This window comes from Fringilla coelebs (assembly GCF_963513975.1).
Source record: "Fringilla coelebs genome assembly, chromosome: 6".
Lineage (NCBI taxonomy): Eukaryota > Metazoa > Chordata > Aves > Passeriformes > Fringillidae > Fringilla > Fringilla coelebs.
The window spans coordinates 21,975,019-22,257,990 of NC_140034.1; the positions used below are offsets into that span (position 1 = coordinate 21,975,019).

General features: G+C 45.1%; 11 protein-coding genes across 17 annotated transcripts in view; 7 read left to right on the forward strand and 4 right to left on the reverse strand.

Annotated features, from left to right (window-relative positions):
- Positions 1-1,832: 1,832 nt before the first annotated feature.
- Positions 1,833-72,101, forward strand: SPTLC2 (serine palmitoyltransferase long chain base subunit 2). The gene is made up of 12 exons (XM_084208047.1): positions 1,833-1,967; positions 13,025-13,219; positions 20,372-20,526; positions 21,557-21,705; positions 22,035-22,159; positions 26,702-26,795; positions 29,466-29,571; positions 30,403-30,622; positions 32,468-32,594; positions 63,890-64,025; positions 66,034-66,163; positions 71,184-72,101. The coding sequence occupies exons 1-12, from the start codon at positions 1,878-1,880 to the stop codon at positions 71,301-71,303; spliced, it is 1,647 nt and encodes a 548-aa protein (XP_084064173.1). The 5' UTR covers positions 1,833-1,877; the 3' UTR covers positions 71,304-72,101.
- A 7,321-nt stretch (positions 72,102-79,422) lies between these two features.
- On the forward strand, positions 79,423-96,867 carry ISM2 (isthmin 2; the record flags this gene model as incomplete). Its single annotated transcript, XM_084208087.1, has 6 exons — positions 79,423-79,563; positions 93,260-93,520; positions 94,017-94,383; positions 95,173-95,313; positions 95,814-95,891; positions 96,350-96,867. The coding sequence occupies 6 exons, from the start codon at positions 79,423-79,425 to the stop codon at positions 96,865-96,867; spliced, it is 1,506 nt and encodes a 501-aa protein (XP_084064213.1).
- Positions 96,868-103,534: 6,667 nt separating this feature from the next.
- Positions 103,535-109,777, reverse strand: AHSA1 (activator of HSP90 ATPase activity 1). Its single transcript, XM_084207873.1, has 9 exons — positions 109,591-109,777; positions 109,052-109,242; positions 108,787-108,869; positions 108,005-108,122; positions 106,290-106,378; positions 105,760-105,894; positions 104,915-105,016; positions 104,345-104,396; positions 103,535-103,933 (listed from the first exon to the last, which is right to left on the reverse strand). Exons 1-9 carry the CDS (start codon positions 109,668-109,670, stop codon positions 103,761-103,763), a joined length of 1,023 nt encoding a protein of 340 aa, XP_084063999.1. The 5' UTR covers positions 109,671-109,777; the 3' UTR covers positions 103,535-103,760.
- Positions 109,778-110,141: 364 nt separating this feature from the next.
- VIPAS39 (VPS33B interacting protein, apical-basolateral polarity regulator, spe-39 homolog) lies at positions 110,142-126,145 on the forward strand. Of its 2 annotated transcripts, XM_084207719.1 has the most exons (20): positions 110,142-110,158; positions 110,275-110,367; positions 110,835-110,934; positions 112,233-112,376; positions 113,363-113,401; positions 113,757-113,821; positions 115,866-115,922; positions 116,817-116,909; positions 117,581-117,614; positions 118,065-118,167; positions 118,256-118,283; positions 118,446-118,519; positions 119,079-119,154; positions 119,447-119,581; positions 120,049-120,090; positions 120,472-120,561; positions 120,961-121,047; positions 123,626-123,715; positions 124,030-124,134; positions 124,401-126,145. In XM_084207719.1, the coding sequence occupies exons 2-20, from the start codon at positions 110,275-110,277 to the stop codon at positions 124,419-124,421; spliced, it is 1,476 nt and encodes a 491-aa protein (XP_084063845.1). In that variant the 5' UTR covers positions 110,142-110,158; the 3' UTR covers positions 124,422-126,145. The 2 variants fall into 2 exon arrangements, with proteins under 2 accessions (XP_084063845.1, XP_084063846.1); XM_084207720.1 differs by lacking the exons at positions 110,142-110,158; positions 120,049-120,090 and having other exon boundaries at positions 110,260-110,367.
- A 6,646-nt stretch (positions 126,146-132,791) lies between these two features.
- TMED8 (transmembrane p24 trafficking protein family member 8) lies at positions 132,792-140,543 on the forward strand (the record flags this gene model as incomplete). Its single annotated transcript, XM_084208386.1, is given in 7 exon segments — positions 132,792-132,855; positions 132,858-133,013; positions 134,053-134,131; positions 136,414-136,543; positions 137,450-137,588; positions 137,827-138,126; positions 139,243-140,543. Coding segments are annotated over 7 exon segments (1,086 nt in total). The 3' UTR covers positions 139,461-140,543.
- Positions 140,544-159,206: 18,663 nt separating this feature from the next.
- Positions 159,207-168,301, reverse strand: GSTZ1 (glutathione S-transferase zeta 1). 2 transcript variants are annotated; one of them, XM_084208507.1, is made up of 9 exons: positions 168,204-168,301; positions 165,211-165,262; positions 164,564-164,631; positions 163,659-163,739; positions 163,067-163,192; positions 162,460-162,535; positions 161,600-161,652; positions 160,281-160,330; positions 159,207-159,564 (listed from the first exon to the last, which is right to left on the reverse strand). In XM_084208507.1, the coding sequence occupies exons 1-9, from the start codon at positions 168,222-168,224 to the stop codon at positions 159,438-159,440; spliced, it is 654 nt and encodes a 217-aa protein (XP_084064633.1). In that variant the 5' UTR covers positions 168,225-168,301; the 3' UTR covers positions 159,207-159,437. The 2 variants fall into 2 exon arrangements, with proteins under 2 accessions (XP_084064633.1, XP_084064634.1); XM_084208508.1 differs by lacking the exon at positions 168,204-168,301 and adding an exon at positions 167,686-167,953.
- On the forward strand, positions 168,264-196,171 carry POMT2 (protein O-mannosyltransferase 2). 4 transcript variants are annotated; one of them, XR_014616278.1, is made up of 22 exons: positions 168,264-168,526; positions 169,152-169,236; positions 170,012-170,116; positions 171,258-171,366; positions 172,223-172,331; positions 173,742-173,901; positions 176,433-176,539; positions 177,452-177,534; positions 178,595-178,704; positions 180,664-180,730; positions 181,533-181,605; positions 183,101-183,179; positions 183,936-184,087; positions 185,741-185,832; positions 186,925-187,001; positions 188,139-188,210; positions 188,417-188,476; positions 188,655-188,760; positions 189,732-189,872; positions 190,557-190,671; positions 191,191-195,158; positions 195,378-196,171. XR_014616278.1 is itself a non-coding variant. In XM_084208502.1 (21 exons), the coding sequence occupies exons 1-21, from the start codon at positions 168,327-168,329 to the stop codon at positions 191,294-191,296; spliced, it is 2,208 nt and encodes a 735-aa protein (XP_084064628.1). In that variant the 5' UTR covers positions 168,264-168,326; the 3' UTR covers positions 191,297-196,171. The 4 variants fall into 4 exon arrangements, 2 of the variants coding, with proteins under 2 accessions (XP_084064628.1, XP_084064629.1); XR_014616279.1 differs by having other exon boundaries at positions 191,191-191,408; positions 193,100-196,171; XM_084208502.1 differs by having other exon boundaries at positions 191,191-196,171.
- Positions 196,172-203,694: 7,523 nt separating this feature from the next.
- On the forward strand, positions 203,695-208,174 carry NGB (neuroglobin; the record flags this gene model as incomplete). Its single annotated transcript, XM_084208646.1, has 4 exons — positions 203,695-203,801; positions 205,148-205,259; positions 206,779-206,898; positions 208,028-208,174. The coding sequence occupies 4 exons, from the start codon at positions 203,695-203,697 to the stop codon at positions 208,172-208,174; spliced, it is 486 nt and encodes a 161-aa protein (XP_084064772.1).
- A 6,039-nt stretch (positions 208,175-214,213) lies between these two features.
- On the reverse strand, positions 214,214-225,532 carry TMEM63C (transmembrane protein 63C; the record flags this gene model as incomplete). Its single annotated transcript, XM_084207871.1, has 22 exons — positions 214,214-214,426; positions 214,508-214,579; positions 214,727-214,842; positions 215,114-215,281; positions 215,482-215,587; positions 215,811-215,973; positions 216,098-216,163; positions 216,696-216,782; positions 217,573-217,679; positions 218,221-218,374; positions 218,887-219,009; positions 219,228-219,361; positions 219,477-219,597; positions 219,734-219,814; positions 219,912-219,985; positions 220,426-220,534; positions 220,974-221,025; positions 221,331-221,473; positions 221,894-221,931; positions 223,696-223,783; positions 224,902-224,981; positions 225,335-225,532. 22 exons carry the CDS (start codon positions 225,530-225,532, stop codon positions 214,214-214,216), a joined length of 2,493 nt encoding a protein of 830 aa, XP_084063997.1.
- Positions 225,533-260,634: 35,102 nt separating this feature from the next.
- Positions 260,635-265,547, forward strand: ZDHHC22 (zDHHC palmitoyltransferase 22; the record flags this gene model as incomplete). Its single annotated transcript, XM_084207114.1, has 2 exons — positions 260,635-261,193; positions 265,282-265,547. The coding sequence occupies 2 exons, from the start codon at positions 260,635-260,637 to the stop codon at positions 265,545-265,547; spliced, it is 825 nt and encodes a 274-aa protein (XP_084063240.1).
- A 12,090-nt stretch (positions 265,548-277,637) lies between these two features.
- Positions 277,638-282,972, reverse strand: part of CIPC (CLOCK interacting pacemaker) — a 9,150-nt gene continuing 3,815 nt past the window's right edge. For both annotated transcript variants that reach the window (XM_084207951.1, XM_084207950.1), the window contains exon 4: positions 277,638-280,155. In XM_084207951.1, the coding sequence (XP_084064077.1) occupies positions 279,277-280,155 (879 nt within the window). In that variant the 3' untranslated portion in view covers positions 277,638-279,276. The remainder of the gene's footprint in view (positions 280,156-282,972) is intronic.

Here is a 282,972-nt window from a genome sequence, read left to right on the forward strand (position 1 = left end):
AGATATGGGAGTGGCCAGAGACAGAAGAAAAGGAACAAGGTCAAACTCCCACTCTGCACTTGTTACCGCTGAGGCTGTGTTTGCACCCTCATTACAAAGAGCCCTATTGTCCAAAGAGGACATGGAGACATGAAGCAGACTGGACAGGCACTGCTGCCTACAAATAGGCTGCTGAAAACAGGCTGTGAAGCTTTCCTGTCTTCCTGAGGGAGAAAAATTACTGTCTTTCACAGAAGCTAATTCACTTGTTAGGCACTGCATGTTCATACCAAATTTGCAATAAAATCCATGACAAAGGCTCCAAGATGTGACTATAATACATAAAAATAACTATCAATAGCAGCAAATCAGAGAGAAAAGGATGAGACCATTCTCTCAAATTCATATGCTTGAACCTGATAACTCTTCATTTTGTTTTTCCCCTGTTGCTACATGCAAAGAAAAACCACAGCCCTTCCCTCTAAATTACACTGGAGAAATCAAAGGTCACACTCTTCCATCTTTTCAGTGTGATTCAACGTGTCAGGCTGTTTACTTTCTGCCAATTAACACTCCTGCAGCTCGGGAACCGCTCCCTACTCCCTCACCAGGTTTTTAATAGTGCACAAATACAGACACTCTGTGGTTTCCTTGTGGCCTGGTCTGCCTGATGCTTGGTCACTCAAACTGCACTGACATTGGTAACACGCACTCCCGAACTAAATACATTTATTTAGTTTAGCATTTCGTTTACCTGGTCTTTGGACGAAGTACATCTTTTCAAACCCTGTCAGAAAACACGTTTGTACACAAACAAGTACGGTCTTTAAACAGAGCTGTGGGCAGAGCGAACAGCCGGGCAGCTCCAGCTGCCGGGGGCGATGCAGCTCAGCAGGGCAGCCAGGCTCACGCCAGCCTTCAGCCCAAGCGTAAATCTATCGGGATCAAGCTCTGCCCGAGGCTGGTCTGCAGGGTGCCCTGCAAGGGCCTTCGGTGTCCCGCTGGACTCGGGCCAAGACACATCTCTCCCGAGCCGTGGCGAAGGCGTTACAGTAACTAGGTCTGATCCCCTAAACGCTCTCTGGAGCTCTCACCCGGGCTCTCCGTCGGACGGCTCCATTAGGACACAGCCCAAGGCGTCCTGGGACAGCCCTCCAGGTCTCGGAGGAACTGCTTCGTTCATCACCTCCCTCAACACGAACCAGCGAGGGGCCGCCCGCCGCCTTACCCACCCCGGCCCTCTCCGCGCTCCAGCCACCAGCGCGCCCGAGCCTGAGCTGCCGGTTTCCCGGCGGAGATGGTGACCCAGCAGCAGCACCGACCGCGGCAGCATTGGCCCCGGCCCCCTCCCCACGGCGGGCGGTAAGGCGCTCATAGGCGCTCTGGAGCGGACAGAGGAGGGCGGGGCAGCTCCCCTCAGCCCCGGCGGCCCCGCTACCAGCAGCGCCATGCCCCTCTTCCCTACGCGCGCCCGCCCATTGGCTGCCGCCTGAGCCCCGCCCTGCTCCCCCATCGCCATTGGAAGGACGCTGTTTCTCTCTCGCGCCTCTCCCCCGGCCTCGCACTGTGATTGGCTAGCTATTCCTCTCCCCTTCGCGCCCCCTCCTATCCCTGCCCAGATTGGGCAATGCTCACCTTCTGTCTCCGCCTCCCCACAGGCGGTCCCTTCGCGATTGGGGGAGCGCCACCCTTCTCCTTACTCCCCTCCCACCCGGGCGCCGCGCAGGCTCTCATTGGGCCCCGGCCGCCCGCCTCGCACGCGCGTCGGCGCGTCCAGGCGGGGCCCGTCCCCTCGCGTGACGCCCGCGCCGGCGATTGGGGCAGCGCGGGCCGCGCTTCCGGTGCGGCGCGGCCCGGCCGGGCGGGGGCGGCGGAGCGGGCGCGGCGGGGCCGGCGCGATGGAGCGGCCCGAGCGGCCCCGCGCCAATGGCTGCGGCGCCCACGGCGCGCTCCGCAACGGCTTCGTGCGCGGCCCGCCCGGCACCCAGGTGAGCGCGGCGGACGGGGGGCGCTGGGGCGGGCGGGGGACGCGGCGGCGGGGCCCCGGAAGGCACCGCGGTGTGGCTGTGAGGGGTGTCGGCGGGACGCGGTGGTTTGTGTCGTCGGCCCTCGCCTGGGGAGAGAGGGCAGTGCCCGGGGGGTGCTCGCTCCCCGCACTGGCGGCGGCGTGGGAAATGACTGTCCTTCGGGTCACGGCTGTAACTTTACTGCAAGGCTTTTACGGGTGCGAGAGCTTTGAACTTAAAGCTCGCTGTACCACAGTAGGTCTGTGGTTTAGAAGAAAAGGTTTTAGCAGTCCTTCATCCAGTTCGTTGTTACAGGTGCGACGGCGGGGCTGTGGGTACAAGTAGCCTTGAGCAGGGACTTCCCTCTAGAGCAGAGTTGGAGGTTGATGCATCGCTTCCCATCTGGCTGTACTAACAGCCTTGATGCAAGTGTGTATTTGTGCCTGCAGGCTTCAGTTGTTTCTGTCCAAAACTTCAAGTTTTGTATTACAGTGTAAAGAACGTAAAAGGTTGTCATGAATTCAGCCTCAGCAGAAGGTTGTGTTTCCTTGAACACCTCAAAATGCTTGAGAAAAGCCTTCCTCTGTCATCTCTCCTGCTGCTTCTGTTTTTCAGTCCTCTGCTGTCACTTCTATTTTTTCAGTGTGGGCTTGTGCTCTCACTGTGTGAACTGGATTGAGAACTGATGCAGGGTAAAACTAAACTTTTTTTTTCCCTGAATTATCTTTAACCAAGGATACTTAGTGTATTCCTTTGACTGGATGGATGCTCATAGTCTTGCCCTGGCCCTTGGGAGAAGCAGCACAATACTGGAAGTGAACAAATGCAGGGAGGTACAGTACCATTTGGCAGCAGTGTCAGCTTGTACTGGTTTGGGGAGCTGTGGCTTTGGTAGTCTTGCCTTGCAAACACCAAACCCTGCTGGCTATAAAACCTTACATGTAAATCTTTGTAATAAGACAAGTGTGGTGCTGGAGAGTATTCTTCTGTGAGAGTTTTTCCCCACCCTCTGCTTTCTAAAGAACGTCTGAATAGTTATACTCATCTCCTTCAGAAGAACAGAAAGTGAGGTAGGGAAGCATTTTCTTCAGGGGCTTTGTTTACCTGTGTATCTGGAAAACGTAGGTGATGCAGTGTGTGAATGGGAAAAAAACCCATAGATTTCAAACTGAGGAAGCTTTAAAAACCTTGCTGGTTTATGAGATGTTCTATTCACTTAGTAGCTTGCACATGATACTATGCTCAGCTATGTTTTGGAGACCTGAGGCATTTGAGATAACTATTTCTAAAGTGGGTCAGGGTTCACTGGAGAAGTGGTCATTAGAAATCTTACCAAAAATCCAAAGTGTATAGCAGGAGTGTGAGATATAAGAGTGTAGGAAAGTTTGATATATTTCTGCCAGCTGCTTGCTGGTCAAACATATTTATAATTAGGGGTATTAAATTTTGTCTCCATAATTTTATGTTTATGCTAACTTTCAAAGTGAGGGTCTGAATGTTAGAACTGGACTGGAAGAAACAATTGTTTAGGGTAGCTAATTATGTCCAGCTTTCTCAGATAGAATCCATGGTGGTAAGTTGCCAAAAGAGGTGTTTACTGATATATCACAGATTTCGCTAGTTGATGGGTCTTTTACCTTTTCGGTTTTGTTTTTCGGGCCTTTCTACAGAAGAAGGGAAACATGTGAATGCTCACTTTGTGTTGAATATATTTGCTGTGTATGTATATACTACATACTTACCACATACAGCACTTGAGAATCTGCAACTGTAAGCAAGTACCAAAAAGGAGGCAGCTTGCACAAAAGAATGTGATTGTTACATAGTAGGAAAAAAAACCACACAGAAAAGTAAGGATGAGGAAAAGAACTTTCTCAAGAAGGCCTTTCACAGGTTTTGTGTGAGAAATAAGAGGTAAAATGAGATCTAGCTGAAATGATGGGAAGAGGAGGGGAAAGGAAAACCATCAGTTTAAAGAAATGTTGCAGTCATTGCCAATTTATCTGGAATACCATGGAGATTCTGAGGAGAGAGTTTAGAAACACAGTGGTGCATTACCATGTCCCCCAGTAAGGCTTGATAGTGCAGGAAAGCTTTACCCACTTTGAACTGTGTGGGGAAAAAAAGGAGTCCTCTTCTACCTAGGACATTTCTGCTCAGGTTATCTATGTAAGTTTGAGGGGTTTTTAATTCTTGGTTTGTTTGTTTATGTTGTTCAGGGGGTTTTTATCATAAAAAAAATAAAGCTGAAATTCAAATGTTTCCTTATGATACTTCCTCCACTAAGGGTGGTATTTGATATTGAGTAGGTTCTTTACTGTTACTCCAGCATGCAGAGAAGAGGGTGAAATTGTTCACTTAATTTTCAAAGAGGTTGTATTTGTCTCCTTCTGAACTGCTAAACCTCTTTGGTTAAGAGGAGAGGGGAAACTTGCTCCCTACTAAAACTGTGCAGTAACAGACTCTAGCTACCTTGGAGGTTAGTGAAATATCACTGACTTGGAAAGTGACCATTTGAAGTTAGGGTTTGAGCATAGTAAAAACATTCTGCTGAAGTACTAAGATAAATAACAGCTCTTGGCTTTCCTGGGATCTCTTGTGTTCAAATTACTTGGCTCCTGCTTGAAGGTAATCTGTTTAGAGACTGTTGCATTCACTGAATTTTAATCTCATTATGAACGCCTTAATTAAAAGAGGTTGAAGAACCGTATAGAAATTAAAAATTGTGGAATGTTGGAGAAAAGTGACTTTTTTCTGACTGAATACAGTTAAGGGAGTTTATGGTTAGAAAGAATAGTAATTTATGGATGGACTTAAAATTGATTTAGAACTCTGGTGTAATACTGCAGTGTGTAAGATAAAAGCCTGGCATCTCAAAGGCTATTGTCGTGATGTGAGGAGTTGAACATAGATAGGAGAAAAAGAGCAAATCTTAGTAAAAGAGATGTGAAGTTACCCCTTCAAGTTGTGCACGATTCTGCTTTTTATGCCTTTCTGTTGTTTCGGGGACAGTGTTGAGTTCAATATAGAAATGGTGCTTATGAGCTACCAAGACACTTGTGGGAATAATAAATATGGGGAAATTGCTTTTTCTTTCTGTAATGCAATTTTAAACTGGAATGTATTTCTCCATTGTAATGTTTTGCAAATGACTAGTGGTTTTCCAACGCTGCATCTGAGAAGATTTTTCTTGCTTGGAATAGGGAGATTGGGACATCTTTAATGGGAAAAGATGCCTTTATTTTCCAAAATAATTTATTTGAATCCACCTATTATTGTGACCAAATTCTTAGTAATATGATTTTTTCCCTCCTTAATTGAGCTTCTCACATTAGAATGGTTCTGTTGTGCTTCTAGAAGTTAAAGAAGATGTAGTCTCAACCTAAAAAAATAAAATTGGAATATAGGTTTTAGATATCAAGGTCTTAATTTCTGTTGTGTGCAGTATCTCCAAGTCAGTTAGATAGGAGCTGGAATTATATAAACAAATTTTAATTTCCCTGGTGTTTCTAGAAGGTTTTCAAACACCATCCTATAGCAACTTTCAGATAACATACATGCCTTTGTAAACAATGTCTTGTACTGCTTCCTCAGGAAGACAAGGAATAGTTTAGTTGAGAAAAGTGGGAGGGCTGTGGGATTTGCATTCCTTTAAGACTGTTACAAGTCCTGAATTCTAACAGCTATTAAAATGCCAGCATAGATACTTCTTTCCTAGAAGTTTTGGTGTGGATATACAGAAAACAGTTTGTGTAGTCTTGTGATTTGTTCTTGATCTTCTTAAATAGCACAAACTGCTTAAAGGTTCATCTTGTGGGATTGCTTCAGGATGCAGGGGAACAATGGCTTCATCCTGATTTCTAAGATGCTTTTGCTGGAATTCAGGTTAGTGTAGTTTCTTTTGGAGAGCACACTTAAGATGACTGCAGCAGATACTGCAAGTTTTTCTTGCTACAAGTGGTTTAGTGGTAGCAGTGACGTGAATCACATTTCAGATGAAAGTTAGGATAAGATAAATGTGTTAAATAACTACCCTATCCACTGGTGTAGAAAGGAATTGGAGTCCAGACTTGTGAAGTTTTTTTTTCACATCTGTGTGGAAATTTAAATTTAAGTACTTCTGATGGAAAAAAAAGACTCTGAGAATCTCAGTCTCGTTAACTTCTTCTTGAAGAAGTGGTTGTTCCCCTTTACTCAGCATTTGGGAGATGGCATCTTGCAAATGGTGTACAGTTTTGAGCTTCTCAGGAAGATGCTGACATAACCACATCAATCTGTGAATTCAGTGGAGGGTCCCCAAGAGGCTGTGAGAGCTGTGTCTGCTCAACATCAGGAAGAGAGAAGGCTTAACTAGCTGGCTGCAGGATATAGAGAAAATGGGGCCAGACTCTTGGAAGCGTGTGGTAATAGTAGGAGAGGCAACACAAGTAATTTGGAGGAATAGGAAATTTTGATTGCCCATAAGGAAAATAATTTTTCTCAGAAGGGTGGTAAAATACTGGAAGAAATTGCCCAAAGAGGTTGTGGAATCTCCATCCATTAAGGGGTTCAAGAAGATGGTTGGACTTGACCCTTGGCAACCTGTTGTAATTAGCCCTGCTTTGAGATGGGGCTTGGACACAATGGAGGTCCCTTAGTTATTCCATGGTTACGGAGGTGAGCTCATGGGCTGCCGGGGAGTTTGTCCAGGTTTGGACATTAGCACGTAGTCCCCGAACCCCTGTAGAGATGTGGGCCTTAGGGCTTATAGCAGGTACTCGGGACTTTCATCAGACCTGAGGAAAGGAATTGCTACTTTCTAAGGCTTGCTTGGTTTGATGATTGACTGTATTTATTGTGTCAATAACGTAAAACTGAAGTGAGAAAAAAGTTGTGTGATCTAGAAAAGACTGCAACCTTGTATCTAGAAAAGACTGCAACCTTGTTCAGATATTTTAATTGACAAAACTCCTCTATTTTTGAAAAAGTGGACCTGCGCACAACAATCTTCTGCTACTACCAAATTCAGTTATAAAAGACTTTTGGAAGGAACAGCTACTCAGCATTTTCCCTGGCTAAATGAATATTTGAGGTCATCATATTAAATTAGTAGGTGTAGTGCCAGTGTTGTGCTTGTTGAGAATTTGTGTGTCTGTGCTGGTGTGAAAACAAATGCCCATGGTAGCTGCTGATATTATGGGCTTCTCTTAGATTTGAATATATGCTACTGAGAAATTAGTTTGGTTGAAGTGTTTAAGTTTATTGATTGTATTTGGATTGCCAGTACATATTTAGCTGGTGATAAGCCTTAAATGCTCTTAAGAAATTGTTATAGATGTTTAAAAGTTAATTTGTTTTTACTATATTTACTTGAGTGATATTTTTCTGTCTTAATTGTACAACAAAACCAATGTTTTTCCTAAATTTCATGTGTTCAATTTGTTGGGGGGACAAAAGCTTTATCTAGGTTATCTATTGACTTCACTTTTGCTAGGTGGAACATAAAGCATTGGTCGATCTTCACTGAGGTTTCCAGTTTTTTGTTTTGCCATCATTAAGAAATGAATCCTAGAAAACCCTGTTTTTAATTCAAAAGTATAGTTTTGAAGAATACTTATAGTTGAGAAAGGGTTGAAAAGTTTAGGAAGTAATGGGGTTTAATGTCTATAAAAATGGGAGCAGATTCTAAAATATGTCAGGAAATGCTTTCAGAGGTATCTGAGGGCCTGGAGATTGACTTGTTAGGGAAGCGCTGCATACTGGTTCTGTCTTTGGAAATTTTTACTGTAAATCATGTTTAGTATTCTGTGTGCCTAAAATCTACTGAACATAATAGATAAAGTTACATGTAAGGTTTAAGGTAATTAAAGGTAAAGAGTTTAAAAATTATTTTAAATTAAATTTTTTTAAAAATTAAATATTTTTTTAAATAAAAAAATTTAAGAAAAATAGTATATTCTCAGTAGAATTCAAATTGTCACTTATATGTAATAAGCAAAAAACACCAAGTTAAATTGCATCCTTTACTTGCTAATGGGGGGCCGGGGAAAACCCAAGCCCAAACAACTTTTAAGCATTATGAAGATTTACACTGTTGTTGTAGATGTGGTAAGTGCATCTTAAACAAGGACTGTCAAATTTGTTGTGACTAACTAATTGTAAATAAAAATGTTTGATAATACTTGTCAAGAAGAACAGATCTCTTATTAGAAATATATTCTTCAAGTCTGTTTTATAAAACAAGTTTATATCCTGTGGGGTTTTTTTTAAAGCTTAAAATGTGATTCAAACCAGTTAGTTCTAACTTTGGCAGTAAACACTTTGGTTTTTTACCCATGCAACAGTCTGAATTGGACGTGTAAGCAAAGCAGTGCAAGGAAAAGGGCTAGAGGTGACAGTAAAATTACCACAATGTATCTAACATTTTAGAGCAGCTCCTTTCATGGAATTCTCACTGCTGTGATTTCTGTAGTGCTGATTTCCTCAATCCTTTGTGATGAATGTGGCCACTTTTGCATACGGAGGCACACTCATGGATGTGGTCTTTCATAGTGTGTTTCTAAAAACAGAAGCAGCAAACCTGTTAATAAAATTTCTGCAGCATGTGTGGTATTTGGCAATGAGAAGCTACTAAATTTTAATAGGAATTTAGCAAAGTTGTGTTCCAGCATAAATAATCTTTTTAATGTGTTTACATTAAGTCTGCCAGGTTCATCTGAATTTGTTCTTCCTGTCAGCATGAAATGAAATGGCCTCTTTAATACAGAGCGCTGGTCCTTTCCCGGGGGAGCAGCAGTAAGCAGTTACCGTGTACTGCTCGTACTTGTGCAGTGTGTATTGCACTTGTAGCATCTTCTCTCCCTGAAGTACATGCCTGCCATGCAAGGTGTGTACCCAGAGTCCTGTGGTAAAGCCCATGTGTTGTCCTCAGTAGCATCTGCAGATGTTCCTGTGCTTGCACACGACTTTTGTCTTCCCACTCACAAAGGATATAGAGAGCATCCAAAGGAGAGCTACAGAGGTGGTGAAAGGATCTAGAGGAAAGCTTTGTGAAGAGTCACTGTGGTCACTTGGTCTGTTCAGCCTGGGAAAGAGGAGGCTGAGGGCACACCTCATTGCAGTTACAGCATCGTCACCAGGCGAAGAGAAGGGGCAGGCACTGATCTCTTCATTCATCAGTGACAGGACCCAGAGGAATGGCATGCAGGTGTTCTGGGGCAGGTTAAGGTGGGATATTAGGAAAATATTCTTTATCTAGGCACTGGAACAGTGACCCAGGGCAGTGGTCACAGCACCAAGCCTGACAGAGTTCAAGAAGCTCTTGGACAGCTCCCTCAAATGTGATGTGACTCTTGGAGTTGTGCTGTGCAGGGCCAGGAGTTGGACTTGGTGGTCCTTGTCCATCTCAGGGTCCAACTCAGTACAGTCTGTGATTATCATCAGACTCTCATGTGTTCTGCTTAGACCAGTGTAGCCCTTTCTAGCAGTAGCTGTTTGATGCTGCTGCAGCTCAGTAACTGCTACAATGCTGTTTCATGTGGTTTGTTTTGCCAAGAGCTTGGCCCAACACAGGCATTACCTGTGGCTGGTTCTTTGCTGTCTTCTGTAACCAGATGAGTTGTGCTCTCTGATTGTCCTGCAGCTGAGTTCCTTAATGTGATGGTGCTCTTCTGCATACATGTATTCTGCACAGTACAGGAAAGAGAGTTGTAGGTGAGCATGCACGTTACTTTTTTGATCCATGTGTTTAAGTGAACTCTGACTGTTCTTCATACTTGGGTATGCTGTGTATTCTACTTCAAAGGTCATGGCTCACTTTATGATCATAAAGCTTGTTGAAATCATAAAAGTCTTAGTCTTAATCTTCCACACCTTTTTTCCTCCCAATAAAAGGAAGTTAGGCACTGAAGTGTAGCCACCTTATTTCTTGGTCTCTGGAACTAAAATTGCTGTTCTTTTGCAGCAGCTTTGGAGCTTGCAGCCTGTAAGCCTTCATTTGAAGGCTTATGTGTGGATTTATAAGGCATTCTTGGAAAAACAAATAGGCTTGTATTTAATGTGACTACAAATGTCTCTTCTGTAGTCAAATTCTAGAGATTTTTTTATGGTCATATGCTTCATGAAGAGTTTGTGGAATTGCTTTCAGTCTTTAATTTTTTTGATTCAGCTAGGATAACACAAGCTTCTCAGCTGATATCGTAGCTGACACGCAAATTTAAGATGTATTAGCACACTGGTAGAAGAAAACTGAGAGGTGAAATTGATTGGAGTATGGATTGGATCAATACAGGTATTCCTAAAAAGTCTTTCTTAGCGACATGTTACGATTGACCATATTAAATAATTTTTTTTAGTTTTAGCATTTGTTACAAGCAGAGGCACCTCCAAAGACCTGGAAAAAAATTGGTATGTTTTATTGTGATTAAGTTTACATATAGATTTGGGTCTCTCAGTTGGTTGTTTTTTTTTTTTTAGTAACTACTTTTTGGTGCTTGGTAACCTCAGATCCTTTATCTTAGGATGTAGTCTTTCATCTCTTCCAGATGAACTTCCAGTTACCTGGGAAAGACATTAGAAGCTTTGATGTGATCTCTAGTTATTCAATACTAGGTAATTTGTGAAGTAGTCACTACCAGTTTTCTGTCTGATTATCCAGAGATCAGCTGCTGGTAGGCAGGCACAGGTGGCAGGTATGTAATGTGCTTGCTCCTGAACAGCTGCTCTTCGCAGTCTGATCTGACAATGTGAGGATGCAAACTTCAACTTGTAATTCCCCAAGCTGTGAAACTGTGGTGGTTGGAGCTGCAGTGTGTGATCTTTCTTCTACCTGGATGCAAAAAAATTCTATAGTTTTGTGTACAGGAGCCATAGTGATACAGTTAAGCAATTCTGAGAGTAATAGAGAAGAGGTAGGTGGCTCTCACAGTTTTTCCTTGGCAGTGTTGGCTCCCTGATTCTGTGATTGTCGTGGTGCTGCTGCCCCTCCTCTCTCTCCAAAAGTGCTGCCTCTTGTTTGCTGAGCTGTATCAAATGACTTTGTGGAGCAGTGCTGTAAAGACTATTAAGGTCTAATGAATAACCTTCTGCAGACAATTATATTTCCAGCATGGATCAGTTCAGTGTTGAAGGGATGCTATGCTGATAATCAGATTTAGTTGCTTTAGTTGTTCTAGTTGGAGGCTGGTGCAGATGGCTCAAAGTGGGAGTGAGTGGGGCAGGGGCAGTTTCTTTGGCTGGTGTGTTCATCAAGAGAATAGTGTGTGAATCTTTAGCCTGCATTAAAGCCTTAAATTGCCAGCACTTGAGCTGCAATGTGGTAAGCAAGTGCTCCTACACTTGTGCCAAAGCCATGGTAATTTTCTACCTTAAGCCACCACTTTATGTGATGTGTTTTTAAAACAATACTTCAGTATTAAACCTGGCCTCAAAGCACTGCCAGCTAGTTACCTGCATCTGCCTTTAAGCACTGCTGCTAAAAGAGAAGTTCCTGCTCTGTCTCTGCTAGGTCCATACGTTGACCTATTCTTAAGTCCCCACAACTGTTGTGTCCAAATCAAGGATTTGCTGTGCTTAAAGCTGTGTCAGAGGAAGGGAAGAGGTAGAAATGACTATCAGGAGGGAAGGTGCTGTTGTTGTTTATACTTGGCGACTGCATAGCTATAGCATAATTGTATTGCTAAGAACAGGCCCTTGCTTCTGAAAATTTGCTTTCATGATATTAATGACAGGCTTAAAATACAGACTAGCTCCAGCACCTGAGATGAGCAGATATCACTTTCCAAATAATTCGGTGTCTGGTGATGCCAGCAAGTATGTGTGCCTTATTGATTCATCAACAGTTGTAGAGGTTACTATGATTCTACCTTACTTTCCCATATGATAATATGAGTGACATAGGTGAATAACTGGTTTTATTCAGTCTGCTGGCTCACACCCCTCAGGAATTATTTGCCATTATCTTTTTTTGATGAATTTAGGTTCATCTCTTTCCTAGGTGTTGAGGTTTCTTTGATTAGTACATCTTAAGAAATACATTTCTTATTTTTATATATATTTGATGCTGCACAAAGGGGATTTATGTCTTGTAGAGTGTTCTTTCATATGTAGCTATTCTATTATTGTGCAGCCATTCTGTAAATTAGCCATGCAGATATCAATTTGCATCTAATGGCTAGATTTCTATGTTTTTGTTCATTGACTTATGAGATCTGATATTTAACTTAACAATTTCAAAAAGTGGTCTAGTTAAAACCATGATCTTTTCCCCCAGTGTTAATATTGGGTGAGAATTTGCCCTGTAGCTGTTAAGTTTTTCTGTAATAGTTGTAAATATTACATATTCTAGTAATTGTACTTGAGATAGACCTGGTTTATGCGCTAGGCAGCTAGTAAATCTCCTACCTTCAGATGACGTGTAAATAACAAGATTACTTTTACTCTGGATTTTATGCAGAAAGCCATTCTTTGTTCTGTATGCTGACATATATGCCGTGTTGAGACTCTATATACAATGACTTTTTTGTCTGTGGTGTCATGTCCGCCTCATGGATGAGTACAGTGTTTATGTCAGCATCTTTAGGCTAACAGCTACAGAGACACGTGGATTATAACTGTTTTGTTACACTAATATAGGCTTCCAAGTCTGAGAATATATTGTTTAGATCAATAAAACTATTCTGTTCTATTTTATTTTTCTCTGTAGTAACCCTGGAACACATTGCTGTTCTGTTACTTGTGAAGACAATTTTTTCATTTTGGTATGCCTAGATGTGAGCAATGCTCTGTATGTAGCTTTGCAAACTAAATAGTTTTAATGAGATGTTAGATTAAACTACCCTAGATTGGTAACTGTGACTTGGGTTATATCAGCAATTTGGCAGCTTCATAAATGGAGGCTGGCCATGTTTATCAGTAATAGCTGAACTTAGCTGGATGCAGTTTTTGCTGAGTGGTGGGGGATGCAGAGTCTATAGCTGACCACAGGGCTGGGGACTCCTCTTAAATGTCTGCCTTTTTTTCAATTAATACCTCAACTGCCTCTCTTTAAATTTTTACTATAGATAAATCATATTGTGCACAATGGAGGATTATACAAAAGGCCTTTCAATGAAGCTTTTGAAGAAACACCAATGCTTGTTGCTGTGCTGACCTATGTAGGCTATGGTGTTCTCACTCTCTTTGGATATCTGCGAGATTTCATGCGGCAGTGGAAGATTGAGAAGTGTCAAAATGCAACAGAAAGAGAAGAGCAGAAGGTAACCACTGGGAAATAATGTTCATGGGAAATGATGTGGTTGAAACTTGAGTGTTTCTTTGGGGAAAAGTGGTGTTCAAAGTTTTCTGGTTTTTTCCTTGTATTCTGGATGCCCCAATTACTATACAAGTAGTGCTGTGTCATAAAAAAATAATCTTTCTTTTGAGTTATTTTTCCTCAGAGTAGTTTCCTCATCTGTCTCAGTGCAAAGCTGCATCAACAGTTACGTCAACATACTGAAAGATCCCCCAGCAGCAGAAAGAAGAGTTTGGGAATGAGAGACTGCATATTCCAGCATCAGTACTTAAAGAAAAGCTCTGGTTTTAGTTTCACACCAATGGGAGGCTTTCTGCTGCTGATCTGGTGGCTGAGTTTTGATTTAGAAATGTCATTAATTCTCTTTATCTGAAGCAGTTGCAAAGAGAAGCTTGTGGGTCAGATCAAGAGCACAATCTATATTACTTTAAATTCTTTTGGAGTCCAGAACACAAGCAGGTTAGGTGATGAGTAATTTGAGGTACTGACTTGTGGCTCACTGATAGTGATTAGAAAGAATTAATTCATGTTATGACCTATTCACAAAAGCTTCTGTTACCAGGTGAAAAGTCTTGCCTGCTTCAGCAGTTAGCCTGGAATGGATAATTCTGATTTTCAGTACTTGTAAATTATTTTTAGAGATCTTTATTCCCCACAGGAGTTACTTGTTTTTAGGAAGCTACTGTGGAAACATGAAGTTCACAAGCTATTTTCTTGCTAACTCTTTATGTGGCCCCTCTTACAAGAGTGTGACTGCTGGTGAGCTGTCTCCAAAGGTCTTACTCTTGCTGATTTGGGTTCTCTCAAACTGTTTTTCTCAACTGCTTTGGAGAGCCAATGTGGCTTACAAAATGTTAAGGGAGTTCCTTTTCCAGGTGCTGATTTCTGGTTCTCTGTGCAGCCACACAAGCAGTTGGCTAGCAGAAAATGCCAGGGTGCAGAAAGGACATCTCAGTAAGGCAAACAAATAATCAAGGGTGGCAGGGAGGAACTAAAAAAGGGAAGGCTTCTTTGGAGCCTTTTTTTGGAGACAGCACTGGAGTAAAGTGCATGTCTTTTTACAGTAGATTAGCCAAGGACCAGTGCCTAAAATTACCTCACAGTAGCTTCTTTCTGTGATCATTGTGAGGTAGAATTAAGCAGATTCATAGTAGGGCACTAAATTCCAAAACAGAATTCTTGCAGGAGTTTAATGAGTAGAACGCTTTTCATATTGGTTAAAAGTACAGGAGTTTAAATTTACACTATTGCCAAAACTGACTTCTGGAATATGAAAGTAAAAATCTTGGATCCCTTTTGACAGTTAAAATATCTGATTAAAAAATGCTGGCTAAATCTCAACTTGAAACTTGATGTGTTCATTGATGCCTTTTGAGCTACTTTGGTTTATGACACTTGAGAACATGACACCTTTGTATTTTTCTGTACACAAAGCAGAAGTTGATACAGCAGAGAACAGTCAAAACATTTGCAGAAAACTACCAAGACATTAGAATAAGTTTAAATATTGGTATGTGTTCATGGTGTTGAGGATTATAAAGGAGTAGCTGAAGTGTTGGTGCAGTTACTCTATACTGTAATTGTTACATTTCTGTTGCACGGTTGTTATGAAAGGCTTGTCCTGTTATCACTGCTTACAACAGCCCTTTTCTGTGGGAGCAGTCTTTGCTCTTACATGAGTGAGTGAAAATTTTTTTATAAATTAAGTTAACATTGCATCTTGCCCTGAAAGAATTGAAACTCTTTCAGTTTCTGTGTTGGTTACAGCTTCCATGAGGAGATGCACATATTCTGGTTTTGTTTTGTACATAGGATGTCTCTGGATGGAGCTAATAAGAAGTGCCAGTGAATATTGCGTAAGAATGAAAAATAGGAAATCCTGTTTAATGAAGTTTTGGTGTTGGGGAAATCTCAGCCTAGTGTACTTCCCCAAATCATGTCTCTAGCACTTAGCTTGGAGTAGCTGCTTCTGATATCAGACAAATAGAAAAGCAGTCACGTGAGGTCTAGAACATACAGTACTTATCCTCACCCTTTGCTGTTTTAAGCTTTGTTTGCTTGCAAATGAATTGATGAGAGCACATTGCAGCACGTCTGGTGTGGGAGCCAGGGGTTATTTTGGTGCAGGAGGTGGAGGTGTATGCTCAATTACTTGTTTTGAAATTATTTTCTCCAATATTTGAGTCTCTCTGCTGGATGACAGCCCAATCACCTTTGGTAAGGGAATGCAGGTACTAGTGTGTAGAAAAGGCTCAAAACTCACCTTTTTATTGTTACTAATAAGTGCAAATCAGAGAAACCCTGTGATTACACTGGGGTGTTTTTGGCTGATTTGTGGGAATATTTCCTCTGTGTGAAAAGTAACATTTTTTATTACTGAAATTCTCAAGAGCCAGATAGGTTATTTATGATTTTCTTAAGTATCAAGCAAAAGGATTAGCCTTACCTTTTTGAAATAATTTGTAGTTGCATAGGTAAAAAAATGACAAAATTATGTAGTGTGAGGAAGTATTTTGTAAAGGGCTGAATGAACCTATTCTGAAAATCACAAAATTGAAGTATGTGGATTTTCCGTGCTCTGTTTCTGAAGGTGCTTACATTTAAAAGCATAACATAAACTTAGGTCCAAAATAGTATTATACACAAGGAAAAGACTCAGTTTTTCCTTGTCATGGAGGGCAGTTTATTTCAGTAGAGCAAATTCTTCCTTAAATTGTCACTTAATAGTATAATCTTACTCTGCATCATAACTAGAAAACTGCAAGGGACCAAACAAATTTAAAGAGCAGAGGAGAATTTTGAACAGGTTTGAATTGCAACTGTTTCTGATGGCAGGTAAATTCCTTGGAATTTATTAGAGCCATGCATTGATATGAATGATTCCAAGAAAACCTAAGATTCACTCAGTGTTGAAACACAAAAGGGTGAAAAGGTGACTTTGCTAGTACTGATTTCCAGGAAATAGTTGCATGGGTTTTGGCTTTGTTTAAAATATATCCAGCTGAGCTTTTCCTGGAAACCAGTGTTGTGTAGCACATCCTCTCTGAAGCATTACTGGTGTGTTTTAGGCGTGGGTAAATGGCAAGATTAACAATTCTCAGTTACCCTGGAATCAGTTTATGCATACCCAATTTAATGTGCTGTCTGGTCATAAAATATAGTAAATCTGCAAAATGCTTCCAGGATTTTACAGGCAGGATGAAAATCACTTTAACCTTTCCTCCACCCAGATTTGCCTGTTGATTACCTTCCATGTTTTGTGTTTGGGAGTGACTCTAAATGGGGCTGGTAACTCTCTAATATACTGCTTCATGCTCTGTAGCTTGCCCAGCTAGAACATGTTGCTAGGATTTGGGGTTTTCAAACACATGTTCGCAGGAGTCCAGCTGTAGGAATATTTCAGGGGCAGTAAACTGGAGTTGTTTGTTCAATGTTGTCTTAGCACACCTGTGTAGCTCATCAGGGGCCTCTTGATGATACAAAGGCTACCCACAGGTATTGCTCCACTTTCTTGACTCACATAACAGCGAGATGAAACTAGTCTTTCTGCTTCCTTTTAGAGGCCTGGAATTTTTTGCAATTGTCTGCTGGATTTCTGTTCAGAGTCAGTTATGTGTTATCAGAGAGCACGTTAGGTGAATTGCAGATAAGCCCTGCTGGTACTCATGGCACCATTTGTTAACTTAGGTGCAATGCTGTGAAAACTTGGCTCTGAAAGTAGCATAATCACTGCATTTGCATGTCCCTGTGCCCTGAGCTAAGGCTAAGGCTACAGAGCTCTCATTATGACCTTCACTTGTTGCAATATTCATTTAGAGTATGATGAAATAATGGATTCCCAAATCACCTATGCGAAGGTGTTGCACCCCAAGGGAGAATTTTATTCTTCCCTTGACTGGCTGTGCTTTTCATTGAAATTGCTATGCTTTTCAGGCTTCTGGGAGACCACTAGTACTTCAGTTTCTTCATCAGTATCTTCCTCAATAGGGGATGTGTTGTAGGCTGAAGTTGACAGGAATAGAGCTGTTTATGATTTTCTAGCTCCATAAATCTGCTTTTGCTCCCTCTTTTGGGTCCAGTGTTGCAGTCGTTTGATTCTATTTACTCAGAGGATTGCTCAAAGAAGCAATTCCTAGAATATTTTTCCTCTGAATGAAACTGTTTAATCTCAGACTGATGTTCTTAGGGATCCTTACAGCTAGGAAGAGTGTTGGATCTGAAATAAGATGAGAACTTGATAGAAAAATAGCAAGATCTGAATATAACAATAACAAGATTTAAAGGTGGTACTGGTTGCTTCCAGCTCTAGGACACTGTTGCAGTAGAGCCCTGTGGTTGCATGGGTCAAAAATCTGAACTCATGGAATACGCTAACTTGGACGGCACCCACGATGGCACTGAAGTCCACCTCTAGGCCTGCACAGGACATCCCAAAGAGTCACACCATATGCCTGAGAGGGTTTCCAAACTTCTCAATTTCTGTCAGGCTTGGTGTTGTGACCACTTCCCCTTGGAAGCCTCTTCCAGTGCCCCTTGGGGGAAAAGTATGGATTGATAGAGTTCATCCCTACCTTCTCCCCAGGTGGTGTTGTTTTTTTTTTTTTTTTTTTTGGTTCAAAGATTGAAAACATAAAATTAGCATGAAGAATTCAAGTGGTCTTTTTGTTGTACTGTCTACTCTTCATCTGGAATACCACACTGTAGAAGGATGGAGGAGGTAAACAAACAAACAAACCAACCCCCAAACCAGCCAGCAGGCCATCTGCTCCTGTATGCCAGCTCCAGAAGAGGGCTCTGAAACTCCAAAAGTCAGTATCAGTTTATAAAGGCACAATATCCTTACCCTTTGTTTTTTACATTCTCAGATGTGTGGGTCATGAGAACCCCTCAGTGGGGTTAGGATCACTGAGGAAATAAGACAATCCGTTTTTGCATTATGCCAAAATAACATTTCCTGCTTGCTCTATTCCAAGGAACTTTCTCATGAGACCTATCTGAGGATGGTTTGTTGGAGGGAGCAGTATATGTATAGATAACAACAGAGTTGACAGTGTGCTGATACGTACACTTAAAGCCCTTTACTACAATCCTACAACTTGATCTCCAAAAAACTAAAGCTAGTGTCCCATATTAAACCTTAATTCCCTTACCCATAATTTATTCCTTGAATTCTTGTTGACTTTTAAAACATATTTTTTTCTTTATCATAATCCAGTAGGTTCAGAGAACTTCTCTACCTACAGTAACTTTAAACTTAGTTCTAATGCTGGCTTTTAAGATCATGTTTGTGTTACATATACTGGTGGTGCCAGCCTGTTGTGGATGATTTTCCTTATGTCACCAGTTGAGCTTGTTACTGTTCTGGCTTTGTCAGCTTGGGTTTCAAAAGAAAACTCATCTGATGAGTAATCTGAAGTGGGATTGGGCTGTATGGACCCAGGCATACCTGCCTGAGTTGGTATGATGACTCATTTCTAGCCTCCCCCTTCCAGCTAAGAACCTTGGCTAAAATACCAGTTGTTTCTCAGCTCACATAGTTGGTGTGCTTGGATAACTGCTGCAAAGCTGAACTCTTGTGTGTAGATGGTTAAGAGGAGTTGAAAATACTTAGAAGCATCTCAGTAGTTTATAATTAGATTTAACCAATCTCTCAAGTATTGACCTTCTTATGTGCCAGGGTTTCTTTTTGGTCTCACTTCTCTCACCCCTCTACAAGTAACAGAGTAGCAGAGGGTTTGAAGCAATTGCAGGTAATTATTTTGATTTTTGTTATGAATTGGGACAAGAACGTGGAAGAAACAATTGCCCTTCTGTGCATCTTAGGACCTAGAAGTTTTATTCCCACTGTCTGTCTTTGAGAAAGGACATACTTGTGATTCTCTGAAAGAGTGATTGCTAGCTAAATTTGGATTGTTTTTCCAGAGTTGAAATGATGGAAATTAATATCTTTGTGCCTTTTTGACACAGGCAGATCAGAAATGGGTTTAGGTGCAGCTGTATCTGCATAGAAGTTGGCATTTTTGGGCTTGGTCTTTTCTGTGCAGCTGCTGGTAGGAGGATGCAAAGTGTGGACCTAAATGGTCCATTACTCCTAACCGCAAGGACAAGGTGGTTAAATCATTAAAATAGGAAGGTAGTGAAAAAAGTACTCCTCCTGCAGGCAAGCATTGTAAGTAAGAGCTTTTAAGCGTCTGTGTTTTTATTAAAAATCTGCCATAAATGCTCTCAGTTTTGCTTCGGTGGTACAAATGTCTGACACTACAGTACTTGGTGAGATACTCTGTCTTTCTCATACTGTCACCAAAAATAAAATTCCCATCACAATGTTTGCAGTTTTCTTGTGAAAAACAGGAAGAAGTGCTTGGCTGGCTCATACCTTTGTGATAACTTCTACTTTTTCCTTCTGTAGATGATTAAAAAGGTGGTGATTTTTTTTTTCCCCTAACAGAAGCAAATGAATTATGCATTCTTATCTCTACTAAATGTCAGATTTTCTTTAATTAAATAGTAAAAAGGAAATCTTGTGACTATGGGGCAAGACAAAAATGTTCTTGAGTGCTCAGATGTCATTTCTGCCACAGTTAGTTTGACATTCTTGTGTTATCCATTCAAGGCAGTAACTTACTTTTCCTGGAAAACATTGGAAGGGAAGCTAAAATTCAGGAAAGGCTCATTCATAAAAATCATGTGGGACTTCAGTGTTGATAAGCTGTGCAGAAGAGAGGTACCATAATGCAGCTTATTAGCTTCTATTGAAAACAAAAAATTGTGGAAGATTCTAATAGTAATGTGTAAAATAATGCTAGTGATGCTATATTAGATGCGTTCCTTATGCACAGAATAAAATATGGTAGAGCACCTTAGTTTTCTAAGTCTTTGTGTATTCAGTACAGCAGTGTTTGGTGCCAAAAAGCCATTGCATGTTCCCTTGCTCTGCTTAACTCACAGCCTGCAAAGATGATATGCCCACGAATTAATGAAGGGGGTTATTTTACGTTTTGTGTTTTCCTGAGATTTTTCATTGCACCAGAATGACAGATAAGAATTATTCCTCTTACTCTTATTTTACTGTAATATATATTTTCCTTTTACTTTGAGTGCTTTTGATGTGTTTCAGGACTTTGTCCCATTGTACCAGGACTTTGAAAATTTCTACAACAGAAACCTCTACATGCGCATTCGGGACAGCTGGAACCGTCCAATCTGCAGTGTGCCAGGGGCCAAAGTGGACATGATGGAGAGAGTTTCCCATGACTATAACTGGACATTCACGTGAGTCAAAATTGAAGAAAACACTTGCAAGAGCTGTCTTAAAATACAGGGTCTCTAAGAGCAAGTTGCAGGCTGTGTGGTTAAAGAAGCAAAGGGTTTTGAGCTTTATTATGAAAGTTTAAGCTTTCTAGCAGCTTGAATCAATGAATTTTGCTATTTTGAAATAGATTTAGCCACAAGGTGATGATTTATATATAGTCCTTTGGTTACTTTACTGTATTACGGTTTCCTGGGCATACAGCTGTAATAAAATTAATATCTTTGTGCATGATGACAAGAGCCTGGTGTGGATACATTAGATTGCATGCTGCTTGTGACTTTGTGTTGATTGAGAAGTTCTGTCACTTTAAGTAAATGCTGCTGTCTGAACTGAATTTAACATGATTGTTTTGAGTCAGAAATGAAGTAGTCTGTAGAAACAAAGAGAGAAATGCAATAAAGGATTTCTACTAATTGGAAATGACATATCACAAGTTTGATGTGAAGAGGTTTGCAGCACAGTACTTGGTCTCTTCTTGGCTTTCAAGGGCAAAAGAATTAAAATGGATTTTTTTTTCTGCTGAACTTCTTCTTTATTCTCCTTGTCACGTATTGTTAGCACAGAAGTGCCAGATGTGTTTCCTTTCTGTGGTTAGAGGATATCCCGCTTGAGAGGCTGCCAAGTTAATTGATCTAGAGATGTTATTTTGGAATTGAAAGAAAGGTTGTATGGTTTCTGGGATGGAGGGAGAAACATGTCAGAGCAACAGATAGTTTGAGAAGCCTCAAGCAATTTCATGTGTGATAGCAAATTCACCTGTAAATGTAAACTCTTCTGGGAATTAATTTGAGATTGTAAGATAGGGAGAGATTCTTTTTAACCGATTGTTGCAGTTTGATGATGAGAGACAGTACTGAAATAATTTAATGGTTGGTTCTGTTGAGTTTTAACATTTCAGTGTATAGTCTAGGAAAGTGAAATAATAATCTTCTGGTGTGGATAATTTTTAAATTTTTGGGTGCCCTAACTTGTGCTGTTTTTAAAACACAGATATACAGGGAGAGTGATAAAAGACATCATAAATATGGGTTCCTACAACTACCTTGGGTTTGCACAGAAGACTGGGGCTTGCCAAGAAGCAGCTGCTAAAGTTCTGTCCCAGTATGGAGCTGGGGTGTGCAGCACTAGGCAGGAGATGGGTAAGTTGGAGGATGATAGTATGTTCCCTGAATGTTTATTTCAAAGTCTGTATCTGATTGCAGGTCTTTAAAACATTAATTGTTTCAGCACTGAACTTTAGTCTAACTGATAAAGCAGCTTTTACTTCAGCAAAGACAAATTGACTTCCTGGATTTAGTTTATGTTGCTCAGCAGTAGTCTTACTTATGTTTTCATATATGGGTTTTTTCAGTGCTCCCTTATGGGCCTTTAAATAAAGCACAGCTTGGTTGGTGAAATTCTCTTTGTAGAATTTAGCAATAGTGAAAACTTCTCCTTACTCTGAGCTTCCCATTTGTTTTATGTGCAGGAAACTTGGACAAGCATGAGGAGCTGGAAAAGCTAGTTGCCAGGTTCCTAGGTGTGGAATCTGCAATGGCATATGGAATGGGATTTGCAACCAACTCTATGAACATTCCTGCTTTAGTTGGCAAGGTATGGCATAAGTCATGGACAAGAGCTCACCTAACAGAGATTCTAGTGGTTAATTTTTCTAAAAGTTACTTGTTTGCTTTTGTTTTTCCTCAGTGGCAGCCCCACAGATATTCTCTATGGAAACTGTAGGTCACAGAATACATCTCTAACCATTGCAAAAATCTCTTTGGGAAACAGCATCCATGGGACCAGTAGCAGCCTAGAACTTTCTCTCTGGGAGAAAGCCTAGCATGTTAAGGCTTGCTTCCTCAGGCTGCTCCTTGGTGTGTGAAATGGTGGCTGATTAACAGACTGATTGGCTGAAGGTATTTTGGTGCTTTTGAAACACTAAGAACCAACTCTGTCAGCTACACAGATAAGCTGAATTGCATACTGGTACATGGAGAATTTATTATCTTTGAGTGACAGCTAAAAAATCCTTCCTTGGAAGAAGTAGAAAGGTTGTTTGAGGGAAATAAAGACTCATGATGTTTATGTGTGCCCCATAAAACAGTAGACAATTAGTCTGAGTGTCCAGTATTGCAACAGTGCTATTTTAGTTATTGGAAAATGAAATAAAAGTGAAATTTTCCTTTGTCTCTTCTGATGCAAAATACATGTTCTCTTAGCTCCTCCTTAGAGTAAAATAGTGCAAGTACTGGAATAGGTCTTTTTATTTTGGCAAATGATTCACTGTTAGTCTAATACTGCTAGTCTATTGGAATTCTTTGCCCCTGTGTAGTTAATTGTTTTCCTTTTATTTAATTTATTTATTTTTTCACTTCCTGAGATTACTTTCTGAATCTTCCATGTATGATATCTACAGATCATAAATTTGCTGCCTTGTTCTTCCTGCCAACTTTTCTTCCTGGTGATTGATTCTCTTTCACATTAGCTGCAGTGTCTTCCTGCATTTTTTTTTTCTTTTTTTAACAAGGAAGTAGCACTGTCTACATCATGTGCCTTTTCTTTTGGTCTGTTTTAAATATCAAATGCTTTGCATATTAAAAAAAAACTTCTTGAGTCTGATGCTAGAGAGAAATTCAGTGCTTCAAATCTAATTTTTCTGGAGTGAAATACTTCTGCAATCCTATGAATCTGAGCAACATATGTTACTTCTGAAATGTCTTTTACCTGCATTTTTTGGCTCTTTGTCTTTCCACATCTCTCCAGTTTTATGTTCAACAGAAAAAATTATTCATAATTTCTGTGAGACCTTCCAGATTCAGTACACACTGTCAGGTACATTTAAGTAGAATGCTCATTGTTGTCACTACAAACTACTCATTCCTGCAGACTTACTCAGTCTTATTTTCTATGTGGAGCCCACTGTTTATATTCTATACCTTACAAAAATACCCTTGTGACGCCTGACTCAGATGCTGAGTTTTCACCTTTGGACTTCAGCAGGTTTTATAACCATTGAGAGAATCTGAACAGTAAATTTCAAGGCATGTAACATACCTTTTTATGCAGCTCACTTTAGTAAGCCAACTCTTGTCATAAATGGTACAGCAATCCCTGCTGGGTTAGTCATGAGGACACTTGGTTTCTTGTACACTTGAAATAAAGTAGTAAGAAGCTTTTGCCTCATAACAATACAGGTGCCCTTATACTCAAGTGAATACTCCAAACAGAAATTGCACTCTGGTAAAGAAGAGAGTTCTTGTCAAACGAACCATTTTGCAGTTCAGAATGTTCGCTAAATGTTTTTTTTGGCTGCCTGAAGTTGCTTCTCACTGCACATTTGATTTCTTCATTGTCTGCAAATAAAGACACATAAATCCTGAATTTTGGCACCACCCAGTATACAATTAATTACGTGTGCACTACCTGTTTGGCAATGCTTTGATAGTCCTCAGTAAAGCTCAAAGATTCTCATGCTTGATTAAACTCTTGGGCTTTTTTTTTTTTAATGACTGTTTGTGTCTTTTTGCTTGTCCTAGTTACATTTTCGAGTGTGAAGCTGCTTGGAACACAAGATATCTTCCAAGTAAATGGTATCTGGGCTCCTGTGTTACTACTTAATTAGCTAAAAACAAGCTACTGAGTATAGTTGCTCACATATACTGGACCACCTGTTCCTTTTCTGCTCTGTGGAATCATGAAGCACTTAGTTTATGTTCCTACTGAATCCTCTTTTAATAACAACATATACAGTCTGACTAGAGATCCATCTATGCCATAATTTGATTAGTAGTAGTCAGCAAAAGGAATTCAAGAGCTTCATCATTATTTAGTTGAAATTTATTCACTATGCCTTGTTAACAGCAGCCTCTACTAAGCAGATGCTGAAAGCTGTATTTCAGCACTGTTAAAGCATCACTAAAATCAGGTGTTTCTGCACCTGGTGGTTTTTAGCAGCAGAGACCCTCTGTTCACAGCAGGTTGTCACGTGCCTGATACACTCACTGCCAAGTGTGCTGACCACAGATAATGGGACTTTGAGGGTTACTTAGTCAGAAGTTGTTAGACCATTTGAGGCTAAGCTAGACTCTCAAACTTGCCTGTTTTGGATTAAGTATCATTAATATAGTCAGTATAACTAGGTAATAACACTATTCTGTACAGCCTTTACCCCAGAGCTTTTCATCATAGCTCTGGATAGAGAGAGGGACTCTACAACTGAGTTAGAACAGTGATGCTTGAAGGATATTTTTTTGGTTGTAAGAAAGCACATTAATTTCCACATATAGGTGAATTGTAAAATTAAGTGCTCAGGACTGAATTACACAATTCATGTTCGTAGCACTCTGTAGTAGAATGTGGCCTTCACTTCAGTGGGCCTTGCAGGATGTGGTGGTAAGCCAGATCTTTGCTGACATATTTTTCTAGAGCCCAAATAGTGTTATCTCCTGTTAGCCTTGTCCTGGATGCTTTCTCAAATGTAAATTTGCTGATAAATGCAAGTCTTATCATTGTAGTAGCATCACTCAGTTGTACATATAATCATCAGTGATTGCTGTTCTGTGCCAGTGCCTTATGTGATCCATTGCCCTCTTTCTAGTGGCAGACAGTACTAGACTAGTTACTACTTCTTCAATTTCAAATTAATTTGTTTCTAATAAATGTCCTTTTAGCACAGGGGGAAAAGAGGCTGCTGCTCATCAATTTGTTAAATCTTCTTTCTCCACCAAAAGCTTGTCCTTGTTTTTATGGAAAAACTTTTTCTAGTTTTTTCTAGGCAATGAATCTCTTCTTCTCTTTTTTTTTTTTTTTTTAACTATCATTTTTCCTACTTTCTACCATTCAAGAAGGATACTAGTACTGGATTATTATATTCACTTTTTTGATACAGTCTTGTTTAACAGCAATGTCCTCTGATGTATACATACTCTCTTTGATATAGTAGTTCTAAAGAACAAACAGTAGTTGGAAATTTCCATGCTTCATATACCAAAGTCTGTGAAACATGTAATGGGAATATTTGTAGCAGCAGTATGCACACATGGCATTTGTGGCAGTTTCTGGAGAAAACGTGTCTCTAGCTTTCTCAGAATGCAGAGTGTTTCTAGGTGCATCGCAGTTCTGGCGCAGAGTCTCCTTTGTTCTGGACAAAGTACTCCTGTTGTCTGTGCCACTCCTGGTATAACTGTAGGCAATGCTTTTCACAGTCCATTCTCATAATTCCCATTGCAGAGAAATCCTCTTGATTCCTTCCTCCATCAGCTGTTATTAGTGAAGCATGGAATGTTTCAGTGTTAGATCTTCAGCATCTTGACGCCCTTTCTAGATTTTTAACTGAGCAAAGTCACTTCTAAAGTTGCAGCATGTCTGCATAGTAATTGGAGTGGGCCAAGGTTATTTAGAAGTATTGTTGGCTCCTTATGTATTAATCCCCCAATATGCATACATTCCTGTACCCCACAGATAATACTGTGACTGAATGTTCAGCATATCAGTTATTGACCATCACTGCTCTCAAAACATACATATCGTGTTTTAATGTTTGTCCAAGGATTTATCTTCTGGGCTTTTCTTAGAAAAGCAAATTAATTCAGTGTCATGTTTAATGGCTTCAGAAAACTTCTCCAGTTCACCATGCAATTCTGTTTTCCACTTTCTGTCTCTTGTATATTACCTCCGTCTACCTGTGGGTTTAGGTAGTGGTTGCCTCCTAATGGAAGTAATAGTGCAACGTTGAGAAGGCCTTTAACCTAGGTCTTTGGTGTCCTGTTTCTTAACAGCACTGTCGACTTGCTGAGTGAACTGTGGCAAGCTGCTCTGCTCCCTGTTTTACCTGACTGCATAGGAGGATGAGTACTCATCAACAGCATGAGATATTCAGGCAGATTCAGCTGCAGGACTTCCAGGAAAAGTGAAACTTCAGTGTTTCTTTCAGTTAAGAGCAGTTGTGTATTTTTATTTCCCATACTAAGGCTGCAAATTGGATCTTAGCAAGTCTTGCCTGGACTAGCTGGAATTTGCAAGTAGTTGGAGTTGCCTGCATTTACGTTGGAATTTTTTTTTCTTAAATGAAGCACTTCAGAGCTGAAAGGTGTTACATGCTTGCCTGTGAAACATAACCGTTTCAATATATTCCTCTTTCCCCCTCTAATTCAGGGCTGTCTGATTCTGAGTGATGAACTGAATCATGCATCACTAGTGCTCGGAGCAAGACTGTCAGGAGCAACTATTCGAATCTTTAAGCACAACAGTAAGTATCAGATGGTGGACTCTGCTTTCTGCAGATGCTATAGATCACATGCAATATTTTCTATCTTCTAATAGCTGAAAATCCAATTTCATGCAAGGAAATCAATTGCTAGTTATGTAAAAGGTCAGAAGACTACTGCTACTGGAAGTTGAGTCATCCTGAATGAGATTTTTATGTGTTTGGTCCCAACTAATGACACTTTTATCCTGAACCTGTTCTGGCCTGTATCTTCTGCATATGGAGGAGAACATGCTACCCTTTGGCAAGTCTAGGGACACTGGTGTTTTAACATGGTTTCTTGTTCTACCATGCTTGGGTAGCTCAGCGTGGTTAGACTGTTCTAACAGTGTGTCACATAATGGTGCAATCTTGTAGTGGTCTAGGTTACAGTTTGGGGGATGAGAAAGTTTAATTTTAGAACCAGATGCTAACATGCTCCTACTGTAACAAAAGCTTATGATTGCAGATGTCCTAGCTAAACTAGACAGTCATGAATTGGCACAATGTAGTACTAAAACAATTTTTGGGACATGAAGCATAGATTAAGTTCAATGAATTACTTGCTTTAAGTATTTAAGTATTTGTTTCCAAAATACCCAGATTTTTAAATTTCCTAGTATCATCTTCCTCCAGAGGAGGTATTTATAATAACTTCCAGGTTAAAACTGCCTAGGATTTCCTTCTCTTACTCTTGATGAAAGAGGCATGTGATTGTTCTTGATTAGTAAGAACTACCTTCATTCTTCAGGTACTCCTAATACTCTTTGTAGTGTCAGCTTCTGAGATTGTGATAACTCTTGCTCTCTTTGAAGTGTGTAGTGGTAACAGCAAAACTTGGGTGACTGCAATTATTTTTTTCTTTGTCCTACTTGATAGTGTGGATTCTCTCTGCTGTGCTCACTGTTTCTTTTGTGTTTGCTCTTTCTTGTTTTCTATCATTTGTATAATTTGTTTTACAAAAAAGTAGAGCATTTGGTAACATTCATTTTTTCTTTTTAATTCTTCATAAATTTTGGTAGCTGGGCAAGAAAACAAAAGGTTTACATTCAATTTCTCACATTTGTGTGGACATACTTCTGAACATTGCATCAGGTGCAGAATTTCAAAGAACATTGGTGACAAACAGTTCTGGCTATGGGGAGAAGGACTTAGAAGCTGCTGTGATGAAAAATAGATGATTTGTGGGAATGGCTACAATAGATGATTTGTGGGACTGTGCTTTCCCCTGGTGAGATTGTGGGATATTCTAGAAACATTTTAGATAGTGAGTTTTTGTGGAAGAGAATGTAGTGGCATATTAGAATCAAGGCAAAATGCAAACAATGGTCTTGGCCTGTCAAGATGATGTTCAGTTCATATTTCTGTATGTGTTCTCAGCCCTACTCTTGTTATACTCTATGCTGTCTTTTTAATGTGATATTCTTAAGATGTTAATGGCTTCATTCATAATCATATTTTTAGAAATTGAGAGGGGGAATGAAAGCTTCCCCTGAAATTCCTTGTTCAATGTTTTTATTTTTTTCCTGCCTTATTCTGTAGTTTGTCCTTTTCATTAAATTCAGACTCATCTTCCCCTCCTTCTTGAAAAATTAGAGTAGAAGTCTATTTTCCATTTTCTCTCTAATCACACTAACCTTGTCTTTCCTTCATTGAGAGACTTGTTGGAGACAAGGACTACACTGTAGATTTCTTTATCATTGACTTTCTGAATGTTAGCTGTCTTTTAACAGTACATTAACTGACTGACTGTGCTGTTTAGTTTTTAATCTAGATCTAGTTCACAAGCTCCTCTTGCTGCTACTACTGCGTTAGTCTACCAGTTCTCTTTCCATTATTAATTTGTGCTCTTTTTCATGCCCTAGTGTTTATATCTATCTCTTGCTCAGCACTTGGCTTTTATGCTTTGATTGATCCCATCTTCACTCCTTTCCTTGAAGTGTTTTTTCAGGACTGATTCCACGTGTATGTATTTGTTCGCATTAGTTAGGTCTCTTAAGGATCACATAAAGTGTTTGTAATCAAAGCTTGTAAGATTTCAGAATATGTTTCTACTAACAGTTTAATCTGTCTAGTTTCTGATATGCTGAACATTGTCCTTTTTCCTGCACTGGTGGTTCTCCTTTTTTTCCTTTTCTGCTTTGGTTTAGAGGCTTCCTGTTCCCACTTCCAATCCCTTCAATTTTAAACAAAGAAATAAAAAAGTACACTTGCCCTGCTTATTTCCCTGCACTTTGGTCTATCTTCTTCTTATCTTTAATTCATTATCCTTGAACTTGTGTTCTAGCTCTATTCTGTTGTTCTGTTCTGAATTATTTCTATCCACAAGGACATTTGTACTACTAAATTGCCTTCTCTTTTCGTCAGAATGAGATACCTTCCTTTTTTTATTTCCCCCCCCCCCCCACTTTTCTTTGTTTATGCCTAATGCTCTAACTTGTGCTTTTAGTTTAGAATGATGAAATTCTTCCTTGGAGTTCATACAGTCACCTATTCCCTTCAGTCTCATCCATGGTCCTGTAGGGAGATGAAGCCTGAGCTTATTGACTTGTATATGGTCTGTCTTCCATGCTGGAGCAATTTGTGCCTTTTTAGAATGTTGCTGTCTTTAGTCATGTCAAAGTTCAAGCTAGTAGCTGTTTTGGTACCATTTAACAGTAATTTCTGGTGCAGATATGCAAAGCCTGGAGAAGCTGCTCAAAGATGCTATTGTGCATGGGCAACCTCGTACACGGAGGCCCTGGAAAAAAATTCTTATCTTGGTGGAAGGAATATACAGGTACAAACTATTCTTTGTATTCCTAAGACCCTCCACATGAGATCTAAATGCTTAGTGTTTGGGTTTCTTTGCCAAATCAAACGATGAGTATTATCACTTCATAGTTATTTTGTTAGTCTCATCTGTTAATTTCATTCCACTGTGTATGTCTCACATCCTGGGCTTTCTGTTGCTAGAACTGTAGCTGCACCTGGTGTTATCACAGTGTTTCCCACATCCTGATTATATTGTAGAAAATAATAAATCAAAACTGATTACTTATATCAGAGCTGAGGTCTTAAGTTGCTTGTCCATTCCATTCTTTCTGTGCTTACTAGTTTATGGTAGTGTGAACGGAACTGCACAAATTTGATGTTTTTGCTAAGAGTGAGTAGGAGCAGTAGGCATAGCTGTGTTAGGCATCTAAATCCTAGTGACTTTGAGTACAAAGTGTGGTGTTTTGGAGTGTTACTAATGAAAGCCTAGTCAGTTCTTAGAAACATCAGGTAAGTAGATGTCAAATCAGAGTACTGACATTAGAGTGGAAGGAAAACTGGGATAATTTTATAAATGAATTTTCACTGAACACATTCCTGCGCCCTAACTTCCTGTTGCTGCTACTGTTCAGTTTGTGTGTCAGCATTCCAGGGATGCTGAACAGATAGAAGGGAGAGATCTGGGCCCCAGGTGCAAGGAGGAGAGGTGCATCTCTGCAGACTGTGATGGGTCTAGCAAATTTTAAGTGTTTGTAATTACTGAAAGAGTGAAGAAATGAAAGCTTAGTGATTTTAGTCTCTATGAGGTGGTCCCAACGATTAAATCAACTTATACTGAATTTTTGTTTCTCAACAGTATGGAGGGATCCATAGTCCGTTTGCCTGAAGTGATTGCCCTTAAGAAGAAGTACAAATCCTATCTGTACCTTGATGAAGCTCATAGTATAGGTGCCCTGGGTCCCAGTGGCCGGGGTGTAGTGGATTATTTTGGACTCAATCCTGAAGATGTGGATGTTATGATGGGAACATTCACGAAAAGCTTTGGAGCTGCAGGAGGATACATTGGGGGCAAAAAGGTAAAAAGCTGGGAATCTCATGGCTGGTGGTAAAGTCTGTTTCAGGCAGGTGGTGGAGATCTTCATTAAGCATTTCACATTTAATCTATTCCTCAAGTACCCTATTGTCCATTTGTTTCATAATTTTACATGCTGTCTAATACTGTGGAAGTCCACAGTGCAGAGGAGTCTAGTCTAGTAAAATACCTCATAATTGTGTAATTCTCACATGGTCAGTGATGATCTGAGTTTGCAGAATGTACAGTAGTGATGCAATACCTTTCTAAGAAGGGCTAGGAGCCAGGAAGCAGGGTTTCTTGATGTTACTTTTAATGAGACTTGAAGGAAAAATGCAAAAAGCTTAAGTTTTTTCAGCCCGTTTGGAGGAAGATCCTCTTAGGTTAGTCTGGTAGAATTGATTTCCCCTGGGCACAAGCAATTTGCTTTCTGAAATCATACTTCTTCCCTTTTTCTTTTTTGCCTGGTTGATTGTTTTGGGTTTTGTTTGTTTGTTTTGGCATTTTATTTGTTTGAGGTTTTGGGGTTTTTGGGGCTATTTTTTTTGGCTACCGTCTCTTTCTATTGGGAAATACAGCTAGAAAGTGTTGCACTTGCCAAACCTATAATTCTCAGAGAGGTGGTGTAGACAATTCTCTGTGTCACCTTTCTCATATCATAAAATGTCTGATCTCACAGATCAGGCTTCTAAGCTTTATTGGAGGGTAAAATTCTACCATTTTCTTACCAGGACAATAATTTTAATGTATTAATTGTGATAATTACTTCCACCCATAAATGGACATGGAGATATTCCTTGTAGGGTGTTTACTACAGTTAGATTACAATTACTTCAACAACTTCCCCAGAAAAAAAAAATCAAAGAAATCTTTTTCCAAAGGTAGTGAGCTAGTGGGATTGACTCCATGGCATAAGGTAAAGCAGCTAAGAGGCCTTTGCAACTGTTTTAGCTACTGATTGAGGGATTGCCTCATAGGTAAGAGGCTTTAAATCTTCTTACCTAGTTTATTTCAAAGTCCCTTTACAACTTCCTTTCCTGCAACTCTGACCCTAGGCAGATGGCAACAGAACACTTCCGGAGGTTTTTATGATATATTTGCAGCTTGTGATAGCTATAGAGCTGTCATTATTCATTTTATGTTAGCAAAAGACAGAATCTCTCCTGGCATTCATACTGATGTTTATATTTTAGCATGGTTTTGTTACAGTTAACAAGCAGAGTAGGTGTAAGGTGTGTTGGTCCTTTGCTCCTGTATGAGCTGCTTTTGCCCTCTAAGAGAAATAGGATGTGTTTAATTGGAAAATACAGAAGGATCAGGCTGAGGTTTGTGCATTCTCAAATGACACCTACTGTTTTATTTATATTGTACTGATGAACGAGACAGATTTTGTAACGTGTTCCCTTGTTTGGTGTTTTTTGTGGGGGAAAAAAGTATATTGAGCATGATCCATAAACACCTATGGATCCTGCTCCCCACTATTTCATTTTCTTTATATTCGCACTGTAATAATAAATACATTTGAAACTCACCCTGGGCACAGTTCAAGTAATGCAAGCATAATGCAAACCTTTGTTGCAATCCACTGTTGATGGTGTTAGCTAAACAAGTCTGTCATAGACATTTGTGTCTGATCAACACATGTTCTTGCACTGTTGTGACATTTTTATGAGTTGTCATGTCCCTGCTGTTTCTTGTACTGTAAAATTAATCCTTGAGATACTTGTTCTCTTACGGGGCATTCTGAAAGAGGTTTTTTGTGGTGCCCTGTTTTATTGTGATTGAAGATACAGAAGCATTTCTCTGAGTGCTGGGAAGGCTATGTCTGATTCCTCTTGTGTTTTGCTAGGAACTGATTGATTACCTCAGGACATACTCTCACAGTGCTGCATATGCAACATCAATGTCGCCTCCTGTTGTGGAGCAAATCATCACCTCTGTGAAGTGCATTATGGGTGAAGATGGTACAAGTATTGGTGAGTCTTTCTAGCAGTAAGCATGTAGAAAGGGGAAGCCAAATGGAGCCTCTATCACTTTAACAGATAGCACATTCAGTGGACACTTTCATAATTATCCATTAGTAATAATGCAGTTGAAATTTCTGCGTCAATAAACCAGTTTACAATTCTGCTTGGCAGATCAGCCTAATACCAGCATAAAGAGTTTTCAGCTAGAGGTAAGTTGTCTTAGTCTTGCCTAAGACACACTATTTTCTTGTACTGATTTTTGTTTTCTGTCAAGCTATGCTAGCTAACTTCTTTTTCTTTCCATTGTCTGTCCTTAGTTATTTGCTCCACTTTAAACATTGCTTTCAGAGTATTTTGCTGTTGTATCTTTTATATTGTGTGCTGGTTTATTGCAGGGACAGTGCTTTCAATTTTCATTTCAATTAAAGTGAATGTGGAAATGTTTCTGAACTCCCTTTTTACTTGGGGAGCTGGAGGCATTTTTCAAAATCAGTGAACTTAATGGACTAGGAGAGGAAATTCAGCATATTTGTCTTTATTGTCTTAGTTTTCCTGTTTCATTGTAGAAGCAACAAGGGGAAAATTTGTACTACTCTCTGGGCATTCAAAGTCATAATGACAGATTCTTGTGTCCTGTTTGCCTGTGGGTAGCAGCCTCCTTCAGTTACAGCATGAAGTAAGTGTAGCCCTTTAAGCTGCCTTGAAGCTGAAATGGTACAATTTGCATGGAGGTTACTTTCCTCTCTTCACAGGTAATTAAAAAGTTGTGAGGAGCTCACACTGGATGCTGATGTAGTTTATTGAGGATCTGTTGTGGCATTTAGTTTGGAGGCTCTTAGAATTCTAACTGCAGTATATATTGAATTCTTGGAGCTTGAGGCATCTGGCCACGAGGTGGTGGTGGTGTATGCTGAAGAAATGAATTGGCTTTCGAATATGTGTCATCTGACCGACCAATCTGTTCGATATCTTACAGTGGAAAAGCTCACTGGAGATATGACTTGAGAATTTTCCTGTTATAACAGTTTTCATTTGGTTTGCTTATATTATCTGAGAACAGACTTAAGTACAGCTGGGCAGCAGCCTGTGTCTGTGCTAGCTTTGAGTGCTTCTGTGTGGTCCATGAGAGAGACCTGTACCAAGATACAGGAGTTGACTCCCTGATCTCTAGTACAGGTATTAAGCAAGCTTCACACTACACAAAAAGTTGTCTCTCTGTAATCTTAAAATAATTGTTTGAGGTTTTTATAGCTGATGATTTGCCAACAATCTGTGATCTGCTTAGACGTTGCTTATTTTGGGTTTCTTCCAGTATCTGTTTTACTTAATGAAGCAGGAAGCAAGGAATGTGTAACTGATTTCTGTTTGCAGTATTTAAACTCAGGCATTTTTGTCTCTTTCTGAGGCTACTGTGTGGTATTTGTTCAAGCCAGGAGAATGGAAATAACTTCCATTCCACACTGTTCTCCTGCCATTATGCCAGCAAGATCCATCCGAGCTGAAAGGCAAACCAGATTAGGAACCAATATGGCCAAAAAATAAACTCAAAAGATCGTTTCTGTTCTCATGTTGTTTAAAATGCATGTTGAGCTCCATCCTGCTAATTTGTTGCCTAGAACTACCAGAATTCCTAGGCATTCTAACAAGAAAATTAGTGGTTTTGGTGTTTGATAGGGGTCTCATTTCCAAGAAGTTTCTGTATGTCCACCTTCTATATAAGCTTTAGCACTTTTCATAATTGATGGGTATAACAGCTGGATAGCCAGAACTCTGTCAAATCTCAAAAGATTTCTCAGCTTTAGGTCTTGTGAAAGTGTTACTGGCTTTTTAAGCATCTAAGTCTACTTTGAGTTAAGATAAGCACCTCACAGGATGATTTCTGCATAAAAGTGCTTTTCTGTTTATTTTCTGCTGTGTGCTGTTTCCCAGTCATGCATTTTTAAAATTGCCTTAAGGCTTTAGAGATAATATTACTTTGTAGACATTTTCTGTGGATGAAGTAGGCAAATGTTCAGTTTGGTGAACTAGGCAGCTGATTAGTGATAGCATGACAAAATTTTTTTCTTTGTTTAAGGGCTTTCGCTGAAAAACTTGTTTGGATTGTGTGGAATTACAAGTGGGGCTCTGGAGGACCACTGCCTGCAGCTGGTTTGACTATGAATAAATAAGGAGTAGATGGGTGCTGGTAATAGTTGTTAACTGTGAAAGACAAGTGGAGAAATAGTGTTAAATGGGGTCACTGGCAAGCACCTCTGAATTGACTGTGTACTACAAAAATTTCATTGCTTTCAAGTTAGTCAAGCTGAATGAATTGGTAAAGGAAACTGAGATAGGGCAATGGTTTTACAGCAGCGCAGGAGTTGGAGCTGGAATCCGAACAGTAGATGGCTAGCTCCCAACTTTGCTTTGGACCACAGCTAAATCTTTTAATAGCTTCAAGAGTGCTTTCTTGAAAAGAGCCTTTGTGGCTTCTTTGTCTGCCTGCTTCTGTTTACCACATGCTATTTGTAAAACCTGCTTTCCTCCATGTCATCAAATCTTTGTGGAAATTGTCATGTCAGATTGAGATAGTCTGTAGCTGAGGAATAAGTAATAGGAACCAAGTAGTTTTTGAAGATGAAAGGGTTTTTGCAAATAATTTTGCAAGAATATGTTACTTGTGTAGGTTTTTTCTAAATCTAAAGAAGCATCTGAAGACTCCAAACTTACAATATAAGTAATTACTAAAACTTTACATAACTAAAAAAGGTGTATGTCTCCTTTCAGATTTTTCAGCAAGTTGCCAGTGACTAAATAGGATATTGGTAAGAGGCAGCACAGACAAAACACAGATGCTAGGAAAAGCTTCTCTACAGAGAATGTAAGATGTGTGCTTTTGTGCAGATATGCTGCCTTAGCTGGCACAGTAGTTTTCTTGTGTCTTGATTTCTACTCAAATTAATCTGTTAATTCTTTGTACGTGTATGCATGTGACTAGCAGACTTCAATCACCCTGAAGACAGAGCAGTATAATTATATATTAATATATTACTTGCTCTCTCATCCAGATTGCAAAAACTATGCTAACAGCTAAAGCAATAATGTGGCAGAGCCACCTTATGGGTTCTTGGTAGTGGTGGGTTCTTCTATGGGTTCTTCCAGTACTGCAACTCGTTTACATTACCAGATCAATACTCTGTCACATTTTACTTTGCATTCCTTGTCTTGTACTGTAATTGACTAGAAAACCATCATGGAGTCTTAAACAAGACATACATGATCTGTGATTCCTTTGAGAATTTCTTCAAAGAAACAGTCATCCTCAAGAGTGTTGAGCCCCTTGAGCATATAGACTATCTTCGGAGAACTCAGGTGAAAATGTACATGAATATCTTGTATATCATCACATTTGGCTTTAATATATATGGTAGAGCAAGGTGAGCAGGAGAGATGGAGATGTCTTCTTTCTACAAAAACAAACTTTTGGAACTGTTTTCCAATTCAAAGTCTCCATGGTTGAAAACTTTTAATGAGAAAGTGTTGCAGATGCTTGTCAGCAGTTTGGTGAATGTTGCTCTTGCTGTGTTCAGCCACAAAATGAATGAATGTCAGACAGTTTTATAAATAAAGGAACTTTTTAAACAATGATAATAGAAAGACACAATAAGCAGACTTTTCAGGGTCATAGTATACATACACAAAGATGACAAATTGATTCTTGGAATGGAGTTCTGGAAAGCTGTAGCATAGAGCCACTGGATTCTTGCTGTTATTTAAATTGACTGTAGGGAAAATGAGACAGCTTGGTTCTTGTCATGGTAAATGAGACATTGTTATGATTTATGACATTAAGTACTTGACCTGTCTCGGTGAATTTTTCAGCATCAATGATTCGGTTTGAGTTGAAAGCTAGATTTTTTGTCACTACAATTTCACTAGGCCTGAGAATCCAGCTGGCTCCTTTCTGTTATTTGCATAAGAGCCAGTGATGCATCCTGTACAACTGGAGTTCTGTTAGCCTTGTAGCTGTTCAGGACTCAGCCTGTTTGTTGCCCTGATAACATTGCTGGGGGCAAGTGGAAGAAAATCATAAGTAACCCAAGTGAGATACAGGCAAATCAAAACATGCAAAGTGAAACCAGTCTAGGGACTGGTTAACCACCTTCAGAGGTGGTTTGCTCTCCTATGTATTGGAAACTGAAGATGAGCCTTAAATCCAGGTGTGTTTTAAGTTTCAACTAAAGCTGGCAGTACTAACTGCATGTAAAAGAGATGAGCTATTTGTTTCCAGTCAACTCAGTAATAGTAATTGTAACTCTTTACATTTGTAACAAGTTTGACTGACTTCCCTGTGAATTTTACGAGGCAAATATCCCACCCCTAACCATAGAGCCATACATAGCATATATAGAATAAATTGTGGATCAACCTTGCCTAAAGATGGCTCTTAAATTTGAATGAATGTTGTCTTGAGCACTGTATAGAAATGAAGGATTATTATCCAGCATAGTTCCGTGGAGGTAGCAGTTGCATTGGCTATCCCAGCTGCAAAACTACTGGAATCAAATAACTGCTCTTTGAAGGCTGGTCAGTCAGTCAGCAGCACAGAGTCAGATTGGTATTTGTCTCAGCACCTCAGTTGTGAAGAGCCAGTAATTGATTCCATCTCATCCGTGAAAACATGGTAAAAAAATTTTAGAAAATTTCTACTCTTGCCATTGCTATGTGCAACAATATTGAGTGAGTTAAATCAGAGATGGCAGTTAAACCAATTATAACCAGAAAAATAAGAATGTACAGCTGTCTTGGCAGAGAATTGAGCATAACTGAGCTGTTCAGAATTCGGGATCATTGTAATACTGTTAATATGCTCAGGGAGAAGCATGCTGGGGGAAAAAAAAAACCAAACCAAACTAAGCTTAGATGGTCTGCTTAAATTCTGGAGGAGAAAAGACTGCAATTAGTATTTTAACTTCCATGTGGTTAATTAGGCCCTCAAGTGAAGATAGAACCTCAGTAGTTCAATCATCTGCCTAATCAGTAGGTTTCTTGAAGTTGGACATTTTGTAACATTACTTTTTCCTTTCCAAAGACAAACCAGAATTATATGCAAGTACAAACATAAGCAGTAATGAAGGAATAGTCCATGTTTTAGCACCTGGAATTGAATTTTAAGTAGCTTATGGTATATTTATAAATCAAGTCAATACTTTGCTATTCATTGCCAGCAGTCAGTCCACAAATGGAAGCAGTGACTGCTGTTGTACTACAAGGGGGAAATACTCCTTCTGCAGGCTGAGGCTGAAAACATTCAATTATCATTAAAATCCGTTCATTTGAATTTCCTCCAATAATGCACTTGTTAATGAGGTGTTAAATTATCACCTTGGGAACCTGGGGACCAGTCAAAATTAATTTGAGCAAAGTGAATTTTTTTTTTTTGTTGCTGCCCTTGAGAATCTCAAGCTGAGCTGGGAAACTGTTGGAAAAACAAATACTCTGGGGGTCATAAAGAGAGTTTCCTGCTTCTCTCCAGGGGTCTAACAGTTTTAAACATCATTCTCTGTATTTGTACTTCCAGCTGAGTATCTTTTAAATCCAGCTTGTTGCTGCACCTCTCTCTCCCTCCCACAGAGCGTGGCAAGCTTCCAGAAAAACTGCTTTAACCTGGACTGCGCAGGAGAAATCTTTGAGCCTTTGATGCTTTGAAGAGTGTTTACAGACATTAGCAGAGTTACCCTTTGTGTTGTACATTGAAATATGAGAATTCTTCAGTGCCTCTTCTTTTGGGCTTTATTCAGCATTGTAGTGTTTGTATAGAGCTTATAAACCTTTATAAGTGTACACCTGCTTTGTTCTTGTAACATTCTGGTTCTTTCTATTTCTGCTATGGTAGGAGCTATCATCCTGTGTTGTCATAGACTAAACACAGTTCTGTCATAGCAGAAATACAACTAGAAATGTTGTTTTGTTGAAGTAATTTAATTTTTCTTTATTTCTTATGCTATATTTGATTTAAAATGTGTGTCTCACTTTTTACTCCCATTATCATATGAGGTGTCAGGTTTCTACAGAACACTGGTGTGCTGCTCATACAGGAAAAGAAGAAAATACTGGCAGCAGGTTACTAGCATATATACTATATATAATATATATGATTAGCAACAGCGCAACCCAAGTGCTTCTAAATCAGTAGCATTAAGGTTAAGCACTTCAACAGCAGTAGTCACACATGAGGTGATGTGCACTCTTTCTCTGGATTTGTGTGAAATAGAGTTCATGGTTCCTGATATGGTACATGATTTACTAGAGCAGAGTTTTTAGAAAATACCTGAATGACGCACAGAAACATCACCTCCTATCATCAGTCCTGACAGCTTCTCCAATTTTCTACATAGAAAAAATAATACTAGTACTGCAGTAGTGTCTGTAGTACAGAGACTTGTAGGAAGACTATATAGTATAATTGTTTCTATCTTCTTTGGAAACAGGCAGTAGTCAGTAATGAAGCCTTTCTGTGGGCTGTGTTAGGCTATGTGGGACTTGCCGGCCAGCTGGCCTGCTGTCCATGCCTACTTTAGTGGGTTCTGATGGAAAATATGTTTGGCACAAGGTCAGCTCCTGCTATTTCACATCAATGCAGTTGACCTACCACAAATTCCCAAACACAGACAATCTTGACAATCTACAGTGTGTACTTTTGTCCTGCTAGAGTGCAGATGTTTGTTAATGTTTCAGAATTAATAAACTTTCTTAGATAGTACAGATTTAATTTTTAAAGGAAGGAGCTGTCTGAAAAATCTGCATGCCAATTAATGTGTTTTAAGAGCATATGGCCAGAGGAGAGATTTGAGATTACTTTAAATAAGATTGAGCAGATTCTTGATTTCGATATTGGGGTTTAGTTCAAGACAAATTGACTTGTCAAGGACAGGATAAACCAACCTGTAGGGCTTCTTTCTGCCACAAAAAGCTAAGCTTCTGTTAATGCTCAGGTTATTGCCTAATTGTTGCATAGTGGAAAAGTTGTGGTTACAATACTGCCTACATGGGGGAAAATGTGTTACAGAGTATGCATGCGTCTCAAATTCGTGTTGGCTAGCAGCTCCTAGGATTTCTTAACTGTTTGTCTATGGACACTGGGATTGCAAAAAAAAAAGAAGAGAAAAGGCGCCAGTACAATACTTCTGAAGCTTTTTAAGACTTTCAAGCATGCCTTCCAGCTGGTCAGTTTAATGTTGTATCATATAAGTGTGTTGGCAAACTCAGGCTCTAAATGGGCGGTGCAGAACTCATTTGTCCTGCAACTAGCATCTCTAGAACTAAGTACTCTGTACAAACAGATGTGTCACTCCTATAGGATAACTATACAGGGAGCTGGAAGCAAAATGTTCAGTACCTCCAATCTGAAATACAGCTTGTCTTTTCTAGGATTCTAGCTATATTCCTGACAACTATCTTTTTGTTCAGGACATGGCAGCATAGAGGATTTTTTAGCAATTGTAGGTTTTATATGCGCAGCTTTGATCTTTCTAGGATCCTTGGAAAACAGAGCTTTTCAGGAAAAACAAGTCTGTAAATGTCAAAGGAGAAACAAGGTCCCCAGGGTTTGGGCCTTTTCAGGCACAAAGCCTGCTCTTCCACCTCACTGCAGTTCCAGGTGGCAGGATACCAGAAGTTTCTTGCCAAATACAACTTACTGACATGGGAAAGCTCAATACCCTTGCTGTTGAAATTATTGCAGGGTTTTAGGGTAAATCTGAGAGCACACTTTAGGACAAGTATGGCTATATAACAGATATACAGACTGATGTGGGCAACTCTGACTTGGTGTGAAATTTGCAGGCTATAGTTTTTATCATAAGTTGAGCTTGGCTGGAAGCATCTTTGATGTCAAAGGAGAAACTTAAAATGTTGTAAAGGACCTCTTATGGAATGGATCAAAGTCTTCACAGAAAGATATATGGTGATGTGTTTCTGTGAAAGATTCAGGTGCTGCCTTCTCAATGATTTCATACAAAAGCTTCCTTTTGAAAAAAAAAGCAAATTAACCAAACCAACTCATTTGGTGAAAGTTCTCAATTTTAGGACACATTAGTAAGGAGAACGTTCACACTTGCAGCATCCTGTCTCTCCCATTGCTGCCTTGTGTTAGGTGAAATCTGTAGGAATATTATATTGGGAGGTCCTGTTGAAGGACAGAAAGCACTTCAGAGCTTAATGTGCTCTATTCCATAAGGTCCCATTTAATACCACTGATGAAAGCAGGTATTGAGGACTATTCAGTTCACTTTCTTTAGCCCTTAAAGGATTCTTCTATGCAAAGACATAGTAGAAGATAGTCTGTCTGGCAGGCTGCTTTTCTGGATTTTCAGACTAACACAGAGATAGATACTTCTCATAGTACCTTACTGTATCAGTTACTGGTCAAAGCATGCTTCTGTGTAGGATCTCATTATTATCTGGAGCTCATGGAGCCTGTTTCATTGGCGTCATTTCTTTATAGAGCTGGCTTGTGTTCAGTTTGGCCAGAAGATGGTACTTCAGTGTTTATGGCTGCCACCTCCCAAAGGAGTTTGCCAAAGAGTACAGTAGTCAAACACATCCCATCCCTCAGGTGGTACCCCCTCAGGGATACCTCACTATCCAGGTGAGAGAATGGATGCCCTAGCTCTATTTGTTGCTTTCTAGATGAAGCTGATTATTTCTAACCAAAGCTGGCTATGTCTAACCAAAGGTGGACATTTTATAGGTGGCTGGTGTGTCTTTTCCAGTAGATGACAAGCCTTGCTGTGCTAAAACCTGAACACTAGTCCAGCTGCTTTAGCAACAATGCTGTTAGAAGCTTTTAAGGTGTTGACATGGAGTGTGACCAATCAGCTGACTTTTGCTGAATACTGTTTCTTGCAATTTGAGCATTCCTATCTGATTTTAAATTTAAGAGCAACACTTCAGTATGTGGCTAATGCCTGCACAGCTGCAGGGAATGAGGGAGAAGACTGTTGCTAGTCATCTGCAGTTAATTTGCAGTGTTTCTTAGTGTACCTTATTGCCTGTGATTCATGTGACATACAAATCCCTCTATTTTGCTGAACTGGCTTTGAGTTTTAGAAGAATAGCTTAAGACCTATGGATATTATAAAACCTTGTGCTTTTATACTGGTTTAATGTAAAATTCAAAAAAACAATGCAGGCAAAAAAATTTCTAATTTTTATGACCAGCTAGCAAGAGTTCTATAGGGAAGCTAGTGTATTAAAGCTCAGTCAGAAGAGCTACTGAATTACTTTTCTAAAGCTGAGTACTTGGTTATCTTAACCAGTCTATGGATTCAATTGTGAACTCCTTAGAGATGTGCCTAATGGCAGGAAAAATATACTGACAAACTAAATGTTAGTACTATTAATAAATAATAACTTCACCATAAAACTGCACAGACTACACTTTGCTGCATTTCCCTGAACACTATTCTTGTATTTGAGAGTTTTAAGGGAAAATTGTTTTGCTTCTTTTTCTGAATACAACAGAGCTAATTTTTCTTGTCCAAGTTTGGTTTTGGGAGGAGTTTCCTGTAAACACAGGTCATTCAGTGACATTGGGCATGGTTGTCAGACTCTTCATCTTTTCTAACCCTATAGCTTTGGCTATAACCTGTGTTTTATGCAGTCATTTTTAAAGGGTTTTAATACTTTTCATTTTTATAGTACTTCATACTTGTACCTTCTTTCTTCATTATATTTTGAGAGAAGTGAGAACAGTTTGGGGTAGAAGAAGGCTATGTAGCCACTTTGGGGTTTCAGGTTGGTGTCTTTTTTTTGTGTTTTTGGGGGCTTTTTGGCATTTTGTTTTGGGGTTTTTTTTTTTGTTTGGTTTTGTGGTTTTTGTGGAGTTTTTGGTTGCTTTTTTGTTGGTTTTTTTTTTTTTTTTTGGTTGGTTGTTTTGTTGTTTTGGGTTTTTTTTTTTTTTGTTGGTTTTGGGGTGTATTTTTTGTCTTGGTGTGGGTTTTTTTTTTTGGTTGGTTGGGTTTTCTTGGCTGGTTGTTTTTAGTTTGGGGTTTTTTTGGTGGGATTTCCTCCATTAGGAAGAAGGCATTATTAGCTTGTAGCCTGTTGATTCTGGATATGGCACCCTAATGTCCTGGTTGAGTCCGTAGATTTTGGTACTTAATTGACTTGGAAATTTTAGTACCAAGGGAAACCTTTGGAAAGTGTTATGTAGATGAAAAAAAATCCACTAGAAGTGTTTGCCTTGTGTAGGGATTAGTCCATTTGACAATTCATCATGAAATGCAGGATCTGCATAAGAGTGTCTTCATGCAAGCTCTGTGGGTACCTGGTAACCAAGGGGAATTACACTGGGTTCCAGGAAGAAGATATATAGGGGGTTTTGATAGTTCTGTTGTAATGGCATTTATTGGAGTGGTGGGAGGAACTGCTGCTGCTGCTCAGGCATGGTCTTGGATCCATGTGGTGGTCTTCATAAAATGCCTTCATTTTTGGGTTTTATATATTCAGTGGGATTGAAGGGTCGCGTGAGGGACTTTAAGAATATTTTTCACAGCAGGATTTTTTCTAATGCAGGGTATAAATGTTCAATGACTTCCATTTAGATTTCAGTGTAGTCTAACATGTGGCCATAAGGGCTGTATATTCCATACACCATACATTTGCTTTTTTAACATAATTGTAATAATGTAACCATGGAGTGTTTCAAGAGGCTTTTCTTTTAAAGTGTTGTCTGTATAGATCACACCAATTAAACTTAAGCATTGTGCTTTTTCTTGGAAAAGCTGGTGTGCACTGCACCTTTTTTGTGTTCTGGAAAAATAAGTACAGTTTTCTGCACTATTTCCTGTGATCTGTGCATGGAGAGAACAGCTATGCCATATAATATAGGGTGAACTCCAGCCTAACAGTGACAGAATGGCAGAACTTGTGCTAATAATATATGAGTACAATAGATGCTTTTTGTTATCTGTTTTATCTGTTTTAACATGGATAGATTCAGAAGAAATTTTGTGCTATCACTGTAAATGAGCTTTAGAGATGGAAGGAGTACTTCCAATGCTGGTATATTCGTTTTCCTCTGGAAGAAGTACTTACAGTGTTGTCCTTTTTGTTCTCCTTGTGCTTAACCTAAAGCTGATTTCATATTTTATACTGACCATATCTTTCCATTTTTTATTATAATTCTCTTAAAATGTGGAAAGGGCTGCTTTGTTGTTCTTATAGCCCATGTTCAGCTGGAGGTGATAATCTGTTTGGTTCTGTAAGGTTTTTTAATATCTGTATGATATTTTGCAATTAATAAATACAGTAATATTAGCTGAAACTAGATGACTGCTACGTTATGTGTAACACTCCCAGCTTGAAACAAGAGATCTTCATCACATATTTTTGTATATATATTTAATAGCCATTCATATCCTGTATCTTCTCTTGTACTGCATAGGGAAAGATTTGTTTACCCCTTTGTGATGCTGTTTAAAATCCCAAGGAACAGTTAGCTTTGATACTGACTTTCATTGTGAAAAAACAGTCTGCACAAAACAGATGGAAATTATAGTTCACGCTCTTTGTTGCTATGTTGTAAAGCTACTGAACTGTCTCCATGGAAGTAGATTATAAACATCCTTAATATAATATGCTTTGTCAAAGCTTGCACATTCCTTAGCCTCTAAAGAAATGTGATGTTTGTATGTGTTCCTGATGTTTTTGCTCTCTGTGGCTTCAATCTGTCTTAAAGGCCTGCCAACCTATTTGTACTATACAAAGGTTCGAGTCCTTTTTTTTTTGGTCTGTCCCTTTTTCACTTTCTCTTGAGATTTTTAAGAGCAAAGATGTGATTTTTGAATTTCAGTGCCCATGGTATCATAATAAAAAGAAAACATTGTTTTTAAATGCTTGCTTTTTTCAACAATTCAATTAACTTGGCAAGGTAAGTTTCATTGAAACTATATAATTTTTTTCATGGTTCTGACTTTATAGTGAAGGTGCTATTACTAGTTCAAAAGAACAGCTTGACAAGATCACATTTCTTTTCAGCAAACACAAGAATAGCTGTCAAACAGGATATGTACAGCTGTCTTTTTAATGCTTATGAATGCTATTATGATGACTGCAGTTGTGATATTACAAAATCTGTATGAGCTAATGTATAAGTAGTGTTAATACAATCCCACAAATCCTCCCAGTGATTAATATGTACAGTTAGATAATACATTTACCTAGGCAACACAAACTTAATGTCTTTGTTCTGGAGGGATAGCCCTAATCACATTCTTTAAAATTACCTGTTGATCTGAACCAGTGCTTTATAAGTTCAATGACTGTAAATCATAATTGTTATGCTGCAGGACATTTTAGTCATGTGACAACAGTGCAACCAGATACAGTGAGCAAGGTATAAACAAACAGGAACAGCTATTGTGAGTTACATTTCAGAAATTGCTTTCTGGATTGCCCAGGGGGGCCAGGGGGGGAATTCTTGCAGGCAGTGTTGTTATTCTTCAGCAGATCCTTCAGCTAGTGTCAGAGTGAAGTTGGCTGGTAATTGGTTTTATTCTCACTTTGTATCACAGTAGATTTTGTTTGTATGGCGAACCTCTTTAGCTGTGATAACTCTAGAGAGAACTTAAACTGCTTTCAGTGGAAATTCAGCCTCCAGAAAAGTTCTATGTGAAAAAATACAGTGGTACATGTAAAGTTGGAGTTAGGGAACCCTTCTGCATCTCATGAGCCTAGTCTCTCACTGCAACAGGACTTGAAACGTATCAGAGGAGATGAATGCAATGTGACCATAAATATAACTGTTGTTCTTATGCAGTTCTTTGCATATGAAATAATTTTGTGTTCAGCCAGTCTTACTAATTTTTAGACACACAGGCACATGCAATTGCTTTCTTGTTCTTTTTTTTTTAGTGGTAAAATAGAGGTCATGGATAATTTTATCAACTTAATCAACCCGGCATTATCTTGAATTCTCCTTTAAGTGGAAAGGGCTTGTGTGTTTCTGACAACCTTCTGACAGGAGGTAGTGTTTTGGTTTGGTTTTGTTTGTTGTTGTTGCCTTTGACAAGATCCACTCTTCATCAAAGATGTCAAATCCTACTTCTATCTAGGTGGATTTCCTATGAAGAGTCACACTACACACAAAAGGAGAGTGTGGGATCTTTTGTTCTGTGTGGTGTGAACTTTAAAGTAGAGACAGTTGCTGTTTATGTAGTGTCTCATATACCATTGGGTTAGTACTGAGGGAAAAAATTGAAAAGCAAATCACCAGATACATGTGATTTTAGTAGTCGTGAAGGAATCCAATGGTTCCAGCAACCAGCAGTCTTTTTAGACTTTCCTAAGTGTTAAAAAAAGCAGGTTTCTGTAATTCAAAGTGCATTTTGGCTGAAGAGAAGTGTCAAGAGATGGTATTATGACTTCCCGTCTCTTGAAACTGAGTTATTGCAATTAATTGCAAGTTGGCATTATGTTTGAGGATGTGGTTGTCTCTTACATGGATAACTCCAGTAGATAATTTATACAGTGTGTATCTACTATTTTATAATTTCTGTATCTTTAAAATCAAGGGACTGCTGAAGCTGAACAATGAGAGCAATTCCATTTTACTTCATGCATGCTGTCTTGCATAAGATAAAAACCTGCATAAATGTAAATTGGCATTGTGGTTGTATTTGGGGCCTGTTTTTGGAGGGGACTGATTCTTTGTGGTTGGTTTGTTTTGTTTATTCCTGATGCTAACTTATTAATAATTCAGACCTAAAGAAATCAATGCTTGCTGCATGACAGTTTTTGCATGTTAGGCTTAAATGAAACACTGATATACAGAGTCTGTTTCACAGCAGTCTTTGAACATGCTCTATAACCACAAGTTTTCTGGCAGCCCAGGTTTTTTTTTCAGGTTTAGAGAGAACCACTAGAGAGTCCAGCAGAGCTTTTGGAGAGGCAGGCCTAGGGGGATCTATGTCCTGCTCAATAGTCCTTCCCTCTTCTTTAGGTAATGTTAGTGCAGACTTCAAAGACTGCTTGAGGTCAGCAGATCATTTCCTCTGATTATCACACAGGGAGTCTGAGATGGTAATGACTCCATGTCCCTGTTGGGTGTCATTTTCTTATCTGTACAGAGGGAAAGGGCAGTTTTTAAAATTAGAGTAAAAAGCCCTGCAGCTCAAGTGTTAAACCTTGTGAAGGTTGCTGCTACAAGCTCAGTGGTTTGTAAGATCTCTTTTAAAGGTTGACAAATGTAAACACATGCATTTTGTTGAATTAGAGCCAGATGAGGCTGTTGGTATCCCTTTAGCTGTGAATTCCTGAGGGCTGGATGTGCCTTATAGAACAAATAAATGGTCAGATGAAAAAGCTCCAGGTTCAGAGAGCTGATTTCAGCAACCTGAGTGTGTGGGAGAAGGTACTGTTATGGCCAAGGCATCAACTGATGAACCTCACATAACAGCACAGAACCTCACACACTTCAGTGACAAATATGTAGCATGTCTCAAATGCCAGACTTGCGTAGGAATTATGCTGGCATTAAGACAGCTGAAATGTTTCCATATTAAATTACAAATAATCCTGCCTTTTGGATGTACCAAAGAGTTGTGTGTTGTTCCTGCTGTGGAGCAATATTTTAAACAAAGGGATTTGAAAGTTCATCCGTTGAAATAGTCCATGCATTCTACTGGCTGTATTTTTATCAGAATGCTAAAAATATCTGGTATTTTAAAAAATGCTAGTCAGTATGCAAGCCATGATGTTGCATACCAGTGGAGCCTTTAAAAATCTGTATTCCCCAGAACTGTAGTGAAATTCGCTTTATTACAGCTCACACAAAGTTCAGCAGAATTGATCATTGGTGCCCTGTGTTCTTTGTTAGTTGTGGGGTTTTCTAAGATGTGTCCCCCTGTTTAATTTACTTACATATCAGTGCAGATGCGAGTTCATCAGTTCATTCTGGATGTCAAGATGTACTAAGGTGTTTCAGTTAATAAAATAGGTTAATTGAGTTCCTGGCTCTAGAAAATCTGGATTAATTAGGAAATCTAAATTGCAAACTAGAAGGAAGAGTCATAATAAAACCTACATGAAAACTGTTCAGACATGTTTGTTCTTAGAGTTATTTTACCCTATTTTAAAATGGTATTAATTAGAAGGTGATATCACTTCTTCAGTCACTTACTGGAGCAGGAGATTGATAAAGAGGAAGATTCTGAACATGCTGCAGTCTGATTCTACCTTGGTGTAAGTGCTGACATAATTAGCAGCTGATCACCTGTGCTCTGGTGTAGCTTTTGTTCTTTGGCTTGATTTTTCCAGGTACTGTGCATGAGTTGATATTGGTGGTTCTGAATGTATTTTCTTCATGTAAAGACGAATGCCTTCAGTTCCTTTAGCTTGATTTGGGATCGACTGCTTTCTGTTTGCTCTACTTTTTCATTAACATTGCTTTAATAGTAGTGGCAACATTAATGCATTATAGCTGATGCGGAATCTCAGAAAAGATGATTTTGTAGTATACTCTTTGTGTAATATGGCAGGTTTGGAGACAACAGTATTGTACAAAACAACTGTAGAAATGTTTTGTTATCAAGGTCAGACTAATTGTTGTGTGTTGGAAAACAAACAAAAGCCTCCAGCTTGGAAAGAACATTGAGCTTTTTCTTGTGTGCGTCTCTGCACACTGACTATGAGTTGCTGCACACCTGTGTCTGGGCTTTGGAGAAGCCTGCAAAATCTCCTTTAAGGCTACTGCATAGGTGCAAGAAATGCCTAGTAAAAATAGATCTGTATCTGCGTGTCTGTGCAAGTTTATCAATTGCTGTCTTCACTGTGTTATGCTCCCACTGTATGTGCTTATTTAGAGTGAATAACAAAGAGATTTTCCAGTGATACTTAAAAGTTCTGTTGGAACTGGACCCTGGTATCCTAAGGTAAGAGCCACCCTTGCTCATTCAGAGAACTTATTCTTTCTCTGCGAAGCTTTTCGTTAATGCATATAACTGTGCTTCTTGGGAGAGCCAAAGCTGCATGCTTTATCTTCTACCCTTTTTTAATGAGTTGTGGTCTTCTGGATGGTAAGTCATCAGCTACTTACTGCAGCTTCTGGATGTGATGAGCAGAAATTTGTCAGCTGAAATTTTTGTAAGGTCTTAAATGCTGTTTAATTTTTGTGGTAGTTTGGGGTTTTTTTTGTTTCCTATAATGTTTTGCTTCAATGTGTTTTGCTTCTAAAGCTGTAAATCACATGTAGGGCTACATGAAGGGCTACATGAAGAGAAGAATATACTGATTTGATTTTAGCTAGAGAGAGGGTCAATCAAAAGTAAACTGAGCTAAGACGTCTTCTAATACATTTGTTACCACTGTGGAACTTAAACTGCAGGAATATTTCTGTTCTATTCTGTTAGATGTAATTCCTGGAAATGGTCACACTTGGGCTTCCAGCTCATGTTTAATTTCCCAAGCTAGACAGTTATTCTACTTTTTCGAGGTGAACAAAATGTTCTGGTGTTATGAAAAAAGGATGTGTTTCTTAACCACTTCATTAAATATGTACTGTTGAAAGAAGGACAAGTTCAAAGTCAGTTTTTGGCGTGGAAGTAGGCTCAGAAAATGCTTTGAGTGTTCAAATAATTACTGCTTTTTATTTGGCAAGGATTGAAACTCAAGGGGAGGATTTAGTGTGCAGTGAAATTCATCCAGTTTCTGCATTGCTCAAAGTGAAGCTGCTGTTTGGTTGCGTTGTAACTCGTTTAATTATCCTGCAGCGTCCAGTCCTCTGAATTACGCCAGTATGATTGCCACGTGTTTCCAGATGTCAGAGGAGTGTCAACCTAGTAGTGTTTTGGTGTGTGAGACACAGCCATTCTTTAGCATTGCTTGCTAGTTAATTTTAATTCTGTGTTTTACAACCTTTCCTCCCAGAATAAATGTTGCTACTCCAACTTTTGACATGCAAAAATGCAAAGCAGAAGAGGTGTGTAGCAAAGCAATGAATATCTTCCATAGTTCACCTAAAAGGCCTGGGACAGAGGTGGCATTTTAATGCAATACAGCTACTTTTGCTGTAAAATTTGTGATGAAAAGAGTCTATGCAAAAAGCTTTTAAAGAAAATTCAAAATGTCTTTACTGTTTGGGGGATTTTTAAATTGTGTGTCATCAATGTCCTCTGAGACACTTGTGCTGTGTTTTTAACAAATGGTCTCCTTCATTCTGTGAGTCTAATGAATCCTGGAGCTGCACAGTGGGAGTCTTGACAGACTGGAAGTTGCATTAAACAGCTTTGGGTTTTTATTGAAAACATTGTCCTTGGTTCAAAGGAAAGGTAATTATTCTGCCCTGGAATGATAGCAGCCCCTCCTTTATTGACAGCACACCATCTGGTTGTGATAAATTACATGGCCCTGGCAAGGCTGCAGCTTTTTGGTACCAATGGGTGATGTAAAAGCTTTATGTCCAGATGGTTGAAAATAAGAAATAAAGATTGTTTGTACAAATGACACATTTCCCTGTGTTTGGTGTCATGGTTTAACCTTCAGTGAGTCACTACGTTTTTGGGGGTTTTTAATGTATTTTAGATACATATCTTAAGGGAAGATTTCAGAAAGCAAGGTGGTATTTAGGAACTAATTCTTGCTGCAAGGTAAATTCCACTGATCTCTTGAGGGAGAACTTGAAAAAATGATGATGGAAATCTTGAGTATTTCACATGCAATCGGCATAATTTATTTTACTTTACCACCCAAGGACTGTTAGAGTAGTTCTCACCTAGCAGTAAGAACAGTGCAAATTATTAAAGGGATTTTCTCAAGAACTGTTTGTACTTAAACTTGTTTGTTGCTGTAGCTTCAGGGAGGTAGGTTCTTTATTGAAAGCTTGCCAAGTAGTCAGTTCACATCTATAAGTAAAAGTTCAGACTGCTATTAGGTAGTTTGGTAGCGAATTTGTTCTTCTGGCAGCTACTTCTTTTTCTTGCTGTCCTAGCCAAAGTATTATTTCTTCTTCTAACTTGTTTAATTTTATGATACCATTTAATGATATGATATATTCAGGCTCAGTTCTTGTGCCCTGTCAAAACTAAACATTTGAGCTAATGGTTATTATTAAACAGAGAAATGACTGCAAGAGTCTTGGAGGATAGAGGCAGTTTTCGTTCTCATAATGCCTGAATTAGAGCTGTCAGACAGGTTTAAATGTTCATGAGTAAAACCTACTGCAGGTGACTTCCTACAGTGTCTGATTTGTTGAGAATTTGGCTGGTACCTACTTCCAGACTTTATTTCAGAACACAATTTTAAATTCTCCTGCCACGCATTACTGTTTAGGGTTTAGAAATGTCTTCCATTTGTTGTTTTTATTTGTTTTAAAGACATAATCACAGCACACTATGATGAAGCTTATTCTTGACAAGTTCTTCTGGTATCTTTTGTGAGGCTAGTTGCTGCAAGAAAAGTGTCATCAACTAACTCTGCAAAGCATTTCAGTCTCTTTTATTTGGGCTGAGGTAGCGGTAATACCACTCATTGCAAGTTCTTCCTTTCCTACTACTGCTGGTTTTGGAGTTGGATCCTTGCAGTTATATTTGCACAATGTGGCATGAATAACATTTCTCTTAGAGTTAGATGTAAAGAGGAAACACTTTGAACCTGACATTGCTATGCTTGTTATTTCTGTGGCTAGGCACTTTGGACATGCATGTAGGGATTGGCCACAGGTTAAAATAACTCTAAAGCCACGTTGAGTTGTTACTAAAATTCAGTCAAGAATTCTGTGTATAATGAGCAAAGTGCCCTGGCAAGTTTGACTCCCTGTTTGGCTGCCAGGGTACATAAGAAGCGGATGTGTATTATTCTGGGGTTTGGCAGCTCAGACCTTCACCTTTTGTGGGCAAAATGCCTCAGCAGCTTCAAGCTATTTAGGCTAATGCCTCATATCTAATATGCACAGTCTGCAGATGAGCAAAAGTTACAAAGAGCTCATTATATTATTGTCTCTCAAACCAATAGACTTGAAATTTTATCCTCTGTTGTGGAAGACAGCTTAAAGTACAAGGTAGAACTAAATGTATGTAATTGTAGTTTGTATGAATTAATGTAATGTGTAGTGTTTTCTGCACCTGGTAAATTGTGACTCTTTGATAATTTTAAGATTTACCAAAGAGAGAAAGAGTTCCTGAAAATGCAAACTTTGAGGGCGCTCCAGCATTAGAACACACTGTTCATGGAGATTGTAGAGTCTCCATCTATTAAGACAGTCAAAACCCCAACTAGACACAGTTCTGGGCAACCTACTCTCTCAACCTGCCTCCTGCAACCTGTACACCTACATCCTACTCTAGGTGATGGTTCTTGAGCAGACAGATTGGATTGACCTATTTCAAGACATTTGTTCCAACCTAAAGACTTTGTGCAAAGAGAAAGTGGTACCTTCCATGTCAGAAAGTGGTACCTTTCATGTCCTTTTTTCACCACTTGGGACATTTTATATTTTTACACAGAGAATAATAAATCTGCAGAGCTTCCTTTACATTCCACCAAAGTCTTTTTCAGGGCCGTAGGTAAGGTGCAGAGCAGATGTTTCCAGAGTCATTGTCTGTGCAAGATGCATCCTAAAATGACTTCATTGTATTGACACTTGTAATGATATCAGTTCCTGATGCTTCATAGGTGATTTATGTTTGTTTGCTTATGGCCTGTTCCAGCCTGTGGTCAGAGAAGCTGACTTGTCCTCTGATGAGATTCCTTCTGATGGTCTTTGACAAGCCAATACAACATGTCAGTTAGCCCATCCTACTAGAATTGGCCAGGTGAGGATAATTCTAGTATCTCATTTCTTGGACAGACCCTAGATATATTACATACTTTCAGATCTGATTGAGTTGAATCACGTCAGGAGATCATCAAAGCATTTGGAACCTCTGTCTGGAGTTGAACGATTTCCATGTGTAGAACACTGTCACACTTAGAAAGGATGTGCTAATTGGTAAGCAGGGAAGAGCCTGCATTCTTACCATGCCAAGTAGGCTGTTTTGTGCCATGTATGAGCTGTTACATGTCCCTCCAGTTCTGGAGTAGCTGTTTGATTGCTGTCTTTCAAATTTACCCATTGTTTAGATAGGTTTCTTGCATCTGCCTTGGCTGCTTACATCTTTGAGATGCCATTTCCTCTATTTAGTCACCCTGTAGTCCTGAAGTACCAAAGCAATCCAATAAAGGTGTTTCCTTCAGGAAAAACTTCTCTAAGGCAAATGCCAATTTTCATTCCTACTATACTTACACACCTTATGAGGGTCAGTCAGTTTCTCTTTGTTCTCTGAGGATTACTATTTTGGTGATCTTGCTGCGAAGGAATGACAGTTTTTAGGTTTTTTTTTTTTAGTTTTTCTTCCTAATAATTGACTTTCATCCAAATCTTCTTGCATTTTCCATTTATTTAAGCTTTGTACTTCAGGACTGAAACTTCCAATTATAGAGAGCAATCAAGTCTTGTTAAAGGCATCTGTTTATCAGTGCCTGCAGTCACCTCACAAGCTATTAGGATTGGTTACAGAAGTCTTCTCTAGTAGTGGAAGCATGCTCTGCTAAAATATTCTAACATAGCCCAAAATAACTTAAAAATGTCTTTCAGACACTTGCAGGCCCATCAATCTTGCATTTCAGTCATGGCTTCATCAGAATCCCTGCTGCTGGTACAGCAGGTGATAGTGATGCTACATTTGATAAAGTAGCCCTCTATTCATATATGTTTTAAAGACTTGGATCCATTTTTGGCTTGTTGTAATGATAGGGACTGATTGGGGTCTTCTATCCTGATTTTTAGATTTACCTTTCTTAACACTTGGTATGTTATTTTCACGTATAATAACCTTCCTCTGAGTTCTTAGTAGGTTACTGAATTCTGTAGCTGAGAGACTGTAAAGGACATGTGTAAGACTGAACATTAGCCTTGTCTCAATCACAGGAGGGAAGATGCAGTTTGCTATACAATTGTGCCAACTACAAAAGCAAAATGCATAGAAGTTGATTACTAATGATGTATGTGCACCTGGGAAATTAAACCTACATGCATACCAGATAATTAAAGAATTAGGTTTTCAAGAAGTAATTTTCTTTCTACTCTAATGACGATGGATTAATAATTTCTATGGTTCAGCTATCAATATTTCCAATGGAATTTACTCATTTTATGTATTTGCAGCTATTACTAAATGTTTGGTGTGTGTTTGTTTTAGGAACCAAGGTTGACCAGATTTGAGGCAGGATGAACTGTTTACCCGTTTGTGGGTTTTTTTCTGTAGGATCAGTAGAATTCTACTGGTTTAATCTCTCTCTTTAAAGCTTGAATTTTCAGGATCTTATAAAAAGTATTTTTGTTGTAGAAAAGCTGACTCCTGCAGTTTGATAAACATTGGCTCAGTTTAAATCAATTGGTTTTAATACTGCCTTTACTAACTCCTTAATGTTTATTCATGCTGGTCTCCTTAGCGCATTATCCTTTTTCAGTCTTTCTGCTCATTTGATGAAGCCTTCTGTTTGAGGCAAATTAGGACTAATCAAATAATTATAATACTGTCATGGCTGTGCACAGAGCATTGACCATTTTAGCTGATTTTATTACAATGTCATTTTGTAACATCTTTGTGCCCCCATACTGCAGAAACCCTTTGATATGAGCTAAGACTGTTGTGCTCGCTGCTGGACACACATTGTCGCTGCTCTAGAGAAGTTTAAATGATACAGAGAGCAGGGTAGTGTGAAGAAATCAGGCTTGCAGATACTCCTTCATTGGCTACAGCAAGGTTGGGCAATGCTACTACTGTGAGATTGGAAGTGCATATGCAGCCAGATCCTTCAAGTTCCTTCATGGTCACCAACACAGATATTCTATTAATAGACTAATAAACTCTGAAATGTGCTATTTTGAACAATTAGTAGGATCCTCTGGCAAAGTGCCTCTATTGTGGTCTTTCTGTAGTTAAAGGGAGCTTATGCAAAAGATGGAGACAAACATTTTAGTAGGACCCTGTTGCAGTAGGGCAAGAGCTGTTTTCAAATGAAAAGAAGGTAATTTCAGACTAGAAATAAGAAATAATTTTTTTAGTAAGGGTGGTGGAACACAGGCTCAAGTTCCCCAGAGAAGTGGTGGATGCCCCATCCATGGAATCATTCCAGGCCAGGCTGGATGGGGCTCTGAGCAACCTGGTCTAGTATTAGGTGTCCCTGCTTATGGCAGTGGTGTTGGAACTTGATCTTTAGGATCCCTTCCAGCCCAAACTGTTCTGTGATTCTAACAGATTTATCTTTCCAGTCACATCAAGCAACGTGATCCCTTCTTGTTGAGAGCTGCATCTTTTTATGATGAAGTTCATGGGGGAGAGCAGGCTGTCTTGGAGTTCTTTAAATGCAGCTGGTAGTTGCAAACAAAATCAGAAAGTGCAAATACAAAAATACTCCTCTGGGCTCTGGAATATGCCAAAGGCTTCAATCTCACCAGTATATATAAACTCAGTGAATACACAGTACATGCACCCAGCTGTTTTTTGGCATTCCTTTAGACTCCACTGGAACTATTTAGTTTGATAGCAAATGCAATGACGGATACTTAATATTAGCATAAATTTTGTTTCTCTGAGGCATTTTAATGCCAAAAATATCAGCCATCATTTTTCTTTCCTCCTTTTTCCGTTTCTGATTCTCTTTGGCTTTACTGTTGCCAATTTTTAAAATCAGATTTAGCTGTTTTCCTCTCTCCTTTAAAGCGCTGAGCATTTTTACCATCACCTCTACAGTGGCTCCATACTGAGTACCCACATAATCCAGGCAAATCCCCTGCATACAGTGTTGTTAAAAGCCAGAGTTAGAATGGTCACGAGCCTAACCTTTCACTGCTTCTCCTGAAATATATTTTTGCTTACGCTGCTTCCATATGGCCAATGAACACGAGCTTGCAGCCGTCTTTTGATTTCCTTGTCCACGCTTTCAAGTGCGCTGACTCTTTAACCAGTCTTCTCCCCCCATGTTATTTGTAGCTTCTCTCCTGAGTGGTGAACTCAGGAAGCATGCAAGTATGTCAGAGGAATAAATAACTTGACTCAGCTGTCCTGTTAGCATCTCCTGGGTGAATATAGCCCGGCCTTCCTGTGCTGCAGTGCAGCCCTTCTGCCGGGAGCACAGGCTTCGAGCAGGTACCACGGCTGGGACTCCTGGGTGCAGCGCTGGCCTCTAGTGGAAGGTGCCCGCTCCTTCTGGTGACCTCGGCCCTGAGACATACAGCCCAAAGACTCTTCCCATTCCCAAATTTGCTTTAAACCTGCATTCCCCATCAGCCCTATGAAAAAACCCACTGAGTTGATTCTGTCTTCAGCCTGGTTTGCTGAAAACTACAGTTTGAGCTATTAAACAGTAATATAACAGCACTGAGTTAAGGAATTATTCTAATTCCTTTCTTTAGGTTTCCCATTGTGCTTGGAGGTTCTCTTGGCATATGCTGATGTGAGCTGGTTCTTTCTAATATAAAACGGGGAATACAGTATTCTGGCCCATACATTTTAATATGCCTCTGTGCAATCTCAGGTTACATTGTATAATTATATATAATACTTTTCTGAAGATCTGTAATGAAAAGCTGCAGACAGCATCTGAAGGGGAGGATGTAAAATTCTTACTGCAGATATTGGCAGTGATGCAATGTTCACATAAGCAAACTTGGAGGAAGCAGACTAACATGTGGAGTTACCTTGTTGCTGTAACGTAAACAATGAGATAGGAAAAGTATTCTGAAAGATAAGAAATCTGTAGGTAATGTATAATAAAATTTAATTTACTATCTTTTATAGGGTAATCTCTCAGAAGAAACCAGCAAAACTTTGCTTTATATCTCCATCTTGTTTATGAGCTGTTATAAATGACTTTTTTCAGGTTGGCAGAATAGGCTGCTGTAGGAGGTCAGCGCTCCCTTACTGTGTGGGGTGAGTGATGCCTTTGGGTAGTTTGTGCAGGTGCATCACTGTTGATCCCTCTTTTTGCCTTGGGGTGTGAGTTTGTATCATGAGTCTGCTTTCTGACAGATGATGTTACAAGTGTCTTAAAATCAGCTCAAAATCAGCACATGCTTGGTCCTTAAACATCCATTACAGCATATTTAACAACATTGTGTTCTTCCTGTCTCTTAGTGCAACTTTTCCTTAAAAGGTAAAAGTTTTGGCATTTAATCACTGCTGAAGTGGAATTTTGTTTTGTTTCTTTCTTGGTTTAAAATCTCACTCTACTTTGTCTGGTTTTAAGTTATTTACTGTAGCCTCTAATAGGTGCCACTTTGTTTCTAATCTGACCCTTGCTTCCAGTCAGATATTCATAAATTGTGCTTGTCCTTTCTGCTAGTTGGCAAATCCAAAAACATTTGTTTTTTTTTTTCATCATGCATATATTATTAGAAGTCATGCTTGACTAGTGCTTTTCAGGAGAAGCCTTCAAGAGGAGAGTTTTTTATATCTTCTATGAAAAACATGTTCATGGCAGTAAAAGGGTAGTATGCTATTAGGTCTTCTCAAAAAAAAAAAAAAAAAAGAAAAGACATTGGCTGTTGTGTTGGGTTTTTTTAATGCTGAGGTATTTACAAGTATAATGTCCAGAAAACAGCTTATTATGTTAACATTACAAAAGATCTTCATAAGCCCTTGGGAGGCAACTTAGCTTCTGAAAGCTTAGTGGAGAATCTGTTAGATCAGCAGAAGAATATTGAATTCCTGGTTGAGATTTGAAAAATGCTTGTTTCCAAAACAGAATATGCTGAATTATGTCTTTCACTGAAACAGCCAACCAAAAGATGGAAATGTAGGAATAATAAACAGAATGAAAGTATAAGCCTTTGCAAAAACAAGGGGGTTTTAATGTGGAAAAATTTACAAGCTTGGTTGTATAATAGCATCGCTCTGACTTGAAGAAACAAAACTTTTAGAGAATAATATATGTAACTGAGTTTTCCTTGCCAGTTTACTTTGATTTAAGCACTTCCCAATGTCTGAAAACGCAGAGTTTTTGAAGAAGAAATTTTATCTTCTTTTGTTTGGCCCATCGATAGCAAGGTATATGGAGAAAAAGCACTATCCATGTTAATGAAATTGTGCTTTATCTTCTCTGTCATTGATGCTGGTGCTCTCAGAAAAGCAACCACAGAGTATTGCAGCCTGGTCCATATCCTTGCTGTGTAGGTTGTATGTAGCCGTTGTCTGTTTGGGGAAACAGGACACAATGGCTTCACATTGTTCTCTGTGCCATTGAATTGCATTATGATTTCCTTCTCTTTCCTTTGTTTGTTTGTTTTCACTGATGGAAGACTTTTAATGTCTGCTAAAAATCATAGTAAGCTTACATGGTCCAGGATTTCTGTAAAACGGGTTATAGGTAAGTCGTTTAGTTTGGGAACCATGGTGGATGCTACAGAACCTACCCTTTACACAAGCTCTTTTTATTCCACACAACAGTCAGTAAACATTAATGCTTAGCTTATAAAATGCCTTTCAGCATTACTTCCTGAAAAAGTAGGTTGAGATCTGCTGCTTTGATCTCCTTTCACACCATATGCATGCTGCTTTACATCAGGGCTGACCTGCTGGGCAGCAGCTCTGTGGAGGAGGACCTGGAGGTCCTGGTGGATAACAAGCTGTCCATGAGCCAGCAGTGTGCCCTTGTGGCCAGGAAGGCCAGTGGTGTCCTGGGTGCATCAAGAAGAGTATTGCCAGCAGGTCAGGGGAGGTGACCCTGCCCCTCTACTCAGCCCTGGTGAGGCCACAGCTGGAGTGCTGTGTCCAGCTCTGGGCTCCTCAGGACAAGAGAGACTTGGAGCTCCTGACACAGGTCCAGTGGAGAGCAACAAAGATGATTAAGGGACTGGAGCATCTCTCTCATGAGGAAAGGCTCAAGGAGCTGGGCCTGTTCAGCCTTGAGAAGAGACAACTGAGAGGGGACCTTGTCAATGTACACAGGTGTCTGAAGGGAGAATGCCAAGAGGAAGGATCCAGGCTTTTCTTGGTGGTGCCGAGGAACAAGCAAAGGGGCAATGGGCAGAAACTGATGCACAGGAAGTTCCACCTGAATATGAGGATAAATTATTTATTGTGCAGATGACTGAGCACTGTAACAGATTGCCCAGAGAGGTTGTGGTGTCTCCCACACTGGAGATAATACAGAAATGTCTGAATACAATCCTGTGCTAAGTGCTCTAGGCTGACCCTGTTTGAGCAGGGAGGTTTGACGGAATGACCCACCTTGGTCCCTTCCTTACCCATTCTGTGTATACATGCACTCAGAGCTGCCATAATCCTCATAAGCATTTAGATGGCCAAGTACCTTCTTTTAGTGAGCTTGATTTTTATTTTTAGTTCTAACAAACACCAAAACTTGTTTAGTTCTGGGAAAGCATTTGTACAAAGACGGGAAAAGTTTTATTATATTCCCTGGATTGTGGCTATCAGGAGAGGAGAAGACAAGAACCCTGCCAAGATAAGCAGTCCTATAAAATTCATAGCCCTCCTAGCAAAGGGTATCTGCAGAGGTCATGCTAAGATCAGTTAAGCTGTAGTATTTGGCAAGGTAAATGGATTACTGGATACATCCCTTCCTTGACTTAAATAATCTCTATTAAGGTAAATGATTCTGCCACAAATTAAGGATGGCACATCTATCAGTAGTTAATATAATGCTTCTCACCTCCAACACCTGGCAAGAATTCATAAGATGGAACCAGCTTGAAAAACAGTGTGAAGTGAATTACAATAGAGACTGAAAGCAACTTTTCCACAAAGAATGAACAGAGTATTTTCATCTTAAAGGTGCCTTATGGATCTGATATTAACTTGCTATCATTTTCTTTGAGTGATTTAAAACATCTTTAATGTGCTCCTGACAATCTTGTTAACAAAACCTATTTCTTTTTAGACACATACTGAGTCTTACCAGAGGCTGTGTGCTACTTTCAGACTACATCTTGACAGTTCTTAAAGAATTCTTACAAATCTCTGCTAATAAATGTTTTAATTTCCTTGATCACATAATGGAAACTGAACCTGAAGGTGTTTGATTGCATTACAGCATGAGCTGTTATTGAGGGACTGAGTAATTGGGCCAGTAAATATGTATCACAAGTGGAATGATTTTGCATGTACAGAATTCCAATCTATTTGTATCAAGGGTTTTTTTTTTCCTACATTTTTCATTTCATCATTAAAAACAAATATGTTAGTTTTGAATCAGTACGTAAGGCAAAGGCACGAAATTGCTTAGTTTAGCCTCTCTTTCCATGTTGACAACAAAGTAAATAGGTTAAATTAAGGCTGCAATAATAAAACTCTAATATTAGTGTTGAGCATCTACAAGTTTGGTTAATGAAAGAATATAGAGTACCTTCATCATAGCTGCCTAATGTGAGCTGGTATTTGTTGACCAACAAGAGCTTCTGCATACAACTTATATTATCACTGATGAGGAATCATTTTTCAAGATGTGTCCTACAATTTTGCCTTGAAGTCTTTGTAAGAACTAATTAAAAATGTAAAGCTTTCTTTATATTGCAGTAAGTATCTTTGTTTTAGATCCAGGAGGCAGTGATCTCTAGTGTGACAAGCAGATAAAATCCTGCCTGTGTGTGGTTTTGCCTGTCTGAAGTTGGTTTGCCCCTCTGAGTTCAGTGTCAGAGGGCAGTCTCTCTGTGTATAATACAACATGCTTTTTATTTCTCAAGAAGCCATGCTGATGAAGTGTTGCACTGTTTAGAACAGATTTGTGATTGCTCTCCAACTACTGCATAGAGATCAAGGCGGGGAGAGGGAAACAAGTACATCCTGGTTGAACTGAATTTTCTTTTGTGTTCAGTACCATCTATGATAGCTTATTTATCAACCTTAATAGATGACAGAAATGTTATAAATACTAGATTTTTATGGGAGATTAACTTCCACAAATCTTGATATGACTGTAGTGAATTTGCAAAAGGGTATAGAAGTACAGTAAAAGTTATTAGTTATCCTCTAATTTCAATGTTGTGTCAGAAGCTAGTTTAAGCCATTTACAGGACCCATGAGGGACTTGAGATGAGTTGATCTGATAAACAGTTCTAGTTTTTGTAACCTTTTGAAGAACTCAGTTCCAGTAATCTTCTCTTTTTTTCCCCCTTTCCTTCCTTTGCTGAAGGTCATTGCATTCTAGTTTCCTAGATGAAAGGACATTACCAGAATCATTGCACAACTTCTATGCAAGAGCAGTTGGCAGGGTGGTGTCTGATCTGGCCTTTTTTGAGTGGTCTTAAAAATGCAGCTGCATACTGCCAAAAAAGCTGATTACTGGAGAGTTTATGCAGTCCTGACAATTTTTCTAGGCCTACAGTTGAGCAGTTGTGGACAAAGCTCTAACCTTCAGGAGATGCTTGGGCTGGGAAGGGATTTAGAGGTCTTGTTTGAGTGTTCAAGCACTGTTTGGGTTGCGAGTGGGATTAGCAATGATACCTCCTCACTGCTGTTTCCAGCACTGCTTGGTTTGTCTTTGTGGTCCCAGAAAACATGGTGGAACCGTACTAGCAGTTAACAGCCTGCTACACCTGTGGGTACCAATGGGGCTGAACCAGCAAATGCTGGTAGAGCCAAACAGTGGATATATGCTTGTTACATAATGGTGCAAACACTATTCAATTAGCATGTGGAATCACTCTTCCAAGTGTAGGATTTTATAGTAGAGTAGGAGATTAGGCAAGTTGAAGTATAGAGAAGACTACTTGTGCAGAATGTAGGGAGAAAGGTAAGCTGTGCTCAATTTTTGTTTGATTCCTGGTTCTTTGCTTCACCACAACTACAGTTCTCTTCAGATGGTAATGACATATGATGGGCATTGAGCCATTGGGTAGAGATGCCACTGAATATATTTTCAAGTTCTTGGTAATATTATTGTAGACACAAGTTTTTAAATGAGTAATAATTTCATTAAGTTACTTAGTGGCTCTAGGGTGAAGTAAAAGCTGATAGACTTCTGAGATCCACGAACCCAAAGAAGGCAACATCTTCCAAATCTGTCAGTTGCTTTTAATAGGTGATTACATCTCTGTAGAGAACTGAAAGACTTGTTCTTGAGACTTGTTTACATTGCAAAGCAGTCTTCAATCTATAAGGACAAATCTAGAATCATAACCTGGTTTTATTGGTAGGAGTTTAGGGAAGACTGTGAAGCAGTTGCCAACTACAAATTAAGATTGCTCTTTAATCTTTAGTGTGGAAAGCTCCCAACAACATGGAAAAGGGTGTGAATGTGTAGAGGGGAAAACCATACGGGTGGTGAAATTCCTTCTGCTTCAACACTGTAAACTCCATGCTTTATGGGAACACAGAGAAGATGCATGTATGGCATTCCTTGTCCTGGGAGAGGGGCTGATCACAGCAGCTGTGTATATTACCTTACTACTCGTGAAATCTGATTTGTAATTTGATGCAATTGTACATCACTGACCTGACATATCAGAAACTATTGCATTTCTGTGTAGGAGATGTGCAGATGCAGCTTTCTCAGAAGATGCCAAAATAGCTTTTTTTCTGCATGTAGCTTGCTGTGGACACTTGTGTATTTATTGATTGCCTCAATATTAGAAATGCAAGTAGTGGCTTTTGGCCCACTATTTTTAGTATCTTGCAGTAAGCTTGGTTATTTTTATTTTATTGAGTTTGTTTCTTCTTCTCAGCTTCATTTTGCAGTCTGGGTTATTTAAAATGACCAAATAATTGGTCTGAAAGCGTAAGAGAAAGCTGCGTCTGCAGCAGAGGATCTGATGTGAATTAATTAAAAATGTAGTTTCATAAGTTCAAGAAGCCTTTGTGTTTTACTGAAATCTTACTGGTTTTTGGGGAAGATGAACTAAGCTTCTGGAGAAACTGTGGGGGAGAAAAGATTAAGAAATAATACTGTTAATGAAGAAGAAGAGATGTCTTAAGTGGCAGTCAGTGCTATTAAAAATAGCAGCTTCTACCTACTAATGATAGGCCAAGTTTTGCAAACTTAATAGGTTTCACCTTTTTTTCTTATGCTATGCCTTTGATGGGGTTTTGCTTTTGATTGCTTGGTTGTGGGTGGAATGTCTGATCCTCTTGGCAACAAACACTATATAGGTCTTAAAATTACATTTGTTCTGGCCTGGAGCAGAGCTGTGTGGGTGTTGGATGTTTCTTTGAGACCTGGAATTCCTGTTAGTTAATCACCTTATGTTATCTACAACTTTAAAGGAAGACGATGAATGTCTAGCAGCCACCTTCACTATGTGGCAGAGATCTGCATGCTGTACATTTAATGGTTCAGTTTATGAATCACCTGCCTGGGGAAGGCAGTGTTTGGGTAATCAGTTATCCAGAAATATACTTTGTGGACCAGAGACAAGTAAGTTAAGTGTTACTTATTATAGTCTCATCAAAGGCATAGTGCTTAATCTCATAATCACATTAGAGTATTAGTTGATCAGAAATGTATTATGATCTGCTTAAGTGAGATGATGTGAACCTTTTTCTGGGCAACACAGGATCATAGTGCAGTGTGCTAGGCTGGAATTTAATTAACTGATAAATAGGTTCTTCTATACATGTATCTGAACATTCCAAATATTTAAATTGTACTAGCTGTCTAATGTCCTGTGTACTAATTCTGACAAATATCAAAGAATCCCTACAGAAATGGCTGAATACATGATAAATTGGCTGCTGCCACTTAACTGAAGTGAGCTGGATTATCAGAAGTAATTGGTTTAATTTAAACCCAGCTCATTTTAACTAAAAAAGGTTAGGGAGCAGCCACGTGATAGTTCAGCAAAGAGATCTAAAGAGGAAAGTAGTAATTTACAATGGAGCAGGCAAGCAGGATAAAACATGTGAACAACACCAGCTTATTCAACAGGTTTTCCATTAATTATTCAAAGTCTAAGCAAACTCTTCTTCAAGATGCAGTTACTAATGAATTCTGAGAAAACTTTGACTCTTGTTTAAAAGCAGGTAACTGCCTTTTTTTTTTTGCCAACTACCACTTGATTGAAGGAAAACCTCATATGGAAAAAACTAGGCAGTGTTTAGACTTGATAGTTGTGCCTTTCCTGGTCCATTCAGACTTGTCAGAAAATGCATGATTAATCTTGGTTATGTGAAGGAGAAGAAAGTACAAATCTCAATTTGCATTTATTTTTAACGCTTCCATAAGCACAAGCAGGATATTAATGTCTTGTACTTTAGTTTGAGGTCTTGTATTGCAGTTATGGATGTGACTTATGGCAACTGAGTTCAGTCTCACCTTCACTTCTTTTCTAGGGAGAGCACGTGTGCAGCAGCTAGCAGAGAACACAAGATACTTCAGGAGACGACTGAAAGAAATGGGCTTTATCATCTATGGAAATGAAGATTCCCCTGTTGTGCCTCTGATGCTGTACATGCCAGCAAAAATTGGGTATGTTTGACAGCAAAACTTCTTACCCATCTTCTTTAAAGCTAGGTTGGTATAAGAATATTAAGTGTTTTCTAAATACAAGAAAATATTTGTTTGCTTTTTGCTTTTATGATCATTACTGATCCTATAAAATATGAAACTTGTATAAATGATCTTGAAAAAATTGAGGCTTGTAGCTTGGGGGCATCAAGAAAGCACTTTGGGGAAGCAATTTTGCCTCTATGTGTCACATTTTAAAGGCTGGACTGTGTGTTTCCATTATGTATAGTGTATAAATGTGCTAAAGAGGAGCTGAAATTGAATGGAAATTAACATTAAAAGTCACTGGAAGAAGTCTTTCAACTATCTCCTGGATCAGAAGGAGCCAACATTTTGATTGATGAACTTTGAAAATTAGAAAAGGAAAAGCAGTGGGGATGGAACATGATGGGACACAACAACATGTATTTAATGAATTCCAAGTTTTAAGAGGTTTAGATATAATCACTCAGGCATTGGTACGGTAAATACTAAAACACCTGTAGCACATAGGTTTATAAATTCTTGCAGATTTGTGGGGTGCTGTGTGGATAATTAAGACTAAAACTCTGCAAGAAGGATACATAAAATATATATTGAAAATTTTTTCAACATAAACAAAAACCTGATTTCAAGGACGGCTTAGCTTTCATCGCTACTTTTCAGGATTTGTATAATGCAGTGCTCAATCAACACTTTCAAATTTGGAAAACATAATTTCATTTTACGCTGTACTCAACATATCTAGTGCTTGACTAGCTTGGGCTTCAGTCTGGCACTTTTTAGGAAGCTAGATACCCTTGTTCTCCATCCTTCTCAGGGTAACAGAGTTTTAAAAGGCATGTTACCTTTATGGGTGCTTCAGACTACGTGTCCAGCACACAGAGGAGGCTGTTTCCACTGCCCAGCTCTACCAGTCAATACAGTCTTTTCCTTGGAAATGTTCATGGAAATATTTATTAGCTGAGTAGTTGGGCCAGTATCTTACTTAAAATGAGCAAGAAGAGAGAGCTGTGATGAGAATTAGCCCTTAGGATCTGCATTGCATTTACTTGATCTTTTCTTTGTCCCTTGTAGCCTGTTTTTAAAACAGTTTGAGAGTAGTAAATGGATACAAAAGGAAGTGTATCAGGATGCACCTATTTATAAGGAAAATAGTTGTGGCAGAAAATTTAAAGACCTAGTAAAAGAATGTTATTTTATATGTTCTTATAAACCTCTTAAGTTCATTGCTACTTCTCACAACAAGGTCTGTTCAAAAAGAATTAACCAGTTCCTGTGGCCTCTAGAAACACCCCCAACTGCACTGCCATTACAGATCCAATCAAGATCTTTGTGCCTCTCATTGTATAAGTCACAGCCACTACTTTCTTTAGTCTCCTTAAGAATTTGTTTTGTTGAAGATAGTGTGTGACAGTTGCACGATATTTTTGCACCTTCCCTAAAAATATTAGTTATCATACTAGTTTATCTCAATTTACTGTGGTGATTAGGTGGTTCCCATGATACTTATAAAGTGGTACATTCTGTGTTGCAATAATGTACTTTAATAAAATTAAATTCGTGAAAACAAAACATCTTGAAATTGCAGAAACATCCGCTTTGGGGCATTGCAGCATGAGGGGTTCCTTGTGTAGTCAAACTTCTGAGCCAAAATCACTCTTTCCTTTTGGAAAGATTTCCGAGCTTAGGTTACAAATCCATTTAGAAACAGCCTGCTAAAAGACCAGTCTCTGCCACATATAATCTTTCATCTTTGTTAGAACTTAATACACTGAAACCTTTTGAGAAGGACCACCTTGGGATTGAATTTAAAAAAAGCCTTTTGTGAGCTGGCATTTCTGCCTCTAAAAAGAAAGCACCGGAAGCTCCAAACCATGGTGTGACAGCCTTGCTGCAGCAGAGGCCTGTGTGGGTTACCATACCGAGTCCTTATGCTCCTGCTTTGCCAGCAGTGCAGTAACTGTGACTGTCTCCTTCTCTCTGGCAGCGCGTTTGGGCGTGAGATGCTGAAGCGGAACATCGGTGTTGTGGTTGTGGGCTTCCCTGCCACCCCCATCATCGAGTCCAGGGCCAGATTCTGTTTGTCTGCAGCTCATACCAAAGAGATGCTTGATACAGTAAGTGTCTCATCTTGTCTTCCTTATGCTCATGCCTCCTAATAAACAGATAAAACAATTGTCTGGGTTTTGTACACTGGTTCAATGTTTGGTACACAGCATGGTTGCACCTAATCTTCAAAGCCCTTTGCAATAGAGCTGGCAATGACTCCATATCTTTCCTTGCTTTAACAGTGTGGAACGGACTTTTCTTGTCCTATTTTAAAAGGAGACAAGTCTCATTCCTGTGAGACAATGCTTTTTACCATCTTTAAAGGCTATACTTTGCATTAAACTGGTTAGAAGGAAACATTTTGCATCTTCTGACCCTAGATGTTAATGGTAAGAGAAAAAAAATTAAAAGGCCTGAGAATCTCCAAAATATTTATATTCCTCTCAAAAGGGAGCACATGATTACTAGTGAGAATTTTTATTCCAGAGATTACTATTCCTATTCTTGTTTAAAGCTTCAGGGCACTGTATCTTAAATGACCGTGTCCTGGTGAGTCTGTACCACATGCAATGCCTTGCTTACCCTTAGCAGCACTTGCAGGGGGAATGGAGGTCCCCTCAAAGGAGCCTGCATCACAGTTGGGAGATGCTGCTTTCAAAGAGTAAGGGTGGTGGTTACTCTCTGACTAACAGAGTTGAAAGAGTTGAAAGATACGAATAAGTCTCACTATTCTTAGTATGTCTTGGTGTGGTAGCTACATTCAGTTTTGAGTTTTCTGAATAATCTTTTCTCATGGACATGAAAAAGGCTGTCTTAGGCACTGCCAAAGTTCTGCATTGCACTTTTTTCCCCACTTTTAGGGTCTGTGACTCAGACTATAAACTAGGTTGAGTCATGAATTTGGACTTCATTAGAGTAGACTCTATCCTATTCAGAGACCTGCTTGAAAGAATCCCATAGGATACAGTCTCAAAGAGCAGAGGTGTCCAGGACAGCTAATTGATTTTTCCTCCCCACTCCTTCCCTGAAGAATGATCTATCCTGATTTAAAGGAGGGGAAATGTGGTAGGAAGCCTGCATGGATGAACAAACCAACAAAAATATATCATGAAAGTGTATAAGAGGTGCAGGCACAGACAGGTGACCAGGGATGGGGTCAGGAAAACCAAAGCCCGCCTGGAACTCAGTCTGTCAAAGGATATCAAATGCAGCAGGCAGAGCTTTTATGGGGCATTAGTGGCAAGAGAAAGAGTAGAGAAAATGTGGAGGACTGCTGCTGAATGGCACAGGGAAATCAGGTGAGAAATGCAAGAGGCAAAGGGTACTCAGTGCCTTTGTTGTCTCAGTCTCCTGGTGAGACTTAGGAATCCTGAGACCATGAGATTAGTGGAAAAGTATGGAGCAGTAAATAGTTACCTTTGGTGTGAAGGAGGCCAAATAAGGGAACATTTAAACAAAATCAACATGTACAAGTCCATGGGACCTGATGAGCTGCATCCACAAGTATTGAGGGAGTTGGCTGTCACTGCAAGGCTACCCTTGATTATCATCTTTGGAGGAAGAGTTCATGGTGGCTGGGGGAGGCTCCTGAGGACTGGAAGACAGCCAATGTCACCTTCTTCTTGAAGAAGAGCAAAAAAGTGTAAGGAATTGCAGGTTGAAAAGCCGTACCTCTATCTTGAGAAGATTGTGGAGGAAAAAATCTTGAAACTATTTTTGAACATTTTGTGGACAAGGTGATTGGGAGTAGTCACAGAGTTAGGAAGGGGAAATCATGCCCCATGTCCAAATATGATCAGGTGGTAACACTTCAGTATGTGAACAGCAAAGAGGATATCTAACAGATAGTTACTAATGTCTTATAAAAAAGAATAGATTCAACCTTTTCACACTTGACTGCTACAGAACTTACATAAAAATCCACAGCTTAAAATTACAAGCTTTTAAAAATTAATTTCTTTTTAAAAAATAGTGAGGTAGTGTGTGATTTGAGCAGTTTCATAATGTATGTGTAGTGTCATTGAGTAGTATCACCCTGCCATGTATCTGCAGTGCTGTACTTGCTGCTCCTGAGTTGTTTCTGCCTGTGACAGAAACAACACTCCCTAACAGTCCAACAACAGACTGCTTGAGGAATTCCTTCCCAGCTACCTGTCCTGCTACTCTTCCCTTAAATATCTCAATTTAGTTGTTTCTATTCCAAATAAAGGTTTGGAACCAGTACTTTGAGAGAAGACCCTCACCTTTGCTTCCTTTTGCCCTGTATAAAAATAGTATCAGACTTGGCTCAGAGTGTGGTAATAGACCTGAGTTCATTGACACAAATGAGGGAGCAGTAATTTCTGGGACAGGTGGCATGAAGTGGGGATGAATGGATAAGAGATGGGAGGAAGGAAAATAAAGAAAACTGAAGTCTCTGAAATTATATTGCTGCAAATTGACATACTCTTTCTAAAGCTGAAACTGTACAAACTTGATGTGCAGGCACTACCTGAACAATTGTGCAGTTTTACAGTTGGTTAGGTTCTTGGCCTTCTCTTTTAGTGACTAGTTGGGGCCTTTGCCATAATAAGCCGCTTTTGTAGGGTCTGTATAAATACCACATTTGCGTTCTTCCAAAATCTATCTGTAACTTTTATTACTCTGCTTTAAAAACTTCTTTTCCTGTCAATTCTTTCTGCATTTTCCAAAAAATGTTTCAAATTTTATGCACGTAACGTAAGATTCATTGCTAGAGTACCTCTGTAAGTGTCAAATGTACTAAATTGAGGAAATGCATGTTCAATATATTAGAGCTTGTCTGCTAAGAAAATTAATCCAGAGCAAAATGAGGTGTGAATTTTGAAGTGAATGAAGAAATCCTGATTTAGCTCAGTATGTGGAGGCTTTTTTCCAAGTTAGAGTAACCCCCTTTATGGTTCAAAATAGCTGCATGCTCAGAACCCAGAACATTGGCAAGAGGAGTTAATAAGGAGCAAGTCTTTGTGTCAGTGACTTTGTGCAGTGTTTTCTTGTGATGCAGTGAAAAGGGACTGATTTCAGGCAGCTAATCATTAAGGCAGACCTCAGGTCTAATCCCTTTTGCTAACTGTGGCAGCAATATCCAGGAGGAGGAAGAACTGAAGTGAATTGACTTAGGGAGAAATGGCAGACAGCTTCTTCAAGGCACTGACAGAGGAGACAACTTGGTATCCCATCTTTGTATTCATGGATGCTAACTAGGGTTCTTGTGGTATTTTTTTAAACAAAACTTAACCAGGTTTGAAGCATAGGGAAGAGAGGCTTCTCTTGCAAATAATGATATTTGTAATGCTTGCTTGTTCTTATTAAATACACCCACATGATGAGGAACAGTACTTAGTTAAAATTTTAACTGTTCTATGTAAATAAAACTTCCTTGCCTAAAAATATTTGGCTTAGGATCAGAGTGAAGTCCCCCATAACCTGCATCGCTGTGGGCTGTGCTTTCTTTTCAGTGATGAAAAATATATTACACTCTCCTAAAGTCAGAGTACACCAATGCCATTTCCTTTGTAGTCTTTGCTGGTCACATGGTCCTTTTTGTTTTAAATTAATAAAATCCTAAATCTGCATTCAAGAATAACAGTTAACATACTCTTTCAACAGAAATTCAGCTTTAAATTACTTCCATATGGGATCTTTACTTAAGGCTCTGGCAGACTGTGCCCACACTTTTGTTTTGTTTTGTTTTTACTGAGGTCCAACTTCTGGGTTTGTCGTTCCCCCAGATTTTAGAGTGCAGAGGTTTCTGCTGCCAGATATAACAAGCATGAAGGGCCATTGTTTAAAGAAACAAAAACTTGAACTATCCATCTAGGAAGAAAAAATATGTAAAGCTATTAACCCCCATCTTCCAACTGTCCTCAAGAGACAAGCATTTGACACAGATTGGAGCATCAGTGTTGAATTAGTGACATTCTGAAGCAATGCTGAATGTACCTATCTCAATAAATTTACAGTTCAAGGACAAAGAATGCCAACCTTTGAATTAAAAAAAAATCATATTGAACTTGAAAGTGATCTTCTGAATTAATTTTTGCCACTTGCCTATATAAAATAGCTAGCATCATGTGCTATTGCAGATTTGTCTGTAGCAACTGATGTATTTTGTAGTTTGCTCTAGGAGTGTTCTGTAGAGAAATTAAGTTTAGGATTTGACTTTTAACAGACCCTATTGTGTGTGGACCAATGTTTTATCAGAGATTGCAACACAATGGAAGTATGATTAACTGAGCTGGGACTTCCCTCATTTCTTATGCAAGCAGATGTTTGATCTCTGGTAAACTTCATAATATTTGAGTTCAGGTCAAAATGGTGAAAGGCTGTGCTAATTCAGTAGAATATTCTGGGCCATCAGTTGCTTGAGTGCGGCCTTTGTGGCAACCTCAGTGGGACTTGCTTTCCAAGGGGAAAAGGCTTAGGGTCCTACCCAGAATAACTTTTTGTTTTTCTTTCCTTGGATTGTCTAGCAAAAATCTCCTGTGCCATGTTGTTTATGACATACAGATTTCATCTGTAGCTGTATATGGACAATGCAAATTAACCAAATGTAGATATAACGAATGCATCTATAGAACTTGTTGGCTCACTATTATAGTTTGTCTTTGCTATTTTGCAATTTAAAAAATACAGTAGATCAGGTTTGGTAGCACAGGTTGTTTTCAAAATGAATGATACATAAGGAGGAGTCAAACCTCAAACAAAATGTACTCTTTTTTTTTTCTATTTTAGCTTCATTACCTCCAGGAAGGGAAGAACATTATTCTGTTTTTCTATCTATGAATATTCACGGGGTTTGCTGGATATTATAATCCTGTTCTGGAACTGGGGTAGTCAGGTGGATGCATAGGCACTGTCAGTTGTCACCAGTGCTGTTTATGTGGTCTCAACAGTTCTAAACACTAAAATGAAAAAAAAATCCTATGCATTTCTGAAGGTATTGGCTTCTAGCACAGTAAAATCTGAAGTAAAATGGCTGTCAGAGCAGTCTGCAGGCATGCATAAAGGAAGATGTGTGGATAACTTGCATCTGTCTCCTCTGCTGATCTACTGTGGTCTCTTTGTCAGGCTTTAAAAGAAATCAATGAAGTTGGGGACCTTTTGCAACTGAAATATTCCCGTCGCCGTTTGGTACCTCTCTTGGACCGGCCGTTTGACGAGACCACATATGAAGAAACAGAAGACTGAGCTCCCTCCATGTGCCTCAGTGGGAGGGACACGCCCCATGGGACACTCCGTGGCACACAGGCCACAGCATCCGTGAACAACACACTTATGACTGCTTAGTATAAGAGACATTTCCTCACAATACTGAAGTGGCCACATCAGCTCTAAATGGCATTTTGTAAATAGGGAGAGGAGAAAAAAATTCTTTGATTTCTGTGTCTTCAGGGTCTGGCCCTAGAGGTGCTTGGCTTTATTTTTTTCTTGTTGCTTTTTTTTTTATTTATTTGTCTCAATGAGTTCACAGCAACCTAAGTTGGCTGTGGCTGGTTAGTTCAGACTTTGTATGCACCATTAGCCTTCCAAATGCTGGCTGAGATGTTGTGAGCATGTGTGACGCTGGCATGGCAGCATTTTCAGTGTCACTGCTAGGTGTCTGATCTTCCCAATTAGGAATGAGCTGACCTGTCTGTTTCTGGAGACTTCCTAGAGAAACTGTTGATTGCTAACTTTGACATATTTAACAAGATGGATAATCAACCAAAGTTGGTTTTTTTTTTTCATTTGCAGTTACTTATGTTTAAAACTTGAATTTAGCCTTTTTAAAATAAATGTGTTGTTGACATGTCGCTGACAGAACCATTGTTCCCAAACATTATTTAGTTTTGTAAGCCACAGGCAGAAGGACTTCTGGAACTGTAGCCTCTTTTCTTTCCCAGCATGGATACCAGATTGTCTCCTGGTTTTGACACTAATTGTCCTTTTGATAGAGGGTAAGTGATGGAGAGGGGTTTGTTTTGTTTTGTTTTTAATACTTCTATTTGAAAAAAAGAAAAAATATGGGTTGTATATGTGTTGCTTTCTCATCTTCAGGTTAGTTTCTCTTGCTTTAGAAGTATCATAAAGTCATGAACAAGTCACTAAGTCCTAGAAGGGAGCCTTTGGGTTTAAACAAACTAGAGCAAGTCTCGTGCTTAGTCTTAAGACGAAGCCCCCTCAATAAGCAGGCCTATACAAGGAGTGACGATTAGGAGAACCATCTATTTCATGCAGATCTGTGAAAGACTGCTGCCCTTTTCTGTGCTAGCTCACTGTTTCTTGTCATCTGTGAGGTGCTCTTCACTGGCCCTGTTATGCATATGGATAGCTTGTAGTCAAACATTACATTTTGGCTGGCCAGCAAAGTCCCCATTGGCAGCTGCATATTTGTAGGTCTTCCCTGAAGAGAGACAATGTCCTCATAATTGCATTTAGTTTAATATCTTTATTCTTTTATACTTCTGTTACTTACTGATCAACACTGCTCAAATGAGTGTTCCCTGAGCCAATTGCTGTTTGAAGTCTTTATTTGCAAGTTTCATACTGTCCCTCTGTTTCAAATAGATGCCTTTGCTCTAACACACCTTAGAACTGGTCTGCTACTTAGTATTTACATCTTGAATTCTTTCAGTGAACAGAATGGATCAACAAGAAGGTATCAAAAGCTTAAATATGGGTCAATTGCAGTATAGTTTTTTTCTCTATTTTATATTTAGACATACACGATTTCTGCAAAGATAGTAAAACGTTAACATTGTGTCAATTGGGTTGGGCCAGCTCTTCAGTTTGGGTTAGCAAAATACTTTTTGCAGGTTACTGGGGTTTTAGAAACAGACTGATCATCATAATGTTAAAGCAGAGAGCAACTCAAAGCTCTTTCTGTGGTGCTGAAAAAAAAATAATTCTTTTAAAATTCTTTAATGTTCACTCTGCAACTAACAGGGAGGGAGTGTTTTGGCCACTAGAACCAAGCAGTTCTGCTAATACAAAGTGGTGAGTTAAAGCAGAATTGGTTTCTCTTTTATAGACTATCTAACTTCATGCCTTTATAGATCTTGTTACATTTTAATGTAATGGAACTTCAAAACACTGGTTCATTTTTTTACCATTGAATTTCAGAAATTTAATTATATGAGAAGAAATGAAACTGACTGCTTGAAAATAAGTCCAGTTAACTGTTTCTGTCTTAATCCGTTAATGTTGGTTAGCTATTCTTCTGGAGCTGAGTGAGTGCAGAGTCTGTATGTGCAGCTTGGATAGCTATGAAATAGTCTCATGTGTTCAGGCAGAGTTAATAAACAGCAGTTAGCTGAGCTTACTTTCTCACCCATGTTCTGCCCAGGACTAGCTCTAACATTCCAGCAGATTACCTGCTTTCTGACTTCAAGAAGCTTTACTGATTTTTTTTTTCCTCTGGATTGTACTAGGGAACAAGAGGAGGTTAGTACAGGAAGCCCTGACATCAGCCCTGATGCTATTAACTTGATCATGAAATAGCTTAAGAGCAGACAAAACGGATCAATTTAAAGGCTTGGATCAGTAGGTAGCTGTTTTTAAGCAGTCACAAATGCACAGTGTGTTTGTCTGCTGCGTAGCTGACTCAGCTTGGAAGCTGTGATGTATTAAATTAGAAGTGGGTTATCACAGATTCTACAAGTGTTGAATCTTAACCTTGTTTCTGGGAATCAGTTTCAGAGCAGTTTGTCTTTGGAAGCGAGAAAAGCATCTGGAAAAATCTTCATAATATAGATAAATCCTGTGTAATACTTCTGAAATAGTGTTCAAAAATTACTAGTGTCCATTTGGTTTCTAGTTGTACTTGTTGAGGAAATTGTGTTCAAGCTTCTGCCTTTTAGTATCTGTCTGCTGTGTCACACTGTCTGCATATAACTTTGAATTTTGAGTTGCAAAGGCACTTCAGAAATAATTCTGGCAGTTAGCATTTGCAAAGTACTTGGTTACATTTCAGCCTTGCCATATCCTTTTTGGAAAGCAAATCCCCCCACTCCTCTCTGAGGTCTTTTGTTCAAGAGAGGCTGTTTTGCCAAAGTTTGGTAAAAATTATGAAACCTGTTGAAACTGCTTCTGAAAAAGTAAGAGTTACAAGCCCAAGATTTCACTTTTAATTCAGTAATTCACTGAGCTTGAAAGCCAAGGAAACCTTTTTGCATCTGCTGAAAAAACTCCAATAAAGGTTTGTGCTAGGCAAACCTACAGCATGTATGCTGTCACAGTATGTGTAGGATGGATTGCTGCTTTGATATTTATGTACTGACCAGAAATCTGTCTCCTTTTTCTCCTGGCAGTAGAAATGAATGAAAGAACCAATCTTGAGAGATCACAAAGGAAGAAAAGCTGCTTAAGAAATAAAACTTCAGTCCCTGCCAACTTTTCAGAGACATTCTAATTGAAAATGACTCCTGGTATTTCTTAAGAGATGCAAAATTGAAAAGAAAATGAAGGCTGCTTTTGAACAAAGGATTTTTGCTCAGTACTGTATATTGGCTAAACTTACTCATAAATATACAATAGTTACCTTCCCACTACCTCTCTGAAGAACTAAGCAAGCAAGTTTTTGCCTCTCTTGAGCAGAGTGAAGAATTTAGAACCATTACTGTTTTTAAGGCTAATGGCCATATTCTTTCACTCATAAGAAAATTGAGAAGCTCCTATTACCGAGCATCAGCAAAAAGTGGGAGATCTGCTTCTTGTTTGAAACTGGCTTTCCCAAGTAGATCTTTGTCTTAAGGAACCAGATTCATAGTTTTCCTTTAGTTCTTTGGCAGAGAAGAAACCAATTTTTTTGTGTCAGAATATTCAGGGCCTTCATTTTTGTTTTTTACATGACACAAACTTTTTTATAGTATGTATATGGTTTATTTAACTCTCTAGTTGCTCTATCTTTTCCCTTCTAAGTACCATCCTTAATGAACAGTTCTGGTTCTTGAGTTACAGGTGTAGTATGCTTCTGCTTTAGGCAACGACTCAGGAGCGAGCTGACCAAACACCTGAAGGGATTGCATTATCCATCCTCCTCTTGCTGTTTCCTCTAAGAGTGCAGATGTGATACTCACTATCAGAGCTGCACCTTCACAAAGAACAGGCAAAGGAAGTGTGCCCATAAAATCAGCAATTCTGTGCTGTGTGGATGAAGGATTGATACTGCAGAGATGGAGAAAAGGGGTAGTCAGTCATTGCTTATTTTCAGCTGTACAGGGATCTTTCATGTGTACTTGAATAAGTATCCCTAAATCAGGAGTGCAGTTTTCAGTGCCTGAATGGACACTTCTCTAAGACTTTTTCACACCAAGTACTTCTCCTCCTCCTGTGCAAATTTTGATTTGTGTTCTGAAAAGCATTTGGCCTACAGCTGTTTGCTTGTTCAGAACCCATGTTATCCATTCAGGGAGATCATAGGAAAGGTTGGAAGAAAGCTTGAGCATGACTCTTCATTTCATCTAAGAGAACACCATGCAGCACTGGATCTGGAGCACTATGCATGAGCCCCCTTGCTGCATCACAGAGAAGGGAACTTGTGGAAATGTATCCCAATATACAATGCTCAGTCAGAATGTATGCAGTATATATATATTATTTTTACAGTTTATATTCAGCCTATGAAAGTGTCAAGCATGCTGGGATCTGTGTGGATGGCACCCTCTGCATGGAGATTTGAGGCACCTGCAGTCTGTTCTATTTTAGCACTAGTGAAGTGCTGAGCTGCTGAGCTTAGTATGACCCCTTGGCAGGTGCATTGGTGGCTTTGGTGCTGGACCTGACACCCAGGTGACATTGGACCACTATTTGGGAGAAGCACGAGTCATTTGACCTGCATAACCTGAACATGGTCTTAAAAAAAAAAATCTCCAATGCCATTCTGATGGCTTTGTATTCCTGTAAACATTCCCGGCCTTGCAGTTGTTCACCTGTTCAAGGATTCAGACGTAACACCTGAGCACAAACATAAAGTGTTTGTATAAAGTATTGTGCTTTACCTTTCACTGAAAAGAGATGCATTTGTTGCAGACATTGGAGGTGTTGTGCTTATATCCCCAGATGGGGCAGGGTGAAGCAGATGACTGTGGTGTGTCTTGAAGGCCTTAAACTGTGATTCTTGGTATGAAGAATTAAAATTAAGACTGACCTTGAAGAATGCAGTGGATTTTAACCCACGGAAGAATACTCGGTGCTCTTAGCTAAGCAGTATGTACTGCTGTTTTCTTGGGAGGGAGAGGTTCAAAACTCAGTTTGTGTGTGATCCTGGCTAGCAGCTGTTTAAGGAGATGTCTGTATGTGGGAGCCAAAAGTAGTGCAGTTCTCTGCCCCAATGACCCTGTGCAGCTTACATAGTTCTGTGTATTCCCATAGGTAACTTGTTCCTGGACTGCTGAAAGTGGGAGACTTACTGAGGCAGTCAGGGACTTCAGAACCAGTGGCAGCTAGCAAATTCATTTCCTCAACGCTAGGTGAACAGGTCTCACATGAATATGCCAAGGCTTGGTGCCGTTCCAAAAATACCCACAGTAAGGTGAAACATGCACCAAGCCATCTGACCTTTGTAAACATTCTTTTTTTTTTTTTTTTTGCCAAAGCTCATCCTATTCAGACGGTATTTCTGCTACCCCCTAATGGTTTATTAAGCTTAATGCATCTCTAGCCTCCCACTATTAACCTCAGACCCACTTGAGAGAGAACTGAGGAATGCTGGAGCCTGAGGCTTTAGGCAAGCAGCCCCAAAGCCAATGGTGGCCCACATTTCCGCAAGCCCTGGGCAGAATTACCAAGTCGCAGCACTTCATCTTAAATTGCACTGTATTCTTATGCCTCTGTGTTGCTATAATGTACATATATATTGGATTTTTTTGTAGATAAGACATTTTAGATAAAATTTTTAAATGGGCCCCCCCCCAGATATTTTATGCCAGATGTCTAATTTTTTTTACACTTGTGATTAACATGAATGTGGATGCTTTGTGGGCAGGGAAAAAGATAAATGGATGGTACATTGGCTTTAAAAAGGTAACAATGCATGTTTAAAAAAAAACACTGGAGAAAAAAAATGCTTGGGGAAAAAAATTCATTCAAATATATTCTATGTTCTGCATAATAAAGACTTTAAAAAACCACTATATCATGATTTTGGCACTTTTTTTTCTTAGTGAGGCTTTTCCCTATTAAGGAGACTGAATTCTCTCTTCTTTCCCAGTCCTTTTCCCACCCACCCCCAAAATAAAGACCTCAGAAAAATTCAACACATGAGTTTTATACTGGAATGACTGGGTAACACCATAGCCTGTTTGAGAGCTTAGACAGATCATTGTTCCCCTCTAGCCTTGTACTCTAGAGCCAGGAAACCTTGCATGAGAGATGGATGCTTAGCTGGTTTTTGGCACTCTCTGGTGCATCGTACAGCAAGAGCTTTGATGTGCAGTCTAGAAAAGCCGCTTCTGTTGTGGAAAGACGCCTGCAGTCGTAGCTGCTGTTCCTGATGTGCAGCACTCCCACGATGAGTGCCTGCTCTAGCTCAGTCCTGGCCCCAAAAAGCTGCTCTGCTTGAAAGCTAGGCTGCTACCCTTGGGTGCTGTTAAGAGTGTCAGGCTGCTCTCAGCTGCTGTGCTGCTAATGAGATGTTTGAAAGGGCTTCTTGATCCATCTCGCTTGGGATTCTTGACCTCACATCTGTCTTGCAGTTTGTGTCTTGTTTTAAACATTTCCTTCCATTCATCTCAGCCCTAAGTCTGCATAAACCAGATGTTGGTATTTGAAAAGGAGGTGCAGGTCCTGATTTTAGCTGTGGGTACACAAATGGGCCCAGGTGATTTGCAGCTTTGTGCTAAGGTTGCTGTAGAAATGTTGGGTTTTCCCTTCTAGGTCTCCCTTTCTGGGACCGTGCCAGCACTGGCACAGTCTCAGTAGGCTGCAAAACTTCCTTTCAGTGTCCTTCCCTAATAATTTTTTCATAGTCCTTTCCCTAATTTCATAGGCTCATGAACGCCTGTGGAAATGCTGGAAAAGATACTCTCAACACCCCAAATAAACAGCCACTCCCTGTTTCCAACAGGCTTTGAGCGCTGGATAAGATGCTGCCGGTGCAGGAGACAGCAGATCATGAAATAAAGACTTCTTTTGAGCGGTAGAAACTTTCTCCCGCAATTCGGGAACAGCCGGGGCTTTCACCGGGGAGTACAGAGCCCCGTTTCTGCCCATCTCGGGCCGGCTCCGGAGCGGGGGGGCCCGTCCCCCCTTCCCGCGGAGCGGCCCCAGCCCTGGCGCTCGGAGAAGGGGGAAAAGGGGCGGCTTTTGCGAGCTCTTTTCGCCGGGGGCGCGGCGGGAGGCTCTGAGCCCGCTGCCCGGCCGCGTCCCCGCTCCCGCCCCTCCGTCCAGGGCGCCTCCATCCTCCCCGCCTCGTGCGGCCGGGCCGGAGCCGCCGGGGCCCGCGGCCGCCCCGCCCCGCCGGGAGGGCGCTGCGGCGGCGGGGCTGCCCCGGCGGGAAGCGCCCGGTGCCGCGGGGCTTGTGCGAGGCCGGCGCCGCCGAGACGCGGAACAAAGAGCCCCGGGCCGGGCCGGCCCCGCCGCAGGGGCAGCGCGCCGCGGGCACCGCCGGGCGGAGGGGCGGCGGCCGCCCCGGCCATGCAGCTGCCGGGAGGGGAGGAGCGGAGCGGGCGGTGGCGCCCCGGAGGGGGCAGCGCCCGGAGGGAGAGGGGGGAGGTCTGGCAGTGCCGGCAGCCTCCGAGCGGGGCAGGGGCGCGGCGGGGCCGTGCCCGGGGCAGGCAGCCGCGGCGGTCGCCCGGGAGGGGCTGGACCGCGCTTCATGCGAGCAGGAGCCTCTCCCCGCCGAGCGGCCTCCCGTCCGCCCTCCGGTGCCCGGCGTTGCCTGCAGAGCTGCGGCAGCACCGGGGAATGACTCGGAGAGGGGAGGAGAAGAGGAGGAAAAGAAATCGAATTGCCGAAAGGATTAGGAAGCGGGGTGGGGAGCCGAAGCTCTCTCCCTCCCTCCCTCCCCGCGCACATTTGTGAAGCTTTTCAGAGTATCCTTCAGCATCAGTACCGGCAGGCGACCCGGGGGAGCCGCGACAGCGGAAGGTGCTCGGCAAACTGCAAGAGCGATCAGAGGGAGCGGAGTGGCCCGGGCCGGCGGACCCTACCCCGGCCCCTGCCCGCGGGATACCGCACCTCCCGGCTCCGGTGGTTTATATATATAAGATACATATTTTTTTACGTTTTTACTGCTCCTCTCGGAGGACAGGATTTGGAGCATTAACGGCGGGCGTGCTGCCAGACCGCCTGCCCTGGACGTGCGAGGTGGGGAGAGAGGAAGGGAGAGATGCCTCTGATTAGAGGGAAAGTCGTGCTCATCCTGGGATTCGTCTTCCTGACAACTTTCCTGGCTGCGGTGCGAGGGCTACCCGTGAGGGGGAAGCAGCGCAGCAATACCCCGAAGGAGAGGAGCTCCAAGCTGGCGGAGGTAAGGCGATCTTTGGGGAAATACGGAAAGCCGGGAGGGTGCTAGGGCGAGCTCTTCCTCAGCCTCTGCAACCCCTCCCGTGCCCGGGAAAGCTGAGGGGGGCAGCCGTGCACCTGGGCGGTCACTGGGGCTCCCTCCCTCGGAGGCAGTTGTGCATCTCGGACGGGAGCAGCATCCAACACGTGTCCCGCGGCTCGGCCGCCCAGAGCCCCGGGGAGAGAAGCAGCAGCGGGGAGAAGCAGCCCTCCCCATCCCCCTTATCGGCTCTTTCCTCACTCGCTGAGGGGCAGAGCCCATCCCTGGCCTGCGGGATACTCGGGAAACCTCAGGTCTTCGCACTGCACAGAGGCTGAAGGAAAGGGGATGCTTTACGCTTCCTGAGTTCGGGGCCGAGTGCTGTGACCCAGTGCCCGGGAAGATGCGTGGCCTCCGGCAGCAAGCATCCCAGGTTGGGGAGAGGGGTCCGGCTGCAGTCAAATTAGCAGCTGGTGCCCGGCTAGGAATGCCAAATCTCCTCTACCAAAAAACATAAGACACGATAGATTTCAGCCACCACTTCTCCTCTCCGAAACGTTCCTGGGGCAGGTTCCGGAGCTGCCGTGCTCCCTTCTCATCCCGGCAACCTGGCCCTGGCACTGTCCCTCGGGACAGGCGGCTTTGGGAGCCCCTCGGCCGGGAGGAGGGGATGTCCCGGGGCTGCGCCTGTCGCTCCTCTGAATGCCGTGGCCCGCGCTCAGTGCCCAGAGCGGATTGTGGAAGGGGAAGCTTCAGCAGGCAATGAGGGACTGGTCAGACTGGGAACCAACTGGTGGGACCTGATGGGGATGACAGGAATGGAATGGAAAAGAAACCACCGGGAGAGCGCGTAGTAAGGAAGACTATTGGATGGTTTAAAGAAGCTGTTTTCCATCTTGAAATTGTTCTCTGGAGGAAAAGTAGAGCTGTGTTTAAAAAGTACTCTTTGAAAGAATGCTGCTGCTAAAAGTAGGTGAAATGAATGAGTGAGAAAAGTGATGGTAGGGGGATTTTGAGCAGGACAGTGCGAGCAGCTCAGTCCTCGTTGGCTGTACACAGCAGTACAGAAAACAGCAGATTTGATCTCCAGTGTCAGTCAGACTGGGAGAGGAGGTGCAAAGTGATGGGAATATCCCATGTTGCAGGTTAATGCCAAAACGGGGTCTGATCTGTGGAGGAGTCATGGTGGCAGCCCCTGTTGGATGCACTAAACTCCATTCCAGCATGAAGTCCAGGGCACAAGTGTGAGGAGGGAGTCTGCCGCTTGAATGCTTGGCCAAGGGGCAAGAGAGGGCACAGGCTGCATCCAGCCAAGTACCGCTAGTGAAGCCTGGTGATGGTTTTGAGTGGAGTGTGGACTGAGCAGAGGCAAAGAGAGCTGCTGGGGATGATGTGCTGTACTGCTGGTAATATCATGTTGGTGCTGTACTTTGCTACTGAAACTTCAACTATAGACGTAGATGCTGCTTCAATTGCCAGACAAATGTCAGGCAGAGTGACCTCAGACTCCAGCTGCAGAAGGAGTAGGGATTTACCCTTGAAATCCAGGAAGGTATTGCAGCCCTGTGGCAGGGACCAAGGGTAGGGACGAGCTGTTAGGAAGTTGTGCATGCCCTCACCACGGGACCCTGCAGCGAAGTCTCAGGCTCCTTTTTATCTGACATCTGAAATCCATGGGAGAGCGTGTGAGCTGCTGTGAGTCGTGGTTTGTGAATGGCTGTGAATGGGGAGCGTTGTGTGGCCAGCCAAAGATCACACACGGCACTTACACAGCGCGGCCTCTGTCCCCGGGACCTTTGCTTCTTGCAGAAATACAAACACGCAAGAAGGGTATGGGCAAAGGTTTGAGGGTGGAGGTTAGGAGCAAGGAGGAAGTTGAAGAATGGATTTCTCTGGCAGTCTGTTGGTGCACCCTGCATCCCTCAGAGTACTGGGGGCACAGTTCTTATGGCAGGGAGGAAGCAGAAGGTATTGGCATGTGTCTCCTGACTGCATTTTGGGATGAAATCCTCTGTTTCTGGTGCATGCAGGGGACAATTGAGAGTAGTCATGCCCAGCTGTTTGAACTAAAGCAGAGAGCACAAGCACAGCAGCATGGTGGTTAAAAAAAATCCAGAGTGATTTTGGGTCATACATACAGATGGTTCCTGTTGCAGCACTGATCCGTCCTGTCTCTATGGCAGCAGGGCAGCCACAGCTGGAGTATTGGTTACAGTATGGGTAATGCCCTACAGATGTGGGTAGAATGAAGGGGGCTGTGAGGAGAAAAATAGAAATGACAGAGCAGAGCAGATAGACAATCAAAACCATTAAACAATTACATAACTTGGACTTTTAAAAATTTAATAACTTTGTTTAAATCAAACATTTTTCCTTGATTTAGAACTGAATGGGATTTTTTGTAATCTGTGCTGAGCCTCAGAGTTCCACTTCCATACTAAAATAGTTTAGAAAATAAGTTTTTCAGTAAATTTTTTGAGATAGAAAGTATTCTTATTATTGTAGGAAGGATGTAGGGAACACATACTTTATTTTTGGGTCTTAGCCTTAAGGGTATGTCCAAAGTCCTGTACCTCAGTCAGGATCCAGTATTTCCAGCCATTACCAAAGGAACAAGTACTTTTGTTTACCTTGTCTTAGCTATGACACAGGTCAGCAAAGCTTTGCCCAAATTATACTGTGCTCAGCATAAACAACAGATGTAGTGAGAATATTTTGCTATTTCTTCAATCTATTTGACTAGAAGTTGAAAAGGCAGGATGGAAAAGTTGAAAGGCAGTTTTCTTTCCAAGCTTTGACTAGAATCTAACAAGAGAAGATAGCTGCTCCTTTGGAGGTTTGTTGGTGATGTTTGGGAAGGCAGGTGGGTTCAGAAACAGCAGACGGGTGTACAGCAGGGGTTTCAGAAGCACTTTTGCAGGCGGATGTGTCGTACTTTGATGTGGGCAGAAATGTGGCAGGATGGAGCACTGACTTTTAAGTGGCTATTCAGATTTGGGTAACAATATTGGGAAAAGCTTGTGTCCCTTGTGGAGACAAGGTACAGCTCATTACATCACTTAATGGTTTATTTATTTATGAAGTCAAGAGGTATAAATGAAAAATATGTTTTGATAAACTCACTGGATTTCAAAATATTGGCCCTGAACATTGTTAGTAGATGTTTGGATTCTTTCCAGCTGATACCAATCAGTTATGGTGCTGTTCTGGTAAACAGAAAACAGCCACAGTACTAACATGCTACAAATGTAAATGTTCAGAGTGATTAAACCTGTGTGAACTGACACAAGAGTTTCAATAGTTGTGCATAGGAATAACCATGCTGGCGGGAATGGTGTGTTGGAGCATCTCAGTGCTGACGGGGTGAGGCAGAACAAGCCAACAGGGTTTTATGGAGGGTCCAGGCCACCCAGTCCAGCTCTGGTGGGCTTGATGAGTGCTCTTTTGCAGGAGGGAACCACTCTTGGGAGAGGAGCCCAAGAGCAACATCACCAAACTCCCCAAATGTTACTGCAGGGCTGGGACAGGGGGTAGATCCAGGCTGGAACTTGCTGTTGGATTTCCCCTGGTCTGAGGCTGTAAGCAAAGCAAATCTGGCATCTGCGATAAGAGATAAAGTAAGGCAACAAAAGAAATATCAAGCATAGCATAAAGGCTGAGTTGGCTGCAAATCAGTGGGTTTGTGCAGCACCTGATATGACTGGCTCCTGGCCCCTCAGAAATAAGGAAACAAGTAACAACACTACGCATTATTTACTGGTTAAACCAGGCAGTGAGAAAAGCGATGGGAAGCTGCTTGTAAAACTAAAGGTCTACACTTGATTAAAAATCCTTTAAGGATTAATTATATAGCAGTGATGTGATGTCTGGCCAGAGATACCAGCAGACAGGGTGAAGGAGCTCCAAGGTGATGTGGTGCGGCTGTACTAGATTAAAAAAGTGTTAAAGGGAAAGAAATCTCAGCTGGGCTTGCGTGGAGTTTGTCAGCAGGCTGTAAGTGGGGGTGGCCCTGTCATTTGGGAGCCCTAATGTAGCCTAGATACATTGGTTTGGGGAGGCCCCTGGGGTGGTGGGCTGCGCAGGCACAGAGGTCTGCGGGGGCCTGCCCTGTGCCTCCTGCCCAGCTCTTGCTCCGCCCGGACTCCTCCAGGGCTCTGGCCAAGAAGAGCATCTCAGTTTCCCCGAGCCTTCTCGCCGTGCTGTGGATCTCCAGCCTGTGTCCCCCGCGTGTGCCCTGCCCTGCCCTGCGGGGAGCTCCTGCCGGGCTCTCGGGAGAGCCCAGCTGCGCTGCCAGCGAGCGGGCAGCTGCCTCGGTGCTGGCTGCCTGCACAGCCAGATCCCCGCCGCCACTGCGGGCTGTGTCAGTAGCAGAGTCATTTCGCCTGAGGATGTGCTTTTTACCTTTTCATTTCTTCAGCAATTAAGCGTTCTTGTCCCTGGCTTTGTCCTTGGCGGAGGTCGGATTTGTGGGTACAAAACGTTCACTGAAGCATCCTTCCGCTCTGAAAGGGGCTCTTTGTGCGCAGGGAGGTACTTCGCCCTTTGTAGCAAATTCCCTTTTGAGAAGTGCCAAATTATCTTAGTCAACACAGTTGAAAACCCTCCCGCCCTGGGGCTGAGACAGCAGCAGAAACAAAGGAGAGCCGGGTGTAGGGAAGCTGCCCGACAAGGGGGCTTCTTCCATTTTCACTGCACAAATAGGTCTGCTGCGTTCCCATTGTTACAATCAAAGGGGTTCCTGTAAAAGGCACATGTAAGGGGAAGAGATTAGGCATAAATCGCCCCACAGGGTACTGCCCTACACTCTCTCTGGGTTCCCAAAATTGTCCAACTCGTGCAGAACCTTTCCTCAAAGACAGTCAAACCGAGGGACTCATCCTGCCTCCAGCCATGATCCTGCCCAGTGGGGTGATAGAGGGAGCGTGCTAGAGAGTAATTGCTCTGTCAGTGTTTTAGGGGTAGGGGGTGAAACCTGGTCCAACAATAGCAGTAAGTACTCTTCCTCTCAGAATAGTCCTCAAAACAAAAGAAGCCTGATACTTCCCTTAGGGGAGCCTGAGGACAGTCTGAGGTGCAGACAGGCCAGCAAGGTGTACCTGTGCTGTCCAGCTCCTTCAAAGCAAATGTTATCAGCCAGAGGCTCGGGTTTTGTATGATATACTGAAGCAAGGAAGAGATTGCAGCACATTTCAGTGTTAGATCGGATTTGTTTCAGACAGAAGCTTGCAAAAGTGCAGTGTAAGACTATTTTTTGTTTGTTTGTTTGTTTTGGTAGAATGTTTTTTCAAGGAACCTTCATTGGGCAGCCTAATGCTTTGATGTGGCCAGCTATAAAAGTCAGCTTGCATGGTGTTGCTTCTAAGCAATTCAGTTTCTCCATGTTCCTTCTGTGTAGGGACTCTGGGGGCTTGTCTGAGAAGCTGAGATGTACTTTCATAAGTACTGAGATGTACTTTCATCTCAGTACTTATGAGATGAAGACACCAAAACTATGGTGACCTGCCTGGCTCTGAGTCCTAGGTGGCCCTTGGCACGAAGGGCACCAATGCCTCTTGGGGTTCAGGTTGGTTTAGTCTCTAGGGCAGCTTCAAAGGGAACAAAATGGAGTCAATTGCTGCCTTCTGCTGTCCCCTGGTGCCACAAGACAGGCACAGGGTAGAGACCTGGCTGCAGATGGCCAGGAAACATCCATGCATGCAGGGAAGAGGTGGTGGTGCGTGGGTTTGTCTTGGATCAGGAGCTGGTGGGTGGCCTGGTCTTTCAGGGAGTTATCTAGCACTCAGGACTTGGGCTGCAAGGCATGTGTGGGAGCGTGTCCCAAACCAAGAGAGCCACTGCCACTTGTTAGGGCTGAACAGGAGGTTGGCACATGGCATGGGTAGGAGGCCTTCAGGTGAGCCCCTTCCCCCCCAGCCTTGGCAGCCCTGGCCTAGGGTGGGCAAGGCAGCCCCGGCTCTTTCCCAGCAGCCGAGCCCCAGGTACCTGCTGGCTGAACAGGCAGTGTTTGCTGGATGGCCTGGAGGTGCTGTGGCAGTGCCCCATGTGGAAAATCAACATCTCTTTGCCTCCCTGGGATGTCCTCTGTTCCTTAGCACTTTGGCACTTCCACCTGCTGTCCTCCCTGCCGTCCCCTTTGCCTGCAGCCATTCCCACAGCAGCCAAAATCACTGGGAATTCCAGCTGCACTGTGCCATACCCTGAGCACCTCCACTGAAACAAGGTGTTGTACAGATATCTTCATGTATGCAGTTCCCAACGCCTCCCCTTGGAGACAGTGTGCTTTTATTGCCTGCTAAGGCTGAGGGCTCCTTAAAATCAGGGCTGGGGAGGGTGGCTGAGCTTGTCCCCAGGCTGGGGAGCTGCAGCCAAGCACTTGGGGCAGGGACTGCTGGCTCAGAGTCACCCCAGCTTTGCCCCTTCAGGAGGATGAGATGCAGCACCCCTGCCTGGATCCCTTCCCTTCCCTACTGCAAGTCTGGCTCAGGTACCCAGTTTGTCTGTTGTTGAAGGGATCCCTGATGGATTTGCATTTGTTTGGTTGGCTGCATTCCTTGCCCCACTGCTTGCATGGAGGGGCAGCCTGTGCACCCTTCATGGGACAAGGGGAGCAGGTGCCCCCTGCACTCCCTCCTGCCTGTGATTCCCTCCCCGCCTCCCAGCCGGCAGGGGGAGGCTGGTGTTGATCGGGTCCGGTCAGTTTCTCCACCTGCTTTGGGCTATTTGGAGTTTTCTTCCTTTTGCAGTTCTGCCTGGGCCGTGGCAGGCGAGGAAACAGCAGCAGGAGCAGTGGGAGAGTTACGGTGTGCAGACTAGCAAATGCAGATCTTTAGCTGGAACAAGTTAATGGTTACTGAAGCACGTGGGGTTTAGAGCTGGAACAAGTTAGCAGCGACTCCCTCTGATGCATTGGGAGCTTATGGATATCACTGCTGAATATGTCAGCAGAAACCACGTGCCCTAGCAGGAGCATTTGCCAGAGAGCACCAGAGGATGTGGATGTGAGTCTGTTCATCTCTCTGGGGACCTCTCCATGCAGTCTCTGTGGGGGCCTTGCTCCCATACCCGTGACTGAAGTCTCGGGATGTTCAGGTTCTGGGTGCCTTGCAGCAGGCAGCACCCTGGGACCTGCTTGGGCAGGGTCTCTGGTGTGAGGACAGCCCATCTGCTCTGCTGGGACCTATCGGCGGTGCCAAGGAGATGCTCCAGCTCCTCCAAGGCCTATGTGGCTCAGCTGTGTAGAAAGCAGACCAGTTCCCCCTTGGGGCAGGTGGGGAGAAGGAGCTGAGCTGTGGTGAGCCTTCTTGAGAGCCTTCTCTGAGTACAACCCGGGAGACCCGCAGGAATGCCTGGCCCTGCCGCAGGCTACCTGAGGAGTGTGTAATTTTCTTTGTCTGTAAAATGGGAGCCTTGCAGACAAAGAAATTTGTCTCAGTGTTGAACAGGGAGAAGATGTTTATGGCAGAGAAACATCTGCCAGTGAAACAACCATGAGGAAGTCAGCAGCTTGGCATGGTGAGGTGAAAGGCCGCAAGGCTGCTGCTTTTCCTCCTTGTGTCACAAGTGATCGGGAGAGTGAGGGTGCTGTGGGCAGGTTTCTCATGAGCACACCCACAGGAGAGCTGATGCTGAGAGGAGCTGGGCTGTGCCAGTGGGCTGCATGGTGAGGAGCATTCTCAGTAGTCTGGATGACCTCCTCCTCCTCATCTTTGGTCTTGCACAAAGTCAGCTATGCTGTGTCCTTGCTCCTCATGGCGCTGCGTGCTGCTGCTCCTCCGTGCTGTGGTGTCTTCTGCTCCAGGGCTGGCTCTGCCTCAGGGGCAACTGAGTCACCGACCTTGGAAAGAGTTCTGAGATTACAGTTGTTGCAACTGTGAGACATGAAAATAAATGTGAAACATGAGGAAGCCTTTGATGCTGCCTCCTGCAGCTCCCTACCCAAGACAGTTGGAATGAAGCTAGTTAGAAAAGAAAGTGATACCATATGATCTGAAGTATTTTGATAACTGAATGAAAATTATAATCATGAGGGCGTAATAATTATCTGCACAGCCCACAGTTTGCTGCTGGCTCCTGCTGGTCTGTCATAAACAGGATCTGCCCACGTAAGCATGATAACCAAGTGCCTTGTCTGTTCCATGAGCACTTGTAGAACTCTCCTAAAACCAAAAGGGAGTCTTTATTAAAAGAAAAGAGCAAACCAACAAAACCAAACACCAATATCCTCCCTCACAGCACCCATGTAAGTTGATACTGAGGTGGAGGGCATGGTACAGCGTTTGGGAAGTCTCAGTTCTGCTCTTCACCTCTGCCACAGCCCCTTTGCGGGCAGGAGTGTAACCCAGAGCACAAGAAGAGGGAGGCAACTGGAGATGTTAACTTCTTTAAATTGCCTCTGGCAGATCTTCCAGAACTCACATGTCAAAATCCTGAGTGACAGCTCCTGCTAAGCCACCTGCCTGTAAGTCTAAATGTGTTGGATCTGATGGCTGGGACTGTGGCTCAGAAGGTCTAACAGACAGTAACAGGAACTGAGTGGCATGTTTGCCTTCCCTGTTATCTGGTAGGTACCCACCCAGTTCTTGACACCTCCAGAAGATGCTGTGCTCTGTCAGGGCTCTGGGAAATCCCTTAAGTGAGTGATGAGCTGATGGGTGGCAGAGGTCACTTGCCTAACGTGTGTCCCATGGATTTTCCATCTGGCTGAAAGCTTGCCAGTAGACAGGTTATGTGCTGGTGGACGGCTTATGAGCCAGGGGGATCAAGCTACAGCCCTCAAGAGACCATGGTGGTTTCAGCTGGCTGGGCTAAAAAAGCCCTTTATTTGGGCAGTGCCTCATAGAGGAGAAAGCATGTTCTATGGGAGGGAGGCATCATGGCACACTGCATTTGTTCCTGGTGATCACCCTGCTGTTCAATCTTACTTTATTTTAAAGAGACAGCAGTGTTACCTGCTAGCATTAGAAAAACCTCCTTTTCTCCCCATCCCACCAGCAAAAACTGTCATGAGCTTTTCTGCAGACTGCAGCCTCAGAGCTAACCCCAAACAGGCTGGGCTTCCTCCTAATGCAACCAACCAGCCTTCTCTACTTCCATAGCTTTATAGTATGGCTTTATAGTAACATTCTACTCTGGAGTTTTTCCTACCCAGTTTCAGTCCAAAGATATTTCTTTTAATACTTTCTCCAGATCCTTGCAGCTCATTTAGGTAAATATAAAAAGAAAAGTTTTATGATTAAAAAAAAAAATTGTACTTACTTGACTAATTCATAAGTGGGCAAGTTTGCAACAGACAGATTTTAAAATAATGTTGGAAAGCTTTGGGGAAAGAGAAGGAAGGTCTATTCAGGAAAAGATCAATAGTTCTTCTGGTGGTTTCTTGTTTCAATACACCATGGTAAAACTGTTCAAAGGAAACCTAACACAAGCAGTAATGATTAAGCAACAAAAGCCCCCATTCCTTATAATTATAGCTCAGTGTGATACCGGCCTTTAGCAAATACGTCATTTTCTTCACTGCAGTGTTAACAAGCCCAGAGCACAGCCTGAATGTTGCCTCTGATCTGGCTGCCGTGGGCACAGGTTTCCTTGGTTCAAGTTGAATGAGTTTATGTGCTCGATAATTGGCTGGGGATAGGTGTGGGTAGAAGCTGCATCCTCTGAGCTTGTCCTGTGCTGGTGACTTGCTTGCTCCGCTGGCTGCTGATGCTCTAGCTTCACTCAAATGTGCTTGGATTGGTTTAACCCCATGTTGAGGGGAAGCTCTGTAGTTACAAAGAGCACTGCTGTTGGGTGCTCTGGCAGCTTGCAACTCGTGCAGAAATGCTAAGGAGCATGCTGGAGGTACAAGTACCCATGGCTGTGTAAGTGGCAGTGTCCCTGGCTGCCAAAGTGCAGTACAGCACAGGAACTAGTCTGACGATGTTTTCAGGTTTTAAACTGAAATGTCATGTCTCTAATAGTAAGAGCTGCAGCACATGAACATTGGTCATTTGCTTCCTTAATCCAGATTTAGTTCAAAGCTTTATGGACATTTCTAGCAAAATCACAAATTTTAAGAGCAGAAGAAATTACTAGAGCCTTGAATTTCTTCCCTAGTGCAGTTGCAGTACTCATGTGTTGAGCCCAGTGATGTGGGTTTGGCAGTCTCCACAAGAAAAATTGTCACTTTTCTTTTTAATTGTTCCTGTGGTTAATTATCTATGGCATTAAAAGCATGATCCTTATTCCTCAGTTAAATTTATTTGGCTTTGACTTGGCCACATTGCTTCCTATTATGTGTTTCTGATCTGGATTATAGTCTCTGCTGCACACGTCTTTCACTGGAAAAGACTTGTACAAGACTTGTACAAGACTTTCCATCCTTTGAAATGTTTTCGTGGCTGCTCTCTTCATCATCTCCAGATTTTTGAGCAATTCTTATAGAGGTGTATCGACTAGACATGGAAAAATGTCAGCTTTTGGTCTCTAGAGCAGTGATGTGTGGCCTTTTCCCACATCTTTTCCACACAACTTGCTGCCCATGTTATGTACAAAGTAGGCATGACACTGGGGTGAATGAGTTATTTCCCCTTCCAAACTTCTCTTCTAAGCTTGTGCCTCAAGGTGTTTCAGTGGTCAGTCCTACATGTGGGACAGCCTGGGCCATGTGGGAAGGGCTCCTGGCTCTAGGTAGCCTTCAGTAAAAACATGATCTTCACAATTGGAAATTCCATACTCTTTTCCTGAGTGCTGCCCCAGAGTTTCTCTCAGGTTCCTGCCCTGGGAACCTTTATTTCCAGCCAGGTAGGATATGCCAAGTGTAAACAGGAGCAGCTGTGGCAGTTCCATGTTCAGCTTTTTCCTTTGCTTGGTGCTGGCTGTTTGTGGGAGAAGGTTGGAACTCGGCTGGAAGACACGGATGGCTTCCCAGCACTGCACTCTGCTTCCATGGGGCTGGAAGGAGAAGGGAGCTGCTGCTGATGAGCTCTCCAATGGTTTGCAGGCTTTCTGTTGTGCTCCATAGAGAGCAGGGGAATAGTGTGTTCCCTCTGGACAAGCAAAGTCTTCTCTTCCCTTAACCCGCTGCAGTGGCTGAGCTCCACCCTTGGTGGCTTTATCCAGCTGCTCCTTGGCAGTGCAGAGGAGAGGGTGGGTGTCATGCAGCAGGGGTGCAAACCTCAGGTGTGTGGCTGTCAGGGGACCCTTGATGACTTGGAGAAGACACATCTGATGCCATGGATGCTCTGACCTGGAGGGAGCACTGGGCCTTCTAAGAGCTTGTTAAATGAATTGATTGACTGTCTGGGGCAGGGCCCTGAGCCTTAGACAGGAGGGACATCTGATGCAGGGACAGATTTTAACCCAGAAGCCTTTAGAGTGGTGCAGATGCCAACAGGAGGGAAGGGTTGGGTGGTACATTCTAGTGACCATTGCTGAAGGGCTCTTGGCCCTCCAGGGTGGCCACCCCTGTCATGCTTATGCCTCCAGAGTATCTGGGAGCTGAGGGAGTTCTGTTTGCCCTGCAACACTTTTGCAGCCAGTTCTCCTGGAGCAGTTTTACATTTTCCCTGTGGGAACAGTACTCTGAATTTCTTGAGCTTGTTTGGGCGTAAAATCTGAATTAGGCACTGAGTGTAAATTTGGAGACTTTGAGTCTGTTCCTGGCTTGCTTGCTCTGGTGTCCTTGGGTGAGCTCAGATCTTGTTGCTAGAGGAGACCTCACTTTCCATGTGTATTAAATTTGGGCTGTGTGTGACACGAGCTTACCCAGCCCAATGAGCTCTTTGCAAATTAGGCAGGAACGCCAGCCTTTCAGGGCTGTTGCCAGTCTCTTGTGCAGGGGTTGTGCTGGGCATGTGCAGCTGGCAGCAAACCCAGCACAGCAGGCAGTGTCATGCAGCCAGCACTGGGACATGGCTCTGTTTGCCTGCTCAGCCCCCTTTGCTGTTTTTGTTCCACCTGGGCTCCTTGCTTCTTGCCAAGGACTCCTGGGACGTGACAGGAGACCCAGCAAGGGGCTAAGGCACTGGGAACTAGGCTGAGACAGAGCCAGGCATCATTCCCATGCATTCTTCCCGAAACCATTGTGGTTTGGCTGGGGACAGAGGGAGCTGGGAGGGAAGGTATATGCAGGGGGGTCTTTCTGCTCAGGTTTGCTACCAGCAGTGCCACAGGAGTCCTCCAGGCCAGGGAGAGGGGCAAGCCCCAAGTCCTCTCTCTCTGGGCAGCGCAGGTTCTGTCCTCCCTGCAGCCCTCTCTCCTCAGGGCCCATCTGGTGAAGTCTGTCACCGGCCCTTCCCTGCGTTCAGCCTGCCCTGGGCAGCAGCCAAGGGACCAGCAGCGTCCCTGCTGCTCTTTTCCCTCCCCCGGGGATGGAGGGATCGTGGGCTTTGATGTACAGGGACAGGGCTGGGGACGGGCTGTGTGCGCTCATGAGAGTCTGGCTAGGCTCCAGCTGCCTTTGAAGTGCTCCAGTGATCAGGATGAAAGGGAGGGGAGTCCTTCCCCAAACCATCTGGCTCTAATTGCAGGTAGAAATGCCTCTCTGCGTCCCCCCCGCCCGGCGCTGTGGGGAGGGGGCACTCCGTGCTCTTCGTTAATCCCACGGCTCTCCACCGGCCTGATGCGAAGGGTGAGAGCTTGGGAACAAAAGGGGGCTTCAGCCGGGCAGCCAGAAAAAGGCAGACACTGGCGGAGATGCCGGGAGTTCGGGCACCTCTGCTCTCAACCTTGAGCTGCGGGGCCCTGCAGACCTTCCCAAGGACGCCCGTGCCTCGGGGGGGGCTTTGCCAGTTGTTCCCATCTCGGGTTTCTTGGCACACTGGAGCCTGCTGGCCCCTGGAGTCCCGGTGCTCTTTGGTGCCAGCGCGGGACGAGGGGAGCCCGGGGAAGCGCAGTCCTTGGCAGCATCGCCCCCGGCTGGCTGTGCTGCCCCTCGGGCAGGGCTCCCTGTGTGCTGGCCCTGCTCCTCCCGTGACTGCAGGGCTAGCCGTGCGCCCCTGGAGGGGCGGCAGCACTGAGAGCCACTGGCAGCACTCACAAGTGAGTTTTGTTCACTTGTTTGGCTGGGGATCTTCCCTTTCCGAAAGAGCTAAAGGTGGCTGGGTTATATCTGCCTGCAGTTTCTTTCCGTCTTTGTGATAGCCTTTGGGCACCATCAGAAATTTCAATTAAACCTGTGCTGCTTGAAGTCATCTGCCCTAATACCAATACTACAGAACAATGTATTTGGGTGAGGTTTTCCCCTTTGTCATAAAGCCCTGGTTTTAAACTTTTTATATAAATATATAAAAATATTAAACATGACCTGTGGTAACTCTGTGACCAGAAGCAACCCTTGCTGTTAACCCATTTCCAGGGACTGAGAAATAGCCAAAAAGGGAGAGTGAGAAGTGGAAAGCCAGACAAGATGGGCAATGGGACAGCAGAGGGGTGCAGCGAGGGTGGTCATGGGGTTGGGAAATACCAGTCTGAATAGACTGTAGGTTCAGGTGCAGCAGAACTGAGCCCTGGCACAGCACAGGCAACTTGGTATTAACTTGATTGATTAAAAAGTTAATTGCTATCCTGATGCTGCAGTAGGATGGGGTGGAGGAACTGTTTGGGGGCAGGAGACCAGACCCTTCTTTGCCGGGTAGTGGTTTGCTCCCTGCCCTGCACCAGCACCGTCAAGAGCTGTTCTCTGTGACTCTTCCCTCTGCAGGTATCAGCCTCATCCAGCCCCCGTTCGGCAGGGGACGAGGAGCTGCCCCCGTCGGGCCGGGCGCGGGGGCTCAGGCGCAGCGGGCAGGCTGGCCCGCGGCGGCACAGGCGCAGAGGGCTGGCTCAGCAGGCTGCCAGGAGCCCGGCGCTGCCCCAGCCCAGTGGTGCTGGCCAGGAGGAGAGCCTGCCCTTCATGTTGGACCTGCAGAACTTGCCGGGGCTGGCCAACGTGGACCTGAGTGCCCAAAACCCCAACATCCAGGTGGGGAGTGGGCCTGGGAGGGCCACGGAGGGATGTGGGTGAGCACTGTGGTGAAGGTGGTGGTCTCCAGCCTCATTTGGTTCCTTAAGAGAAAAGATCTCATGAGCAGAGCCTGTGTGGCCACTGTCATCGGTTTTCTTGGTGACTACCAGCTGCAGATAGCTGGCATGGAGAAGCTCCTCGACTGAGGAATTTGCTCAGAGTCTTTCCCCTGGCCTTCCCACCCCGTCGTCACAGAGCAGGAGTAAACTCCATGGGGGACCTCTCAATTTCTGAGGGTGGCGTTGGCCCCTGTGGGTGACCACCAGCTACCCCGTGCTTCCCACTCTGTCCCTGCTCAGTCCCTCTGGATGAGGAGACGCCGTTTGCTCTCCTCATTCAGTCCTGCAGCCCTGAGTGTCTGTGGCCACTTGGGATGGGAGCCAGGGCATGGTCTGGCAGATCTGTCCAAGGGCTGTGCCCCAGCTCACTGCCTTGCCTCACATCTGCCTACCAGGTGACCATTGAAGTGGTGGATGATCCTCAGGCTGAGATGGAGATGGACTTGTTGAAGGAGACAAGCAACGACTGGTCTCTGACGTCCTCTGAGTGGCTGTCTCACAAGGACCTATTCTGGCCCCTCTTCTGGGAATACACTGACCCTGCTGAGGGGGAGGAGGAGGAGGAAGATGAAGAGGAGGAGGAAGAGGATGACAACCTGGATGTAGGGGACAGGGAGGAAGAAGAAGAGGATGATGATGAAGAGGAAGATTACACAACAGATTATGAGGAGGAGGAGTCCATGCTTAGTGGAGTAGGTGGTAACTGGGACCAACGATGGCCTGGGCAGAAAAACTGGATCTTTAAGGAAAAATACAATTACGGTGAGTTCTTGGCACGTGCAGCTGCCCTGCAGACCAGCAATGCAGGTCTGCACTGTCCTGCCTGGCCTGCAGCTCTGCACCAGGGATCACACCACACTGGTGCTCAGCTCCTACTTACAAAATAAGCAAGCATGCCAAGGAGCAAGGCCAGCACACTCAGCCAGGGCTGCCAGCAGTCAGACATGCCAGTGTCCCAGCGGGAATTGTCCTTGCATGTAATCGCACTGGAGCAGCTCTAGTGAAGGCAGGCTCAGATGAGACATGCAATATAAATGTTTCCTGACAAGTGCTGCTGCCATTGACTCGGGTCCCTCTAGTGACATCAGTGCCAGAAGCCTTTTCCACAGACCTGGGTTCCCCCTAGGAGAGGAGCTGCAGAGAGCTAGATGGCAGATTCTTGTGGGCAGATGGGCCAGGGGAGCACAGCAGCTCCCGCCTGCAGCTTCCTGGCCATGACCCCAGAACCAGCCAGCCTTTGCTAATACCTGGTGTTCAGCATCATGGCCAGTGTGCTAGGCCGTGTGGGGGTGGGCAGCAATACCTGTTTGGGTCGGTATGACCCCTGGGAGCAAAGCTGTGAGAATGAGAGCCTTTGCCAGGGCTGCTTCCCTGGGGTTGGCAGTGAGGATAGGATTGGCCCTTGGCATGCATGGCTGGACACTCCGTGTGCCCCTGTCCCTGTTCAGGGATGGAGGCAGAGCTGAGGAGGTCCCAGGTGGCTGCTGTCTCCCCTGCTGCTAAAGCTTTGCTGAGATCTGTCACTCTCTGCCTCTTGCCTGCTGTGCACAGACTATGAAGATGAGGAGGAGTGGAGCCCATGGTCCCCTTGCAGCATCACTTGTGGCAGTGGCAACCAGAAGAGGACCCGCTCCTGTGGCTATGCCTGCACAGCGACAGAGTCGAGGACCTGCGATCTGACACACTGCCCTGGTGAGCCCCTGGCCAGAACAGTCCTTGGCTGCTGTCTGACTTCGGTGGGGGCTGGTTCCCCACTGCTGCAGGCTGGGCATTGCTCATGCTTCAGGAATTAGTTATGTTTAATGTGATCAGAGCTAATGACCGTGGGGCTTTGTTTCCCCAAAGAAGCTGTGATTGTGCTTCATGGCTCCCCGGGCAGTTGTGTGGGGCCCAGGGGTGGTAGAGCTGGCATTAAGTTTGGTGTGTGACTTCTTGCACCTCTCTCATACTGGGAGCTTGAAATCCTCTCCAGAGGCATATTGAGAGCCAGGGATTTACATTACCAGCAGCTTCTGTTGGGCCAGTCTTGCTGCTGGCCCTTCCTTCCAATCACAGGGCCATGTTACCGAAGAAGTGGCAGGAGAGGAGCTGGGAGATGGGTGGTGTCTGGTGCACATACAGAGGGAAAAACCACCTTTCTTCCCGTGTTCAGCCAGGTCCTTTGTTTTGGCTTTTTTTTTTTCTGTCTCAAGGAGCAGAAGGAGAGATGGTCTTCCCCACAGAGGAGACACCTTTCAAAAGCGACAACACCACAGAGCTGTTCAACTCAGGTCAGCCTCCGCCTCTGCTTTGCACTGGGGGCTTCAGTGGCAGACCTTGGGAGGGTCGTAGCTGGCTGGTGGGGAGGGTTCAGGGTTCAGCCAAGGGATCCTGTGTCTGGTGTCCAGACCTAAGTCACCCAGACCACTGCCATGTGCAGGCTTCAGTGGTCATGCTGGGAAATCCAGTTGCTCCCACAGCCCTGGTACAACACAGCTTTTGGGTTCAGTGGCTGAAGCCAGCCTGCCACGTGCCCTCTCCCATAAGGGAATGTTGCCAGCACAAAACCCCTTCCCTCTGTCACTGCCTGGGGGTTGGAGCCTGACTCCAGCTCATCCCAAGAGCCCGGCTGCTCCTGCCTGGTGGTTGCAGGCTCCGCTGGTGGCGCTGGCATGGCTTCAGGCAAATGTCTGCTGGGTAAAGTGGGGTGCAGAGCGTGCATGCCCTCACCCTTTGGTACCCTCCCCAGAGGTGGACAGCTGTGAGAAGTGGCTGAACTGCAAGAGCGACTTCCTCACCAAGTACCTGAGCAAGGTGCTGACAGACCTGCCCAGCTGCCCCTGCTCCTACCCGCTGGAGGCCGTCTACAGCGCCGTCAACCTGCGCGACGAGCAGCAGGGCAAGAGCTTCCGATGGCGGGATGCCAGCGGGCCCAAGGAGCGCCTGGACATCTACAAGCCCACGGCACGCTTCTGCCTGCGCTCCATGCTCTCCCTGGACAGCACCACCCTGGCTGCCCAGCACTGCTGCTACGACGAGCACACCCGCCTCATCACCCGTGGCAAGGGGGCCGGCGTCCCCAACCTCATCAGCACCGAGTTCTCTCCGGAGCTGCACTACAAGGTGGACATGCTGCCCTGGATCCTTTGCAAGGGTGACTGGAGCCGGTATCACGCCGTCCGGCCCCCCAACAATGGCCAGCGGTGTGCCGACAACCCCGCCGAGGAGGAGTACCTGTCCCAGCTGCAGGAGGCCAAGGAGTACTAGCCTCAGCCACTCTCACAGGTGCCACCACCACCACTGGTCCCTGCGCAGCCTGGCCGGCCCTGACCCTGCTCATGGGCTCCTCAGGGGTGCCAGGCAAAGCGGGGAGGATGCGCCGTCTGTCTCATCCCCTCAGAGGAGTGTCTCTCCGATTTCTGAGGGTGCTGGAGGTTATTGTGGTGCAGTCCCTGCCGTGCCACCCAGGGCAGTCCTGCAGTCCAGGGCTCCTGGCCTGGCATGTGGAAAGCAGCAGGGCTTGGGAGGTCTAAAGGGAACAAGGGGCTGCTCCTGTCTGCTTTTATTCTCTATGACCTTTCAATGCAGCCTGAAGGCTGAGCACAGGGTGAAGTGGGCTCAGCTCCTGCTGGCTTCACACCACATCTGAGGAGCTGCCACAGGCATGGCTGCCTGCTCTGGTCTGTACACCTGCCCTGGCACATGCTGGTTTATGTCTGAAACTGGGGGTAGGTCTTCCTAGAGCGTGCAGGGCTGTTCCAGCCACACATACAGAGCAGGGCCCCCCATCCTTGGGTTTGTAGATGCGTGGTTGGGAAGGAGCAGGGAAAGGCTTATGGGTCTGGGGAGTGGGCTGTGGGGCGGGAGGAAGACTGGCTGCCTGGGCTTGCTTGGCAAGATTGCCTAGCCACCAGGGTTTTGGCTGCCAAAGCTACACATAGGAGGACCTCAGAGGAGGTCAGCATGGGGACACCGCCTTGTGTGCATTTCAGCCCCTCTGCCGTGGTGCTTGGAGGAACAGAGTGGTAGCATCTGTGCAAGTCAGCACTAGCCCTCTACCAGACCTTGGCCCCTTGGCAGTCCCCAGAGGGTCTCAGGAGCACCACCTGTGACACAGCCCAAAAGAAAGTCCTGTGTTTCCCACTCACAGCCCTGCCAGGGGCAGGAGGCACCTTGGCCACTGCTCATGCCATTGCTGCTGAGGAGCAAAAGGCATTGAGCCAAGCTAGCCCTGCTCCATGCTGAGTCTGCCCATGTCCCCAGCTGCTCCATTCTGTGTCTGCCCAGGTCCCCACCTGGAGGCAGCCCAGACAAACCGAGCCATGGACCCCTTGGGCTCACTTCCAGGCCAGGCTCACAAGGGTGGCTCCAGAGGAGGAAGACACACGGGCTGGTAATGTCAATACCTGGTGTCCACAGATCAGGGATCGTGATGCTCTCTGTTGGCACTTTGATCTTGGCCTGGTTTTTATTTGGCTTTTCACAGGTCCATGACAGTGTCTCCCAGCATATTTTGGAAGCTTTTCTGCAGAGAAACTAGGCTGAGCACCTTTGTCCCTGGACATTCAGTTGCTGAACTGGCAGAAAATTATTAGCTTTTATTTAAGAAATTTTATGCATCAGGGGAAATAAAAGTCAAGCACACATAAAGAAGAATGGAGTCATTTCTACTCTAGAGGTTTCATGCAAGGCTGCTAGCTACTCCATGTACTTCTGCAGGGCACTGTTGAACCAAAAAACTGGTTGCACAGGTCCTTAGTTGACCATCCTGTACTGTCTGTCCTTTTTACAGGAGCTTTCTGCAGCCTCAGTGAATATTCTTGGTCTGAAAGCTCTTTGGGGAGTCTTTCTGGGAGTGTCTTTGTATCTGTTGTGTGTACGTTGATCTATTTGCCTTGGTTACTGATAGAATATTGCATCCTTGGTCATCCATATCTAAGACTTCATAGCTGGTAAAACAGAAGTATTAATGACGTTATCCCTGAATGATTCTTACTCAACTATTATTACACCCTTGTACTCCTAGACTCTGGATATGGGTTCTATCAAAATACAGGCAGACATCATCCATTTCCCAACAGACATGCAGTCTGAGATGACCAGTGTTCTGTAAATGGTGAGAAGGAAGAGAACCAAATAAGCATGGATGGAGACCTAGACCTTGACACATTTTCATGATCACTGCATGTTCTCTGGCCCAGATGGTCATTCACTCGCTGGTTTCTGGCATAGAGGTAGGTCATACAGAGGTGGTCAAGGGGGGTGACAGTGATCTGGTGGCTTGGTTCTGGAAGCCAGGGACCCTCAGCAAGAGACATGGATGCAAATGAAGCCATGAGCGTCTAAAGCCATGGAAGGATGAGCTTGTGAGCTGCAGTCATTCAGCAGACCGTATTTCCATCCACATGCCATATGCCATCATTAACTTCATCAAACTCTCAGTGGAGTTTATTTACCATCAGTGCAGACTTCTTTAAAACAACCTCCTGTTGAACGTGCCTAGTGTTCAGTGTTGGACACAAGCATGGAAGCAGGACTTTTTCAAACAGTCTTTATTGAAGAAGACTTGCAAAAGCTCAGCCAATTTGTTTGTTAGACTGGCTGCTCTCTTAAGGAAGTGCTCTTACAGCGAGAGTGTTACCCAGGATTTTATCCTCCTCTTTACTCTGGCTATGTCAACCAGTCTAACCCCCATAAAAAAAACTTGTAATTTCTGTAAGAACTGGAGTTCCTGTCCAAGGGCAAGTAAAATAATTTCTTGCATTGATACTCCCCCCTTCCCTGACGTCCACACAAAAGCTAGTTGAGAGCCAAGTAGCTGTTCTGCTTTGCTGCCTCTGTGGTTTGGACAATACAGGCACAAACTGGAGCATGAGAAACAAGCACTGTTGTTCCTCATCCAAGCACCTTACACACCATGAGGCTTTGCAGAACACCGTGAGAAAAGTAGATATTGAGCAAGTGTTTATTTTTATATCCCATCAAAGATTCTGTCCAGCCCATTGCTATTTAAGTGATGAATCTCTAAGCTTTCACTCCTTAAGTTTATTGGTTTTTTATATATATAATATATATATAAAATGTCTTTTATTCCTACAAAATTTCACAGAGAAGAATTCTTTAATCTGATGCTGCAATAAAGCACTTTATCTATGTATATATCATGCTGATGTCATTCAGTTGTGACTGAAGCATGTGTTGCTATTTATTTTGGTTGAGAGGGATGATGCTGTGTTTAACACAGGATGTCTTGGGTTCCCAGCCCCAGCTGGGGCCCTGGTGGCTTTGTTCCTTCCCTTAACTTTTGTATTTGAAGCTGTCTGGCTGCAAAAGTCACAGGTAAGGAAGACTATCTGGAGCCCATGGGATATGTGAAATTCTGCTTACAGGGAAGGAAGCCTCCTACAAGAAGACCCTCAGGGTCAGTGCTGAGAAGCAAATGCATTGCCTGTGCCCCAGCCCTGACCTTGAGTTTTATTCCATGGTCAGCCTGGCCAGAGCTGGCTACTGGCTGGTGGTCCAGCACACCACAGCAGGGGAAAAAAACCCAAGCATCATCCCAGCTGGGATGGTAAACCACCTCCAGAGCCAACAGCTAATTATAGCAGGGGGGTTTGCAAAGCTTTCCAGGGATCACAACTTTTTGTTGCTGTTAATTTAGTGTGTAAATGATAAATGCTTCCAAGCTCTTGCTGTTTCCAGCTGTTTCCCCTCCTCTCCTGCTCCTTTTGCTTTGTGCTGGCTGCACATCTGTCAAGGGTTAATATGCTACTCTAGCATGGGACTCTGCTTCACAGCTGCCTGGCACCATTGCTGCCCCCTGCCTGGGGGAGCAGGTGACTCCTCTCAGTGAAGGATGCTAGGGGCTTCCTACTGGCCTTCTGCAACATCAAAAGCATTGTTGCATGGAGCCCAAGCCAGGGGTAGCAGGCTGAGCTCCACTCTGCTCAGAGAAAATCACGCTTTCCCTGGAGGAGCAGTGAGTAGTTACTGCTATGTATATAACATGCCTAATGTGCTTCTGTCCTCTGCAACAAGATTCTTGCTGTGTTGGATGATGGACCCTGCTGTGAAACTCCTGGGATATGGAAATCCCACAGCCAGAGGATGGAAGCAGGAGAGTTCCTGCCCTAATTCTGCAGGTGCTGAAGACCTGGAGCAGAAGACCAGGAAAACCCAAACCCCAGCACACTGCAGGTTTTTAGCTGTAGTCCTGCTGACCTCACTTTTCCACTTAGGTCAAGATAATTTTTGATTCTAGACTTGTCTCCTAAACTTGTCTTTTACAGCACCAGTGGTAATGTCATTTTTTAAAAACTTTTAAGTTACCAAGTATATTATCTTCTATACCAAAATTTACTGGATTCTTTACAGGTTTATTAGGCCCTCTCTTATGTACTAATGAAACTATTATATAGAGCATTGCCTACTGTCTTAAAAAAGTTCAAAGACCCCTTTTGGTTTATTGTTTGATGGTTCCTTCTTACTCATCTCCATGTGCCTCATAACAGCACAGTCAGTGAGGATCCACCTCTGACTTCCATCACTGTGAAAAATTCGCTTGTTTTCTGGTTTTTTAACCTTTGTTTTCTTTAATTTACAGGACTTTTTCCTGTCAGATTCTTAAAGAGCCTTTGGGCCAGAGTATACGGAACCTTGCTTTTTCCTCCAATCTTATACATCCCTCCCTTCCCCAAATAGCTGAAGGACCACTAAACTGTGACTGTTTTCCAATACTTCCAAGTAAAGCAGAGGTCTAGGGTTTCTCATTAGACTTGTGCAGCTGCACTGGAGGTCAGCTGTAGCTGCAGGAGTGTGTGTCTGCTGGCAGTAGGCAGATGGAGTGCAGTGACCTTCTCTAGCATGACTTAAGGCTCAGATCTCCTTCACCAAGTCTGAAATGGTGTAAGGCCTTTATTACCATTGTTAGAGCTGGCACAGCCTGGCACACTCAGCCTGAGTGCACAACCTGGCACAGCCTTAACGCAAGCTTTCCTTCACTGCCGGGTCAGTCCAAGAGATTCACGTGTGAACAGCAGCCAAGGCATGGCTACATTACACAGCCTGTTCTGCTGCTGTGGGGATGGTGATTTCCAGCCTGCAGGGCAGGGAGCCAGCTGGGGAAGCACCAGCATAACCCAGGGTAGTCAGTTTTGCTGGAAGAGCCCTCAAATGGCCTCTGAGCAAAGCCCTGAGGCCATGAGCCCCATGCATGTGGGTTGCTGGCCGTGCCCTATTAGAGTAGCAGCAGGATGCCAGAAGTAAACCCTGCTTGTGATGAAAGGAAGGCAATTAAAATTCCACTTCAGTTGCCTTCCTGTCCCACTTCCTAACCTTCCAGCAGCAGGTGATTAGCAGGGCCTGCCTTCTGCTGCCCCGGCCCAGCTGTGGCAGCAGAGCCTGCAGCAGGCAAGCACTGCTACCACAGCATGGCTGCCGAAGCACAGCAGAGACACCGCAACTCAGCTGTCACCTTTGCCTCAAGCTGACTTAGAACAAGCTCATTTTTTTCAATTTTTAAATAATTTTGCTCTTCTTTTACCAAATTTTTGGCTGTAAACTCACTTGCTAGCCCTGCTGTTTAAGGTTTCCCACGTTGCTGTCCAGGATTTCCCAAACATAAAACCAAGCATACAGGCTGTGCAGTGAGATCAGCGTGCTCCATCCTGTTACCTGCCCCCCGCAGCCTACCGGGTGCATACAGTGGTTCATCTGTGCACAAAAATCCCGGCAAAACACCTGCATCCGTCTTGCCAGCCACCAGTGCTTTAGGGAAAACACTGCATGGCACAGGGAAGCTCTACTGTATCTACAGCTGCCTCTTTGTACAGTTTCCTTTGTTCTCACAGGTCAGCTCAGGGATGAGTACGCTACAGAATTTTGTTCATGCTGCATTCTTGATGTCTGTTTGTACACACTGTATCATGATTTTTTCATACTTCAGCACTTTGCAATAGTGAGAACAAGCAGAATGCTCTTTATAGTTTAAAAGGAGACTCCAACAACTATATTCAGGTTTTTTTTTTTAAACACTGAAATTTTTTTCTTGTCTCCTCTCTTGAAGGGAACAGTTACCACATAAAATTCAGATTTTAAAAAATAAAAAAAAAACCTAAAGAAAAATCCCCAAACCAGCAATTTCACCTAGTAGCATTACTCTCTTCCAGCTTACTAGAAGAGGTCTGCAGAAAACTCTAGGAAAAAACGAAGTATACAAGAGAAGCTCATGCCTCAAAAAGAAAACCAAGCACTTCTCTCGCCCTTAACGTTAAGCAGGTTGACACTTCTGATCAGACTTTCACCCCTCCTACAAACAAGTTTATTGCTTTTGAAGACAGCTCCAGGAACTAACATATTAACAGGTGAAAACAAGCAAATTTTTTTTCCTCACCAGTTAAAGCAATAGCTGAAATATGATGAGCAAAAAGTACTGCACCCTGTAGACTCCAAATGGAGGTGGGATTTATTTCTGAAAAAACCAGTTTGCTTTGGCCTGAAGCTCGTGGAAGTAGCTGGCCCTGGGCCCCATAACCTTCCAGAACCATTCTGTGGGTGGGAGTTTCCCTAGCACTGGTTTGCATGATTGTCGTTCTTGTAGAGCAGACTAGTGGAAGTGTAAGAAATGACTGCGTTGAAGGGCATATGCAAAGGAGAGGAACAGCTTGAACAGGATCACAAATCCCTTCAAAAATGGGAAGGGTTTGAAACATTTACTACCGGCAGATCAAAAGCAGAGGGAAAATGAGCAGCTGCTCAGACTAAAAACTGCATCAAGCTCATGCTCTCTACTCCCCCAGAAGTGAGGAGTAAATCACATTGGCATCAGCAATCCTCATTGATCGGTGTTTTTCTAGACAGATCCCTCCCTCAGCCTATCGCCCAACCCTTTGAACTCAAGCCAATCCGAGGACACGAATTCCACAGTGTTTTTTTAAGTTAGGTTTATTTAGCAATAGAAGTATGTACATGTAAGAGAATCCCCTGCAGCACAAGACATGCACAAAGCAGTGAGGGACTGAAAGTGGTGCTGCTCCATGGCCTTCCTCATCACCTGTCATCCCACTTTACTCAGCGGCAGGGCCAAGATTAGAAAGGAACAGGCGAGAATTTTATCAGTCCATGTGGCAGAGTCTTCAGGCAGAGCCTCTCAGCAACCGGTATTAAAACAAGCGAGCACCATAACCAAATGTCTGTTTAATGCCCTCAAAGTAGTAGCGCTGCCAGCCTTGCTTTGTTCTTTCTTCCTCACTGGCAGGAATGCCCTTGCCTTCCAAGCACACCTCTGTCTCGCCACCTTTGTCATTGAAGTTCAAGGTAATGGTTGCAAAGTGCCCTAGGGGAACCAAAGCAGGTCTGTCAGCAGTGTGTAGTACAGTACATACAGCCCTTGGAGGCTGCTCTGCCCCTCCTTTCACAGGGCACCACTTAAAACTCTTCGAGATCCTTCCCAGAGGGTCTACTTATGGCAGCTGTAGGCATTCCCTAGAAACACAGGTAGAAGAGGGCTCCCCCTCCCTGCGGTTTGAAGCAATTGCAGCTACAGCTGCACAAGCATCGACTTCATCCTTCCTACCCGGTCACTGCTCTACACAGTGGCTGAAGATGCAGACATGATAATGTGGGATAGGAAGCTGGGATAACACTGGAGCAGCTCCCAGAACATCCTGTGCTCCCTGATCAAGAGCCACAATAAATGGGGCTGGTATCCTTCAAAGACAGGCAAGTCCATTTCTGGACTACTTACCAGCTGGCCAAGATTTAAATCTCCATTTCATAACAAGTTGCTTCTCAGGAACCTTGAAAAGGAAGACAAAGATTAAGCAGTAATTTTTGGAAATCTTACAGTCTAATAGAAAACATCTAGAATTGTGTTGGTAAGAATGAAGCCTTAAGAGATCCCTTGTGAAACACAGACACACAGAGGGAAAGAGATTTAAGTGTCCTTTTCTTTTCAATCCCCTTCTAGAAAGGTATGCAGCCCCAAACACTCAGAGTCCCTGAGTGTCCAGAAGACTTTAGTGGCAATTGAGTCAAAGAGAAGAAGGGTCAGTTACTATCTTTAACACTCCTCTATCCCCTGATAAGTAAAATCACAGAGAGACAGGGAAGATCTATGACTGGAAGTTACATTTTCTCCCCAGACTCAGGTGCCATGCATTAATACATACTACTAGGAATGCTTCAATAGCCACAGAAATTATAGGTAACTATTGGGCACCAGGTAGAACCCCACAGTTAGCTAACAAAAGCATTGTAACAGCCTGATAACAGTGCTGCCTCTGAGCAAGATACACCTGAACTGGTTAGTACTTACTAGGTCAACAAACTCTCCTGTGACACTGCCATCCAGCAACTGAAACTTGCCTCCTTTATCGGCCTCCAAGGTGGCTTGTGCATGGGTGAAAGCCTGGACCATCTGAAAAGAATTTAGGAGCAGATCTGTATTACTTGACATTTTCTTCCTGCAAACTTGTTGCCTAATGCCTCTCACCCAGCTACAAAAGCTCTGGAAGAGGAGGCAGGTCAATAGTGTAAGGTCTTCAGCAAAAGACAAAACCCCTGGCCAGAAAAGCAAGTTTTTAGCTACTACAGCAGCATTTCACCTGCCCAAGGAAAAGAACCTCCAGCTTTCATAGTGCTCTGAGTCACACAGTGATTTACTTTGTTGATTTCTTAATGAAACTGAATTCTTAGAAAAAATATTCTTTGCTTTTCCATTGTTCTTATCAAAATAAGAAGAACAAAAGACTGTGTTTAAATAATGATACAATGCTGCTCTCTCATCCTAAACTATGTAATACTGTGCAGAAAAGTGGAAGCTATTCCCAAAGCATGCTTTTGATACCACCTAACCTTAAAAGGAAAAAACAAACCAGAAGCACACCATTGTAAATCCCAAGTGATCTGGCCACATGCAGTAAGGGATACACCTACAGACAGATGCTGACAGCAGTCTGGAACTTGCTTCTGGTTGGCACTACTCCCCTCTTGTCAGCTGTGTGAAAAGATGCACACACAAGCTTTCAGCAACTACTCTTCAGAACAGCTTTCTTATTCCATTCTCATGGATTGTGAGTCTCCTACAGAACTTCTTAAAAACCTTATTAGAAAGAGCCTCCTATGTGCAAAGAACAGCTCTCAGAGGAAGCCAGGCATTACCTCCTGAGTAATGAATACCCGGTAGAGCTCATCAGGAGATGTTAAGAAGGTGTCCTTCAAACTGATCTTACAGGTAGGGATCTTGACTCCTATGGATTTGGACTGTGGTATGGCAGTACTGCTCCTGGCAGCCATCTAACAAAACAACAAGGAAAACAAACACATACACACTTTTTTTCACCAAAAAAAAGAAAAGTGAACAAATGGTTCACATATCCAAGGGGGAAAACCAAGGCTCTTAGTAAAGATGCAATAAGATAGAACCATACTTATATGTAAAAAGCAGATTTATCACTTTGCTTGGAAGAAACATCATGTGCTGCCAATGGAAAAGTAAAAAGCAGATTTATCACTTTGCTTGGAAGAAACATCATGTGCTGCCAATGGAAACAGTCACACCTATTCCAGAGATTGCTAGTTCCTGAATGTATATATCCTGTACACAACACAGGTTGCTGCTATAAGTCCCAGAATCTAATACAGCATACCTTTCTTCACTGATCCCAAAGCATGTTTGCAGTTTTGTTTACCTTGCGGTCTTCTGCTTTAGGAGCCACCTGAGGTGCTGTTTCCATATGTTCACCATTCACTGTGGGCAAAATCATGCCCTGGGTGAATTCTGGAAAGACAGGAATGTGCCCATGAAACCAAAAAAAGATCAAGTAAACTTTCTGACTGTACTTTGAAATACACAACCAAAAAGGGCTTCCTGGTTTCCCCCTTGCTCTTGGCTAGCATCCATGACTTGAAATAGTGTCTAGAAAAAGTAAACAGACCTCTTTTCACAAGTAATTAATTCTTTCCCTCACTAGTCTCCACCAAAGGCCCTTTCAGAACCTGCCTACAGTAACAATTAGGAACTTACCTCCTCTTCGCAGCCTAGACATAGCATCCTCCACACACTGCTCTCCCATTAAGGTTGGTTAGCCTTAGACTTAGGTAGCTTTTTTCCTCTCTCATTCTCTAATATAAATTGCCATCACACCTCAAAAACTTTTGCCTTGCTTGCCTAGACACACCAAACCAAGCTTTTCCACTTCTTGTATCGCTGCAGTAAACAATAGTAACTTCCAACTCCCTCTTTATCTTTTTCCACACCAGATGCCAGGACTACACATAGAAAGCCAGGCAAGCCTTGCCAGCACCCTGTCCACCAGCACTAACTTTTGTAACTCCATCAGAACCTTCAGCCTCGTTCAGAATTACATTTGCTTTTTCTCCAGCTCAGTCACTTCTGCTTTTACCAATTATACAACATTTTGCTCCTTTTTCTTCCTCTTCATCTGTTCAGAATACCAAAATTCCATTAGAAAGCAGAATTCTATCATATATGCATAAACCTGTATCCTGCGATACTTGGTTCCCACTTATTCTCATTTATTGCAGCCCACAAGATCATACAGATTTTTCTGATTAGCCTTCTTATCTTTCACTGGGTGACTGTATCACCCAGCCTGAACACTATAGTGGCTGAAAAAAACCCAAGAGTACAGAAATTTAATCCTGGAAAAACAGCAATCAGTGGCGCTTTGTACCCAGCATATCTAGGACACGTAATGTAATATAGCTAAACGGATATAAAAAGCAACTGTAGCATTCCCAGCCTGTATTTGAGAGGAAAGCCAAACTCAACCAAAGTGCATTGATTTAACTCCAACTGCTGGACTCAGATTTAACTAAAAAAAAAAAAAAAATTGATCCAGATGCTGAGACAGCTCATTAAAAGACACCAACAAAACCTGCGGGGCAATTTTCAGACATCAGTTATTCTAAAATCCAAGTAACACTGGATGTCTTTACCAGTGCGGCCAGAAAAAAAAAAAAAAAAACCAAACCAAAAGCAAACCCAAAAGCAAACTACAAACTGGAGAAGATATCACTTTCCAAGGGAGTAAGCCAACTGAAGGCCAAATTGTGCCACAGGCAGTGACTATATCACTGGGGTGACCAACACATTTTACTGGCTTTCATTTTCTCCATAGCTTCAGGATATGAAGGGCATTCTCAGGTTTAAAAAAACATAAATTCAAAAATATGCAGTTTATTACTGTGTTGCCACCAAAATTAATCGTTCTCAGCTGTGCTATGCTGTCTACAGCCAGAAATGCTTCTTCCCAAAGTTACTGTTTTTGCTCTGACACCTTTCTGTTGAGATGGAGAGAGCAACTCCTCTCTTTACTCCCATCTCTTCTTTAGAATTAGTCCATATGGGTTCCCATAACACTTCTCCCTCTCAGTTACATACCCGTTTTCAGAGTGCTGATGTAAGTTTTCATTGCATCTCTAATTTTCTTTGCACCCTCTTGCTTCATCAGGGTCTTCAAGTTAGTGTCAGGCTCATCTTTAGCAAGGCTGACGAGGATCTGAACAATAAATACTAGCATTGATTAACAAGAACATATATTCACAGTTCTTTTATTACTCAATTCAACATCACAGACTTTAGCTCAACTTTCATAAACAGCCCTGCAGTTTTATTAATCTTTCATTTCACCTCTATCAGCCTACAGTCCTGTACATGTTATGCCTAAATACCTTCTTGTGCTACAGAGCCCTTTGCATCTAGAAGACAGGAATTAATTTGATAAAGATACAACATGATGGGGGAGCGACTCTTTATCAGGGAGTGCAGTGACAGAATGAAAGATAACGGTTTTAAGTTGAAAGAGGTAGATTTAGATTAAAAATTAGAAGGAAATTCTTTACTCTAAGGGTGGTGAGGCAGTGGAACAGGTTGCCCGTAGAATCTGTGGATGCTGCATCCCTGGAGGTGCTAAAAGCAAGATTGGATGGAGCTCTGAGTAACCTGGTCTAGTGACAGATATCCCTGCTCATGGCTGAGGGGCTGGTAATAGATGACCTTTAAAGATCTCATTCAACCCAAACCATTTTTTTGATTCTGTTAACTTAAGCAGTCTCTAACAGTAAAAAATTTTACACAAATGTTCTAAGAAAGGTAACAGGAAAGGAAATATTAATGCTGTGAGTAGTCCTGTTAGAATACTCCATGCATCCAGCTTTGCTTACCTCAACTTCATCGATGTCATTTTCATCTGAGAGATTAGGAATCTCCACATAACCTTTGTACTTCACTCCTGTCTTTGAGGTGCCTGCAATTATAATTATATTGCTCAGATCAACCTTTCTGACTCTGGTTGTTGTCAAAGCAGACTTGTATTGTATCAAAATACGACACGTCCCTTTATTAGTATTTCCCAAATTAGATGTGTATCCTTACCCTTGATATTATACATGAATCTAACCTTGAAAAAGAGGGGTGCATATCACTCACCAGTCCACGCCAGCTTGATAGCCCACTCATAGAAGAAGATAAGTTTCCCTTTGCGGTTGTTAATAGAGGCCTCTCCGTCCAGTTTGCTCACTTCTGTCACCTCACATGTCCCTTCCTCACCCTCCACCCTGACAGGCAGGAGGAGAGCTTTCAGCCGCTCAGTGGACCAGTTGGAGGCATCCCTCTCTGTCCTGCAGGAAAATCGGGCAGGGTGACAATCTGGGGCAAACCATGCTGACAGAACATATTGGGACTATCCAGTGCTCCCCATTCTCGTCTCCCTGCCCGGTTTCAACACAAACACACAGAGATTTCTTCCCCAGGCCACCTCCAGCCATTCCCCCGACACGCATGGGCTCGGGCACCCCCCACACGCGCATGGAGCCGGGGCCGCCCCGGAGGCTCAGCCCGGCCACCCCCGCCCCAGCACCAGTTCGCGAGGAGGGACGGAGGCGGCCCCTCTGCCCGCGGCTCCGGCCGTGCAGTCCCCTCCGCGCCGGGGCCTCCCGGGCGGCTCTGGGAGCAGCCGCCCCGCTCACCAGTGCCAGTTGTTGACGTTGGTGGCGTCAGCCCGCTGCTCCACGATCCAGCGCGGGTCTCCCTCCCCCCACTTGGCCATCGGGACCGGGATTGCCGCCTCCGCTCCGAGCGCCCGTGGAAGCTGCTAGAACCGCCGCGCCGCCTCCCGCCTTCCGCCCGGCGCGGGCCCTTTCCGGCACGCCCCCGCGGCGCGACCCCGGCTTATTGGTTCCGCCCGGCTAGTTGGTTCCGCCGCGCTGCAGGCAGCTTGGGGCTGGGGCTCGGGCTCGTGCTCCCGTCCCGTCCCCGCCGGCCCACAGCTCCCGGAGTCAGCCCAGAGTTCCCAGAGCCCCGATCCCAATTGCCGGCCCAGACACCGCTCCGCCGCTCTCGCAGCCCTCTGGGGCTGGTAGTCTGAAGGCAAGTCAATGCGGCCCACGGGGCACGCTGGGACTCGTAGTGCGTGAGCTACGAGCGGCTGCGTCGCGCCCAGCGGGAGAACTACATATCCCGGCGTGCTCCGCACGCGGCTTCCCCACCCCGCCCTGCCCTGCTGTGAGGCGCTGCTGGCGCGGGAGGGGCGGCGAGGTGAGAGAGGGGCCGGGGGCGGCGGGGCCGGGACTTGGACCAGGGGCGGGGGTGATGATACCCCTGAGGCAGCCCCTCCCTCTCTCTGCTGAGGCGGCCGCGCTGTGCCATTGCAGATGAGCAGGGTGCGGGCGGACGAGGAGGAGTACTGGCACAGCTCCAAGTTCCGGGCCTTCACCTTCGATGATGAGGATGACGAGCTCTCGCAGGTAGGGAGGGTCCGACCCTGGAACTGCCGGTTTGACACCCTCGCCGGGTGGGCCCCCGTAGCCGTCCCAGCCCAGGTCTCGGGCCTGCACCTCCCGGAGGGTTGATGTTCTGTAGGTGGGTTGTCACCTCCTGCCCACTGCGGAGGGTACCAAGGGCTCCCGTCTCTCTCCACAGTAGCCACTCCGAAATCTCATTAAGACGCGGTTCCTCGCCCACGCAGCAAACCGCATCTCCCGCTGATTGAGCTGTTAGTGTCCATGTAGGTGTCCTTGGGGTTCCCAGTGGTGAGGAAGGGCTCCCATGTCTGCTGCACAGCTACAGAACTAAAATGCCATCCCGAGAAGAAGCAATGGAAGTTGAAGAAGCTGTATTCAAAGTTCTTTGGGAGATGTTTGATGATAGTAGGAAACGAAGTGCATTCTACAATTCTGATGGTCCTTATGCAAAGTCACTCTTTTGTGTGTAGCTAAAGGAATCCAAACGGGCAGTGAACAGCCTTCGGGATATTGTCGATGATGATGATGATGACCTCGAGAGGGTCAGCTGGAGTGGAGAACCAGTGGGAAGTAAGTGCAGAAATACTGCAAATTATCTTTGAGACAGAGGGGGTTTAAAATTGCTGCTTAAGTCACTTAAGTCAGGAGTATTATTTGCTTTCTAATCCTGCATATCTAATCTGATTCAAGTCTCCCAGGTCACATTGTGAGCTACTTATTATTATTACCTGAGCAGATCCACTGAAAAGAGGGTGAGCAGAAGCCTGAATTGTGTTAAAAAAGAGGAGTGCAGACGAGTGGAGGGAATTCAATGTGTTTTTTCTAATATGTAGCCAAGCTCAGAGCAGGTATTTTGTGGGTTATGGACTGATACTCATCTTGCTCAGGTGGCCTGTGAGATTCTAGGTGATCATTTCCTTCACATCACTGTCTGAAATGACACTATTTAAAGTTTCTGTGTTTTGATCCCACAGCACTTTAAGCAGATATCCAAGGTTTAATGTGTGTTTATAGAATGACTCTGACACTTGAAATTTGAAAGGAAACTGTAAACATTAAGCAGATGTGTTTCTAGAGATGATGGGAGCAAGTTCATGGCCTACACACAATCCTGTGTGCTGTGCTTTTGAGTTCATGATCCACAGAATTGTGTGACACTTGCTAGCCAGTATCAAACCATGAAAATTTACATATGGGTCACCCAAAGGATCTCCAAAAGGCTGATCATCTTATCCTTTGCTGTAGCTCTTCCCTCTGCTTTCTTTTCCCACCCAGGGTCTCTTTACCTATTGTGGTTTTTTGTCTATCATCTTGCTCCTAAAATATGTGTGTTGTGCAGCTGTGTGAAAAAAAGGGGAAACTGTATTGAACAGGCAGGAGGGAGACACGTGCATTGTTGCCAGCAGCATATGCACACTGAGAGCTGTTTTGTCTGTCTGGGAAGGAAAACTGTCTTAGTCTTCAGTGTTGAGGAAAGCATGCTCTTAGGTTTCTGCAATTTGAGGTAGGCCAGGGACTCTGTTTTACTTTGTACTTTTAGAATGAGGACCATGCTTTGCCTCATGCAATAATATATAGAAGGTGGGGATGTCTGTGTATTCCTTTTACACAAGCCATAGCCAGGTGTACAATGTTGCTGAAACCAGCCATTTTTGGAGGACAACGTGCCACTGCTTAACAAGCAGCATTATATGAGACTGGAATTTTGCCTGGAGAGATGCACTGTATCTACTTAGTGCTGAGGGTCAGACTTACCAAGATGTGCTAGTGCAGAACTGACCAGCACACGTCTGGTAATGTTTCTGTTGTGCCAGAAGATCGTTCTTTACAGACTCTTTCTCAGATAAAAATGACCTGTCTGCACACAGGTATCTCCTGGTCAATCAAAGAGACAGCCTCTGGCAGCACTAGCTCCCTGGATGGCCGAGACTCCAGCCTACAGAAAGGCTCTTCCTCCTATGCTGCTCTTCCCAAACAAGGTTCTTCCTACTCCCTAAGCAGTCTGTTCAAAGGTGAGGTTCATTATATACCATATTGACAAATGTGTTTTCCCTTAAGACTGTCAAGGGGCAATGTGTTATCTTATGTAAATTGTTTCATCTGAAGTGTATTGCAGAACAGGGAAGCCCCAATCTCTCCTCTGGGTGGAAGTGTATTGCTCTCTGGTCAGGAATTGAAGACTGTCTTGTGCAGTAGATCACATGCTTTTGTGGAGTGGGAAGGGGCTTTGGAGATTATGGCTTCTTAAAATCCAGGTTCCAAAGAACAGCAAGGTAGAATGCAGCACTGCGTGGTAATCCATTTGGTTGGTTGAAAAGAGCAGGCTGCAAAGGGTCTGGCTTGACCCACGTAACCCTCATTTGATTTTGAGTTCTGTAGAGAAGGCTGATTGATTATCCTTTTTTTGGAGCTCAGCTGGCTGCTGTTGGTGTTGGTTCAGCAAACACATGATAGCAGTAGTGGCAGCGTAGCTGGTTATGGGGGGAGCTGTGCAGCAGGCTGTGGACAAACATACACAGCTTGCAAGAGTTCAGCTCTGTTCTTACACAGCAAGAAAACAAAACAGCTTTTACTTTGTCTCTCTTTCTTGGGGATATTTTTTACTCTCAACTATGACAATAAGGTGATGAAGAAAGGCATCCAAATTGCAGCCCTGGTAGGTGGAGCTGTCCATGTTGCCGTGGCCTATGTTGCAGTGCTGTATGCTTGAGCCTCTGCTCTGTAGGTAGATGAGTAAATTCAGGTCTAGCCTCTCCTGACCTTAGCACCAAGAGAGCAGATAGGTGTGGTATGGTTTGCAATGCCACAGACAACTTCAACGCCTTAGAATATAGCAGGTGAGCCCCAGCTGTGCTGGTGTAGTGTGAATCTCTGTACAGGGAGGCTTGTTCTATGGGGGCATAGCTGCAGTAAACTGGCCTGCAGTCTAGGCTTATGTTCCCTGTGAAGGAGATGTTGCTGGTGAAGGGACAGTGTCTCATCAGTGTTTTTATTTCAGGACGAAACAAACTCTCAAGTTTCCAATCTCTTTCAGATGGTAAGTTTTGGGTCCCTGCCTCATTCTGGGAGGGGTGCAGATTTACACGAAACAAAGCATTTAAAAAAAAAAGGGAAGTGTCATCTGCCTTATGATGCAAGAAGGGAAACTAAATCATGTGCTGTCTAAAAGTTGAATTGTTGGTCATTCTTTCCTCAAAGAAATTAAAGAATTGGCATGATGATTTGAGGTAATTACTTATGTACAACTGACAACTGTTTGTTTTAGAGTAATGCTGTATTGCCATTTTCTTAAGTTTGGGTCTTCTGCCATGAAAATGAAGAGAGGGATGGGTTTAGAAGTGGATGTGGATCAGGATTTTTATGTACTACTCATCTGTGCCTTTCCCTCTCAGCCCTCACTGACACAGGAGTTAAAAACTATGCCCCAGAGCTGCGCAGACCGAAAGCTGAGTACAAGGTGAGCAGCCTGTGCTTGTTTTATACCAAGATTAGTGAACTTTCTACTCTGCTGGTTTCATGGGAAGTGATTAGTTGCTGTTTCAGACAGAAGAGGGCAATGCAGGGAATAGGACAGGGAGCTGCAAAATGCAGCCTTGCAGTAGTTTAAGCGTTCTCTGCTTTTGCTCCAAAGTATGGAGCTTTGCAGGGGGTCTTGGTTTTGGTTACTTCTTTTAATAAATAGCCTAGCAGTCTTTGTGGAAAGGATTTCAAAATAGTGCTTTGTCTGTAAGCTGCTTTCATGTCAGGTCAGATAAACTGGCATCACATGTGGTTTTTACATTTTTTTAAATATGAAAGTTTTGAAATTTCTTGTTCATGAATCACTGGGACAATACAGAGGGAGTTGTGCAGAGGCAGTGTTTCAATTGGCAGGAATGTTTGTCTACCAGATATGCAGTGATAAGTGTTAGAGGATCTAGAGGATTTTGGGACTAGGTGGATTCCTCTTACTAGGTGTGAGATTGTGGTCCTATGTCCCTAGATCCAGGCAGTAACAGGACTGAGCTTATATTTCCTGCAGAGACAGACATGCACAATACTTACACAGCTGTCTACACAGATTAACACAGACTGAAACCAATGCCTTTTTGAATAGACACATACAGAAAATACTCAAGCTTGATCCTGAGCCTTCCTTTTTGTCTGATCAGTTCCACTAGTGGAACATACACACGCTGTATGGGTCCCTCCAGTAGCTGGTCTTAGACATCTGATTTGTTTTAGACATCTGAATCCCAGACCCCAGTCTCCTCCAGTAGCTGGCACTTGCATCCTTGAGCTGCTAGGGTTCATGGTCCACCTGTCCTTGGCCATCTGATCCTCCCCAGGTTGGTGTATTTTGTCAGTTAGCCATTAATGACATAGCCTAACAGACAGCACTTCCTCAAAACACAGCAGGAGAAACAAGAGTGTCCTGTTGTGTTCTGTTCTGGGCCTGCAGAAGCAGTGAAACAGGAAGGAGAAGGATTATACAGCCTCTTGAATGCAAATGAGGTTGGTGCAAGTGGGATGGGACAAAAGGGAAAGTTAGTGGCAGCTTTTGATGAGTGTCCTGAAAGTGACAGGCTGAGAAGATACCTCTGGCAGAGGTGCTGGAGGGAACTCTGTTGCTCAGGATATTTGACACTCAGCTGTACATTGCTTTGAGAGACTCATGTGCAGAGGTCTACCAATAGGACTGGGTAGACCTTTCATCCTTAGATTTGGGCTTTCAATAAATCTTCAATGGATTTAAAATTCAGTGTCCTCAGAGATGGTTCTTGTTGCTTCCTTTCTCTGGACCTTTTGAGGCAGAAAGCTGAATTGCAACTACTGGCTTGAATGCCTCACAGAGACCTAGATGACTTTATGGTGTCTGAGTTAGGAGTGGCTCAGGCCGCCATCACTTTTTATCCAGTGCTTCAGATCGTGGTGTCTGCCTGCTGCAGGGGCAAATCCAGGTCGTTGCAGCAGTGGTAGCATATTGCCTTAAGGTGGTCCTCCTCCAGGCTTCAGTGCCCTTGTCGCACTGTCCTTGTCTTGTGTGACTCCCCAGGTGCTTGCCTGGCTGTTATCTCTGTGCTCTCCACGTTGCTGTGGAAGGCTCACCAGCAGAAGTCTGTCTGAATTGTAACAAGAAATTGATTCCTTGCTCTTCATTTTTGGGTTAGTCTGTTTTGTATTTTGTTTGTCCTGAAAGCAACATAGTTACAAGGAGAACAACCTGATTCAATGCATTACTTATAAAGGATATGATGACAGACCTTACTGAGGCAATAGAAAGGCTTTGTTAACATATGGGCCTTTAGCTTCCCTCCACACCAGCATATGCAGAGTCTGAGAGCTCAACATTTGCACCTGAAGAATGTACATACACATCCTACTAGCACCTTTCCTGGAGCAGCTGAATGATCAGTGTGAGTAGCTACATGTAGGCCATCACTGATGCAGCAGAAGTGGAAAGCAGCTTGGAGATTGCTGAAATGATCTGAGACTTGAGTGCTTTATTTCTCTTGTGACAGGATTACAGCGGTGACTGGAGCCCCAAAGATACAGTCAGGCGAATGCAGAGGGGCAAGGTAAGGACTTTGCACTCCCACCTGCTTGTAAGAGATGGAGGGTGGGTGGTCCCAAAATCCTTTACACTTTGCTGTGCTCCTGGCTGTTCTGGGAGCAAGGAGGGGATCTGTGTTGCTTGCAGCACCTAGCAGGGATGGTGGTCTGCCTGTCTGTTACTTTGCCAGGTGGCAGTGCTGGGATCACACTAGCTCAAGAGCAGCAGGAGAACTTCAGGGTTTTGTTGCTTTGTTTACTTGAGTTGTCCCCTCAGCAAGGCTCTGACAGTAGGTATCTGTACTGCTGTGTCCCTTTCTACCCCTTCTGCTCCCTGGGACTGGGTTTATTTTAAAAATCTCAGGCGGTGGGGCTTTATCTCCATTCTCACTTGGTGCCAAATGGAGGGAGGAAGACAGAAATGGTTTCACTGGAGCTGTAATCTTAGTCTCAGCTGCCTCAGTGTGCAGTGAACACATAAGGAGATTGTAGTTTCACTCTGCATATGTCTCCTCAAAGGCTGAGGTGAACTAGAGGCTGAGAGAGGCCACAGACGTGGAGTAAGAAGAAGGGAGAAAGACTCTGGTCTCCTTTGTAGAAAGGGGCCTACAGAGTTCCCTCCTCCTGTCAGGGCTTGTGGTTTGTGGTGAACAGGAAAGTTTTGTCTTGTTACAAGGGTGTTTGTGCTGAATGTACATTGTCTGTTGTCCTGGACTGGGCAGTAAGGAGGGTTGACTGCAACAGATTTCCAGAGATTATGTGGCATGTGGTTTCAGCTAAATGAGAATTTCTCCATTCATTTGGAGGGCAGTTATTCATGTTGCTGAAGGGCTTATGGGAGCGGAATGAATAATAGCTTGGATTCAGCCTGAGGACTGTCTCATATCCCACATGCCTACTTCTTCTTGTTCTGTCTCTAGGTCTGCTCTCTAGAGAGATTTCGCTCCCTGCAGGACAAGCTGGTGCTCTTGGATGAAGCTGTGGCAGGGCATGATGGGAATGTCATTACAGCTGTGAGTCCTGCTGGGGCCATACAGGGCTGGGACTTCTGGGTGGCCCCACAGAGAGTGCTTGTGAGAATGCAGTCAGCTGGCCACCTGGTCTTGCAAGACTGGGGGGTGTTCTTTAGTTCAAACCAAACAGTTACTGGAAAGTGTCAAAGCTAAAGACTGGGAAATGCTGTATTCCTGCTGTCTTTCCTGCCACTCTGCAGAATTGATGTTAATAACAAGGACTCTGATCATTAAGCCTTACAGATTTTTGCAACTGCTTCTTGAAGTTGCAGGTTTAATCTGCTCATTTCAGCACAGAAGATCTGGGACCAGGCATTTGGGATCTGGGGCCTCTCCAGTTTTTCTGGCTTTTAAAGTATCAGAGAGGAAATGGGATTTTGTCAGAGCTTACTTCTTCTGGGTCTTTTAATTCCTTGGATTTTGCATGGAAAGGTTTTCCTTTATAAATTTTGGCCTCACTTATCTAAACTCCAGAGTAGGAGCTTAGGCAAGAATCCAGGCAGCTGTGGCCCAGGCTCACTGCTGGTCCTGGGTGTTGTGGGTACCTGAATTAAGTTCAGTGCTATAAGAGCTGAGTTTTCAGAGGCCCTTTGCAAAAACTTGTCTAGGCCTTGACCAGTGTGCTGTTTGTTTGTCTGTCTTAATTCTGAGCTATCTGGCTGTGCTCACAGGTCCTGATATTCCTGAAACGGACGCTGAGGAGAGGTGAGCATGACTGAGGCTAGGATTCGTATAGTGGGTTTCAGTGAAGGATGGAGGGGGTAATTTTTTCACTGGGTGCAAGTTACAAAGAGAGCATCTGGGGTATTGCTTTTTTACTAAGCCTGAAATATTTTTGTAGCAAGTGTAATGTAGGAGGCGGGGGAGTATGGGGATGCCTACAAAGGCTCCAGAGAGGAGCTTTAAGCAGTGGTAGGTGGTGGTGATGAGATGAATGAAAATTAATCTGTAGAGGTAGCACATGGCTGTGAATTCAGCTGTCAGCCCAGGGATTGGCTCTTCTGTGCTTCAGCCTCCAGCACTGTGATTTGAGATGGGATAAGGTTGATGAATCCTGCCAATGGCTTTCAACTCCATGCACTGTGCTAAGTCTCCTCTGCTTGGTAGTACTATCTTACTTTACCCATCTGTACATAAACTCTCTCTCCCCTCTAGAGATCTTGTTTCGGGAGCTGGAGGTGCGGCAGGTGGCCTTGTGCCATCTGATCCATTTCCTCAGAGAGACTGGTGAGCAGAAGTTCCTTCTGGATCTGCTCAGGTGAGGCTGTTGATCCATCTTGTGGCAGGGCTGAAAGCACTGCTAGGAACCTGCCTCCAAGTTAATGCTTGCTAATTCCCTTTTGCAGGTTCTTAGACAGGACTGAGGAAGTTGCTGTGAGTATTCCCAGGAGCATAAGCTCCCTTACTGCGGGGGGGGAGGCTGGCTGCAGAGTGTGTGGGAATCAGGCGAAAGCTTTTTGTCCCCATTTCACCTTCTGGAATACTGTATCTTCCAAATCCATGAGAACACACTGCTTCTTTCCCCTCTCTCTCCAGCTGTCTCAGTACCGGGAGCATTTGAATATCCAGGATGTAGAAAAAAGGAGGGAATTTCTGAAAGGTTGCATTGGGTAAGAAAAAATACAAAAGCAGGGGAGGGATGTGGATTCTTCACAGAAGGTGGTAGTGAGGAAAATTAAACCACTGTGCCAGTGCCATGGCTTAGGTGGGTTGAGAGCTGATGTCGCTTTGCCCTTAGTGGGGAGTGGGAGTAGAGTTGTGGATACAGTGTTGACTAGAGAGGAATCATTTGTGGTGATCACCAGTCCAGTTGCTTTTGCTGCTTATTCAGGAGGAAAGATGCTTCAAGGGACTTTCTGATTATTAACCCTTCTGATTGTGATGGATGAAAGTCTGGGTGCCTGAGCACTTGAGGAAGTTGGTAGCATCCACTTTAGGTTATTCTGTGAGAGGTACCACATAATGTTTCTTTCTCTGGATCCTGTCTAGGAGGGAGGGCAGTTGGAGAGGGCAGTGGATCAGGAACCTGAGTGCCCACTAGATATTCAAGTTGGGAAGAATGGGAGCTTGTTTGGTAGAAAAAAAAATCTCCTAAGAGTAGTTAGAAGTAAATGAAGGATTTCTGTACTTCAGAGCTGGTCAGTGTCTCTTTCCTTCATGTTTGGCCAGGCTGCCATTTTCAGCTGAGGATACCTCCCACATCCAAGACCATTATACCCTGTTGGAGCGACAGATCATCATTGAGGTATGAAATCTGCTCTGCTGGTCGGGAGATGGCTGGGACTACCTGTGTGATCTCTTGCTGTCTCTAACTTACAGCACTTTGGGTCTAACCAGCCTGCCCTGGCTAGTGTATTTGTAATTGCTATTCAGGCTCCTCTGCCAGGCATGTGTGAAATGCCACATCTGAGACTTGATAGCATGTTGGGGCTGTGCTTTTACATTGCTGTCACAACACTCTCTCTAGGTCTCTATCCCACAGCTAAATGGGCCGTTATCTTGGCTCATGTTCCCTGTCTGTCTTCCTGATTCTACAGGCTAATGATCGGCAGTTGGAGATGGCTGGGCAGTCAGAGTTGTTTCGGAAATATCCTCGCAAGGCTTCAATTCTCAACATGCCACTAGTGACCACCCTCTTCTATTCCTGTTTCTACCACTACACAGAGGCTGAGGTGAGGATGATGCGGCAGAAGATAAGGTTGCATCTCATCCTTGTAGCCCTCGAGATGTGAGGTGGTCAAGCTGTGGCATATTAAGGAGAAAAAGGGAAAGAGAGGTCATATTTCATCCCTCAGAGAGACTTTGTCCCCTGGCACCAGTTTGGGGTTTTGTGCTCCAAGACTTTCAACCTGGTACAGTTTGTCAGGGAGTTGCCTCCTAGAAACCACCGTAAATCCCATGAGGCTGAGGTGCGTGGTACTGGTGGTGCACCAGTTGAGGATGTAGGGAAACCAGACCAGGCAGCTAATGGGGTGGGATAGTTGCTCTCTTCTGCCAGCTGCTTCCTCCTGTGGCACTGATATGAGCAAAAAGCAGTAAAATCTTGAGAAGATTGATTCTGTGCAAGGCAGATGCCTTATAACAGATGTCTGAACCTCTGCTGTGGCTGAGTTTGCACTGACTTGTCTGCTTTCTCTAGGGAATGTTCAGCAGCCCCACCAACCTGAAGAAGACATTTAAGGTGTGTGAGTCTCCCCTGCTGTGGCAGTACTAGCTGAAAACATGGACAGACAAACTGTATGTAATGAAGAAGCTCAGTAGGAGGAATCTGAGGGGCTCAGCACTGAGGTAGGGAGGAGGCCATGGCATCCTTTTTGAGCAGGGCCTGTCTGGAATCTCAGAAAGGCAATTGGGAGCCATGTGTACCCTGTTTGCAGCAGCACTTGCAAATGCCCACTTCCTAGTCTCTGCAGTGACATGTATGGCATCAGGCATCACCTTGCCTCTTTGCCTGGGTGTTGGTGTAGGTCCTGACAGAGCTGGGGCAGATGCCATTCATGTCCAGCCCACAAAGACCTTCTGAGCTGTGCTGCTGTTCTGACTCCAGCTTTCTGCCTTACAGATTCCTGATAAGCAGTATGTGCTGACTGCCCTGGCAGCCCGTGCCAAGCTGCGGGCCTGGGGTGATGTGGATGCCCTCCTCACCACCAAGGTGAGCTGCAGAAAGCCTTGCTGGGGACACAGTCCCAAGTACTGGCATCTGCTACTGATAGCTGGCTTGTTCTGGAGTTACTGAACAGACTGGTTTTATTTCAGTAGGGCCCAGCACCTCTGCTGCAGAGTTTTGCAATACTTTCCTCCTCTCCCTGCCTGAGACCTCTGCTGGGCCTGGCTTGGCTGCAGCAGTAAGGTCAGAGAAGGGGGCTGCCCCAAGCTCTGCTACCAAAGGGATTTGCAGCCAGCCTGTGCCCAGCTACTGTGTGAGGGTCTCTGCAATGGGATGCAGGTGGTGGCTGTGGAGTATGTTGCTGGCACTGGGAGGAGAAAAAAAATTTCTTGTGGCTGGGAGGATTATCCTTTTGGGTTAACATAGGTTTGGTTCTCATTTCAGAATTGGCTGGGTTACACCAAGAAGAAGGCACCTATTGGCTTCCACCGGGTAGTGGAGATCTTGCAGAGGAACAATGCTCCTGTGCAGGTGAGCCACAAACCCCTGCTTATGTCCTGCTCTTTGTTGGGATTTGGTGTATGAATGACTCTTTAGGGGAGCTGCTTCCTAGCTGGAAGTGGGAGAAACTTGCTGATCTTCTGGCTTCGCCAGGGGGGCGCAGCACACAGCTGAGTGACCCGTGCCTCAACAGGAGGTGTGGGTGGTATTGAGGGCTGGGTCCTAGCTCTGACTGCAAGAGGGACAGCTGGCCAAAGTTGGCTCGGAACTCTTCCCATGTGCATTGCCACCTTTCTTTGCTACATTAAATTTTCTCCTTCTTAATCTGGCTGGCAGTGGTTAACCTGATCCGTAGCAACGAGGTAGCCTAACATTCTGTTGATAGGAGGAAAAGTGCCAGCAAAATCTCAGGTCTGAACATGAGGAGAACAGACTTCAGGCTGCTCAGGGAACTGGTGAGATCCCCTGGGAAAATGCTTTTGCAGACAGTGGGGTCTGTCAGTCAGTTTTTACATATGACCTTCGAAGGGTACAGTAGCAGGCAATTCCCAAATGTTGGAAGTCGGGCAGGCAGCTCCTGCTTGCTCCTCCTCCTCCAGCTTGACTGAACGGGGATATTCTCTTAGAAATATGACAAAAAGGGAAGGTGTAGAAGCAAGGTCAAATGACATGAGAAGAATACAGAGATGCTGCTCGCTGCTGTAGGGATAAAATTTTGTGCAGCCAAAACTCTACTAAAGTTGAAGCTGGCTAGAATTGTGGGGAACAAAAACCAGAGTTTTGACAAATATTTTCATGGCAATGGGCAGTGTAGAAATAGCATTGGCCCATTACAGGATGAGGATGCTCGCCTCATAAACAGGTGATGGATCAAAGTGGGTCTCAGTGCCGTGAGTTGGACTACAATGACTGAAAATTATCAACTCCCAGTTGACCCTGAATCTATGCAGGATCTTCTGCTTTAGTTGGAAATCTGTGGGGCATGATGGCATTCATCAAAGAATCCTCAAAGAGCAAGCTGATGTAATCACAAAACCTCTCAATGATTTTTGAGCAGTCTTGGGAATCTGGAGAGATCCCAGATGACTGGAGGCTGGTTAATGTCCCAGTTTTCAAGAAGGAGGACCTTGGAGACTGTAGGCCTGCTAGTCTCATTTCAGTGCATGGTAACGTTATGGAAAGATTATTCTGGGGGGTATTGAGAAACCTGGAGCACAACACAGTCATTGATCACAGCCAGCACAGCTTCATGAGAGGAAAGTTCTGCTTGTCAAATCTGATTTCATTTTATGACAAGGTAACCCACTTGGTTGATCAATGGAAGCCAGTCCATGTAATGTTTTTGGATTTCAGTAAAGCTCTTGATGTTTCTTGGAGTATTCTTCTGGACAAAATGTCCAGCACACAACTGGATAAACAAGTGATGAGATGGGTGAGCATCTGGTTCATGAGTTGGGCATAAAGGTTTACAGTAAGTAGGGTGACACCAGACTGGTGACTGGTTACTAGTGGCGTTTCACAGGGCTCCATCCTTGGCCCTGTGCTCTTCAGCATCTTCATAAATGACTTGGATGCACAACTGGAGGAGACACTAAGCAAGTTTGTAGATGATACAAAGCTGGGAGGAGTTGTTGACTCCCTAGAAGGCAAGGAGGCTCTGCAGAGAGACCTCAAATAATTAGAGGGTTGGGCAGTCACCAAAATTAAATGGAGTTCATCAAGGGAAAGTGATGGATTCTGCATCTGGGATGGGGCAACCCTGGATGCACAGACAGACTGGGGAATGAGAGATTGGAGAGCATCACCATGGATCCTGGTCACTGGCAAGTAGAACCTGAGCCAGCAGTGCCCTGGCAGCCAGGAGGGCCAGCATTGTCCTGGGGTACATCAGGTACAGCATGGCCAGCCAGGCAAGGGAGGGGATTGTCCTCCTCTGCTCTGCTCTGCTCTGCTCTGGGGCAGCCTCACCTCAAGTGCTGGATGCCACAATATATGAAGGCTATAAAACAATAAGAGAGTCTCTAAAAGAGGGCCATGAAGATGGTGAAGGAAACCATATGAGGAGCAGCTGAGGTTACTTGATCTGTTCAGCCTGGCGAAAAGGAGACTGAGGGGAAACCTCATTGCAGTCTACAACTTCTTTGTGAGGGGAAGAGGAGGGGTGACCAGTGACAGGACTCAAGGGAGCAGCCTGAAATTGTGTCAGGGAAGGTTTAGGTTGGATATTGGGGGTGCCTATTTCAGTGATTGGGCACTGAAAAAGGCTCTCCAGGGAAGTGGTCACAGCATGAAGCCTGACAGAATTCAAGAAACATTTGGACAATGCTCTCAGGCACATGTTCTGACCCTTGAAGATGGTGCTGCACTGGGACAAGGGTTGGACTCTATGATCCTTGAGGGTCCTTTCTAACTCAGCTTTTTCTGTGATTCTGAGCTTTGTAAGCAACACCTCTGGGATCCTGAACAGTCGTGTTGAGGTCACTTGTTCCCTAAAGAAGGGGCCAACTCTGTGTGACCAGCAGCCTTGAAAGGTTTTGGGATTGGGGTGAGGGAATGAGGCAGGACATACCTGTGGAAGGGAGCTGAGACATTCTTCTGTCTCTTGCAGGTGCTGCAGGAATACGTGCGCCTGGTGGAAGATGTGGAGACTCGGCTGAACCTCGCTACCAAATACAAGTGCCATGATGTTGTCATAGAGGTAGGTTGCTGCTATGTGGAGAGATGGGACACGGGCCTGCTTTTTCTCTCTAGCTTTTCTGTTCTCTGCCATGTGCCGCTTCTGTCATGTGCCTGGTGATGTTTGTTTATCCCTTTGGCCTGGGAAAAATGATAAAGTTTCCAGTAGAAGTCCATGAACCAAGAGAGTGGCTCCTAGCATTTGTGCTGTGAAATTGTTCTGTGTTGGGAACTGCATGGGGGATTGTAGAGTTGCCCTGCCCATCTGCAGGACACCATCTAACCATGGAAGTGTCCCTTTCTCTCAGCTGGGTGCTGTTTTTGCCCTTTATCTAGACCTATCGGGATCTAAAGGATCGTGTCCAGCTGACAGCATATAAATGCAAGGTGGAGCGGGGCTCTGCAGAAGAAGAGAAGATACACAGCATTCTCAGCAACATGGTAAGAAATGCTTACTCTTTCTTCGAGACGCTCTCACCAGAAACAGGTAGAGATTAGGTGTAGGGGCATGGCTGTCCTGTGTACTTTCTATCCCTGCTGGGAAGCTAATCTTTTGTTTGCATTCAGGGTAGGAGTGAATAGTTATACTGATAGAAATGGCATGCTCTGGCCGTAGCTGTCCTTGTCAGGAATTGGGAGTCACTAAGTTGGCCCCTAGGGCTCGGTGTTCAGCATTGCTGTTAGTCGTGTCTTGTTCCCTCTTTTAGCAAATCCGGTGGAAGAACTGAACACCTGTGGAACAGCCTGTTTGGCCGTCACCTTGTCACTGAAAGAGGGAACTGCAGAACCCAGTCCAGTGCCAACAGAGCAGCTCTGTTACTACTCATTGCATGATCAACGTTCGTCGGTGACAGTGGGTGCCCGTGCCCAGTGGGACCACGGTGTTCAGGCTGGTTGAAGGCAGCTACTAAACTGTAGCTGGCAAAACCATGGTACCGATCCATCAGGGTTGATTCTTTTTGGAATCTGATTGCATTTGACCTGGCTGTAAACCAGGCATCGCTTGTGTGTGTGGAGGGAAGTTGCTGGGCACAGCAAGATGAATGTTTACTCTGGGTGGTGCCTGGGCTTGTTCTTGCAAAAGGAACATGTCAGTCACATTTGTGAGTCTCTCCACCAGAGAGTACTGACCAGTCCCTGTAACAGTCAAGCTGGCTTGGGCATCACTAATCATGGCTGTGTCTGGAGTAAAATGAGTAAAACCTACCTGGACCATGTTCTCCCTGTGAGAAAGTGCTGGGAGGCAAAGGACCACTTTTTTTTTTTTTTTTTTTTTTTTAAATTCTGGCTCACTCTAGGAAAAGAGGTGTGTGAACTCCTGCAGAGAACCAGGACAGCAACTTTTGCCAGTATCTTTCTGCTGGCACTCGGCAGCATTTGGAACATCCCTTTATCAGGGAAGTGTAGAGGTGGTCAGAGTCCAATATGGGTTGGATGGAGAGCAAGCAGGAAGTTCTCTCAGTTGACACAAACCTGCTGGCCCTAGCAGCTCTTTTCTCAGAAAGTGTTATGCTAGGAAGGATTGAAATGCACTTTTTCAGAAACACAACTCCTCAGGCAGCTGCTGGCTTCATCCTTTCAGACCTCACTTCAATTCTATAAATAAAGCTGTCTCTTTCTCCTTGGCCTGTTTCTTTTCTTTCCCCACTAAGCATGTTGTCACTCTTGTGTGTTAATCCTGAGCAATTTATCACCTCCCACAAAAGGAGTTGCAGGATCTTTTTTAATGTTCTGAAAAGCACAGTGCATGTCACCATGGAGTGACATTGCTTGCAACAGTACCTTATTCAACACCTTCAGTGCCATCAGCACAGATGAATTAATTTTAGAGTTTGTAGGAGAGTTTACTGCTGCAGAGGGTCACACAAACGTGAGGGTAGATTTGGATTCCAGCCTCCCTGCTGCACTATGAACTGTCTTTTTTTTCTGTTGGCATTTTTTTTTCTTACGGAATCATTTGGGTTGGAAGAGACCTCTTGATCCTCTCATGCTTTAGCAGGATCACCTGGAACAGGCAGACCAGGACCATGGCTATGTGGGTTTTCAGTATCATCACAGGTGGAAATAACTTAGCTTCTCTGGGAAACCTGTTCTGAATTTGGCAACACTCACACTAAAAGGTGGGTTTGTGTCTTCAGATGGACCAGCACATTTCAGTTTGTGTCCAGTGCCCCTTGTCATCACTGGGCACCACTGAAGAGAGTCTGGGTCCCTTTCTTCACTCCCTGTCATTGCATACTTGGACAAATTGATAAGACTGCCCTTGATCCAGGGCCATTTTAGGTGAGGGATGCTAAAATTGATAGTAACTAGTCTAATACAGCTTGTATTTTATGTAGCTCATACTAATTGAGTAAACAGATGTCATCTACAGGCTGCGTATAAAGTCATATAACCCCATGAACTCTTGGATAAGACAAATAAGGAGGGAGATGTATTCCAGGGAGATGTTTGGAATAAAATCCTCCTTCCAATCATCTCAGGGAAGACACAAAAGAGTGTATTAAATAGCTTTTTATAGGTCTTGAAAACTAGCCAGATCCCAAGGCTCAGCTGTTTCAACTAAAGACTTTAAATCAGCCTGCAAGGACTGGGCCAAGCAGCTGAGTTTGCATGTTTATTCCTTTGTGTCACTCTGCTGCTGCCCCTTGCTATGTAAGAGCAGTGATGGGAGTCCCTCTGTGTCACTTTGGGCAGGCAGACACTGCTACCAGTCTGGTAGCAGTGGCTTGTGTTTCACCTGCATGTGGCAGAGCACAGGTAAATGTCTTCTTGTGCCTAGAGGTGTGCTGTTCATCAGCTCTAGTGTCTCTCTGAGCTTTTGAGTTCCTTTGACCTTGCTTAGTGCAATAGCCCTGCAGAAGCAGAGCTTTACATGCTTTTATAACAATGCTTAGCTGGTGGCCTGGGAGGACATTGTGTTCTTCTGCTGCCTCCTGTCACACATGCTGTCCATCTGCTGTCATTTGTCCTCTCACTGTGTACAGCCTTGACACCTCCATCCCTCCCCTCAAGAAAAATGAACCATGTCATTTCAGAGCCTGGAACTGTCACCAGACTCAGGAAGAAATTAAACTCTCTGACCCTATCTTTGAGGTGGCAGGCAGTTGCATTACTTTATTCTGGCCAAGATGTGCAGTGACAATAATTCCAACTGCACGTCCTGTATAAGACTTTTCACATATTTATACATTTATGAAAACCAATTTTTGAGCAAACAAGCTTTATGTCTTGGGTGGCCCTATGTCAATTTTTTTTTATGCTGGCAGACTCAACAGATAACTCATTCTTAACACACAAAATATTCATATATATATATTCCATGAACTTACACAACTCCCTTAAAGAACTCAAAGCATCTGGGCAAACTCCACCATAAAAGCTGCTAACTTACTAACTTACATGTGGCCTAAAAAAATTTCACAGTGCAGTTTGCACCATACAGTTTCACTACAGGATTTACTGCAGGACTCAAACCTGCAATTTCTGGGTTTACCACTGGATGGAACTCGAACCCATTGTTTCCACAAAAGGGGATCCAAAACATCGGAACAACCAAGCTGTAATTAGTGCATTGCTGAGTGTGCTTGAAGCACCCCTGGTGCTCACCGTGCCATCATGGCAGAATGGTTGTACGACTTTTTATGTAGCCTGTCAAGGACTACTGGTTACTCAGTTAGTATGAGCTACATAAAATACAAGCTATATTCGATTTGTTACTATTAATTTTAAAATCCCTCACCTAAAATGGTCCTAGATCAGAGGTTTCAAACCAAACAGGTCTGGTTGTCAGTGTGATTCCTCTCAGCAGTGTGAGATGAGAATATCTCTTGACATCTGTTTGCACACTGGTAATTTATACTTAATTTTTGTTCATCCTGCAAGAAAAATAAAATTCCATTAATAGACGGTGGTCATTTTTTATGCAGGCGTGAACAGCATCATGTGGCAGAATCTGCCTCACCAGAAAGCACTGAAACTAAGCAATGACCTCAGCTTTCTTGACTGCTGCCTCATCTGTGCAGAGCAAAACCTTCCTGCCCAGCTTTGTGTGCGAGAGTTTTGTCAGCAAAGATTTTGCCTCTTCAATTACTCAAGAGGAGAAAGACAGTTGAATGCTGAGGTATTTCTTGTCACTGCTTTGCAACTTGCCTCATCTCACATAAAGCATGGGCTGCCTTGTTGGGTTGGAAGGTGCTGAACTCCGTGTTGTCCTTAGGACCACATCTCTGTCCCAGGAATTGCCTTAGATGATGTATTAGCAACAGAAGACCTGGACTGAGTTATTTTGACCCTAGATCCTTCTTATCAGGGTTGTCTGAAGCAACTAATCAAGACTAGCGCATTGGATGCAAAAAAAAAAAAATTCTTACAGGAATATCTAGAGAGGACAGTTCTTGGGGGTAATGATCTTATGACAGTTCATGAACTGGGCTACTGAGGATGTTAAGACGGGAAGGCTGCTTGAGGGAAAGGATTCCTGCTTTTGCACGACTATTCTAGAGCCATTCTGCAACATTTTATATTCAAGTCTCTGAGTCTGATGGTTTCTCAAAGACCCAAGAAGGAGTCTTGTAGTCAGACACTGAAGAAAACCACTGTTTGCTACATTATTAGCAAGCTGCTTCGGACAGTTGTTGCTAGTAAATATTTCCACTTGTTTTCCCTTCCCAGAACCTTCCCCTGGTTTGAGCTGACAGCTGTGTCACTGAGAAAGTCTCTTTAGCCAGCTGCTAGAAAAGAGAGAGCTTGTCTGGTGCCATCTGATGCCTGGTGCTCTACTGTACTAGGCACTGTCTGGAGACTGTCCTACAAAGCAATGTGGGCTGCTCAGCACCAAGACATCTCTCACTTGAGTTGTAGTGGAGCCTAGCATGATACTGGATGACAAGTCTCCATAATCCACAGCTGCTTCCAACAGTTTCTCAGAAATTCCAGAGGAAAATGCTGAGTATGATTCTAAATCTTCACAAACCTTAATGAAGCTCATGAGGAATGCTTTGCTGAGATCTCATCCCAGCCCTTTCATGGGACTAAGCAGTGCAAGAACCAGTGCCGTTAACTCTCAGACTCTAAACTATTCCAGCCAATAACCTTACACACACATTTTCTTCTGTGAGTTTCAGTCTCTACACTGCTCAGCAAACAGCAAACTTGCTTATCCCCCTGGTTGCCTGAGCTTTTTTTTTTTTTTTTTTTTTTTTTTTTTTTTTTTTTTTTGTCTGAATTTGCTTATTACATAGTCTTCTTGTTCAGTTTCACTGAACTGCTTCAGTTTCACTGTGTTTCTATTGCAGCTTCAATACAGAACTGAATTACAAAACCAAATTACAGTTATTTTATAGTGGCTGCAGCTTTGGTGTAAAAAACTAAACAGGATCAGGCCCAGGTTTTTTATTTTTTTTTTTTATTCCCCATGAGGGATCTTGAGAAAGCCATTGAATCCTGACAACATACTAATGATTTAGTCAGGAGTGCTCTGTTGAGCCAGGCCTTCATCAGCTCTTCTACTTCCTTGCTGGTGATAATGCACCCCACCCTCACCACCACAGACTACATGATGTGTCCTTCAGGGAAAAATCAGGTAACTGGATACTCTGTCCAAAGCCACCCAGGACAAAGCAAATTTTATTCCCTAAATTCTCTAGTTCAGTATTCTTTTGTACTTTCTGCCACCATCTCTCATGTATTACAGTACTGTTTACTCTGATAAAACACTGTCTGTCTGGTTTTGCCTCACAGGAAATAATTTCTGTGGCCAAGGATTAGTTACGCATGTTGCACCTAGACCCCTTGCTTAATTATGATTGCTGAGAGCAGCTGTTGCCACACCTGTACACCAGTTATTGTATATGCCATTTATCTTACATCTGAGTTTCAGAGCAAGCCCAGCCTGCAGACACTGAAGCCTGGGAGAAATCTATTCACTTGAGCATCTGGGAAGTTCTTATCAATTACTTGTGCCTTAAATATGTCTATGATTGTTTCTTTTGGTATTTTTAAATCAACTGTGAAGCAGAAGTGAAAGACAGGCAATGGTACAGTCTGATCTACAACCTCCACTTCACTTAATTCCTGCAAGCAAACGAAGTGTTGCAGAAAAGAGACCATGTGGGAATGGGTTTGGTGTAATAAAATGTCTAAAAGTTGCAGTGGCAGTGCAATGCACAATTTTTTGTAATTGTGAAAAGGTGGAACTGTACCTCCTTGAGTAATTTGCAAGGTAATAAGGGTACAGTCTGCTGTGGCTGCTGGGCTTCTTACAAAGGCAAAAGTGTAGTATGAGTCTCTAATTCTGCCTCTGGATGTCCTGTGATGCAGGGAGAGCATCCATTCCCTCCATGGTCTGGGATCCTTGCAAAGAAGGAGCTGTAGTATAGGGCTCCAGTCTTGCTTTTTGGATAAACTGTGAGAAAGTGAGGGCATCTGCTTTCTCTCCTGTTGGTGCCTTTCTCTCTAGGAAGAGACCCATATTGTCTCTGTATGGGAGGGCAATGCATCTGCTGAAGAGAGGCTCCTCAATCCCCAGCAGCTCTCGCACGTGTCGTGAAATTTCCTGAAATACAAGATGAAACACCAGAAATTCTCATTTCTTAAACCAAGACAATAGGGCAACAGCTAAAACTATCCATTCCATGTCAGAGCAGCAGGAAAAAGAAGTGATATTCTGAATTTTGGTACAGTTTCATGCTTGAAGTTGCAACATAAGCGGGATCTGAATCCATAAGCTCCATGTGACACTGTTAAAGCAGGGCATATCACCTTCTCTCCAGATTTACTATCAGGGATGGCATCACATCTGGTCTCTTAGTGGCATAAATATAGCTCTGCTTTCATCATTGCACTTCAAGGACAAACAAGTTATGAATAAATGAACTTTTCAGTATCTTCTGCTTAATGCAAAATCATCGCTGTTTGTTAAATTATAATGCAAATTACAGTCTATGCAAAAGTGTAAAAACTAATTAGTGAAAAATCATATTGTTCATTTAGAAAATGAAGAGTGTATGGTTGTCTGAGATGGCTGGACCTGGAACTGTGAGTGAGCAGAGCCTTACCATTGTTTTTGAAGCAACTTCTGAGAATTTAACTATCTATTTGATTGAAGCTTCAAAATCCAGTTTGCAAGGTTTTACTGATCTTTCACACTATATGCTCAAAACCCTCCCCCAACTTTAGCTTGACTCTGAATACTTTTTGTGATAACAAAAGAACACCAGACTCTTATCTTGAGTGCTTTTGATATTTAAAATACCAGTACAGGGGATTAAAACCAGCAGTAATGTCCATGCTGCATAGCTTCCACATAATTAGCCGTGTAGTTCTGTACCAAACTGCCATTTCCCCCAAACTGCAAACAGTTTCCATCTCACTGAGCTGATGCTATCACTCTTATTTCTATAGTAACTGTATCAGTTTCAACTGCTCACAGCCTTTTGTTTGTATTTCTTGTTGGGAAATTGCGGTTTTAACTTTTCACCTGCTCTACTAGACACTTCCTGAAAGACCCAAAGGGCCCCATCCTGCAGAGCTCTGCATACTTGGATTCTACAGAATAAAGTTCTTTTAAACACAAATAACCGGCAAGATAGGGCATGACCTTTGAGAGCATCTAGGTTCCACTGAAGTCTGTGAGATGTTCCCAATTTACCTGCAAACTTTGGAAAACACTACTGAGACAGTCTCACTTCCAAGCTTGTGGCAGTGTCCTGGCTGTGTATTGCTTATCTAGAGGAATTTCAGTCCCACCAAAAGGAAGAATGGGTCACAGCTGATATGTCTAACCCATGGCCTAGTATTACTCAGCAGCTGAACTAACACCATGCATCATCCCTATGTCCCTATATCCCAATACAAGGGTGAGGCTAACAAAGCATATAAAATTCTTCCACTTTTGGAAAGCACAAATGACTATAGTCTCTATCTGCTTGTACCAGAAATATTCAAGAAGGCTTGCTGTCTGAAAAACTTATAGTTAAATTGATGCCTTTCTGTCAAAACAACAGGCGAAGTCATGGCACTAGTTAATGTTTTTGGTGGCATATTTAGTTTCAAACAAACCATTAAGATTGTGCAGCCAGACAGAACTGTGGTGAAATTGCATTTTGGTATTGTAGAATAAAATAAACAGTGTTAATACTCTAGTCACTGGAGCATAGAGCTTTTTCTTTCTTCTTGGTTTGAACTTCTACCTGAGCCTTCTGGTGAAAGCAACTTCAAATTGTGATGAAAAACAGATGATTTGGCTCTGTAAATGTGGTCCCTCTGTGGTTTCCACTAGGGAAGTGAAAGAGGGTAATGAAATTTAAGTAAATTTGTTGATTCTCTGAACTTTTAGGAAGCTTTGGAAGGCCAGACTGTAGCCCCGAAATTCAGCCTTAACTATCAGTGTTTGTTAAAGAAAATATATAGGTTTGAAAGGAAAAAGACCAATTACATGTTCATAAAATGAGGAAGAGACAGAGCTCCTGTTTGTGTCCAGCAAAGCGTAAAAGAAGGAAATAAAACCGAGTGGCCCTTTTGCACCTGCATGTGGCCGAAGTCCGTGACGCCCATGGCGGGCAGGTTGGAGCAGTTCGCGTGGATGAGGCGGCGGCCGCTGATGCCGTTGGCCCTGAAGCATTCCTGGGCAGGGAAGCGGAGGGGAAGGATCGCCCTCTGCCACTACCGCCCCCCTGCCGCTCTCACACGCACCCTGAGTGCAGGCGGCGCCGAGGGCGGGGGTTTCCCGCCCGGGCCGGCAGCCCCGCACCTGGTACTGGGGGAAGCCGAGCTGCGCCACCCACTCAGCCACTTCCTCGGCGCTCCAGGTCAGGAAGGGGCAGACGGAACGCGGTCCCCCCGCGCCCTCAGGCTCAGGCTGCGGCCCTTCAGCCGCTCCAGTCCCCGCGGGACCCGAGCGCGGCTCCATCGCGGCCGCCGCGGCAACGCGTCTTTCCGGTACCCTGTTACCTTGGCAACCATGGCTTCCTGGAGGTGCGCCCCCTTCTCCCTCCCGCCACTCCCTCCCTGCTGTCAGCCTGCAACGCCGCCCGCGCCCCGCGGCTCTGCAGAACTAAATGTTGATTGGCTGCGTTGTCGAGAGGGGAGGCTGAGGGATGAGCACCGCGGCGCCACCGTCTCCCTGCGGTCCGGCTCACACGCACTCGCTCGGGTGTTTCCGTCTCCCGCGCTCGGGTGTTTCCGGCCGCCCCGCTCCGGCCACGCTCGGGTGTTTCCGGCCGCCCGCCGAGCCGTGCCCATGTCGGACGCGCTCTCCGTCGCCGCCGGCTCCCGCTCCGAGCCCCCGGGCGGCGACACGGCGCCCCGGGGTCCCGCAGGTACGGGCTGGGCTGGGCAGGGCAGGGGGCAGCCCGGCGGCGCGTGTTTAGCCGGGCTAACTAACACGGAGCGGACTCTCCCCCGTGTTGCGGTTTGCTCGTTTCTGCCGGAGGAGCCGTGCAGGGGCGGCAGCTCCCTGCGGTGGCAGTGCGGTCCTGCTGCGGACAACAGCGGCTCGGGTGCCGCCCGCGGTGCCGGCTGTGCCGGGGCCGAGCGGAGAGGGGCGGGCTGCGGGCTCCGCGCCGCTCACCTGCCGCTCGGGCACCCGGAGCTGCAGCGAGACTTCCTCCCGGTGCAGCGGGAAGAGCGAGGGTTGATGGAGGTTTGTGCTTTCCCCGGTGACAGAGGCCCCGTCTAGCCGGGAGCTGGGCCGTGCCGTGGGCTGCGTGGCCCGGGCTGGAGCTGTCTCCTTCCCGCCCTGGCTCTGGGGAATGGCCAGCGGCCCCGAGGGGCGTCAGCACCCTGCAAAAGCTGGAACTTGTCCGTGCCCTGCTCACGGCCTCAGCGCGATAGGAGAGCAGGGCTGTGTAGCACGTACCGCAGTCGTACGGGGACAGAGCTTTCCCTGAGTTCAGGAGAGTAGGGGAAGAGCAGGAGCCATCTTTATAGACGGTCCTTTTAGCACTGATCTAGGATTTCCATCTCATCAGTGCCCTTTGTGAACTGCTGCACGATTGCTTTTTCCAGGCTTTGTCAGCTCAGCTTTACATGATGAATTTGGCCTTGTTCTGTCCTTCTAAAGCTAGGATTAGTAGTTCCTGAATGAACCCTTCTTCTGAGAATGGCTTTACATCAGAAACATGCAAAGGTTTTTGTTCTCCCTTTCCTAGGGTTGAGGCCATTAAAAATCTTTGTACCACAAGCTTCTAGATACAGCTCATAACACGAAAAACTGGTTGGCACAGGTCTTTGTTCCACAGCTGTGTGACCTTGTCAGTGTCTGAGTGCTGGCTGCAGGTTTTTTTTTTTTTCCTGTTAGTGTATTATAAACACCAACATTTATTTCACCTTCTCTTGATATATTCTGTTTGTTGCTAGAAAATGAAGACTCAGCCCAAAAGACAGAGCCTGCAGATCAGCTAGTTCATTCTTTGGAGCCCAGTACTTCACAGAGCGGGTAGGAAAACCTTTTTGTGTGTTGTGGCCCACATGCATGACAGTCTGTTTCACTCCTGTGACCTCTTCTGTATGGCAGTTTGTTCTGTGCAGGTGGAAAGAAGGGACTGGAGACTGAATTGTCTGCTTTGGGGCAGTATATACCAGAATCAGTATGGGAGGGCCTGTTCTTACAGGCTTTAAGGTTGTTTTAAAGCTTGTGAAATGTAGTTCGTGGCTCAGCTATTCAAATCACAGAGTCATTCAGCTTGAAAGGAACCTCTTACAATCTATTATAAGAGCTAGTACATTTTCAGGGGAAAATTTTCTATATCCTATCTGGAGGATTATTTAAGAATTGAGCATGCCTACTGTCTGTACATCTGGTGGAAGCTGTACAAGAAAATGCCTTTTACTATTTTCTTGACAACATTTTGGCTTTTTTCTTTGTTTGTGTTCCGTGTCTCTCCATTAACCCTGCTGATCAACCCTGTTATCAGATGTTTGGCTTGTTGGTACTGGCTGGGCACATGGTGTTTGTGGCCAAGTAACTGGCTACAAGCATTAATACTATGCAGTGCAGTTTCATTTGCCCAGGATACATTTGTTGCACAGGATGCAATTTCAGAAATGTGTGAGTCAATTACAGTAGGTAAACCACAGCTTCATCAAAAAAATGCAAAAATCCAGGAAAAAAAGAACCCACACCAAACTACCCTTCTTACCAAAACAGCAGTTTGATGCCATCTTGGTTTGATGCTGCTGACATCTCAATCAGACTTCCTGACTATAAATGAGTTCTTCCATCTTTTTATTGTATCCTCTAATTTTCTTTAAAGAGATTAATACAGATCCTGAGAAAAATAGTTAAAGTAGAAGATAGATATTTGTGGACATTACCTATTTGTCTTAATTTATATCTTCTTTGAAAGGGATGGAGATGGTCCAAAAGGTTTGTGTGACAAGGAATCAGCTGAACTGTGTCTTTGTAAGTCTGCCTGGAAAGCTTGTGTAGCTCTTCCTACTCTTTCAGTGAGACTCTTAGGTATCAGTGATATGTATCTAGAGGAAAAAATTCCCAAGCTGTAAGCTCCTGTGTTGATGGAGAGCTTTTTGAGCAGATGTGTGCACCTGTGGTAGCAAATGACCAAATAGCCCATCTAGGTGTGTTCATGCAACAGCTAAACTGAAATGCAAACAGGCTGGAAAACAATAGCGTAGAAGTCCAAGAATGCTTCCTTTAAAAAATTGTTCCCACCGAGTATCCTTCTCATCTCATCCATCTGCTGCTATTTTGTGAACCTGCTATTCATCTCATTTGAGTTGTTCTTACAGACCTTCTGGTCTATCATGCCAGTTCTAGGAAAGGAACTGTTGAGAGAATATAAGTAAAAAATGGCTTTGTTTCTGGATAAATTCTGTAGTGCCATAGGAGTAACAGTTTGGAAACAAAAGCCACATTTGTCATGTTCAAGTCTTCTCTGTGGATGCAGAATGTGTCAGGACATTCTTCTGGCATCTGAGTTCATTTGGGATTATAAGTCTACCTATAGACAACATGCAGCAATTTAAAAAATATGATTTAGAAGAAAACCCTCAACAGAGAATAAATGCCAGAGATGTTTCCTTTCTTGCCCATTCTTTTCCTGCTATGTACCATTCTTATTGTTTTAGCATGTCCATTTTCTTTCGTTACAGTGCAGTACTCAGACCTCTTTGCTTAAGTTATTGTGCTGCCCACTGTGTGTCTTACTGCTTGCTTATCTGTGGGGTGTATTTGGATATGGCAGAGAGACACTTGGGTGCTCCCTGTATCTGTTGGAATTGCTAGTAGGAAAGGCATAAGGGGCCACTTAAATAGATGGCATTCTCAGGATGGCTGTCAAAATTGTTCTGAATTCTTTCACCGATCCAGTTGACCTCTGAGGCAGTATGCAGATGCCATGCAGTAGCCGGCATAAAAGTTGTCCTTTCTTGGGCAGAAAAGTTGCTACTGATGTCTGTCCGTAGTATAGTGTTGGTGAGCCAGCATACTGTGGGGTGAGTGCAGTGAATTTCTGCCATCTAAAGGAGGGTAAATATGGAGTATCCCATGAAAGTTGCTCCCTCTGGCTCACATGGAAAGTAATCATGCAGACATGGGAGGATTGGAGTGGGCAGGGGTTCTTTGTCCAGTTGGCAGGTGCTGACCACAGAAGCTTGTTCCTTCAGTTCATTTGAAATTTGAGCTCCAGAGCAGTGATTCCTCTGCTGGCCATGCCCTGGGTGCAAGTGCTGAATTGTACTGCTCTCTTCCTCCAAAAGGTCACAGGCCGGGGCGCACCTGAGTGCCGACACAACAGAGCATTCGAAAGAAGAAATTGGCGCTCTGGGGAACCAGAATGTGGCTGTACTAGAAGAGAAGCTGCCTGACCAAATCCAGTCTCTCAAAAAGGTAGATGGATGTTTCTTATGTCTGAGAGTGAAGACCGAAGTGCAGCAACAGTTCTCCCACTCTACTACTATGCTTGCCTCTGTGGGACTGAGGCTCTAAGGGTTGTGTTAAGACAAAAGTAGTACTAACATAGATTCAGTTACATTTTTTCCTGTGCATTAGTGGGAGATAAAGGGTATCAGTCTAATTTGCAAAATCCCTCTTGTGTCTTCAGCTAGTCCTTGCTTCTTTGCTTACCGAAGCTTCAACGTAGTTGTCACCTTCTGCTCTTATCTGGTGCTTCTGGAAATTCCATTCTTGTGGATTTATGGAAGAGGGAGCTGAAATCCTTTGTTTCTTTTTGTGAGCAGCAAATTTGTTTGTCCTACAGATAGAGTCAGGGGAACCTGTACAAGTGGCACCGAGTTCAGGACCTGCAAGTTTGCATATATGAGAAGAGAGTGAACCAGATTGGTTTCTATCTAGGATGCAGCAATGGCAGTTTGATTGTGGCTGTGATCTAGATGCACACAGAGCTGAATCTCTCTCCCTAAAGAGATTGTTTGTGCGAATTTTTTGCAAGAATAGTTAGCTAAATCTATAAGGCTGCTGCTTTGTTGAGGGGTGACAATTAACTCTGATGCAAGTGCAAAAATGTGCCTTCCCAGGACTCCCTGGGAGACCAAGGGAAGTGAAATTTGTGCCGCTGATGCAGCATTTGACTTCAAAGTTCATGACTTTGGTGCAGTGGGGGAAACAAATGTCGAGAGGTGTCTCAGAGCTAGCCTACACTAATAACAGAAGCTTCTGCAGGTCTGACTTGGTTTCATAAAGATGCCTGAGTTACTAATGAGTTGCTTCAAATCTAGGCAGAGACTTTTTAACAGGTCGGTCTTTGTGACAATGTTTCTTACGTGCTTTGTGCAGGAAGCTGTTCGATTAACCAGCTACCATGTACCTCAGGGAGTAGGGGATATAGTCATGATTCAGTCAGATCACACCGGTGCTGTGGATATCCTTTCAGCTGAGCTGGAGACTGCAGACCTCCTTGGGGAGCAGAGAAAAGGTGAGTCCTGAAGGCAGAACTTTTGTTTGGGTAATTTTTTAAGTGCCTGCCCTGACTAGAACAGCAGAGGCTGTCCTGGGGGTACTTCTAATTCCTGCTGGGAATTTGGGCTCCTGGCTAGTGAGTGGAAAAACTTCACATCTGGGGCTTCTTACCAGAAATAGCTTCACTGTTTCCAGGTAATAGTTTATCAGTAGTGAAAAGTGATGTAAACCTGTGAACTTCTCCCTTGTCTCAGCTCAGCCTCCACCTCTGGCTGCACCCACCATGTGGACCACTGAGAAGATGAAGGAATTCAAAGCCAAGATGGGAAAGGAGAAGAATGGCCGGATGGTGGTGAAGCGAGGCGAGGTGGTGACAGTCCGTGTGCCAACCCATCCTGACGGGAAATGCATTTGCTGGGAGTTTGCTACAGATGACTACGACATTGGGTTTGGAGTCTATTTTGACTGGACCACAGTTACTAGCACTGCCGTTACTGTTCAGGTCAGTGAATCCAGTGATGAGGAGGATGAAGAGGAGGACGAGGAAATTGAAGGTTAGTGCAGATCTTATAAAGGTTAATTTGTGTTGCTTGTTGCCGTGCTGCTGAGCGCGTCTGTGAGATGCTGCAATTTCCATCTACTTTGTTTAGTCAGCCCATTTGCTATCTCTGCAGCCTACTGGGTTCTTGGTTAGATTGATAAGAAAGCATTTGGCCCTTCCTGCTTCAGCATATGTCAATGGCTGTCCTCTCCAAGAGCATTCTTAAAATTGAACACAGGGAAAAGTAAAATCAGAATTCACTCAGTCAACTTCTAGATGATAAAAAGGTTAAAGTCTGAAATTTTAACCTGTTTTTGTTAGATTCTCAGACTGAGAAATTTCTGGTGGTGAGTGGAGGCAAGAAGGTGTTGTTTTGGGGTGTTGGTTTCTTAGGGTTTTAGTTTGTTTGGGTTTTTTTTTGTTTTGGTTTTTGCTGTTTTTTGGGGGGGGTTGGTGTTTTTCGTTGTTAATTGGGGGGGGGGGGGGGTCTAGTTTTTTGGTTTTTTTCTTCTTTTCTTTTTTCCCCATTACATCAGTAGCTCCTTCTGACTGTATTTGAAATGTTTGCTACCTTTGTCATTTTACTTGGGAAACACAAAGTAATGTTGCCAGTTCTATGGCTTGAGTGTATGTTGAGTGATCAGTGTAGCTGGGAGGTTCATGTCAGAATTTTGCAGACCCTGTAATCAGGGGTAGGTTCCTTTATGAGGAATCCCTTTGGAGAAGTGACCTGAGGACATAGACACCATGTGGTAACAGCTAAGAGCTTTCCTGCCTCTCTTTGCTTCAAGTCTATATCACCGGACTGCTGTTGCGTGTATGAAAACAGTGAGGTGTGTGAAAGGTGTCTAAGCTAAAAAAGAGAGGGGACTGGGCTGGTGGGCTAGTAAATACTGTCCCATCAGTATTCCCAGGAGAACTGGCTCTTGGTATGACCTTTGTTATGATAAGGAAGGCTGGACTTTGTGGGAATTATTTGCAGAAAGGTCAGAGAAGATGCTCTGGGTAATGCTATCCCTGTTAGCCTTCCATATAGCTGCATGTCTGTGTTGTGTTCTGGTCTTGTTGGTCTTCTTCTGGATCATGCAGTGGTTCTGCCCTACTTACTTGTCTCCTCTCTCCCATTCAGGACTGTCCCCTGTGGGTGATGTGGAACGGGGTTCCAAAAGCTATCTGCGGAACCGCTATGGAGAGGTGATGCCTGTGTACCGCAGGAACAGCCATCGGGAGGTACAGGCAGGCAGCCACGAGTACCCGGGCGAGGGCATCTACCTGCTGAAGTTTGATAACTCCTACTCTCTGCTCCGCAATAAGACTCTGTTCTTTCACGTCTACTACACTAGCTGAAGAAGAGGGAAGGGGCAAGGATGGCAGGCAGGTGATGGTGAGTGTAGCAGGCTGCCACCCAGCCCTGGTACTGCCTGACGGGCACTGCTGCGTGACAGAACCACGGCGCAATTTTGCCAGCTCTCCTTTGGACATGAACTGGTTTCTCCCCACACCCCACACCCTTCTTCCCCACTGTCTCAGGGGAGAAAGGTAGTTGTGACTGCCTGGCTGTTCCCAGGCAGCTGCTCTTTTTCTAAAACTTTGGGAGGTCTGCTCTATGCAGGCATTGGGCTGGGCCTTCAGGTCACAGCTGGCAATTGCCCAGAAGCCACGTTCAGGTGGTTGTGGTTCTGATCTGTTGTGCTGGTACAAAATGAAGTGAAAATAATGTTACTGTTTTGTGAATAACTTTTCCAACTCTCCTGCTGCGTCTGCATCACTAGAGGGCAGCTGTTAGCTTCAGTGAGCCAGAAGCACAGCTGGCTTGTTACTTAGGCAGGGTAGCCCCATCACCTACCATCGCTACAGTCACCAGCAGTCAGTGCTTCCTTCACTCATGCAAGTGGCTGGGAGTGCAGCTGGCCAGCAGCAGCCCATGCTGCAGTGGTGTGGCAGTGCTACAACAGGTGGGCCCCACATAGCAGTCACAGCTCATGTTTGAACAGGGGGTGGGAGCAGGGTGCACACCTCGTAGTCCATAGGAACGCTTTTCTACAGATTAAGAATTGAATATTATATCTGTTGATTGTAGGCATATGTAGATGATTAAAACCTCAGTGACTACCAGAAGTTTTTTCTGTAATCCAGGTGTGAAGCAGAGGATGTTACTTACTGCCATGCTGAATGAATACAAAATGGTTGGAATACAACCAGTAAATATACAGGAAATGTTTCTTAGTAGCAGGATGTTGGTTCACTGGTATTGCAACCATATGTAGCAAGGAAGAAGGCTCTCAGAGAAATGCAGTTTATCAGCTGCTATTGCTGTTGCAAAGGTATTGTTAGGAAGTTCTTTGGCATGTTTTGGTGACTAGGTGATGGTATTAGTTATCACCTGCTTAAGTAGTGGCTGAATTGAACAAGGAGAAGTTAATCCATCAGAGATGAATTTTGAAACATGTTTATTAGTAACTGTTGTTTATTTTAATACTTTTAACTTGAGATAGTTTTCTTTTCTAAGAATACTGCTGTATTTATATTTTGATACCTCTTTGCAGAGACACAAAATGACTTTCCACAGTGATACTAGAAAAGTTCTGAGTTTTATTTTTAAATTGTCCAGGTAAAGCACCTCTACTTGGTCCATTCCTTCTATTGAGAGGAAACAATGGACAGAATTATTTGGGGTAGTTAAAGCCAAAGATTTTGCTCTCATAGGAGGGCTGCCTATTTCCTTTGAAGGGTATATTGTAATGCTGTACAATTTGCTCTATATTCAAGCTTACTTTGAAGTATCTCTGCTTACTCATTCACTGCTCCAGAGCACTTAGTAGGTCAAAATGGTAAGAGAGGAAGCAGTCAGTCTACAATAGAGCAGCCCAAGCTGGGAGCAGGAGGAGTGAAAATTAGAAGAGGTCTACTTGGAGCACAGTGGCTTTCTGGAGGAGTAGGGAAGGAGCAGAGTTATTGGTGCTTTGCTCCCTGAGAAGGGGAGAAAACAGCCACCTTTCTCAAAAGAGAGAGTGTATTCACCAGGGTGGGGGGGAACTGCAGAGCTGCTTTATTCAAGCAGGTCGAGCACAGGGAGACAGAACATTAGGGCTTGGTATATCTGTCAGAACAAGCTGCTTTTTCAGTTAGCAGCTTGGAGAGGGCTATTCCTTTAACCTCTCATGGATGAAATGAAGAACCACCCTGTGGCCTTTCTACAGCACTTGAATCAGGCCTGAGCAATTTAGGGAAGGAGTTTGGGGTTTTTTTCACTCTTTGCCTGTCCAGTTCCTAGGTATTGCTGATGGAGTGACAGACTTCACTCTAACGGAGAAGTAGTAGTATGTTTGCTGATATAAAACATCAATTTAACAACATTTCATAGTTGGTATGTTTTGTCTAGACTAGGCAATGCGAGGCTGGAGAGCAGCACTGCAGAAAGGGACCTGGGGGTCCTGGTTGAACCTGAGCCAGCAGTGCCCTGGCAGCCAGGAGGGCCAACCCTGTCCTGGGGGCATCAGGCACAGCATCACCAGCCAGGCAAGGGAGGGGATTGTCCTGCTCTGCTCTGCTCTGCACTGGGGCAGCCTTACCTCGAGTGCTGGGGGCAGTTTTCAGCACCACGATGTAAAAAAGGCATTAAGCCATTAAAGACCATCCAAAGGAGAACCACAAGGATGGTGAAGGGTCTATAGGGGAAGCTGTAGGAGGAGTGGCTGAGGTCACTTGGTCTTTTCAGGCTGGAGGAGACTGAGGGGAGACCTCATTGCAGTTACAGCTTCCTCATGAGAGGCTGGCACTGATCTCTTCAATCTTGTGACCAGTGACAGGACTCAAGGAAATGGCCTGAAGCTGAGTCAGGGGAAGCTTAGGTTGGATATAAGGAAAAAGTTTTTCACCCAGATGGTGGTTGAACACTGGAACAGGCTCCCCAGGGAAGTGATCACAGCACCAAGCCTGTCAGAGTTCAAGGAGTGTTTGGACAACACTCTCAGGCACATGTTCTGATTGTTGGGGTGTCCTGAGACAGGAGCTGGACTCAATGATCATGATGGGCCTCTTCCAACTCAACATAATCTATGATTCGATGAACCTTTTGTACCGAGTCACTGGAAAACACCCTAAAACTATTTATGATCACACAGAAAACACTATGGGCCAATGCCAGAAGAAAAGTTGCACATAAAATACAGAAGTTGGTCATGTCCCAGAGTAGTAAGTTCAGCCACATATATCTGTGGTCAATGCCAGGGTTCTTCAGGCTGTTCTGCAGCCTCTGGGAGAACATGTGTTGAAACTCAGTGGTGAAGTCCTGCAGGACTGTTGAAGGAAATAAAAAATAGGGATTATATTTTTCTTAGAGGTTTCACTAGGTTGTTCCTTACATTATTTTTTTATGTTGTTAATTTGGAAAAAATACTTTTGTTCATCACTCAATGCTTGTCAGGGAAGTGTTTTTGTAAAAGTGGGTACAAGCTTAAGTCAATCTGTGAACTCCAAATTGTCCAAATTCCAAGTTTATGGAATTTCACTTAGATCCATTACCTAAAAGACTGCATCAGGTAGAGTCTTACAATAGAGTATTAGACTAATAGTTTCCTTCAAACAGATGATGTAGAAAGTAAAAGATACCAACAACAGGGAAATGGCAAGTTTATTTAGTAAATCCTTTAACAACACAAGCCAGTCTCTGAAAATAAGGTCAGTGCTGGAATTAACTGTCCCAAATGGTCAGGAGATGGGACTGTACTTCTTTTCCAGCTTCAGTGGGTCTTATGAGATAGAGGGAAAAGGGTCTGTGTCCTTACAAATTATGGTCTATCCATCTGATATACACTATAATTCATATATCCATTTGATACACACAATAATTCACATTCAGACAGAAATTTCAGAAATTCTCAAAAATCCCCAGGCTCTTCAGGCCTTTAGACTCAGAAAATTGTTTAAATAACTGCTTTTAAGAAATGAGATTTTTTTTAATGAGCTGTTTTATAAAAGAAATTAACATTTCATTAAAAGTTTATTGAAACTGTCATTGCTAATAAAATCTGAATTATTGAAACCTCTAGAAACACTCTTAACACAGTAACAGTTTCATTGTATTTTGGACAACTCTTCATACCCGTATAGTAAAGTAATTCCTTAAAAAGCTGATAACCAAGTCCAGCAGTAGCACTTGAGTATTATGAAGACACTTCTGCAGCTCAGGCCACCTGAGTTATTCATCACATTCTGCAATTGACAGTATCCTTTCATAACAGCTTCTAGTTTAAAGGAGAGTTGAGTTAAAAAAGCAAATCACAAGGAACTATGGGGATTTTACTCCCCCACCCTTTTTAAAGTATTGGTTTGTGAATAATGAAAGTTGCTGATTAAAAATGTGACAAAGAGATTAATAAAGCATCGTTCAGACGGCAGGCATCAGTCATGTCAGTCAGCTCACACACATATGGTACAAAATACTTGGACAAACAAGACCTGTAAAGCAGAGCTGTGCCAGGAGCATCAGAAATGACCATGACATGGCTGCAGTGTGCGACTCCTGCGGTACGTACGGAGAGCAGTACACCTGGGCTCATGGAGCACTGCATGCAGCAGTAACTGGAGCATGCCCAGCTCTCCCCAGATGTTTTACAGCTGTTCTCACCCTCCACTCAGGTCAGTGCTGTGAACCAGGTGTAACCCATCTCCTGCCCACACAGCAACACAGGTACAGCACCCCAGCACATGTAACCTGTCTCCCGCACAACCCTGCAGTTACAGCAACCTGGTCTAGTTGAAGGTGTCCCTGCCCAAGGGAAAGCATTTGGAACTTGATGATATTCAAGGTCCTCTTCCAATCCAAACCATTCTATGATTTTATGAGTAAATGTGATAATAGTTTAACAAGACATGACGGCAAGGTAAACTTAACTGTTCACTGCATAGAGGACAGGGTCAGACAAAACTGTCAGGGATACCCTCTGCTGAGTCATGAAGTTTAGAAAGGAACCCCCTTATTTTTTAAACTCCTTTCTCAAGAGGAATTTAGGTGTGTCTGGATCCAGACTTAGTCCCAGACTTGGCCAGCAGTTTTCACCTAAAGGATTATGTGCACAGTCAATCTTGTATCTCAGCTGATATTTCAAAGTTTTGTATGCTATTAAGCACTTGGTGAGAATTCCTGAGCGAGGAATCAGCCTCAAGAAGTTAACCCTAAGAGGCATCCCTAGTATAGGGGAGATCCTGGGGCACAGCCTACTGCCATGTGGAGAGTCCACTATTTAGAGTAAGATGATTGACTTACAGTTTCCTTGTGCCCAACTGGCCCTAAGCTGTTGAGCAAGACCTGTGGCCCTTAACTATTGTGTTGTTATCTGTCTTCTCAGAGTCCAGCTTAAGCCAGATACAATCCTCCTGACCACCTCTGGTGGCTGGCTACTGCTCAAGCAGAAGTGGGAGGGGAGAGCACACTGTCACCCGAGGCACTAAAGAGAAGAAGATGGAATAGACCCTTCAGTGTTGCCACAATGTCAGCATTGCCCCACTCAATGATTGCTGTTGGTCCTTGGCTGTGAGATCTGCAGAAACCTCTGTGTGTGTGTTCTGGTTAACATATGATGTACTATTTGGCACCTACTCCACTTTCTAATCAGGATTTATTTCTGTTGAAGGGAACTCTGACCTGTATGTACATGAGATATTCCAGATTTACTGATCCTCAGCTGCACAGCTTGTTGCATGCTAGTGGTTATCTCTATTTAAAACTATACTGTGGTTTTGATCACAAAACCTGCCTTACAACCAGTTTTGATCACTTGCTGACACATAGATAGTATGTCCCAGTTTTCAAGCCATTAGTTAATGGTTTTTATTAAGATAAATTGCACTGTAGGTGGCAAACCTATTATTCAGTTCTTGCTTTCTGAACTGTGGACCAATCTTTAATAAGGCTGGGGTCACTTTTGGAACTGTGCCCATCTACCTGGTCTCATTGACTTAAGCCCAAAAGCAGCATTGAATGTGGAATGTCATCCCAATGAGTATGTGCCCAGCCTTCAAGTGCAGCCTGCCCACAGACAGGCCTGCAGTAGAACTGAAAGTACTTGGTGTGTGTTGTTTCACTGCTTAAGTTTCTCAGAAGTATCTGGTATCTTTTATGAACACAAGGTAGTTTTAGGAATATTTAATCTTCAGGAAAGCTTCATAGTTGTACAGGATAATTCCTCTTTTTGTTTATTTTCTTATATTTCTACATTATACAAGAATGTTGTTTCTCAGGTATTCAACTAGCATTCATTATCAAAGTGACAACTTCTTTTTGGAAGGATACACAGTTTTTATTAATTTTCTGATAAATCCAATAGTCTGGCTGTGTGGCTAGTGATTAACAGCAGCCATTCCTGTTCAATATCAAACCCGTAGTTGTTTCAAAGAAATAATCTTATTTTGCATGTGTATTTTTTTCAGTTTGGTATATTTCCTGGATTTGTATTCAATCTTGCTAGCTGGCTTAGGCAGTTATGGAAATCATTCTTATTTAAATAGAGATCTTTGGAATTAGGCCTTGGGTAAAGAAAGAAAAATAAAGTTTAAATGCAGTTGCACTTCAGAGAGGGAAATTAATCCTCAGGAAAGCAAAATTTTTTGTTTCTGTGGAAGGAAGACTTCAAATAGGTTTTTAATATATGTTTCCTTTCTCTCTAAATTGTCTTTAGAAATTCAGAAAGCTAAATCAAGGAAGAAGCTTCTTTTGCATTTTGGGTTTGCTTTTGTGAAAGCACAAAATTTTTTTCCATTTTGTTTTGAACATAATTTAGATCTAAATAAAATTTACATGTTCAGTCAGAGATATATCCTGTAGCAAAGGACTTATATAAAAATTACCTTGGTTAAGTGTTTAGTTATAATAATGGTACTAATCTGTTGGACATTTTTTATGTGAGAGAAGGTAATAAGCTCTCCATTGTTTCCTCTTTTTTGCTTTAGGTGTAATGTAGCAGCAGAAGTTTAAAATGTATGTGTTTTATTGAGAACAGAGAGTTAAAATTGCTTACGTAAGGGACCCCTACTGGTACTGCTTAGATTAACTCAGACCCTTTGGAGGCCTGTAATACATGTTCTCAGGAAAGGTTACTGGTGACAGACACAGGCTTGTAGCAAATTAATGCTTGGGACCCATTTAATATGCACAAACAGGTAAGATGAAAATGTGTTAAGAGGAAGAGCTTAGTTACCTGACTTCAGGTGCTCAGAAAGTCAAGTTATTATGCACTGAATCTAGAAGGCAGCCACATGCCTCTCTTTGTGGCTGTACCCAGTCAGCTTATTTCCTTGTACCTGTGTGTGCATGTAACCTCCATCTATGGCCTGCACTGGGTCACTTATTGTGGAGCTGGACCTGGTGAGGTGAATTTGAGGTAAATCTTATTACAGGTCTAGCTGCTGAAAGATTTTGTTGTTCTTGTGGGGAATTAGGGGAGAGAATGAATCCCTAAATGAATTCACTTTCATCCCCACTGCTTATACTCTTCCTTCTTGTCTCACTACTCCTATTAAAGCTACTCTACAGAGGATTTATCACAAGGTGCCTTAGGAACAAACAGCATGTCTGAAATGAGAACCATAGGTGTCATTAATATAAGACGTTTTTCCTTTTTTCTCTGCCCATTTGGGCAGGGGGTTGGTACTTGCCAAGGTCGGGCAGGGAGAGCCCCTCTAGGCTGTTCCTGGAGATCTGTTCATAGACTACCTTGTTGCTGTAAGATGAGTAGTACAATGGTATTTGAATTTCCTGGTGCCATACATTCTTTGCCTTCATATGCTGCTGTCAGATGTCTAGGAGCACCAGAGGACTGCTCCTTTTGATATGCTGACACTAAACCCAAGGACCAGAGGAACACTAGATAGACATAGAAGAGTGTTTCTTATGGCCATAATTTTCTCTAAAAAGAGTGTTGAAATCCAGAGTTGTTGTGAGTGGTGTGTGCTTATGCATATTGAGTGTGGATGAGAGACCAAAGCAACAAGTTTTTTGTTTAGGGTTTTTTTATATCTACAAGTGTAAAAGAAAAAAGCATTTCTCCTTTTCTCATATCTGGGAAAATATTGGATATGACAATATCATGTAGGTGAATGAGAACTTCACAACTGGCAGAATGAAAAACTGGGAACTGATTGTATTGAATACATTGCTTATTAGACTGTGAAAGAAGACAGGAGTTTAGCAGGAGTCAAAGTGCTTATGGCATTTATCTACAGAAGTTGATTTGCAGTAAATACCAATTAAATAAAGTTTTAAAAGGTACATTAAATAGCAGACTTCAAATGTCTATTACAAGGAGAGTGTTCTGGGGGGATAGTCCGCATTTGCCTGGAGAGATTCTCTGGCTACTTATTTCGAAACTGTGGTCCTGTTGCAGCTGAAGGTGCATCAGTCCAGATGGAGGGTGGATCTGAGTCCCCTCGGCTTTTCTGGGTTCCATTCTGGATTTTACATGTTGCTTTCTCAGAATCATCATACATTAAATGTAGCCGTTATTGGGAAGAGAGAGAGGAAGAATTTTCTGATCCATCAGTGAGGGTTATCTGTTTTAAACCCATCTGGACTGCTGAGTCAAGTCCCTTGGGCAACAAGCAGGATCCCAGCCGCAAAATTCAGAGCTAAGAAGACCTTGCCATGTAATGACCTTGACGTTTAGGAGCCATGTTTGGAAATGATAAATAGCTGCAGATGGCCTCCCTGCAACCTCCAAGATGCCCTGGGGACAGCTCTCCTCAGAGGGAAGCAGGCTGCTTTCCACTCACAGCTCCAAACCATTAGCACAGGCTTTCAATGGGGAGCACCTTGTAGCTTGTCATAACTTTTTCAGACCTATGTTCTTGTGAACTGTGATGGTTGTTTGTCAGTCCTTACCTATGTGATGTGAATATTTTTGATGTCCTGTGATTTCAAAATTGAGTTCTCAGCGCCAGCTGTTTGCTTTCCATGTGCTCACCAAGAGGTGAGTTTTAAATACAGAAGAGGATATTTTAACAAACTGTGTCACTGGACTCTTTCTGAAGGGCACATATGAAGGCTATATTTATACTGTGCTTGCATTCCTTCTACAATTGGTTTGTATTGTTTATATTTGATGTGTTGTGGTTGATTTGTAATAATATTGGAACTTACTCCCTTTAAATAAACTTTTCACTATGCAACCAAGAACTTTGTCTTCTGTTTAAGGCAAGTGAATATCTTGATATGAAAAATTCAACTATAGACCTTCCAACTAAACGAGAGTGCGGTCAGTTTTAGGAGCAAAGAAGAAGCAAATACACAAAATATACTTTGCAGTGTACAGGAGATTCTGATGCAAATGGATAGGAAAAGGCTCTGTTATCAGCTCATGATGATGGTTCCAGCCTGGAAACCTTTTGTCTATTAAAATGATTTGCTGGAATATTTTTCTTGAGATTGTACTGAATGCTTGAGGAATTGGAGAGGAACAAGCAAGTAGCCAAACTCATATGATAGACATAGGTAGAGTTTGAATACTTTACCCTCCAGTTCTTCATACTGGTACTTGTCACCTCCACTTGCAGAGATCCCCAAGCTCCTTTGTCACTTCAGCTTTCAATCTGGAGGATTTAGAAACATCTCTTCAGTTACCAGATACTCATTAAATTGTCTACAGAAAAGTGTTTGCCCTTCACAGCTCACAGCTGCTTTGCCCCTCAGCTTTATCATACTACAAATGCTCTGTCCTGAAAGAAGCAAGCACTTGCTGGTCAAAATGAGAAATGATGGCTGTAGCAGGAGTCATCTTTTCTCACCAACTTCATTTTAAGTTTGGCAGGACAAATGCTGCAGAGGTTCAATTCTCTGTTCTAATCCCTTGGAACACTTTTATAAACTTAATTGATGGGCAGGAGCAATCATGAACCAAGCTGATCCAAAGGATAGATGATTCTGCCAAGTTAAAGATGTTTCATTGCATTTTAAGACCACCAAAGAGAAACAGAGCTACAGCTACTTCATTATGATGCACTCACAATATGTTCTTGTGCTTGGCTCAGGTGTACAGCCAAGAGGAAAACTAAGGAAAACAGTGGGGATGCAGGGAAGAGATGCAAAATTTCACATAAGTTCTTCCTATCTCTGGAAGTTCCACCCCCACTCTGCCAGTCCCTTTCCCCCTTCTCTAACTTTTGTGCATGGGCTGCAGCAGAAACACTCTGATCATGAGGTGCTCTCTGAAGGCCTGGCAGCAGGCTTTGTTGGCTCTGCCAGGGAAGTGGCTCTTCTTGTTTCAGGTGAATAGGGAGAATATTGTACTTTGGCTGCTGAAGTCCTGTCACTGCTTTTAGTGTTTGATTATCAACAGCAGTTTTAAGCTTAGCAGAGCTACTAATTTTTATCCAGGTGGTATCAGTTACCCACAGTGGAGCCTCTGTAGTAACACACACATGTAATTACTGTTTAAGGAGTATCTGCCACCATCCTACCTTCAATATGAGCCCTGACTGCAGAGTAAGAGAAGCAAGGTTCACACCTGCTCTTTTGCATGAAGGCTACAAGAAATGTGTACAAATACCATCATTTAGGAATTGGAAAGCAAATTATCCCTCTCTGGAAAGGGTCATGTTGCTTGGGCTCTAGAAATGGTGAATGTCTAGAACACAGGTTCTTAGAGGAGTGGCTGAGGGAGCTGGGGTTGTTTAGGCTGGAGAGGAGGAGGCTCAGGGGAGACCTTATCACTCTCTACAACTACCTGAAAGGAGGTTGTAGGCAGGTGGGAATTGGCCTCTTCTCCCAGTGACAGGACAAGAGGACATAGTCTCAAGCTGTGCCAGGGCAGGTTTAGGTTGGACATAGAAGGAATTTCCTCACAGAAAGGGTCATTATGTACTGGAATGGACTGCACAGGGAGGTGGGTGGTGGAGTCACCATCCTTGGAGCTGTCTAAGGAAAGACTGGATGTGTAGTGCCCATGTCTAGTTGACATGGTGAAGTTCGGTCATTGGCAGTTCTCGATGATCTCAGAGGTCTTTTCCAACCCAGCTAATTCGGTGATTCTATAGAGGCTGATTTGGTACGAGGCAAGGCTGATCCCGGCTTCCGAAAGCCTGAGCAGCCGGCCCTCCTCCCCCGACCTCCAGCCGGCTTGGCCGGGCTGCCGCCGGCACCGCCCCTAACGGGGATGGCCGCGTCCCGGGCTCTCCCAGCACGGACAGGGCGGGCCCGGCCGGACCCTCCGCAGCTGCGGGGCCGGGCCGGGGGATGGCGGGGCCGCCCCCGCTGCGCCGCGGTGCTTTAAAGGCGGCCCCGGCGCCTGGCCTGCTCACCAGGGGCCATGCTGCGCGCCCGCCGCCGGGGCCGGCCGGGGCCCGCGGGCAGCGCCCGGCAGGGCGGCCTCGCCTTCTACGTGCTGTGGGCTCTGCGGGAGCCGCCGCGGCGGCTCGGCAGGTGCGCCCGGCCCCGCAGCGGGTTGGGCCGATGCGGCCGGGCCTGTCGGGCTTGGGCTCCCCTGCTGGCCGGGCACCGCACGCCGTGCCTTGGCCCGCTCTGGAAATGCCGCCGCCCGCGTGGCTGAGCTGCTCCAACCCCTGGCGGCTCTCCCTTCCCACCGGTTATCTCCATCCCTGCATCCTTGCATGGTTTCATCTTTAAATGACACAAGCCCTCTCCTTTCACGCTTCCCTGGCATAAAGGCGCTTTCATATATTTTCTCACTTTTTATTTTACTCCTCGATTACTATCTCTCGTTTTTCCTCCCTCCCCTTTGCAGCCATTCCAGCCAGATGGGTTTCCAGGCTTGGCTGCCCCTGCCGTTGCCAAAGCAGCTGGTGGTGTTCGGGCTGGGCGACTGGAGCTGTTACTCTGCGGACATGAGCATCGCCGTGGATGTGCTGGTGTCCCCAGGCGTCGCGCCACAGCGGGTCGGCACGCTGGAGCCCACCCGCAGGTTACAGCAGGAGCTGCCAGGGGGTCAGGAGGGGCATCCTAGAAAAGCTTTCTGATCTCTGGTGCTGCCTGATTCTGCTGCTGTTACCAAAAAGCCTTGTGGGCCTGCTGGTCCTCCACCATGGTGTTTCCCTCTAGTGATGGGTCCTTTTGGCTGCTTTCAGGATTGGATCTCTTTTGGCTTTGGGCTGTTACCATCTAGTCTGGGAGCAGGAATTTTTCCCTGGTCAGTGTCACTTGTGGGCTGAAAAGCCGTGGTCCCTTGTGCAGGTCTCTGGTGTGGGAAGGTGACTGGAGAACAGATCTTTTCATGGCCTCGTTGAAAGAGATGGACAAAGGCAACCCTGTGAGGCTTGTTCTGACTGTCAATGGACAGGTAAAAGAATTGACACTGTCCTCTCTTCCTGTCCAGAGTCCCAAATGTTGTTACTTTTCAACCCTAGAATCTCCTTTTTTGCTCTCCTTTTCCTTCTCTGCTACTCCAAGGTAGAGCTGACAAACCTGGATCTGTTAATGCATGTCTGTGCTGAGTCTGAAAGCTCTGTGATGCTCCAGGCCTATCCTCTGAACAGTTTTGCCAGAACTCCTTGTGTGTTGCAGGAGATGGGCAGCTGACAGCTGTTCACTTCCAGTCCCACTCTCTCCTGAGACTTTGGCACTTGCATAGTTGTTTTACCTTGAGCTGAAGCCACTGGATTTAGCATCTTGCAGTGCCTGGCTTTTCTTTTCCTTGCTTGTTTTGTTGGTGCGGGAGACGAAAGGCAGGTTATTCCATTGCAGGGTATCTGTCCCTGGCAAGATCTGATTTTTGTGCTTTGTGTGGATGTAGGCTAACACACTTAGGGTTCGTTTGCTGTTTCTGCTGCAGCTGCTCCGAGGTGTCTCCAGCAGTACACCTGTCCATCCCTTCCTTGTACCAGAGACCAGCCAGTCACCAGTGCTCCCAGCAGATGATAGACCCCTTGACCAGGACCTGGAGGATCCTACTGGGGTATGTGTATTTTGGAGTCACCTTCTTGTTATTTCCCTTTTTTCTTAGTATCTTCTCCCTCCCCAGTAGCCATTCAGTTGATGGCTACCTGAAACATTTGCTGCCAATTTTTTGATGGAGATATGGCTAAGCAAGTTCTGGAGCCAAAGTTTCTCTTGTGCTGAAGAAAGATAGATATATTCTCAATTGAAATACCTTTTGAAATGCTGAATGCAGTAGTCCTTGGTGGGATGGTCAACCAGCCCCTTCATTCCTATTACAGATGGGCTTTTTGCCCTGCCATGTTTTAGCTGTGCCCAGCAGTCAGCAGTCTGAAAGCTGACTACAGCACAGAGTGGCAGATAGCTGCATTGCTCAGCATCTATTTGGCAGCTGATACTGATGGCATGTTGGCCCTTAAAACTCAATGGGAAGATGAGCCTAAAGACAGTTACTGCATCTCTGGCCCAGTAAGATGCAATTCACAGTAGCCTCAGGTATCTTTCTTTGGGGCTGATGTGGCTGGGACTCATGTCACAGGTTAAGAGTCAGAGCTCAGAGGTGGCTGCCAGAGCATCCAGGCCTGTGAAGAAGGATGTCTGGCCCCCACTGAGGACCATGGTGGTACCCTGTGCTCTGAAGTCACCAGCCGAAAAGGTGGAATCCAATGAGGCCTGGAGGAAGAGTCGTGACCAAGAACCACCACCAAGAGTCCACTCCAAAAAGCCCAGAAAGGTTTTATTTGAACCCACAGCATCTGAGAGAGATCTTGATGAAGAAGGTAACTCTGGTAGCTTACAACTTTATTTTACAGGTCTTGTCTGAATGATGTCAATGCTGCTGGGCTGCACCTTCCCATTCCATTTCTCTATGTACCTCCAAGGCATGATAGGCTTGTATGTTTGGCTTTGAAATACTGAGAATGCACTTTATTTATTTAGTTGTTTGAGTTTTTGCCTGCTGGGAAGAGGCCAGAAATAGAACACAGGATATAATATCTTAGTGCCACCACTTTTTACCATGACATAATGCCTATCTGTTCATACAAGTAGAAGTGCTTTATAAATTAAGGCAAATATTGTTAGCCTTGTTTTACAAAAGAGTAAATTGAGGTACAAAAAAGTTACCTATTGTGATGTTCTGTAACCCCTGCATTAGTCTGTTTGTACCTCTAATAATATCATGCCACTTGGTCTATAGAAGACACTGGTTATTATGATAGTATAGAGAGTGCAAAAAGGAATTTATATAATTAGTATAATTGTACTGGCTTTTGAGTAGTGAGAAGGTAACTGCCAAGGTGTTTGGAAACAAAAACTTAGGCTTCTGGAGTGGGAATTCTAAGTTAACTCCAGAGTTTGACCAAGTTTATGTGTAAAAGTTTGGCAATAGCTTAGTGGTTCCCGTAAGAAATTACTGATTGGCACTTGCCTTGCTTGTCATAAAGGCAAATATAGCTTCATCATAATGTTTTTCCTGCTGCAGGCAGTGTGAGAAGGGGGGAAGTGAACTTCTATCAGAGGGGTAAAATGCAATTGTGACAGTTTTTGGCAGTCAGAGGAAGTGTGCCCTGCTCTTACCTATTTTCTGCATTTCTTGTGACAAGACTTAATTCATGATTCTTGGTCTTGCACCTTGTTTGTTGCAGTGAGGTAGCTTTGTACTGGAGGTTGGAGGAAGGAAGGTCAAAGGGCTCTTACACAGTGGAGCTGAGCACTTTTCACAGTATGTCTGCTGGCTGCTTTATGGGGCCATCTCTGTGTTCCCTCTGCAGATCTGGCAGTGAAGGAGTTGCAAGGTGAGGATTTGGTTCCTAGACCCTGGTTTGTCTTATCAGTCACTCAGTGATGATATTCCTTCACTTCAACATCAGAAGCCTCTCATGCTTCATTCTGTATCTCCCCAGTGATCAAGAAAAACAAGTAGGTCATGCATATACTGTTCCTCTTCATGCCATCAATGCTTCTAGTACTGTCAGGCTCTCACATATGTTTCTTTAGCCCCTCTGAATCTCAGGCACACCTCTGAGTACATAGCTCTTTGAGGAAAAAAGGTAAGATATGAAATAGACCTTGGTTTAAAAGTATTTTTTAGCTTGCTCAGCCAACTGCAGGGGCCTGGGAGGGGAAGGGAGGAGGAACAGAGCAGTACAAGGAATGCCTCTGGAAGTAGCTCCAGGCTTCTGATTGTTCTGTCTTAGGCACTGCTGAGCTGTTCCTGGGTAGCCCTCCCTCACGAGGAGTAGTGCAGGGTGGGTAGCACAACTGAGATATCCACCTCTGGAGATGGGGTAGTAAATGGGGGACATCCAAGCCTGTCTGAAGTGACAGCCTGAATGCATCCTACATCCAGCTGCTTGCTCCTGAGGTCTCTCTAAGTACACCAATTATTCCCCCAAGCCAATTGAACGTATTCCTTAGGGAGGTATGTCTTTCTCCCCTGCAGGGAGCAGGGGCCCTTGTCTTACCATTTCTCCCCTCTGAGCATCCAGGTGGCTTGTTCTCCCCAGCAGGGAAGGGAGGGAGCTGAGGGTGTCTTGTCTGACTGCTCACAGGCCTGTGCTCTTCCCTCCCCAGGCAGTCCCAGCCCTCGGTGGTGCCATGCCATGTGCCTCAGTGACCTGGGGACAGCTGTTCTCATTGGTGGAGAAGGTGTCAATCAACAGTCCTGCAGGGATGCTCTTTGGAAGCTGGAAATTGGTGGGGACTTTAGGGTTGTGAAAAGCAATGGGGACAGTGGGACTCAAGGATAGCTCATGCAGATGGGAGGGGGTACTTGGGCATCTGTGCATATAGAGGGGACAGCAAAGGCATCATATCTGGCATGTAACCAGGCTGAGCTGATAGCACAGAGTGCCTTGTGAGGCTCTGGGATTATACTTGAGAGCACTCTGGGAGCTAAGGTACAAGTTCTGGAAAGAGTTAGAATGTTAAGCAGTAAAAGCAACAGTGCAGTTTGCAGTGTGTGTGTGGTGACTGGTGGGGAAGTTTGAGATACAATTCCAGTGCCTTGTGTCTTTCTGCACCTCACTGGTCTTCTCCTTCACCTTGCTATTCCCCATCATTCCTTACAGAAATTCCCCATCATTCTGTATGAGTTCCCTCTAGCCCTGAATCAAAGGAGAGGAGGAGACAAAAGGAGCAAGGGTTTTGAGTAAAGATTTTATGGCATATTCTTTAAAGCTAGAGAAATCAAGAGCATTTTTGAACTCCCACACCATATGTCTGCTGCTGCTCCCACAGACAGTGATTTATGGCTTCCAGTGGGTTTCCAGCTACAAAATGCCATGCCATCGTGCTTGCATGGTCACACAGCTACCTACGACCCAGACACCAAGCGTATCTACATCATTGGGGGCATAAGGGAGGACAAAGACTACAGCAGCATCTATATTCTGGACACTGTCACCTGGAAATGGCTCCTTGTGGCTGTGAGTACTGCATCTCTTCCAAGACAAAAGTGCAGGAGTGGCAGGTTCTGCCTGAATGTGGCAGTCCATGTGCCCATGTCCTTAGTCCAGTGGTTTTGGTACACATTGGTGCAGATTGTCTGAGATGCATAGTTGGGTTTAACAGGTATTAGGAGGCTGTGTTGAAAAGCCACATGCTGAACAGAAACCAGGAGCTGTGCCTACAATGAATGAAGCAATGGGAAAAAATGGTTGCTGCAGAGGGTTATGCCTGACCAAGCTCAGTGGTGGGAGGTACTGTACAAGCAGTGGAGGGAAATGGCCTCTCATTTTATATGGTGTAATTGAGAGCAGCACCAGATGCTAAGGTGAAGAGCCAGTCTTCTCAAATCAGGAACTGCCCCAAGTAAGCAGAATTCTGAGCCCTTGTCAGCACGGGACTATCTGTATCTTTCCTGGTAAAGCACAAAATGGCTTTTACAGAGTAAGCCTGGATGAGATCTTTCTGTTCCCTGACATCTTCTGAGGAAGGTGTAGGAGGCTGACTTCCTTTTCTTATCAGAGCATTCTGGTGGTGTAGAGCATGCAAAGAATGTACTGTCTGCCTGTGCAGCAAAGATCTGGCAGGGGAGCCAATAAAGTGAAAATTGAGACTAGTCAAACTCACTGCATGATGTGGGCCCCTTTCCTATGGGTCACGCAGCAAATAATGCACTTCTTGTAACAAATATATATTGAAATCTTTCTAGGCTAAAGGGAGGATACCAGTGCTCACCTACCACAGTGCAACTATCTACCACAAGGAGCTCTTTGTTTTTGGAGGAACTTTCCCCAGAAATGCATCGCTGGCAGTTGCACCTTGCAGCAATGTGCTCTATGTCTTCAATCCAGAGCATGAAATTTGGTATCAGCCCATTTCAGAAGGGGAGAAGCCTCTGCCTAGGCTTGGGTGAGAATGCTTTAATTCCAGCTATTCAAAATAGTGCAGGAAACTCTGCTCACCTTCCCTCCCACACTAGTGCGATTTCTTAAATATTAGGTGATTGTTCTCCACCATGTACTCCTTAAGAGAGAGCTGTTCAGAGCAATGGAATTCTCAGTACCTCCTGTTGTGAATCCTAAAGGGATTTTGTCCCAGGTGTAGACTGACGCTATGGCAGCCCAGTAGAAGAGGCCAAGGCTAAAATGGAAGTCTTGAGAACTTGCTGAAGATGTTTTATTAATTTGCTTGCTCTCTGCCCAGGCATTCAGCTACTCTGTTGAAAAACAAGCTGGTGATTTTTGGGGGTCAGAGGACTTCTGTCTACCTCAGCGACATGCACATTCTGGATCTGGGTAAGAAAGTCTGTGCCTTGGGAAGGTCTGTTCCAAGATAGGGACTTGGGAGTGAGGTGTGCTCAGTGGGAAAATAGCAATAGCATTATACAAACTCTTTATTAGTTAATGGAGATGAAAAACTATGGGTTAAAAAAAATCCCTTTCTGGGGCAATAAGGGAGGGAATGAAGAAAAATCAATGTCTTTTTTGGAAGAAGCTGGGTAACAGAGAAGGCAGAGGCATTGTTGATGTGGCAGAGTATCTAAGTTTTTGTCTAGTTATGAGGCTGAGGTTTTTGGACATTTCACCTGCCTTTTCTCTGTCAGGTTTCATGGAGTACACATCAGTCCCCCTCCTGGCAGGACAGCCTTCTGCACGTTGGTAAGATTCTATTGCAGATCCAGGAGCTATCTTCTTCTGTCATTTCTCTCTGAAGCCAGGTTTAAACAGTGATTGTGATCAGACCCAGCTGTGTATCTCTGTTCCACTAGTCAAAATACAGTGGATCTTCTTTCCACTGTGGGGCCGGGAGTTCCTGTGCTGTCCTTGTTGGTGCCTGTATGGTGTGGGGGGATATTCCTTAGTCTCCCTGGAAATCTGTCTTTCAGGCTAGGGTAAGTTTTCTGCTGTGTGGTAGTAAACTGTATGGCCTACTGTTTGGTCTTCACAGTGCCTGGAGAGGTGCTGTGCCACACACAGGAAGAAACTCCTGTACCAGGACTATGCTGTTCCTAAAGGGACAGAATTACTCACTAGAACAATAATCTAAATCAGTGCAGAGCCCAGCTACCCTGCTATCTCTCCCCACAGAGCAAAGCATAGGAGTTTTGATAGCTCTTTCTGGGATAATGAGTTGCTATTCAGGCCTGATTGTGGCCTGACCTGCAGAGGAAAACATCCCTTTCAGGGTTATTCAGCAAGTCAGGGCAGAGAGAACCAGAAGTCAACTTTCTTCCTGCAGCTTAAGCCTCCAACCTCCCGATGAAGTCTGCCAATCCCTCCCCATTGCTGACAGAGGCCATCCCAGCAGGTTTTGTTGTAGTCACCTTTTGACTTTGCTTTGGTCACAGCTTTCATGCAGCTCTGGCTGTGTCGGACCAGAAGGTTCTGATCAGTGGAGGCTGCAATGCCAGAGGAGCCTTGCATGATGCCTTTGTCTTCCACCTAGGTGAGTGACTCTCCCACTCTGTTTTGATAACTGAAGGTGACTCTGGGGCTGCAGTGGTGTTTCTGAACACCCAGTCTAGTCCATTTGTCCATTCTCATCCCTTGCACTAGGAATGGGCTTGTCAGTATTCATATCCCCTTTCCACTTCAGATACTCTTTCATGGAGCACAGTGATCCACCACGACCTCTGCTCTGTTCCCCGAGCTGGCCACACATTACTTGACCTGACTCCTGCCCACTTGGTGGATATGGACAAGGAGAACAAAGAGGAGCAGAAGCTGCACACTGTGTTGGTCTTTGGGGGCTCCAACTGTGCTGGAACCTTTTATAACAGCACACTCAAGATCCAGCTGGACCTAGGATAATGCATGATTCTCAGAATGAGCCTGCATAGCAAGGCTCTTCATGAGCCTAAATACAGACATGGATGGCAATAAATGAGTCCAAGCAACATGGCAGTGCAGGTTTCTGTATGTAGGTGAATGGCACCTTGGTACAAGAGATTGTGGGTTTGTAAAGTCTGAAGGCCATGGGTATTGTTTTCCTAGGGTACCTGATATACGGTATCTGGGCTCAGGTGCCAAAACATTCAGTGGGATCTGAGCTGACTCTGCACAAGAACACAGACAAAGGTTATGGGTTCCTTTCTTGCCCCACAGGTTTTTAGCTGGAATTCCCAGGGTGCTTTCAGCTTTGTGACGTAGGTGACTTAGGTGTTTGGTTTCATTTGAGATGAGTGGAATGGTGTTTACTGCTGCTATTTTACAGTAAAAGTACAGGCATGATTCTGGTTTGGAGGGAATCTGGAGTGGGATTTCCTTGGGCAACAGTCTGCAGCTGGAGGCTCGGAAACCACCTAGAGCGGTATCTGAGGAGGGGAAAAAGAAGAGAGCATACTTTTCATTGTAGGCGAGAGAGCTGGTTGTGCCTTGCTGTCTAAGGCACCATCACCTAGCTTTGCTCTAGGCAGACCTTTCATAAAATCTGTGTGACTCCTCTTGTTATTGCAAGGGGTTGGTAGAGTTGCTGACTTGGCTCTTTCAAGACCCCAACAAGGGTTAAGCTATCTTCCATCAGAGACTAGATCTGATTGTTTATGTCCATGGAGCTGATGACTGTGCTGTGGATCTAAGGCAGCCCCAAGGATAAGCACACTGTGTACACTGATTTCCTGATGCTCTTTCTGTAGATGCTAGACAGAAGTAGCCTCTGTGGGGAATACAGAATTGGCTCAATGCCTCACAGTTGTTTGTGGCCACATTACCCAACCCAAAGCCATACAGAGGGAACTTCTGATCATTATGAATACTTTGCTTTAATCTGCTTCATGGAGATAGATTGCATAGAAAAAACTAGTAGCTGCAGGTATTCCAGCACAGGCATAGCTCCTGCAAGTCATCCACACTATTTCCCGGTCCTCTGTCCTTCCCACCCAGATGAAAGGGAAACAATAGTTCTGGGGTTTCGTACTGGCACTGAAGTCCTACTCAGCCTGTAGATGTTGTCTTCTTTATCATGGCAGCTTTCTAGATTTAATGAGTAGAAGGGCTTCAAGCTCGCAGCTCTGCAGGAGTATCTGGCTGCCGGGAAGGGTGGCTTATTTTGAAGGCCTCTAACTCCAAGAGAGCTTTATTTATTCTGGATATTGTGGGATATGGACCCATGTCCACTTTGAATCTGTAAAAGAAAAAGAAATTGTGAAGTACTGTGAGTTGGAGAGCCAGTGCAGAGCAGTGTGATAGGCCTGCCTAGTATGGGAGAATCTCACAGGCATTTACACTAACAGAAAAGGTTCATCCTTGTAGTTTACAAACAAATGCTAGAGAGATTAATCAATGCCTGGAGAGGTTGTAAAGTCTCCTTCTCTAGAGATACTCAAAACCAAGCTGGATGCAGTCTTGTGCCAATTCCTCTAGCAGGGAAATTGGACTGGGTGACCTCCAGAATTCCCTTCCAACCCCAATGATTCTGTGATTGTGTGATTTTCACCACATTTTTACATAATGTGCAGCACAAGATAGGAAGACACTGCTTTTCCTGGGAATCATGCAGCCACTACTTGTATGGGTTTAAGGCTTGATTAATCTTTTCCTCCTGTGTGCAGTATAAGAATAAAGCAAACAGGGACAGAGAACATGGAGTGTGGGCAACCTCAGCTTTTCTAAGGTCATAGATCAGATTTCCCCAGGGGCCTCAAAGAGGAGACCACAATTCATTACTTCCAAAAGAGACAGTATTTATGAAGTAGGAAAATCGTGGAGAGAAGAAACATAAGTGGATAGGGCAGGCAGGAGGGATACTTTCTAACAGGCATAAGGAGCAGCAGAAGGTAAGCTCTGACACCCAGCACAGGTAGATATGTTGAAGAATATCTCAAACTTAGCCTTAATTACCTTTCAGCATTGGCAACTTGAGGCACTAAACACAGATCAGCCATGGAAACCTGCAAATATAGCAGAGAAAAGAGGTCAGAATAACTCAGAATCTGTCCCCTCACACTTCCCAGTGGTGGCAGACTTTGAGACCAGGACAGAAATTATTTTATCAGCCAGTACAGAGGAGTTGTCATGATGATCTAATGATTTAATTCGGCATTAATACTACAGCAACAGTACAAGGAAAGGAACTTCATTGCAGTTACTAGGAGAAGCCATAAGCTTTTAGGCAGCTTTATATTTACCAGCTGATCATTATGACCTCAAGGACACTCTGCTTCTATGGCAACTGCCTCTAAGCAAACACATCTGCTGGCAAGCTGCAGAGGGAGGGAAAGGGGTGTTTGCATGGCTGGAAAAAGTTAAATAAAAAAAATTTTGCTTATTTGCACTGCAGGAGTATCAAGTAGGTCCTGCCAATATCAAGACTTGATATGTGATAGGGCCTCTGTACACAGGCTCAGAGACTTGCAATCTGAAAGGAAAACCTAACAACAGTGCTGTTGGCTGCCTATCTGCACAGACAGACGGCTGCTCCCACGCTGCTCCCCAGGTCACAAAGCCCTGGGTGCCTCTCAAAGTACATGTTATTCTCCAACTTTAGATCTTGTAAGTAGCCTTTGCCTACCAAGGGCTCCATAAGGCTGCTACTAGACATTCCTCTGCATCCCAGAATAATGCAGGAGCCTTTCTTTTTGCTAAGGCTTTTATAGGAAGGATCTTTTGCCTGGCAGTAGAACTAATAAATGGAAGAGGCCTGAGCTGCCTCTAGTTTATAAGGGTCAGAACAGCTTTTATGTGAGCTCTGTGAAATCTGTCCATATTAAAACTGGATGATTAGAGCAGAAAAATACAAGCTGGTCAAAGGTTCCATACAACAGAGCTAAGAAATGAACCCATTGAGCTGATTTTCTTGAGCCAAGCTTTGCCTCTATCACAGGACATGTTGAAGTCCAAATCCCATAAGATGAAATGCTATATCATCTTTTTCCATATCCTCTAGTACCATCCAGATCCTAGATACATCTGCAGAATCTGGCCACCAGCAGGTTATAGGCAGGGACAAGTAAATATCTCCATAACTCTCTGCCAGTCAGGAATGGCCTAAGTAGGATCCATGCAGCTGTTCTTTGTTATGGTGAAGGCACTGCATGTAATTCTAGGCACTGGATGGGGTTGTGCTCTTGTATCCTCAACTAATATTCTTTCCTATTTTAGGGAAAGATACTGGGTTTTTCAGTCCTGCAATAGCACACAGGGCTCTCTCAGATACTTACTTCATCCCCCACACAGTAGCGTCCAGCAGTGTGCTGCAGAATCTGCTCCAGTGCTGTCAAGAGAGGTGGTACACTGGAATGAGGCATTGGAAAGTCAATTGAAAGGGACATCAAACACTTTCTTGACTGGGAATTAGGTACAAGGGCATCTTAACCCCAAGCAGAGTATGCAAAAGGAGCATTTTGGGACAAAAACTAGAAGGAACGGAAATCTCACTATAGTTATGGGAGTCTTTAGGGTTCTTCAGCTTTTTTGGACCCAGGGTGCTTTCAGCTGCTTTAGACAATGCACTTGAAATACTATGAGGATAATGTAGAAATATGTGATTGGGGAGGGGGAAAATGCAAAGGTTCAGTCAGTTTGTGTCAGTTAGGAAGTGAAGATGGGCCTGTTATTGCAGCACATGGGGGAAAGGATTTTGAGGGAACCAAAAGCACTTTATTTCTCTCAAAAAGGCAAAGAAATACTCTGCTGCTTGCTAGACTCTGTGGGAGTTTGCTATTAGGTGTCTAATTAGAAAAGCATATCTATCTATATATATGAAGAACTTCAGAAGTGCTGTGAGCCCTGGTGCTTCAGAATGAATTAACTGCTGCAATGTGCAGAACGGCACCAGGCGTCCTCTCTGCAGCAGTGGGAGTGTTGTATGCACATCTTTGCTCTGAGATCTTGGGGAGCTACCAGTCCTGGACAAGAGACTTTGGGCAGGAAGAGCAATGTTTCTGCCAGCAAGGCAGGAGCCCAGCACACCAGCCTAGGCATATCTGTGGTTCTACTTGAAAAAGGCAAGTAGAATGCCAGTGGTGGAGCATTTTGTAAGGTCAGCCAAAATACTGATCATTTTGGATGTGGGGCGTACCTTGAAAGCCAGACATGATACAGTTCTGAGCCCATTCCATTTTTTTGTCCCCCATTTGTTTCAGGACACTCAGATTCTGTGAAGGCAAAGCAATCTCTAGGTTAGATAACTACTGCTGGCTGGATCTTACCCACTGTGTCATCCAGAGGAGGAGAGGGGAGATGAGGAGTTGCCAAGGCTGAACCCCTGGCCTGAGTTCACTTGGTTGGGTCAGCCCTGACCTCACCTGCACTGAATCATGCACCCTGCTGTATCCTTCTCTTGGCACTACCCTTCTGTAACAGTTGCCAGGCTATGCCTTTGCCTCTTCCCTTTCAGCTGCTCAATTCTCTTCTTCCTAAAACATCCTAGACTCAGCAGTACAACCAAATGGATTCAGCTCTTTCTGGAAAGAACCCTGGATGTTATAGGATTTGCTGTGTTGGAAATAATGTATTGGTGCCATTGGTATCTAGATCAGGCAGAGGTTAAGCAGATTTTATCTGCTAGCACACCAGTCAGAAATTCTGCCACCCAGTTGGCTGGCAACAATTTAAGGAGACTGAGAGTTTCAGAGACAGAAATCCTTTCTGATTTTCTCACTTGCATGGATCTGACACAGCAGTACCTGGAGTGGCTGAATGCCAGAGGCAATGTGATCAGCGATCATTCTCACTTCGGCTCTCTTCTTTGGATCTTGGGGCAGGAGCCTGGGGTTAGGATGTGTCTCTTCTAGGTAATTAATTATAGCTAGCTGTAATGAACAAAGAGATAATGGGAGGTTACTGGAGAGCCAAGGAAAACTTCACATCCTGGACACCTGGGAAAGGGGAGCTGATCCAAGAGAATACAACAGCTTTTGAATGCAGTTTGTTACCAACCTAAAGAACTGAGTAACCCCTCTGACACCTGCCTGTGACCTTGTCATTTGGTCCAGCTGTAATTTCAGGCAAACCATGGAACAGCCATCGAAGTCAGACTACAAACTGCTTAGTGAAAGGTGGAGTTAGGAACCAAAGCAGAATTGAACTTAAATCCTTGACAGTAGTTTCCCGTCAGGGAATATGTGCTATTTCTGTTCCCAAGTGGGATCATAAATCCCACCTCTTTTCCAATGTATAGGTGAGAGCTCTGGGGAAAAAGATGGTACAAAGCCATCCCATCCAGCTTGGGCAGCAGGCTGGAGTGAAAGGTTAAGAGGGTTGTGGCTCATAACTCACCGACTGAGAAAGGGTGATGCCATCAATTTTCAAGGCTGGGACTTGCTGCATTGGATTCAGTGCCTTGAATTCAGCAGAAAACTGTGGAAACAAACCTGAGATTACTCTATAGCCATAAGAAATTATTCTTCCTTGTTTTCTTCTCCCAGAACTCAGTTACCAAATGTTTTTTTCCTTCCTCTTTTTTCTCTCTACCTTAATACTAATCTTTGCAGTAAATTATGCTGTACTATTAGCCTACTAAGCTCTCACTGGGGTTCAGGGATCACTGTATCCTGGCCCAGACTACCTTATCTCTTGATAAAGCACCACTGCAATGCCCAGTGATACTGCATCAGTGCCACCATTACTGTGCCAGTTGTCCAACTCTGCCTTAGCCCATACCAGCCCATTGAACCAGTGGTACCACAACGTGCACAACTCCTTCCTGTGAACCCCCAAGTAAGGCCTCAGTGAAGATGTCTTTTGGCAACCCACCTCTACCTTTTGCAGGCCCTTTGCAATATAATTTAGCAATATAATTTAGCATCTTTTAGACACCCCCATCCCCGCCTCCATACATTTTCTGTTGCTAATTGAATGAGGCTGAGTTTATTTAAAGTGTGGGGCAGCTTCTTTGAGGTCTGTGCTCCAGATATATTCAGCTGCATCATGGTAAGCAGAAGATCTTCAGTGTTATGGATTCAATCACAAATGTTTGAGAGGAGAAAAAGCCTCTAGTCTTCTGCAGTCATATTCTCCTCCTGTCTCACATAGGGAGTACTGGCTGAAAGCAGCTATTAATTACAAAGAAGTGGTGAGGAATTCAGTAACTTTGCCTATGAACTTTCTAGTGCTAATCTCAAGTATTTTAATGATCCCCAAGTTCAGTATCCTGGAGAGGGCAGTGGTATTTTTATCCTTACCTGCTGTCCTCCATCCTTAATGAGGTTCACTGGGACCAGGTCATAGGAAATTCCTTTCAGAGCCAGTGCTAGGGAGAGCAGAGTGTACAGCTTCAAACAGCTACACTGGGACCAGTTTCATTGGTAATGGGTTCAGAAAAATGTTAGCATTTACATTTGGAAAAATGACCTATCCCTCAAGGACGGTGGCCTGAGTCCACTGAGACGCCAGTGCTCTAGCAAATGAAGGACCAAAGTACTAAAGACCAGTCCTGGCAAAACCACTGCATTTTTCAAAATAAGCTTTGCAACTCTTTGCAGCACAGCCTTTCCTGATTCAGCTTATAGAGGGCAGGACCATGTGCTCACCTTTAAAACCTTTCTGTCTCAGTACAACTAGGGACCATTCCCAACCCTGCTTAGGTCTCACGACCCAGGCAGGCCAGAGTCTGAGGCATTATCATGAAACCCTCTTATCTGTTCCCCTCTATTCCACCTGCTCCAGGTAAGATGCTGTCTTCCCCTCCCTCCCCATGGGGAGATGCCTCACTGCTCCAAGCTCATGTTTGCTGACCTCTCTGTTAATAAGTGATTGATTAATTGGGTTAGTGAAGGGGAGGATGCTGCAATATTGAGACAAAAAAAGAGAGATGAACACTGAATCTTACCGATTCGCACTCTCCAAGAACAGGAACTTCGGAAATAGCTGTAAAGTACTGGCTGAGGAAAGGAAGATAAAAGGGTTATATGCTGGGAGCACCAGAATATTGAATGTAAGGAAAAGAATGAATGAGCAGAAGGCATTTCAGGAACTCTAATAGAGGGCCCCTTTATGAAAGTAACTGGTTCTGATTTGGGCATACAGGTAGCATCACTGCCTTCTCATTATCCAGTTGTGCCTGATGTTTCCAGCAACGCACACATGACCTTGAAATTATTCCCTATAAAGCTTCCCTTTGTCCCTATTCAATATTGCTAACTTCTATCCCACCTTAGATTTCTGAAACAATTTCTGTACTGATTGTGCCAAGGACCTGGGTATTTGAATGATATGAAATAGCTTTTCCTACCATGCAGGGAAAAGCCAGATTTCTTTCCAAACAAAAAGAGCTTCTGTTGTTTGAGATGAAAGCCCCGAAGACAGACAATTCATCTCTAACTAAATTATAACACTAAGGCAGCCTTCCCAGATGCTTCCACCCTGTCCAAACTCTCACCTTTCCAGATGCCATGGTAAGTGTGTGCAGTCGTCTCCACAAAATAAAAACAACCTCTGTGTTTTCCCTTTTAACTCAGCTGGCATGGGGAAAGGCTTCTCTCCTAAAACCAATGAGGAAAGGACTTTGCTCCCCAGTCTGTGTCCAGGACACAAAAACCAGCCAATCAGATCCAATCCTGAGTCACTGCCATCACCCTCTCCCAGCCCTGATATCAAAACTATTAACAAGATTTAAGCTTGGAAGCACATTTGGGAACCATTCTTATTTCCATAGCTTTTCATCCAGAAACAAGTAAGATGTCTGAAGAGCCTCCCAGGCTGTCACCAGTTGCCAATGCAGAAATCTAACCCTGGAGAACAAAAAATTTAAAACCAAAGCATGCAGAATTTCTGTTTCACTAGGGAATGACTGCTAGCTTTGGGACTGGGCTGCCTTTGCAGGAAGATTCCATAGTGTGCTCATGTAGCTCCCCTCCCACCAGTATTGGCCAGTACAGGGGATTTTCTACATTGCAGATATGGGAGAAGCTGCTACTCTGCCCTCAGACCAACACAGTGTAAAATAAAAGACTGTGCGCTTTTTTTTTGTGTCAGAGCCTTTTCTTTCCACACAGGAAATTGGTACCCATGTATATCTCTAAATAAACCTGTAATCTTGCTTACACAGATCTCATGGCATGCCATGGATCTCTCTGTGTCTCTACCCTCCCAAAATACATAAAATTTTTTTCTAGAGGCTTGGCAGCAAGACAAAAGAAAACAGGGATATGCTCAATTATAGTCTCTCAACAGAAAACCAGAGACACTGGTGATCTCTGTGCTCCAGTCCTCTTTGTAAACTTCATGCTTCTGTTACAGTTCAGATTGGCTCAAATAACTTCAAATGAGGTATGTCTTTGACTAAATTAGTCAGATTTATAAGTGAGGAGGGAAGAGATGGAAAGTACTGGTAACACTTTAGTGGATAAAGTATTTACTGATTTTCTTAAATTCTCCTGGGATCAGGGCATTAGAAATAATCAGCTGGGTTCATTTTTTAAATGTCTACCCTGCTGAGTTTCAGGCTTCAAAAGAGAAAATAGACCAGTAATGAGATACTAATTTTACTTGCTTTTCCTGAGGACCTTGCTAATGATTTTTTGGCTCAGAAATTCATGTCCTTCACTATGTCTATTTTGGACTCTGGCCTCTCAGCCAGCACAGACATTTCTCCTCATCCTCTCTGCAGTTCTTTTTTGGTTTTACAGCCTGTGCTATCATTTGGAATAAACTGTGCTATGCTAATTGCCTTGGTCTATAATTTCAAGGCCCTGGGGGATTTCACCGAAAAGAACATGGAAACAAACACATTGTTCAGCTGGGAACTGTCTCCAGAGGCTGGAGCATGGAGTGATCTCTTGAGTTCACGCTGTTTTGCTCCTAGCAGCAGAGCAGATCCCATGCAAAAATAATGAGCTAAGTAAAGTCTGGAGAAAACAGAAATGTTTCGTCCTTAGTGGACAGATCCCAGAGTGACACTGTGCCTTCCTCAGAGGAAATGCTGAGTGTGGTCCAGGGAAGTCTCAGGAAAGAATTTCCTGCATTTACAACCCTGTGGGATAAAATCCCCAAACCCTGCAGTTTAGACTGGCTGGAGCTGGGATGACAGCAGGAGGACAGGATTTGCTTCATGTCTACTGAGAGTTCTGGTTTAGTTCTGTTTTCATTTCTGGCAATCTGTGAGGAAAGTTTAGGCTTAAATAGCAGTCCAGAGTAAAAATTTGGAAAACACACTTCTCTGTTGTGAAAGATGGAAGAAATGCCCCAAACTTTGTATGTTGACCTCTTAGGTTTTCTGTCTTCTTCAGAGTGGTACGGTCTACTCCGGATACCACCTCTTCCGAGGTGATGTACGGGATGCACTTGGAAAGGCCAAATCTCTCACCTTTCCTGAGACCCATCATGCCCAGCAGCCTGCACTCATACACTGCTCCTCGGGGGCTGCCGTAGGGGACACCTCGGTGCCCGAAAGGCACACCTTGTACTCCGCTGGGTTCAAATGTAAAGCAGAAAGAACAGATTTGCTCCTAAATTCTCAGTAACTCTTCAGCAGGACTTGGTGTGAACAGTGCACGTGAATAAAATATGGTAAGTAAGCAGCACCGCTAAAAGCATTAGCACAGTAAAGTATTTTATTTAGCACGGGGTTAAATTCCTTGCTTTCCACTGCGACGGGTGCAGGCAACGGGGTCGCGGTCCTCCCGGGACCGGCCATCCCGGCCTTCCCGCGGTGCCGGGGCACCAGAAGCCACAGCCGGCGACAAGGCCGAACCGAGCGAGGCCCGCGCAGGCCGAAGGCGGAGACCCGCCGTCCCAAGCCCCGCTCCCACCGGCCGTGGCGCCGTCATCGCCCCCCGCTCCCCTCCCGCCCCGCGGGGAGAGCGCGGAGCCAGCGGCGCGTACCTTGGCGGCGGCGGCGCTCATCGCCGTCCCGGCCTCCGCTCAGGGCTCGGCGGCTGCCGGCGCCGCAACGCCGGGACTGCATCCCCCGGCGTGCCCCGCGCCCCGCCCGCACTCCGGCCCACCATGCGCCGCGCCCGGCGCGGTGCAGCGCGCGGCGGGTGCCCGCGGATGCCGCCGCGCCAGCGGGAGCCCCGCCGGGGGCCGGGGCGGCCGGCGCGTCCCGCCGTCCCGCCCGCCGCCGCCCGCCCGGCCGCCCTGGCCCTCGTCACCCTCCTCAGCTTCGCCTCCCGCTTCCACCGCCTGCGGGAGCCGCCGCACGTATGGTACGGCCCAGGGCGGGGCGTGCGCCTCTCCGGCCGGGCACTGCCCGGGCTCCGCGGTGCGGGTGGGTGCGCGTCCGCCTTCTCCCGGCACTGCGGCCGGGACTGCACCCTGGCTCCCGGCCCGCGCCCCTTCCCCGCCCCGCCGTGGGAGGGATCCCTGTTTATCCCAGGCAGGTGGGGGACGGGACATGGCAGTGAGGGCCGCAGGAAGGGCTGCGCTCTCCGGACAGCCCGGCCCGGCCCCTGCGCCCTCCCCGCTGCCCTCGGGCCGTACTGCAGGGAGGGCACCGGGCCCCGGGGAGGGCATTTTGGGGATCTGTGCAACAAACCGGCTTTTTAACCTCGCTAAGGTCAATTCGGAATCAAAAGGGCAAACCAGAGGTTTTGCAGTGGTAATACACAACTCTTTAAAAAAAAGGACATTTTCTACAATGGCTGCGATGCTCTCCATGATTTCCCACTGAGTATAACACATTGTCTTATATGGAATGTATGACAGTAACCCTCTATACTATAAAAAGCATAAGTAAAAAGGTCTTCCTGGATTTTTTTTTTTTTTACCTCTCTTCAGCATTGTAGCAGATTGGTTATTGTGGTTTGTGTTTTGTTGGTGTGTTTTTTCCAGTTGGGATGAAACGCATTTTGGGAAGATGGGAAGTTACTACATTAATCGGACCTTCTTCTTTGATGTCCATCCCCCTTTGGGGAAGGTAAACTGCTTTTCTGTTGCATGTTTCGGAAGCCACAGGAGTGGGCCAATCAAAGTCTCTGCCTTCTGGCCAAAGGATGTGGTGAACAACAAAGTCCTTCCTAACTGTCGTTAACACCACGTCAATTTGCATTCTGTGTCCAGAGCCTCAACTTGCAACTTTTTGTCTTCACAAAAAATGCTTCAAATATAAGAAAACCAAACAGTATTGCATGTTGGGTTTTTGAAAGGCTTGTCCCGAAAAAACAATGTGACAGTTGGAGGGCATATGTAATAGAAGCCTACATTTTAAAGGAAGCAAACAGTTCCTGATAACTTGTAACAAATGAGATGCCTGTCACAAATGACCTTCAGAGCGCTGATTTCCTGTTCTGTAAATGAACTTGTTTTAGCAACAGTGTGTAGTGTGGATGAAGGTGCATCCCCCTGCTTTGTCAAGGTTATCTTCCTTTCAGACAAAGTCTCCTGAAACTAAAGGGATAGGGAGCTATGGGAGACTACAGGATTCTCTCTGCTCAATTCTACACCTCTTATTTTTCTTGAGCTTGTATCAGCCTTAGAGTCTCTTGCAAAAATAATTCTGATTTTGCCTTTAGACAAAGGGCAGTATGTACATATATGATATCTGTAAATAAACTCTTTTTTTGGATGATGTGTCTGAATTATTTGTCCTCTGAATCAATGTGGCTTCTATAGAAATCTTACCTGCTGCTAGCCTGGATACTTTTTCCTCCAGTGTGATATTCCTGACCAGTTTTTTCATGTTTTCTCTTCAGATGCTGATTGGACTTGCTGGCTACCTTAGTGGATATGATGGTACATTTCCTTTCCAAAAGCCAGGGGATCGATATGAGCAGCACAACTACGTAGGGATGAGAGGGGTAAGGCTCTGCAGGCTACTGTCAAGCTGGTTAGCTTTCCTGTGCCTTTCAATACAGAGTGTTCCATCTTAAGAACAGCTCTCCTTGATCAGGTCAGAGGTCTGTTTAGCCTTGTGCCTTGTCTTTAAGCTCCTTTGAAAAGTGTTAGTGGTTCTATCGTGAATAAGTCTTAATGTGTGTCTGTGAGAGGCCAGGTAAGAAATTAAGGTGAAAATTGAGGGCAGCTCTTCCTGCTAATTAGTGAGACTACCCTGCTGCATGGGATGGATACCTTGCTTTGTCTGCAAAGCAAACATTGCTGAGGTTGAGCTTCTCTCACTCCATCGTGCCTGGCTAATCTCCTGGGGAGCCAAGGGTATCGAAAAGCCAGGATCATCCACTGTCACCTGCACTTTGCCACCACTGGTGACACTAAGCTGAGTACGCTGATGGAGCCTGGGACAGCAGGGCAGAATTCAGAGGTGTATTTGATCTGAAACCCTGGCTCTACTGCTTTCTAGGCAGATGAAGAGCCATATAACTGACAGCACATAAGTCAAAAGGAGAAACAGTGGCCAATTTTTGCTACCTAGAAGGAAAACTGAAAACTGGGAAGGCACGTTTTCTTAGTTTAGTTTCCATAAGTTCACAGTTTTAGATTTCCCTGAGCCAAAGGTGGGAGAGGTGCTAGAAACAGACATTAAAGATAATAAATTCTACTGTGGTCTTGTTTTCATTTGTTTTGATTTTTCCTCTTTCTCCTCCAACTATCCTTGGTCTCATTTGTGTAGGAGAGGGGAATCTGGTCTGCTTAAGATTTGTATTTTGTTCTTAGCTTTTGTAATCTAGTGTTTTGTTAAAAAAAGGCTGAATGTAGTGGATATGTAGTCCACCTACTTGATGCATCCATTTATAAATATCTGGTGTAGTCTAGCAAGAATGTGACTGGCTGTTGTTACTGACACCACTGTAGAAGAGAATAAGCCTCTGTCCTCTAAGCAGTGTCTTTGTTCAGTTGGCTTTTCTCCAATGTCCTTTGTGACTCAGTTCAGCTGCTGCAACACCTCCTGTTGTAGGTATGGAAGATGAAGGAAAGGAAAGGGTGTGAGCTCTTGTCCATCGTGGGTGGGGTTATAACTTCTGCCATGATCTTTTCCTGCAGTTTTGTGCGTTTCTTGGCTCCTGCCTGGTTCCTTTTGCCTACCTCACAGTGTTGGAACTGTCAAAGTCACTGCCAGCAGCCTTACTCACGGCTTTCATCCTTATTTTTGGTAGGTCTTCCTGCTACAGCAAAATTGAGTATTTTAATTGTTCAAATAATTTAATTTCTGGATTGCTATGTGTTACCTAACCAGGGGATATTTGGGTTAATGAGAGACTTTCTCAAAAGCAAAGTAATTCCACTTTTTTTAATGTATGAGGCTTTTTACTTGGTGGTCTTCTTAAGAACTTTGCAGTTTTGTTTAGTTCATAGGTACTTCTATTATTTGCATAACCAGAGTATTGGGTTAGATCGCACCTTAATTTTAAAATTTTTTATAAGGTGGGTCGTCAGGAATGATTTTGCCCACTAGTGAAATATTGATGTTTCCTGTATGAATTATAGATAACTTTAACAACCCCTGCATTATTTTAGAAGAGTTCACAATAAGAAATTAATAAAGTTCCTTGTTGAATTGAGTCAAGTGGAGAAATTTACCTTGCAAATGAAGTTACCAAAATAGGAGTTTTGTAAGGACACACAGGTATTGAGAAATGGAGACTTAAAATATCATTTTTTATAGGTACCATCTGAAAGATGACTTCCTCTGGCATTATGGTTGTGCCTTAGGTAGATAATTGTTGGCTGTAATTAAGTCCATCTGAATATGTTACCTGCACTTTACAAATGGTGTTTCACAGATACTGCTGTACTGCCTTTTGTTGTTGTATTTTTTTTTATTTTTGTTTTGTTGGGCTTTTTCCTTTGTTATCCAGATAGAAGATGAAATGTTATGATCTCCTTCTGTTTCTAAAATTTCCCACCTTCTTCTTCTCTTGACTACACTGAGGAAGCTGAATTCCCACAACCTTAGATTCACTTTGCAACTGCAAGTCTTTCTGACATTGCTGTGTGCCTCTTTGCAGATACAGGATGTATTACACTGTCCCAATATATTCTGCTGGATCCCATTCTAATGTTCTTTCTCATGGGAGCTGTTCTGAGTATGGTGAAATGTAACAGCTGTGCAGACAGGTAAGATAAGAATGATAATTTTGTTAAACTATAGATATTTAACTGTCGCACAATTAAAGTGATGTCTGTAATTGGTGATGTGTGAATGATTGAAGTGAGATTATTTCAGGAAATTTGAAGCTGAAAATGACTGTTGGTAGCAGAGAGAAATTTTTACTCTGAGGGTCTGTGTAGTTAGGGAGAAAGTGCCTGGAGTACACCAATTTACCTGTGACTGTAAGCACCTTTAAAAATCCTGCTGTCTGAGGTAAACAGTATAATTTGTTTGGTTTAGAGAAATGGCTACAAAAGCTTAGAGGGAAGGTAGCCAGAATGATTCTGAATAAAGTAGTCAAGTTGTTAAGGATGTGTGCTATAGACCCATCCAGAGAGGGTGGTGGTTTATAGGTATTGGGATGTGTCAGAAGACTTCTTTGTGGCTGGGCTACACAGAGTAGTTTCCTTGAAATGCATCCCAAATTCAAAGACATAAAAAGTGGAAATTCTGTGTTATATATGAGCAGTTTTTATTCCATGAAACATTCCAGAACTGATCATATCAATCTTAGTGTGTCTGCAGTTTGTGTGGCTGAAATGCAGCCTGCAGCATCATGTACAGCTGTCCAAGGCCATCCTTATCTACAGCACATTCCCCAGGGAATGCAAGCACTAAATTACAGGGCAGTGCTTGATCAGCTCTGTGTGCCTTGACCTGCATTTATTTTTCATATCTTAGAACTAATCCTGTTGTCAAGGTAGTTGATGCTCTACAAATTAAAAGCCAACTCTAGCTATTGTGTTGCTTAGCAGGGCATGGAGATTTTGTCTAGTTGAAATAAAAGCATCAGGGCATTAGGAATCGGAAGGAAAAAGGTTTTAAATTCTGCTGTCATTTTTTCTCATCTCTTTTCTATGGTTCAGTTTTATGTCAGTTTAAAATTCGTTTGCTTTTTGCTGCAGCTTTTGTTTATGTTTTGGATAAGGCTTTTTTGCTTTAGGGCAGGTGGCTGCTCTTTGCCTCTTGTTCTTCTCCATGTCTTTAAATTTCTGAGAGAAGTAAGTTTGCACTTTATGGAGCAAAATTCTTGTTTCTGTTTTCAGAACTTCCATGTAGTCAGACTTTCTTCACACTAGTATTTTAGCTTATACCTGCTGTCTGTATTTCCATCCTTAAATGGGAGATCTAGGGTTGCCCCTGGCTTAAGTGTACCTGAAGCCTGTATCAAGGCTTCACAAGCCTGTATCTGAAACCAGTATCCTTGTGTGATTTTAAACTAAATGAAAAACTTGTTTTTCCACTTCTTATGGGTTCCTGAGAAGATGGACTGTAATTTTGTGGGGTAACTGATCTGTTACTTATTTTTGTGATTGTAGGCTGCCCATTCACATAGCTGTCATTTTTTTTACTGACTTGCTCTACTGGTCCTGCAGGCCATTTTCTGCCTCCTGGTGGTTCTGGCTGAGTCTGACTGGTGTGAGCCTTGCTGGAGCAATGGGGGTAAAATTTGTTGGCCTTTTTGTAGTCCTCTTGGTTGGCTTGAACACAATCTATGACCTATGGGACTTGCTGGGGAACCTCAGCCTGTCACTGGTGAGTTTCAAAGGCTTTTCTTGACTTTGTTTCTTTGTTTTGTTTGCTTTGTAATTTTCCTAGTCTTTGACAGCCGTGCAAGTACCCAAACAGGGGTACTCTGTCTGGAGCAGAGAGGGGCATCTGATATGGTGATGAAAAAAGGAGATTAAGGTTATAATGAAAAATTATTGCCACACTTTTGAAAAAAAGCAAACATATTAGCAGGACATAATAGTATGCAAGCGCAGCTGAAAGATTGTTACGTTTTCCTGAGAGAAACTGTTACCATTCCAGTTGGCTATATTTTCAGTCTAAGTTAAAAATGCTCATTGGGAATGGCTTTACAGTGGCCCGAAGCAAGATGTTGTTCTGCGCTGTTACCTGACCTTCCAAGGAGTATGTGCTACCTGGCCACCTGGTTTGCATAAGCAGTGTGAGCTCAGGCTCTGCTTCCTGAGAGTAAAGTGACAGAGGCTGCATAGCAGGAGCATCATGAGGCATAGAAATGCTCTACAACCTGCAGTATCCATAGCCAGTTAGAGGATGAAGACAGCCATAGCCTGCTTGATTTCACACACATTTAGTTCTTCTAAGCTTTAAAAAACTTGCTAGTGGGTTTGAGTGTCCTTGTCTAATATATTGCATTTTATGTTTGCGAAGTGTGAAATCTGCCATTTGGAGAAACGCCTTGATGTACCATTTGCTGTCTTGCAACCAGCAGGAACACAAATTCTTCAGTCATATCTTTTAAAAGGTGTTCAGTTCTCCTCTTGTCTTGGCTTCTTTTGAAGCTTGAAAATTCTGGGTTTTTTCCCCTTCTATTTTTGTCTTGTTTGTCCTATAAACAGTGGGAGCATGAGGGGGACTTCTTCTATTCCTCCTGTGTGATTTGTTTTCTTTGATTAATGTGAATCAATATGGGCTGCAAAGATTCAATGTTCCAACTCCAGAGAAACACTTCTTGAGCAGTCAGCTAATTGCATTTGAAATAGAACAAATCCATCATGTCTAAGCTTTGTGCCAGCAGACAGCTGCACAATGATTTCATTTGTGCTGCTGGCAGCAAAGGCAGCAACCCCCCGAGTGTTAGAATATGTAAAGAAATTTACTCCAGAAGGTAGATGCTTTCTGAATAGCTATTTGGCAACCGTGGTGCTTGAGAAGAGGGAAAAAAAAGGTGAGGATTAATCTCCTGAAAACCTGAATAACTTACCTCTGCATTTGTTACGGAGCTACTCATGATTATTTACATGAAATGTTTTGGGGACTAACTTGATTTCTAGAATTCTCAGCTTGTGTTGGTCCATTGTTCTGGTTTGTTCACTGCTGTCTTTCACATGCACTTTCTTTTCTTTGACTTTGCATTGAAGTCTGTAGTTAAAGAAAACCATTTCATGAAATTTGAAGCATACTGAGGCTTTTCTAAGTAGAGAACTGGAGGGTAGTTCGTGTGCCTCTCCACTGCCTATATTTGGTTATGTATCATCAATCAGCATTAGTTTCTAAGTGTCCAGTGGTTATTAAATGTTCTGCTGAAGTACTTGAACGGAACAGCTTTTTCCTTTGTTGAATTCACTGAGTTTTGCAATGTGTTCAACTTTTTCCATTCTTTCTGAATGATTTGGTTCTGGTACTAAAGGATGGAGAATTATTAGCTTAATGATTATGATAGGTATCACGTTAAAGAATATGTAGAATAGCAAGTGCATCTCCTTTCATCCACTTTGAAGTTAGTGTGGCCATGTAGCAAACAGTTTTTGCTATTTAATTTTTTTCTTCTTCCACAGCTATTTATTATCCACCCTCTATTTTACATAATTTACTGTACTACCAGCAGTGTCAGTAGGATGTGAAAATGTAATAGCTTCTTTGGCGTCTGTTTGCAAAACACATTTTCAATTGGTTGAAATAAAATATTTTGCTTTCATTTTGGGACATCTGAAGAGCTGGTTTTGCTGCTGACTTCTCTGTAGCTTCTGGCTGAGCTAGAAGTTGCAGTGTGAGAGCATCCTTGCTAAGCAAGGTGATTTCTGTAAGTAAAGCATATCTAGATCCCCAAGATGTCCTGGTTACATTCACATTTGCATAGACTTATTGGGGGAACAAATTTTCATTTTCTCTCTTGCTTAGCTTTGGTAGTTACTGTTTTGGGAGCAATCTCTTTGCTAGGATTTTGGGTCAAGATGTGTACCACTGATAAACAAGTTAAGGTCTTTGCTCTCAAAGTATTTTCAATGGGGGCTGCCCAACCTCCTTTGCCAAAGTTAGGGATGCTCAGCACTTTGGAGCACTAAACTCTCCTATTGCCTATTTTTGTCTTTTTTCCCCATGACCCTAAAATTTTGAGGTACCATAGCTCCAGCTTTTGGAGATGCACAGCAAGGTCTGCCTCAGCTTTTACCTCTCTCTGGGCCTTTCTGAGGTAATTCTACAACCTGGTGTGCTTTCTTGCACAGCAAGCTCCAGCCATAGGACTGCTGCTCAGAGTCTTGTGAAATCAGGGGTGAAATTGTTCCTGCACTGTTTGATCCAGATTGTGTTTGTTACAGGTCATGTTTGGGAAGCATTTACTGGCTCGTGTACTCTGCCTCATCGTCCTCCCGCTTGCCCTGTACACGGCTATGTTTGCTGTTCATTTTGCAGTGTTAAACAGAAGGTATTTCACAATGTTTTCTCCAGAAGAATTACTTGTCTTTGCTTTGAATTAAAGGCTATTGGTTATATAGTAGTCCACTTTCAGTGTCAAAAGCGGAGCCACAAGCTGTGTCTCTTTGTTTAATTCCCTTCCCCAATTCTCTGGCCAAGCTGGCAGTGAAATTGAATTTGAGCTTGAGACTTTCTGAAATGCCAAGCAAGTAACCTAACGAAACCTCCTGTCTCATTTTTCCCCTCTTCTCTTTCTGGGACCTGAAAATGCCTCAGCTTCATTCTTTGTCTTTTTGTAATTAAAAAGTCATTGCGGTCCTGAAAAATGGCTATGATTAAAAGAGTCTGAGTGTGCTTGAAGGGAGGGCTCTTTCCTGAATGCTTGCAACCAACGGTTGCTTTTTACAAGGCAAGAGCTAGTAAAATGGTCATGTTTTCCATATGCCAGCATTAAAAAATAAAGTGAATAAGCATTTCACTGTAGAAAAAGAATAGAAAAATAAATCAGTTATTTTTCAGTTAAAGTCTACTGGTCTTACCACTAACCTCTTAGCAGCAGTAAGACTACAGGTGTCACAGAGAAAGCTTTGTTATATCTGTCATGACAGTGGGTCAGTTTATTTGTTGTAAGAACACCCCCAAAGACAGTTCTGATGTTTTGTGCAGTGCCAGCATGTACATTTTTGTGATCTCAAGTCCTTGCAGCTCTGGACAATTTCATGCAAGACTGTCTCTATCTGCTGTGGTTCACAACATTAGAGAAGTGTGCCTCTTAAGGGAACTGCAATCACTCTTGTTCTTCAGATGCCCAGTCTGGTTTTATAATTTTTCTTCTGTAAAAACAACTTGGTAATGCATGACAAAGGTTTGTATGTTGCTTAGTGAGACCTTGAATTGTCATGTTCTTTGCTGTCTTTTGTAGTGGTCCTGGGGATGGTTTCTTCAGTTCAGCATTTCAATCCCAGCTGATTGGGAACAATCTTCATAATGTCTCTGTTCCAGAGCGTGAGTGTCCACATGAATAAAGCACTCTGAATGTTGTCAGTGTACATGAGAACTTAAATAGAAACAGTGTCCCTGTGACTCAGTGCAGGGCAGTGTGAATTATGCCTTCCATGGTCAAGGTCAGATCCATGCTTTTCCTCTGCGCAGTTTTATGTATTGACAGAAAGAAAAAGGCTGAAAATACCACCATGTTCAGTGCATGGTCACTAGTCTTTTATCATATTCCATCTAGGAAAGATGCCATTTTGAGGGGTTTGACTTGTGTGCATGCATCTTGTTATTCTTTGGTTCTGTATTGCTTGAAACAACAAAATGATGTTTTTCCTGTTCACCTTAGATTTGTAGGTGTTCAGATGTGGGATTTGTTTCCAAAATATTTGTAAATGGAAGCTATCTGCTTTTGTGACACAGCGTGCCGCTGGTCCAGCTGTGTTGTGTTCAGAATGCATCTGAATTTAGCAAAAAGAAGGCTCTGTGGTTGTTCCTTAATCCTCAGGTTAGCTAGGGACTACTGAGCCTTTAAAATGGTTTAGCTTTCTGATTACTTCAGCTATTTTCTGGCTGTTCCCTGCTCCAGAGCTGTCACTGGGGGAGCATCAAGTCTGTTCTCCAAGGCTGAGTTCTCTCACTTTTCTTGGGGTGCTAGGAGGGAAGATGTCTTAAGCCAGTGTAGCAGCTCTGCTATCCAACAGCTGAGCTTGCCTCCCTTCCCTCTTGTATTGCTGTAGGGGTCAGCAGTGTTATACTCTTAGGGAAAACTATCTCAAAACTTTCATTATGAAATTACAAACAAAGGAATGCCTTACCACATCTGTTTATGTTAAAGCTTAGTGGGAGAGTTTCAGGTGTTTCAGCCAAATATTATGTAACATTTTCACTGAATCCTGGTTAGGGAATGGGAGATAAGCTTGCAGTGGGCCCTGTGCAGTAATGTGTTGAACAGGAAACAAACTTCCATCTAAACAATGGAGAGTGCATGCTTAATTGAGCACTGTAGGCTAGCTGGGGGAGATACAGGAGAGCTGCCTTTTGTCTTTTTTCCTCCCTCTTTCTCATGCAGATTTGGCATATGGGTCTGTGGTGACAATGAAGAACCTTCGGATGGCAGGGGGATACCTGCACTCCCACTGGCACCTCTATCCGGAGGGCGTTGGGGCTCGCCAGCAGCAGGTCGGTGTGCTGTGCTGCTACTGCCTGTGTCTACAACCACTGGGTTACTGTCTTTGGATTTGGCATTAGGGGCCAAACTGGTAGGAGCTGTGTGTTTACTCAGCACCTGTTACCCTCTCAGTGCCACAGCTGTGCACTTGGCTTAGGACTCTGACTAAAAAGGAGGCTTGAAGAGAGCATACCACACTGCACCAGAGGGGTGGCTTACAGTAACAAGGCTTTGCAAGACACCGTCCATAAATGGAGTCCAAGAAGACTTCAGAATAGTTTTCCATAATGAAAGTGACCTCAAGGAAATCTGTAAAACTTGGCTTAAAACAAGTACATTATTTACAGCTTTTCTGGCTCTATATTAAAAGCAAGGGAATAGAACTGCTGTATATTGTTTTTACTCCAGCCACTGGCCTCTGAGAACTTACATGAATCCCTCTCCTTTGTGCCTTGCTTCCTTCATCTGTCACCAAAGAATTTGCTCAATAAATTAGATACTGTGCATTTGTAAGCCAATGTAGCCATATGGAAACCATCTGAGCTAAGGGCTTCTCATTAAATGATTAAGCAATAAGTGAAAGTACAAATCAGAAATCATGTAACTATCTCTAATTAGGAAGTACAAACATTAAGTGGATTTCTTATTTTTGTCCATCATCATCAAGCTTCACAAATCTTTGCTGTTTCTGCATTTTTACCAAGATGTATTCTGCAGTTTGATTATTGGTGTCTAAAAATTGTTCTGACATCCTTGAAAGAAAGCTGCCAGAGAAACACAAGTGTTTGGTTTTTAACTCCCTGCTGTCTCTGCGGCTAGGTGGAAGTTTTCAGAAGTGAAAACTTTGTCTCAATCTTTTTTCCCTGCTGCTTGTCATAATCAGAATTTCTAGTACTTTAGCATGACATTTATGTTTATTACAGTGTATGGAGTATGCTAGACTGCCTCAAGCACAGGCAAAACTGGAGTGCAGATCATGCTTTTTGACACTAAAAGCAGTGAAAGGCAATTTGGAGAGGACACTAATGGGAGTTCCTTGTGGGAAAGGGTGGAGAGTTTCCTGTCCTGATGGTAGGACAACAGTAGGGTTCTAGGGTGGTTTCAAGGCTCTGGAGAGGGAAAGAAAATTTCAGAGAGGAATTTGGAGGAGATTTAGAGAGGAAAAAGTGATCTCTCTGCTTCCACTTTCTCCTCCTCTCCTGATGGCTTGACCTCAAGGTATGAAGTTCTACCTCCAGCTCTCCTTTTTTTCCCCATTGACAGACACTCCTCTGTTCTGCCTCTCACCCACCCACTGGGCCATCTGCTCCCACCTAGGAGAGAAGCACTGGGCTAGGGTCCCACAGAGTAGGGCTTGCTGCTCTCTAAGAGGAGGGTGGGCAAAGGGAGTACAGTTCCATGTGCTCTGGGCAGCAGCAGCCTGGAATAAGATGCTCTTTGTGTCCATGGTAGCAGTAGATGCAGTTACTCTGTGAGGCTGAGCAGGCTGGCAGGGGTTAGCTGTGTAGCTGTAATGGGTGATCCCTGAATCCTTACCTTGCCTGGATCTTTTGGCAGATACTGTGGTTGTCAGAGTCAGCCCGTTGTCAGAAATCTCTAGTGTCTGTAAAGCCAGTGCTGCTTCTGTCTCCTGGTTCAAATAGTGGTCAGTGGTTATTCAAGAGCTCTGGTTTGGATGTCCTGTCATTGTAGAAGGAGCCTCTGAATCAGGGTGAGGTGAGGTCAGGCTGTGTTTGGAGGCTGTTGGTGCATGTGAACTGCCATGAAGTGTGGTGCTTCTGGCTAAGAGGTATCATCTGGGTTAAGGAGTGCCCCATAACTGGTTCTCCAGGGGGCAGTGTTATAAAAGTAATCCCAGGACTTCTGTGTGGTTGGTGCATTCATTTGGGGCTTTGATTTGCTGATGAATGTGTGACTGCTATCAACAGCTTTTTTCTTGTTATGTAAAATAATTAATCCTGCCATTTCAGGTCACTGCTTACTTACATAAAGATTTGAATAACCTGTGGATCATAAAGAAACATGACTCAGATACAGGTAACAAAAACCAGTTAAGTGCCTTTTATAACTGCTGCTTCTGTTTTTCATGTCAATATTCTAAGTTCTTTCCAGGGCAGAGTATCCTTCAAGGATATGAGGGGGAGATGAGGAAGAACAAGGGGAAGCTGTCTCTTGATTTACATTGTGTGTGTGTCTACTGTGTTTTTGGTTCTTCTTCAGATTGTACAGCTGAAGTAAATAAGCTTTTCTTAGCTGAAGGTTGCATTGACAATTTTTCAACTGTGTAGGACTGCAAATAACAGCAGAGAGGAAATTCATCTGAACTGAGTTAATATTTATTGCAATCTGTTATTGTGGCTAAGAGTCTTGGGAAAGCTGGGTCCTGTTACTGTCTGGTACATTGTGTTTGACAGATTTTTGTGGGTGATTGCTTGGGACAAGATAAGAGTACTGAATGTGATTATCTATGGCTTGTGCAGAAAGCTGTTGGTTTAGATTATGTAGTGTATGTAGCTGAGGCATGCTTGGTCTGGCAGCTTCCTTTTCTTTACCTGATGCATGTGTTTATAAAAATTAACAAGAATTGTCTAAATAGCAAAAAGCGTAAATAATGTAGATATATAAGAAAAATTATAATCAGTGTTGCAAGAGTCATTTATAGTTCACATTCTTTGGAGTAGCTCTCAGGGTTAGAGTTTAGAGCAATGTTTTACATCAGGCTTAGGTTCAACACAACTTTGCTTTATTATCTGCTTGAGGCATGAGCATCAGCAAAAAACTTTCTAAGACTCTGGTAAGTTTGTCAGTGCATTGATATGATTAGTTTGTCTTCCTTCAGCAGATTTGTCTGACCCCTCAAGCCCTGTGGAGTTTGTGAGGCATGGAGATATTATTCGTCTGGAACATAAAGAGTAAGGATGATTTCTGGGATTCAGAGATTGTGTGATTGAACAGAATTGGTGGGAGACTTGTCCTGCTGGAGACTGTGGTTAGACAAGCACAAGCAGGCTGTGTGACAGAAGTATCTGTATATCTGAGTTTCCAGTGTGGGGTTTGTAGAGTTTTTCTTCTGTGATTTATGTTTTGAAAAGTGTATATTAAATAAGAAACTTTGAAGAGAACCACACAACTTTCTTAGAACTACCTGCCTAAGCAGCAGGGAGATTTCTTCAGTTGCGTGAGGTGCAATAATCAGGGTAACTCTTCCAGAGAAGCAATTTCAAAACCCTCATTCTGTTGCTTGTCTCCATGCTGAATTTTTTAAACAAATATAGTATAGGGTTTTTTTGTCAGCGTACTGCAGGTATCCTGTCCCTGTGTTCATAGGTGGTATCCACCTGCTGAAGTTCTCAACAGCACTGAGATCATAGCAATTAAACACTTTGAATGAAAATGGAAGCTGATCCCTTCCCTTTCTGCAGGGAAAACCTAAGAGGAAGCAGGGGAACCGTAGTAACTTGATATTTAGTCTTTATCTAGTGTAATGTCACCGTGCCAAAATGCTATGTGCTTCCACAGCTTTGGTTTCTTAACAGAACCTCTAAACTCATGAGCCAGGAAATCATGTTGTATTGTATTCAGAATAGTGTATGCACAAACCATTGCTTAGGTTTTCAAATGATTATAAGACTTATTTTTTTAAATTTTGAATTTGGAAGTTTACTATCAAATATATGATAATGAGGATGATAACATCTTGATTAGGCAAAATGGGTTAAGTCCTGCTGAGGTCTCTGGCACGGGAGTGAATTGGCGGTGCTGGGGAAGGATCTGGCAGGCAGCACGTGGGGCTGGCCTGTGGCACATCCCGTGGGACAGCAGTGTCCCTGCAGCTGGGCAGCAGCAACAGCAGCACAACGGGCACTGTCCCAGCACCTTTGGCAAGGACTGATGGGCTGTGGCCAGGTTTCTCTGCTTGCCTCAGCTGGCAGACCCTGCCAGCGTGGGAGGGTCTGTCTGCACTGTGCTGGTGCTAAATAGTGGCCACTGATTTCCCCCTAAATGGTACAATCTTTCCCTGCAAAAGCAAAACTTATAATCACAAAAGGTCAGGATCTTGCATTTCTTCTTATAAGACAGGTCTCTTTGTCACACTTTTACTGTTAATTATAACAAAACAGAGCAAACCAAAACCAATCTCTTTTCCTTTTAGAGATGGTAGATTGTATTTTGAGGGTTGGATTTATTCATGCTATCATCCTTTTTTGTCACTGCCCAGTGTGGCATAAGCTTAGAGTCACATGCTGGAAAGTGACAGTTTCACTCCATCCCGTTAAGGCTGCATCCTGCTGTGCCCTCAGCTGGAATTCAGTAGTTAGAGTACTGGCAGATCTCTGAATGGCTCAAACCAATGTTTTTATCACAAATTGACAGGGTTCAAAGGTTTGACTTTTAATTTCATTTCAGAACTTCTAGAAATCTGCACAGTCACCAGCATGAGGCTCCCCTGACAAGGAAGCATTTTCAGGTCACTGGCTATGGAATAGTAAGTGAAGGGAAGATAAAACAAAAGCTTCTTTTGGGAAGAGTTCATATGATGCCAAGGGAATTTATTGTTGCTTTTTTTAGTTTGTTAGCCAGGATGATAGATGGACATCTGCCATCTTCAAGGAAAAAACTGATGTAGTATGAAATGCCTTCTCTCATATTTAAGGTCTGTTTAATGTGAACACAGATAAAAAAATAATTTCAACTTTTACTGTCAGTCTAGATTTGGCAGCATTCAACTCCAGAAATGACAAACTGAGCAACCTTGAAGTTGCTCTGACAAGTATTATTTTATGTATTTGGCCTTGTCACATAGACAAGTGTTTTTTGACAGAATGATGACAGAATTTTGGATCACAAAGATGCAATATGCTTTGAGGGCTGAATTTCTAAATGCAAAGATCTGTTGCCTAAACCCCTTTTGTGAAACAGCCAAGTTGCCCCTGTTTATGCTGTAACTCTGAGCTGCAGTCAAGAATGAATTGAAAGCAAACAAAATTAAGGTTGGCAAGATAGAGATGTATTTGTGAGTGGTTGTTTATGTCTAGAATGATGTCTTCCTGATGGGGAATCTCTTCTGTGAAATGTGAGTGAGGCTGGTCTGGGCTAGTTTTTTTAGCTTTGCACCCAGTGGAGTTTCAGAATTTCTTGTTTGCAGTGCTTCTGTTGTGTGTGTCTTCTGGTTTGGGCATTGTTTTGTTTCTGTTTTCTATTTTTGTAATTTTTTTTCTTGAATGGCATGTTTGCATGATAGAATGGAACAGGAGACTCCAATGACTTCTGGCGGATCGAGGTGGTGGGCAGAAGGGCTGGGCAGCTCATCAAAGTCCTACGGAGTCAGGTCCGGCTAACCCACGTGGCCACAGGGTGTATATTGGGATCTTCTGGAAAGACTCTGCCAAAATGGTAAATAGTTTGTAATTCCCATCCACCCCTGCAGGGCCTTGAACTGACATGTTCCTTTACTCAATGGTACTTCTAGACTAAGCAATAAGTACATTTCTCCCATTTCTTTAAAAGAATAAAAATGTAAGTAGCAGGTACTAGGTCTATGACCAGAGGGGAAGATCTGGGTTAGGATTATGCATTCTGTTACAGTGAAGGTATGCAGCTCTGAAAAATATATCCCTTACTAAGAGATCCAAGAGTGGCATGGACATAGATCTTGTCCTCCAGTAAAGCCAGAAGTGAATGATAGACATGTATTTAATGTGTTATTTATCCTTGGGGTTTACAAAAATCACTAAAAACTGGGCCAGTTCATGCTGTTCTGTACCACACTCTTCAAAATTGCTTTCTATTGGTATTAATTTACCTTGTTATTAGAAGACCTTTGCCATTTTTGCATGCAGCATCTGAAGCAAGGCAGTGGTTACAAACTGCTATTAGCAGGCGTTGGGATTTTATATGTCCTTGAATTAGACATCTTCATCATTCAGATGAGGTGTATGCAGAGACATCCAGGCTGATGGATGCAGGCTGCCCTGTCTGTAAAGCTGCACCATGTGTGATGGATTGTAAGGCAGAGGTGTGCACTCATGTTGCTGCTGTTTTGAGAGCTGCCTCCCTAGGTTTCCCTAGGAAATTCTAGGTTTCCCTTCTCTGTCTCGTGGTAAAACCAGATTCTAAAGAATCCTGTGGATGCTGAATCACAGAGCAGGCAAGTATCTCTGGCAACTGCCTGGCCAGGAGTGCAAATGCCACTTAGACATCACCATAAAGCTGGGCTCATGGACACATAATGTGTTCAGTTAACAAAAAAGCCAATCTCCATCAAGAGCATTCAGAAGACATTGTGGTTTTGTTTTGGTTTTTTTTTCTCAGTAACAATTTGCTATGTGAATGAAAGTTATTATTGTCACAAGTTGTTCATGATAGTAACAGCTGAGGGCAGAAAAATACTTGTTATCTGCAAATAAGCATGGTTAGAGTATATTGGGTTTTTATATTTTTTATTTAACAGGTGGTAATCACTGTCCTTCAGAGAGTTTGATGCTAATTATTTAATGGATTACTTAATTAGTGAAATTTGCTAAGTGGTGATTGATAGAAAATTCCCTATTAATCTGTCATATTTCTGCCAGATTTGATGCACTTTCTCCCAAAGTCTTTGATGTGACCTGCTAGACATAGGGTGACAGACTAAAGAACAGTTACTAGTATTCTCTAAGGTAATTGTTTTATTTCTATAATACAGTTCTTTTAGATATGGATTGACTTAAATTGTTGATGGTGATTTTCTTTGGAGGAACTATAAGGGTTGAATGAGAAGTAGTTTCTTTCTAGTGGGCAAGGTGCATAATTTTCAAAAATCCCACATATCCACCTAGGGCTTTTTAGGTGAGAAAGTGAGAAATGTGGTTCAACTATTCTGTAGAATTTTGATGTCAGCTGCCTTGTAGATCTGTTTTGGTTTCTACATGATTGCTATAGTATGTAAGAATGGAACTGCTGAAGCATTATGGAGAAGTATAAAGCTAAATGGGCAAAAACCAAACACAAAATGGAAATATTGGATGTTCCCGTGAAGTGGTGGTGAACTGTTCTGCTGATCCTCAGGGGCTGGGAACAAGTAGAAGTCACCTGCACACCATACCTGAAAGAGACACCCAATTCCCTCTGGAACTTTGAAGATCATATTAACCCTAAATGTAAGTAATTGATTTCCTTTTCGATTGAGAGTGCATCTTGGCTTACTTTTAAAGGAAGGGATGAGCTATCAGATAGCAGTAACTGGCATTCTGCATTTGAAGGGTATGTGTTCTTTCCCAGCTTAAGTGCAAACTTGCTTTGCTTGAGTATGTGCAGGGATGCAGAGCCCTTTTCTCTTTCACTGTTTGTACTGGAAGCTGGTGATAATGCTTGAGATGTAGGGGAAGTATAAAAACTTTTTAAGGACTTTGAGATTTTAATGTGTTACAAAAGTGTGAAGCACTCCAATACAGGCTGTTATTTCTAACATTGTTTAATTGGGAATTGTTGTCATTGATATGAGTATGTCATATATATTTCAATGATTTTTAAAAAAAGCTTGAATCCAGTCTGTTCTGGTGTATTTTTTTCCTTCTCCTTCTGGGGGTGTGCTAAATGATGACTTGCAGTACCATCAAGAAATGAATAGTGTGTGACAGAGATCTGAGTTTGCCAGCAATGACAGGTGGGCCTTGCAGCCTCCTCCAGGAGTTATGTATGTTCCACAGGCTCATCTGGCCCAGGTTGTTCAACACAATCTTCAGCCCACGAATTTCTGGTGACTTGGGCTGAGTTGTGAGTTATTAGAACACTTACTATTCTTCCTCCTGTGAGAGCAACTGTATGCAAACCAAAGGAGAGAAATCCTGGGCTGTTGACTTGCTAGAATTTCCTCTTCTGTTGTAATGCATTTTACATTCCCATACTTATGGCTCATTCACAGATAAACAGCAGCCTATGAAGCCTGTGTGTCTTAATTGCAGCCAGAAATACAAATCTATTTATTTCATGAACTTTTCTGTATTTCTATTGCTCCTGGAAGTAAAGGAGGAAATTTAGAAGTTCAACAGTTGTAAAGTTCACTGGAGGATACTTCTGACTGCAAGACACTGTGTTTAGAGTATGAATGAATTGCATAGAGAAATAAAAGAGGTTCTGGAAGCAGATTTGTTGTAGGAGGAGAGAGTTTAGCTTATTATGAAAAAGGCAAATAAAAGGAAACCATACAAACTTCTATTTTTCCCTGTTTGTTTTTTATTTTTTTTTTGAAGTGCCCAATATCAGCCTGGATGTTTTGAAGCCTTCTTTTGCAGAAATTCTGCTGGAATCCCACATGGTTATGATCCGGGTATGATATCATTGATTCCAGATTATCATTTTCTTCCTTCTCTCTCTTGCATTCAAAAACAAATAGCACTTTCAGAGACATCTGGGTGATGGCTGCAAGCTAGGGCAGAATTTGCATGCCCAAGCAACCTACTTGAATTTATACTTAGAATAAAGGATGATCTTGGAGCTAAATCTTCCAAGTCCAAGTTTGGAAGCCTTGTGCTTGGTGCCTGGCTCTGCTGTTGGTGTGATCTAGCTACAGCCTAGTTATGTAATATTTTCCCTACCTTCCTGTAAAGCTTTTAAGGAAATTTAGTATTTGTTAGGCAGGAGGATATTACTGTGGTCCAAATAAGGAAAATAGCTAAACAGACGCTTAAAAAATGAGTTAGTGTTTGGATTGAAAATGGAGAACTTCTGATTTTTTTCAAGTTCATCAAGGAGCTGTGATTTCTGGTTTCCTTTTTATCTCTGAATATTTTTTTAAAAGAGCAGATTTAATGTTTGCAAGGTGGACTGCTCTTGCAGTCTTTTCCTATGCTTGCACTTTGTCCTCTTGGCCACAGCCCTTCTACTTCCAGCTCCTCAGTCCTTCTTCTGAAGAATGAGAAGTTAATATTTTGAGAAAGGACTCTAGGGTTTTCTTTGCTACTCTTTGTGAAGCTCTTCTTAGATTTTAAAGAGGAAAAAGTAGTCAAGCACGTTATTGTTAGTACTTGTAAAGTGTTTTTGTGAAGTGTTTCCATGGCAATCAGTGATAATGCTGTCTCAGGTAAGGAAGCACCTGCTTTGGTTTCCATGGAAATAATCTTTGAGGCTTTTTTTTGTAGTGGAGAGAAACCTGTCACAGTAGTCTCTTAATGAAAAAAGGTCTTGCTTATGCAACATGTATCCTTAGTGACAGAAAAGCTGAAGAAGAGAAATGAGAGAATACTGCCTCTTTTGCTACCCAAAAACCATTTTCACTTACACAGTAGTAGTAGAACATCCATAGTTGTAATTGTGACCATTGTGGAAGATGATGTGCTTATGTAGGTCAAAAAAGAACGTTCACTCAGGAAGGGTATTGATGTATGTTTGTGTACACAGACATTTCTGGGCAGACATTGCAGCATACCTTCCTGCTCATTTAAATATTATGTTGATTTATCTGTAGGGAAACAGTGGCCTCAAACCAAAGGACAATGAAGTCACATCCAAACCTTGGCACTGGCCCATCAATTACCAGGTATATTGATCAATCCATATTCCTTTCTATTTTCAAGTGCTTTTGCAGTGCCTTTTGTTGCACAACAGCTTGTAATTGCATTGAAGATGTTGTCAGCTTTCTTTTGGAGCACCTGAGAAGGGAATTTGTCTCACCTTAGATGCTGTGTAAAATACAAACTGGACTGATGAATATCTGTTTTTCTTCCTTCTGATCTCTTTCCTCAGGGACTGCGTTTTTCTGGTGTCAATGAGACGGATTATCGGGTTTATTTGCTTGGAAACCCGGTAAGTTGGAGTGAGAGGTTCCAAGCCAATGTCTTTAGCAAACTTTAGTTTAGTCTTGCTTCTGCCAGTTCTCTTCTTTCTCCTTTTGAACTGTCTCTCTTATCATACTCTTTATGTTTGCACGTCACATGCACACGTCCAGCATAAATTCCCAAATCTTTCTTTTTCTCTTGTGTAGGTGATTTGGTGGCTAAATCTGGTCACTATTGGGTTATATCTTCTGATAACAGTTGCCACTGCAGTGGCACTGAAGAGAGGTGTCCAACTGACATCTGAACTCAAAGGTGAGGTCAGTCTTCCTTTTCATAAATGCCTTTTGCAGGAACCTTAAAAGTGTGTGGATGGCAGGACTTAGTGTGTCAAGGGTGGGAAGCCACTGAGCTTGGATTATCAAGCAGTGTCCACAGGGAAAGAGTGGGAACTTCATAGCTGTAGTTTAATAGTGAGCACCAAAGATCATCTACAAAAATAGTGCATGGCTGTCTACATTGGCTGCAAGAGATACAGGCTAATTAATCAATGCCCTGCTGTCAAGCTCTGCATGTGCTCTGTACTTGGTAGTTTGTACGGTGTCTTAAGAGAGGAAATGTTTTCTGATATTTATGCAAAGCAAATGCAAGAGATAAAATGATCCTTTATTATGTCCATTGCCAAGGTTTTGAAGCTTTTCACAAGCCATAATTAGTCATATTTTCACCATTCTTGTTTACATCAATGGTTGCTTCATTTTATAGATCTCCTCATGGGAAGTCAGTTCTAAAATGTGATGGGAAGCCACTCAATTATACAATATGTTATTGACTAAGCTGTATACAGACACCAGAGCTCTTAGTCCCTTCCCCAGGCTCTGAAAGCTGGGCACCACTTCTTTCCAGGAAGGGCTGACAAAATGATCATCTGGATGGCTCTCATTGCAGAGACAATGAAAATCTTCAGACACCAGAATCATCTGATTAGTCTGAGGCACAGATGGAGAAACTGCCTGTTTGGTCTTAACTTAGAGCACGGCCAACCTCCTGCCGTGCCTTGAGACTTAGGACTTTGTCTGTCTTTTCTGGCACCTGTTCTCCTGATGAGTGCTTGTATGTTTATGAAGAATGAAGCTAGGATGTTGCAGAGGCTTGAAGCAATTCCAGACCATTACATGACTTCCTGCAAAGATCATTCCTGTTGAGTTTACTTAGTGTGCTAAGGTTTGCAAACAGGAGCTGTAGCTGAGTTTTTCTCTGCTGAAGTATGTTTATTTGTGTTCCAGAACTGTCCAGAGTCGTGCTACGTGCTGGAGGGCAGATCACACTGGGCTGGCTCCTTCATTACCTCCCTTTTTTTATGATGGGACGAGTTCTCTACTTCCACCACTACTTTCCTGCCATGCTTTTTTCCAGCATGTTGACAGGTAGGTACTAGAGTCTTGGAGAAGACAAGGTAGGAAAAAAGGTGATATTCTGTTAAATTGAATGTTTTTGAGCCTGAAAGGTTTATTATTTTTATAGGCTTTGTTTGCTTGTGCAAAGTGCTTGAAAGCATTGACTTACTCAAAATGTTTTTCACAAAGCAGCTTGCAGTGCAAATTTTTTGTCTGTTTGATTTGGGTTTTTTGGTGGTGGTTGGTTTTTTGTTAAAAAAAAATTGTGTTAATTTTGTTTAAAAAATTTGGTTAAAAAATCACTCTGGAGAGGTAGTCATATCTAGTGCTTAGGGCATTTAAATTTAGAGGTGGGATTCCTGGTCTCTGTTATTTCACTGTTTTTATATATTCTTGTATAAAAGTTACTTCCCTCTTTGTCTACTGCCAACACCTTTCTGTCATGTCTGTTTATAATTTGGCCTTGGTCATTTTTCCTGTGATTTTATACCAACTTCATTAGTATTTTGCACCCAGATCTCTTATTTATTCAAATAGAAAGGTAGGGCAAAAAGAACTTTTGCTGATACAAAATGATCTCTATGGTTCTGAAGGTTACCAAGGTAAATGATTTTAAAAATTGACATGGTCTTCTGGTGTTAACAGAGTTTCATCAGCCTAGTCTGTGAACACAGCAGGTCTGTTCTTCTGGCTTCTACCTCTTCCTTCTCCTAGGAATCACCTGGGATGCACTACTGAAGTTCTGTGCTGGGTTCTTGTCACCCAGCACTACAGCTAGAAGGGTATATGGAGGTGGATTCCTGGCACTGGTTCTGCTCATCCTGTACAGGTGAGTACAGCTGAACTTTTCATTAATGGAATGTGTGACAATCTCAATAGAACCTGCCTATTAATTATCCTTAGCCTTTGTTCCCTTTTCTCTTCTCTGCTGAATTTGTCAGACATCCTCAAGCCCAATCCTAAACCTTCAAATTTGATTAGATTCAGCATCTGTGTCCCTGTAATGCATTACAGAGCATCTTTCCATTGCAGGGAATCTTTCTTTTCTTGCAGCACACAGTGTGAACTCTGTTCTCCTCCAAACCTGCTGTTCAGTGGTTTGTGGATCTATTCTCAATGATGGTGACATATTCCTCAAATAGAGGCAAATTTTTCATTATTGTAGGTTTTTTCAGATTCTAAAAGAAAATACTACATGTGATAAAGTATGTGCTATGTATATATTGGGTTCAGCATAGGTTAGAAGGTTCCCAGTAGAGCTTAGAGCAGTCCAAAGACAAAGGTCCCATGAACTTCTTGAGACAGAAATCTGTGCTGTGTTTGATGGGCATTTGGTTTCTTTCCACAGCTTCTACCTCTTCCATCCGCTGTCCTATGGGATGATAGGACCCACGGCCTCCAACCCGAGCAGCCCCATGGCAGGGCTCCGGTGGATGGACTCCTGGGAATTCTAGAGCAAAGGAAGCCTGGGAACAGTGGATCAGAAACATGAGATCTGCTGCATGTCAGGCTGATTCTGGTGCTTTGAGGACGTGACTATAAAAGGCCCTCTCTGGAGGACTCTGGGTATATTAACCCTGTTGCTTTGGCATTTGTTTGCACTGCCTGCATTGGAAGATGCAGAGGATGACAAGGTCCCCTTAAATTAAAGGACTGATGTCCTGAATCCTTAGGTTATATTAAGGGACAACTAGCTGCCTGAATGCCAATTCCTTGAAGCAGTATATGTCAGTCCCACAGCAGTGGCATTCCAGCAGCCAGACCAGTACAAGCTGGAGCTGTCTGCAGTTGCATGTACACTCCTATGTGTGTGTGTGTCTTCCTTCTTGTCATCTAAGCACCACTACAGTTTGAAGCACTATAGGACTTCTATCAAGATTAACAACCTTTCTTATGATGAGGTTTTTGAAAGCTTACCGTAAGTACCTGGGGACCTTCATTCTACCTGCCTTGGCTGTCTAAAGGTTTTTTTGTTCTGACCCTGGATTTTTTAAAATTTGACTGAAAGGGTCTATTTGAAATCTTCTGAGCCATTGTGCCTTGCCTGTCTCCCAGGCCCTCTGCAGAGATGGAAATTGTTTATTCCTATATACTGCCTTTCTTTCTGGTCACCTTTAATCAGTTATACAACTCACCTAGCAGGCCTGTTTTCAGGGCCAGACTGTTCCAGCTCAGCTCTTTGTAGCTTCTTTCAGTTCTGTCTGAAGATGCCAAGGAAATTACAGTAGAAATGGCAGGTGGTTTATTTTCAGCCCCAGTATGCTGTGGAGACCAGCATGGGGATGTACTGGAGACTGTAATGATAGCTTGGAAATCTTACAGACAGCTGTCATTCAGCTTTTGTTCCCAGCTATTTCAATGCCAGTGCCTGTGCTTTCAGGGGAAGGCTGCATCTCAATGCATGTGGCATCTGCAAAATGGGCTGCTGGTGCCAAAGTATCTGCTCAGTGTTCCCATATTGAACAAGTTCCTTCTCTAGACTGCTGAACATCAAATTACAAGGAAATGTGAGGCCAGGCAAAAATTCTTTGTCTGTGAAGTGTCAAGAGCCATTGGATGTCGAATCCACCCCTTCCAAGAAAGTGGAATTTGATTGCCTTTGTCCTGTGTTAGGTCTAATTTTTGTCTATGTTTCTTTTATTCCATTTCCCAGTCTTCATCCAATGTCAATTTCTTGTCACAGTTCAAGTTGCTACCTTGTAGTATCCAACGTGAATGACTCTTAGATCACAGCTGTATTCCTATCTCAAAAAGTAATATTTGTAAAACTCTTTTATGTGTGTTTCAATGAACTCATGCCTTTCATTTCAGAGTTCTTGCTTTGCTTCACAGTCTTGCATCAAAATTACAGGTAGAGGGAGAGTAACAGGTGGGTGTGTCTGCCTTTAAAAATGGACTGTGCATTTATTTCTCTTACCAAATCTTGGATTCCAATGCATTTCCTACCACATGGAAGGGCTGCATTAGCATAGTTGTTCTGTGGGGGGGACTAGACTCCAGTCAGACTTGCTTTGGGGTCTCTTTAGTAGAGATCCACAGCATTGCTCAGTAAGGCAGCTGCTTGCTTTGTAAGGCTCTGGCTTGGTATGTCCCATCTCTCCAGAAACAGACTCCTATAGATACTAGCTCAGATGGGATGGACCTGTGCTTTTGATTCTATAGGTTTTGAGCTGATCACCTGCTGCTTATACATGGTGGGAAGTCTTTGCAATAATTAGCTGCTGGGTTTGATGATTCTTTTCCACTTGTTATTGCAGGAAGTGCTCCTACCTGCATGAGCCAGGAATTCACAGAGGTGATATATAGGCAAGAAGGATGTGGGGGAAGGCTGCAAACTTCTTCAGAACCTGCCAGATCTGACAGCAGCAGCAAACTGTTAAATACTGTTGGCAATGTGGAAGGCAGACAGTGCAGTGCTGCCTTGTAACAATGTGATCTCTTGGTGAGATTATTGACTTAATACATTGCTATCCTCAATATGAGCTTTTCCTAATGCAGTCCCATTGTCATGGGGAAGATTTGCCAGAAGAGCTGGCAAAGCCATGATTTAAAGTGCATTTTTTTTCAGCACATACAATTACACACTTCCCTTAGCATTAACAGCAAAAAAAATCTAAGAAGCTTGTGTTTTGGAATTACTGTTTGTAACACCCTTTATTCATCATATTAAACCTTGGGAGTGCAAAAATTGAGTCAGTAACCTTGGTTTTTTCAGTTATTATTAAGGGGTCAGTTTTGTAGCAGTTGCCTGAGGAAGATGAATTAGTCTGCTTCTTGGCTAGGATCCCTCCATCCTTTATTACTAATAATCTTTTGGATATGGATTGGCAGCTGAGTGCTGAAGGTGGCAAATTTAGTGCTCCCATCCCACTTTCCTACGCACAAATCCAGCTTCTCTTTCAACACAGAGAAAAGGTTTATTTTTCTTTAGGATTGTCACTTCAGAAATTTTCTTGAGAGCATTTGATTGACATTGAGACTGTTTCTAGGTCTTGTGTGCTGGTAAGTGGTTGGAGGCATACAGTGAAAAAAAATCTAGCTATTCCACAAGAGGGAGCAACTTCCAGCAAAATTTTAATTTTTCATCTGGAGTTAAAAGGATTGAAAGGTCTACATTGAAGAGTAGAGGGCAGACATTTCCTCTGCACTCTCTGGACTCCAAGGGTTGGGTTTTCAAGTAAGTGTACATTGATGTAGCTCTGTCTTCTTTCAGGAGAAAAATAGTGAAAAATTACTCCTGTTAGAATTTGACCTTCAGTATTTGCTTCTTAAAACAAAATCTGTCAGGCCATTACTGAAACATAATAGTAACTTATATTTTATGAGGTCAGTAAAATACAATAATTTGGATTCCCTTCCTGACTCTGTCTTGAAATATCTGAGTGGTACAGACATGTGTGCAAGGCACTCTTTGCTTTTGGGATGGAATTTGGGCTGCTTCAGTTCAGTTTTTCCCATTGTGCTTGTGGAATGAGTTCAGGTTTTTTTTGAGAACTGCTCATTAGTCCTCTTCTCCAGTCACATGGAAATAGCTAACGGTGCTTTCTGAGGCCAGAGGTGCTGTTCTCTGGAGCAGCTGCTCTCTTTGAACCCTGCTTGACAGGGCTCCTTTTATCACTGACAAAGTATTTCATCAAACTGTATCCATGGATTCAAATCACAAAAAGCTGCAGGCTGCCATGTTCCCTGCTTCAAATTCTTTTTTGTGTGTAAACTCTATTTTCGACTCTTCAGTCTCTGAAGGATCGATAGAGGGCCTCTGGGCTCATCTAGCTTTATCCTAGGCAATCCATCCATCTTAAAAGGTTTCTGCTAACAGTTGCTTCAGGACATCGATAGGCACACATCTATTCCAGCAGCAGGGACTGGCCTATTTCCAGGAACTGGACCACTCATGCTATGAGACACAGATGTGACTGTGAGGAGGATTTGAATGGAGATTTCTGTGCCAAGGTTGCCCTCGGTCCAGGTGGAGGACTCTGTGTCCTCACTGTTTGCCACCATTGTTTGCAGCCCTGGAAGACACTACCACTCTTTAGTCAGCGCAGGGTTTTCTTTTTGCATCTTGATTGGAAAGGCTGATTGATGCACAAAGGGCATTGACAGAACCTACTTTTTTATATCTTCCTCCTTCCTTCTGGTTCTTAAGGAATGCCCAAAGTACAAGACATATCTTTGCTTCCCCTAATATTTGGGCTGTATCTATTTCATACAGATGCCTGGACAAGGGGTAGGACAGGACATCTTGTAGCAGCCTGAGTGAATGAATACCTGTCACGTGGTCTGAGAACAAAACCAGAACCTTGTTATGGAAAGGTAAACAAATGTGTTATGTGATAGTTCCCTCCTGTCCCTCCTGAATCCTTCAGAGAATTGTTTTTAAGGGACTTGAGAGCAAACCAACTGTTGTTGTGGAAACACAAGGCATTTACCTGAAATTCTCCATTGCCATGCTTAGCAGCTTCCCTTCCATGCTGTGACTGAGTAACCCTCTGGGCTGGCACTCTGTGCACAAGCACTGTTTCCTCCTCTCAGGATCCTGCTGGCAATGTGAAAACCTCCTTAGCAGTGCCCTGTGTCTCTGCCAGCTGGGGAATGTAGGTAAGATATTTATTTTTCGCCTTTACAGCAAGTGACCCCATGACCCCACGCATGGGCAAGTGTGTCATGAAAGCAAAAACGTGTGGACTGTTAGAACATATGGCTCTTCCCTGCTGGGAAAGGAAGGCTGAGGATAAGAACACCACCTCCATAGCATACTTTCTTTGGGGCGGGGCTGTTGGCTGCAAGCAGTCAGGACTGAAAATTCTCTGTTGTCTTTTAAGTACTAAGACCTTGGTTGTGTGGTTGGTTGCGAGTAGCTTCACTTTTTGTAAACTTTATTATGCTCTTTACTTGAATGTCAAGGGCTATGGTTAACACAAATAATATCTGAGCCTTTCACATGTTAGCATAGATACCACTCCTGCTGAATTTGTAATTGATTCTAAAACTTTGCCAAGTGAACTTACTGTGTTTTAAGAGAGAGACAGGGTTTAGAGCCATCCTTGAAGAGCTTGCCCCTGGCTAAGCAAGAGTTTGGAGCAGCAGTGAGAGGGGTTCTTTGGTAATTCTGTTCTGTATCCTGAACCTTTCTTACTAATGCCGGGGGGTGTGTGCATGCATCTGTCTGAACTGAGTTCTTTTAACTACGGTGCAATTACTGTACCATATGGTGTGGATGGGAGAATGCTCCCTTGAGCTATAAATGTGTTTTGTACAGGTGATAATGGAAAATGAGGTAGAATTTGGAATTTAATTTTATAATAAATATCTCTTCTTTGAAGCAATCTCTTTGTGTCTAGATTTTGGGATAGGTTTTTTCTGCCTACGTGCTTGAAATAACAACATGAACTTTGAATGGGCCCATTGGAGAACTTAATCTAGGGTAGTGATGATGTACATCAGCTTTTAGCACACAAGTATTGCTGGACTGCAATTCTAGGAGATCAGATTTTACAGCAATCCAAGCAATGTATTGGTAAGCACAGCAGGAAGGAAAACAGGTACATTTGGGCAAGAATAAAGTACTGTCTGTCAAAGCAGATTTATTTCTCCCTATTAAAGATGTGGTAAATTGTCAGTATGTATAATATGTCAAGTTTAATGGGTATTTTCCTCACGCTTCTGATAGGTTACCTATGAAGACTTCATTTGACAGGTCAAGCACTTTATTCAGAAACCCAGCATTTTTCTGTAAGTCATGTTCAGTCTAGTGTTCATAACACCAGACAGGTGCACAGTTTTGTACAAATGAAGCTCTTACTGTGAATTAAATGTGAGAATCCATAATAAAACTGGAATATTAAAAATCATAATCTGGCTTTATATGAGGCTGTAGTGAGGGGCTGGGATGAACTTTTGAGTAGAGTGTAATAAGGAGTTGCTGGGGGTGGAACTAGATGGGAGAAACCAAAATAAAGCCACCTTACCTGGGACTACACATTGATGCCCAGATGAGTGCTGGGGGAGAGCCAACCAGTCTGGATGTATTCCAAGGGCTGCTGTTCTAGCCAGGACAGCTAGAAACTGGACTGTGGCCTGTACAGTGTGATGCAACAGGCTATCAAATGGTTACTGAAAAGCCTATTGACTTCTTATATTGCTCCACACACTGCAAGTTGGTCTTTGGATATTGTCTGATCAGGGATTTGTTCTGGAAGGGAGGACTGCTGATACAGAGGCTGTGCTAGAATGTAGGGAGATGACCAAAAAAGGAGGAGTATTGTTTGTAAAATCCTGATAATATCTGAAGTAAAACTTTACTTCTTACTGCCCTCTAAAGGAAGAATGGCTTCTTTCTGCAGGTAAGTGATCTCATGGGTGAACAGTGGTGACTGATTCCAACTTGCACTTGACTTGAACCTTCCAGATTTGTAGGCTTCTAGATTCCAGCCATCACCCCATTATCTCTTCCTCAACAAGAATGAGGCTTTTTTACGGCGGGGTGTTTTAATATAGATTTTGTGCTCTGTCTTCAAGCTGTTTCTTAATCCTCTATTTTTTAACCAGATAGAAACTTCCCATACAAGTTGCTTCCTTTGGCCCTCAATCTCCCATGACCTCTTTTTAATTTTCTTTGGTTTACCCATAAGGTTTCCCAATACATACCATGTCTTCCAACATCAGTCTCCCAAGGTCCATATGCTGAAATGATATGGATTTCATCTTTGCTATACCTACCACTGCTGCCTGGTTTACATCTGAGAATTGTGGTTGTACACTCTGGAGTTGTTTTCTAATACACCATCACTAACTGTACCCTGGGCCATGTAATGCATGCTCTGGAAGTAGAAAGTTTGTGCTTTATAGAATGGGTGTAAGTCTGACAAGCACTATAATTCTTGTAAATTGCTTTTCTATTTTTATCCTTCTTGCAGTCATTGCTTTATCTCTATATTGCATCCAAAGCCTGTCATCTTGTCATGCAGCTGACAAAAGGTAGTCTCAAGGCTTCATTCACCTGACCTATTTTTTTCACCATATGTTTTAGGGTGAGGTGGTTCTTAAGTACCTGGGTTTCTCCATTGACCAGAATGGGAGTTTAGATTATGTGTCCTTATGAAAGCATCTGTGTTGGATCAGCTGAGTCACACCCTGGCACTGTGCTGGTGCCTTGCAGTGCTTTAGGGACAATAACTGTTCCATTACAAGGTGGAGAGTGAAAGCAGCTGAGAAAGGGAGAGAATCAATTGAGAATGTGAACATGCATTAGGATGGTACATTCTTGACATGCATCAGAAATAGAGTGGCCAAGCAGGACCAAGGCAATGATTGTCCCCTTCTCAGCACTCACACCTCAAATCCTGTGTTCGCTTTTGGGGTCCCTCACTTCAAGAAAGACATGGAGGTACTGGAATGTGTCCGGAGAAGGGCAACAGAGCTGGTAAAGGATCTGGAGCACAACTCTGATGAGAAGCAGCTAACAGAGCTGGGGATGCTTAGCCTGGAGAAGAAGAAGGTCAGGGGGGACCTTATCTCTCCCTACAAGTACCTGGAAGGAGGCTGCAGCAAGGTGAGCATCAGTCTCTTCTCTCAAGTCACAAGCAACAAGATGAGAGGAAATAGCCTCAAGTTGTATCAGGGCAGGTTTAGATTGAATATGAGGAAAAAAATTCTTCACTCAGAGGGTGGCCAGGCATTGGAACAGCCTGCCCAGGGAAGTGGTGGAATTACTTTACCTTAAAGTGTACAAAACCCACATAGATGTGACGCTTGCACATCTATGGTTTAGTGGTGAATCTAGCAGTGCAGTTTGCAGGGGAAAAATTCCTCCCTGAACAGGAGAATTATTTTTGACAAAGCCCCAAAGCTGTAATGGCTTAGGTGAGGAAGAGAAGGTCTCAAGCCAGAAGTGTCCCACCCATAGAAGGAGTAATACATGGGGTTTGCTTTGAGGCCAGATGGCTGAGTGCAAAGCTGAAATGTGGGAGTGCTGGCACAGCGCTGACATGAAGGAATGGGTGCAGTGAAATACAAAATCTTTATTTTAATAGATCATATCAAAAACACTGTTCCTGGAGACAACCGCTGTAGGTCAAACATTGATAAGAGATGGCCTAATCAATAGTGTCAATTAAAACTGCAAGGAGGGAGAGAACAAAGAGAGTTGAGATCAGAGAGAAGACGATCGATGACCACTTGAGAGACCAGCAGTGCTTCTGAACCAAGAAGTCCAGGGGGAAACTACAGAGGAGATTCCACAATGAGTAAAGCATTCTTTTACAAGATTTTGCCATGATGTTTCAGCAGCTGAAGGATGAGCCAGTCCAGAAGCATAAGGACAACTGGAAGAAGATCCAAGACCATGTGCATCATCCCCAGGTAGGACAGAAGCCAGGTAACTGCTAACATAATGCTTGCCAAGTTGTCAGGCATATTAGCTAGAGCACCATGTTGAGCTAATGAGGATGGAGAGCTTTTTGCTTGCATCCCACCAGCTTGGGTTGCACACAGGTGCATAGCTGTGTCTTATGACCAAATTCAGCTTGTTTGTCAAGACTGACATGGTCTTGAACTCACTGAACTCACTTTGGCAGAGTGACAAAAGGCAGAGGTTGCTTCTTGGAAGATCAGCCTGCTCGTGTTGGGTTATCATTGTGCTAAGGAGCCCAAGGTAAATAACATCTGGGGTAAGGTCTGAGCATCTGCAAGTGCCAGACCTGGTCTGACAGCTCCGTGTGATCGCCTTTGACTTCATTTCTGGTCCTCCTAATGACTCTTTCACCTGCCTGTGCAAATATTCCCTAGCTGGCTACAGGATATTCAAGGTGAAGCTGGGGATGTCTAGCAAATAGAATTCAAAAAAAGTTTTCATTTTATTCTGCCATTGAATCCTCCCTCTGCTTGTCCCTCTCCTCTTAGCCCAGATCCCCACCACTGAGGGTGGTAGTGCTGCCCTGTTCTCTCCACAGTCATGGTGACAGCAAGCAAGCTCTGCAGCTCATCTAAATAATTTTATGGACAAGACTATCACCTCCTGCATCACTTTTGATTCTTGTTATGCAACCATATTCCGTGACTGGCTCTGCTACTGAGCTGTGCTGCACCATGGCCTGAGGGGGTAGCTTGAGAAGAATTTTGGGAATATTGCATGATTTTTGCCCCCACCTGAGGATGGGATGGGAGTCTGGGAAAATGACAACCTGTCATAATCTGTGTTTTTGAGATTGGGGAAAAGGGGAAACAAAGGGGATTGGCCAAGCCCAGAAGTCTGTATCCTAAGCGAGCAGGGAGCCTGAGGCAGATAGATCAGAGTGTCATTATTTATGAACACTCACAGATGCAGAATTGGAAATGAGCAAGAGCTCAAAGGGAGATATGGGTTTGCTAGTGCAGCAGCTGGCATGAAAACTGATGGTGCCACAGCAGCACAGGCAAAGCAGTCATCCCTGGGCCAGGCACATAGGGCCTCCCTGGGGAGGAGGGTTGTTCTTCAGGTGCTGTGAACCCTGAGTGCTGGGCTGGGGACTGGCATTTGCAAGCTTACTCTTAGTTCTGTCACTCTGTTTTATGAGATTGGGCATCTTTCTTTCCATGTGGGTAAACTGGGGCACTGAACAAGTAAAGCTGACACTTGGCAAGGAGGTTAAGAGTGTTGGTACTGTAACTTGAAGTGGATGTAGATTACAATAATGAAACCCATTGCAAACTAAAAACATGATAAAGTTGTGTTCTTCCAAAGAACAAAAAAGCATTGTCTTCCTCTTTGGATGTCAGTGAATTTCTCCAAAAACCTCCCTCCCCTTTCTTCAAGTGGTCTACAGATGAAGCAGTCTGTTCTGCTGCCCTGGTTGTTCTTCACTCATGAGAGCTCCAGGAAGGGTCTTGGAGGAATCCAAGCGCAGCTCAGAAAAGAGCTGAACTGCCAGGTTAGGTACATGGAGCCAAGGGAGATGGGAACCATCAGAGGAAACCCTCAGACCTCAGAGCATCGCAGTGCTCAACCTCTTGCTGAGATTCTCATGCTTGAAGGCTCACAAAACATTTGGAACAAGAAGAGAGGTTTTTCTGTTTGCTTCCTTGAACTTGAAATCTTCTCTGGACTCGACTTATACTATCAGCACCTCAGTGCTGTGACAGCAGGAGGAACTCTGACAGCCACATAACTGCAAGAGAGAAGCTGCTTTGCACACAGGCAAGAGCACTGTCTCTCCCAAACCCTTAGTCATTTCAATCCTTTGAACGGTGATTTGAATATTTCTTATCCCTGAGCTCTCCCTGTCTCCCATCTCAAGTCCCTCCTTGCAGCTCCTTCCTCCTGTGCTGGAAGACCTATGCTGTCACAGGGAAAAAACACTGGGTTTTTTAAGAGAGTGGAGATGTATCAGTGCCAGAAGGCAACAAAGGGATGGATTCACTGTCCAGTCAGGGGAGATTGGGAAACTGCTCCTGAATATATCCTGCCCAGAAGGAGCTGTTGCTGGTGGGCAGGGAAGAGTTCTTGTACTCTGCTGTGTGTCATACCCATGTGGGGTTTGGGTACCAGCAGGTGGGTGGGGATATGGCCAGACCTTTCATCAGCTTTCATCAGCTGAGGCACTCCTGTTTTCCGTGGAAGGAAAGCATATCAGTTTCATCACTCTCATTGCTGCCCGTGTATTCTGTTCTGACACTTGTGCCTTGCCTGTGAGTGTTCAGCTGCCACCTGCAGCACAGAGGGAAGGTGCAGGAACATCATTTTGGACAAGAGCCACGATTTTCTTTTGCCACACAGCTTCCCTGCTATCGTCTGAGACACCCTTTCTATCAGAAACAATGGCTGAACCTGTACTTTGTTGTTGCCCTGGGATAGGGTAGCTGATATGGTGCCCTGCGTGGATGGGAGCAAAGGTGTCCCACATCCCAACAAATCTTCGGGAACTGATCACTCTTAACTACAACTTGCTTTTGTGGAGTTTCTCTTCCTTCACTATCAGCCAGCTCTGAATGTATTCAAAATGTTCCTAGGCAAAGAATCAGCCTTGGTTGCTGCTTTGACTGCACGTATGTGCTTCAACTCTGCTCCTCAGTATCCTGTGGCCTGGGATGACTCTCCATGCTCCCTTCCAGCACGCTGGCACCATGCCACTGCCTGTCTGTTCTACCCTTTATTGTTAGCAGGGCCAGGCTGGACCATCCAGCCAGGCTCTGCGAAGCTCCACGTCTGCGTGCCTGTGACAACCGGCTGAAATGTCAGAGCACCTCGCACAGATGACCAAGGATGACACTTCGTGCTCGTTGCTGTTCGCTCCAGCAGCCGCAGGATAGCTAAAGGTTAATGTTTGCGGTGTCGCTGCCGGGCTGGTCTCCTCCGCCCTGCTCGGGTTAACCCTGTATCTCCCAGCTGCCTTCTCGGGCTCCTTGGCGCTTCAGTGTTATCATGGCAGTGATTTATCATCAGCCCCCGGTGTGAATATGCCCTTTGAAACCACACAGTCAGAATGCTGTTTTAGCTGACTCCTCGGTCCCATCAGTTCTGACTCAAGTGACCAATTTTAGGACAGGGTTCTTCAGCTTCCTCCGTGCTGCACACGGAGTTTTTCCTGTGCAGCATCTTGTCTGGTCTGTGCTGAGAACATGAGGTCTCAAAATCCTGAGAAAGCAGGTAATTTATTCTGGCACTTGCAGAGCCATCTCAGGTGGCTTCCTGCTGTCACTGCAGTCGGTGCTGTCACTCCAGCTCTATAGGAGAAAGGCCCCTGGGAGACAAGCTGGGGCTGAGAACATAGCATTGAGCCTTTGAACTTGTCTTCTCCCAGGGAATGTTTTCAATTCTGCCAGAAGAGCCTCCTTTCTGCCTACAGTTGATCAATGTGCCTCTGGGATGGGTCGGAGGCTTCTGTCTTTTCTCCTGATTACCAGAAATAAGTCTGATGTACAGAAGCAGAACTTGTAATAAGATCAGCACAATTGTCATTTGGGTGCAGACTGTGATGGTTTCCGTGATGGTTGCACTTTTATATTGCTCTCATCCTTCTGAAAACCTTAACTTTCCTGACTTCCCTTGTGCTGCTTGGGACCTCATTTGCCATTTCTTGCTTTGTTTCCTCTGTTCTGCGTAAAACCTGTGGCCAAATTAAGCAGTGTCTCAACAGCAAAGAGAGTCTGTGCATCCTGAATACATTTGACAAAGATGTCATGTCTTCTCATCTGTTATTAACAACTTTGCCTGCTTCAGCTGGCATAATTAGCCCTAAATTAGACACGTACCTTGCAGTGTCTAGACTGCATGTGCCTGTGGAGACAGCAGGTTGGCTGTGTGGCATCCAGGGTCTCAGTGGAAGTAGCCAAAAGCAAGAGGATGCAATGGAGCATCGCTGAGGCCCTCCCAGGCTAAGTTACACTCAGAGGGAGCTGTGCTGATGGTGAGCGAAGGTGGCCAGGTCCCGGTGGTCTCCTCTCTGGCACGGCTCTGCCCTGCTGCTTCACTTGTAAAATCAGGACGACGGAAAATGTCAACCGTGAACCGGCTGAACTTTCTGCTCTGCCCCGCGGGCCCGGGATAGGGAAGTTTGGGCATTTCGAATTTCTTTTTTCTTCCTTCCATCCCTCCTTCCTTCCTTCCTTCTCCCGAGTGAGAAACACTCGGTGAGATCTTCCTTCCCCGGCCGGGGCGGCCGCGGGTGGAGCGGAGCGGCCGCGGTGCCGGCGGTGCCGGCGGGCGGAGCGCGGGTGCGGCCGTGGCGGGGGCGCGGGGGCAGCGCCGCCGCTCCCCGGCGGAGCGAGCGAGGGGCGGGCGGCCGCAGCTCGCCGGCCCCTCCGCCCGCGGAGCCGCGGTACCGGCGCCTCGCCTCGGGCGGCCAGGGGCAGGGGCAGGGCCCCCGCCCCCGCCATGGAGAGCGGGATGCCGCTGTCGGGAGGGCAGCGAGCGCTGATCCGGGAGAGCTGGCAGCGGGTGAGCGGCAGCCCCGTGCAGCACGGCCTCGTCCTCTTCACCAGGTGAGCGGCGCGATGCGGCCACCGCACCCCGGCCCCGGCCGCCTGCCCGCCCGCTCCGACCCGCGCGGGAGGGACGGACGGGCTCCTCTTCTTGGAGAAAAACGCTTCCCTGTGCTTGGCGTGGCTCCTGGCCGGTCCCTCCCCGGCCTCTCTCCCCTCCCGGGGCCGGCGGTCCGCGGGGAGCCGCAGCCGCTCCGCCGCCGAGCCGCAGGTGCCGTGGGGCAGCGGCGTGGGGCAGGGCCGGGCTCCGCTCCGCGCTGCCGCTCTGCCTTCCCCGTCCTTCGCGAGTGAGAACTTTGCCACGCGGAGACGGAGAGCGAGAGAAGAGGCGGGCAGGTTTTGCGCGTTTCTGCCCGCTGATCCCCGCCTTGTCACCGCGACTTCTGCTCTCCGAAGGGCTGCGTGCCCGCGGAAGGGGCCGCCCGATCGTTCCCTGACCAGGGAAGCGCTGTGCAGCCCCAGGAACAGGAGGGATTCAGTCGCAGGGCAGAGGAAATAGTGTGTCGGATGGAATGGCTGATACCCAGCTTCTTGCCTTTCCTCAGCAGATTAATGTATCAATTATGTGAAGAGAAAAAATGAAAAATCAATGAAAATTCGTTTAAAAAGGACAACTGGAAAGTTGATGAGCAGCTTTCAGAGCGAGAGGGATCCAAATCTCGCAGAGCGGGACTAGAGCCGCGACAAGAATGTGGGGGAGAGGGGCGCAGTAGTTTAATGTGCAGGATGAGGAGAAGACAGACTTGTCTTGCCTGAATTACTGGTGGTCAGTCATATCTAGCTGGGTGGCTGCTATTGAGTGCCTTTTGTGCCTGACATACAATGGCAAGGGAGGATGGGGCAGGGGGAGAGGAAATGGGAGCTGGCGATGGTGTTGGGGAGTGGGGCATCAGCTGAGTTTGTACATTCCCCCCTTGGTCCAGATGGCTGCTGGAGCTTGGAGGCCTTCCCTGATTTGGGAGCTTTTGGGTTCAAGGGGATCAAAAAGTGGGAATAGGAATAGTTGAGATAACAGCCAACTCTTTGAGGAGAAAGGTCAGGCTGGAAGACACTCCAGGGGGTTGGGTGCCAGCTCTCAGGTGCTATAAAGATGTATCTGAGAGCTGGGGTTATGGGCTAGAGAAACAGAAAGGTTTTTGTCTATAGGCAATCTGGATTGCCCCAAACGAAAACTTTTCAGAACTTTTGGGTCTTTTACAGATGGAGAGGGATCAGTAGGTGGGAAGAAGCAGAAGTAGGCAGAAGTAGGCAGAAGTAGGCAGTGGGTGTGCTGCTGATGGAGTGAGTGGCACTTTAAATAAAGCTGAGGAAGTAAGAAGATGGGGTGTTCTTTCTTGCTCTTTCAGGCTGTTTGACTTGGATCCTGACCTGCTGCCCCTTTTCCAGTACAACTGCAAGCAGTTTGCCAGTCCTCAGGAGTGCCTCTCTGCCCCTGAGTTCCTGGATCACATCAGGAAGGTGAGAAAGGGGCTGTGGCTTGGCTGGAGCACAGCCTCCATAGAGGATGAAACTCTTAGGCAATGATTTGGGACTGTGGTGTGTCTGCCCAGGGAGCATATGGAAGTCTCCTCCTGAGATGGTAACTGCAGGGGGTTACTCATGCTAGCAGAAGGCCAGGACAAAGTGTCCTACAACAGTGGGGAGGGAATGAGAATGCAGGTTATGGTGGCCAAGAGGCACCATGCTGATTTCCATGCCCTCATCTGAGCGTGGATTGCTTCCTCTGGAAGCTGAAAGAATCCTTCTCCTACTGTGGAGGTGCCTCAGGAAGCTCACCTGTGTCCAGATGAGGACTGAAGCTCTCTGCTTGGCCCCACGCTGACCAGGAGGTGGCACAGAACTGGGCAGTGGGCTAGGCTGCCCTGGACCTGCTGCTGTGGAGGGGTTGTTGGTGCAGCTGCAGAGCCAGCAGCCCCACAGCACCTCTCAGAGAGCCTCTGAGTGCTGCAGTACACGTTCCCCTCCCTCCCAAACACAGAAAGAAGCAATGCTGAGGAGAGGCTCTTGCATGCACAGTACACCTGTGCAGCAGAGACCCTTTGCTGAACCCTGAAGAAAAGCCACACTGGGACAAAGCCCTGGCTTGCAGATGCCTTCATAAACTGCCTGGGTCCATCTTTAAACCAGTCTGGTGCTTTGCTTGTCTGTCTTTATTCCTTGTTAAGAGGCTGTTTCAGGACTGAGCTCTTCTGATAGCTGCAAGCTTTTTGTTATTTTCCAGCCTCTCTTTATTGGCAAAGTTAAGATTATTGCCTTGAGCTGAGATAGATTTTTGCTCTTGTTGGAGATAAATGGCCTGTTGAAATTACAGTGCACAATTCTATCACCTCTTGGCTTTGCCAAGATAACCATGCCCTGGCTTTAATCTCTTCTTCTAATTTGTTGTGTCTGTTCCCTTCATCCTTCATTAAATCTTTTCTGTCCTGTTTCCATTTGACTCTTAATGCTCCTGGGAGACTATGGTATGTGTTTTACCAGACCAGGTCAAGAGACTTGGCTGTACTGTCTATCCCATTTCTTCAAAATACCTTGGCTGATCTTAGAATTGGAGTGGCCTTATTCACAACTGCCCCATTTTGGTGACTTCTAATCGGAAACTCCAGTTCTGGCAGCTTCTGGGGTTCCCATGCAGCTGTCCTGGGGTCCTGGGAGTTCTAATGCCTGCATCAGCATTAGGTCTTAACCTGCAACTGCTCTGCTGTACGGCTGTCTATCCCCCCTGGGACAGGGTGGTCAGCAGTGCTGCTTGCTGTGCAGCTCTGGCAGTGTCCCATGGAAGGATGTGTTGTGTGCTGCTGCCAGCCTCACTGATGTGACACATGGATCACAGAAGAGCAAAGAAAACCTCAGAGGGTATCTGGGCTGGGAGGGGCTCAGGCTGACAAGGGTGAAGTAGAGGATCAGACACTTTGTTTCCTCTGGGAGGGAAGCTGAACCTTTCTGTTAATGCCGTTCTGCCTTTCTGCTCCTGTGCTAGGTGATGCTAGTGATTGATGCTGCTGTGAGCCACCTGGAGAACTTATCCTGCCTGGAAGAGTATCTTTGCAACCTTGGCAAGAAGCACCAGGCAGTTGGTGTGAAGGTTGAGTCTTTCTCGGTGAGGTGTTCCCTCTTGTCTCGCTGTGGCTGTGTTTGTTCACCCCTGCCTGCAACCCTCAGCTGTCCCCACCCTTCCTCTGGGTTCAGCTGTCTGGAGAGAGCTGATGGCTCAAGGCAGCCTGTCCAAGGTGCTGATACCAATGTAGTGACACCACCCCAGTGAGGGAAGCCTTTGAGCTCCCCTTGTTTTGTGCCCTTGCCCAGTAAGCCCTGGCAGAAATGATAGATGGGAACAAAGCATTTTCACTGTTTGAAGAGGACCATGGTTTAGGACACTGCAGTCTCTCCTGTGCCACAGGGCTGCAGGCTCAGCCTTTGCCCTGGATCCTTTGCATCTAATGCTCTGGGCAAACCTCACCCCACCTGGAAAAGGGAGAATTCACCTCTCTGTGTCTGCACTGGGATGGGGTTGCTGCACCTCACCCCCTGCTTTCTCCATGCCCAAGCATCTTCCATATTAAACCCTTGATTACTCCTCTCCTGCTATCAAGCCTGGACAGAAATACAGTGGGAAAGGGCAGGCTGAAGAAAAGCTTTCTAACCCACACCTGGCTCATCCCTATTGCTAGCTTTTGTTCTCTTCAGAGGCAGCAGGGTCCCTGTTGTTTGGGGTAGTGATGCCCACCAGCCCTGCACTCAGTGTGAGGGTGCTCCTGCCTGGGGCTGCTCTCAGCTCTGTGAGGAGCAGTGCCCTGTGGAGAAGCCTGAGGCACTGAGACACGCCCTAAGCATCCAGCATGGAGTCTGACCCACTCTCCTGCCATCAGGGCATTGCTCAGCTCTGCTGCTCCACAGCTATGCCAAGGGATAGGGCCAGCTACCTGCACCTGGGAGCCACAGAAACTGGATTGTGCCTCTCCCCTGGTGTTACATGTGCAATGTCAGCCTCCCTGACTTTCACTCTGCACTCATTCATGGTGAGGGCCAGCACAGGGCAGGGGAAGAGGATGACATGGGCTGGTTCTGGGCTCCCTCTGATAAGCCAGGACTGGAGGGGCCTGGTACTGTTGGTGGAAGAGGAGCAGGTGCCCTGCAGCTGAAGAAGTCAAAAAAGGTGGCGAAGTGAGACAAGAGACTGAATGTCATCTTCTGGTGCTGAGCTTGACACCTCCTTGTTTGGTTTGCAGACTGTCGGTGAGTCCTTGCTGTACATGCTGGAGAAATGCCTTGGTGCTGCCTTCAGCCCAGAGGTGCAGGAAGCTTGGAGCAAACTCTACAATGCTGTGGTGAAAGCCATGCAACGTGGCTGGGAGACCCTCCCAGAAGGGGACTAGATCCTGCCAGCCATCCCTATCCCTGACCATGCAGCGGTCCTGAGCTCGGGGAGTCTCACGCCACACTCGCTGCCTCTCCCCACCTCTGTCTTTCTGTGTGCACCAGCCCATGGCTGCCTCTGCCACTCACACGTGCTGCAGGGCTCTCATGTGGTTCCATCCTGCTTCACCACCAGCGTGTCTCTGCCTTTGCTAAGTGCTGGCAGGGCATGTCCCTGCAGCAAAGCCTGGCAGTGCCACAGCACAGGTATGCTACCCTGCTCCAAGTTCCTTCAGGAACACCAACACCCAGATACCTACTCTGGGTTTTAGCTTGCTCATCTTCCCTCCTCTTGCTACCCACCCTAGGTAGGTAGGCATTGGCCTCTTGGGCTTATTTGCCCAAAATCCTATTTGCTGTGCTTTACCTGCCAGGTCCGACACTGCTCAGTCCTCCTGTGTACTCTGCTGCTGTACCTGGTTCAGCTGTGGCAGTGACAGATTTGACTCCATCCAGGTAAAAAGGCAGCAACAGAGCAAGGCTCACGGTCACACCGTGTGGCCATCCTCAAATCTTGCAGAGAGTTTTCCCCCTCTCCCTTCATCAATATATCACTACCAGATGGTTAATCCTGGTGCTTTTTTCTTCCTTGCCTCTGACCTGGATGGGATCCCTGGCTTTTCCCTGTGTAAGGTTGGCCACAACCCAGTAGGTTTCCTAGGGATGGTTCAGGCAATGGTGTCACATTAATCCCAAGGTGAGACTACTTTTGGCAGGATTGGGCTGCCAGCTGAAAGGCTTTATGTTGATTTGGCCAGCTGGTTTAACCTTAGAGCCAGCTGAAATGCAGCAACAGCAGTAGTAGCAATGTTTATTGCTTTGTGTTTAGGAAAATAAAATAAATCCAGGGAAAAAATGTCTTAAAAATGAAGGTTGCAATAGTGTCATAGCAACAGCTTCCAGAAATTCTGGCTCTTGGCCAGAGGAAGCATAGCTGGAATCTTTCTGCTGATGCTGTCAGAATCTGGAGCGCTTCCCAGCTGCTCCCAGTGCCCATCTGCAGAGTTCCTCACCCTCGCAGGAATGAGGAGACAGCATCTGCTAGAAGAAATCCCAGAAAGCTGCTGAGAGGCAGCACCTGAGGGCTCTGTGAGGAGGCTGAACTTCAGCACTTTGAGGAAGAGTTCATCTTTATGGGGAAGTCACTGTGGAACAAGTAGAACAATGTTTCTTGCCACCATTAGCCCCAGAGAAGGACATGGAGCAATTATTCAGTTACAGGCAGCTTTTTTTTTTTTTTGCTTCTTCTTCAGGACAGGAGGAGCCTAGTGTTGAGGTCTGAGATGGTCCTGTTCAGAAGACACATTCCTCCTATTCTCAGATGTCCTCCACTCTGGGGCAGGAGAAGTCTGCCTGCCCAACGTAACTGAGGTCTCCTTGGCCCCTGCCATAGAGGGGATGATGGGGCACCCCGTAAGATGGGTCTCTAGTGCCCTGCCACCAGGCCTGATGGTAGCCATGGGCCACCACCAAAAAGCCCCTCAGCTGTGTTTGGGAGGGAAGCTAATAGGTGTTGTGAAACAGGCAGCGAATATCCCCAGGGTCCTTGTCCTCCCCATGGTACCATGTCATGTTCTGCCTCTGCATCCTGGCCCATGGCTCTCTCCATCAGCTGGGTCAGGTGAAGTCCTCCCCCTCCTTGCGCCCAGCAGTGAGGAATGGAGGAGCTGGGGCAAGACGCTTGCTTTGATGGCATGGTATGGGGCACAAGGGTTTGGGAATGTCCTCTTTGCAACCCTGTAATGGGGCACCAGCCTTCAACATCATGGGACACCTCCTGGCTCCATGTGACAGTAGACAGCTGTGTGATGGGTGGGGGGTGGGTGTTACTACCCAAACCATCCCTGCTCCTTCTAGCTTTCCCAGCTCCTTGACTTCTGCTCTTCTGTGCCACATTTTATGTGACTCCCAAGAGAATTGGTCTGTGTGCCTCTTATACCCAGCTGTACTGTTTATTAAAAAATAACAGTAAGTCTTCACCTTTTTTGATGCCTTGTGTTTATTTTAATATAAAAGGCCCAAGCAGACCAGAAAAAAAGGATGACAGAGAGGGGTTTACTGGTTTCTTGTTGAATCTAGCTTTGGAGACATTGGTCACTGAGAGCACTTGTGTAGTGTGGCTAGGCTGACATGAGAAGGCATCCACCAGCAAAAGCATGTTGAGAACTTTTGTGCCTGGCAATTGAGTGGGTGAGCAGTGGAGGGGCTAACAGACACCCTGCTACTGATTGCTCAGACCCTTCAAGTATAATAATCTCGAATGGAATCAGAATTTCAATCAATCAGCCTAAAAATCCCTTTTGTGTTGTTCAGCTGCTGCTTTTGTTTTTTGGCATAGCATAGGCTCACCTGTTGGTGGTCACCCACTGCTGGTCACCTGCTGCTGGTCATCTGCAGCAGCAGAGCATGGACTTCATAATGAAGTCCTGTCTGGCTCCATGGAGCATCATCCACCCTGCCAGCTGGATTGCAATTATTCCAGCAGCCCTGCCCAGGGAGCAGCTGGCGAGGATGCAGGAGGTTCTGTCTTCTAGCATATTCTAGCTTTGATATGATGGGTTTCCAGCCCTGTGAGAGTTGGGCACTTGATGCTGGAAGAATGGTGCCTAGAATGGGGAAGCCAGCCCAGGGTGTGTAATAGCATCTTCCAAAGGCTGGAAATCCCAGCGCTGGCACAGGAGAGAAGAGAAAACATCCTGAGAGAGCCACACTGCTCATTTAGGATGGGCTTGTTCCACAAGGCAATGTGTGATGGGCTGTGAAGGGCAAGGAGAGCAGCAGAGATCTGAATTCAAAGAAATAGCCCCTTTGGGTCGTTGATAAAATGAGTTTTCCTGCTCTTCCTCACCTTAGGACTGGTAGTGGGAGCCCAAACCTGGCCCTGGAGGGAAGGGCCAGCATGGCAGCCTCCAGCAGCACTCCCATCTTTGCCAGCAGGGAGGTTTGCCACAGCTCCCACTCCCATCAGTGCCTGCCAGCAGCTGGCACAGTGGGAGACTCCATGCCATTGCAGGGCCCAGCTGTGAGGGATCCTGAGTGTGCAGGCTGCGCTCAGGGAGCGGGATGCTGAGCGGGTTTCAAGGCAGAGGCGCAGTGTGAGGGGGCTGACACCCCTCAGCAGGTCCTGGCGAGCTCTCCGGTGGGAGGCCCGGGGAAGCTGCAGCCAGGGGCAATTACAGCTCCCAGCCAGAGCTCCTGCCCAGCTCCCCCGCACAGCAGAGCCCTGAGTTAACTCTGTTTACCGCTCCTTACAAACCGTGGGAGGTCTCTGTAGGGGCATGTGATGGGTTTAAATTTCCCAGGTGTTCACCCAAAGGGAAGCCCCTCCCTATGCCTTCTGCCCTTTGCCATAAACCAGAGTGGTAGGGCTCATTCCAGGGAAGCTGTGGGGAAGCCAAAAGGAAGAACCTGCTGAAACCAGAGGCAAATCATTCAAGCAGGAATTCAGGTAAAAATAGTGTGTGTTTTGGGAGGGAGAAGGGCAGAAAAGAACACTGTTCTCTCAAAATCTAGAGAAGGACTTCCTAAATGGTGTTCACCCCCTTCCCTGGGACTTACTGGTGGGTAGTTCAGCTTTGGGAACACCTGCTCCATCCTCAGATGGGTTGGGTTCCTCCTGCCCCTGAGCCTTGATGTGGTCCTAGAGGGGCTCCAGACCACCCTCCTGCTACCCTCAAGCAGCATCTGCACCTTTGGTGGTGTTCTGAGCCAGCTCTGCCAATGGAGTGATTGCTGACAGAAGGTGGGCAAGAAAGGCACAGGACTGTCCCAGGACTGCAGCCCACCCCCAATGGGGAGGATGGTGCCAAGGGCTGTGCCAGTCTGTCTGGGACAGAGTGAGGTGCCCTCCCACTCCTGAAACTTTGCTGCTTCTGCTCACATGTCAGGGTTTGTTTTTATGGGGATCATAGTGGGCGGTCTGGAGGTGCGGATGTGTCCAAGCAGTCTCCTTGCCACTGAAGCATCTGCAGGATGTCCCAGGCAGGGTCAAAAGCAGCCCACAGGTGGGAAAAGGCTCCAGTGGCAAGGGTTCCCCCTAAAGCGGTGCCAGGAAAGACGCATGGGGGTGACGACGCCAGGCAGCAGCTGGGTGAAGTCATTTTATTCAAGGCACGGTCATAGCAATAAATCACGAGAAGGTACAGACCTCTGGCACATTCCTACAGTGGGGCAGCCAAGGGCAATCAGACCAGCAGCCCGAGCTCCCGAGGACGCAGTGCCACTAGCAGGCACTTGCTTCTACCCTCAGAGAGGCCACCAGCATCCCCGTGCCCTGCCTGGGGCTGCCTCTGGAGCAGGCAGTGAGGGGAGCAGCTGAGCTGTGGGCAGCCATGGGGGCACCTGGGCAGGAGGCCACAAACCCCCCAGTAAACTTTTTGGGATTAGAAGGGTGTGTCTGAGCTCAAGGCTCCCCCGAGGCAACCACTTTGCGGCTAGTGTGCCATAGCCACCACCCCAGCATGCAGGAGCGTGGGTGGGACGAGGGCCGTGGGACTGCCAGCCGGCTGAGCTGAGATCCACCAGCCCCACAGGAACGTCCTAAGGACCCCCTTAATGCTCTCCCTGCTGGGCTGCCTCCTAACCTCCCCCCCAGCCCAGAACTGGCACATTACCCCTCCTCCCAGTGGCACTACTAATGCTAACCAGTGCCATGGCGGAGCATCTGCCTTCACACAACAGCACTCGGCATGCCAGCAGCCCTGGTGCTGGCAGAGCTGCACCTTCCTCCCTTCCTTCCCTGCACTGCCCTGGGATGATGGCAACTCTAGTTGCTCTGAAGCTAGCAGGAGAATCAGGGACAGGAAAATCAGCCCTGAGGCCAAAGCAGGGCTGAGTGAGGAGCTAGCATGCCCAGGTGGGTTATGGTGGGAGAGGAGCTGAGGAGAACGAGGATAAACCTTTGTCCCCAGAGGCCACCACAGCTACTCTGGATGAGCTGGAAAACTCCAGGGATATTGTCTGGGCAGGTAACGGCACATATACACTAATCACAGCAGGACTCACACTTGAGAGGCAGTGTGGCTACTGAGGAGAATCCCACAGCTGCAGCTTGTGGACAAGGAGAGGCAGGCAGGATGTGCTGGACCAGGAGGACCTGGAAGTCCAGGTCCTGCCAGCCTCCACCTGCCCCCCTGTCCTGTTGCATTAGGACAGAGCTATTTTGAGTCCCATGGGCAGCCCCAGTGAGAACATGAGCATGATGGGGTGCTGCCAGGGAAGAGGAGTGAAAAGGAGCTGTCCTCGAAGCCATTAAATGCACTTGTCTCTTGACCTCCCACTTCTCCTCAAGAGCCCAAGGGCACAGGCATTGTGCAGCAAGATGGGGGATGGGGTGGGAGGTCAAGGAAGAGCTGGGCTTGCATTTGATGCCTACCTTGGTGCAGGCTGTTGGCGCTGATGTAGGGGCTCTGGTGGCAGATTTAGGGACATTCACCTCCTCCACCAAAGCACATGCATGTCAGTAGTCCCTGCTGAAATGGGCAAAGCAGGGGCAGGCAGCAGCCTGCAGGCCAGCAGCAGAGGAGGCAGCAGGACAGCTGCCTGAGCAGTGGATGGGTGGGGCAAGATGCAAGGGTTACGGGTGGCTGTCCCCTGCCACTGAGGACCCAGAGGACAGCGTGGTGGCAGGCACATTCATCTGGGCTGTCTGGGCTGCTTTCTCCTCTCAGAGGGGACAGGGCCTCCCTCCTGCCCCAAAAAGCATGGCCTGTCAGAGAGACCCTCTCCCTATACCGCTGCACACCCTCTTCCCCACTGTGTGCTGGAAGAGGCAGGTGGGGACAGGGGGACACTAGGGGGCTCAGCCAGTGCAGGCAGCAGGAAGGACCATCAGACCCTCCTGCCCCTGCCTATGCAATGGGGTCTCTCCCTCACATCAGTATTGTCATCCCCACCCCATTAGCAAGGTGGCCCCCACCAGTGCAGGGAAGGCTCCCTCCTGCCCCACGGCACATCCTCCGCTCTCAGCACAGTCAGTTCTCAGCCTGTGGCAGGGATGCTCACTGGTAGCGAGCCTGGCTCTCTATCACAGGGCCACTCCTGTACTCGCCCTCCACGGTCTCCAGCTCTGTCTCGAAGCTCTGCAGCCCCCCATCCTCCCCATCCTCCGCTGGCTCCAGGTGGTTGCCCATGGTGCCATAGGACTGGTGCGCCGGAGAGGCTGCCGGTGTCAGGCTCAGCTCAGGCTCCTGCAGGACAGTGGCCACAAAGAGCTGCCCCAGGGGGCAGCGGGCCATCAGGACCCAGGGGAGCAAGGGCAGATGGCCACAGCAGGGCTGCAGAGGGGTACTCACATTGGAGTTAGGGGTGGAGGAAACACTGCTCCGCTCCACGTCATTGAAGGCGCCCTCAGACTGGTCAGACATCTGAGGAGAAGGAGGCCGTGAGGAAATCATGGTTTGGAGGGCCCAGCTTTGGCTAGGGACAGCCAGGTGCTATCTCAGATTCCCCATGGCAGGGCAGAAGGGGATGCACTGGGGTGAAGAACAGAGCGGGTGGCTGGCTGCGCTCACCTGATAGCTTGAGGGTTTCCGTGGCTGCAGCTTCTTCAGGCAGAGGCCAAAGAAGGAGAAGATGATGCAGGAAAGGAGGACCACAAAGGTGAAGAGGGTGACAGGCCGGGTGGGACCTATAGCACAGAGACACTGGGGCAGCACATAAGCCTCCAAGAACCTGCTGCATGTCCAGCTGAGCCCCAGGATGGTGCCTGCTTTGGGTTTTACAAGCTCTCAACCTCCTTCCCAAAATACAAGCTGACACCTCCTTCATCTTCCAGGTCTTCACACCACCTTCCCCCTTGCTACCCTCCATGCCATGCCTAACTCAAGGGTGACACCAGTGGCTCGTCACCCCCAAACATCAGACACGACCCTCCCTCAGCAGCCCCAAGCTCTCCCTACCAAGGCGCAGGACGGAGAAGAAGAGCAGCCAGAACATGCAGAGGATGGGAGCCACCACGACCTGGCTGATGGCAGCGACATGGAGGCGCTGGTTCAGTTTGGTGGGGATGTACACGTAGTAAATGTTGTACCGGTCAACCATGTGCTTGAGCAGCATGTAGAGCAACCCTGGTGGGACAAGAGGAGCCATTTGGATGGAGGGTAGTGGGGACAGCCAGGCCACAGGGAGAGCAGGACAGGCCCTGGGAAGGATGCCCAAACATGCCCTCCTGTACCATGCAGGAAGCCTGCACTCCCATGCTGCTGCTGGTGGCTGGGATAGGCTGTTCTTGGCATGGCTGGGATCATGGGCATGGGATCATACTCACCAAAGGGGACGATGATGGGGCAGGTGATGCTGTAGGTCATGACAACAGAGAAGATACAGCAGGTCCAGGCGTATTCTAGTCCAAACTGGAACTGGTATGCTTGGCTCTGGGGCACAACCAACAGTGTAATTGTCACCTCTGTCACTGCAAAGCCTACACTTGCCTCTGCACCCTGGCCCACAGGACTGCCTCACCCCCACTAGCCCCCAAGGGGCCTGAAGAAGTCCCCATAAGTATCCCCACAGAACCACGACAGCCTGAGTTTCCAGTGAGTGCATCTCTGCTGTGCTGGGGGTCTCGAAGGCTCACGGGTGACCAGAGCCACATACCCGCTTGACATGGAGCCGCTCGGGCTCAGACTTGGCAAAGCAGAGGCGAGCAGTGTAGACGAGGAGGCCTGGGATGCGCAGCAGCTCCATGGCCGTCCCAATCAGGCTGGAGGTCACTACATAGTTGACGAAGAAGGCGCCATTGTCTGGGAGGAAAACGCACCTGCCCCAGGGACAGAGAGGTGACACAGTGAGAGAATGCTCGGACAGGAGCTGCAAGAGCTAATGGTGGTGGACAACAGGTGCTCCCGCTTGCCTGGGAAGTTTGGGAGCTTCCTGCTACTCACTGGAACTTGATTTCAGCCTCATCCAGAAAGTGGGTGTCGAAGAGCCAGCGGAAAAACAGGTCCAGGCTGGAGGGGACAGAAGAGGAGCAGCTCAGACAGAGGAGGAGCTACAGAGTGATGTGAGAGACACCCAGCAGGCATGTGCTTTTTTCCCCTCTCCGGAGCAGGCAACACCTTCTGCTCCCTACACTACCAAAGCAGCCTCTCCTGCCACACGAGACCACTGTGGAATGTGTGCTCGCCTCCTGGATGGCCAGGATTACTGTAGCTGAGCTATGCAGACACCTGACCAGGTCCTTTTAGGGTTGCTGAACCCAAGCAGCAGCTGATCACTGCCACCAGCCCCCTTGGTCAGCTGTGGCAGCCTGGTGAACTGCTCTGCTCCACTCCTCTGCAGGGAAGGTTTCCATCTGTGACCATGTATGACCATGACCATGGCTCAGCACTGCTAAAGGAATGTCTTCCTCCTCAAAAATCGCTGTGTTTCGCTGGCAATGGGATCTTGGCCCTTTGGGGCTGGATTGCCAAGGTGAGGGGCCTAGGTGTGGTCCTGACAGCTCAGGAGCAAGGGAGAGCAGCATGGCAGGGTGGTCTGTACCTGCTCAGACCCAGCGAGGGCAGGATGATAACCATGAACACCAGGAAGAAGAAGCACTTGTGCATGGTGATCTGATTTTCACTTGACCTGCAGAGAGGGAAAACAAGAAAACAATGTTGCACTTTTTCAGGACAGAGCAGCAGGTAGGGTGAGGGGCTGGACTTGGTCTTGCTTTTCACCAAGGAGTTACTCCCGTCCTCACAAAGCTGTGTGCATTTGGTCTGTGCATCCACTGGGGCCTTGCAAAGCCTCCCCCAGGCTAGGGTGTGTCTCCATGAGGAATCTCCTGTAGTCTCTCATCTCCTTCGTCTTTGCCCTCTCCTCCCATCCCTGCTGGTACAGACACCCAACAAGAGGCAGATGGGTGTCTAGTATGAGTTTACAACTTCCTGTTTCCCCAAGAAAAAGGAAGGGAGGTGGTGACAAAGCACCTGCAAAGACTTGTAAGAGGAGGCACAGGGCTTGGGGCTGATGGAGGGTCAAGACAAAGAGAGCTCATTGTAGGAGCTGGGCAGTTTCCCCTTCTTTAAGCATCTTGAATCCATACCTCTGCCTTGGAGAGCTGGAAGCATGCCTGGGATGGCCCTGCTGCTCCCAGTCCACTACCACACCGTCCCTCTTACAAACTTCTTCAGATCCTTCTTAAAACCACCTGACTTTGTCAGTAGTCTGAAAGCGTTGAGGACTTTGGGAAGCAAATGGCTCCTTTGTGCATGGACTTGAGGCTCCTTCTATGGAGAGAAACACCCAGGGGGCTCTGCTCCACTGTGGGGGTCTACTGCTCACTGCCTGCCTCCCTGCTGGTTGGGTTCCCCTTCCACTGCAGTTCCTCTCATCTGTGGCAGCCCTGGGGGACTGTGGGGGACAGCCTCATTACCTTGTCCAGTGGGACTCGAAGAATGCTGAGTAGTAGACAAGGAAGGGCAGGAAGACGGAGAAGGCCCAGAGCAGCAGCGTGGGGAAAAACTGGGTGATGATGGGGTTCTGCAGGAAGAGAGAGGCCAAACACCCCCTCAGCAACCCTCCACAGCACAGCCATGCTGGAGACAGCACACAATGGTGTGTACAGCAGGTGGGCTGGAGCATCCCCTCCTGAGCAGGGGCAGTTGTTTCAGGAAATAAGAACTTGAGGCCAGCCAAAGGCACCACAGCCATGTTCTGAGCCCCAGTGCCCACCCAAAAGCTCACAGGTCAATGAGCAAGAAGAGGCTGTGCTGCTGGCAGCTCCTGACCTCTCCTGAGCTCTTTCCAAACCTTTCTTCTTGAATCGACAGCAACCTGCCTGCCTCCATGGAGGCACCAGCACCAAACTCAGGTGCTGCCCCAGGGCTCTGCCACTGGAAACACAAGGAGAAGGGGATGGATAGCAAGCACAGACATGACCTCATCCTCAACCTCATTCTCAACAATGCCCATCCTAGTGATGGTTCGTCTTAGGACAGTATAGAGCTAGTGCCCTCCACTTGTCACAGGTAAGCCTGGAAATTATGACCTTTCAGGAAAATTGGCATGGGTTAGGGACTACCTTGAGGCTCTCCACAGGGTGTGTGACATTGAACATGTCCATAGTGTTGACAATGATGGCTGGCGTTGTGAGGAAGAAAAGAAGGATGAACAGGCAGATATTAAGCAGAATGAATCGCACCCACCACGACGTGCCACGGACTGATAAATTCTCCCTGTAAGAGGAAAACACAACTTGAACATGATGAGGAGGAAATGCCCTGTGTCCTGGGCCTCCCAGCATAGCTTCATGAAGCTCTGTCTCCTGCTATCTGCACCAACCATCCTGGCAGACATTGTCCTGAGCTCACCCTCTTCCCCTCCCCACGTTGCTTTGCTGTCACATGCAGAGCCCCCTGGACCAGAGAGTAGCCACAGAGGAGGTCCATACCACCGGGAGGCTTTGGAATCAGGCCAGAGAAATCAAAGTCCCTAATCTCAGCTGACTGGGCCTTGCCACCTTCAGGATGATCACCACAATTGCCCCTGCTGACTTCTGCTATGGCAATAGGAGGGATTTTCAGCCCCCATTACCCTGGGAAAGTGTCCTACAGATACAGACATAGATTCCCTACAGCTATATGGGCTCCCATAGCTATGGGCATAGGCTCCTTATAGGTATGGACATGGGCTTCCCCATATCTGCTTGTTCCCCCTTCCTCCCTCCCCTTCTGCCGTGGGGGTTCACCAGATGATATCACTGGGTGAAGGGGCATAGCGAACACCCCAGTGGTGTGACTTGACCACGGTGGTGACAGAGGACTGCTGGGGGTGCTTGCGGCAGTGGATGCGGCTGTAGTCCTTCAAAATCCTGCAGGAAGAGGGAGCCAGGGGTCAGGTCTCACTTCTTGTGAGACCCTTTCTACAGCCTTAACAGGGCAGCCAACTCCGCAGATGGCAGAGGCATAGAAGAGACCGATCCATTGCCCGGCTTTGGTGGGAAAAGCTGGCAAGGTGCCCCACTTCCCTGGCAGTGGTGGCCAACAGGCTGAGGGACATCCCCATGGCCTGTGCATGAGGGGCACTCACACAGCTGTCATCCGCTCGTCCTGGAAGGTGACGAAGGCCATATCAAGCCGCTTGAGTGTGATGCGGTTGCGCTCCGCGTTGAACTCATCAGTGAGCTTCTCCTCCAGCTCCCCATAATACTGCTCAGCATCCACCTGTGGGAGCAGCCAGGGCCATGCTGTGCACGGGGTTGGGGTAGGGGCAAGCTGCCATGCTCTGCCTTGCCCAAGGCGCAGATGTGCTCCCTGCAGCCCTGCTGCAGCCTCCTACCTCATCAAAGCCACAGAAGCGGCAGCAGAAGATGCGGGCGCAAGGGTGAGTTTTGATCATGATCTTCCCCTCTTTCTGTGCCTTGGTGGTGAAGTAAAGCCGCCCCTTCATTGCTTTGCGCCTGCCAGGAAGCCGATAGCAAAGATCATGTTGGGAGCACCAGACATACAGACATAAACCCAGACTGGGTGCCTTGATGTGGTGGGCAGGAGCAGTACACCTTCCCACAGAGGCAACATGGATGTGAATGCACTCACCTCTCTGCATCCAGCTTCATCAGCTTGCGCACGTCAAAACAGAACTGGACATTGGTGACAGTGCAGCTGGGATAAGCCTCGCTGCAAGCACAGGGGCATGGTGGCACCAGGAGCCAGGGACAGTCCCTGCCACCTGCCTGCCACTCACCCAGCAAGGCTGTGGCACATGGCTACTCACTGGAAATGCTTGATGATGAGTGAAGGGTCTGTGATCTCCTTGGGGATGTGGGTAACCATCAGTGTCCGGGCAACCTTGGGGAAGAGAAGAGGAAAAGGGATCGGCAGGATGGATCTGCAAGATGGGCAGGGATCTGCAGGATATAATGCTGCCATCCTGTCCACCCAGCAGCAAGCTGGGGCACCAGCTGCCACCCCAAAGGCAAGTCAGCACAGATCTCTTCAACGCCCAGTCTCAAACCCTGAGGGACAGCCAGACAATGCCATAGCCCAGACAGATGTAAACAGCAGAGCTTCAGTCTCAAGAAACAAGGCAGCAAGAGAGACAGATTTGCCTCCAGGCTGTCACTTTATCCAGAAGATGGTGAAAATCAGCCACACCTTTCCCTGCCAGCCCAGCTTCATGCTGTTCCTAAAAACCTCTGTACCTACTGGGATCAGCATTTGTGCAAAGCGAGAAGTTGGCCATTAGCAGCACTGAACAAGGCAGGGTTGGAGGAGGGGTAGTTTCTCACCTTCTCATTCTCTCTGTATTCCAGGTGGACAGAGTGGTGAGCCATGCAAAGGATGGTGAAGATAAAATAGATTAGGGCAAAGATGCTGTGCAGCCACAGGAGACGGTCTCTGGAAGACAGGAAGTGGGGATCAATGAGCACTGTGGTGAGCAGTGGCATGGGGACCAGCCTGGCACTCAGCATCTCACCCATGGCCACCCCTTCCACCCATCAGGACCTCCCTGTGCCAGCTGTCAGACACTCACCCCAGGAACTAGGGGGGCAGCACCCAGGCTGTTGACTGAGATACTATAGAAATGAGGCCACACAACATCCCCAAGAGCACTTCTGCCAGCAGTGGGGTGCAAGAGCAGTGCCACTAGCTTGGCTGCCCTGACTGTACTCATGTAGTACAGAGAGACAGGAGAGCCAGCGTGAGTCGTGTGCTGCTCACATGGACCTGTCCCTGTCCCCAGCACAGGGCTGTGGTGAGTTCTGTGCCTAGGTGCTCCCAGCAGTGATGGCCACAGCAGCAGCACACACAGCCCCCTGCCTGTGGGAGCACCTACTGAGTTGGGATGTTGGCGATGGTTGTCCGGCCGAAGTGGGTAGGATTGTGTCCTGCAGAGGAAGAGGAGAAGCAGAAGGTTAAAGGAACCCAGTGCAGTGTGTATGTCCATATTGCAGTTATTGGCTATGGTCTTTGGTCCCTTCTTTTCCATCTCCCAGGTCCCCAAGTCCCCACTGCCCTGAATTTCCCAGCCTTTTATGTTCCTCTGTCACCCAGCTGATGGTGAGCTCCTGCTCACATGGGGGATTCTGAGAGAGGATTTTTTTGCCTTCTTTTCCAGAGCACAATTCTTGCCCAAAGGCTTGGAAGCTTGCATGGCACCCCTGAGTCATCCTGTGACTAAGGAAGCACCTACCCAGGAGGTCCCCTGAGAAGTTGACGGGCAGGATGACAGCCACAGAGAGCACGCAAACCAGCATCAGCAGGACCAGCAGGTGCCGCTGGAAGGAGAGGTAGGTGGTGGCATCGATCCCACACTTGCTCTGAATCTCCTCATCCCTGGAGAGAGGCAGGTGGGGGTCAGTGCTGCTGGTTCCTCCCCACCACCTCCTGTCATGGGGACACTGGCTTGCTCCAGTCTCCCACAACACACACCAACTCATGACATCCTGAGAGTGGCACAAAAGATTTGAACACAGAGAGAATGAGGGACCCAAGCAGCCCTCCAATTGCATCTCATTACAGAATTGGTTCCTATCAGGAGAAGTTGAAGCCCTTTTCTCTGGGACAGGATCTAGGGGCCATGAGGAAATGCAGAAGTGAGCTCTCTGCTGCCTCTTCAGAGAGGATGTTTTAAGAGGGCTCTCCTCTGCTGCTGCTCCCAGCACCTCCTCGTGATGGGCCACCACCCGTGGGCACCAGCTTTCCATGGGTGGGTAGCGGTGGGGCAAGACCATAATGCCAAGCACACACACTTACTTCATCTGGTAGATAGAAAGGAGCCAGGAACAGAATCCCTAGAAGGAAAACGAGTCAGGATGAGACAAGGGCAACCACCCCCACCTCCCTGGTGAGGGACCGGGTCACAACACACGCTGGGGAAACACACAGAGGTGGTGCAGTGCCTATGGCCAGGGGGTTGAGCAAATGGAGGCAGTGCCCAAGGCAGCTCAGTAATGCTCAACCCAATGGCAAAGGCAGCTGCCTCAGGAGAAGCAAGGAAAACACACTCCAAAGAGCTGTTGGGAAGCTGAGCACAACCTCTCTTCAAGCCCTGAGAGACCATGTGACCTTCCTGAAAGTAGTGACAAGATAATTTCTGTGAGTGGGAACAAAACCATCTGCTGGGGCAGGGGTATAAAGGGACAGGGAAGTCTCTCTACAAACATCAACCATCCTGATGGATGTCAGGTGCATATTTTTGGCGGCAGAAGAATTTGCAGAAGAAGCTGAATTCAAGTTTTTTACCACTAGCAAGTGCTGAGGTGGCATTGCTGTAGAGTGGTACATGATAACCTAAGTTCTTGTGCACTAACTAGCTTATTCCCTGTCACTGTGCACACACATGGGTTTTCAGACATTCCCCCGGTGAAGGAGGATTGGGTTAGAAAACACCTAAGCAGACCTGACATCCACAATCTGTGGGCCCTGAGAGGTTGCATGTATGACTGCTGAGAGAGCTGGTGAACACCACAGCAAGGCAGCTCATGATCATCTCTGAAAGGTTGTGGTGATCAGGAAAGGTGCCTGAGGACTGGAAGAAAGCACCACACACTGTAACAGATTGCCCAGAGAGGTTGTGGAGTCTCCTTCACAGGAGATACTCAAGATATAATTGTGTGCCATGTGCTCTGGGATGACTCTGCTTGAACAAGGAGGTTGGACCAGATGACCCATGTTGGTTCCTTTCAACTCTGCCCATTCTGTGATTTTGTGATTCTGGGCTTTTTATGCTCTCTACATATTTCTACTCAAAACTGCTCTTCTCCCCCCTTACTGTATTTTACATCTAACCTGGCAGAGTTGAGATTTTCCTCATTTGTGAACAGTTTGACTTTCTAAAGAATGTCTTCTTACTTCTAATAATCTCCTTTAATCTTCTCTTTAGTGTACTGGCTTTCCCTATAGTCTTTCTCATTTTTTGATGAGCAATATACATTGGCCTGGAGCATCTGGTACATAGCCTTTAAACAGGCCTCCTGCCACCTGCAAGGATTTTGTTTCTTTTGCTTCTTTCCTACCTAGATTTTTTTAATCAGTCATAACATTTTTTCATAGTCATACCAGTGACTGATTTTTGAGCTTTTGCTGCCAAAAAAGAAAAAGGCAGCAAAATGTGTCAGTCTGTGTTTGCTTCCAGGAAAGCCTGGTGTGCTAGAGAAGATTACTTTAAAGCCCCACCATGCTGGCAGAGGAGGAAATGTGGTGTGGGGGACTTTATCCTGAGGGGTGGGAAAGATCCTTGCAGGCATGCAGCTGGGCTCTGGCCATGCATCATCCTGGATCCACACAGCTGCAAGGAGAGCCAGGCAGCTCTGAGATGCTTGCTGACAGGAGCATCCCCTCCAAAGTGCCATTCAAAACAGATGCCTCAAAGAATCCAGGACAAAAACCCCTCCAGCTTCCAGGAATTCCCCACTGCTGAAGCATGTTGAGCAGGAGATTTAATTTCTCACATTTAACTTCTGACCAGGATTTCTGATGAAGAACAGGACAAGCTGGGCTGGGACAAGCCCAGCACAGGTTCCCAGGTTCCCACTGCCACAGGCACTGGCACTCACCACATCCTTGTTGTCGGCATCCAGAGGGCTGCTCTCTGATGGGGACTTCTCCTTCTCGCTCTGCTCTCCATAGAAAAGCGATGTCAGGCTTTGCAGTGAGGGGAGGAGCAGAGGGGTGAGGCAGAAGAGAAGTGGCAGACACGAGAGGATAAGAACCCTTGGAGAAGTTCCTCCTAGGACAGCAGCCCAAGAAATGCCTCCCCCCCCACCTGCATCCTACACTAGGGCTGGTACAGTGATTAATTCTGGGCTTGGGACAAAGGGGTTGCATCTTCCTGCCTCCACACCAACAACTCTCCCCAGCTTCTTTGTAGCTCTGACCCATGATGGGCTCCTGGAGATGGAGCCATAGCTCCATTACAAGGGACTGTTGAACCAGGTATTTTCTATTCCACTGTTTTGAGATGTCTCAAATGGTTTTACAGTAAAAAGGAATCTAATCAGAGCTTGCATTTTAAATCTTGACTGCCCTTTGATCTCATTGGTGAAGGGAAAACATCACGTATTCATCACCATACTCAGTTCTAGATTCAGAGACCAAGAGGAATTGGAGGGGAGAAGGCAGAAGAAAGGCTTTAACAGATCTTACTCTTGTGGGCTGCCCAGCCTTGCACAGACCCCTCCTGTGTGCACCAGCTTGTGCAAAGAAAGATGCTTTGCTGCCCAAGGTGAGCTGTGCTCTGGCAGGCGAGCTATTGTAGGTAGTACAGCCCACCTGGAAATATGGTCTGGGCTCTACTTTTACCAGAACACTGCTATTTTTGTGGAATTCTGCACCTAGCCCAAACGATGGGCCAAGCAAGTTGCTGTGGTGACCTGAGGAACAGTGTCATTGCTGTGTGTCTCCCTCTGCCCCCTCCACCAGCCAGTCCTGTTCATCCCAAGAGAGTGGCAGGAGAAGAGGCAGCAGCACAGTCCCCACTGAAACACAGCTCTTTGTCCTTCCCAGAAAAGTGTCCCCAATGGCACCAAGAACACTGTCACCAAATGCTAGAAGGAATGAAAGCTGGCTTGGGCTTTCCCTCTCCCTGCAGCAGATGGTGGCTGTGTCTCCATGGGAAATGGGGGCACCAAGCCATTCCCAGTGGGGAGGAAGGACAGAAACATTTGCTGAACTCTGTGTGTCATGCAATAGTGCTGGCCTTCCTTCCAGCCCTCTTGAAGAGAATGGAGCCATCACCTGCAGCAGCTTTGCATCCTCCTCACCTGTCATTGTCCATCAGCAGTGCCAGGCGCCCGTAGTCCCAAGCCGCTTTCCGAAGACATGAGAAGACCAGAAGAAGAAGCTGGAAGGAGAAGAAAGAGAAGTGTTTTGCTGCAAGGTCTCACCCCATGGGATCCTCTCATATCTCCTTTGTGCTTTCTCACTCATGAGCCCAAGCTCGTGCAAAACTCTTACCCCAAACTGTTCCTGCTCCATGATCTCACCACTGCTGCCCAAGTGTCCTTTGCTGCCCACCATGATGTGGGCAAAGCCCTTGGACCTCTGCACTCACCCCTGTTCCCCCGTCAGCCAGGTGCACCAGTGCACTGATCCCTGTTCCCCGGTTTGCCAGGTGCACCGTTGCACAGGCTGCACTTGTGTGTGGCTGCCAGTGCATGTGAGTGCATTGAAATGGCACCCTGCTGGCCTGCTCACCAGCCAGAGGATGAAGTTGATGGCGAGCACGGTGGGCACGCCACCAAAGGGCAGCCCCTCCAGGACCGTGCTGCGGGAGCGGGCGCTGAAGCACTGCTCCTCCGTGCTGTTCACCGGGGCGTCCAGGAAGATGAGCATGTCCAGCGAGGTGAGGCCAGCACCATCCGGGGCTGGCTCCGTCGAGTACGTGCTTTCCATAGACATGGTTGTGAGGTCCCACCCTGCAACACAGAGGCAGGAGTGTGGATGGAGAAGCCTTTATTTGAAAAGGGGCCATGGCTCTTCCAGGTCTCTTCCATCAAGGTCTGAAGAGCTCACTAAGGGTAGAGAGGGGAGAGGAGTGGCTGGTGATCTCAGAGCTTCCCCAGTCCCAGTGTCTTTCAGGGACAGGTTGTTGGATACAAGCAGAGAGTGTTGCTGAAGAAATCTCACAGCTGCTTCCTGTCCTTTCTCCACCCCATTAAACCCCACGCTATTTGGTTGTCTCTGTCATACCTGAGACAGGTCTCTCACTACCTCTGCTCCTCAGTCCTGGAAGATGGGTTGAGTCATGGCCACCTTGGTGTTGTCAGCAGGCAGGAATGAGAAGCTGAAGCATTTGTTTGAATTTCTGAAAAAACCAGAAGTGATAATATTGACAACTGGGCTGCTGGGGCTGCACTTGCTTCTCTCCCCACAGCCAGGTATCTATTTCCTATGGAATATCCCTGAGCCTGCTGTCCTCCTCCAGCACCATGATCTGTGTGACTCAGGAGTTAAAGACTTCCCCTTTATCTTTCCACCTAAGTAGAATTGCTCCTCCCAAGGTATCTTGATCTCTTCAGAAGAGTTAGCTTCTCAAAACCCTAAGTGTCAGGCTTCCTGCCACCTTCCCCAGGAGCTGATACCATAAGTTACAGTCCTCACTGGCAGGAGACACTTAAAGGCCATTAATGGCCAACACCGTGGCTTTTTTCCAAAACCTTTCCTACCACCATGCTTTAGGTAGGAGAGGATCCTCTCCAAACCTGCAGTGCCTGGAACCCCTGAGAACAGGCACACTACCACAGCCAGCATGGCAGTCTGTTACTCATGGGGATGCCACAGGACAGTACCAAATGGCTGCCGCACTCACCATTCAAAGATGAGGAGAGGGAACCAGCACAGCAAACACTAACAAACATGGAGTGGGGACAAGGGGCCAGAGTCTCTTGTCCTCATGTGCCTGTTCCGCCTCTGTGCTTTGGAGTCACCCTCAACACCTTTAGCCAGCTGCTTCTCATGCCTGAAGAGCTGCATGGCCTTCAGAGAAGAACAGCTGTCTGTGGTGAGACGATTCAGTTTTTAGAGGCCTTGAGCAGCCAAATATATTTTTGAAGCTGGCCTGGTCCTGAGCAAGGGCTTTTATCAGATGACCTCCAAGGGGGCCCTTCCAACCACAATTATTCTACATCCCTATTCTCAGGAACTTGTGCACCTCACAAGAACATTTTCAGGCCTGCCGAAGTTTATAAGGAGCTATGTAAGTGCCTTGCCCTGCAGACATGATGGGCACAATATATTGAAGTCAGTACACTGTGACCAGTGCAAAGGATGTGTGAAAACTCAAGAGTGGTTTACAACATGTACTCCTGGGAGCTTTGCATTCAAGCCACTGAGCATTCATTCCTCTCCTTCCTTTTCATCTATATTCCAGCCACAACTGAGACCCTGCTACAGCCCCTGCAGTCACCCAGCACCAGGTAGTCCCTGCTGGAGGCTGCTCAAAGCCCACATGAACAGGGTGGAGGAAGAGAAGCAGGACCCATGGTTTGATTAAGCAGAGGAGGAGAATGCAAACAAAGACAGATGGGACCTCCAGGGATGTGAAGACACAAAGTGTTTATGGTTTTTGTCACCGAGACCAAACAAGATCAAATCTTCAACACCAAAGGAAACCTAATTGAGAGGTCCTTGGGGAGCTCAGAGACAGCACACAGAAAATGACTTGGCTTAGAAAGGGGATATTCCTAAACTCTACACAGATTTGCTCTTGTTGGGAAACATTTACTTGTGCTGTGTCAGTGTGATAGATGAGGAACTACAGTAGCACCTGATTTTATATGCATGGCTGTGGCCTCAGCCTCTCTCTCTTAGACCTTGCAGTTTGCTGCTTGAGGAGTCAGCCTTAAAGTTCATGAGAAGGAGATTAGTCCTGTCCTAAAGTTCATGAGGAGCCCAGACACCCTCAACCCTCAGCTGACCAGAGTGAGCAGGACAGGAGTGCTGGTGCAGGAGCTGACATACCTGAAGTTACATGCCTGAGAGACTGACTCTCCTTGATCTCCTCATCCAGGGAAATAAAAAACTGAGGAAGATTTTCAAATGCAAGAGTTGACCCCCCCAAAAAAAAAAAAAAAGAGAAAAGAAAAAAGAAAAAAAAGAAAAAAAAGAAAGAAAAAAAAAAAGAAAAAAAAAAGAAAACAGAAATAAAACAAAAAAAAAAGGGGAAAAAAAAGAGGTGACCTGCTATTTTCTTCATTTCTGAAGCATAAATTCCATCCCAAAGCCCAAAGAAAAATCTCTACTAGAAGCCTTACAGTGGCTGGGATGATTGGACCAAGGCTATGAACCCAGAAGAGCTTAAGTCTCACCCCACTACAATATTAGGCTGGCATCTGACTACCTGCATAGATTTCTTGAAGGAGTGTCAGAAGCTGCTGAGCTACAGGCATCAAGTTCCCCAGGACATGCAGACATGAGGCAGTCCCTTTTCCTGTGCATATGATGCAATGTCACCTGAGCCATAGGCTTCAGTGTCTGCTACAGACCTGCCCATGCTGCATCTTCAGCTCTCCTGGGAGGTCCCTATCCATATACACATATACACATATACACATCCATCTGTCCAGACTATGATGACTGGAGACATCATTGCCCAGGTGAGAACAGCTGAACATTAGTGTGACTCTCAAAAGAACAGCCAGGTCACTTGAGATATGCTGATACTTCTCCAAAGGGCATCCCAGTAGACTTGGGGCTGATACTTCCACCCCACAGGTGGATGGATGGGCTGGCAAAGCCTCCCTGCAGTGCCTTCATTCACAGCCTGTCTCCCAGCCATGGCTGGCAGTCCTGTACTTCAAGGGCCAGCATGGTCCCATCAGGGTAATGACCCCTGACAAGGGACCTCTAGAAGAGACCTATAAGAAGTGAGTGGGCTACTCGGGCAAGCAGCAGCTGTTTGCTCTGGCTTGCCTGCCTCCTGCTTGTCACCTGGGCCGCCAGGACCTCTAGCCAGGGTCTGCTCTTTGCTATGGCAATGCTCTCAATCTGTTCCTCACCATGTGCATGTCTCTCTCTCTCTCCCCTCCTCCTGTAAGCAGCAGCGCCACTGCCATCTGGCATTTTCAGCTGCTAAATAATTCACTGCCTTTTTGTTAACAAGGAGAGTATGTCACTGACCGAGGGAGCTGTTAGACCATCAGCAAACAAACAAGGAGACCCTCAGCAACTTCAGAGTCCTTCCTCCATCACCACCACTCCACTACACAGGAATAAGAGCCTGCAGCTCGTTTCTAGGCACCAGCTTCACGCTTGTAGGAGGAACATCCTGTCAGGGATGGCAGGGTGAGGGGGATTTTCACAGGGATCTGTACAAGTTGGGTTTCTCTATCAAGTCCTTGTTGCTATCCCTTTCTTTCCCATATCAGATATTTTGCTCTTGGTGGCCAAAAGCAATGGTTCCTCCTGGAGATGGTGTTAGTATCCCCTGCTCCCAGCTCTCCTGCCCAGAAAGCTCCCAAATGCAAGCCTTCACCCTTCCAGTCCAACCAGCTCGTTTATCTCCACACAGCACTGCCCATACAATGCCAGACTGCACAGACAAATTTCAGGACCAGAAGATACTTGAAGACCCAGTCCAGTTCTGTCCCCTCTCTCTTAAGCACCTCCAACTCCAAAGGAGTTCAAAGGAGCCTTCATGCTCAGGCTGTAAACACAGATTTTGCAGTATATCACAGCTCCTCTGAACCTGATCTCAAGCCACTCTCATGCCCTTTTGCTGCTCCTTTCATCACCAGATAGCCAAAGAAACTCTCCTCTAAATACCCAAATCACTACTTTTCTAGATCATTTGTTCCAGCTAGTCTCACCTTTTATGGTGCTGCTCTCAGAAAAGCTTATGCAAATTATATAGCTGCAATGTTACCATTAAAATAACTACTGGGGGCAACCAGCTAAAAGTAAATCATGTATATGTTCTAGGAAGAGCATGCAGCAGAAACAGTGAGAGGAGATTTCTGCTCACATGCCCCAAGAACAGCTTAAACTCAGACCTATAGAACATGTTCAAACTCCCTCTGGTTGGAGAGGTAAGTTTTTTGGTACACAGAATGAAAAATTACAGGGACACTGCAGGTCACACTTAAAGTTATTGTTGAAATGCCTAAGCTAAATTTCCACATCACACAAATGAGAAAATTCAGCATTTTGAAATATTCAATTGAAGGCACTTTGCAATAGTATCTGAAAGAGTCAACAAAACCCACAGCATCACCAAACCAGTTCCTGCTCACTGCTATGCCACTGCCATTGTGCTTTTCCCAATCTTTATGGGCCAAAGGAACAAATACTGTTGTGGATAACAGAGCTGGATGGGTGTCACCTCCAGAAGATGTCAGGACAGCTTCCCATTAGCTGTGTATGAGGCAGGGCCTCTAGATGCCAACCACAGACAGATGCCCTTCAGAGCAGCCACTGTCCTGGAGAAGTAACAGCAATGGACTAGTCAAGAAACACAGGGGATGTACAGGATCGCAGGTGGGAAAATGAAGCAATAATATAAAGGCAGAAATTTTGATATATGGTCTATCCATTATAGGTCTTAGAGGGAAGATACTAAAACAGGGTCAGAAAAAAAGTCAGGAAACATGTAGAGCAATTCTTTTCCTCTTTGTGGCCTGTGAATGCAAGTGAATGCATGAGATTTGCCACTGAAACTGACTTGCTCGATAATTTCTATGAAGCATTTTCAGTGTGTGTAAGCTTTGCCTTGAATATTCAGTGCCCTCTTTGTTTTGTTGATACATCAGCATATGTTTCTTCTCTCCGGTTGGGTGGGCACTAATCTAGAGAATCAAATTTCCAATTAAAAATAAGGCATGTCTTTTAGGCAAATGCAATTTTTCATAATTTGCCTTTCCCTTGAAGCATCCTGCCAGCAAACTCATTTGCTGGGGGATTCACGGACAGCTGGAGTAGCAAAACATCAAAACAGTCTTGGGAGCATTGAGATGACTAAGCTGGGTTTCCCAGCATGCCTACGCTCATCCAGCCTTAGCATCCTACTCTGGAACAGGTGGGATAACTGACTTTGGCTGGCCAGAGGGCAGCCAGGGCATGGGGCTGTTGGTGGAGTGTTTCTGTGCGTGGCCACACAGAAAAGCCAGGCTGAGGACCCAGACCTACAAAACAAACATCTGTGCTACCTGACTGCCTCTACATCCTTCTTCCATTACAAGTAGATTGTAGCTGGGCTATGGAAGGGAAAATCAAGGACTGCTGTAACAGGGAGATCAGGTTCATGCCCTGGTGTGCACAGGACCAGGCAGGCAGGAAACCTCCAGCATCCCACTCTGCAGGACTGCAGTGACCGACCTTGGAGGACTGCAGTGACAGGGAGAGCAGGAAACCTGAGCCACTGCCACTTACTCAGCATGGCTAACCAAGTACCTCAGGACTTCAGGGAAAAGGCTCATCAACAGCCTGCACTGAGCTCAGCACACACCCCGGCAGTTTTGGCACCACAGGGCATGGTGACCTCTCTGTTCTTGTAGCTTGGTGCATGGGAGAACAGGCACACCATAGGCCACATGTGTCCCCAAGGGGTATGAGCACAGAGGGGATGAGACCAGAGACACAGGCCTTCAAAACCCCACAGAGGCCCAAGGCATTCCTCCCTAGCTCTCCTTTCAAACTTCCCTCTTAAGATTAATGGCCTTGAGATCCAAAAAGCAAAGAGAGGATTTGGCTGCTCATGGTCTGTGAGGGGAGCACCTGTGGGGCAGCAGCATGCCTGGGCAGGGCTCATTGACACTGGTGTGAATGCTGTGCTCACACTTTGTCAGGATACAAGACAGACAACCCTCCAGCAGAAGACTCCATCCTATCACCAGCAAGACATGGACATACACCAGCCTGTTCTGTTAGCCTGTTGCAAATCAGACGCATCTTTCAAACAAGAAGGTTCATACAATGGCTTGTGGGCTATGGAGGCTGGGTTAGTAAGGTTTGGAGGCAAAGGACCACTTTACAGCAACAGAAGACCCCCAACAGGTAAAAAACACCTACTCATATATTAATTTTGTCATTGCCAATGAAGATATGATTACTTGGAAAGGTCACGAGGACTCATGTTTCATTGTTTCTACTCCATCTTGCACACATACCCACCACTCAATGAGAAAGTGAATCTGAGTGCATGACTGCTTAAGAAAAAACTGCTTTAAAATGGTACAGATAAACTTCATCTTTCCTATCAATAAGTTCTGGCACTGCTCTCTCACTGAGGAGTACAAAGCCAGGCTCACTGCCAGCCAGGCCAGGAAGGCTGGGGAAAGAGCCAACCCATGAGCCCACCCAGGCTCTGGGGGTGCAAACTTCACAGCTAGGTCCTTCCCCTCAGCGGTGAGCCTGCCTTTGGCACTGCTGCAACTACCCCCAATGCTTCACCATTCCCAATCTGCCTTGCCAACACTGTTCTAAACTAAATAACATAAAAACTAAGTAACATAATGCACACGGAGTCTAAGATTGACCCCATTTTGGGGAGCTAATCAAGTTTTTCTGCAGTTAGGATTGGCAGGTTGCCACTACCTTCAGGAAACCTTGTGCAGGGTCATGCTGCCCCAGGGACTCACCTGAAACCAATACATACCCCTCCCCTGCTACGTGCCCCTGTGGTGGCTGCCGCACCATCCACAGCTCCCTGCCCTCCCCTTCTTCCTCACCACCATGACGCAGGGCGGGTTTTTGGCACTTAGACATACTAAGTTCCGTGAAGTTTTTGAATGAGAAAGCATCCCAGTCCCTTGGGATGGTCTGCAGGACAATGGTTGTGGCCTTCCAAACAGCCACCTGCATAAACCCCTTCTCCTGCAGGTATGCTGTGGACCGAGCAGACCAACGCTGACTTGCTGCAGTGCTCCTTGGCAGAATAAAGCCAAACCCCAGGCAACCATGAGCAAACAGTGCTTACGGTGAGATTTACAGCCAGGGAGATTTGTTTGGGCCAGTGCGTGGGAGATGCTGTGCAGGGAGCAGCGTTTCTGCAGCCTCCTCCACACATGTGCAAGCCAGCGGCTGCTGGAGCCAGCACACTGAGATTGGGAAGGAAGAATCGGAGCGGAATTTATTTATTCCACCCCCAGCCATTTTTGCCACATTTGACTAAGCTGCCAGTGCAGGTTGGCTCTAACCCATATTTGGTTTTCATTTCACTTTCCCGCTGTGCACAGAGCCCCTCACACCACACTTTGTGTGTGCAGTGCACCAAGCAAACATGAGCTAATGGGGCTGCAAGCTCCCCAGAGAATCACGCACCCTTTGTCCTCTGATAAAACTTAAATCAACACTCCTCAGGACAAAGGATTACCTGGACCAGGACCAACCCAAGCAGAGAGCAGGGTGCTACTGGAAGGTGACGGCTGGGAGCAGAGACAGAGGAAAAGGGACCTTATAATAAAGATGGGAACAGGCTTTTTAATACACCTTGTAGTGACATAGTTTTAAGCTAAAAGAGGGTAGATGCAGACTAGATATAAGAAAGAAATTTTCTAAGTTGAGAATGGTGATACATTGGTACAAGTTGCCCACATAGGTGGCAGATGCCCCATCCCTGTAAACATTCAAGGTCAGGTTGGACAGGGCCGTGGGCAATCTCTTCAAGTTGAAGACGTCCATGCTCATTGCAGGGGCATTGGACTAGAAGCCATTTAAAGATCCTTTTCAACCCAAACTTTTGTATGATACCATGACAAAACCAGAGTTGACTTCAGGGAATGGAGACCCAGGTAGCTCACGTGTGGGAAAGGGGAAGGGTACCATCCCAGCGTTCTCAGTTAACCTACACATGTGCACACACATCCATTCAGAAACACAGTATTTCAGGAAAACAGTAAAAAGACACCCTGGTGCCATCAGATCCCTGCCCCAAACTGGGCTGCTGCATATGTTCAGAGTCTCCAGAGCAACTCTTGCACTTGCAATTAATAATGATAGATGCAGATGAGAACAACCCCCAGCCCCTGCTGCCTATGTGACTGAAGAACATGGCAGCAGCCAGACCTTGAGAAGGGCTTGAATTTTCCTGCAAAGGGTATCTCTGGCTTCCTTACTGCCTGCCAGCTCCAAGACCACAGCATGTGCCCCCATGCACAGCTCACTTTGCAGAGGCAGCTCCATTTGGCATTGAAGACCAAGGAAGATGGCTTTTAGCAAGGCTACAACTGTGGTGGGTTGTCAGGCAATTACAGGCAGATTGCTTCTACTGCCACCCAGCTTACAGCACTCACACAGAGGATTTAAAGGTCTTTGTGAAGAAAAGTGCCACCTTTACTGGAAAAAGCACTCCCTTGTGGAAACCTGTAGAGAAACCAGGAGTAGCTGTGCCTTGGTCAGGGCCCAGACTGAAGCTGTCACCATGAGTCACAGGCATTTTCACAATGCCACAAGGTGCACTTTGGCTCCTGGAGATGGGGAACAAGACAGGATGGAAATAGGGAAAAGGCAGCTCTTTCTTCCCCAAGTCCCTTCCACTGTTTGGGGAACAGAGAGCTGTGGGAGGCTTGTCTGATGCCTTTTCTAGAGCCACCGGCTGCAGAGACTGTTAGCCATGGGAGCAGCCAGCTCAGCTGGAGCCATCACCCAGGGAACTCCACCTGAGGGCAGAGGGAAGGAGACTGGCAAGGAGAGGAGTTGGGTTGTGCATGAAAGGGATGCAGATTGGGAAGCCCAACATCACACTGTTTGGGCCAGGCAGTTCTGGTGGCTTTGCACCCCAGTGTCCGGCATGGCCAGGACAGCATGACACATCTGGGAATGGCAGTGACCTCACTGCTGAGTTGGTGGAGAAAGCAGGCACATTTCAAGCCCTTGTGCAGCTGCTCTCAGCTGCTGAGCTCCAGCCAGCCCTCCTCACAGCTGATGCCCATCAGCCCGCTGCACAGTGTGGTAACCAAGGGCCTGGTGCTCATGCTGCTGGGCAGAGCTCTGCTCCATTCCAGCCTGCTGCTGCCTGACAGTGACTTGGGAGCACCCTCCCACCAAGCACCCTCACCACACAGCCTCCTAGGGACCAATGGGCAGTGCTACGATTATCCTGCTGATCCCCTTCTCCTGGATCCAGATGTGCACCTTCCTTCACACTACTCTGCGGGATGCCCTGGTGCCTGGCTGCCCCCAAGCCTCTCCACCCTTCACCCCTCCCCATCTTCAAGCAGTCACAACATCCTCCATAGCTGACTCTGCTGCAGAAGCAAAGAAATGCTCCTGCCCTGTCAAGCTCCCCTCTGCAAGCACAGAAGCTTCTTCCTGAGAGCAGTGTATCATAACACTACCTATACACACACACACATACACACACACAATATGATTTTAGAGCATCTAAAATCTAGAGCAGAGCTAGAACATTTCTGTTGGCTGTGTTTGGTGCCAAGAGCAGAGTAAGGTTTGGACTGTAGCAGGAACCCATAAGCATGACCACTGACCTTGCATATGCCTAAGCATAATCTTGGCCTTGACAAGGCTTTCCTCCCACCTCTGCCCAGCTTCCAAGCAGATCTGGGTGACACCATGTGACTGGATGAATCACACTGCCCTGGGAGCATGGGAGCTGGCAGCAGTGGGTTGCACAAGTGGGGATGGCCCTAGCAGCTGCTGTGCCAGTCACATCCAGCCATGCTCATTGCATCCAACTGTGCCAGAGACATTAGCACTCAGCACACTGGTTTGAGTCAATAGTGCATCAAAGGGAAGGAATGTACACCATGCAGAGCAATCCTGGGGAAGTGGAGGGAGCAGGTAGTCACTCTCCTCCAGTTGCTGGGGCACTCATGCAGTTGTCTCTGCAGCCCATGCAGCTTTTGGGGGAGATGAGAGGAAAGCAGCTGCTGCAGCCAGAAAGGAAGGCAGCTCTCCCGGGCACATGTGGAGCTGCAGACGTGGCTCTACAAAGCATGACTGTTTCAACCTCCTTCCAGTGCGAGAGGTGCTCTTGTATGGTGACAAGACTTGTCCCCATAATTTGCATCTTCCCCAGCAATTCCCCTAGCCTGCAACACCTAAGCACAGCTACAATCATGTACCTGCTGCAGGGCACAGCAGAGCCAAGCAGAGCAGATCAGGCAGCCCACCACACCCACCAGAATGCTCTCATCTCCTCCATGGAAAGGATCTGGGGAGTCAAATGGTCCTAGAGCACCAGAGGTAAGTAAGAAGGAAATCATAGAACTTTTGGGACAAGAACTGGAGTTCATTATGCCCCCCCAATTCACACCTACACAGACAGGTGGCCCAGCGCAGGGGATGAATGGGACAAAACAAACAGACTCTACTGTGCCAGTGCTGCAGGCTGGCACCTCCTGCACCCACTGCACTGCTGTCCTGCCCTGTTCTGCCTATACCCACTGGCCAGCAGCTGCCCACACCAGCGCAAGGGGTGTTGGGAGTGAAGGACGCGGTGGATGGAGAAAAACACAAGAAATGATTTTTTTCCCCTTCAGGCAGAGAAGGAAGTGTCACATCTGGACATGTACAGCAGCCAGGCTGGGAAAGGGACAAGACATTGGGAGAAGAGAAGCCGTGGGCCGGGAGGCACAGCATCGCCCAGAGGATGTGAGACAGATGGCAGATTTGGCAGCGGGGTGGTCACAGAGCGACCTGCAAGCTTTTTCTGCTGCAAGAGCACACAACACAACACTGCGTAGGGGCTGCCAGCCCAGCCTGGCAGGTTTGCTGGGGGGGCCGCATCCTTTCAAACAGACTGCATCCACAAGGCACCATCAGAGATGCTTCATGGGCAACTCAGCCTTGGAAAAAGGCTGTCTAGGATCAGGGAAGGCAGAGAGATTGCCCCTGGCTTCTCTTCACAAGCCTACCTTCCCTGCACACAGGGCCACACAGGCAGCTCAGGGAAGGGCTGGCAGCCTCTGTACTAATGTGCCTGCTCTGCCAGCAGTACAGGGTCCTCAGGCAGCCACCCCCTGCTCCCCACATAAACACTGCTCACGTGGACCATAAAAGAATGGCAAATTAAACAGGAGGCACTGCAGAAGATAGCTGCAAAACAAACCTCCCCAAGTTCATGCCTCCTTGTCCTTCCAGGGTGGTTTGGGTTCAGCTGAGCCAGCACTAGGAATACAGCTGGCTGAAGAGATTTGGGGACCCATTGCCAGCAGGATGGTATCTTTCTCTCTGATCCCCCCACCCTGCAAGAGCCACTGCAAGGCTCTCCACAGGCCAGCAGCTGTTGAGGCCCTGTCACAATTAGGAATCAGACAGGCTCTGTGTCCATTTTGTAAGAGATGTTTGGGGATGAAGCATTGAAATGGAGGTGTTTGTGGAATGGCTGGGTATCCTGGCCCAGGCCCAGACAAGGCTCCTGCTTTATGCCTGGCTTTGTATATGCTGTTCTCCCTTCCTGCATCCCCACCCAGCATATCCCAACTTGCCACCATGTACTGTGGCTCTGCACTGAGCACCTGAGATCCCACATTTGGCCTTTGCAGTACCAGCAAGGTATTTACTAAATGAGTGAGGGTCTCCACCTCCTCATTCACTATGTGACTGACATAAGGGGCAGTTTGGTGCTCACTGTGCTTCATAGCTGCTGTCCCTGCTCTGGGAAGCATCTCCCCACCTGGAAACACCTCCAGCCACTTTGGGAAAATGCAAGGTGCGAATGCATGAGTGCAGCTGCCACCTCCCTGGGACAACCAGCACTTCCAGTAAAGCATGAACACATCCTGCAGCAAAATACCCTCTCCACCACTATTGCCAGCAGCACACCTGCACTCACTAGAGACAAAAATCTGTACAAGCACAGATGCTATGGAGGTTCTGGCTCATTCCAACATCCTTGTGCCAACTACAGCTCTGGGAGGGTGAGCAGAACTCTGAACAGGCAGCCCAGAGTGGTGGGCACCAATATTTAAGTGAAGCTGGATCCCACACTGTTGCTCTTTCCCTGAGGATACACTGATACCTGCAGGACACGGTGGTCTCCAAAGCCTGCCCTGCTGCTTTCCGTGCTTCTCCTGACAGCACAGCTCTGTCACAAGGCACATGAATGTCATGCTGGAGGGAGGGGATCAAGAAGTAACAAAAGTCAGGTGTGAGAAGCCACAGGAGAACACTGGAAAGGCTCCTCCTAATGCTCACCATGTCACAGAGGGATCCAGTGCTAAGTGAGCTGCAGGACCAGACTGAGCCCGAGAGCTCCAACAGTGCTGCTGCTGCTGTGCAGAGCACCAGGATGGCCACACACCAGACATGGCCACAAAACCCAGCTACCCAGCTTAGCTCTGTTCAGTTAGGGGGGAGATACCTGCTGAAACAAACACTCTCCCTGCTTTCTACCTCTCAAACAAGGTGAGCTCTGAGGAACAGAAAGCTTTCCTCAGGGTGTTCAGGGAGCACACCAGCCTGCAGCACCGAGAGCAGGACTGGAGCCAAGAGCCAGCAGGGTCCCATCAAATGGCTGTGCATCTCTTCTCCTGCCCCAGGGGATGGAGAGGACACAGCACTGGCACGGAGGACACCCACAGGCAGCTGTGGAGGCGGATGGATACCAAGTATTGCTCCCAGCTTGGACTTTTAAGGCTACACCGGTACAGAAATTTATGCTGCCTCCAGGATATTTTCCATAAAACAAAACCAAAACAAACAAAACAAAAACAACAACAAAACAAACTTCCTATTAAAAGCAAACAAACAAAACCACACATACACACACACACAAAAACCCAAATAAAAACAAACAAAAACCCAAAAAAAACCACCCCCAAAGGGCAAAAAAAACCAAGGTCCAAAGAAATGTGGAGTGACACCTTTTCTCTGCTGAAAAAAACCTGCAATATGCTTTTAGGAGGGCTGGAAATTCACCTTCCCATAATGGAGGGAATGAAACCCCTCAAGTTTAACTCTGCGCAGGGACTGTCCAAATGAACACCTGGTCCTTCAGACTTAGCTGCCAGCATGAAGGAATCCTGAAACCTGCAGCAGACATAAAGCTATAGTCATCCAAGTGTATGTATGTACATAAGACAAGACCCAGGACATGGTCATGGTTTCTCTCAGTTACTAAAGTTTTCCACAGCTACCTTTTCCAGCCCAATGTGTAGGATATCAGAGGACTGTATTTGCAAAGCCATCCATCCTCTGACTCCTGAAATGACTGAACAAAACATGAAAGTCTCTAACATGCATAATCTCAGGTGGTTACACAGCCACTACCACAACTATTATTACTATTTCCTTTGTTTGCGGTTTGTTTTTAAAGAAGGAAGAAATGGATGAAATTTTATGGAAGAAAACATAAGAAACTAAAAACATGGATAAAAGAAAATTAGGCTTGATGAAAACTTCCCAACAGAAAAATCAAGTGAAACTGCTTGATGAGAAGATTAGCAGCAGTAATATGAAAGGAAAAAGCAATAAAGAGGACTTGGAACCAGAACAAATAAAAGAATTATGACTCTTGGAAACATACACCTGACTGAAAAGTAATCAGATTTTGTCTGAACTAAAAACTTTTTAAATTAAAAATACAGTCAATTTAAAACTTGAAGTTCTTAAAACCTACATGGTAAGACCTCAGATCCCTCTCATCAGTGAAAAATAAGTCACTAGAAATTCATGCAGTATGATCTTGCTGCCAGATCTTCTCAGTGGCTGAGAACCTGGAGCTAAAGCCTGATGAACTGCAAAAGTGGCTCTGACAGCCGCAACCCTTCTTGAAAGTAGAGGGGGAAAAACGTTTCCATTAACTTAGTACTACACAGATTAGTTTAGTAAAAGTTCTGAAAAAGTACTGCAGGTTAACGCAGGAAAACCTGGTTCCCTTTTAAAGCCTAATGAAGATGAACTGTGAAAGGATAACCTCTACTAGTACTGAATTCTTAAATGTCAAAAATAATCAGATTGTATCACTGGCTACATTTTGTATCTCCTATAATAAAATTTTGTTCCTATGATACAGTATTATGATAACACAATATAGTATAGCAGTATAGTATTGTTAAATTCATTACAGATATAAATAACTTCTTCATAAATTTATTCTCTTTTCTTTTGTGGACTCATACATTTTAAGCAGTTTTATTTAACCAAGTAGAAACCACCTTTTAAATGCTCACATTCTGCATTTTCAATTAGACTGCATTTTCCATTGAAATACAGCTGGACCAAATTTATAATAAATAATTAAGTGATATCTAGTAAGAAATGCATCACTCACCATTTTGTAATGCAAGAAATATAGACATTAAGTATGAAAAAAACCATGTTAGCTACAAACCCACTCACTTAAGCACAGTGCAGCCTCCTGCTCAGCCCTAAGCATCACATCATGCTCATCAGTGAGAATCAACTTGTCCTTAGGAAAAGAGCAGAAGTGTACAAACACAGTGAGATTAAAAACAGGTACCTGGGTCCTGGCTTTCTGATCATTAACTTAGTCTTGACTTTAATTCATCCATCCTATTCAGCAGCAGGTCAAGAGCCAAACAAGGCACAGACCAAGTCTGCTCTGAAGTCTATAAAGTTTGGTTAATTTTTCTATCCTCTTTGCCATTATACTTCCACATAGTTCTGCCCTCCCTGAGAAAAGCAGCCCAGAAACACAATGAACAGTGCATGTCCTCAGCCTGGAGCCTGCAAGCCCTGGCAGTCTCCTAATCTTGTAGAAACCTCCAGAATGCTGCTTGCAGACAAAGGGAAGCTAGGCAAACTTCACCTTCTGGTCATTTCTCTAATGCTGCCTTGGACATTACCCCACGGTGACTGAATTTGTCAGAAGACAGGACTAATAAGCTCAGAAGCGCTGAGGCTGAAGGGAGGTCATGTAGTCCTGCCTCCCTTCCCAAACTACTGTGAGCAAGAAGAAGTTCCTCAGAGCGGCGTCCAGGCAGGTTTTGAATATCTCAAAGTATGACTATTCTGCTCCAAACCACAGCCATGCCAAGAAGACCATCCCAACCTGCTGTTGGAACTAGATCCTCCAGCCAGGTGTGTCCCAAGCCCCATGTTACTAGAGGCTGTCCCAATGCTGGCTTGGATCCTAGCTGCACAGGTGCCTGTGTTCCACGGCCAGCCACTTTTCATGGCTCAGGAGTCACCCCCCAGCTTGCCAGCCCTCACACGATCTCAGCACCTCAGCCTGTGCAACTTCCCTGGTGTGTCATCTTAGTGTGGACCACCTTGCTGCATGGCTAAGAGGATTCCTCTGACAGGGTCACCTTGGCATAGCCAATGCAAAGGCCCCAGACCTTGGCCCAGGATACCACAGGCTCACTTTGGGCAACAGCTGGGAGCCACTCCCCAGCTACATTTCCAAAACTGTTCTTTGCCCGAACTCCCGCACCCCCAACTTCTCTGAACTTTGGTCTCCCCTTGCCCATCCAACACAGCACGTTAAGGAGCTCATTGTCTCAATCTCCATCACCTCCTACCACCAACTCCCAGGTAATAACAAAGTATTTTCCAGTAAAGCAGGGCCAGAGCACTTTCCTGCCTCTGTTAGAGGAACTCAAAATTACATGATGACATATTTTTCCACCTCTCACAAGCTGCCTTTCAGCACTTGGGGGTGCAGCGGAGCTTGTCTTTGTTCAGATCCTGACTTCCTCTCTGCTCACCCACAAATCTGTGGATGACAAGACACAAGATGCTGGGGAGGGGGGGATCAGGTCACCCAAAGTTTTCACACAGCTCCCACTGAACAGGAGCACTGAATCTCCCTGCTCCGGTACTCCATTTTAAACACATTTTTATTTAAGATCAAACTGTGACTGCAAGGAGCCCCTCCTTGGTCAAAATGGTAACCCTAGCTTCTCATGGGGACTCTGCTTGGAACTAAACAATGGATTCCAGTGTTGGAATGTTTCTATGCAATGGTGTTAATGCTTCTCAGAGACTGGATAATGTTATGTTAGGTGAGGGTGACATAGGGACAAGGGCAGCAGGCTGGGAAAGGTAAGTCTGTGCCTCTCACCAAGCTACTCTGCAGAGAGACCCAGGGGGACTTGCCCTTTCTCACCCATTAACCAGCAACAATAGTAGCCCGGGTGATGGGAAGGGCTGTGCACAGCTCTCTGTCTGTCCCATTGTTGCAGTAATAGCATGAGCAAACTGCTGACATTGTCCACACCTAATACCAAGGTGTGATCACAGCCTAATTACTAGTCTCAGACACATTTGAAGCAATAACTTCAAACAAGCTTTGAAAGGATATTTAGGCACCTTAAAGTGCAGGTAGATGCCAAGTGGGATCTTTTAAGCTCTACGTTCTCTTGTCACACCTGGTTAGAGACGGAATGTGTTCAAGCCATAGCTGAAGGAAATCAGGACTGGAGCTGCTTATCCTGAAATAATCTCAAAGCAAACCTGCTTTTGCTCTGAGCACAGTGCATCAGCAATTCAACATTTTCTTCGATCTTAGGGCTAAGTACACAAAACATATTTACAGCAACTAATGCAAGTAAGAAACACAGGAGTGACAACAGTAGAAGGCTTTAGTGTTTGTAGGACTCGTGGAGGAGTCAGCATTTGCACACTGATGTTTGCCAAGGAGTTTAGGTGATTGATTAGTTTAATATCAATTGAATTCACTTGTGGGTGTTGAAAACATTTCTCCATCTTCTTTGTGTTTTCGGAAAGCTCTCGAAGTCTCTTAAGAGTATTTCCTGCAAGGAATATTTTAAAGCAGAGACAGTCATCCTTTTACAACTGTGCAGATGCAGGCTCTCAAGCTGTGCTGAAATCTGCCTTATGCTCCCATGGGCCAGAAGGCTCTGCATGGAAAGAGGACAGTATTTACCTGCAAGGGCCTACACACACCCCTGACCAGCATCCCCAGCAGGCACTGCTATTTCTGTCCTGCACAGGACCACCCTATGCTTACCATTATCAGCAGCCACCAAACCAGAGATGAAATAGTTAACCTCAGGGAAAGCTCTGAAGAGGAGAGTCATTACAGAGCAATTCAAATGTTATCATAAAATGAAATTTAAAAATAAAATGTAAAAAAAATTAAAAGGAACTGAAAGGCATTGGAAAGGAGTTTCAGGAGCCAGGATCGAGCCATAGGAAGAAGACAGAGGTTTAAGCTCACAGGGAAGCCAGAAAAGCCCATATGTGCTATGGAGTCAGAGGCTGCAGGGGTGCTGGTGGCCTCCCTGCTTTTATTTATTACATATTTATTTGCCAGTGGCTCTTTGCCAGGACACTTTCGACAAATCCTTCCTGAAGGAGCTGCTTCTGCTTTCCTCTCCATCTGTTACCCAGCCTTGACCACCACTTTGCAAGGTAGCAGGGAAGGCAGTGAGGCCAAGGCTCTGGTCTGGTATCAGAGTCAGTCTTTCTGCTTCCTATTTTTCCCACTTTCTCCTCTCTCCTCTCTGAATAAATACTGCAAACGGCTACAACAGCACCTTTTCTCCCAAACAGCATATTTTGCTGTTTCTCTTCTGCTCAGACAGGCAACCTGACCAGTTCTACAGAATTGTAAATCTCCACATGGGGCAAAGTGCTTTTTCATACCTTGTTTCCCCACCCAGTTTTCCCTTCACACCCTGTTCCCCCATGAACTCTCTGAAAGGGGAAAAGGCTGGCATGTACCTCAGACCTGGAGATGGTGGCTAAACAGTTAAAAGGAAAAAGATGTTCATGCAGAAATAACATCTGTCAGCCAGACAAAGGTCTCTTTCTCTCTCATTCTCCTGGAAAACACCCCTTCTGTTCAGGAGGTTTCTGAATAGCAAACCCACTGTGCTGCTAGTGAGAATGGGGAAGCAAGCAAGGGAGAAGGCAGGGCCTTCATCCATGGACAAATTTGGATGAAGTTGAAAACTGGGGGAGAGCAGTTTAGCCAGAGCATTAGAATGACCTACCAGCCCTCTCAAAATCTTCAGCATAACAAAACTGGAGGGAGAAATGAGGAGAGGTTCCCACTCCTCTCTCCTGTCAGCACAAAGCATATCTAACACCCTCAGGTATAGCTCCCAGAAGGAGAATTCTGTGGCCAGGATGACGTGGGGACAAGCACAAGCCATGACATGACACAGCGATGGGGTGACATTTTATCTCCCATCAAAGACCAGTGGCGTAGGCCAGTACATTGGGAGAGGGACACTGAGGGGCTGGAGCTCGCTCCCTGCTTCTGCCATCAACTTGTTCCAGCAGCCCAGGGAAGCCCCTGCGCCTTCCTGGCTGGGCCTCAGCCACCCATCAGGCTGGCAGACACAAGCAGTTACAAACACTTCGGTACATGGTCCAAGATGAAGGCGGGCAAACAGTGTCTAAACAGAGCCAAGTCCCCAGAAATCTCTCACAACACCGACCCAAACCCGTCCGTACCTCCCGGACCCGCAGAACGGCTCTGGCGAGCTGTCCCAGGGCTGCCCGAGGAGATGCTGGCTTACCCGCCCAGCGAGCATCCCCCGCCGCAGTCGCACCCGGCAGGCGCGGCTCGGCGTGGGCAGGCCCGGGTCAGTCCCACGCGCGCTTCCTGCCCACCCCAACCACCGCACCGCCGGGTCGTGCCCCCGGCTCCGTCCTGCCCCCCAGGGGCGCCCCAGTCCCACTCGCTGGAGCCCCGCTGCCCGCCGAGCCCCGCAGCCCGGACCGCGGCTCCCGTCCTGCCGCCGCCTCCCGCCCCGCACTGACCTGCTCGGGGGTCCCGGCCCCGCTCGCTCCGGGCCCTGCGCCCGCCGCCTCCCTCCTCCCCTCCCCGCGGTCGCCTCGGGCTGCCCGGCAGCGGCCCGGGCCCGACACCGGCAGGGGAAGGGGCCGGGGCCGCCGCCGCCCCGCCCCCCGCCCGCCCCGCTGCGGCGGAGAGGCCGCGGTCCGCGGGCTGCGGTGCTCGGGCTGCTGCCCCCGCCTCACGGCGCCGGGCCCCGGGGCCTGCGCCGCCGGAGCTCCGGGACCCGCGTGGGGAGCCGCAGCAGCCTCCCGGCCCGAGACGGGGTCGGGCAGCCCCCGCCGCTCTGCGTACCGTGCGCCCCGTGGCATCCGTGCGGGGAGGAGGGGGCGAGGCGGCGGCCCCGGCGCTCGGAGCGGGGAGCGGGCGGGGAGCTGCCGGCAGAACGGCTGGGTGCGGGGTCTGCGCGTCTCAGGCTATTTCTGGGTGTGAGGCTGTGCCCGCCGCATCCGCCGCTCCGAGCAGCTTCCGCGGCGCTCGGGCTCCTCGGGATGGCTGCCCGGCGTGTGCCCCGGGGCGGGCGGAACGGGCTCGGAGGCCATCAGCCACGGCAGTGGGGCACACGGGGGTCAGCCCCACAGCGGTAGGGGCAGGTGGGTGGGTACGTTTGAGACCTCAACACCGTTTGTAAAACCTCTCCCCTTGATGAAGCATTGCTCAGATGCTTGGCAGAGGTGGCAGCAGGGGTGGTGGCTAAAAAACTTCCTAGGGGTCGTGTTCCTGCAGAAGGTCTCTGCCTTCATCAGGAATGACGGGCAGGAGAGAGAGGACCCTGACCCACCAAGTGTGAAGGGACACTGAGAACCTTGATTTCCATGAGCATCCCAGCCTGCTCCCCATTTCTCCAACCCGTGAGAATGCAGGCAGTGCACTCTGTGCTGGAGAAACCACCTGCAGCACCCTCAGGGCTGCGGTACTGGGTGTCTTGCACATTTAGCGCTGTTCCCGAGTGATGGTCAGAGACACATCTGCAAGTGGGCTACCAGGCAACAATCGCCAGAATGTTACTGAAGAGAAGTCTCACTGACATGCCAAGTGCTTCATTGCTCCCACCTCGTATGGGGAACCTGGGGGTCCCACATCTGTGGCTTCTCCAGATGCTGAGTAAATAGGGTTGTTCTGCAGCATCCTCTGAAGGCTTGTTTTGGCTCATTTCATCTGTTTTTGGCTGAAGAAGCACAGTCCAGTGGTTAAAGTCCAGCCATTTAAGTAAAGGACCTTCCAGTCTCACAAGCACAGCTATGAAAATCACCAGAAGAAGCATCAGGGGATGAACATAATATAACAGCTGCCAGCCAAGAATCTTCATTCATACTGGTAGTGGAAATGGCTGGCACAGCTCACACACCATGAGGAGCCAAGGGGTGAAAGCCCGGCATCCCCTGTAGTGTCTTTCTTTTTTTAGGCTCCCCAAGGCTGAGGTAGCACTCAGCTGACTTCTAGTCTGCTGGAGCATGGTGCAGAGAACAGGTTTGGCTACAACGTGATGTCTTTTGATAAAACTTCCGTTTCATGTGGATGAGTCTCACATAAATGAGACCTGTATCTCCAACCAGGAGCTACCATAGCCCAATCAACACATGCCTGAAACTAGGGAACAGCTGAGCAAAAATTGGAAATTTCCAATCTCTTTCACTGGTATATTCTTTAGCCAAATGTATGATGAGCAGAAGCCAGACAGCTTGCCCTCTCACTCCAGACAAGCCAGTGCCAGTCCTACAGCATCACTGAGGCTTGAAGACCTTGACTGCTGCCATGCATCAGGAGGCACTGTCTACCTCAGGAAAGAGCAGACACCACCGTGCCAGCTTAGTAATGGGAGCTTGTGGGAGAAACAAATCCATGGGGATTTTCTAGAATGCCTCATGACTGTGATCTGCCACTGGGTCCCCAATATTTGATGCCCTACTTCTGAGCAATGAAGAAGCATGGCTTCTCTGACTTACTGAAGTGGAAGCCAACATGTTTGATCACTTAAATTGACAAACACTGCTGGGAAATGTTGACTTCTGAGCAGATCTGGCAACCTCGCTGCTGGTGAGCTGCCCCAGTCCCAAAGGAACACCCTCTCCCTTTCCTTTGGCCTGCCAAGACATCAGGGATCACACAAAGCTGGACAAACCTTGCCTGTGTGTAAGGCACATGCCTGAGAACCATGAGTGGTATGTGGCTCAGCTCCAGCTCTGTGTGTGAAGGAGCATAATACCTCCTTCCTGCATCACTTATAACCTGCAGCAGTGGGGGAGAGATGTGGAGCTGCAGCCAGAGGCAGCAGGAGGATGAGGCACAGGGAGCTGTTGGGCAGCTGGGACTCTAGCACTGCATCCTGCTGTCTGTATGAATCTCCCAATTGTAATTCCTCTTTTCCATCATTTTAGGCTTTAATATTTATGCTGAATTTATCCAGGCAGACTGAAGGACTCAAGCTGAATTTGTCTAGACACATTTCAAGCAAGATGGTACGACTGTTCCTTAGAATGACATCTGTAGAAAAAGGCTATTGTGTCTGTGTTTTTTAAAAAAGCTGTTGTTTACCCTTGGCAGCACCAGTATCTCTGAGCTTTAGAGCTAAATATTGGCAAAGGTGTGGCCTTTAGCTGGAGGTGTGCCTTAGGATACCCCTATGGAGCTGATGCTTATGAAACTGGAAAACTGCAATTTGCCCAGACCAGTTGCAAATTTGAAGGGTCAGGCAATGAAAACACCCATTAGTCCTTGATCCCTGCAGCTGGAGCCAGCTAGACCATGTTTGTGTCCCAGGCTGACAGCCCAGCTTGGCGTGGCACATGGCTCTGCCAGGATATCCCCATGCCGGCTGCCCCCCACCGGGATGAGTGGACCAGCTGGAGTGTGGTGAGCACAGCATGCCAGCCCGTGGCAAATGGTTGCCTGTAGGCAAACATCGAAGAGAGCCCGACCCCCCTGGTGCAGGGGTGGGAGCCAGTGCAGGGCTCCATGGGGCTCTGCAGCGTGGGCAGCCCTGGATACAAACCTGGGAGGTGAGGCTTGAAATGGGCAGAAGCACAAAATGGCATAGCACAGTCCTGCATGTGGTCCCTGACTTTCTTATCTGCAAACTGCTTCTAGGAGAGAATTACTTATTTCCTTGGAGGCCTGATAGGATCATTACATTATTTTCATGCTGCAAAATCAGGAATTAATTTCTTCTCATCCCTGGACAAGTGGGGGATTGCCCTCTGGGAAGAGATGGAAGCTCACACCTGCGGAGGTCGGAGCTACGCTCTCCCCCCGGCACGGCCCTGCAGCCCTTCTGAGCCGACTCCAGTCCCGGCCGTGGGCGCCCGGCATTCTTCGATGCGGACTCGGGGGCACCGGGCGGGCACCCGGGACACGGAGACCAGGCAGTTCCGACACGGTGTAAGGGGCTGGTGAAGCCGGGGCCCCGCGCAGCGCTGTCTGTCCCCCCAGACCTGCCGGCCTTTCCTAGCGCTGCCTGCCTCCTTCCCGGAATATCTCCTGCCTGCCGTAACTAAGGAAACGGAGCTCCTGTCGGCAGCAGCTCCTGGCAGCGCGCACGTCGGAGGGCGGGGGAGCTGCGGGTACCACCCCGGGCGGAGGCAGCCGCAGCCTGGCCAGGGAAGGCCGGGCTGCCCCCCAGCCCGAATGAGGGGCAGCACCTCCCGCACAACCCCCGACATCCGGCAGAGGCGGCTGTCGCACAAGCGCAGCCCCCTGCGCCGGGGAGAGCTCTGTGCCCTCCACTGGGGGCTGCCTGGCGGGGAAGGTGCTTCTCCCTTCCCGCAGGAGACCATGGGACTTAAGCTGGGCAAAAGGAGAAGCTAGAAGAGCTCCAGCAGAGGCTGAGCCACTATCACACCACCCACCTCAGTTCCGTTAATTAAAAAAGTTAATTTCTTAATTTTCAAGTGCTCACCCCAGACCTTCTCAGGGCCCTTTGAAGGCAGCTTGCCATTGGGAATAGCTGTGAAACTGGGGCTGCAACTACTACGCTGGGAAATAATCTTTCCCCCATGCCAGCTCCCTTGTGGTTTGGTGTCTGCATGCTTATAATTTCAAAAGTGCTTTAAAAATCACCCACCACCCGGGCTGCGTGACCATGCACTAATCTGTTGCATTAAAATATGCTAATTGGCTCTTCCCAATTATCAGTCAGGTGGGACAGTGTGGTTCAGTACTTGCAGGCACAGGATTTCTCTGTGGCTCTGTATCTCTGTTCCTTGGCTGGCCTGGGTAAGCAAGATATTCCCATGGTGCTGCCCAGACACCACTAGCCCTGCTCCAAAAGACACCACAGCTGGGCCCTCAGAACAGGCAGCTCAAGTTGTCCAAGTCCCCACTGCAGCCTAAACCCAACATGGTCATCTTCACAAATACCATCCCCAGCCCTCCTGGCTGTCAGCCACTACTGCCTGCAGCAGTCACTCTGTGGATGCTCCTACCTGTTCCTGCATCACCAGAAGGAAATGGTGCAACTTCTTGCTTGGGGCATTTCTCTCTTCACCCCAACAACCCGCCACTAATCAAATGTTCCTCCACTTTACCCTACCCCAATACTGCGTTAGCAACAGGGAACAACGTACCTCCTTGAAGAAAGACCCAGTGGAGAGCTAGGCATTCAGGCTTGCACTTGATAACTCCAATCCAGCTTTTGTGCATCAAACATCCTTGCATTATTCTGCAAATAGGTAGTCTGCACTTCCCCAGAGGTCAGGCCTGCTGCTCACCTACCCTCTATACCAGACATTCTGACGTGGCCCCTCGTGTCTGCTCTCAAAGCCTGGGACGTGCCGTGTCACTTCCTTGGGGAGATGGATGCAGAAAGGAACATGGGTTCATTTACTCTGTGTAAAATACACCTCCCTCTCTTAGACAAATATGTATGAGAGAGAAACAAAAGAAATATGTGGTTATATGGAGCTTGAAATGGAGGTCATGGGTCAGAGTGAAATATTTTCTGGAAATCTCAGGGAAATGACCCCTCTGCTTCAAGAGGTGCAACTGGTAATTCCTGACATAGGACGAAAAGATGCAGGCTGAGCACTTGACCTTCTGAAGCAGTAAATGGCATTTTTATGATGTTTAGAGCAATGAAAGACTGATTGCAGATAGACGAGGGAAAAGTGGTGGTAGTTTTTATGAGAATGACAGTGGAATATAGGGGAAAGATGTAAGCTAACAGGCTGAGCTAGGAGAGGCAGTGAGGAAGATGCACATCATGTAATGAACCATGCTGTTCTGGCTGAATGGGGCTCTGCATGCAGGCTATGTCTCTCCCCACATGCCAGCCTTCCTGGGAGCAAACACTCAATGCACTGATTTTCTCCCTGGCTAAAACAGTTGCCAGCAGCACAGCTAGCTAATGCACAGTGGCACAGTCCTTTGTGAAAGTCATTAACTCTAAATAGGCTGTCTCATAAACAAAATATTCCACAAAAACTTCTTTTCTACATAGCTTATTGGCCCTTCATGTAAAGAATAGTGCCAGAATAAAAAATAAAAAAAAAAATTAATTTTATAAAAAAAAAAAAGAAGGAGGGCTGTTTTAGGTCAGAAAACAGGTTTGTGTCACTATAATTCTGTTTCTTGAAGTGGCTGGCAGCAAACACCTTGAGAGGAGCATAATAACAGAGCAGGTGGATGATGCTCCTTTAGTGTCCTCTCCCATTCACCAGCAAATACATTGTTTTTGAAAGAGATTTAGAAGCATATAAAATGTGGACATCCACAGCACTTTGCAGCAAGATGTTCCCCGGTGAAACTACACATTGTATGAAGGACACAACATCTCCCTGTGCCTCTTCTGACCCACTGACAAGATACTTTCACCCATTTCTCTGCCTGGAACATGTGGTCAACATTTGAGCCTAGTTGACAACAAAGAAATTATTTATTAATTTCCCTGCTCATGCTGCTGGCTTTACCTATGTTTTTACTGTGTGTATAATTTATCACATTCAACTTCATTCATCTTCTGTGAAGATGGGCTGAGAGAATTGGGGTGGTTCAGGCTGGAGAAGATAAGGCTCCAGGGAGAGCTTATAGCAGCCTTCCAGTGCCTAAAGGCAGCGTACAAGAGAGCTGGAAAGGGACTCTTACAGGGGCATGTAGTGATAGGACAAGGGGCAGTGGCTTCAAATGGAAAGAAGGAAGGTGTAGATTAAATATTATGAATTTTTTTTTTACTGTGAGAGTAGTGAGGCACTGGACCAAGTTGATCAGAGAAATTGTGTCAGCCCCATCTCTGAAAATGCTCAGGGCAAGGCTGGATGCGGCTTTAACCAACCTATTGTAGTGGAAGGTGTACCTGCAGATGGCAGGACATTGGAACTAGGTGATATAGAAAGTTCCTTCCAACCCAAACCACTTTGATTCTATGGTTCTATTCTTTGCACCTCTTTTATCCCTCCCTTCCTTTCCACATGCACTGAAATCAAGGGACCACTCAGGTGGAGATAATATGGAATTTATCAGGCTGGAGTTACACCTGGGAGAAGCTGGGAATTCTCAACTGAACTGAAACCAGAAGGTGAGTGAATGACAAGCAATTCATGGCAAATAAAGCCACCCCACGACAAGGAGAACAGTGGTGGTCACTACTGATCACAGCCCTACATCTCTCTGGTCCCTCATCCACCTTCCCAGGTAGCTCAGCAACTGGCAGCTCTGCCACTGCTTCAGCAGATCTGCTAGTATCTCAGGGAGAGCTCCACCATACTGAGACAAGGCAGATGCAGCAGCTCTTTTGCTCTCTGTTGGTGACCAATGTAATGTGTGGCATAACAAACAAGGAGAAAGCACGGCACCTCCCAGGCAAAAGCCTGGAGGACTCCTGGAGCGTATTTAGCCATGTTGCAAAGAGCATTCCACTGCTGTGTGTAGGATTCACATCTGATGTATCTTTTATCCTCCTCTACGGAGGATTGCAGTCCTGACCAGTGGCGGTTTGGGGAGCTGTGGCTGGGGGATGCTGCTGTGCATGTGGGTCCTGCTCAGGAAGAAAGAGCTGCCCTCCCAAGGTTGATCCCAGCTGCAGGGCTGGGGGCTCCCCAGAGGAGCTGGCGAGGGAGACAGGGCAGAGATTTCTCTTGGGTAGTGATAGATGGCCTAAACAGATGTATAGCTCCCACCCCACATCCACAAACGTCCTTGCCCGGTGAGACTGCAGGCAAGCCGCGCATTCCTCCCCTCCGCTCCCTCCTCCCGCAGCTCCCGGCGGGTTCCCGGCGCCATCTGCCGGCCCGGCCCGGCATCCCTGCCACGCCCAGAGCCTTCCCGTGCCGTGCCGTGATGGGCCGTGCCGGGCAGCTGTGTCTCTCCATGTGCCAGTTTGTCCCCAGCACCCCGCTGGTCGTTCCTCAGGATGTGACAGACTCACCTGTCACGCGTGGACCCGCAGCTCTTCCTTGGCTGTGTCGGAGCGGGGCCGGCCGCAGCTGGAAGCCGGGCAGGGGGCGGGTGTCCGAGGAGGTTTAGCGAGGACCGTCGGTGCCGGAAGGGTGCCTGGGAAGTCGGTGCCCCCTGACCCTCTCATCCCCGAGATCACCCCAGCCCCTCTGCTGGATATTCTGACCCCGGCTGCCCATGTTCTTTTCAGCTTTCACATCACACCGAAATCCCTCCATCCCCGCATCTTCATCTCTTCCATTCTTGTTTCCCAGCTCCTTTATATTCTGTCCTCCATCTCATGCCAGAACTCCCTCTGCCTGAGCTCTCCACAGGGCTCTTCTTAGCCCTGGTCCCCTTGAACCCCCAAAAGTGACCTTGGCCTTGCTGTCCAGTATACAGCCACTGCTTCCTCTGCTCCCAGAGCAGAGGATGCCTGCTACCTCCACCGATTCTATGGGATAGCTCCCTTTCCCGAGCTGTGAGTGAAGCAGATTCTCGCTCCTGCTTCTGGCACGCATTTTGGAAACCTAGCTACTTGCTGTGCTTGCCCCAAATCCACCAGACAGTAATCTGATAGAAGCAAGTGAAGACAAGTCTGGAGAAAGTCCAAGTCTCACTGTTATGGAACTTCTCCCTTATATTTACTCCTCATTTTTCTGTTTCCTCCCTCAGCTCCTCAGTGGGTCTTCAGATGGGTATAATTCACCCTTCTTCTTGCTATTTACTCTGTGCTCCTCAGTAGTTACCCCCTACAGTCCTCCCCTGAGGAGAGCCACTGCTTCTCCAGTAAGTCCTTTGGTTTTCCTCACTCAGTCACTACCTCTGCAAGGAGAGAGAATATGACTGAAGATGTTGTTCCACAGGAGACACCACAGTGGCTCTGTAGTCCTTGGACTACCATTGGCCTTTGGTTTCCCGGAAGCTTGGGGATAAGGGAAATTACCATCTGACACATGCATGCTCTTTCTTCTGGCAGACTCATGTGTAGTTGACCTTGATGCAGTGCCATCAGTTTAACCTTAGCCTTACTCAAAGCAGTGCTACAGTCTTCATTTGTTTGATACTGAATACACCAGATGATTCCTGGAAACTGCCAGCTACCCCTGACCAAATCATGGCTTTCTTTTCCTACAGCTGAGAAAAGAAAGTTGCATCTCAATTATTTTTCCTCAGCTCATCTAGGCAGTTGATATTCCTAGAACAAGGTTTACCCTTCAGCCCTGCCTAGCCCAGAGGTGATATGGGCCTCAGGGGCCTGGGGTTTGCTCCCAACATTTGTAGGGATAGCTTGCCCAGCCCCACCCTAACCCACTCATTCTGGCACAGAGAAAGAGTTGCCTCCCCTGAAAGTCCAGGTCGCATGGGAGCTAGGAAAAGGTGAGTGTGGGGCTGCCTCCAGCCTCCTGAGAGGAGGACATAGTTCTGCCTCTCCCTTCTAAACAGTACTTTGAATTTCTTCTCTTAAAGCCAGCAGATTGGCTCCAGGAAAAGACCATCAGGGACAGAGAGCTGCCCAGAGCATGCCCTGGCTGGTGAAGGCACTGCACAGGTGTGTAACTCAGAGCTGCACAGAATGCACCTTGACAAGGGGATCAGTGTGGGAATCCCCTCCTTAAGGGCACCTGACTGGCGGAGATAATGACCCTTCTTCTGCACCAAATCTGGGGCTTAAATGTGCGGCTTGGAAAACGAAGTGCCTGGGCTCAAGGTCCTCCTAAATCTGTGATGGTTTGAGCCCAGTGTCTTTCTTACCAAAGGATGGCATGGCATGGCATGGCATGGCATGGCATGGCATGGCATGGCATGGCATGGCATGGCATGGCATGGCATGGCATGGGACCAGATGGGATGGGATGGGATGGGACCAGATGGGATGGGATGGGACCATCTCCTTCAATGGAGCTGGGCAATTTATGTGTTGCACAGGAGGACAGAGAAAGGCAAGAAGCAAGATGGTTTGACTTGGCATTGAGTGGCTGAGGGCCTGGTCTCTGCTCCCAGCGCTGTTAGTGCATCTTACGTAAGAGATCATAAATGAAAACTGCAGCCACTGGGATGGGTGGAAATGAAGCAGGCAGAGTCTGGCCCTCTGTGTACCAACAGTTAAAATCAGTCAGTTAAGATCATTGCCACCTGCAGTGTGGCTGGGTGGTGGTCATGCGCACTACATGTACATGTAGTGCACTGGCTGCTAGCTACCATTTTTCAAGAGCAAAAATAATTTAGGGACTGCTTTTACAGACCCAGTGGAGGGACATCTTGATAGCAGAGGCAGCAGCCATGTGACAGTGGGGAGAGAGATTGCTTCTCCCAAGAGCACTGCTGCAGCAGGCAGGAGGATTTATCCAAGTCTATTTTCTGGAATTGATTTAACACTGTGTTCATTTATCTGCAGCTTCTGCTGAAACATTTCATATTTCAGATCTGATTTCAATGTTTCCAAGGCTGAAAGGCTTTTTTCTCTAGGGAGGAGCAGTTGTACAAGAGAACAACAAGTAGGAGCCCTAGGGAAGTAGCAGAGGGAAGGAATATTTTATCTTTAGTAACTGGTCATTTCCATTTTGGAGGCAGTGAAGGAAGAACCATCTGGTGTGTGCTGAATATTCACTACTTAAACAATGACTTGGTTATGAATACGTGCATGTGTTATTGTTATTTATTATTTTTTAGGATTCCCTAGGTGTGCTTGATACTTCACAAGCAGAAAGGAGGACCAGGGCTCCTACATCTTGATGTGCCCAGTATAAATTTGACACAATACTCAAAGCATCCAACGATGGCAGACAAGGGTTGGACAGTCGGCTGGGCGTGAGAAGGAAGATGCCAGACCTGTGAAAAAGGGCAGTGCCCAATTTTTGGAGCAGTACCTGCTTCTACTGACATTGATTGCTTTGGAAGACAATCCTCACATATTAATGCCGGTTGGTTTGGGGCTTAATCCTCCCTTGCAATGAATGCCATTTACATTTATTTGTTTAATTTTCTACTCCTTAAGAGTTTTGTTCCTGCAATGTCCTGCCTGGAAATTATGCAGAATGTCAGGAACCTTGCTCCAATAACTTTCCGTGATATTCACCTGGGAGTGATGGGTCTGCTCAGTTGGCTTGAGCATTATGGCTCACGAGCTCCAAATCAGTCAGCTGAGATAAATGTTTTTAGAGATGTTTTATTGTGTACTTTACCTGATAGTCAAAGTATCTTGAAAGCAAGAAGAGTCCCATCAAGTGGCAGCATGACACCTTGTTGTCAGGATATAGCATCTGGTACTGAGGCCTGCTGAGGATGTCAGGAATTCGAGACCACCCTGACACCTAGAGAGGATGCTCAGAGTTTTGCAGGAACAAAATGCCTGTAGTACTTCCCCCTCTCTTGTCCTTCTTTTTCTTTCCATTAGTGCAGTTTTTCCATAGGGTATTTTGCCACAGCATTCAGCCATTCTTCTGGTGCTGAGACAGTATTATGGGCAGGGTTTGATGAAGGGAGCAGCTGTAGGCACTGGAAGGGAAGAATCTTGAGTCTCTTAGGGGAAGAATTCCCACACCATTATGAGGACAGAGTTCAGGGGCATTTGCAAGGCCAGGGGGATGGAGGAGAGAGTGGACCACAGCCAGGGACAACAACCCTGGCCTGAGCTTGGGCCCAAGGGTGTCTTCCCTCCCACAACACTCCCTTCCCATCTATCATCAATATTTTCTCTTCCTGCTGTTGTGCTCTGGCACACTGAAATTTACTTGACTGCAAAAATTTGTTTCCTGACACCACCAACAAGCAGCAAATAAATGAAGTGTTGATTTTTGCAACAGCTTTCCTGACACAGCAGGACACACCACAAATTGTGGCTTAGAGCCCTTTTTTCACACAGGCTGTTTCTCCATTGCATGGGCCAGCTAGAATGGACATCATGAACAATGTGATATCCCAACTCCTTGGAAATATGTTACCATCTCTTCCTTTGTTAATAAAGATCCTCTCTCAGCACAACTGAAACAGCTCAATAAGCAATCTACATAATTTAAAACCCAGCTGCCTAAAACCATACTATTGGTCTGCCTGACCTCAGTGCTGGATGCCCCTCTCAAGTGCTTGTACAACAAGAACAATATCCCAGGAGCTTTACTCTTTCTTTCAGAGGTTTTCAAGCCTAATCCAAGAGGAATTATTTAAGGACTTGGATGGCTTCATCCAGGGAAGACATGATAGCCACTTTCAAGTATGTAAGAGACTGCAGTGAGGAAAGGGTTTATCTTTCTCTGAAAGTCCTTATCCACTGGGATAAGGACTAAGACCTTAGACTGCTGCAAGGGAGTGTCACATTATGCATAAAATGAATAAGAAGAAATTCTGAATGAATAAGAAGTAGCTGAATGGAATACCTGGAGGTGGTGGAGAATCTCCATCATCTGAGATCTTCAGGACTTTATCACACTTTGTCTGCAAAGGACAGGTAAACTTGGAACAAGCATATGGAAAATTGGGAAAGATGATTGAGTTGGCCTCTGAAGGTCATTTCTCAACGTGAGTAGAAGCTTAGCATTAGATTTGTGTTTGTGGAAGATCAGATCCTGACAACCTATGTAGTATAACCCAGAACTGAATCAGGAAAGGGCTAAGCACCCTTTTGCTCTCAGTATTCATGCTTCCACCCAGGCAGATTTGAAGCTGGTCAGCATTAAGGCATGCAGCTCAGCCATGCTGTATTTATTTGGTTGCTAAACTGAAGACATTAGGCTGACCCTGTTACCTTTCTTAGCCATTCAGCTTTACCTAATCAAACAAAAAACCTCTCCAGACACTGTGGGTATTCAAATTTTGAAGGCTAACTACCCAGAAAAAGAAAAATCCAACCAAACCAGAAACCACTTCATAAAACTTGCAGTTAAGTGATAATTTAAATCAAGCAGCACCTGGTTTACCACAGAGAGAATTCATTTCTTTAAAAATGTCACAACAAATAGCAGAGGTTAAATTACTCATTCCAGAGAAAAATCACCATCAGACTGTATCTTGAACAATAAAATAACAGTGTGGGCTAAGGCAATGCACCTTTTGAGATGGAAGAAATTATGCATAATTTGGGATGCAATTTAAAGTGAAACCTTCAGAGATGTTGGGCAGACTGTACCAGAGCATGGCATCAACTGGAACAGTATTCTATTCTGTTTGAAATCTCTGAGCACAAAGAAGATCTGGAGACAAAGCTATGAAAACTGTCATTATCAAATGTAGCCCAGATGATTGAATGGGGGGATGGAATCACCAGCTGGCTGACAACTGATAGATTCTGTCAGTGGTTTCCTACCCTGCTTGCTAAAGGGACGTACTGGGAAAGAGCTCATACTAGGGAAAGTTCCTGCACACAATTGGCCAGTAGGGAAGAGTGGAGCGGCGACACTCAGAATCACCAAGGCTGGGGTGAGAGAGGGACTGGCTGCTGTGGTATGCTGTGCTAATTTCTGGAGAACATCTGCACAGTAGGTAATGAGAACAATACACTGCTCTCACATGTGTTTCTTATGCCCAGCTGCCAAGTTCTTCCAGACAAAGGCAGATAGCATAACCCTTGCCATACTCAAAAGACAAGAAAATCTTGACACATGAGTGAAGTGATTTTACTTCTGGTTGTAAAGCAGAATGGGGAAATACTCCATCTCCTGGGTCACAACCAGACCCAGAGAAGAAAAAGTAAGAAAATATTTCTGAGTGTCACACACCCAAGTTGTCTCATGATGTTGATTTTACAGCAGGAGAAAACCCAATTCATGCAGTACATGTTGTTACTTTTTAATGCTTGCTCCAAATTAACTGCTGTTCCCATTTTTTGCTTACTTCCTATGCTAATCTCCTTATTTACCCATCTCTCTTACATACACATGCATATACATAGGCAAATTCATCCCCAGTCAGACATCCCCCATTCGGCAAACAGCTCATAATATCAACACAACAGCACTGAAAGAGGATATTTTGCTATATTGTTAAATATTAATCCACTATTTTGACAAATCATAAGCATCAATGTGCAGAAGCATTTTAATGATAATGTGGGGAATAATCTGCCTCACCGATCTTCCATTCCAGTGGAAACCAGATTTCCCCTTCCCTTCCCTTCCCTTCCCTTCCCTTCCCTTCCCTTCCCTTCCCTTCCCTTCCCTTCCCTTCCCTTCCCTTCCCTTCCCTTCCCTTCCCTTCCCTTCCCTTCCCTTCCCTTCCCTTCCCTTCCCTTCCCTTCCCTTCCCTTCCCTTCCCTTCCCTTCCCTTCCCTTCCCTTCCCTTCCCTTCCCTTCCCTTCCCTTCCCTTCCCTTCCCTTCCCTTCCCTTCCCTTCCCTCCCCCCGCTTTGGCTACAGCTTTTGATGTTCCCTGTGCAGGCAGGCTTAATGTCTTTCATGAGATGCAGTCCCCTCAGCTGAGAGTCTTTCATGACATGAAAAGACTTCTCTGTAATTTTCTTTTTTTATTATTATTTTGATGTAAGCTGTTAAAATATGGAGAAAACACTGTCTGATTATTTAAAGATAAAACCTAGACTGGGTCATGTATCTCTATTGCAAGGCTCAGTCTACTTTAAATTGATGAGTTGAGGGAATATTGGAGGATTTTTATTCTCAGTAGTCGTGACAGGAGAATGAGGGAGGTGGGAGTGAGAACTAGATCCGCTCTGAGCAGCTTCCCCTTCAGTTCTGCCAGAGGTGTCTCTTAGCTGCTCGTCAGTGCAGATCCAGTGCCTACAGGATTGGTTTGCACTTGCTTGTGTTATTGCCACTGCTTTTTTCAGAAATGTCAAACCATTAAGGTTACCTGGGAGAAAAGTTATTTCTAATAAAGAGCCCTTGAACACTTAGTTGCTGTCATCACCTTCCACGCTAGTGCACATGGAGGAGAAAAACACAGCCTCTCTCTCCTCCAGTCTTCTCTCCCTAGAAACTGAGACATGAAACACACCTTCATTTTGCTCTGAACCTTCAGGCAAAGGGAGAGTCTCTTGTGGAGTTGCAGAGTCTGTGCTGAGGGACTGGCCAGTAAACCTAGGACCTAAGATTATGTAAAATGCATTTTTCTTGACTTTTCACCAGTGCAGAGTTTGACTGTCTCCAGGGACACAGCTGCAGCCCAATAGCCCTCTTCTCTCCCCTTCTGTCATGGGTGGCTCATCTGTGGAGGGAGGCAGGGATGCTATTCATGAGAGCTGGGAGGGCGCCGCACGTAGGTGTATAAGAGAAGGAGAGGCCATGCACAGAGCCTGTGTAGACAGTACAAGGAGAGCGTGGGTGGGCAGAGGGGGGTGAGGGTGTGTAGCTGTCAGAGAGCAAACACGTGTCTGCAAAACTTCTACCAGCACCAGGCTACTGCTACTGCCCAGATCAAAGCCTTTCCTGCTTGTGTTAAGGGAGGCTTTGACTGCAACGACTCCCCCCGCATTTCCCCTTGCCTCCAGTGCTGCTCCCCACAGGAGCAGCTTTGGGGAGGCGCGGGGACACACAGAAAACTCACCTTGCCTCCCTCACCCACACTGTGGGGAGGAATGGTGCTCTGCGGGCTGGAGGCGCAGAATGCCTCTTCCCACCCTTCTGCTCTCCCCGTGGGAGTTGTCAGGACCTCAGAGGCCCAAGAATACCTTTCTCTTCTCCGGGCCGGGTTGTGCTCGCTGGGAGGTGGACGGAGCTGCTGCAGGTGCGGCTGGTGCTGAAGGGACAGCTACGGGGAGACGGGCCGGGGCGGGGGCAGGAACACGGGAAGGGGGACGACCGGACAAGAACAGAACAGGAGCGAGATATAGAGAGGGAGGGAGAAGGAGAAGTCCGGGGTTGAAAAGCCCAGGGACAAGGACAAGAACAGGGAGAGACACGAGGCATTGGACGGAGAGAGACAGACACAGGGCAGGGGCAGAGAAAAGAGGGACAGGAAAAGAGCAGGAAGGGAGAGGAAGAACAGGGCAGACTCCGGGCTGCACTCCGGCTCGGCTGCCGTGGGCATCTCGGCATGGCCGGCTGTAGTAGCGGCTCCGCCGGCGCCAGACACGCCGGTACCGGGCGGCTCCCGCCGCGCCTGGGGACAAGGGGACTGCAAGGTGGCGGCGTGCAGCCCGCAGTGCCGCGGGGCCCAGGCGGGTCCGGGGCCGCCGGGGCTCTGCAGACACCGGCGCTGGGGACTCCTTGAGGTTGCCGGCGCGGGTGTGCTCGGGGTGCCGGGGCACCCACACCGCCACCCAGCTCGCTGCCCGCCGCGTGTGGCCCCCCGGGCTATCCTGTGCCCCGACGATGCAGGCTGAGCCCCGGGCTCGGGGGTGACCGCCTGTCCGGCGGGGATGCGTCGTGCCCGGCCACAGCTGCGGCGGCAGCTGCTGGGCTGCCCCGGCTCGGTAGCCGAGCGCCGCAGGTTGCATCCGGACAGCACTTGACCAGCTGTTTTGTATATTTTCTAATTTCGTGCAGAACGGGGCAGCGGTCATAGAGGTAATCTGTAGATCCGTGGCTTTAAGGGATAAATTAGAGCACTGGATTTGATCCGTATTGCAGTGGATTAGAGCAACCTCTCCCCCCTCCCCTTCTCCTCCTCCCACCCCTCCTTTCCAATTCACTCCCCCCTCCTCCAGCACCACCTTTTTTCCTCTCATGCAATACCAAAACTGACCCTGCCTGGCAGAGAGACTGCTAGGCGAACAGAGAAGTGCTCGCATCGCCAGCACACCGCGGGAGCCGCCTCTCCCCTTCCAGCCGCTGCAGCCCCTCCGGGGCACCGCTGCTGCGAGTTCCCCGGAGGCTGGCGCCGGGGCCGTGGTGTCTCCTCCGGGAACCGGGGAGCGGTCGCTGCCCACGGGCTGTCCCTTTGCCTCGGCCCGGCAGGAGCCGTGGGGCGGCGGCGAGGGAGAGCGGCCCCCGGAGGGCATTTCCCGAAGGCAGCGGGGCCGGGACCCGGCAGGAAATGGAAGGATGAAGTGTGCAGCCGGAGCGGTGATGTTCCTTCTCTCCTTGCTTTCCCCCGCAGGAACGTAATCCGCAATGCTAGTTCTCAGGTTGCTCAATGTTGTCGCTCCAGCCTACTTCTTGTGCATCTCCCTAGTGACCTTCGTCCTCCAGATCTTTGTCTTCATCCCCAGCATGTTCAGAGACCCTTCCACCACCCCACTTTTCTCGCCTGCTCTGCTGCATGGGGCCCTCTTCCTCTTCCTCTCAGCTAATGCCCTGGGCAACTACGTCCTTGTGATCCAGAACTCCCCCGAGGACTTGGGGAAGGACTTAAACTTGGGCAAAGGAGCCGAAGTGGCAGACTGGCTGGATGGAAGCAGGTCCCCTGGCTCAGCTTTGCCCGGCACTCACTTCTGTAGACTGTGTGCCAGAGTCACCCAGAGGCATGACCACCACTGTTTCTTCACAGGGAACTGCATTGGGAGCAGGAACATGCGAAACTTCATCATGTTCTGCCTCTACACCTCCCTGGCTTGCCTTGACTCCCTGGTGGCAGGCATGGCTTACATTTCTGCTGCACTTTCCATGTCCTTTGCGGACCCACTGGCCTTCCTCACTCTTCTGCCTCACTCCATCAGCCAGTTCTTCTCAGGTAAGGACTGCTTGCTCAGAGATGAGGAGCATGTTCCTCCTCCAGGGCTTCTGGGATGGGGGGACCTTATCTTCCTTGGACAGTCATCTGTATGGAGTAGTGGAAATGGGCAAGAGGGGCAATTGACCTTCTTTGGAGGCTACAGCCAGCCTTTCCAAAAGAATTTGCTTCACCTGAAATAGAAGCTAGGACCCACTACAGGTTACATCCATAGCTACATTCCCAATGCATTAGGCTCTGGAAAATGCCCCATAACCAACTTGGTGGTGAGAGAATAGAGCTATCTGTTGTGCAGGACATGTGTTGTAAGGAGACAGAGGAGATGAATTTCACTGCAGGTATGAGGGATCTTTTGCCTATCCTAGAGGTAGAGGTGGGAGCAGTCCTGTAGGTTATCCCAGCAGGTATGTCTTATCCAGGTGCACTCACTCCCTTCACTGTCACCCACCTCCTGCCTCCTGGCAGTGCAAACTTACTGAGATCTTTTCATCCTTCCAGCACAGGAGAATTGGGGTTCAGGCAACAGAGACTGAGAGGAGTTAATGTGACATGATTAGGTACCTGTCTTGTGACCCCAGTCTGGGACACAAGTCCACAGAGAAGCATGGGAAATTCTCTGTGCTGCTCTTTGCAAAAGCTCCATACCAAATCAAATACGTCCTTCTCCTTGCTTCCATTCCTTACCCTTCTTTCTACTTCTTCCCCCTCTCCCCCTGCCTTCTGTAAATCTCCACAACACTTCTCCTTCCCTCTCCTGATTTTGCTCCCATAACTCATCCTCTGTTCTTGCAGAGCAAGAAGCCTTGCCTCTTCACCTTTCAACACCCCCTCAAACTCTCCAACCTCAACCCTTCCTCTGTCCAAACCCAAGAGTTAGGCAGATCCTGACCTCAGAGAAGGGATTATGCAGACAGCCTAGACTGCTACTCTGCCCTGAGAGTGACTGCAGAAAATTGCCATCTCCCCGCTCTGAGCTCCTGCCTCGTACACTTACATCAGCTTTTACTAGACTAAAATAGGTATCCCATGTATTTTAGCCTTGTAGGTTCAGCTGAACTCAGTAAGAAGAGAGTCTGTTTTGGCTTGTGCATTGTCACCAGAAGTGTTGATTAAGATCTGAGTGTGGAGACTCCGCTGCTGGGAATACAGGAGCCAGAGAGGCCCTAGCTTGCTTTTCAGATTCCAGGCTGGGCTGCCATCTGAAAACAAACAAATATCTCTCTGCTTGGCAAATTTGCAGATTTGTCATGGTAATCACTGAAAGACAATAAACATGAAATCCTGCCATGACATTTTTATGGAATTATTTTTCCAACTAGAAGAATTTTTGTAAATAATATTGCATGAGCTTTACTAGCATTAGAAACACTGGGAATGATTTTCCCCTGTGCCTAAGCTCGCTCAGCACAGCAGTCTGGGAGGGGAGCAGGGATATGGGAGGAGATTATCAAGGAATTAGTTCTCTCTGACTCTGAGGGCTCATCTGCATGGTGGTGGGTCCTGGCACATATTTACAGAGACACTGAAATGCCCCAGCTCTGGTGGCAGCAAGTGTGGTGCCAGTAGAGCATGTGGACAGTGTTTGAGGGGCACAGAATGGGGCTGAGTGCAGAGCTAAGAGCCAGAACACCCTTGAGAGGCAGCAGCTTCCAGTAGCTCCCACTAAACCTCTAGTTCTGCTGAGAAGAGAACTGCTGCCTCACACAGCAAGATACAGGCATGTGGTGTCTGGATTCCTTGGGAGGAAGGGCCTACTGGGTTTCTAGCAGCACATTTAACCTCCATGCCAGAAAAGAAAAACACAGTCTTGAACAGTTACCTGGAAGGGCTGCTCACACAGTATTTTTCAGCTAGTGTAACTGGTACTTAAGGGCTGTTGTATCATCCAAACAGAGAATTGCGATAGCAGGGGAAAAACTTTATCTTTCTTCTTCTCCATCATGCCCACTGTACTTCAGGAGCAGAAAAGGAGGATGAAGGGTTAATCTGCTGGTTTTATGTCAACTCAGTGTTCCCTGCTTTCATGCTGGGAAAGTTTTCAGCTGGCTCATTCTGCCCAGACTGTACTCAGGTGTGGATTTCAGAATCTGACCCAAAGTCAATAACTAGAGCCTACAATACAGCTTTTCTGGCATGGATAATATATGGCAATATAACCTTGAGATCACACTGGGTCACTTAGAGAAAAAGAGTCCAAGACTAAAAGAGACTGTGGGGATGAGGGGCAAGTGGAGAGCACTATTGTAAACACATCATATTGGACTACACAAAGTAAATTATAGAAAATGCTTTATGTAGGTAGCCTGAAGAAAAGGTTAAAAAAAATCATGTATCTGGAAGGGATGGCTCAGAGATGTTTAATATTTTCAAGGGGAAACAAGGGTAATTACTTCCTGAATGCTGAATTTCAGCAAGTCAGATAAATAAAGCCTACAGGTGCCTTGCAAAGGATCTAAAAAAAAGGTCTCTCCCCATATTCTATCAGCTGCAGGATAAAACAAATATCTGTCACACTCTGGTCCAGTAAAAGACGAACAGAGAATCCAGTATTTGGCTCTGGGCTTCTTACCTGGTATATTAAGTTATTCTGACAGAATTGGTATGAGGATTTGTCATTATCCTAAGGGGCATGTTCTTCTCTTGCTGTGTGGCATACAGAAGCCACTGAGCTGAATGGGATCTAATAAGAAGGGAAAGATGACATTGCATTTAGGAAGAAAATTGAAGGATTCCTGCACCTTTTTCAAGTGAAGACAGTCTCTGAAAGCTTGAGGCTGCAGTCAGTGTCCTTACAAATTATCCTCAGAGGAGCCTGCCCCAATCTCTCACTTTCAGCACTGCCAGGTGGAAAAAATGGGATTCGCAGATTGCAAAACCGGGTGATGCCACCTAATCCAGCCTTCTGCATAAGGGAAGCAAGAGATGCATATCCAGTGACCCTTCTGTTGAACTTAAAACCTGAAGCACCCATGTACCTCTTCTAGGCAGCACACCTCTATTGTCCATGCAATCCCTGCTCTATCACAGCTGGTCTTGTAGAACCCATGGTCTTCCAGAGGAGGACAAGCATGTGAGAGTTTTTTATCTCTACACCTTATAGGGACCAGTGAAAAGATATCAGCTATTTATACCAGTATTGACACACATTTCATTTCCTTTGTGTAAATACGCCTGTGTGTAAATATGGGTGTTTAATAATATACCAATATGCACAAAATACGTGCATAAACATCATATGGGCACACAGAAAATTTTATATTAATGGGTTTAGCTCTGCTTACACACTTAAAGGTCACTCAGTGATACCTGCTGTTATACTAATATTTTCCAGAAGGAGTTCTAAAATCATTGTAGAGGAAAGGGCCTAAAGGATATTTTTATTCAAATATACTAATCACCAATATATGTTAAAAACCCACAGTTGAATTAGAATCTTCAGATATTCAAAGTATTTTGAGTATTCTAGCAACAGCTAATAAAAGGAATTTGGATTGTATTTTAGAAGGGTTTCTGTTTCTTTCTTGCATTCACATGAAAACTGCCTTGCTCCAAAGGTAGGAAAGGCATTATTGATTTATTTTTCTTTTTTAACATTTTCATATATAGAGAGAAAAAGAGAAATCCAAAATATTTCTGCCTTGTGTTAATACAAAGAGTAAGGCTTCTTAGAAGGATCTACATGCTGTAGGGTCCACTTGTCTTTTCAAAATCCTAGAAATCTTAGATTCCCTCTGATGAGCAGGTAAATCCTTAAATAAATTAATCATTGTTCAGAATAGTGCTGAAGTCTTAGAAATATGCTTTACTTCTGGTTGAATTTGTCCCTGTAATCTAGATCCTCACATAAACAGCAAAAGGAGAAGTGTACAAGAGACCACTATCATTTTAGCATTTCTGCAGCAGGTCCATTCATCAGACACTATGAAGGAAATTTAATACAGTTAGAGCAACCAGCCTGTCTTGTTCCTACCTCCCCGCTTGTGGCCAGAGAAAACAGCTGGTTTGTTGGCTCTGGGGGCTGTGTTAACTGCTTGTGGGGTGTGTCTAAGCACTTTCTTTTCTTGTCCTCCCTCCCTCCTGGTTTTCAGGAGCTCTCCTTAGCTCTGAGATGTTTGTCATCCTCATGCTCTACCTCTGGCTTGGGATTGGACTGGCCTGCGCCGGCTTCTGCTGCCACCAGCTGCTGCTGATCCTGCGCGGGCAGACTCGGTACCAGGTGCGGAAGGGAATGGTGGTGAGAGCCCGGCCCTGGAGGGAGAACCTGCAAGAAGTTTTTGGCAAGAAGTGGCTGCTTGGACTTCTCATCCCTGTGCAGAATGTGGAGAGTAGCTACCGTAGGCAGAAAGAGAAATAAATTCCCCGTGGGTGTGTGTGCAGCCCACGCACACAACACCTTCCCTGTTCTCTCCCACTGGCTCCTGGATCTCTACAGAGCTGGGCTACTCCATCTTTTGGGATCGCAGCCGCTGTGGGAGGAAAGGATGGGCTATCAAACAGAATAAACTGAGCATATTTACATGGAAATCACAAACCATGTAGATGAGATACTCCAGCTTAGTAGTCGCATCACTGCACCTGCATAGGTGGCAACAGCCTTTGAACTAGCAGAAAACTTAGTCAGACCCTCCTGTGGCTTCCTGTCTGAATCCCTCAGTCCCCAGCCCTATTAGTCACCCTATATAGTCTTAAAAAACTGCATCAGGAGCTGGGGCTGTTGTGGAAGACTGTAAAACTGGTGTCTAGTCTTAGGGAGGGTTTTGTTAAGTGGCTCTTTGGCATTTATATACATGAGGTAACTTCACATGAGAGCATCATTCCAGAATTGTTTGGACAATGGTCTCAGGTACAGGGTGTCATTCTTGGGATTGTCCTATTCAGGGCAAAGAGTAGGATTTCAATGATCCTTGTGGGTCCCTTCCATCTCAAGATATGATCCTTGACTCACAATACTGACAAGCCCTTAATGACAGAACTGCAATGCAATCTAGCTGTCCTAGGAACAGGCTATGAACATGGTTAATGCATCAGATAAACCTTCTCTCCACAGGCTAGAAAATCAGGAGGAAAACAAAAAGAAATTGAGAATTTCTCATTTCTGTTCTTGATCTGTTCCCTATACAATGATAAGTCAAGACTGTAGCTCTATTACTCATTTTTAGCAATCCTTTGTCCAATGGCAGAGTCCAGGCAAAGCTGCCCTTCTGACAGGGAGCACCAAGCAGAAAAATCATGGCCAGATGGAGGGGCAAGGAGAGGAAATCACAAAGGTGAATGAAAATGCTGTGTTTGAGGACCTGTGTGATGAGAAAGGCTATGCATACCTGTGAGAGAGACAGAAGGAAGTGTGGCCACACAGCAAGCAGCTGGGAGGGTGCCAAGAGCATTGCTGCTGTGTCAGAGCCCTGATGCATCACCCTCTCACAGGGAGCACCTGCACCATTAGGGCTGTGAAGAGTTCAAAATTCCAGAAGACAGGGAGGTTTTCCAGCCCATCAGGGCACTTTATTTTGCACTAAAACCAACAGAAAAATGCTTTTCTCAGACATCCCTGACACACTTTAGTTACAGGCTCTCCAGGGCAATTCCCTCTCGCCTTGCTGCAGAGGGGTAAAATCATCCACGTTATAACTCCATTAAGGATTTTAATAGAATTACTACAGGGATTAATCAACTTCACGTGTCTGCTGTTTTTTAGCTGCAGCAGCAGCCCATTAGATCAGTGCTGAGATCCTATGCTTACAGATGTCTTAACAAAGGATACCATAACATCTCTACCAGGGTCAGAGCTGGATTCCCCAGCAGCTGCAGGAGAGAAGCCTCTGTTTTGGCTAACTGCATCAGCTTATGTGGGCTGGGTAGGAATCCATTGCTTCTCCTTAATAGGCTGGGAGTATGCTGACAAGCCATGAAAAATGTTATTTCTTCCTCGGAAAGGCTCTTGGTGTGTTCCTCATAGTGGAATGCCCCTTGCTTTTATCCATGAGTTTCTCACAAGCCAGAATGGAGTCACTCATTTCTACAGGCTTTGCAACCATCTTTGACCACTTTACACTTGAATACACGTTTGAATCAATAACTAACAAAGTCTATTGTGATGAGCAGAGTAACCTTGAAAATATACTGGAAAAACCCCTAGCTGGATAACTAAAACATGGAGGATATACATCCTTCCACACTGTGTGTTCGCATGAACACAAAATTGTTTCTGTGTGTAACATGATGCATTTTCTCTAACAGTGAACAATAAAAGGTATTCTGATTTTTTACATGAGCTGTATTGTGCTTTTTGACAGTTAGCTGTCATTAGCTGTCTCTATACATTTGTTACAGCATACACATGGATGTGTCAAAGGAAGAAATTGGGATTTGTTTATTGGCTTTGCCAGTAATTCATCATGTGATTTTGACAAGTCCTTTCATCCTCCCTGCTTTAATGTAATGACCAATCTAAAAATGCATCTAATAACTAATTTGCAGACCCATTCTAATTTCTATTTATAAATTATACTACCAAACTCATGCCTTGTCAACTCAAAGTTATGGGAAAATTCAGCTATTATCATCACCCACACACAGAATCTCGACATAAATTTTTCCTTTCTGGCAAATAGTGTCAAGGGGAGCAGACAGTCACCGAGACATTGGAACCAGAGCCAGAGTCTTATGCCATACACTTTGTCTTGAAGGATTATTCTTGTTCCACAGACTCACTGATCCAACTTCTCCACTTTTGTAGACTTAATGACAATAGGCTTTCAACATTTCAGCTAGAAGCCACTTCCCACCAGCAGAAATTATGGTTTGACATCTTTGCCCTCTGCTTTTGGCTTTTGAGGGACACTGCAGTCTTGGGCAGCTTATGGCACTTGGCACCTGCTGCCACGGTGCCTTGGGCTGTAAAGCTCCTTAGGGCCACACACTGAGAAGGACAAAACAACTCAGGTTTCAGTGGGCCACTCTGCAAGCACAGAATCCATCCAATACAACATTAGTTGCTTGCCAATGAAGCCTGCTGCCTCTTCACATCAGGGCTGGATCATACCTGGCCCGTGTCAGGGTTACAGCTGTCTGCCCTTATCACAAAATTTCAGTCTTTGCAGAAGCACAGATAGAGTCCAGTTTGAGTCACTGCAGCACAGTCATGCACAGCTATTCTTCCTGACAGACACCTGTGTTACTGGCTGGAAATTGCTGCATCACCATTTTATGATGCTAAATGGTTCATTTGCAGCAAACTACCGGATTTCAGCAGTCATGGTGGGACTTTCAGATGGCCACAGCCTTTACAGTTAAGATCCTCTGGGATAGAAAGAGCTATAAAAATGTAACACTAGACCGACCCTGTATATTGGCTTATTTCTCTGCATATTCTGAAGAGTGCAAACTGCCCTGTTTGGGGTAGTGGTTTTGCAGGAGCAGTTAAGAGTATTTTTTTAATTAGTCAGCTGCCCTGACATCCCTTTCTTGTGCCTTTCTGCACCTATAGAAATCGTTGGCAAGAAAATGAAACAGGGCTCAACAACTGTGAATAGAACGTTTGCTCTTAGCTACGATTTCTTAAATGAAGGCTGAGCTCAATGGCAATGTCACAAATTCTAAATCTGTTCAATGGCTCTAAAGTTTTCTAAGGATAAATAATAAAAGCTTCTCATCTTCTGTACTTAAAGAGTCATTACTTACTATTTGCATTTCATAACATAGCAGCTGCAATAGCAAATATATTTTGGAACATGATTTCTTGTGACAATGTCTAAATACTTGCAAAGGTTTTAAAAATAAAGCACTTAGGCTTCTCTGGCTTTGGAAAATCAGATGACCATCAGATTTCTTCTCTGGTAATGCTAGTGGCTGAAGTAAAAGCTCCCTGTTGCTAGAGACCTTGCATGGAAACTACAGACGTTTGCTTAGTGGCTTGTCTATTTTAAAAGGGACTATCTGAAAAAATGGTGTCACCTCTAAGGTCTCAGAATTGTTTGCAATGGCAGTATAGAGGAAATGAGGGGATGCATCTCTGAAGTAAACCAGAAATCAGTTGTTATGTACAGTAAGAATCTCATAAAAAGTAAGTAGTGCACAGTGTTCCTCTCCATACTGCACTGCCGGGCAGCCCTGAAGGCCTGCATGCCACAAGGTCTTCATTAGATATCCTCAGAGGATACAGAGTTAAAATGTAAAAGTAATAAGGCACAGGGAACATAGGAGAAAAGATGACGTGAAATGGCATTTATCTTAAGAAATAGCCAGCTCAAGGGAGATGATCACAGTCTAAAAATACTTTCAAGGAGACAGACTGAATGAATGAGAAGACTCATTAACTGTAAGGATAGCTGGAGGAGGACAAGCAGTCCTGGACTGAAAGAAAAGCTGAGGTCGAAAGCAATCAGAGAAAGTGGCCCCAGTGAGAGCAGAAGTGATTTGATGTGCGTAGGGATGATGAAAGCCATCAGGCAGTGTGAGGTATGACAACAATTTCAAGTTAACTTCATTGATTGTTGGCTGAATGGACACAAAGAAAGTTAAGAAAACTCATTGGTAATCACTTTCTGCTCAAAAAACCTCAAAGCCCCAGCAAAGCCAAAAGGGTTTTTCTTTCTTGAACAGCAAATTATGTTACAAGGAGGACATGCATGGATAGAAACCATAACCAGCAACAGCAGAGCCCATATAGTTCTCTTTGAGTTATTTAAAGACAAGACAGAGCTTTCATAGTTGGAGTAAAGCAATGACCTACTTGTGCAATACAAATGAAGGGAGAAGAAAATTTAAACCTTTGCGGGGTCTCTGCTCCACTTGGTGTCCTGCAGAGTCATTCCTGTCATGTATTTTCGCCCCACACTTCTCTGGCTGCAATTACATCTGCTCAACAACTTTTTTTTCTTCTCAAATATGTTATCACAGAGATGTTACTATCATTCCTGATTGGCTCAGCCTTAGTCAGCAACCCATACATCTTGGAGCCACCTGGCATTGATTCTGCTGGACATGTAAGAAGTTTCTGGCAGTGTCCCACAGAAGCCACCCTGTAGCCTCTCCACTACCAAAACCTGGTCATGCAGACTCAATATACAGTATTATACACTGTTTGCACTGTGCCTCATTTAACATGTTGTCAGCCACCTAAATAGTTGCTCCAGAGCTGCTATCAATTAAAAATAAATGGATTATGTTGATCAGTTTTCTTCACAAGAGGCAAGGAGGAGGCAATAGAGGTAAGACTGTGCCCCTAAAGATTCTTCAAGGCATGCAAAAATTCCACTTATTAATGAACTACTATAGATTAGAAGACATCTGAGATTATTTTAAAAATTTATACTGTCTCAAAAGTCAGTACGTAAAAGTCCTGATCCTTTTTACCTTAGGCTCTGACAAATCCCAGCATCTCTCCAGTAAAATTGTGCAAACTATGTAAACACATGAAAGCAAGCAGGACAGAAGCTTCCTAGATGAAGATAATAATGAAAACACTCAGTCCTACAGGTAGCAGAGACCTGTATCTCAGCCCAGGAGAAAAGATTTGGGCATATTCTTAGCTTCTAGCATAGACATAGTCCCATAGCTGCAGCTGCACTACTCACACCCTTCATTTTACTCATGTGTTTTCCAGGTATGCTGGTTAGACTGCAGTAATCAATGACTTCCAGGACTGCATTGAGGGCATTTTTCTGATTTCAAATATTGTATCTTTTTAGATAGAATAATGTGACATCTGATAAGTCTCCAGGCTTTTGACTCCAGTTTCATATGTTGCATAATTACAGTTACATGAAGAGGCTTACATGCTGGAAAGGAAAATCACATGCATGGGCATAAATTAATACATGATGGAGGGCACAAGAGATGTCTGTTTAAACTACAGAAGGTTTTTTAGTGTTGCAACACAGCCAGCTATCACTCTATCCCTTCCTCTAGCCTTATCAGCCTTGAGATATTCATAAAAGTTTCCCTGCATAGGCACAGAAGTAGAGATTTTAGTAAGCTATATTTTTTCCTTTCAGTTTTCCAAACCATAAGAAAAGAGTCTCTATACTCACTTGTGGAATTACATTAGGGAAATTAACCCAGTGACTATGTAGTTTAATCTATTAACATGAAACAAAATGTAGGTTAGTATAACTACACAAATGCTCAGCCTTTAGAAAATCTAGCACCAGAACCATGATAGCCCACAGCCAGGACTTGTTGTTCCAATTCTTATACAAGAAGCTTGAAGCACTTTCTAATAGGGAATAAGTTTTGCTTTTCTCATTTTACAGCTGAGAAGATAAAAGTGCCTTCTACAAGGGGAAACAAGAAACTGAGCCTGGGGCCATCTCAATTCCAGCTATATGTTATTGTTTGAATTATTTCATGCAGCAGTACCAATGCCAGTGCCAAGTGCTTTTGAGGTGGGTGTGATTTGTGGGATTAAAGCAACAAATTTAAGACTACAGCATATTTTTTGGCTGTAAGAGAGGAAGAAGCACTCAATGAAAGCAGCAAGTTAGTTCCTCTTCACCACCAAGATACATTTCAGCTTATATATCTAAATCAAATGGGAAAAAAAAATCTTTGTGCTTAAAAATAGATTTTTAAAAGGAAACCTGGAAAACTGGGTCTACTGTGTGGACAGCTACATCGAAATCTATTTTCACGCATCTGTGAGAAAAATCTTTGGTAGCATTGGTCTTCAGTATTCTTTTCCTTTCCTTTGCCTTTGTTCTTTCTCCTTTACTAACAGCTGCCACCTACTTATGGCATTAACTTTGTGGAATTTACTTCATCTTTTTCCACTTTCTTCTTGCCAAATTGCCGAGATTTTAGGTGTCAGCCATATGGCAACCAATCCCTCACTCAAAGTTCTCTTATTTTATCTTCTACCTGATGTGACAATTTAGACTGTAGAAAAGCAATGGAAAACTACAGTGCATTGACAACAGTGTGTGATTTAAAACAAATACTTTGTCATGCCAAGGAAATAAGGAACATTAATAGTAATCTCTTAAGCAAGACTGAGAGCTGATGGTACATGTTGTAAATATTGCATTTTCATCAAGATAATTTTTGAGTTAACTAGAAAGAGACCGCGGCAAATCTCAAAATAAGGAAGAAGTTCAAAAGCATGTTAGACAGACAGTGCTCATGGCACTTGTACGGCATTAAGTGTGAACACAATTGCCAGTATCAATTTCATGCTGTTATGTCTTCTTAAGTTACAGAAGTTCTCAGCTGGAGCTTGGGTGCCATGGAAATGTATGAAGATCCAAGAAGAACTGAGTGCTGCTATACTTGTTCTCATCCCAAACAGAAAACAATCTCAGGAAAATTCAGGCTTATTTTAAATCATATTTATATTTTGAAGGGGCCTAAGATGGATGCAATAGCCCATTTACTGAAAAATTATGTGTTAAGGACTGATCTTATATCAAAACAGGGTGTAATAAAGAAATTACAAAAGCATTCCCAAAAAAAATCTAAACTGTGGAGGACAATGGAGTGTTTTCCTCCCTTCTCCATACTAATATGAGAGGTAGGCAGTGACTTGTTATTGTTTTTGTCATTATATTTTATGAAATAGTGAATGTCTGTGTGGCTACTGAGCACTTGGTTGTTACTGAGCTGACTGCCAGAGCAGTGAGATGAAGCAAGAATGTGGCACTCCTCCGGGGCATTCATCTGCTGATGAACAGATGTTACAATCTGGAAACAGGAAAAGCGGTATCAAGTGGGATCCCTTGTCCCCTGGAATGAAAGGCATCCATCTTCTTCCACTCACCCACCAACACTCACTGATACACATTTCACATCAGATGGCTGTAGGGTCTCAGGCTGGTAGGTGTTTAGACGCTGAAGAAGCAGTGGAATTTGAAAAACAACAAGCCTTAGAAACTGCAATTATCCTTCCCATAACTTTAGTGGCTCCAGGATCAGGCAGAGGCAGTGCATCCTCTGCTTCTCCTAACACCTCTGCTTTAAGTTTGCCTGTGGAAAAAAATTTAACGGGGTAACAATTTTAGCATGCAGGCAAGTTTGGCCTTTGCATCCCAGTCTTCCAAAGAAATAGAGGCTTTGGCCATGAGGTGCAAGTTCAGACTGCCCAGCTTGTTTCTGAACAGCTAAAAGGTAGTGAGGGCCCTTGGTTTACCTGTGCACCAACATCTCACTCTCAATGTCAACATCTGTCTTTACAGGCTCTCAACATTCTCCACCCACAAGTGGCTACTGCACAGGACCAGGAGCACTACAGCGATAGACCTCAGTGCAGCCACTTGCTCTGCTCTGTCCCAGTTTGGGGTGGCTGCAGCTCCCATTATGCATCTGGAGGCGTTTCACTATTTAGATGACTACCATCAAGCTCAGACTTTCATCCTTGCACAATAAGGATCAGTTTGCAATCAAATGTTTTGGAATGCTTTCTGGCCATTTATCACACAACTAATCTCAGCAACCCCCTTTCAGAATGTTCTAAAAAAGCATTAATTTGTAAGTGTTCTACAAGCATGGTTAGTAATAGGATGTTGAACAGTGAAAACCATTTTCACTTTGATACCAACTATCCTATTCTGACTTCTGAGCATGTTTGGATAGGTATAACATTATCATTTGCATGGGAGACAATATTTAGCAAGAACACAAAACAATAGGCATTGCTAACATTCACCCCGGGTAAAACAGCTTTGCCGCTGTCCAGTCGTATTTCACACTTTGCACACTAAACACTGCTCATTTCACAAAATAGTCACTGCACTGAACTCTGCCTCTGGCAAATGTAGAACAGGACCTATCCAGAACCATGATGTCTTATGCCAAACAAAACCATTGTTTTGTTTTTGTTTTTTTAAGCTAGAATTTTTAAGGTGAAAAAATAGTATTTGTACTGACCAAGCCAGCAATTTTCTCAGGAGATGCTGTTTCATCCTCACTTACTTGGGATCTATTAGTCTCCTCTGCCATTGCAGACAGCTGAGCAGCTTTGACTAGCTACACAGGCTTCTGCATCATCAGCGTGAGGTGGCAGAACCACTCATGAAAGTTGGGGTCCTGTTTCTTGTACAGGCAACCCAAAACAATGCAGGTGAAGGAAATGAAGGTTTACCTCATTTCTTTAGAGAAATAACATCCCCCTTTCCCACAGTCCAGACTATTTCCACAGTGCTTGAGATTCACTGAAAAATGAATGCTATGACTAACACTGAAAAACACTTAAGCTTTCAGCCAAAAATCTTTTTCATTTTCCAAAAAAAAAAAACCCCACCTGAGTTTTTCACTGAAAACATACAGATTTTTCAAGCAGTCCTATTTGTTAAAAACCCCTACGGACTGGCTTTCTGTCTGTTACTGGCTTTCTTCGTCCTGGCCTAAGTACATGGCCTAAAAAAAAATCCATACTACTGCTATGGAAAAAAAGTAAGATTGTGTTAAGAAGAATGGTAAGAAGCATTTCAGTTCCCATTAACTAAATTAATTTAATCACAATAAGAACATGAAGAAAACAATTAAGAAGTTGATGAAACTCCCCTTTTGGCGCTGGAAAGTCCATTTACTCCATTTCTTAATATGTATGAGATGCAGAAGAAATCTTTGCTGGCAGGGCTTCAGTTCAAGATAAAAATTATAATGCTGCAGTGCACAATGGCAAAAGCATTTCACAAAAATTCCTGTTGAGCAATTAGAAAAAAGATGTATTATTACCCTCAAATCATAAGAGTAGCTTGATTTTTACTTCAAAAAGTAATTCAGAACATTTCAAACAACAGTTAATATGCATTTTAAATTAAGCAAGTCTGAGTAAGTTGTGACTGAAAATTTGACACAGCTAATCAAGAAGCTCTCTGGACCACCAATACTATTTAAATGAATTTCCCACTTCTAGGAAAGATTTCAGAGGACTGAGGTGAGGAAAGAACTAATACAGCATCAGCTTTTCAGTAAGTAGGTAGACTGATTTAAATTGACATAGCAGGAAATGGGAAGAAAATAATGAAATAAGCCATAATTTTTGACCATTCCAGGACACAGAAAGCAAAACTAATTGAAATTAATAAAGCTTACAAGAAATAAAACTGTCTCCTTATATTGATCAGCTAGAATTCAAAATTGGTTGAAGACAAAGCCAACACACATGTATTCCTATTACTGATGGGCATTTAAAAGTGTGCCACATGACAGACTGAAGCCAGATTTATACAAAATTAACTGTCTGGTATGAAATACATTGCAACTATGGTTTCTGAATTGTATACATACGTCCAATAAGCAGAGTCATCTGTTCTTATTTTAAAAATCCGTTCTTTACTATAACATTATTTAATATTATTTTTAATAATTGAAATACAAGATGAAATTACCTTTCAAATCTCATCTAAAGATGAAAACGTTTCAAAGGAGAGAAGCAGAGAAAACTATTGAATACAACTGGCCACTTCCTACAAACCAGCTTGCTTGGTTTTCTGGCTGCAAACTGCATTCAAAGGAATGTAGAAACATACAGGGGTTCACCAACAACAGAAGCAACAGGCACAGGGATTATTTATACTTCAAATCTGATGTCACGGCCCAGACTGTATAAAAATTAGGTAGAGTAGCAGTAGGGAGAATTGATACTGTACAATTCTTTTAACAGTCCTGTTTTGCTATTGGTGTTCCAATTAAAAATGCATTTAAATTATTGTAAAGGATCCAAAGAAGAGTGCCACAAACCAAGGATCCAGAAGACTTGAGTCTATTTACTTATTTTTAAAAAGAAAGCTGAAGAGTGACTTGTTCAGTTTGAAAGTGCCTACAGTGAAAACAGCAATGTCACACCATGCACTTCAGTTTAGCAGACAAAAGATCTGACAGCTGGATATGGAAAAGATAACAAATTCAGGCTCAATGTAAGAGGCATGTGTTTATTAGTAAGTAATTATACTTTAAACAATTCGGGTGGATTCTTAATTGTAGGAGCTTTCAAATCAATGCAGGATACTTCTTCTAAGAACAGCTTTAGTTTGAACAAGAATTTGAGGAAGTCTTGGAAACTGCTCAGCAAGAGAGCAGACTGAACACATGGTGTTTCCTTCTGCCTTCTGAATCAGATTACACTGGAACTGTTAAATTTTTCTCATGGAAATACCTCAAAGGAGGAAGATTTAAAAAGGGAAGAGAAGCAGGCATGAGCATTTTGGACACATAGGACCATGCAATACATTTGGGACTATATGGCTGCATTACACCACAACCTGAAAGAAGCATCACCTAGGTACAGCAAGTGTGCAAAATTGCGTCGGTAGGGAGGGACCCTACATTTTTGTACTAGGAATTATGAAATGAAAGCAGAACAGCATGCTATGTTCAATCTAGTGGATGCCAGAAATTTTGCACGCCAGGAGATTGCTCAGCCCAAGCCTACAGGGATACTGTTTCTTTCACACTGTTTTTATCATGACAAAGAAAAATAAGACAGATGCAATGCACCTGAAAAAAGAAATTCACCTTTTTGGCCTTGGTGAAATAAAGGTGAAGATGCCTGACACACTGCAGATAAACTTAAACATGTAAAGGAAAAGGTAGTCAGAAGAGACAGAAACCTGAGAATTTCCTGCTTGAATTGTATCCATACTTTTGTGAACATAAAATTTGCAAACACTGAGGAAATAAAATTGGAAATAGTCTCAAGAAATAAAATTACTCCAATTGATGGCACTCCTTTTTGGGTATAAGGCAATGAAAGTCAAGTTGTCTTGTCTGGTGTCAAGTAAGACCTTTGAACAGAATCACTTGTATCTTAGGACAAGATCTCATGCCACGAGGCTGCTGGATGTTTTGAGCATGACTGCCTAGCTCTCCCTGCAAATCATGTTTGAACAGAAGAAAGACCACATAAAGACGGCCATGTTTTGAAGGTGTTTTGGTTAAAAGCTGGTATACAGATTTAGTTGGAGAATTTTCTTCAAGAGAAGAGCGTAATATTTTTTACTCCAGCAATTCTTTCAAGTAGCCAAGATTCTTACTTCACAATTTCTAACTTCTGCATACACAGCTGACAGGATTAAGACACAGCGTAGGAGTTCACCCTGTACAGACGGTGAGCATAATGTACAGTCATCATGAAGACAACAGCTCAGAGATGGAAAAATCCTTCCAGGTTGTTCATGACAGATCTATGGCAGTGGTCACCCACGACAATATATTTTTAGAGTTCTGTACAGCCATTTCTATGCATGCTCTTCCCAGAGACCCTTTAATTCATAGATACTGTTAAAGCTCACATGACTCTCTTCAGAGAGATACATCATAGTATCACTTTTGTATCTGCACTTTCCCACATGGGCAACATGCTGCTGTGGAGCTGTGTTTAAAGTGTGCTTTGGAACCAGGGACTTTGCAGTTCAACAGCACTAAATAATCCACAAACTTTTCAAGTATATACTTTATTTCATTCATATTTCACAGTCAATTTCTGTAAAGTTTTAGCAAAAAGGTCATGTTCTATAACAGAGGTGTTAGGCTACTGTATTCAGAGCTAGCAACGGGCTTTGAAAGTACAGAAAATACCTACATTCCAACTAGAACAGTAGAATTTCAAAAAGACATAGTAAAAGTAATCAAAAATACCAACATTTATTAAAACTTAATACAAAAACCAGTCTGACCCATCAAGCTACCCCACTTGTAAGTTGTCAGCAACAGCTGAAGCTGCAGCAGGCCATCTGACTGTTTAGACCAAGTTAGAAGCTGTCTTCAGCTAACTTGTTAATACCAAATCTTGCTGCTTTGAGGATCAAAAGAAACTGTGACTTCACTGCTTACAGTTTCCATTCAGAGGCTAACACTTCTGTTCACATTTACTGGGCAGGACTTTCAGATCCTGCCCAGAATCTGGACTTATTCCAGTCCTGATGTAGTCAACTAATTTTCCAAATGCTTTCCAAGCTAACCTATTTTATTACATTGCAGCCAAGAAAGGAAAGCCCTTATTGTTTTAAAGCTTTATCAGGGCTCCCAGGAATAAAGGCAGCTAAGAAAATGGAACAGAATGGTACCTGATGACATATTTATCACCAGAGACCTTCAACATCCTTATTTTGCTATAGATGTTGAGTTAAGGTTTCCCATTACCCAGGGATGTGCTTCCTAAGGAGCCCCAGATTTAAGTATGAGTTCCAGAGTGGATTTTTCTAGTTCAGTAAATACTATTTAAGTCTGGACTGATGCCCAGTAGGAAATTTCTAACCAGCTGCTGAACTTTATTCACAGATTTATTGAACATATATTTATACAAATTACACCAGCAGAAAGGCCCATTAGCTGTAAGAACACCCACTTCAGCCCACCCTCCATACTGTCAGAGAAAAGGTCCATGTGGTACTATAAGGACTATGAGAGATTTCCACCAGATAAGTCTCCCTAAGTCAGAGGGTACTGCCCTGCAAAGCAAGTTTTTCATTCCTTTATACTCTATTAGAGCAGTGGAAATAGAATGAAGAAGTTCACTGGTAGGCTGATTTTTCCTTGTCTCAAACAGCTACGATTAGACTTCATTTTTTTCTGCTTCCCCTTCATCTCAAGGTACCCTGAGCCCATCATCTTGTTTTCTAGGGCAATCGCTTCCTAAAAATACATATTCTGAACTTCAAACTCTCCTCTCTATTCAATTTCTCTAAATAAAAAAAAAAAAAAGGAAGGGGAAGGAAGGACTTATTTCACCTCACACCAACTCCCTTCACCTACTTGGAACTGATGATGGCCCAACAGTGGGGCCTGTTCTGCTGCTGCACTCTCAGAAACAACTATTTGAAGATGGGAATAAGAAGACGCTTGCAGAATACTGCAAATGACTGTCTTCACTTCAAGAATGGGAACATGCCAGCAGAGCACATACAAACTTTTTCAGACCAAGGAATTACACAGACTTTGCATGAAATTCAAGGTCACACTGCAGTACTAAGTACCCATTCTGCCTGGAACCCACCATGCTATTCCAGTCCCATAGCTGGCTCTGAAGACAAATTGTTAATGGCAATGCAACTTTACAAATTTTGGACTCAAAAAATGCTCAAGTAGAGGTCTGAGACAGGAAAAAGGAGGCACAGAAATAACTTGACCAACAGCTGTGCACATTTTTACTACATATTGGGATAAGTAGGGTCTTCGAGGTTGCTATCAGCTTTATCAGATCCTGTTAGAGATGCTTCTAGCTCTGCCCATGACTGTGGAGCATTGTTCTTTATTGCCTCTATGAAAAGCTGTGTTTGGTGCTTCAGCTGGTCCAACTCAGCCTGCGTCACCTGGTTCTGATGAATGAGCTCCTTGGTTTTTAAAGTGATCTCCAGCAATCCTGACCTGCGGAGCACAACAAGCGTGTTCTGAAAGCGTCTGCACTTGCTCTGCTGCTGCAAGAGCAGCTCAGGGGTAGTGCAAATCTCTTCTGGTATCAATGGAGGGCTCCACACTGCAGAAGGCGTTGCAGTCTGTGACGTGCTCTCGCTCTCATGAAGGGTGCACTTTGCTCCCTGCAGAGCTCCAAAAGGCAAAAGGGGAGTCAAACCTGGCACTTTCTGAGCATCGCTGGAAACACGATGAAAACCAGGAAGAGCTGACAGTTTTCCACTTGTCACCAGAGCTGAAGAACTTTGCTGGCTAGAATCCTGAGGGGTCTTAAAGCTAACTGGTAGGTGGGAAAAAGAACTAGTAGGCAAGTCTGTGCTCATCAGTCCAGGAGAAGTCTCCATCTTGGGTGCTTCTGTGCAGAGTCGTTTATGGCAAGTGGTTTCCTGACATTCTTCTAGATCAAAGGAGTGATCTCTTTTGCAGGGCTGTGGTGCTATTTTGGGGTAAGAATTCAGGATGGGCAGGTAATTAGTGGAGTCATTTCTCTTTTTCCCAACAGGGTGAGGATTAATAGGAGGTGGGATTGACGGACGAAGAAACACTAGCTGTGGCTGAGCTGGAATCACTTCAAAGGATGGCTGCACAGTCCAAGACTGAAGCTGTGAGGAACTTCCCTGAGAAGCACAAACAGGGAAAAACCACAAGTCTTACAAAAGTGTCATAGAAGACCATAAAAACAAATTTTAAACAAACAGGTAGACTGTGCCATTTTACTACATTTGATATATACTGTCCAATTAATGTGTGAAGAGTCTTCTATCAAACTCATCCTTCTCTTTTTCTGACAATGGAGTGTAACGCTGGAAATAAAGTTGTAATCCATAATCCTTTTACTATGCAACAGCAGATATATTTAAAAACTATTCAATCTGAATTTATATATGCTTTCCTAAGTGAGGATTACAGTGCAAGCTTATATTGCAAAATGTTCATTAAAAAGTTCAACCCAGACTTGGAGTCAAACTACAAGTGCACAGGAAAGCTGAAAAATAATTAAGCTTTCTGTTATGAAATATCTTAAGAGTCACGGAAAGATTGCACAGACATTTTAGGCTCCCTCTTTGTTGAAAGGTAGCAACTCAAATCTTCTCAAATCTACCCTTATAGCAAAATTTTGAAATGGTTATTTAAGATACAGAACAGCTGTTCAGGAAGTCTGGCAATTTAAAGTACAATACACAGTTTCAGTAAACTTAAAACTACAAAACAGAAAAAAAAAAGGCTGAATATCAAAGCAATGCAAGGAGAAAAGCCTGTGGTAAGCCCAGAGGAGCTAAACTTCATACCTCTGGGGAAACAGTGTGCACTGATAAACCTTAAAAGCATTTTATTTCACGAACAACGCCCAAGGCTTTATTCCCTCCCACAAGCCATACTCTGGAATATAGGGGAAAACATCCATTTTTACAAGACATTACCTCTTTTTCCTCCAACACCTTACTTGAGATCTTCTGGCCAAAACATGACTGCTTTTCTCCAAAGACATCAAATGGTCTAGTAAGAGACACTATTTCTTTCTAAAGCAAAATCTCACTTCTCAATATATTTAAGCCATCACCACTACATTATATAAATATATTGTCAGCTTTTCCAATTCCTTACAACTTGGAACACAACTGGCAGGCCTGCTGAAGGCACAGTTTTCAGCTACCACAAATATATATTATTATTTTTAGTCTATATTAAGTCATCTGAAATCCATATCCTTTCCACCAGCCTCATAAGTTTTAAAGTGGCAAATGCTAACATACTTTGCTAAAGTCCATTCCCCCAGTAAAGGACTTGGAACTTACCAAAAGCAGGTATTACCCACTGATTAGGACACTGAGACTTGGAGATAAGATTCAATTACCTACTCTGACACAATGTTTCTTTGGTTCAGTGGGCAAGATGCTTATGGAATAGGGGTACAGAACAGCTACCTGTAAAAATAAATATTACTACCTTAACACAGAAGAAAGAACATTCAAAAAAAAAAAAGTATCTGGAGATGTAAGGAGTGAGGAAGCATATAAATATTGTAGCTACACAAACACAGGACAGAACATGTAGCCTTAAGAAGCAAGGGTTTGGAGCCAGAAGCTGCCATTCACTGCACTGCTGAACAGTACCAAGCATAGCAGAGCCCCAAAATCATTGAGGCCAAAAGAACTGTGGTAAATGCTTATCTAGCTCTTGGGTTTTTTCCTATCTCTGTTCTTTCTTCTTTTCCTTCTCACATAGCACTCTGCTCTAGTTCCCCTACTCAAAATTTCATTTTCAGTAGAGAAGGCCACTTTGATTTTAGTAACTCAGCAAATTGTGTGTTTTGTTGCATTTTTTAATAAAAGCTAACTTCTTGATGCATTATTGTCACTTGCCTAAAAAGCCTTCCCACTTATTAAGGACTTTTACAAGACTTACAGAAACCTTACCACAATCGGCACTTGCATTAATCACCACCTGATTTTTTTTTTTAGCATCATTACTGTTAGATGTTTACACTGTGAAATTGGGCCAGCACTGTAGAGGATCACAGTGGTTCCAAGACAGAAGGATGATGCTGATGGAAACTGAAACTGGAAGAAATAACCAGCAGTAACTGGATGCTGCTATTTTTTTTGGGGTCCGGCAAGCCCAACTGAGCACTGTGTTGAAAAGACCAATTTAAAAAGACGACCATCTGAACTAACCAGGCATAGTGAAAAAAGGCAGAAAGACATTTCATTATTATTCTGACCTAGACTGGTTGCTTTCCTTTATTGTAGTAAAGCTCTTTTAATTTGACATTATTGTCTTTAATCATATGTAGCTAGATATTACAATGCACTGCTCAAGAGAACCAAATGTGGACATTTAATCCATCTCCAACTTTTCCTTGCCAAATTTCCTTTTTCCTATACTACTGAAGTTTTTACATATATATATATATGTGTGTACGTGTGTGTGTGGTTGGATTATTTTATATTTCTCTCTATATAAGCTCCTTATTATTAGTTGCTGCTTCTTCTTATTTGCAACACAACTGGGAGTTTAACACTGGAATCAGCGCAGGTAATGTCTTAATTTTGGTGCTCTGGGCCAAAGACTATCAGCCTTTGCTGAAGCTAGCCTATTCCTGACTTTACATATAAAAACTTCAGCATTTGTTTAACAGTATTTTGTCCACACATCTAGGAATGTGACTATAAAATAAAATTGTTTCTTGCCAAGATAAAGCACAATGCTCAGAGAACAGAATCACCTCCCCCACAACTGCACAATGTGCTAAATATTAACAGTGAATATTAGGTCTTGCTTGTTGTCATAACAGGTTCAGTAGACAAAGAATCAGGATTTATATTCTTTTTTCCCCTTCCCACTGTATTCTCAGAAGTATTCTAGTAAAGAACACTGAAGAACTTTTGCTCTGCTCCAAGAATGAGTGAGTACAGAGCACGTGGTCTAATAAT

What these genes read in the sequence shown, in the direction of transcription:
- POMT2 (XM_084208502.1), top strand. Translation starts at nt 168,327, where the DNA reads ATGCGCCGCGCCCGGCGCGGTGCAGCGCGCGGCGGGTGCCCGCGGATG. An exon ending in GGAACCTCAGCCTGTCACTG is followed by an intron (nt 173,902 to 176,432) that starts GTGAGTTTCAAA and finishes TGTTTGTTACAG; the next exon opens with GTCATGTTTGGGAAGCATTT. An exon ending in TAATGTCTCTGTTCCAGAGC is followed by an intron (nt 177,535 to 178,594) that starts GTGAGTGTCCAC and finishes TTTCTCATGCAG; the next exon opens with ATTTGGCATATGGGTCTGTG.
- VIPAS39 (XM_084207719.1), top strand. Translation starts at nt 110,275, where the DNA reads ATGAGCAGGGTGCGGGCGGACGAGGAGGAGTACTGGCACAGCTCCAAG. An exon ending in CCTAAGCAGTCTGTTCAAAG is followed by an intron (nt 112,377 to 113,362) that starts GTGAGGTTCATT and finishes TTTTTATTTCAG; the next exon opens with GACGAAACAAACTCTCAAGT. An exon ending in GCCATGATGTTGTCATAGAG is followed by an intron (nt 123,716 to 124,029) that starts GTAGGTTGCTGC and finishes CCCTTTATCTAG; the next exon opens with ACCTATCGGGATCTAAAGGA.
- SPTLC2 (XM_084208047.1), top strand. Translation starts at nt 1,878, where the DNA reads ATGGAGCGGCCCGAGCGGCCCCGCGCCAATGGCTGCGGCGCCCACGGC. An exon ending in CAGAAAGAGAAGAGCAGAAG is followed by an intron (nt 13,220 to 20,371) that starts GTAACCACTGGG and finishes GATGTGTTTCAG; the next exon opens with GACTTTGTCCCATTGTACCA. An exon ending in GACTATAACTGGACATTCAC is followed by an intron (nt 20,527 to 21,556) that starts GTGAGTCAAAAT and finishes TTTAAAACACAG; the next exon opens with ATATACAGGGAGAGTGATAA.
- AHSA1 (XM_084207873.1), bottom strand. Translation starts at nt 109,670, where the DNA reads ATGGCCAAGTGGGGGGAGGGAGACCCGCGCTGGATCGTGGAGCAGCGG. An exon ending in AACGTCAACAACTGGCACTG is followed by an intron (nt 109,243 to 109,590) that starts GTGAGCGGGGCG and finishes ATTTTCCTGCAG; the next exon opens with GACAGAGAGGGATGCCTCCA. An exon ending in CATCAGCACTCTGAAAACGG is followed by an intron (nt 106,379 to 108,004) that starts GTATGTAACTGA and finishes CTGTCTTTCCAG; the next exon opens with AATTCACCCAGGGCATGATT.
- GSTZ1 (XM_084208507.1), bottom strand. Translation starts at nt 168,224, where the DNA reads ATGAGCGCCGCCGCCGCCAAG. An exon ending in TATCATGTCTGGCTTTCAAG is followed by an intron (nt 161,653 to 162,459) that starts GTACGCCCCACA and finishes CTCTCTTGACAG; the next exon opens with CACTGGAGCAGATTCTGCAG. An exon ending in GCTACTGTGTGGGGGATGAA is followed by an intron (nt 160,331 to 161,599) that starts GTAAGTATCTGA and finishes CTATATTTGCAG; the next exon opens with GTTTCCATGGCTGATCTGTG.